Source organism: Peromyscus californicus, unplaced genomic scaffold (assembly GCF_007827085.1).
Source record: "Peromyscus californicus insignis strain IS unplaced genomic scaffold, ASM782708v3 Scaffold_7__1_contigs__length_154581171, whole genome shotgun sequence".
Lineage (NCBI taxonomy): Eukaryota > Metazoa > Chordata > Mammalia > Rodentia > Cricetidae > Peromyscus > Peromyscus californicus.
In genome coordinates this window covers 43460940-43749297 of record NW_026294595.1, presented here as the reverse complement: position 1 = coordinate 43749297, position 288358 = coordinate 43460940, and the positions used below count along the sequence as shown (strand labels likewise).

General features: G+C 37.7%; 2 protein-coding genes and 1 long non-coding RNA gene across 18 annotated transcripts in view; 2 read left to right on the top strand and 1 right to left on the bottom strand.

Moving 5' to 3' along the window:
* The window catches only part of Scn9a (sodium voltage-gated channel alpha subunit 9), a 157403-nt gene extending 85580 nt beyond the window's left edge, over positions 1–71823 (top strand). For 2 of the 4 annotated variants that reach the window (XM_052725229.1, XM_052725228.1), the window contains exons 8-27: positions 3928–3991; positions 5315–5456; positions 7720–7926; positions 11402–11689; positions 13878–14216; positions 17024–17153; positions 18356–18594; positions 20673–20846; positions 21543–21899; positions 26399–26875; positions 41469–41589; positions 48582–48736; positions 52039–52212; positions 56025–56147; positions 59806–60087; positions 60780–60833; positions 61690–61827; positions 64719–64823; positions 65080–65350; positions 67826–71823. In XM_052725229.1, coding sequence (XP_052581189.1) covers positions 3928–3991; positions 5315–5456; positions 7720–7926; positions 11402–11689; positions 13878–14216; positions 17024–17153; positions 18356–18594; positions 20673–20846; positions 21543–21899; positions 26399–26875; positions 41469–41589; positions 48582–48736; positions 52039–52212; positions 56025–56147; positions 59806–60087; positions 60780–60833; positions 61690–61827; positions 64719–64823; positions 65080–65350; positions 67826–69018 — 5033 coding nt within the window. In that variant the 3' untranslated portion in view covers positions 69019–71823. Of the gene's footprint in view, positions 1–3927; positions 3992–5314; positions 5457–7719; positions 7927–11401; positions 11690–13877; positions 14250–17023; positions 17154–18355; positions 18595–20672; positions 20847–21542; positions 21900–26398; positions 26876–41468; positions 41590–48581; positions 48737–52038; positions 52213–56024; positions 56148–59805; positions 60088–60779; positions 60834–61689; positions 61828–64718; positions 64824–65079; positions 65351–67825 lie in introns of all 4 variants that reach the window. The other 2 variants (XM_052725227.1, XM_052725226.1) reach the window with 1 other exon arrangement.
* LOC128101831 (uncharacterized) overlaps positions 1–122353 on the bottom strand; it is a 246304-nt gene extending 123951 nt beyond the window's left edge. For 6 of the 10 annotated variants that reach the window (XR_008215208.1, XR_008215205.1, XR_008215202.1 and 3 more), the window contains exons 1-4: positions 121968–122353; positions 97127–97247; positions 67872–68051; positions 7789–7858 (exon numbers count right to left, since the gene is read on the bottom strand). This is a non-coding gene — a long non-coding RNA (uncharacterized LOC128101831). The remainder of the gene's footprint in view (positions 1–7788; positions 7859–67871; positions 68052–97126; positions 97248–121967) is intronic. The other 4 variants (XR_008215199.1, XR_008215204.1, XR_008215201.1 and 1 more) reach the window with 1 other exon arrangement.
* Positions 122354–140645: 18292 nt separating this feature from the next.
* On the top strand, positions 140646–273852 carry LOC128101828 (sodium channel protein type 1 subunit alpha). 4 transcript variants are annotated; one of them, XM_052725224.1, is made up of 27 exons: positions 140646–140894; positions 190851–191163; positions 206780–206900; positions 209209–209296; positions 211342–211470; positions 213088–213179; positions 213731–214000; positions 223734–223797; positions 224247–224388; positions 224939–225145; positions 227928–228209; positions 229137–229484; positions 230743–230875; positions 231610–231848; positions 233139–233312; positions 234633–234989; positions 236030–236512; positions 246211–246331; positions 247933–248087; positions 249893–250066; positions 251875–251997; positions 259799–260080; positions 262478–262531; positions 264040–264177; positions 265902–266006; positions 267487–267757; positions 270574–273852. In XM_052725224.1, exons 2-27 carry the CDS (start codon positions 190900–190902, stop codon positions 271749–271751), a joined length of 5994 nt encoding a protein of 1997 aa, XP_052581184.1. In that variant the 5' UTR covers positions 140646–140894; positions 190851–190899; the 3' UTR covers positions 271752–273852. The 4 variants fall into 4 exon arrangements, with proteins under 4 accessions (XP_052581184.1, XP_052581183.1, XP_052581182.1 ...); XM_052725223.1 differs by having other exon boundaries at positions 227925–228209; XM_052725222.1 differs by having other exon boundaries at positions 227925–228209; positions 229137–229517.
* Positions 273853–288358: the final 14506 nt, after the last annotated feature.

Below are 288358 nucleotides of genomic sequence, written 5' to 3'. Positions count from 1 at the left end.
TACTACCACAATATTTCAAAGTTCTTCCATGTTGTGTATATTAATCCCATATTTCCTTTTACTGTGAAATTATATTAAAATTTACAGTATTTTACATACATACAGTATTTTTCTACATTCACTAGTTGGTAGACATTTCTGCTGTTAGTTAGATTTATCATCACTGTGGCCAAATATCTGAAGCACAACCTAAGGAAAGGATTTATTGGGCTCATGGCTTCAGATGTCTCAGGTCCTTGATTAGAAAGACTCAAAGCTGAGGGTGGGGCAGAACATCACAGCTGCAGATCATGCTGGTCAGAGAGGCTCGACTCTTAACTACCAGGAAGGAGCTAACCCATAACAGGAAGAGGGGGAGATAAAACAAGACAAATTTCCAACCCCAATGACTTACTTTCTTCAAAGAAGCACCACAGGGCATAGTTCTACCCCCTTTCTACAGTCAGTTCAAGACTTTAGTCCATAAATTGATTAAACCAATCATTATGTCAGAACCTCATTTTCTAATTGTCTTTGGAAAAACTTGACCACACACAAAGAAATGTACTTAATCTTATTAGTATCCTTGATCACGTAGTAGTATCATGAACATGAAGCCTTTATATGTACATATGTCTTCCTTTTTTGACCCAGACCAAATCTCATGTATCCCAGACTGGCACTGAATTCACTATAAAGATGACTTTGCTCTTGTGATCCTCCTGACTCTACCTCTTAAGTACCGGGATTATAGGTATGACCCAACATACTTAGCTTATGCAGTGTAGTGTATCAGACTTATGGCTCCATGTGTGCTGGGCAAGCATTCTACCCACTGGGCTATATTCACAGGTCCTGGGATTATAATTTCAATTCTCAATGTGTAACTAGTGGTTGAGTTAATGAGTCATGGTTATATCAGTTAATAAGTCACTCTCAGAATCATTTATTTTAGATTTTACACAATGGCCACTTTCTCTTTCCAGCTCATTTCTCCTTTCATTTATATATTAAAATTATATTCCCTTGGGGTCAATTAGCCTACAAATTCAATGGCTACTTAGAAAGGATTGTAATCACAAGAGCAGAGTGAGCTAGCTGCGTTGCTAGGCCTTTCATCATGCCTGTTGAATTAAATAGAAGCCTGGTAGTGTGAGTGTTCAGATAGCCCTAGAGCCTCTTCCAGTGATTCAGCTCTTCAATGACTGCTGAATATTCAGTGTTAGTTTCATGGCTAACCATTAGTTAATCTTACCTCAGTAAAATGCTATGTAGGTTTATGTCTGGAAAAGTGACATCAAGAGCGAAATATAGAGCCCATGTCTATAACCTCTACAGTTAGGAGACAGATGTTAGAGGATAAGAGTTCGAAACAAGATTGGGTTACATAGAGTTTTATGTAAACCTGGGATACGTGGCAAAAACCTTATATGAAAACCGCAAAGTAAGTAAATAAACATGTAAAAAGGGGATAAAAAAATTGCATCTTGCCTTGACTATCTTTGTGTTGCCAGACTCATCATCACGGAAGCATGGAATTTTTCTTTCAAAGTTGTTTATTAAGTCTCACTAAGTAAGATGCTTTCCAGTTTTGCTTTTAAAACAAGAAGCTGGTGTGTGGGCCAGTTGGTTAATCTCCTTTGAAATTAAATGATAGTTTAATGAGAGTAGTGCTTATCCTTCAATGACTAGTATGCCCTTCAATACTAGTATGTATTGTTATTGCTCTATCTGCAAAGCCATATATGGATCATTAAAGAATGCCATAGGTATTTCTAACTACAATTCACAAATGCATCAGCTAAAGCAGTTAGGTAATTTAATCGCATAGGAAGCAGTCAAAGTAATACCCAAGTATACGAATATTGAACTTTAAAGTATTAGTTCCATTATTACTACAAAAGTCCCATAATCACATTTCGTTGTCATTGTTGAATTGAGACAAATGGGAATTTCAGTCCTTTAAAAAAATAAAAGAATGGAATTATATGCATGTATGGAAATGTCATAGTGGAGTCTATTATTTTATAAAATTAATACACACTAATAAAATGTGTTAGTATTTGGAATTGATGATATAAACTTCTTTAGTGCTTTATGTAATTTGAAAGATTGAGTTACCTTCCAATCACATAAATCTTAAAACTGAATGATGAAGAAAACAGGAAATCCTTTACATGAAAAATGGGAACAAAGGGTGCCAGAAGAGGTCTAAGGTGAAAAATAAGAGTTGATGTCATTATTAAATTCTCAACATTTGAAACTTCTCAAGTCCTGGAGATACTGATTGGTGGGTGAATAAGAAGAGAATTTTGTAAAATAAATTGCATCCATTTGCGGTATTGCATAATTGATTCTTTTGCTTCAGATGTAATACTTTGGGACAATATTTAGAATCCTTTCTTTGTCTCCTCCCTTCCCTCCCCCTCCTCTCTCCTCCTTTTCCTCCTCAGCTCTACCTTCTCTCTAACAAACTTCCTAAAACCTACAGCCTTGAATACAATTTTTTTTATAATTATCAAAAACTAAATGTGTCTTTCCAGACCCCCATCTTAGTCATGGATGTTGTCTCATCACACCCTCTGTCTTACACATACTTCACCTGTCCCCATCAATAGTTGCTACCTACTGTATTCCATGCCTTCTTCATATCTAAGTTTTCCTGGGCGTGTTACTACATCCATGTTTACTCCTCTATTAGCACATTGCTGACAGGGTGATCACAACGGTGTTTTAAACATCGGATAATGGCTTCTTTTAGATTTTCCTGGACACAATTTTTCTTATTGTTTTAGTATATTTTTGTTAGAACAGTTATAACTCTCTATTTACTTTAAAAGGTATGAGTAAATCAGTTTAATTTTTTTTTAAAAATTTTTTAAAAAAAGTCAGTTTAGCTGAAGGTTTCAGAGGCTTTGGTCCATGGTTACTTAGCTTTATTGTTTCTGAGTCTTGGGTAAGGCAGAGCATTATGATAATGAGCATAGCTAAAGAGAATGCTCATCTCATGGTCGCCAGGAGGCAGAAAGAGAAAGGAGGAGATGGAGGAAGGGACCAGGGTCAAAATGTGTCCTTCAAAGGAATATCCCCCAGTGACTTACATTCTTGTTCCAACTATGCCTGACCTTAATAGTTCTCTGTTGCCTCTCAATACCCCCTTAAGATTGGTTCCATAACGCATTAATCCATTCATGACTTTAGAGCCATGTTGATTCAGTCAATAACATCCCAAGGACACTAACTCTGATTTTGTGCACTGAAGAACAAACCTTCAACACTAGAGCCTTGATGGCAACAATGAAGGCCCAAATCAGCCACTATCTGAAATTACTGCACATATTATTTACTTGTTAATTGTTTTTTCTACATACACCAACATCCATGTGCACCAGATAAAGGAAAACTTCTCAAAGCTAGTGGTTTTGTTTATCATTTTTTGTCTTCATAATCATTCACTGACCCATAAAATGTTATAAGTAGATATTTTATAAATAATATATATTGGTGAAATTATTAAGGCTACTCCACGTAGTAAAAAGGGAGGTTTATTAGTGGCATAACTTACAAATGAAGGAATAGGTAGGTTGCAGGGTCTGGGGAAGACTTGGCGCAGTCTGGCAGTGTTCTCTGGAGAACTCTGCTTGGTCTACCTCTAGCAACCAGGGTCCAGGAACCAAGAGAGAGCGGAGCATCTGGATCTCGGATCTTCAGGGCCCTCTCTTGGCCCCGCCTTGTAGGCGTGACAGTTACCGAAGCCTCAATGGGGGTTGGAACTTCCAGATCAAAGCTGGAATGGCTACCCACTACAAATACATGAGAATATAAAAGCAAAGGAATGCTCATTACCAGGGATCAGACTTAGATGTTTGCATTCATTAACTTACTTGCCATATGACTCTTACAGCTTACATCCTGTAATGCTATACTGTTCAAATTCTTCCTTAACAGAATATTTTTATTACTTGGAGGGATCCAAAGATGCTCTCCTTTGTGGCTTCAGCACAGATTCTGGGTATGTAACGATTGCTTTGCTTTCAGTTAAAATGTTGCAAAATAAAAATCTCATGCTCAGTTAGTTTGCTGATGAGCACTTTTGAATCCACATTAAAATTTTCATAAATTTCACGGCATTGATTTTTCTCATTTTTATCTAACAATGAACAGAGATTTTAAAATGTTTGTAGTTTATGCACATGCAGGAAAGCAAGACAGATCATGAGGTAAGGCTTGAATCAAAACAAAATAGCAGTCATGGGAATCTTGGAATATACAAGAATTACTTCTTAAAAGCCTATTAAAAGTTGGTTGGAGCCGGGCGGTGGTGGCGCACGCCTTTAATCCCAGCACTCGGGAGGCAGAGCCAGGTGGATCTCTGTGAGTTCGAGGCCAGCCTGGGCTACCAAGTGAGTTCCAGGAAAGGCGCAAAGCTACACAGAGAAACCCTGTCTCGAAAAACCAAAAAAAAAAAAAAAAAAAAAAAAAGTTGGTTGGCTAGTTTAAGGCCTTTCCTCTTGGAAAGAATAACAAAATCAATATCTCTTTTCACCTCAAAGTTCTCCATTGCCTAATTCAATATGACTCATAGGTAACCAATATACTGCTCTGATCAGTCTACGTAGGATCCTGTGGGCTAGGGTAAAGGCATTTGAGAACTTTCTGTTTATGCAAACACCATTTTGATTTCTCCATACACCACCTTCAGTTTGCGAGGGAGCATTGTTCCTGCTCTGTCTCCCATAAAGGAATCTCTTTGGGCTCTGGAAACTCTACCAACCCCAGAATCAAACAGTGTTGCCCCTCCCCCAAACACTTAAAACACAGTGCTCATCTAAGAAGGCTGAAAACCAATCTGCCCATTTAGCAAGTACAAAAGTTTAAAGCCACAAATCTTTATGAGTATTCACAAATGTTGTGTCATGGCTGTTCTTGGCTTTAATTCACTCCAAAAATAACTTTCAAAGAAGCCATTTTACCAGAGGCCTTCATGGCAAACCCCACTGATTTGAGTGGATGAATATGTTGCTCATGCAATCTACCATTTACTAAATGGCAGGGAGTGGGTTAATCATGTTATTTAAATTCAAAGTCAATCTTAAGTAGTTGAGGTGAGTTATTTTACTATTTCCACTGGAGGAAAGTGCAGCTTTGAGAATTTAAGTAATTTGGCAAAATGGTCAACTAGTAAATAGTAGAACGGGATGCAATGCCCATTCTTTCTGATCCCCGATTACATGCTCTTAGTTATTACACAATACTGAGCTTAATGTTCTGCTCTGGTGCTCCTTAGTTACATGCCGAACGTATTCTGACCTCTAATTCCCTTTTTCATCTGCAGTCAGTGTCCAGAAGGGTACATCTGTGTGAAGGCTGGCAGAAACCCTGATTATGGGTACACGAGCTTTGACACTTTCAGTTGGGCCTTCCTGGCCTTGTTTCGGCTGATGACACAAGACTACTGGGAGAACCTTTACCAACAGGTGGGTGTCAACAGGAAGACAGGTCTCTGAAGGCTGGCGATGTCTATCAAACATTGTTTCCTGCCTTGTGAGCGACTGTAGCTGCTGTTGTCTTCACTTTATCTCTGTGGACGGTATGGGAATTCCTGATGTGCATTTCTAAAGTTAGAGGTAATTTATCCTGCTTGTACTAGAACAGACTGTTCCTAAATCAGAAATAATTTTCTTCCATCTTCTGAGCAACGTTAATTTTTAGGTCTTCCTTAGTATATTACCCCATAGGGTCTGACGTAGAGCAGAGAACATCGCAGTTTCTTGAACTGCCTCTTCATACTCACCACTTTCTTCACAGGCCTGCAAGACACTCCTGTACTGGCCCACCAGACTTCAGTGCTAGACCTTTCTTTACAATTTAATACTCAGTTCTTCTCCAAACCGTGGTGGTATTTTGTTGTACCCTAATAATATTTGCCTGAAGATCAGAGGACAGAACAAGCCATTAGATTAAACATAGAGGACAGGCAATGGTGGCACGCACCTTTAATTCTAGCACTCGGGAGACAGAGATCCAGAGATCCATCTGGATCTCCATGAGTTCAAAGCCATCCCAGATTATGAGAAATTGATTCAGTCTAGGAGAGAAACAGAGCCAGGCAGTGGTGGCACACACATTTAATCCCAGCACTTGAGATCTCATGCCTTTGCTACCAGTATTTGGGAAGCACACATGCCATTAATCCCAGCACTAGGAAGGAAGTAACATGACTGGGCAGAGAAAGGTATACAAGGCCTGAGGAAACAGGAACTAGAGCCTTTTTGGCTGGACCTCTTTCAGCTGAGGATTCAGAGACATTCAATCAGAGGATTGGGGGAGTTGACAAGGTGAGAAGCGGCTATGGCTTGTTCATTTGTCTCTCTGATCCTTTAGCATTTACCCCAACACCTGGCTCCCGGTTTTTTATTATAATATCATTTAAAATTCAAACAACCCCAAACTTTTCTCTCCTTTGTCAATTACTTCCTCCTCTGGACTTCATGGCCCTTTAAATATTCCTCAGCTTGCAACATCAATCTGCTCTACTGTTCATTCACGTCGCTATCTACTCTAGCATGGATGTGAGGCACTTGCCATATGGGCTCTATGTGTTTATTCCATATTCTCAGCACCCAATCCCAAAAGGAAAGTGGTTGAAATGATAAATCTATTATTCCATGTAGCCATGAATTTCCTTTCTCAGCATTACTACAGGTACTTATTTGGGCCTCTTCTGTGAATATTATAAATGTTATAAAATTGTATAAAAATATCTTTTGTAGGAAAATAAAAGTAATAGTAATAATGCAGAGGTAGAAACAAAGTCTAAGAATGCTTTATTGCTGGGCTCACATGGCCCTCTTTCTTCATCCTCCAGAGTATCCATAGCATAGTCCTCATGCTTTATAAATATAGACAAGGGGTTTATCTTAACTAAATTGAGGTCCTATAAATAAAAAAACTGACACATCATTTTATAAAGGGAAGTGAAAAGATGGACATATTTAAGTTGAGAAATGGAAGTTAAACTTTTCACACACTGGTAGTAACCTTTGTAGAAAGTTAATGAAAGTCAAAATAAATGTTTCCATTAACCTAATAATTCCAATTCTAGAAATTTATTCAAGAGAAAAACAATAACAACAGAGTGATAGAACCTGGAATTGAGTAACTAAACATTAGAGATTTCAGAGGTAGATAAGTTTCCCTAGTATCTCTGTACGATTTTGAATTAATCTAAAAATGCAGTACATGGCAGGAGACAAGCTGCATTTAAAAATTATTCATGGTGATCCTAGATAAAAATAAATATCCCTGAGATCAATAGATAAATTCAATCAATAGGGCAGTCTGTCTGCATCAAAGTTTAAAACAATAAGCCATGCTTTAAAAAGGAAAGAATAGGATTTTAACAATAAGGGGCCTGTTTCAAAAAATTAAAAGACAGCATGGAAGCTAAAATTACCAGTAATTTAAAAAAATGTGGAAAACGAGGGATTGTTATATTATCATATATAGTGAAAAATCAAACCTTTAGTGCCAGTTCATTACATTGCTATAATTTTTATAATATTAAAAAAAGTTTGTTTAATACTGATTTTCTTCAAATATATTATTTTCACTTATATTTCTATAACATGAAATTATACAAAATATCTGATTTGTATGTTCTTTGTATACCAATCACAAGGAAAAAACTTAGTAAAATGTTTGTATCATTAAAATAACAATGTCCCTCTCCATCCCTAGACCCTGCGTGCTGCTGGCAAAACCTACATGATTTTCTTTGTCGTGGTGATTTTTCTGGGCTCCTTTTACCTGATAAACTTGATCCTGGCTGTGGTAGCCATGGCGTATGAGGAACAGAACCAGGCCAACATCGAAGAAGCTAAACAGAAAGAATTAGAATTTCAGCAGATGTTAGACCGACTCAAAAAAGAGCAGGAAGAAGCTGAGGTAAGTATTTGTCATTACAAATATAAAGGCAAAGGGGAGACAAAGGTCTTTTCCATGTCACCTCTCCTGATTTCTGTAGACTGCCCTTGATATTGGCGGAAAAGCCAAGAAACAATTCCTGTTAGCTGTGTAAATCACATTCTCTTGATTCTAATGTGCTTGGAAGGAATGAGTTCTAAACAGAGTTAGAACTGACACCTCCCAAAATAATCTCCCAGTTTCATAATAGATGTTTTGAGACATTGCTCACAAATTCTACCACCCAGAATGTGTCAGCATGACGGTTTGGAAGAATATAAGAATTGTGTACCTTTTCAGCGATAATAGTTTTTCTTTAGCAATTTCATACACAGATAGTACATTCTGATTATTGCCTCCCTAACCCTCTCTTACTTTCCTCTCACCTGATTACCCTGCAATCCCACTCTACAAGTCCATGGTTTCCCACAGCCATGTCTTTTTTTGTTCTTTTAACCCACTGAGTTTAACCAGGGTTGTCTATGTCCACAGATTTGCTACTATTCACTTGAACCTCCTGAGCTAATCAGTGGATACAATACTGAAGACAGTGTCTACCTCTCCTTCAGAATCCATCAGTAGCTCATTAGTCAGCAGGGAGGGTAGGGCCACATGGGCCCTCCAAATATATAATTGGATGCTGACAGTCCCGGCCTTGTGCAAGCCCCCTGCTGGCAGCCTCTGCTGCTCTGATGTCATTGGTTGTGTCATTCTTATGTCACAGAATTTCATTTCTCTTATTCCTGTCCCCACTTGAGCATTGTTTCCAGAGCCTTGCAGAGAGTGATATGAATGGAATTTTTTGAGGGCTGTACACTCAGCTGTCACTTATTCTTGGTGTTTTGAGAAGTCATAAAACTCTTCAGTCACCACCTTTCACTGCCAAGAGAAGTTTCTCTGGTTAAGACTGAGAATGACATTTGTTGATCGGAATAAACATAGCTGTTTAGGAAGCAGCCTGTTTGTCACCATGTCAATTTAGCTAATTAGCACCAGTACGCTCCCACATAGGGTTGAAGACCTCCTCAATCATGGGTTTTTAACTTAGTTGATAGTACCAGGCATGGACTCTATCTTGTGAAGTGACCCTCATAATTGTAAGAATATGTAACTGTAACAAATAATATTAGTCAATAGTTTAAAGATAAAAAAGTTTATTAATTTTTGCTAATGTTATAAACTCTCAGATTCAGACAGCCACACTAAGGATTGTGACCACTTACGAGTAAGGCACAGTGCCTGATAATCTTCTCTGCAAAGGCGTACTTCAGTAGAAAAGGCTGGGAGGACCTGTACAGAGACAGATAATCTCAAATGTTTAGTTGTAGCTAGAGTTTTCCTGCCTGGCCCACAGTCAGGACAAATCTCTCTCATCCACCAGTCCCGCAGCTGCTCAGACCCAACAAAGTAAACACAGAGACTTATATTGCTTACAAACTGTATGGCCGTGGCAGACTTCTTGCTAACTGTTCTTATAGCTTAAATTAATCCATTTCTATAAATCTATACCTTGCCACATGGCTCGTGGCTTACCAGCATCTTCACATGCTGTTTGTCATCGTGGCGGCTGGCAGTGTCTCTCTGACTCAGCCTTCCACTTCCCAGCTTTATTCTCCTCCTTGTCCCGCCTATACTTCCTGCCTAGCCACTGGCCAATCAGTGATTTATTTACTGACCAATCAGCAACACACTTGACACACAGACCATCCCACAGCATTTAGTAAAAGCTTTAAAACCTGTCAGATGATTTGGTATAGCTAACCTCTTGAATGACTCTAGCATTAGCCCAGACCAATAATCTGTGATGCGGAGAAATCCTGATGCATAAATATGTGTAGTACAGCATTTTAATAATGTTAAAATTCAGAAATATAACCCATTTCAAAGAGTCCAAAAACATGTAGTAGGATTATGGTGTATTTGAGTCTTGACATTGTATTCATCTATAAAGTTATGTGCTTTTGAGAAAATTCTGTCTTGAGGAAAACATTGCTAAAATAACAATGGGTGGAATGATACACAGGATACAATCACAATTTAAATGTTACCCAAATACACAAATGACCTGGAGAAATATTACCACAACTCCTTTCTGAGGGTAAGATTGCAGGTACTTTCCTCCTTTTCCTTTGCATCTTTTTGTCCATCTTTTCTTTCTTGTTTTCTTAAATAATTTTCCTTTACTCTTAAGAATTTCAAACATATAAACAAGGAAATATTCATATCTACTCATACCCACTCACCTCACTCTCCTTTCCTCTAAATCTCCCAGCCCACCCCTCCCAATTTCATGTCTTTTTTTTTCTTTTTTGATGATCTACTAAGTCTGATTAGTGCTGCCCATAGGTGCATAATTATCATCCCCTGGACCATGGGAAAACTACCAATGGCTTTACACACAAAGAAAAAGTGATTCTCCCTGCCCCAGCTGCCATCAACTGCCAGTAGCCCCTCATTAAGGGCTGGGGCCCAGAGAGCACCTTCCCCATCACTGCCTGAATTTTGGTTGGCTTGCTCTTGTGCAGGTCTTGTGCAGGTAACCACAGTTGCTCTGGGTTCTTGGATGTGATAGCCACATCATGCCCAGAAGTCAACATTTCAAAGCTCTAAACCCCATTTTCTGGCTCTTACATGATTTTTCCCTGAGCCTTGTTGTATGTGGGTAAGGGGGTTGATGGATGTCCCATTTAGGGCTGAGCACTCAGTTTCTTATTCTCAGTACTTAGATCAATCATTCACTTCTGCATTAACTGTCCCCTACTGCAAAAATAAGCTTCTATAACCATGACTGAGGACAGCCCAAGTACAGGGGTATGAACATAAATATTTAGAAGACAACTTAACAACATGCCATTTAGCTAAATAACTGGGGAAGTCATAAACTCTAGGGTAGAGCCCAGTACTATTATTCTATTTTTAAAAAGCAATTTTTTTCCAGTGAGGTGATACAAGTACCTTCTATCCCTGGTACAGCTCACTTCTGAGATCTCACAAATCTCTTAAGATAAGAATCATTGTAACTTACAACTTTTCTTGACAGGCTATTTCCTTAATAACTCATTTTCATATTCAGATACACTACTCTCACTAAGCTATGGAGTGCCAGATTCCATTGTTGACACTGAGTTGCTTACCTGATCTGCAAACTCAGTATCTTAGCACACAGTTTGTGTGAGTTTTATATTGCAAAAGTACCTGTAGAACTTCAACACATAATACTTCAATTTGCTTAATTCTAAGAAAGTTCACAACATGTAAGAGTTACAGATACTGAAACTTTATTATAATGTGTGGGAGGAAGAGAACATGCTTCATAGGCTGGCTGGTCATCATACAGCAAAATGTAGGTCACTTCCTGGACAAGAGTTGTCACTGCCTGCACAGGTTGGGTACCCTGAGGCTTGCTTTGTCAAGGTTTGGAAATTACTTAAATGCTTTGATTGTCATGGCCCAACAGGCGATCGCTGCAGCAGCTGCTGAGTACAGTAGTATCGGGCGGAGCAGGATGATGGGTCTCTCGGAGAGTTCTTCAGAAACCTCCAGGCTGAGCTCAAAGAGTGCCAAGGAGAGAAGAAACAGAAGAAAGAAAAAGAACCAGAAGAAGATCTCCAGTGGCGAGGAAAAAGGCGATGACGAGAAACTGTCCAAGTCAGAATCAGATGAAAGCATCAAAAGGAAAAGCTGCCACCTCGGGGTGGAAGGGCACCACCGTGCCAGGGAGAAGAGGCTGTCCACTCCTAACCAGGTACTGCTGGCATCACCAGGCGAGGCTTCACAGTCAACAGGCAGAGCAAGGTTTAACTCTGGAGTCGGGGCCCAGGACAGGAAGGGGGCTTCACCACCATGTTTTACCTAAAACACTACCTTTGGCTGGGTGCTTATGGAAAGAAGAGAGATGTATATGTTTTTTTTTTTCAGTTAAGTTGTCATTTTCATTTAAAAAAAAAAGCAGTTGCTTCAGAATTGCCATATCTTCTCTAAGAAACATTTTTTTTCTAAAATAAAATGTTCCTGCAAAACTACTGTAAGACTGAAGAGTTTGTTCACTCCACAGATTAATTTCCGTTGTTGTATTTAGTGAATGTTTTTAAGACCTCATTCATGGTGAGAACAAGAGGATGAGGGGAGGGAAGGAAGGGAGGAAGGAAGGGAGGAAGGAAGGAAGGAAGGAAGGAAGGAAGGAAGGCGCCAGGCCATAATCTTAGCCTGGTGCCTCTCCCTTCTTCAGTCCTGTAGACTAGCATGGACCAAAGCACCAGGCAGCCATGCCTTTGACATCCTCCACTCCAAGCACAGAAGCTTCTGGTTGCCTAGTAAATGAATTCCTCTCCTGTGGATTTTCCCTCTCACTGTCTTGCTTTTTACACTGAAACCTCCACCCCCACATTCCCCTGCAAACCCATGAGATGAGCTATGGCTCCAGAGCTACCAAACATTTACCCATTACACAGCCCCACCTCAACTGTTGTCATAACAGACGTACACCTATGGGTTGGGTCACTCTGCAAAATAAACACTGAAGATCAAGAGTCACACCTTGTACAGATCACCAATTGGCTTTGGCTTCACCTTCTCAGGTTCCTCTGCCTTCCTGGATTCCTCGTTTGCCTGACTGGGGTGCTCACTGTTACCTGAAGACTTCCACTCCTTCCCTGTCTCTGTTGCTTAGTACAGACTTTTTCCCTTTTCTTTTATTCTTTTTATTTTTTCCCCAAGACTAGCCTCAAACGCTATATAGTCAAGAATGACCTTGAACTTCTGATCTTCCTCCTTCTATCTTTCCAGTGCTGAGATTATGGGTATTGGTGACCATGCCCAATGCAGGGCTGGGATTTGAACCGAAGATGGTATGCGTACTAGGCAAGCATACTTCCGACTTACCTATATCCCTAGCCCAGTCTGCTTCTTACTGATGATTTCCCTTATTAATTTCTCCTCTCACAGCAGCACCCCCTCTTCCCCTATTCAGCTCAAGCACCCCACACCCACAATCCCACACAGCTCCCTCTGTCCGCTGCAGAGGAACAGATTCCTCAGTCTTATATTCCATGCCTGGTCCAGGACTCTTGCCATTGTCATCTTGGCCACAGCTTGAAGTTTCCAGCTTCTGTTCCTTGGGTGTGAAGCACAGAAGTAACAGACCATCAATCCTTGTCTGCAAACAGGGTACAATCCAGGAGAGACAGCTGGAATCCTTATGATACTAATCCAAGAAAAGACAAGAGGGAGTCCAGGCTTGTACTAAAGCAAAGACCTTGTCGTATTCATTTTCCACTGTTCCCAGTGCCTGCCACTTGGCTTTAATACAGCAAGCACTAATGTTTATTGAACTTAGTACTTCTAAATAATCTGCCCTGGATTTCCATTTATGGAATCAGTTTACCCTGGGCAGGAGTCTTATGAAGATGACAGTTTTCCTGTGTTCCCCTTAGGAGCAACCTCAATCCCAACCCCAAAGTTGTTATAGTCCCTGTCTCTCAATCTCACTGACTATTAGATCCTTTAAAGCACACCCATCTGATCTCCAGTTTACAAACTAATGGGGTCCCCAGCCCTTCTGGTAGAAGGAGACAACTGACCTCTAGGCTCATGCCTTAGCACAGGTCCCCCCACCCAAAAATAAATATGTTTTTAAAGTTTCAACTTCTTATGGAACTTAGGAACTGATAAACCAAAAAGCTAAAGGATGAGTTTTAGTATTAGAAACTGGATAGGTCCTTTTTTTGGGTTCTGATTATGGATTCTCCTAATAGTGCAGCCTTTATTTGCTAGAACTGGTCTTTTTATTGAATTGCTTTTCTTTTAAATACGGTTCTCTTAAGCAAACACAGCATCACTGGTCTTTAAGACTAAAGACTTAATGGTAATTTCATGGAGTCTGCTCTTATTTGTAGGAGCTCCAGCAGACACTTTCTGTCTTGCTTTTTCCACAGTCACCACTCAGCATTCGTGGCTCCTTGTTCTCGGCAAGGCGCAGCAGCAGAACCAGCCTCTTCAGTTTTAAGGGTAGAGGAAGAGATCTAGGATCTGAGACTGAATTCGCTGATGATGAACATAGCATTTTTGGAGACAACGAGAGCAGACGGGGTTCACTATTTGTGCCTCACAGACCCCGGGAACGACGCAGCAGTAACATCAGCCAGGCCAGTAGGTCCCCCCAAATGCTGCAGGTGAACGGGAAGATGCACAGTGCGGTGGACTGCAATGGCGTGGTGTCGCTTGTTGATGGACCCTCAGCCCTCATGGTCCCCAATGGACAGCTTCTTCCAGAGGTGATAATAGATAAGGCAACTTCCGACGACAGCGTAAGGATGTTTTCCATAGCTCAGGCATGCCTGGGCTCTTACTGGTGCATCAGTCAGTCTCTCTGCTGGGGGGTCTGCTCTCTAGCCTGTGAATGGCTCTGCATTTGGTGATGCCTTCCCTGTGAAAACACAGCTTCAATTCATAGTTCAGTCCCCATGTTAGGTACTGTAAATACCCGATTCAAAGATTTTATGGGGCTAGAGAGATGGCTCGGTGAATAAGGGCCGTATGGCACAGCACCAAGTCAGGCAGCTCACAAAAGGAACCACTGTAACTCTGATTCCATGAGATATGGCTCCCTCTTCTGGCACCAATGGGTACTGCACTCACGTGTGCTTAACACAGACACACAAACACATAATTTAAAAAAAATACAAAAATTTTAAACAAACAAAGATATTTTATATCCCATGCTCGTAAAAGGATATATTTATATATATTTGTGTCATGGTTAAAGGTTGCAAATCATCACTTTAGAAAACATTTACACCTACAGCATATTGAGTAGGCTGACCTTATTAGTAAACAGGCCTCATTTCTGTAGAGAAACCTGGATCTCTTGCCACTTACTTCTGTTTATTTCAGGTCACTTAATATATACCTATTGCAAGAGACTCTTACTTGAGTTGTTAATAACAACAGTAGTAACAGCAAACACAGTCTTAAGCTTTACAACATCTGTACGAGATGATATATTATTATCATCTCAAACAGGAGAAATAAACCACATGTAACCATAGTTCAGGAGCAGCTCTGACATTTCCACAAAGGCCCTATGTCCCAAGGGTAGGCTCTTAACCTTCATCCCTACTGCCTCTCCAATGGATGTTAGGTTTCTAAGCTTGCATATAATTTAGAATTGCTATACTTATTCTTCTAAACAAATGAAATGTATCACTTTCATTTTAAATGCATTTTTTGAAGTCTATTAATAGAAGATATCTGAAACAAATAAACATAAATTTAAAAGTGTAGCTATTCTCACATAACATTCCCAGTGTCTTTGGGTCTCTGAACCCTTAAAAAAATGTCTGATTAGGCTTGAAGATCAGATTTTTCTGGTTCCTGGAGGATCCATATTTTGCCGAGTAGTTATGTTATGCTGCATTACCAAATATCAGCAAGGGCTGTCGTTAACCCACCAAGTTTCCATCATACACTGTTATCCATGTGTCTGTATTAGCAAACTGTGCAGTATTTGAAGTGGGAATAAAATTCCATCAAAGTCTTGCATACACACATTTCAGTTTGAAGAACATGCACGTGCTCTGGGGTAGCTTTGCAACCTCTATGCTTGCATGATACAGCTTAAGCCTGTCTGTTCAGCTGGTTTCTTCTTGTGAAGCAGCATGTTACATTTCTATGAAATGATACTTAAGCTTTATATTTCAATGATGTTTGTAATCTGTAAAACGATGTGCAATTTATGTCGTATTTGTAGGTGATTTAACCTTTTTAAAAGAAGTATTTTACTTAAGAATTGGCTTTTTACTAGAGGAAATCAAAACCACAAAACTAAAAAGCTAAAGTTATAAAACCTGAAGAATTACAAGTGTGATCATCATAGAGGTCTGGCATAATGCACAGTTTACATGTACACATCTATCAGTGCATGAAAAATAATAAAATCTGTACACTATAGACATGCCTATGTGAAAAAGAATTTGTATTAAATTCTTTTTTATTTGGGGGAATAAAGAGAGTTTAGCAGAGAAAGCACAGCATTACGTGCCCATACACATATATACAAATATGATTATGTATACATGTCTATATTTTGATATGCATATATACATAACTACATACAACTTTGCATCCTTATAATCACATAATTTTTAACCATTAACATATATATATATATATATATATATATATGTTGGTAAAGTATCTACTCTCTATCACATAGCACATACATGCTAGTACATGACAGCTGTAAGGTTGTAGATTTGTTTATATATATTATGTGTATGAGGGTGTGTACTTTGAAAGACCGATGCAGGACTTTTTGTTTATTGGTTTGTTTGTTTTTGTTTTTTAAATCAGTCAGCATGCTTGAAAAACAATCACTTTCTCTTAAAGATGAATATGCCTGGCATGCCTCAGTTCAAATTACTGCATGTCAATGGTTGTTAGAGCTGCACTGCGGTCACCTCTTTGAGATAAAGCCTACACTCTCCATGCTGCTACATTTGCCATCAGTCTTAAATATCTTTTTCAAACTGAATCACTTAGTGATATCTACATATTGTGTTATTAAGTATCTTTCAGCTCTAAGAAAAAATTCTTAAAGTAGTTTTCATTCATATTGGTATCTCATTAAACAGTGGGAATAACAATTACTGAAATTAGAGTATTTGACTCTACCCTTTTGTCCACATACCTCTACATCTCTTGTCTAGTTGTTTTATGTATAATATTTCCTTGGTAAATATTTGATTAAGTTGTATATGCAGAGACAACACAATAGTGCTATAATGAGAACTATAGCGATAGTGCTATAATGAGAATATAATTAAGAACATTTCCTGAAACTCCTGAAACAAGAGTATAAGGCAAGATCTTTTGTTATAAGCATTTTACTCATGATGGATGCATTAAGTAACCTTCCTCTTGCATACAACTAGCAAGTAGAAGAGTCATCATGTGAATCTAGTAATCTAATCTCTACTTTTAATTATTCATTACAGCTACCCAAGCCAGTTTTTATTTCTACTTATGCTATATTAGAATTATGTTTTTAAGACTGTAATTAGTCACCTTTTCCCCCCATTAGGGCACAACTAATCAAATGCGCAAAAAAAGACTCTCCAGTTCTTACTTCCTGTCAGAAGACATGCTAAATGATCCGCATCTCAGGCAAAGAGCAATGAGCAGGGCAAGCATTCTAACCAACACTGTAGAAGGTATGTGGTAATAATTTTAGCTTATGGGTTCTTAAATAAAATTAATATAAACTACAATCACCTTTAAAGAGATATGTGAAATTATTAAGAATAATTCAAAGCATGTTAAAGATGAAAAGGAATAACTAAAAAGAAATATTGATTTTATGAAAGAGAAGTTAAAAATCTCATGAGCAGATGAATCTATATGCCATTGTATTTGCTTAAACCCTTGAAAAGTGTTCATTCAAATAAGAAGCAGGTTATCTTAATTAATAAACAACACTAGAATTTATGTATATGTTAGAATACTATAATTTATAGTTATACATATAATTTATGTATATGTAAACATAGTGTACATACAAAACGTAACTTTCATACAAAAAAATGGTGTTTAATCAATAGTAATGATAACCATGTGTTGGAGAGGTGTATGTGCACATGTGTATGGTGCATTTGTGCATTGACATTGAATGTTTTCCTCTACTGTTCTCCATGTAATTTTGGGGACAGGGTCTCTCATGAAACCAGGAGATCACTGATTCAACCATACTAGCTGACCACCAAACCTCATGATTCTCCTGCCTCCACCTCCCTAGTGTTGGGATTGCAAGCATGAACCATAGTGCCCAGTATTGCTATTATTCAGGAGGCAATTTCACATAATTTATCTAGTAATCGAAAGAAGTTTATTTCTGGGATAACTTACAGCCAGTAAGGGGTCAGTTACAGGATCCGGGAGAGACAATGTGCAACCCAGTGGAGAAATCCTGCTTGGTCTACAATCCAGCCTTCAGGACCACAAGGGATCAAGAAGAGACAGAGAGTCAAGCATGTATGCACCTGGGGTCTTGAGGGGTCTCCTCTTGGCCATGCCCCAGGGGCAGGTCACAGGCAGGTGTGGCAGTTACTTGCTGTCACACTCGGGGCAGTGTTTCAATGTCAAGGCTGCAACACCTCATCACTGTGCTAGTGGATATTTATCTGAGAGGTGCCCCTATGTCTGCATTTGGTCATTAATACCTTTCTCTGCTTCATCTCGCCAATAAATATGTGGTACAAAACTTTCACATAGTCTTCTGGGTTTTCAAAGAAATAGCACTTTTATAGAAAAATTAAACCACAACATTTGTTTGAATATTAGATTTTATTGCTGATTTCTACCTGGTAGTGAGTAAACTAGACCAGTGAGTGATTTCATGTTTGCTGTTTCTTTCCAGAACTTGAAGAGTCTAGACAAAAATGTCCACCATGGTGGTACAGATTCGCTCACACATTTTTAATCTGGAATTGCTCTCCATATTGGATAAAATTCAAAAAGTTCATCTATTTTATCGTAATGGATCCTTTTGTAGATCTTGCAATTACCATTTGCATAGTTCTAAACACATTATTTATGGCTATGGAGCACCATCCAATGACTGATGAATTCAAAAACGTACTTGCCGTGGGGAACCTGGTGAGTTGTGTCCCCACAACCTTTTCTCTCTGGGTGTCATCTTTTCATTTCCTTCTGGTTTTTAAACTTCTGTGTCTACAACTAATTATGCAGACACTGAGTTTACCATATGACTCCAGCTACAAAGTCAAGCTTCTGATACTATATACTATCTTAAGGTACTTTTCCAGTCATGAGGGTTCCTGTAAATAGCTATACTACTTTCAAACATGTTACCATTTCAGGAATTACAATGTCCTTTAACTGCCAAGATATCTGTCAACATTTCAAAGTTTGAAATGGTTTTAAAAACACTTTTTATCATTACATTGCACTTCCTGAATGAATACATTCTCAAGGTGTTTTTAGAAACGCTTTGGCTGTACTATTCTGAAATAGTGGTGGTGGGGAATCCAGACCTTTATAATTTCAAAGAACGTAGTTTGAACCCAGATTTAGTCTTCTATTATTGTTTGTTTGCTTGTTTGTCTGTTTGTTTTTCTCCTTTTGGAGACCCATCACCCAGCTCCCAAATAAATCACACATGGAGGCTTATTCTTAATTATGAATGCCTGGCCTTGGCTTGACTTAGTTTCTAGCTAGTTTTCCTTAACTTAAATTATCCCATTTATCTTTTGTCTCTGGGATTTTCTTTTCTATTCCTGTATACCTTTCTTTGTTTCTTACTCCATGGCTTGCTGTGTAGCTCGGTGGCTGGCCCCTGAAGTCCTCCCCCTTCTCTCTTGTACTTCGATCTCCCCTTCCAGTTTTCTCCTTCTATATATTCTCTCTGCCTGCCAGCCCTACATATCCTTTCTCCTGCCTTGCTATTGGCCATTTAATTCTTTATTAGACCATCAGGTGTTTTACATAGGCACAGTAGCACAGCTTCACAGAGTTAACAAATACAACATAAACAAAAGTAACATACATTAAAATAATATTCCCTAACATCTTACCAGTTAGGACTTTGAACAAATACTCAGAGCTGATTTCTGTATTCGATTTTTTCTTCTTTCCTTCTATTTCTCTTTGGCAAAAGGCAGAAGTATGTGCTTTCTAATTACTGATGGAGGCATAGATTATGCAGATCAGTGTCTTCCTTCTGAGTTTACTATAGCACATGAACTCAGAAGCCCACCTAGTCTCATATCTACCACCACAACCCCAGAGTGGACAGCTCCCTGCTAGTGTTTCATAATTCTTGTTTTTAATGGTCTCATCACTTCCCTCAGAACCATTTTTCCAGCTCAAAGTGTGCCACAGGAGTCATAAGCAAAAAAAACTTTTATGTTACATCTTTGAGCCCTTTGAAACCTGTGTAATGAATTAATGTGTTTTATACTACACTTTTTGAGTCAGTGCTTTAGGTATCTAAGGTTATTGACCCCATGGAGGTTAAACACTTTTCTTCTGCCCTAAAAAACCCTCAAAAGTTGAGTCAATGTGTTCTTTATGACTCTATGAGTAGAAAAAAATAGAAAAGGCAACTGAATCAAAAATTCAATATCTGAGTAGATATATGATAGATAAGTAGATATACAATAAATAAATGACCAGATATATAAATGATAGATGTACAAATAAATAGATGATTAGATAGATACATAACAAATAGATAATAGATAGAAAATAGGATAAGTGATAGGTAGATAAATAATAGATTATCAGTAGATAGATAGATTGATAGATGGTAGATAGATAGATAGATAGATGTAGACAATAAATAATATAAAGAAAGAAGTATAATAGATAGATAGATAGATAGATAGATAGATAGATAGATAGATAGATAGATGTATTAATAAAGAATGATTAGTCAGTTGTCAAAAGCTTATGTCTCCGGAGTTTTAATAAGATCCTTTTAAATGTTATTTCTGATGATGAAAACCGACATGATAACCAGAGCTTTTAAAGTTTTTGATCTTTATATGAAAACTATAGGAAGTGTATGCCTTGCTTATAGGAAAACATGAGACAACAGTGACTTTTGAAGTATCTAGCACGTTACGTGGGACATGGTCACTACTAATAGTCATTGTCACCATCAGGATGGTTCTGTACTTTCCAATAACAGAAAAATGCTGTGTTTTATTTAGATCTTTACAGGGATCTTTGCAGCTGAAATGGTACTGAAGTTAATAGCCATGGATCCCTATGAGTATTTCCAAGTAGGGTGGAATATTTTTGACAGCCTAATTGTGACACTGAGTTTGGTAGAGCTTTTCCTAGCAGATGTGGAAGGATTATCAGTCCTGCGGTCATTCAGATTGGTGAGTAGAAACTAAAGATACTGCTATATTCTATAGTGAAGGGGTATAAGGTTTGGGGTTTCGTTTGTTTTTTACTCTATAGTAGTATTATTTAAAACTTTTAGAAGTTGAATTGAAGGCAATATCAAATCTTACACTTAGCAAAATAAAGTCCATTCATTTACAAGTGCACTTAAAGGGATAGAACCTCATGTTTAATTAGGAACTTAAAATTACGGCCTGTTCTGTTTAATGATGTATTCTAATATGACAGAAACACTTTTAATCTGATATGTAATGATGTATTTCATAGTAAGAAGATTATGATTTGCAAAAATTTATGCATAATATGTACATAGATTTATGGGATTAGTGACTAAAGTTTAAATCCTTGTCACACAACACTATGCAGTCTAAAAATATTAAAAGTGCTAGAAAGTAAAATTAAGGTTGAGCTACCAATTCTAAAAGAAAACAGAATATGCAAATAAGTTGCTATCAGAATCTTCGACTAAAACTGCAACACTTTTTTCATAATATGCATTGTCATTATCATGGTAATTATAAAACAACAGGAATATTAAAAGACAGATGAAACCAAAATTTGCCTTTAGCTAGAAAATAATAACATGGAATGTAATTTACACTGTATACTTAAAAATCAAGAGTAGAAACACTGAAAACTGTTTTACAAATAATTCTAAACTTTGTTCTTAGCTGCGAGTCTTCAAGTTGGCAAAGTCCTGGCCCACACTGAATATGCTCATTAAGATCATCGGTAACTCTGTGGGCGCGCTGGGCAACCTGACCCTGGTGTTAGCCATCATTGTCTTCATTTTTGCCGTGGTCGGCATGCAGCTGTTTGGAAAGAGCTACAAGGAGTGTGTCTGCAAAATCAACGAGGATTGCAAGCTGCCACGCTGGCATATGAACGACTTCTTCCACTCCTTCCTGATCGTGTTCCGTGTGCTGTGTGGAGAGTGGATAGAGACCATGTGGGACTGCATGGAGGTCGCTGGCCAGACCATGTGCCTTATTGTTTACATGATGGTCATGGTGATTGGGAACCTCGTGGTATGTAAGAGCTATTTATATATTTAAATTTTCTACTACAATTATTTTCAGATGTTACTATTTTTATAATTTTAAAATTCACTTTATTTTAAAGACAAAATAATACTTTTAATCTCCTTGGCCAGAAAACCTATATTTATATTTTTCAAACTTACCTCCTAGAAAAAGTCCTACTTTATTCTCTCATTTTAATAGTTTTGTCATATGAATTAAATCTGTGGTTTTCAAACCTCTTAAAACATGAACTGTCTTCAAATATGAAGCTGTAGTGGTAAATAATGCATTATTAAATTAATGATCACAACTAATGGAGCAAGCAAATAAGAATATTGGTTATGGGTCCTTTCATTCACAAAACTAGCAACTGGGCCAGGCTCAGAGTCCTTGACTCTGTATGACCCTTTGAGTTAGGAAGGATTTTCATATTTTATAATGGTTAAAAAGAATAAATGAAGAATATTTTTGACATATGTACATCATGTGAAGTTCAACTTTTAGTGTCCATAGGAAGTTTTATAGAAACATGGATATATTCATTCATTTAAATTTTACCTATGGCTGCATTCATGCTCAATGTTCAAAGAGGAGAACTGCTTAAATATCCATGTCCTACAAAGTACCAAATATTTAGTATATGGCCCTTCACAGAAAAATTTACCTCCCATAAGTTAATGGTATTTCTTTCATATAACAATCTCCTCATATTTCCAATTAGTGTTTTCTTTGCTTCTGATCTTTTTCTTATACCTGTTGATAAAATCTCTCGAGCTTACAAAAAGAGAAAATTAGGTAAAAATGTTCTTCTATGAGTCATTCCACTTGATTTCCAAATCTGCAATCTTGGCTTGCCCTAGTTGTGGTCCACTGGCTTCAAATCACCTGCCAACCATAGGGTAAGCACATTCACTCTCACTTTCTTCAGAACAAAGCTACTAAATATTTTTGACCTTATAACTTCCATTAAAAAATAAGGGTTATAGATCAGAACAGAAATTCTACATTCGTCAGATCACACACTAAGTAATAACATATTAAAAGTATACTGATGAATTATACAATGGTAATTCTATACCCTTGCTGCACAAAATTAATCATCATGAATTGCTACTCTGTAATTCTTTATCACCTTCATGTAGTGATAAGTACATTTTCTAATGTGATATAGGCTAAACAAATCCTTCTAATATGCAAAAATACATATTGTTGTCTTTTGTCTCAAACTCATGATCCTCCTGCCTCAGCCTCCTGGGCAATAGGATTTCAAGAATGCAGTGGCATTTCTAGCTAAAGAACATAAATTTTGCATCCTGCTAACAAGCTTTATCTGTATGTTTTTTCTTATAAAATTTTAACATGAAATAGTGAAGATAAAAACTGCCTGTGATCAGTATACTTGTGCCATATTGGAACCAAGAAAAATGACACAGAAAAATCATCAGACATGGAAAAAGTGCTTAATATAAGTGATGCTAAAGAAAATGCTCTTCTCACAGAAAAAAAAAATGTTCTAGACACGATGTAATATTTAGGTGTGAGCACTGGTATGTGAAGAGTGTGATTCTTTGAGAGGAAGAATGGATTTATAGTAAAACATAAATGAGCATTAAATCTACATGGAAGTCATTATGAATGACTCACATTTCACTCACAAGGTATCAATCCATCATAGTAAACAAAACCAGAAGTTTGGCTCTTTTTTGTGATGCCTCCTTCCCAGACACCAGCCGTCAGAAACTTATGGACATGGACAATGACTGCAGACTTCCTACTTTCTATGAGAAGCACATGGACACAGAAGTATCTGCTAGTGCTCTGGGTGAAGAGGGAAAGGGCTTTGTGGTCCAAATCACAAACAAGGTTTTCCCATGGAATAAGGTGGCTTGACCTGTGGTAGTGTGCCTGCTGTGGAATGAGGGACATTCTCTTTTATTGATCAAGGAGAACTAGATAAAGGAAATGCAAGTCTGTTCCCAAATACATTGTGAATGCCAACTGGACTGTTCTCAACTTAGTTATTGTAAAAAAATAAATAAATGAAAATAAATAAATAAGAAGAGAAGAGAAAAAAACGAACGTAAGATATTCCTAGACTAACAGATACTATGATTAGAGCTAGCAGAATTGAATAACTTTTCAGTCTCTCCAGAGATGTTTATGGGCTTTCTGACAACATAGAAAGCCCATAAACAAAGAAGATGAGAATCCCAGGACTAAAGCACCCAAGTCTCTACCTCTTGTTATTCCATATGCCCTGCAACACAAGCAGAAATATATTACACTAAAGAAAAAATGCACTACGAAAAACAAGGAAGATGCCATAGGGCATGTTAAACTTTTAGCCAAATATTAAGGAAGCCAAAGAAAAATGCCAGGAACCGATTGCCAAGAGATGTAGTCTGTCCTGTCCTCACTGAGAGCTTCGACTTCTAAGTATGAGTCTCAACCAAAACAAGTCTTTAAGATTAACAAATAAATAATCAGACCTTGAAAACAACAAAGTCTAATTCACAAAGTTAGCAAATCAACTCTTGAATAGCAAGGAACTACCACTAACATAGGTTTAAAATGGGAGAAATATAAAATTATGTTTCTGATAATGGAACTTCATGTTAAAGGTATACACTAAACTTATCTAACATCTTAAAACTTTCTTATGGGGCTTAAGATATGCTTAAGTAGGCAAGAGTGCATTCAGTGCAAGAAAAGGACCTGATTTCAGTTCCCAGAAGCCATGTAAAAAGCCCAGCATGGTCATATGTGCTGTAGGCCTGGCACTATGGGGGTAGATACAAGAAGATCACTGGGACTTGCTAACTGCCAATCTATTACAAATTTAGATTCAGTGAGAACCCTGTAGCAATAGAATAAATCTGAAAGTGCCAGAGGACATCAAACATCCTTTTCTGGTCTCCACATGCCTACATAGACAAAGACACAGACACACACAGACACACACACACCACACACACACACAAACACACACACACAAACACACACACACACACACATATACACACACTAGACAGAAGGGAAAATTCTCATATTTATTGTTTATGCAAGTTTATTTACAGTTATTGAAATCCCTAAAAACCACAGGTTTTAAAGGGACACTTGAAAAAGTAGATTTTAGTCAACTTTAGTCTGTGGTAAGACAATGATGAGAATTGTTGTCACCAAATTGGACTTTGGATATCTATCAGCTGTTTTCATAAATATTTCTTTTTTTCCTAATGTGTTAATGAAATTTATATGAAATTGACTTTGTTCTCATTTGTGATATCCATTAAACCAATATAAGTATTAGTTTCTTGTCGTGTTTTGAAGTGAAATATATTATCATAGTATCTATTCTCATTAAAGAAGTAATGTATCATAAGCATGGTGCTAGAAAGATTCTATCACTTGGAACTAGTGAGTAGACCACTAACTGAAAACAGATCTTTAGAGTGTTTCATTGATATTCCTATTAAAACACAAACATATGTTCTTAATAAAATACTAAAAAGACAACAGTTTAAAAATACCTAAAAGGTCTTAGCAATTACCCAAATTGTTTTCTATGATGTTAGCCAGACTTTTTCATCCCTGTAACAGACACCTGACACAAACATTTAAAGGAGGGAAGAAGATTTATTTGCGCTCTATTTTAGCAGTTCATAATGGCAAAGAGCTCAACAGGGTTTCAGCCAGGAAGCAGCAAGCACTTTTAAGCTGTAATCTTTGTCCCTTTTCCCATTCGATTCCATTCCTGCTCTGAGCCTATATAAAAATATGAGGTAAATAATTTGGGCCTTGAAGACACTTATATTTAATGGTAGCTCAGGTATGTGTGTGACTCTCATGTAAAACTTTTAAATATACATACAATTTACATGTCTTCGGCCCTTTGTGAAAATCTTAACACCTGAAATTCACTTGAATACCTAATTTAGAAAGGAAAGGCAGAAATGACTTTGCTTTCAAAAAAGATCTTGCTTCAAGGATACAAATTGCCCTGACCTCCTTGGCCAGTTCTCCCAGGACCTAAGTGATACTCAATAAAGACAGCCAATCAGTTTCATTGTCTTGTGTGAATTATGTTCAATGTGCTTAATCTTGACCTGAATGGTCAGCACAATGACAATAGTCTAATTTTCCTGCACAATTTGCTTCCCAGGAAAGTAAGTAGTAATCAGAGGGGAGTCAAGAGAGCCTTTGAGATTCAATAAAGGGGATTTGACTGACTCACATGACAGAAGAAAAACAAACTGATGAATGGCATGATGATAATGCTGGGGGATGGTTCTCTCTTCCTCCTGGTAATTCATCAGGGGTATTGCTGACCCCTGCTGCCCGAGCCCCCATGTCTGTATGTGGAGAGAGCTCTTACAAGTTCATGAAAAGGTGCTTCGCCTTTTTTGTCGTTGTGGGTTTGCACTGTGACCTGTAATTCTGAAAAGTGTACTTCTTTGTATTTCCTGTGTCCCTGTTTCTCCCCACCCTCTTCTACCCTGATATAGGTCCTGAACCTGTTTCTGGCTCTGTTACTGAGTTCATTTAGTTCTGACAATCTCACGGCAATTGAAGAAGACACCGATGCAAACAACCTCCAGATTGCAGTGGCCAGAATTAAAAGAGGAATAAATTATGTGAAACAGACCGTCCGTGAATTTATCTTAAAATCATTTTCCAAAAAACCAAAGGGTTCCAAGGACACAAAACAAGCAGCAGATCCAAACAACAGAAAAGAAAACTACATCTCAAACCGTACCCTTGCTGAGATGAGCAAAGATCACATTTTCCACAAAGAAAAGGATAAAATGAGTGGTTATGGGAGCAGTATAGACAGAAGCTTTATGGATGAAAATGATTACCAGTCCTTTATTCACAATCCCAGCCTCACGGTGACAGTGCCAATTGCACCTGGGGAATCTGATTTGGAAAATATGAACACTGAAGAACTTAGCAGTGACTCGGACAGCGAGTACAGCAAGGAGGTAAGGTCACCACACATGTATCGCTGCACTAACAGTTTGTAGATGAGCCAACATTTGCTGTCTGGTATTCTCAGATCTAACGTGAGATATGATGATAGAGAGTTTGTGTGTGTCCTTTCAAACAGCTTGCTGACCATTCAGATAAGGTTTTCTTGAACCTTTTTAATAACTGGTTTAATCCATCTTAGCTGACAGCTGACCTTCCCATCCTCCATTCCTTTCTTGTCGCCAGAGTCTTCATCTATACCCTGGTCATCTCCATCACTCTTACCTTTACACCCACTACCTGCCAATTCCAACTAGTCCCTCTGCCTCCGTTTCTCATCTGCTGTAGGTATCAAAACGAATTTCACTTCAGTTCTTTCCTAATCATGCGCTTCCCGAGATAGAGCCATCCAAGGTTTCCAGAGATTCCTGAAGTATTCACCACATGTAAAGCTTCAAACTAGAGACTTAAGCAGCTATGGCCACCACTGTTTCCCCCTGCTATCCTGCAAATCCTTCCGAATGCCAAGTAAATTTACCTCTAAACCATAAATATTTTTGATCTGTGTTACTTTAATTGAGATTTCCTTCTGTGGACAAATTCTGCATAAATCTTTAAAATTTGAATCTGAAATTCTTCTGTAAAGTCATTAGCACCTAATCACAGCTTATGTGAATGTATGCAAAGGTTTCCAAACATCTACCTGTTGAGTCCTTCCTAATCTCTGCTCTAGTTGACAAAAACTTGTCTAATTTTGAGTCCTATATAATTTTATGCCTCTCTCTTGATTTATTATTTAGATTTGAGTTTCCATTTCTTGAGAAATTTTGGGATACATTAAATGGTGTTGTGAGCAAACAGAAACTTTAAAAACACATTTGTGTCTTCTTTTCCCACTTGAGTCTATGTATATCTAAGCAACTTAATGTATATGCTGAATTATATTTCATTTATGTCAAATATAATAACCAAAATCCATCACTAATAATTGTTTGAAAATGGTTTCCTGTGTTATTTTTATAATTTTGCTATTTTAGTCATATTAGAAATTATTGGATAGATATCAAGTATCATCAATCTGTTTAAACCTATTAAGACATGTCATCCATGAACTTATAGTCAATATATGGCATAATAATAGGCAATTCATAGTCACATACATATATGCATAAACATAGCCAATGTAGTACATATATATGTCATGATAATCATTTATTGAGGGAATAAATGATTAAATAAATATGAATACATATCACTAAGTAAACAAAAAAATTCTTTTCTGATGTCCAAGTCAGGAAGAAAACCCTTTATATATTTTAAATTTTTTTACATGGAGAAAGTAAGAGAAAACAAATGTACTAATTTCAGCTTGTAGAAAGTCCAACTCCATAAGCAACTTTTTAGTAGCATGTCTCTGAGTTTAGTTTCATACGGAAAAGGAAATTAGCTCAATAACTAATTTTCCTCCTAAAAACAATGGAAGTTAGGAAGTGTCAATTGCCCGGAAGACAATAACTCTCTAAAAATAAGCTTAAAATCCTAGTTGTCAAAGAAATTTATAAGACAGGAAAATCAACCAAAGACATTTGAAATTGCTTATTAACATCCAGGAGGATTTTTTTTTTTTACTGGTCATTTTTCTTTTGTTCAAAGCTAGTGGCTGAATTTTCATGGGTTGCCTTCATTGCTGACAAAATCTATTTATTGTCTCCCCAAACAAGGTGGACATATATCTTTTGAGGAATGACAGCCAAAGTTATCTTTGTATTCCTAGTATATCACTGTGAAAACTCTGGGCTCTTTTGCTTCATGTTTTCTAAATTAAAATGTCCCTGGGATGACTTTTCAATTTGTGCCTTGCTTTTCAGTTAAGAGCTAAGGAACACAGACTATAGTTGTCTGAAGTATGTCTCTCCTTCATATAAACCTTCTGTATTCTAAGCACCACAATTTCTAGCTCCCTCTGCCCCATCCAGATTCCTAGTTATTTACTCCTTCCCCTGTAAGCGACTTCATTCTCTACCCTTAAATGTCTTTGAAATAATGACTAGCACATTCCTAATTAGAGGTGATGACTCTAAGCAGACTCTGCCTACTACAAAAGAACTTCTGGTTCCACACCACATATTTCACCAGTTGCCTATTTCAGAAATTTTGACCAAAGGGAAGGGACACCTCTGATCTTTGAAGTCAACCCCTCTTGCCCTCATTTCCCCAAAGCCCTGCTCTTGGTAGGCTATGTCCTGTGCCCAGTGTATTTCATAGGGACATTCCAGTCCTTTTTTGTGTCACCTCTCACACACGCAGGTTTGCTTGCCAAGGAAAACAATTGAATGAGTACAGCATTCAAAATATTCCATAGTGAAACATCCTTCCAGAGAATGACTTAGCAATGTATCTTGGTCAATTCTGACTAAGCAATTGGCAATAAAAGGCACATTTCTCTAAAGACACAGTCCATCACTGAGCCTGAAAAGACATACCGTTATCTACAGTGTACTCAGGAAAATAAAACTGCCACTGCATCTGAGAACATAGACACTGGATTGATGGTTCTCTCTCAGATTCCTGAGGTTTGGTAAGCCCTACAAGCACTCTGTAAACATTCACACGCTACACACACCTTTCCTATCAGCAATGAATTGCTTCTTCTTTAGAATCTTGGATGAAGCATGAAATGTAGCCATTCACTCAATAAATACATATTTCAATTTACTATGCTCCAGGAATTGTGCTGAGCTGCTTTCTGAGAGAGGAAAAAAAAACAAAAAATAATCTTACTTTCTCTCAACTACAAAACCTTACTGTGTGGTTTAACCTCTAAGTTAAAATATAAAGAGCTCTGAGTGACGATATGTGGAATCATGTACTATTTTAATGATGTACTGATATCTGGAGGTTCAGAAACACATTCTGTGACTCAGAACATAGTCGATGACGGTTCTTGACTCCAGAGATCTGAATTCAAAATACTGTAAGAGCTACCTTCCATCTGAAAGGTCTAGAGAAAGATCCCATCCATCCTTTGCTGCTTCTAAGCCATCTGGTAGTTGATGACAATCTCCACTTTCAGTAGCATCTCCATAGCCTAGTTCTGCCCTGATGTGCCCACCATGTACCCACTATGACCTTCTCTTCTTCCATTACAGAGGACTGTCCTCTGTAATGACTCATGAGACCCACAGTTTTAACATCATCTAACAAGACTACATGTTTTCAAAGACTATTCCAAAAAATGAAACACCCAAAGGTACCAGGAAGACTAAATATTGTTTTACTTTTTTGCTAGGAAGGGGTAGATACACTTCATATAAGTGTATGTGACTTAAAAGGAGGGATGTATAATTATGGCATTAAAATATTACAAAAGGTAAACCAGTTGGTGGTGGTGGCACCTGCCTTTAAATCCTAGCATTTGGGAGGCACAGGCATGTGGGTCTCTGAGTTCAAGACCAGCCTCATCTACAGAGGGAATGCTAGGACAGCCAGGAATACACATAGAAACCCTGTGATTGATATGTAAAATGAATAGAAAGAAAGAAAGAAAGAAAGAAAGAAAGAAAGAAAGAAAGAAAGGAAGAAAGGAAGGAAGGAAGGAAGGAAGGAAGGAAGGAAGGAAGGAAGGAAGGAAGGAAGGAAGAAAGAAAGAAAGGAAGGAAGGAAGGAAGGAAGAAAGAAAGAAAGGAAGGAAGAAAGGAATCCTGTCTTGAAAAGCCAAAAAAAAAAAATCAAGTAAAATGATAAAGTAAAACATGCAGAAAGCAGTTAAATTATAGGAGCTAGGCAATTTATAGACTGTACTTTGGGACATCTCTTCTGCTTCTAAATGAAGTTGAATGGTCACTATCCAGAAACACAAACCTAAAGGGAAAAGAGTCAGTGTTGCAGAAAGGTTGAAATCATGTATGCTCTGTTGTGTCAATAACTGGAATCATTCATAGAGAGAAAGCTAGGGGATTATCTGGTGCAGAATGTTCTCAGGAAACACCAAGCAGCAACAAGATATGAGAAGTGCCATGGTATGGAATGGGGACATGTTAGACTGCTGCATTTGTAACAGCCATGTCACCTGCTTCTACAGAAGTTCCAATGCTAGCTTAGCTTGAAGTAGTCTCAGCATAAAGCAGGGAGGCCTGGCCAGTTCACGACTGGTAAAAAAGATACAGGCCCCTACTCTGTCTTCCAGGAGAAGGAACATGACATTGGGTAAGGCAGCTCACTTCTGACATAACAGTTTACATAGAACTCAGCCTTGGGCAGCCAAAACTTCTGGAAGCCAGGGGATCTGGATGTCGCTCCATAGCATCTATACACTCCAGCACTTATAGACAGGAGAGTCATGTGATCTCCTGTGACACCTAAGAGGTGGATACAAAGTGAGGAATGGAGGGAGGGAGAGAGAGACACAGAGAGAGAGAGAGAGAGAGAGAGAGAGAGAGAGAGAGAATACACATAAGGAAAAGGAAATGCATGTATTAGCCAATCTGATTCATCCAGTGCACATTCTTCCTCACCCTAGATAGTAGATATGATGTCCATACTTGTAGATGACAGACTCTAAAGGACTAATGAAGTATGTTTGCTGTAGATATTTCTGGAAATTTTTCAGCTTGAATGCCAAATCTTAATCACAGTCCTACATGCCATAGAAAGACAAGACAGTAAACAGGAATAAAATGACCTTCTGTTACCCCCTGCAACAGTGAAATTCAGGATCAAATATTTTGTTGTAATGAAATCTGGCATTTGTTGATTCATTGGGAGTCTAACATTGCACTTCTAATTGCAAGTGAATCCTTAATTCTGATTTACTTAGCTTAGATTATACCTCCATAATCATTCATAAGCATTATATATTGTTGGCTTTAATTTGTTAGCTTATAACAGCCTAATTCCCAGATTTATTGAACTGACTTTTAATCCTTAAATATATTTTCCTCAAGACAATATAACTCTGATCTTTCCTTTCATTTAGTATTATCAATGTACCCTATTTATAGCACAATATACATTTACGATTATATATTTGAATAAAGAATAATCATGTGTTATAATAGTATGCCTCTACTTTCATGTAAATTATTAATAAATATTGAAAACTCCTCTAGACGAAATTCAGGCAAGCCCTTGTGGTCACTGCCTGACCATTGCTGGGGTAACTCTGAGGTTCTTACCCTGAACTCTCAAGTTTATTGATGAGATTGACACGTGATGTGGAAACACCCTAAAATCCAGAACATTGGCTTTCTCTTCATGAAGGTTTGCATTATTACAAGAAAGTGTGAAAATGATTGGTAAAGTAGTGCTTTGCTCTAACAGACATAGATAATGCATACAATTGTGGGAAATGTATTTCCTATATCATGTCTTATTATACAAAAATATAGCCGGGCGGTGGTGGCGCACGCCTTTAATCCCAGCACTCGGGAGGCAGAGCCAGGCGGATCTCTGTGAGTTCGAGGCCAGCCTGGTTTCCAAAGCGAGTTCCAGGAAAGGCGCAAAGCTACACAGAGAAACCCTGTCTCGAAAAAAACCAAAAAAAAAAAAAAATATATATATATATATATATATATATATATATATATATATATATATATATATATAATATAAAGTTACTAGGAAAATAAAAATTGAATTTCTTTGTGAATTAAGACATACACAAAATAAGAGTATATGAATTTAAGTTAAGGAACTGAAAAGATTTAACTGTTTTTATATCCCAAAATTCAGTTTCATATATTTCAATATAGCATAAAGGAAAAAGAAAGCTTAAAAAATCTTTATTCTACAAGTATTATATTCATATTAATTGCCTAAACATTATGCAACTAACTAAAATTGTTTCATCCAGTACTTGAAATCATATACAAGAGGGAACAAGATTTTTTCTATGACTGTGTATATTGACAGGTATATATATATTGACAGATATATATTGACAGGTATATATTGGCAGGTATATATGACAGGTATATTGTTTTCTTTCATAAATTATAGTCATTAAATACTTGTGACCCTTTTAAATATTTGATTTCCAAATTGACACTAAAAGTTTATGCACTTTAAAGGTAAATATTAAGTAATAATTGATTAAAATAATGAAAGAATTTTAACCTGATAGTTTGCAAGTGTGGTAAATATGCAGACCATTGCAACACAGGTGGAATAAGCAGATTCTGTAAAAGACCCTACCATATCCCACTGAGGGTCTCCAAAATAAGGGATGCATGTCTTAAGGCTGGAAGAGGTGGCCCTTGAGCCAAACCCTGACATACAGAGGTAAATTTACTAGCTGACTGCGCCACAGAAGGAAATCTCAGGCCAATGACCAAGTACTCATATCACTTATGTAATTCACTCATTTATCTCTCCACTCATTCATCTCCTCAGTATTTAAGTCTGAAAGCCATTGTCTGTGCAGAAAACATGAGGTGCATATCTGATATGAAATGCATTCACTTTATTGATTTGATAAAAAGTTACTTAAATTTATATAATCATCCAAGTTAAATATTTTATACCAACTTACTGTAATGGTTTTTTTCATTGTTATTAAGTCTGTATCTCTTTAGATTTTATAGAAGTTTTTTTTCTCAGCCTTTCATATATTTTCACTTAGTATTGAACTTTGTAAAGTATAATCATTCTTACCAGAAATGCTCTCGACTGGCCAAATTTCATTGTTTGTTAGTTCATATTAGAGGGGTGCTGGGTTTTGATCCTTTTCTTTATGTATGAGGTCACTAAAATCAATCACTCTCCTAGAAAATTAGATTTGGATCATTTCTTTTTCTCAAATTGGTTCCAAACTCCGCAAAAAATCTTTCCATCTTTATTAGGCAATGAAATATTGGTCTGAAATATCTAAATCAAAATTTCTTATTCTTTATGCTTTCTTATGTCTGGAAGTACTACTTTCCTGCTATTATGTTGAAACTCTTGAAGCTAAACATGGCAACTAAAAGTAAATGAGGAAAATGCTTATTTTAAGAGTATTTTTCTCAAATTATATACTATTATTCCCACCCAGCCCACAGTGTATATAATCCATTTTTAAAATATTGTTTTGAAGGACAAATATGAAAAATTGCTTAGTATATGATAGTGTACATGTTCATTTGCTGAATAACAGAATTATAAAACTGGGTGATTATTTTTATGTCTACTTGAATGGCATTTCAATTTTTTGCTGTGTTCCATATATATTACCTAATGGTGAATACATACCATGTGTTTCAGACAGATGCTGAGTTTCTCCTTGCAGGTATAAGGCGTTATACTCTTTAAGTCACAGTTGACTACTTCCTCTTGCTGCTTTTCTCAACTTCAGAACCTAACCTTCTCACTTCTGCAGGGGTAAAACCACAGTGGAACTCCCCAGGATACAGCTCTGTGCTTGTGACCACTTTTACACAGGTTACCTAAACCATCATACATATATGATATTTCTTCAGTGTCTTGCATGCTATTCAGCTATGAAATCTTTCTGCCTGACCCATTGCAAGAAAGTAGAAAAATGTACGATTGTTCCATCGATGAATCTAGGTCAAGCATGTCAATGGGGTTATTCCATCATTTGGTTTTTTTGTTTGGTTTTTTTTTTGTTTTTTGGGGGTTTTTTGTGACTTTCTTGATTACTCTCAGTATATCTTTCATGTTCTGAACTGATTTCAAATGCATGACCTATACGATGTTATTATGTGGATTATAAAAGTAAGATACAGTAGTAAAAGACATTTGAAATCATATTTCAAATAAAGAACACTCTCAGCTTTAAATTGAGTAGATTAACATTTTATTGATCCAAAGTTCAGTGGGAGGAGTATTTTAGATATCAACATAAAGAATTATTTTTTTCTAGCTCTGTATTCACAGATAAGAAAATTAATACTCAGCATTTGGCTGATTTCCAAGTACATATCTAGAGAAGTTAGAGCACAGCCAACACACCCAGTGTCCAAATCTAAATTTTGAGTCATTCTGAAATGATTTAGCAATGACTAGGATTTTGTTTTTATAACCAATTCAAAACCTTAAATTTGGCATGTTTATTCAGTTTTAAACACCATCAAGTAAATGTTAATAATCTATGCCTACCAAAGAGAAATAAGTGTTTGAAATGTTTCATTTGATTCCAGAAATAATATCACTCACGGATGAAAGTACATTTCTGGTTCTACACAGAGTTGTCTCTGCTTCTAGTTTTAAAGGAGACAAGTGACTACTCCAGCTCTATTTCAGAGAGATAGAGACACTTTTGCTAAGATTATAAACAATAATATAAGCTGCTTTATCTAAATTTTCTAAAACATATAAGAAAAATATATTGCTCTAACATCAAGTAAAATTTATTAGTTTTAGTATAATCTTTGAATGACTGAGTAATAAAGCCATATTAGGAATCTTGCCTATTTTATAATTCAGTTCATATTTTTAACCTTCTCTGTCATGTTGAAATATTTGTATCATTTGTTGTCCAGTGTTCAGTGAATAAAGCAAAATGTTATCCTGAAATAGTCACATTCTAGGGACAATGACACTAACAATTTGCAAGAAAAAAGAAAAAATGAACAACAAATATCTGATGTTTTAGTGTTTTGTGTACATTAAGTTATTGTTAATGGTTAAAAGAAATGTTTTCCTTTTTCAGTTTCTAGGGATTTGAACTCAATGATCTTGAAGAAAACTATTTCACAATGTAATGAATATCCTTCAATTAGATCATGAATAAAAATATACATGTATAAAATAGTGCTTATATAGATATTGTAGAGTACACAATATTTCAGAAAATTTTCAGAAATACACTTACATGTATTTATGTATGTACACATAATCATATACATTGTATACATACATGTTTATATTGTGAATTAATTAATTCTGCCAAACTAGTGTTAGAGAAGACGCAGTACATATCAATAAATGATATTCCTGGGCATGGAGGGGGACTCAGTGGTTAAGAGTGCTTGCTTCTCTTCCAGAGGATCTCTGTTCAGTTCCAAGCACCCATGTCAGGCTTCTCACAACTGCCTCTACTCCAACTTGGGGGATTCAGTGCCCTGTTCTGGCCTTGGAAAGCACTACACTGACACGCTCCAATACACACACACACACACACACACACACACACACACACACACACACACACACACGTATACATACAGATTAATGATTCAAAATGCTGACAAAGTAAAAATGGAGCCTTTCACTTGCACAGAGTGATTTGGAATGTGGTGCTTTGACAGGAGCTACCTGTACAAAGGTCAGGAGAGAAGGCATTGTTAATGAAGAAAAATGTGTTATTGTACATTGTGCTTTCAATATTAGAAATTCACATGTTGAGAAAATTGATTTTAGTCTTTGTAATTTTCCCCTCCTGATCTTCATTTAGGGGATGATGAAATTATAAAAAAGATACAGATTGATTTTTTTTCTTTCTGGTTTGTTTTGAATTTATGAACGATATATAAAGAAGCTTGAGGTTTTCAACCTATACTTGGACCTCACATTCTGTCTTCACACTTGCTTAGCTAAAATCCTTGCTAACCCACTTGGAATTTTTCAACAGGTGTTAGTTGTGATAATGTTTGCTAAATGCTTTTTATAACATTTTCTGTCAATAATCATCACAGTCATTCTATGATAGCACACAGAAGCCTGGAAAACTTTATTAGGGAATAAGGTTTTATTCTCTTCCTTTTTAGTTAGAATAAAGCTCAGAGATTACACTATTAGATCTAGAAGAGAAATACGCAACCTTTAAACTCCTTATGTTTCCAAACGTTGTTTTTGTTTGTTCATGTTTTTAGCCAAGATCTTACCATTTAGCTATATTGAGTGTGTATTGGATACAGAGTGCCCTTGATAGAAGATGTTGAGGGAAATGAGGACTAAGTGAAGTCGTTGGCTTTATTTTAAATTTCTTGACAATGGCTAAGGCTTCCCTCATTATTTCTTTAGCATCTGAAACTACATGCTGTGTTGACTGCGTGCATTATTACTTCTAAGTCATTAACACTGAGCAGAAGGCTGCTTCCTGGCATGCCAACAAGGTTTTCTGATAGCAAAAATAAGAAAAACTAGAAACAAAAATAATAAAAAAAGGGATCCTTTCACCATATTAAAAAAAAGTGGGAGTCTTAGTTGCTCATAATTAAAATACAATGTAACATTTTACTGCAATTTGTAAACATATTGAAAATGATCTGAGCTAGTACAAATGATATGCACATCTAGACAGGATGGTTCTACTGACTTGTCAATGGTCTGATGGTATTTTTAAATGTGGCATCAGCTTTTTGAAAAAAAATTATAATCTTGAACATTTTAAGGGTGATCAGAAGAAGACTGAAGATTCAGAACTCTGAGTCTGATAAAGAAACTACTACACTCGAGGTGATAGCAGAGGCAGCGATGTTATAGATCCTCCCAGTCTTGAGGGATGCAGGAAGCTGAGCTTTGCTTTCTTCCAGAAGGAATGAGATCAATGCAAAGCCATAAATGTTGAAAGACAGGTGAAATGTGCTTTAGATTGACCTTTGATTCTTTATTCTGACCTTTACTATTTTACATCTTAATTATTCACAAAGATTCTCAACTTAGTCATCTAAGAATTGAGACTGTATCTAATAAAATGTTCTCACTTGTTGATACATAATAGTAATGTCCCATGCAACATTCCTTTTAAAACCAGTCCTTTCTTTCAATTTGCTTCTCTCAACCTTCTTACAATCTCTTACATCCCACTGTTTTCATGTTAGGATAAAATAAATTGGCCAGATCCCTGCCACTTAAAGAGTATTTCTTTCCTCAGGTGAAGCAAATAGGTCTGTGATGTGTAAGTATTCTAAATATAGCATCTCTGGGATGTTTTCTGTAACATACTCTGAGAAATGTTGTTGAGTTCCATGTTTTCTACAGAGCATGCTATGACTTTCATGGTTTTCTGCTTTCAAGTGAAAGATTGCTGTCTGTAGATAGTCATACTTGGGAGTTTATGGAACAAGAAAGAATTAAGTAGCACTGGCTGTTGTCCATTCTACCATGAAGTAGTCTTTTGGTGCTAATGTCTGTGTTAGGGTTTAAAAGTACTAAATGTGTCTGTGATCAACATAAGGCAGATAATTTTAATGTGGCGCATATTTAACAGGTCTTTACTCACATTCAACATATTAGAAAACACCCTTGACAACAAATGAAAGGGAAAACCATGAAGAATAATAAATCTTTTTAATTTTATCATAGTTTCAATAATAATTTATAGCTATTCAAGTTTACATTGATGATAAAGATAGTTTCCCAACCACTGAGTTTTATAGATACATAGCAAAATATATGAAAAGATACAAAAAAGAATATATATATATACATATATATATACATGTAGAGAGATGACAGATAGATAGATAGATATAGATATAGATATAGATATAGATATAGATATAGATATGATAGAGATATTGATGTAGATGTATATATAGGTTTTACATTGCCTATCTCAAGAGAGTTGAGTCAAGGAGAAGGTGGAGATGGCATTTATTTTTGTATAATTTTGAATCAAGTGCATTATTTCCATAGAAATGAAAGAAATATTATTAAAACACACTTATAGTCAAATAAGGCTAATTCTGGCACACTTCTCATCTTAGTAATAGTGAGTCAACCATGATTCTATTTCACTTCATTTAGCTTATATATAAAAAATATCTTTGGTTGCAAACAAGTAAATGATTGAGAAAATATACCATTCACAACATATTAAAATAAAAATGAAATATCCTTATGTTAAATTACTAATTTATTATTTGATTCATTTTTCATATTTAAATACAAGGAAAACTGTGATAAATATAAAAATTAAAATAATCATAAGATTATGAAAAATGAGGCAAAATTTGGAATGACCTTTCTGTATAATAAAAATAAATAAATAAAACAAATTTCATTGTTTAAGTTTAAAGATGCTTTTTGTACATAGTAAGTAAATTTTACTTCAAGATAAAATTTATATTATAGGTATCACCTGTTGTATTTAAAGGTATTTTTATAGGACCCTATGAAATGTTAAATTTTACAGAAGCTGAATATATATATATGTATTTTTATATAAAGTGTTTAATGAGTTACTGTGAGAATAAATAATACATTCATTGTAAAGTTAAATATTGACCACCATAATTTTACTTGGTATATGAATTAATTATGATTCATGTCAGAGATTAAGATAATTCTTATTCCAGTGAACAATAATACTCTGCAGCTATAATGTCTGAACCAAGCTCTGTTTAATTGACAAAAAAAATCAATATCTGTAAAAAGAAGTTTTAATAGAACACTACTTAAAATCATCTTAAGTTTTATTTGCTCAGAATGCAATGGGATAAATCTTTACTAATGCTCTTTTTATTGAAATTAATTTTTTCATACAACATATTCTGACCATGGTTTCCCTTCTGCCAACACCTCAGTAAGCTCAACATAGTGATAGTAAATATGCTCTAACTATTTAGCCTGTCAAAATTCTGTCAGAATGCAAGCAAATGAGGTTAGTTTTATGTAAAAGTTGCTACCTGCTGAGGGAGAACTGTTCTAACTACACTATTGTTAATATCTTGACTCAACACAGGGCAGTCCTTTGTATTCTTGTCAGTAATTCTTCCCACTGCTTTGTGTCCAAATGAGGGCCATGGATTTCTATCACAGGAGTGTGAGGTTGGTATCCTTTCCATAGAATCATGGTCTTGTCTTTGGCTTCTTGGTAAAGTCCACTGCAACTTGGAGGTCAAGAACTGAGAGTATCAAACAATTGTAATACTTTAGATATAATGCAAAATTTTATTTCATAGAATTACCATGATATAAAACATTAATCATTTTAAGTGTCTTCTAATAACTATTATTTGCTAGACTAGTGTCTTTGAAGCCTAAACTCCTGCAGAATGTTCGTTACTTGAGATAAGTCTTTGTTAGTGCTCTTTCTATTGAAATTAATTTTTTCATGCAACACATTCTGATCATGTTTTCTTCTCCCTTAACACCTCAGTAAGCTCAACATAGTGATATTAAATATGCTTTCACCAATTAATGAATTAATATTTCTTTTTCATACTTTAAGGTATTTTAGATTAATTTTACCACTTTTTACAACCCCCCTTTAAATGTAATTGTGTACTGATGCCCTTTATAACCGATATTAATAATGAAGGCCTTAATATTGTAGAAATAGCATATCCATTGAAGTATTCATTTCATAAGATGTTTCTAATTCTTCACTTTGGTTATAAAAAAAGACCACTAATAATCCATCTATACAACATACCAATGCTGCTATGACTGATGACTGATGTGTGATTATTGTAACAATAAGAATTCAATGTAGTACACATAAAAAGACCTTCAAAGCCCATCTTAAAATTTAATACTTTAAATTAAACCTATGATATCAATGCAAATTTATTGACAAAAGAATCATTGAAAGTATTTTTTTTTCATTTTACCACCTTAATTTGCTTAAACTATTCTCCCAAACTTAAGTTCTAATCTGAATAAATGAAGCACTATCATGATAAGTAGTAGTTTTCCATATTCATGTGTCATTTAGCAAATGAGAACAAGTAATGAACTCTTCCATTGTGAGATGCTCTACCCATCTGGAAAGCAGTGTTAGGAATTTGGCTGTCTTGCTACAATTACTGTATGTACTGTATCTGAAACATTCTGTGTATGTGTGTATACGTGCTGATATATTACTTGATCATAAAGTTTGGGAGGGGAACTCGTCTGCATTATGATCAGCAGAATGATCATAATGACGAGTTCAATGCTCTCATGTGTGAGTCTGCCACGTTTAATTCCTGTTTAATTCCACTGGACTTTTATTTCAGCATTTGCATGTGATGCTACCTTACGTCGCCACTCTTTTTGCCTTGAAAAAAAATAATACTTTATGATCTTCTCTTCCATGTAGTAAGATTTGAGATTAAAATGGGTGGTGTTGGTTGGTCTTTAACATTAGGGTTCCAATACAGTTTACATTTTATATTTGTCTTGTTTAATGACTTTCTACCTATAGCATCCTGCTACCTATTCTATTCCAAAAGTAAATAGAACATATTGGGATATTATCCTATAATTTTTAAAGTCCCAACTACTTAAAATCTTTTGCTGGCAACTATAGGCTCTGTCCTTTTAGTGATGCATCATTTGCACCTTGACATTTGTGTATTAATGCTTCCTAGAGGTCAGTTATCCCCAAAGAATAACTTCACATAAGTCTGTATTAAACATAAGATAATAATATGTCTGACCAATAATTTCCCACATGATAGTTGAAATAAAACACTTCCTGTTGCCAGCTTTGTCCAAGTGCTTACATATGAGCATTATGAAATTTATTTTTTGCAGGATGTGTAGATAGAACGATCAATTATAGGTGTGCCATAGGGTAACTTGATCTCAACATGTGCTTCTCTGTTTTTATGGTCATCATACTGTTGAACATTTTTCATGACACTTTGCATGACTGGTCATTAAATGATGCTTAAATGTCATACTTGAACGTTCACTAAACGACTTGTTTGGTGGGGGTGGTGCTTTCCTTTTTAGAGACGGAACCGATCAAGTTCCTCTGAGTGCAGCACGGTTGATAACCCTCTACCAGGAGAAGGAGAAGAAGCAGAAGCCGAGCCTGTAAACTCAGATGAGCCAGAGGCATGTTTTACAGATGGTAAGGGAAACCAGGAAACTTTTACATTCACTAGTGTTTTATGTTTTGTCTTATTACATAATGCTAACTGGGGACCATTTGCAAAAAAAAAAAAAAAAAGGCATTTCCTGTTCTTCCAAGCAAGGCTCTCTATCTAAGGGCTGCTGTATGTGTGACATCTATTGACGGTAATTTCCAAAGTCAGTGCATGTTTATTAGTGTAGGATCTTGACACGTCTCACTTTGGAGTATTCATATTACTAAGTGTCTCAGTTTGGTTTCTACCACTGTGATGCAATACCATGACCAAAAGTAAATTGAGGGAGGGAATATTTCAGTTTACAGTTCCACATCACACTCCACCTCCAGGCTCCGTTAATTTAAGCCTTGAACTCTATTTGCCACAGTCTCCCAATAACTGGGGTTGTAGACACCTCCAGGCTGGTCTGACAGAACGAAACCTTTAAATATTTTTAACCTAACCTTTCTTAAGAGAATGCCATGGCTTTGCTCACAGTGCTAATTCTTATAAACACAAAATATATTGGCAGATTACAGTACTCTTTTGTTTCTCATAAATTTAATGTACATTTAAAGAAAATCCAAATGTCGCTGTAGTGTGGATTCCTTTATTTTCCAGTTATTTTGCTTAATGTCCAAATGCCTTAGGGCACTTCCTAAGAAAACTGTGAAGCCTAAAAGCAAGTCAGTGATTTCCAAAAGGAATATTGGTGTAGGTGATCCAATTAGTAGACTGTGAGTCAGTGGCACTGGTGTTAGCATAGTTTCCTTGCAGGATTATTTAAATACATGAAAACATTTAAAAAAAAAAAGTGAAGGCAAAAACAAGGTAAGTATTCTGCTAATCAATTCATAAGCTTTATGTCATTTGAAGACTTCAATATTTACATGATAGGTGTGTTATTGCTACTTTTTTTAGATCTGAAGTTGCATGTTTTAAAAAATATGCTCACTCTCAGAGGTAGTTAAGGATGAGTCAGTTAGAACTCAGGGCTACTAGGATCAAAGTTTGGGCCTTACATTAGTAGACAATACTGTTGCCTGGCCCTCAGTTTGTGGTTTTACTTGGGTTGTATAATTCTTATTTAGATAGCACTGCAGGCTTTCATCAAACACTATCAATTTTTTTTTATTTGAGTACCATCCCTGGAAAATTACATGAGTACTACAAAGTTTTGTTGTGGAATATTTGTTTAACTATGCAAAGATGAGTTGCATTTCTTTAACTATGTAAAGATGTGTTGTATTTGTTTAATTGTGTAAAGATGTATTGCTATTTTACCTTGCTTGCCTAAGGCACCTGACTGGTCTAATAAAACCTGAATGACCAATAGCAAGGGAGGAGGTATAGGTGGGACTTCCTGATAGGGAAATTAGGAAGAGGAATTTAGATTTGGGAGAAGAAAGAAAAGGGATGCCAAGGAGATGCCAGGAGCCAGCCCGCCAAACACGGAGAAAGCAGGAAAAAAGGACATACAGAATGAAAGAAAGATAAAAAGCCCTGAGGAAAATGTAGATGAATAGAAACAGGTTAAATTAATTTAAAAGAGATAGTGGAACAAGCCTAAGCTAAGCCTGGGCATTCATAATTAGTAATAAGTCTCCGTGTCTTTATTTGGGAGCTGTTTGACATTCCAATGAAAATTCCAACTACAACGTTTAGTATGGCAGAAAATGAAAAGGAGTAAGTCGGCTTACTGTTAGAAGTAAACAAAAAATGTAATAAGAATATATTATATAAAAAAATCTACTTTTGGTAAAAGAAGAAACAGGGTAAAAAAGTAGACAGACAGACCAAATGTAACAAGCTTTCCATATCAAGTTAGGGACTCCAGATTCTGATTCGATTGCTCAAGAAATCCCCCAATTTTAGCATGCCTCAGAATCCCCTCTGATTTGGTTCTCCCTCTGTGTTTCTATGAACTAGAGACTGAAAGAGATTAAGGCTTCAAAGTAGTTTATTGAGTAGGACATGATGTTATTAAATGAGGTAAAGACTGGAAGAAGATCTAGATATGTAAAGAAGGGCATATCAACTTTTAGTTTTAGACATGTATATATTAAATTTTATAAACTTTATTATTAAAAACTTGCAAATAAATAAAAACACAGAATATCAAAATTAACCAGGCTCAAAGTCTACACAACTCAACTTCCATACAGTTAGAATATGTATTCAGAAGGGAAGCTGTGGCGCTTCACATTCAATATTACATTTTCACTATTGAATATATTTTGTGTACTTATTCACCACCAAAACCAAAAAGGAAATCATGACAGAATTCAAACTAGGAAAGCTACTAGCTTTGTACCCTCTTTCATAACTGTGTCCATTACCTGCTCTCAGTCCTTCATAACTTTACACTTCGCCTTTCTTTCCTCTATATTCATATCATACTCTCTCCACATACTCATTTATTTACATTTATGTGTATATTATTCGCTAAATCCTGCATGTGAGAGAGAATATGTTGTTGTTTTCTTTTCTTTCTTCTACTGGATGACCTCCCTTAGTATTATACATTCTAAGTCCATCCATTTTTCTGCAAATTTTAAAACTTTCTTTTTTCTTTAGAATGAAGTAGTATTCATATGTATGTGTGATGTGGAACTGTAAACTGAAATATTCCCTCCTTCAATTTACTTTTGGTCATGATGTCTCATCATAGCAGTAGAAATCTAACTAAAACAATACCCTTCATATAACTAAGCATCTTCTTATAGATAAATCAAAAGGGGGAAGTGACTAGTAAGAAATGGCTGTTATGTAAACAACAGCAGCTCCAGGAGGCCTTTTTTATAAAGGTGACTTTTGATCAAGACTGGAAGAAATTTGAGACAAGTATGTTTCCCAAAATGGAAAACAGAGAACATGCCACCTTCCACTGTTTCCAGTGGAGTCTTACAAATTCGAGATGGTTCTACAAGAGCTGAGAAAAAACTAACGCCAGTTCAGAGGAGCATCTGGCCCAAAGGGAATATTCCATTGAGAAAGCCAACAGAAAAATCAAAGGAAACATCAGAGACGCTAAATTAGGGTGGTGCTTTCACCAAAGATGGGTGGGTTTTTGTTTGGGTGGGTTTGGGGAGTTTTTTTGGTTTTTTTGGTTTTATTTTTGTTTTTGGCTGCTCATTGCCTCAAAGCTATTGATCTGTCTCTGCTTCTCACTGTCGCCATGCTGATGTGCTTTATCGACTGCCTTCTGTCTTCCTCTTGTTTCACTTTTTCCTCTCTTACGCCATGTCTTTCACTAGTTCTATTTGAGTCTTTGTAATTCAAGGCTTCCGGCTCCTTCCATAGGAGCCATGATATTCTTCACTGTCCTTAATGTCTTAGAAATCAACTAATTATGTGTATGATAAACCAATTAATTATGGGTATGACATAATTCATGGTTCTATTTGTTTCCATATTTTACTCCTTTGAAGTTATTCAATTAGTAAATTATATCATCAGAATATTATTTAAAGTGTGACTTTTTAAAAAAAATATTAGGTTTCCAGTTAATTTGGTAGGTAGAGCCAGTTTATCTTCTCTTTAAAATATTCTCAGTTAATCAACTCTTTGTACATAACTAATAAGCAATTCCCACTTTCAATATACAATAAGTAACTCCATTCAGTCTTTTTTTTTATTTTGAAAGGAAATTATGAACAAAACATTTGTTTTAGACCATGTAGACATTTTTAATGAGAGTAGTAGTTTGTTTTCCTAATAAACTCTACATTGATTATATTGATAATGCTGTAATATTCTTGAGCAATCTGTCTTTGGATAGTTTGTTACTGGGGATCATTGGTTTAACATGATGAAACCCAGCCTAGACTTTATGTAATGCATCACAAAAGCAGACTAATGAACCCACCCAAAAGACAAAGACCTACTGCTCCCTGCGGGACTCATTAGACTGTTTAGAGGTACTGTTGTGTTTACATTTAATTGATACTCATTCTAAAGAGAAGGTGTGATAACCTTACTAACCAGCTAGGTTGGAAGTCCCTGGGGATTTGCCTTTGCATGAAAGTCAGGCAGGCGACTGAACACTCCTGCCTCAAATAAAAGAGAAATTCTCTGTGGTATGATATACCCTAGGGGCAGTACTTGTGAAGCTTTGCCTCAGACAAAACTTTCCTTACTTTTCTAATTACAATGCAGTGTGGGTTGTTTTTTTTTGTTTTTTTGTTTTTTCTGGAGTCATAAAAAACAATGTTTCTTTCGATTTTAAGACTGGAAAAAATACATCTCAGAAAGGAAAATCTTGACTAAAGTTAACTTTCTCCTCAAACAATTCTTGTCCTTAAAGTAATTCTAGTTGTTTATTTTTTTAAATCAACATTTTAATAAATTTTTAAATTTGCAATGATGATCTTTCTGGCCCCTCACGTTCATACATCTGTTTGCTGTCCATGCCCTTTCCACTGCAGCCTCTTGGCTCCCCACTTGCCCCCACACACACTGTCTCCCCCTTCCACTTACCCAGTGATACTCAGGTCAACCCTTAACAACTGGTTGTCCAAGAGGAAAAAGTATGTTTGCACATAGCAATTTAGCATAAGAATTTCTGATATTAATAAGTACAAAACTGACAAATAATATTATTATATGTAACTTACTTTCTCCCATATTCTACAAAAGTAACTGTGTCTTACAGAATGCTATTGTTGAATTTTGCCAGCTGCCTATAATTGCAACTGATGAGCAAATATAGTTCACAAGGACAAGTCTGTCTTCATTTACATAAGTTACTGAAGCAAACATAGTTTCACTCCTGCATTAATGATGTGAGCAGTTTTTACTAGTGGAGGTGGAGTAAAGAGAGAGCATTTCTCAAAGACTTCTGCTCTCCACAATTAATTGCCATAAACACTGCATACATTCACTGTTTATCTACTTCAGTAACATTTCCCCCATGATTTTCTTATATGTACAAACACCCCAGACACACACACACAAGTCACCACCAATTACCCATGATGGTTTTTATTGTAGAAAGGTTTCTGCCAGACTGGTTTCAAACCACTGCTGTGACCTTGCTTCGTGTAAGATACACAGAAGCCACACATACTGTGATACATTCCACCATTCAAAAGGAAAAATCACATGCAAACTCATGAATATGAGATGGAGACCAATAATTAGGAAGGGAGAGTCTTAACACTTACTACTTAAAGAAAGTATTGGATTCTAAGTTTGTGTAACTTGATCTCTAATAAAGGTGACTTTAATCAACACATTTTAAAAGTTTCTGACAGTTCCACAGGAAGTTATCATGAGCTAGCACAGTTCTGGCACACCAGTGAATCCTGTCCCTTAGTGGTATTGTCACCAAGTGTTCCAGATGTAATCCTTTCTTAAATATTTTGTGTGACCTCATGAAATGGTTCTGACCTATGGTATACATATGCTAATGATTTCTGCCCCATGTTTCCCCTCTGACCTTTAGCTTCAGACCTCAAACATTTACAATATACCGATGTTTAGAAGTTTTACTGGCACCTCTAATTCATCAGCCCCCCAAGGCAGTTCATATTTTTGTTACCTTCATTTGATTCCTGACACTCGGCACTAAATCTTGCTGACTTATATACACGACAAATGTTTTGTTACTTTGGTTGCTCATTACTCTTCCCCTTGACAAGGATACTGTATTAGAACCTTATAAGAGCTATCTACTTCCTAGCACCATACACAGTTAAGGATATCTAGTTAAATTGCTTATATCATTCCTTCCTTGTAACCCATCACTTACTCCTCAACCTCTGTACTATATTATCTGTTTCTTTGAGGCAGAATAAAATTGCTTCATACTCTGTCCAACTTCTCTAACCATATATCTTTCACTTGTGCCTCTAAGAACATCACTTTCATAAGTATGGACTATTATAATTCCCACAAATGACTGCTTACTGTACTTTTATAATGGATCTCCTTCCAAACTTTTGCTTTTACTGAAACTAAACTCTTTCCCCTACTGATATCTTGATTCATTTCAGACTTCTGCCTCTTCCAGTGAACCTCTTCTTACCTCTTTTTCAGTATGCAAAAAAATTATATGGACTTCTTCTATTCCTCCAAAACAACCTCTACACATCTGATATTAGTTGCCTATCCATTTATTTCATTAATTTCTGTGCCTATTTGACATAAATAAAATCAAAAGCCAGTTCCCAGGGGAGAAGCAACTAGATACAAATACACATTAAAACATTTGATGGAAAAATGAATAAATAAGCCCAAATATTTTAAATAAAATTGTCCTTAGTTTTTCATTGCAGGATAGTTTGATTATAAGAGTCCCAATTCAGACCCTTTAACCTTAGAACAGATAAAAGTATATTTATTTGTATCTTCTAATGATATTTGCCTTTTTGTTTTAATTTCAAGACTTCCCATTACTTTTCTCAATATTTGTTTAGAATAGTCTTTCTCAAAATGTTTTGTTTTGTGTTTGTGTTTATTTTTGTTGTTGAGTCAGGTTTTCACGTACACAAGGCTAACATCAAATTCTATATATTATCAAGGATGTCATTGGACTACTGGTCCTTTTGCATGGGTTACAGGTGTGCAAGCACGCCACTCCCACTTGATTGTATGCAGTTCTGGGTACCAAACACAGCCTCATGCTTGCTAGGCAAACACTACCAATTACACCACACTCCCAGTCCCTCAAACAGTTTTAAATTGAGGAGTAGAAGTGTGTCAAATTATATTATCTGTAAACAAAAACAAAAGCCTTGAAATTAATTTTGCTTCGTTGCTACATTTGTTCCTTTCATTTGCTCATCTCCCTATTAAACAATTTAAATGGTATGGAAGAAATCAGAAAATTCCAGGTGACAATATATTCCGAGTTAAAACTAACTGACAAATACTAAGAGATGCCATTAGAAAATAGAAAATAAGGGACTGTGGGATAAAGTTTCCCCTTATTAGTGTGTTTTAAGCTCTGACTCTGAATGTCATGGTGTTCTGTGCATGCCTTTCTTGCCAGGTTGTGTACGGAGATTTCCATGCTGCCAAGTTAATGTGGACTCTGGGAAAGGGAAAGTCTGGTGGACCATCAGGAAGACCTGCTACAGGATAGTTGAACACAGCTGGTTTGAAAGCTTTATTGTCCTCATGATCCTGCTCAGCAGCGGAGCTCTGGTAGGCCAGCTACTAACTGGATTTATAAATTAATAAATGAAAAGCAAGTATGCCACGCTTTGCTGAAAACTAATCCTTCGATCATTGTGTATGTGGTTTATTCTCATTTTTTTTAGCATTATTGTCATTGGTATAACTAGAAAGGTCACTGACTTGTTTAAGATTTATTTTATGTTTCAATATTGTGTGTGTGTGTGTGTGTGTGTGTGTGTGTGTGTGTGTGTGTGTGCAAAAAGTGCTCACAAATGCCAGAAAGGGACACCTGATTCATTGGAACTGAGCTACAGATGATTGCGAGTCACCCACTGTGGGTGACATGAACCAAATTCAGGCCCTCTGCCAGAGCAGTATGTTCTTAACCTCTGAGTCATCCCTCCAGCCCAGGAGCTACTGATCTTTGTCTATTAATTTTGTATTCTTCCATGTTGTTCAAAGTGCTTCTCAGCTTTAAGAGATTTGGAGTAGAGTCTGCAAGGTTAGTTAGATCTAAAATCATAATCATCTGCAGCTGGGGATGCTTTTACCTCTTCAGGTTTCTCTTTTATTTCTCCACTTGTCATATTGTGTTAGGCGGTATTTCAGGCACTATATTGTATTAGAATGGAATTCATGGGCTTGTATTCTTCCTGATTCTAATAGGAGTGCTTTGAGTTTTTCTCCATGTAATGTGATACCAACCCAAGGTTTGTAGCGCATAGTGTTTACCATGTTGAGGAATATCCCCTCCATCCCTAGCCTTGGTGACTTTTACCAGGAAGGGATTTGGGATTTTGTCAAAGATCTTTTCTTCATTTATTGAAGTAGTCATGTGATTTATGCCTGAGCTAATTTATTTGATGAATTGCATGTATTTATTTAAGTGTGTTGAACTAACCTTGTGTCTGTGGAATGAAGCCAACTTGGTCAAGATGAATGATCTTTTTAATAGGATTTTGAGCAACATTTGGAAGTAATTTACTGATAATTTTTGCATCTGTGTGTATCAGGGAGAAAGACCTGTAATTTCTCTTTGAGGACTTTGCATTCTTGATATACTATAGGAGAGTGGACAAGAACCACAGAGTCATGCCCTTCTTAACAAATCTAGTCTGTAAAATAAGAAATGAATGTGTCATCAGAATATAAATCAGAATCCTGATAATATTATATATCATACCCTTAATAACTAATCAAGTCTTTCAAGTTTAACATGTTCTAAGTCATATATGTGACCAGAGGACAGGTTAAAATGTTAAAATTTTAAATAAACTTTAGCTCAAAATGTCCAAAATGGAAAATGATATTTTGGAAGAAGGCATCTCAAATGAATTAAAAGAATCACATGGAAAAAGAAAACAGTCTCTCAGTTAGTTGGTGTCCTTGATCAAGGACTTTGCCAAATAAGGTAGTCTTCTGAAATCCTGTTGTTAATCCTGAGATTCTCAAGAGATTAAACCAGTTTCATGATTTTGAGTCAAATTTAAATCAAGTTTTAATTAAATGCCGGCCAGGTGAATGGACTATGGTCAGGTACATCTCTGACTTCCCAAGAAATGGCCACAGAGTCACATTTTGATGAGGCTTAAAGAGGCAAAACCCACAATTCACTGCATTTCCCAACAGGTCCAATCAGGGGCAAGCATAAATTCTGATGTATTTCCTGCCTATGTTCCTCCCACCCACATGTGATCAAGCACATCTGGTGTAAACAAACTTGTTCAGGGAAGTAAAAACAAGCTGTTTGATATTTCCTAAGAACCGTAGTCTCCAACACTCCAGGGGGTTATCTGTCCTTGGGCAAGTGGGGCTTACAGATTAACTTTGACTCTTATACTGTCTGTAAAATAAATGCAAATAATAACTATAATATAGTAAATAATTACTACATCTTATAGTTTTAATATATGTTTCTCTCATTAAATTCTCAAACAACTCTGAGAAAGTATACAATTTTGCTCACTTAACGAATAAGGAAGTTGAATACAGAGTTTAAAATTTTTCTTCCTATCTCAAATATAGTAAATGTCAAGGTTTTTACTTAAAAACCACTTTTCCTTTAAGCTAGACAGAAGAGAATACATCAAAAAGAAAAAGAAATAAACAAGTCAGACCTGAAATGAGTAGTAATAATGTCTACATCCCAAAACCTTCCTTGCTTTTATGCTTCTGCATCCACAAACTTGTCTTTGGAAGCTGAGACCCTGCATCTATCTGAGTCCTGTGCCTGGCTCTGGGGCCAGTCATGGTGAGGTCTTCCCAAGCCGAGACAGCCTTGCTGCTCCTCACTCTGAACCTGTACCCCAATTCTAAGAGCAGGCTTCGTCTTTGGCACAAAACCCCTCCCTTGTCATGTTTTGGAGTTATGGTTTCTGTTGAGGTGGCTTGTATGAGTCTTCTAGAATTTAGAGAAAGGCATAGGAAAGCCTTGAGAGCTAGACTCCTTCCCCAACCACACACACACTTCAAGCCTGATTACTTTCAGAACGTGAGCCAGTGTTGTGCATCTTAGCAGATCTGCCCATTCTGCCTGACCTAGTTTCTCACTTTTCTTCAATATTGCTGTCAATAGTTTAAAAAATGTGATAAGAATAGTTTCTAAAGTATTAATAAAGATTTTTTTTTTGGGGGGGGGATAAGAATGGTTCAAATCCAGGACCATGGACAGGTAATACAATGTTAATCAACAAAGTTCTGTTACTTAGCTCTCATTTTTTCCAGCATTGTGATTAGTGCTTCCATACAAAAGAAAAAACTCTAGTAATTCAAATCTATTTTGATAAGCAGCCATTTTAAATACTTCCATTAGTTCACTCTCTGAATCATAATTTTAATTATTTCACAAAGAACTTATATCTATAACTACTGTGTCATTGCCACTTAGTTAAAGGTTCTTGGAGAGTGCAAATGCCACTTGCATGGGGTAAAAAGCAAAGGGGGTTTCTAACCCCCCATGGGATGGGTGTAAAGGATTACAAAGGTTTACAAGAGGGCTGTCCCTGGAATGAGGTCTGAAAGGATCAGTACTCTCTCCATTTGAATGGAGAGAAAAAAACAGAGGAACCCTCAGGTTTTAAAAATTCTTCAGAGGATTATATGTAATATGTAATTTCATTCTTTTGTGGCTTCTCTGCCTTTGGTAACAATGGAAAAGAATATGAGAACTGAATGCTACGCAGTAGCTGCAAACCAGAGGAAAATGAGCCAAACCGTTTTCACACCATTGTTTTCCGTGATGTCCCCATCAGAATTATATTTTCTGATTCTCTAATGAAATGTACATTTTAGATTGTGCATGAATTGAAATTTGAATGATGTTTCCACAGGCTTTTGAAGATATATACATTGAAAAGAAAAAGACCATTAAGACTATCCTGGAGTATGCCGACAAGATATTCACCTACATCTTCATTTTGGAAATGCTTCTAAAATGGGTGGCATATGGATATAAAACATATTTCACCAATGCTTGGTGTTGGTTGGACTTCTTAATTGTTGATGTAAGTATTTTAGAATAAATTGTAAAGGATTATTTATTCTAAGTGTTCTGTTTTCATCAATGCTTTTTTATGTTATCATTTTGTCATCTTATTTTACTTTAAGGCCAGATGTTTATGTTTTTAAGAATATTAATGTAGCCCATGGAAATATATCTGTGATGAATAGAGCAGTAATTTTTCAATCAGTGTGACTTCTCTTCCATACTACTCTATGTAACACTTGTAACCTATTCTTGCATATGTTTCCCAAAATTCAAAAGAAATGTGATTTTTAAAACACACATGATTTGAGGCTGGAGAGAGAGCTCAGTGGTTAAGAGCACTGGCTTCTCCTCCAGGTCACCCAGCACCCCAGTGGTGACTCACAGCCCTCTATAACTCCTGCCATAAGCACTCTGATGCACCCTTCTGGAGTACTACACACATGGTGAACAGACATACATATTGTTAACAGCTACACATAATTTGAAAAGAAATAATTTTCTTTAAAATGCACATGATTTAAATATCATTCTGCTTAACATTAACAAAAAAAATGAAAGACTAGAGGATCCTTGAAAGGGAAGAACCGAAAGGAGCAGATGAATGTTTCTAAGAGAGAAAAGATGCTAATTTTCACAACTAAAATTCAGAGATGTAGGGAAAATAGTCAAGTTGTCTGACATAGTAGCTGAAATTTAGGTTAAAATTAAGGATTAAGGCTAATTTTATGTTAGAGAAAAAGAAAGGCTGGGGACTCTTTATCCCAGTCATAATGATGGAGAAGACCAAAATGAGTCACTTTTGTCCTCTCAAACATTCACCTACTGCCCCCTCCAGAAGGGCAGCAAAGCACAAAAGTCAGCATCACTTAGATAAGTTCAGAGACCATTTTAGGACATGGATAATGGAAATGCATAATAACACTTCATTTTACATGCTATTTTTAACATAAGATAAAATGATTTGGGGGCTGGGGACAGAATTCAATTGTAGGATATCTGCCTACCATGCGTAAGGCACTAGTTTCATATTCAGTACATAAAAATAGAGAAGGAGATGGTGAATTTTTGTCATTGCTTTTTTATTATTTAATAATAAATTGACAATTTCATATGCATGTGAGTGCTAATTACTCCCCACCCTTTCTTAAATCCTTAGTTGCCTGTAGTTCTTTGAGTAGGTCTCAGAGCTCCTGAGTTCCAGTGCAGCCCCTGCACGGTTCATTTTAGTGTCTCTTATTGTTTGTTGTCTTCGTTCAGCTCATAAGTTTAGGCAGCTACATTAGCAAAGCTCTGATATTCCTAGAAACTTTATATATTTAGGAACACACACACAAAAAAAAATAATTAATAATAATAATAATAATAATTAACAAAAAAAGAGGCCATGAATTTGAAAAAGAGTGAGGAGGGATATATTGCTAATCCCACAGATGCAAGTAAAAAGACCACTGACCCAAATCATTATGGCCAAATTAATTTAGGCAAGCTTTTTTTTTAATGTATATGGGCTGTCTCTCCCTAAAAGTGGGGCTGAAAAAAATCATCATTGAACATTGGTAAGATAAAGGCTTTTATAGCCCAGATGTAGGGGTTTCTAAATGGGGGATCTGGCAGACAAATAGGTGAGGTTACAGAAACAGAACATAACAACTTCTGAAAATAAAGACATGATTGCAAGGTGGTCATAACAAGGTGGTCATAACAACAGACTGTCATAATAACCTTTTGAAACAAAGGCATGGTTGCTATTTCATAGAGCCATTTGTAGTTGAGGTTAAGGGTGGGGCAAAGCAGATTTGAGAAACAGATTTAATCATAAACAGGGAGGAATCTAGTTTGTCTTTACTATAAGATGGCTTTCAAGGATAAGATGGAGGCAGACTGCTTTATCAGTGTGAGAGGGTTTGGAGGGAGGAAAAGGAAGGGGAAAATTATTTAATTATTATAATTTCAAAAAATAAACAAATCTTAAAAAAAAAGATTTGTAGGAGGAAATGCACATGTGTTCCAGGCTACGGGCTGGAATGCAGTGTTTCTCAAGATTATCATATTTTCACTATCAAACATTTAACAACAGTTTGAAGAACCATTCTACTATTTCATTATAGACTGCTCAAATTTTTAGTACTATTTTTAGAATCTTTCTTGTGGGAGACCTGCTCCCACTTTTTCCACCAGGGTACTCTTGAGCAGAGAGAAGTGGGAAATATTTAGATAGAAATATAGAGGAGAGAGACAGATAGAAACATAGGATAGCCTTGGGAAGGCCTTGGTCAAAGCCTACCAGCCTCCTCTGTCTCTTCTAAAGGGCTACTTATAGAAATGCCAAAGGGTGGAGCAAAAGACCTCCTCCTAGCACAGTCAAATGCAGACCCTCTCAAACACCTGGTAACCATGCACATGGTCAATCCATCCCCTTATGTAGCCCTGCTGGGTAAGGCAAGCTCAGATCACTAGGAAACTTCTGTGGGCTCCCACACTTTCTTATGAAAAAGAGGGCATACCATTTTTCTTAAGTGGGAAATAATGGACATGCATGACTGACTCAGTTTAGGGGTGGGAAGAGGAGTAATGAGACCTACTAGCTATAGGTTATTAAAATGTATATTCCGCCGGGCAGTGGTGACGCACGCCTTTAATCCCAGCACTCGGGAGGCAGAGCCAGGCGGATCTCTGTGAGTTCGAGGCCAGCCTGGGCTACCAAGTGAGTCCCAGGAAAGGCGCAAAGCTGCACAGAGAAACCCTGTCTCGAAAAACCAAAAAAAAAAAAATGTATATTCCATTTTGTGAGGTATTCCAAAGTGACTACACAAGGACATCTATTCCACAGAGCTGCTTACTTGTCTCAAGCAGGAGCAATAAACTTCTAAGCAACGAAGTTTTATTCTCTAAACAATTAAATAGAAATTGACCTGAATCCACTCCTCTGAGTCTCTTTGACATTACATTAGCTGTATTGAAGACATCATTCTTAGACACAGTGCACGCTGCAATAAATAATAGACGGAAATTACACAGAGACGGAATGCACTTAGAGATACAGATTTTGATTCACAGAAGAACTCAGTGTTCTGTCCCAAAATGGATGTTGATTTCTTTTCTGCAAGTATTCTTCCTTTTGAGATAATTCATGAAAAGAGAACACATTCCTGTAGGGTGCTCATCATGGCTGCTGGACCTAACTTGATGAAATTATTATATATTTAGGTTGGTTGTCAAACAGTGAATCATCTAGCCTCACTCTATCTTCAATATAACTCAAAATTCTTTCCATAAATTATTACAGATTGATCTTTGGTGACAATCTTGACAAACTGAAGACCATAAGCAATATTGTTTTGAATCTGTTTCTATCTCAGTCATGAATCTTCAGGTGGTGTCCAAATACAGGTTATACTCATGTTTAGATCTATTTAAGCTCTTAACATACTTTTATTACAGCCTTGGAAGCACACTTAGGTTTATCATGGATTTCATTTTAATAAACAATTTATTGGTTGCTATAATTAAATTTTCAGATTTAATAAACAAGTAGCTAATCAGTAATTATGAAATACAAAATTATATGTGTTGTTTCTATTTAGGTGTAGTAAGTAACCTTTCTTCCTTCCATTATTTCCTCTTTTGGTTAACCTTCCATGAAAAATATTTTCTTTTAAAAACTCCTTTCTAAGGTAAGTTTTAGGGGGAGCAGGCTGACTAAGTAACTTTATAAGGAAAATTACATTCTTCTTTTTGTTTTCTCTTAGTGTGATTTAGAATTGAATTTTCATTTCTGTGTTTTGTCACTTTACTAAAATAGTTACTAAAGATGTCATTTTTTTGCAGGTATCTCTGGTTACTTTAGTAGCCAGCACTCTTGGCTACTCAGACCTTGGCCCCATTAAATCCCTGCGGACACTGAGGGCTCTAAGACCCCTAAGGGCCTTGTCTAGATTTGAAGGAATGAGGGTAAGACAATACCAAACTCCTTAATGTAAAATCCTTATTGTTTAAGTATAGCGTGAAATAGTTCTAAAACAAGTGTGCAGTTATTATGGCCTATCACTGTATACATACATATACATACATATGATATGTTTATATATAGTAAGTACACACAGAATTTTAGAGTACCTACTAACTAACAAAGTAATAAATGATACTATAATCCTTCCTTTATATAATATAGGTATAAAATCACATCTAATAAATGGCCTTTCTTTTTCAAAGTGGATATTTTGCTAGGCTACAGTTAAGTGATGAGATAATGGTTAGTCCTAACACTACTTCTCATATATACATTGATGATTTGCCTCATCGGACATCCAAATGATTTTTTGATAAAGGAACAACCTTAGGTAGGGGACATAAGAAAGGATAAGAAGGTAAGGTAACATTAGCCATCATATCTAATTTCACGCACAAAGTAATGATGATTCAAAATCAGTGGAATTGTATCAAAATTGTATTTAAAGAAATCTAAGCCCCAAGAGTTTAGCTCACTTGCTGTATGCTGCCTAATAGCCCCAGAAGAGAGCCATTCCATAGAAACAAAGTGACACAAGCAGTAACTATAGGCAATCTGGTTTTAAGAGCTATTAAATCAGTGACTTCTTCAGAACACCCATAGCACACAATGTCTATTTTTTTTTTTGCATTTAGCACAAGTCACCATTTGTTGCTAATCTTCCTTAATTTCTTCTTCTTCAAATTTATGCCTGATTCCTCAGCCTAAATTATTCTCTCACCTTGAAGTGCTTCTATCTCCTGTTTACATCCCCAACTCCCCAACTTCAGCATAGTAGTCAGCATATCATCAATCCAATACCTCTGACCATTAAACTGCATTTGACTTTACCTTGTCTGTTCAACACAAGACATACCCAAACATCATTTTATCTATGACCACACACCCAAAACCCTCATCGCGTTTTAATCATTTGTTTCATTTCTTGCAACCTCAAAGCAACTTGACATGGAGAGTAGTCTAGCTCATGTGTTTTAGATATATGGAGAGTGACAAGTTGTCAGCATTGCCTGGGGAGTTTTAGAAACACAGACTTCCAACTCAGCCCAGCTAACTAACTTCTAACTCCTGCCTAGCTACTTCCAAAGCTGAGAAAAGAAGGTCATGATATAGAGACTAGCCTAGGCCATATAATGAGATCACATCTCAGAAAAACAAGACTCGAGAGAGAGCTCAGTGATAAGAGTACACACCTCACTTTCAAAAGAACCTGGATCGTTGTTAGGCAGTGCATGTATGTGCGCCCATGTGTACACAACACACGCACTCCCCCTGAGGTCCACTCTAGGTCCACTCATCCTGCCAAGTGGTATATTCTGGATTTAGCCAACTTCATATGAGCATCAGAGAATGTTCTGACCTTCAGCCCGTGTACTGTTAGCTCTGTTTGTTTAAGTATCACGGTAATCTTTTACTAGCTCATGCATACAGTTTATGATAGCCAAATCTATTATTTCAAAAGAATTCATAAGCGAGACACCATAAGAATGTAAAACTCCAATTTCATTTTATGAACATAGATAGCATTAGGATTCTTAATTCTAAGTTAATTTTTTGAGCATTAGTAGAATGCTGTGTTGTTTTCATACTTAAGATTAGCGCCTGGATTTGAGCTACATCTATTGCTTATCTGTAAACAGAGAACGTGTTTGTGCCTAGAAAACTATTTCTTTGCTGATAAAGCCAGTCTATGATTTACAGGGTTTTTTTTCTGTTGGTCATGGTGGTGGTTTTTGCTTGTTTTTATAAGACAAGTTGATCTAATTTGAAATATTTTAACATATTTACAGAATCCAAATATTTATTTATGTTTATCCTGAGAAGAAAAGTATTTCTTCAAGTGGCAGAGTCACTTTGGGGGAATAAAGGAAACAGTACAAGTGAAACATTTGAATGTAATTTCCTCAGTCCTGAGATTCTGCTCCCTTCCCATCTTCCTATCAATACACATTTTAACATCAGTAATGTGCCAGCTATCACACTGGTAAAAAACGAAGAATAGTAAATAGACTGTACCTCCCCACCAGTGAGTGAATTTTCCCAAGTCAGGGAAATAGCATGCTGTGGAATCTCCTATAACAGTGCACAGTACTACAGGAATGCCACAAGGACTTATCTGCCTGACAGTTTAAGATCTCACACTGCAGTAACAAACATTGCAAGGCCATGACTGTCAAAGAAAGTCACAAGCCACAGGTCAGTAGGCACTCCAGGCATGGATACTATAGAGAGAGTTGAATATGGAAGTCTTTGGGGCTAAGGACTACAAGGCACAGTGTGATAAGCATAGTAGGGGGAATAGATGAAATGAGGATGGGGATGTAAGTCTGAAGCAGAAGCTGGCCACTCTAAATATCACTCCAGCCCTGTTATTCCTAACCTTTATGGAGATCATCTACATGGTAATATCCAGAAGGTATCCTATGAAGAGCAACCTATCTTTACCTCGTGCTCCTCTGGAATGTCTCCGCAGTAATTCTTATTGTTCCAGTTGAGGGGTCAAGAAATCACCAACAGCCCACTGACTGTTTCTCTGAAGGAAGTTCTACCAAAGCAGATTCAGACCCTTTGTTTATGTGTGACAGATGGCTACAACGGCAGCTGTATGTTACCCATACCAACTAAAGATATTTAAGAACATTTTCCTATCGCTATTCTAGACTATTTCACGAGTAGTCAGAGACCCTAAATGTGTCCCCATTTGGAAGTGTCTTGAGATCCTGCTTAAAAAGTTAAACTCAAAAGCAAACACTAATAAACTAGCTCTAGTTCATTAGTGCTCAAATGTGGGTGAGAGTTGAAGGGTGAGAAGAAAGACAGATTTTTGAAGGATGAGATAATTAAGTTAACCCGGGGAGAGAGAACTACTCCAGAAGTTGAGATGCAGGAAAATTGAAGCAGTGAACTCATGGTTCAATAGCAAAGGAAAGGCTGCAGAGCAGCAATGAAGGAAGTGGTAAGGCAAGCCACAGCCTTGTTTGTTCCAGCTGAGGCCAGCACTCTCTGCATTTGGCCAAGCACTTACATAAGAGTTATTTTTAGAGCTAGAAAAATAACGGCAAGAAAATTGCTCCCATTTTTGTAGAGTCATCACAACGTAAAGAGTGCAAACCACTAAAAGACTCCTAACCTTAGCCCAGTCTAATACAAACAAGCAACTTCACAATACGGGAGAGTGGGCTTCTGAATGCTGGTGATTCCAGGATGGTGAGACAGTCAATATACACTTCATCAGTTTTCACCATTTGTGTTTATGTTTCTCTCTTTTCTACACTTTGTAGATTTATGACTTTGCCTTATCATCATCAGGTTTTGAGGGTTTTATTTTACATGTTTTCATTTATTGGAAGTGCATGGTCATTTTTTTGGCCATTTACTCTTCTGTTTACGCTGGTAGTTTTTGTGTGTTTGTTAATTATAAAACTGGTAAATCAAAAATTACAGAGCTTAGGAAACACCTTGTGTCGCTTGGCACACTACTGGCCATTATCAGCTATTCAATATAGACTTGTTTGTCAGTCTGCAACCTTTAATTCTGTATTGCTGTCTATTTGACATTTGCTTCTGATCCTGACTGGTCTTTCCTTTTTTGGGTATCAGGTGGTGGTCAATGCACTCATAGGAGCAATCCCTTCCATCATGAATGTGCTCCTTGTATGTCTTATATTCTGGCTAATATTTAGCATCATGGGAGTCAATCTGTTTGCTGGCAAGTTCTATGAGTGCGTTAACACGACAGATGGGGAACGATTTTCTACAGCTCAAGTTGCAAACCGTTCTGAGTGTTTTGCCCTTATGAATGTTAGTGGAAACGTGCGATGGAAAAACCTGAAAGTGAACTTTGATAACGTTGGGCTTGGTTACCTGTCGCTGCTGCAAGTTGTAAGTGATTCCTTTCATGAACACTTGGTACAGGGTGGAAGATGTAAATCATTGTTTAGATAAGCTCTTAGTTAGAAATTAAGATACTATGTGATTTCTCAAATAGACTTGCTTTTTCTCTTAGAGGGTATACCCTGTAAGCATGGCGAAAGAGCACAGGTTTCTTGAATTTTACCTTTATTAATCCAGAATTGACAGTTTGCTTTTATTTGAACCCCCATCACCGCATCACCAGAATGTTAACCCCCAAGTAGTGACTGTGGGTTATCTATGTTTATCTGATAAGGGAATGAGAAGAGTTTCCGAGAGGCGCAAGGAAGCCTGGAGAAATGGAGACAAATTGTTTCCAGTCCTAATGATCAAATTCTCTTCCACTTTTGGAAAGCAGAAGATCATATGTAAAGTTCACAAGTATTTGTAACAATTTGGAAATACTTAATTAGAAAAAAATGTTTAGATAATGTCCTTTAAAAAATTATAGCAGTTTTAATATGGCTTTTACATCTGAAATAAATATATGTGATGCTCTTATTTAAAAAGTCATAGTATTTTTATATTAAATTGGTATTTTAAAATAGAACAAAACTAACTTGATGTTATTAGTAAATATTATAAGATCAAATAGACATAATTATATTATGGTAATTTTAGAATCTGAGCTTCACACTTAATTTCTATAAATGTACTTGCAGGCAACATTCAAAGGATGGATGGATATTATGTATGCAGCTGTTGATTCTGTAAATGTAAGTATTGATTAACCTACGAAACTTTCAAATTTATTTATTTCTTTAGTTTAGCTCAATAGGTTTTGAACTACTGGTCTCATTTGTTCCATGGATATGTTCAAATATAATGAAAAGCTGCCGCCCTGCTATAGTCAAATGCTAAGGAGTGTAACATTTGGAGATGGGCCCTAATGTACTTTTGGGTTTGCTCCATTACACAAATTCTTCAACCAACTCTGAGCAATGTACTTTCACTGTCTGAGCCTTAGTTTAATCTGCTGTAAAAATGAAATAACCCATTGTATCTCTCTCATGGTTATATTGTGAGGATCCACCAATCAGCACTAAGCATAGGCTAGGGGTAACCAATGAGCAGCCAATACTAGTTCATCAAAATAAATGTGAAATTATTTTTATTCATATTTTCTGCTGTTTTTATATTTTAAAACACTTTGAAATAAAACTTTTTCCAATAAACCTTGAAGATTATTGGCTAGTTTATGTTCTCGTGAAATCCAGTAGACATTTTTATAACCAATACAAACATAATAAAATTAATATAAATCTGATATCACCACTTTTACAGTTTCATTTGGAAATCAAGGGTATTCTTTCAGTAATTTAGCTGATGACTTGTCCTATCAGTCTGAGATTAAGTACTGATATGACTAGAACCTTTATAAATCACTTTAAGATTGTGTGTATATACAGAGTAAGAATCTACCAAACACTTGTTAGTACTGAATAAATGTTTAAGAGTGATTCTACTAAGTTTTAGCAATGCTTCTGGATAACAGTCTTAGAGTTACCTTGTCAACTCGCATAAGAGTGAAAATAATTTTTATTGTCAACACACTATTGACTTTTTCCGTAGGTAAATGAGCAGCCGAAATATGAATATAGCCTCTACATGTATATTTATTTTGTCATCTTTATCATCTTTGGGTCGTTCTTCACTTTGAACTTGTTCATTGGTGTTATCATAGATAACTTCAACCAACAGAAAAAGAAGATAAGTATTTTTAGTGTTTTCTTCATTGCACTGAAAAACAATTCATTCATGTAAATTAGTTATTTATGTTTTATTTTTCAAAATGTTGATCAAGTATGCAATTGCATATATTCATAATCTTATAATTTTCCTGTGTAAATTTTTTCTGTCATAGTTTTAAACACTATATTAATTATTCTGTTTTCTCTAGTGTTGACTATAGAGGACTGATACTAGGCAACAACAGTATCTTTAGTCAATGTCACATTCGAGGGTGCTAGGAATTAGGGTTTCCATATATATTTAAGTGAATAGAACTCAACTCACAAGGTCAACCATTATATTCTTATGTGTTGTTACTACAATGTCCTAGGAAAGAGGAAGTGGAGTTGGGGATTTAACATAGGTGAAGTACTTACCAAAGACACACAAGGCTCTGGGTTTTGTCCCAGCATAAAAATAAATTAGGTAAATAAATAAATAAATAACCAAAAACCAGGGAGGAAAGTAGAAAAGAGGAATGGCACAACAGGATGAGTAGTTGGCCCTAAATCAGACATCTAAGAAGTAATACAGACTAATTAGAATCAGTAGTATATCTCCTATCTGTTGAATATTTGATTGACTCTTTTATTCCATCCACTACACTGTAGCTTCAGAACCTGCATATATGAAACAGTGAAAAGTGTAGTGATAAAATTGCACAAAACTGCACAGGGCCGGTCAGACAAAGAGATGCAGTTGTGTGTGGTACTTCATACACCCTCTGAAGGTGGGTAAGAGGACATGCAGCAACTGGGAGGTCAAAGGATAAACAATCTTCATAAAAGACAACAGAAATATGCGAGTCTGTGTCTAGCTCTAATAAAGGAGGCAGCAATTCAAGATGAACAGCAACTCACTCAGTTAATACGGAATTGAGATTTGAAGGTGGAAACAAAAAATATTCGTGATGTTTGTAGCTTTGGGGAAGCAAATTTGAAAATCCTTATTAATTAAATATTGTTCAGCAGGAGCTGTTATGTCATTGGGTATATCAAGTAAGAAAAAATATGAAAGCAGGACACTGACATTATTGGGATTCCTTTATGTCAGATACTGGATAAGATGCCTCATGTATGTAATCTAGAGGAATGAACTCTAGTTAACTTATTAGAAAGGTTATGCGACATTTGGATAGTCTGACCCTAGCGAGTAGCTTCATTATAAACCAAGACCCAGAGTTCCTTTCAGCCACAGATTATGAAACTGGGCTTTCATAAAAGTTCTTTGTGACTGGAAAAACTCAAGTTAGTACAGACCCTGTTTAATCTGTCACCTGAGCTGCTCTTAGAACATCCAAAATAGCCCACCATGACAATAGGCAATAGGGTGCATACTCAATTGAGACATTTTATCAAAGAATGCCCACATGGCTGTTACGGACTGCAAGAGAATAGAATCTGTGTCTTAGGTTTCTTAACAATTAGCTGAGTTACTATGGTTCTGGTACCACATACAGGAAAAGATACTCTTGGAGAATTAGGAGTAGGATTAACAGAGAAAATTGTTTCAGGTTTCAGCTTGGCATCTATAGATACATATGTGCATGCACTGGCATGTTAGTAGTGCACAAAATTCACTACCACAAGCACAAGACAAGGTCAGTGTGGTTCAAATCCCATATGTTATCCAGGACTCAATGTAGCCTCTTAAATATTTTAAATGTAAATATTTTAATTTCAGTTTATGACTCTATCCAACCCTTTGAAATACACACTCCCATTTTACTACTTCTCTCAACAATCCATCATCTCTGTTAGTACTCTCTCTTGTTGGAGGAGGAATTGGGGTGTGGGCTGGGGAGGATGGAAGGCGGGGCGGAGGAGGGAAGAGAGAGAGATCTGTGATTGGTATGTAAAACCAATAAAAAAATCCTTAATAAAAAAATAAATTTGAAAAAGGAAAAAATAAAAAAGTTCCTGTGACATTTCAATTTCTATAGTTAGTCATAAGCATACATATGAAGGTGAGTAGGTAAGTTATGAACAATTTCAAGTTATGGAATGGAAAACTAAGAAGAAACAGATGCTGAGTACAGATGTGGGCACGTATGTATGAATTCTAAGTAATGACAACCCTTTTTTAATAACTACATCCTTAGGAAGAAGGTGAATAGCAACTACACTAAAACATCCTCCATTCAAAATTGTGGAGCCCCAAATGTTTCAGATGTCATATTTTCTTAGATTTTTAAATATTAACATGCATAATGAGATATTGTATCTCATTTTTGTATGAGACAAAAGCCAAAACAAAAAGAGAATCATTTGTGCTTCATAGACATGTTATACAAGTAAGATGAAGGTATAAAATTTGAAGTGCACACACACTTGGATGCTGACATTGGTAAAGAACTGTGCATGCATTTCTAGCATTGTCTGTTAATTCTCTTCTCCATTAATGAAATGGCGACATGGGGGAAATAAATATAAATTAACAGAAAATTAATACTATATTAGTTGTTGTTGTAGAACTCTACTCCTTATTAGAGTCCTAAACATCAGCAAAAGCATGAAAGACATTTTTAAATCTTCCTAATCTACCTGTTATTTAGCAGAAATATTTTCTAGTAATAAAACTAGCAGAGAAAATAATACCTCAGCAAATAGGCTAAAATAGCACAGGTTAGTATATTGAAAGGTAATCAAGCTAGTCATTATTATATGTAATGTGTATATTCTACATATGTGAATTATATTATGACTGTATTTATATACAGATATTCTTTTTAGGCATCTTATGTATAGCTCCTAGGTGCATAACAAAGTGAATTTCATCTCTATATTTAAATATTTGACCCTTTTTTGAATCAGAAGAAAGAACTACACACTGATTCTGGTTTTAACTGGATTTCTCTTTTATTCCTTTACCTTGGAGGTCAAGACATCTTTATGACAGAAGAACAGAAGAAATACTACAATGCAATGAAGAAGCTGGGATCCAAGAAACCACAAAAACCAATTCCCAGGCCAGGGGTAAATATGTAGTGTGTGTGTGTGTGTGTGTGTGTGTGTGTGTGCAATATCCTCCTAACTGTGTTCATTTCCTAAATATTTTAAATTTGTGATGTATTTTTACTCATTCTATAAAATTTATACAATTTTTTTGTACATTAAATTTTGATTTTTTTCCCTCCCCCAACTCCTTCCAGATCCTTTGTATAGTTTAATATGCAGATAATATTTGGGAATTTTATTCTACATTCTGTATCATTTTGGGTTTATTTTGCAGAACAAATTCCAAGGATGTATATTTGACTTAGTGACAAATCAAGCCTTTGATATCACCATCATGGTGCTTATTTGTCTCAACATGGTAACCATGATGGTAGAAAAAGAAGGGCAAAGTGATTACATGACAGATGTTTTGTATTGGATCAACGTGGTCTTCATTATCCTGTTCACTGGGGAGTGCGTGCTGAAGCTGATCTCCCTCAGACATTACTACTTCACTGTGGGATGGAACATTTTTGATTTTGTGGTAGTGATCCTCTCCATTGTAGGTAAGGCCACTTATTAATCACATTTTCTTTGTGGATAAAGTCCGCTCTGCTCAGAGAGGTGTGTGCATGCTTGAGATCTGTTTTGCTTTCAAGTGAATGATTAGCATGAAAGAAGGGAGGAGATTTAGAAAGAAAGCAAATTCTTTCACGTCAGAATTCCCCAGTTCAAGCCCAAGCCCTGAAAGCCAAATGTTGGGTCTGTCAGAAAAAATTCCTGTTGAGGTTAGTCCCCAGGACTGCCTCCAGGAGCCTTCGAATGGACATCTGTGCATAGATGTGTCCTGGAAGCTAATGAAGAATGCACTAGTAATTCTAGTTTTAGCAGGTTCATGGATACCGGCATATTTTTGGCTGTTAAATTCATCCTGAACTTAAAATGTCAAAAACTGCCATTTTCATCTCTTAAAACTTGGCCAGTCCATAACATTCAGTAATTTCTCAGCTAGCAGCTCGTGTCTGTGTAACACAGATTTTATATACCTTCTTCTTTCACTGTTATCTCTGTCCTGTTCTCTGTCTCCACATGCTAATATTTTAAAGTTATATTTCATTTTTAGCATTGAAATTTCTTGATAGAAGAAATTGTGGAATTAAACTCATAGCTGATCAAACAGGGCCATAAAAGCTAAAGGTTGTATAATACAAAACCACAATAAAGAATGCCAAATGACTTAAAATCAATTTTTAAATAATATTGTCACTAGATGTGATAAACCAAAGCACATTAAAACTCAGGTAGTGATGTCATAGTGGCAATGTAAAATATAATGATGGAAACTACCATTCAGTCAGGACAGTAAAAGAACATCCTTCTATCACAAAGTTTTAGCAATGCTAACCAGGGGATTTAAATTAAAAACAAACAAACAAACAAAAAACAAGGAGGTGCATGCATTAAAACCCAGGAGTAATTTATCTTTATCCTCATCATATCATGAGACTTCTAAAATGAAAGAGTTGTCTGTGGCCATGTATATCTATCTGCAATCCAATCATTAAAAAGGCTTTCCCAAGAGTACATGGAGTTCCAGACCATCCTAGGCTACCTAGTCAGACAGTCGAAAAACTTCTTTTTAACTCAAAACTTTTTCTTTTTTTTTTTTCTCCCGCTGGCCTCATAGAGATCTGCCTGGCTCTGCTCCCCGAGTGCTGGGATTAAAGGCATGAGCCACCACTGCCTGGCTCAAAACTTTTAAAAAATTAATTGGAGTTCAGAAAAGTCAAATTATAAATTGCACTTAACCAACATTGGTAATTTTCTTAAATGTTGACCAAAAATAGAAAATATATTGGACAAAATTTTAATTCAAAATTATAATAAAAACGATTAAAAATCTAGTAACAAATTTACTGTATATTGTCAAAGACTTCTATGAAAAAAGTAAAGGGCAAAAAGACTGAAATATTTGAAGGCTTGTCTTATGCTTGGTTACAAAGGTTGTCGTTGAGATTAGGACTTTCTGAAGACTTTCACTTAGTTTTACTAATATGGGTGTGTATCTGGGTGAGTGTATGTCATGTGTGTGTGTGGGTACTCACATAAAACAGAAGAGGGTTTCAGACCCCCTAGAGCTGAAGTTACAGGCAGTTGTGAGCCACCAGGTATTGGTGCTGGGAACCAAACTCACGTCCTCTGCAAGAGAAGCAAGCGCCCTTAACCTCCGAGCCTCCGCTCCAGCCCCAGTGACTAGTTTTATGAAATTAATTTGTAATTTCCATAAAATTATCAATGAAACGTTTCATATGGTGGTAGTTACAGATTGAAAACACAGCCATGATAATAGCTGCAACCGTGTTTAAAAATTAAAATTCGAAGGATTCAGAGAAACAAAACACTAGACTTTAATATACAATTAGTAATTTACTCAGTTTCATGGCCTTAAAAGTCAAAGGATAGTATTAAAATGTGGATCAGCTGGAGTGGTGCACACCTGTATTCACAGTGCTAGGGAGGCCCAGGCAGGCAGATCTCTGAGTTTCAGGCCAACCTCCTCTACATATCAATTTCCAGTCTAGCCAAGGGCAAGGTTTACATGGTCAGACCCGATCTTTAAAAAAAAGGTTAGAAAATTTGTGAAATTAAAAAAATATATATTTTATTATTCCCCCCCTCTTTTTTTCCCTCTTGTTTTTTATTAGTAGGATCTAGTTTATGGATGGCTCTAGCTCTGAGCTCCATCTTGAGTCCTGGAAATAGACTTTGGAGCATGAACATAGGTAATTCTTTCTGTGCACGACACAACTTTAGTCTCAAGAGAATGAAAAACATTTTACAGACAAAAATAAAGAGGGATGTGTCCATGAATTTAGTTAAGGTGGAAAAAATGTCACAAGCAGTTATTTGCTAAAATATTGAATTCAAGATAGAACAGCAATTCTGAATTTGTAAGACAGCAGATGAAGCAATTTAGATTCATGATACTGTGCCACATGGATATCTAAACTTTTCCTTTTTTTTTCTCCCCTCCCACATAGGAATGTTTCTGGCCGAAATGATAGAGAAGTACTTTGTGTCCCCTACCCTGTTCCGAGTCATCCGCTTGGCCAGGATTGGCCGAATCCTACGCTTGATCAAAGGCGCCAAGGGGATCCGCACGCTGCTGTTTGCGCTGATGATGTCCCTTCCTGCGCTGTTCAACATCGGCCTCCTGCTTTTCCTGGTCATGTTCATCTATGCCATCTTTGGGATGTCCAACTTTGCCTACGTTAAAAAGGAAGCTGGAATTAATGACATGTTCAACTTTGAGACCTTCGGCAACAGCATGATCTGCCTGTTTCAAATCACCACCTCAGCAGGCTGGGACGGACTGCTGGCACCTATCCTCAACAGTGCACCTCCTGACTGTGACCCGAAAAAAATTCATCCAGGAAGTCCAGTGGAAGGAGACTGTGGGAACCCGTCTGTGGGGATTTTCTACTTTGTCAGCTACATCATCATATCCTTCCTGGTTGTGGTGAACATGTACATCGCCGTCATCCTGGAGAACTTCAGCGTTGCCACTGAAGAAAGTACTGAACCCCTGAGTGAGGACGACTTTGAGATGTTCTATGAGGTCTGGGAGAAGTTCGACCCTGATGCCACTCAGTTCATAGAGTTCTGCAAGCTCTCTGACTTTGCGGCTGCCCTGGACCCTCCCCTTCTCATCGCAAAGCCCAACAAAGTCCAGCTCATTGCCATGGATCTGCCCATGGTGAGCGGAGACCGCATCCACTGCCTGGACATCTTATTTGCCTTTACGAAGCGGGTTTTGGGTGAGGGCGGAGAGATGGATTCTCTTCGTTCACAGATGGAAGAAAGGTTTATGTCTGCAAATCCTTCCAAAGTGTCCTACGAACCCATTACAACCACACTAAAACGAAAACAAGAGGATGTATCTGCTACTATCATTCAGCGTGCTTACAGAAGGTACCGCCTTCGGCAAAACGTCAAAAATATATCAAGTATATACATAAAAGATGGAGACAGGGATGACGACTTGCCCAATAAAGAAGATATAGTTTTTGATAATGTTAACGAGAACTCAAGTCCAGAAAAGACAGATGCAACTGCCTCGGCCGTCTCTCCACCTTCGTACGACAGTGTCACAAAGCCAGATCAAGAGAAATATGAAACAGACAAAACAGAAAAGGAAGACAAGGGGAAGGATGGGAAAGAGAGAGGGGAATAGAGCTTCAGTTTTGCTCTACTGTTTACAGCCTGTGAAGGTGACTCACTGGTGTTAATAAGACTCCTTTACGGAGGTCTATGCCAAACCCTTTTTATCAAAATATTCTCAAAAGCCGCACAGTCACTAGTTTTGATCCAACGAGCAGAGGGCAGCATTGGCACATGGCTATTTTTGCATTGGTAAATGATTCTGTAAGAATTGTGACTGTAACTCTGTAGGGAATAATCATTACTGCAATCAAGGGTGATTTAATCATTCAGCAAATCGGAAAACCATACAGAAAGAACATTTTCTCATTTGCCTCCATATCTTTTCTCTGGATTCTAATTAAACATGTACCCCATCTAAATATAGAAATTCAGGTAGACATGCATCCATGCACACAGACACAAATACAAACGGGATTAGCTACGGTTTGGAATTCAGTGCAATAAAATTCCTTATAAAAGTAATGGGAATTAGTAATGAAGGTTTTGTCAAAACATCTTATTATTAGGGAGTCAGAATCTTTATCCATAAACAGAGTTCAGTTTCTGTTTTGAGGTGCTCAAACTTATCCTACATTGCATCAAAAGCAGTTTATAGGTATCTATAAAATGTCATGGGATTGAAAACATATGTAGGCTACTTATTTAAGAAATCACTTGCATTTGCATAGATTAGCATTCACCTTGATTTATGGACATCTTTGAAATTTTGTGCTCACATGATTCTCCCACCTCAGTTGCTTAGCTCAAACTTCAAGTTCATTGAAAACAGCTAGCCTGCTTTTCTTATGCCCCACTTTGTATGTACAATAACCACAGACCTTGAAAAATTATTTGAAATATATATATATATCACGTTTCTCAATATAAAAACGTGAAGACTATTAACAGAAAATTAGTTTACAAAGTTCCATTTACTCACATTTATTCAATCCGACTTGCCCAATAAAATAGCTAATGACTCAACTCTTAACACCAGTTGCCACATTTATCTTCTCATGCCGTGTTGGTTTGTCATACTTTGTCACTAAGCAAATTTAATGTTTCCTTTTAATGAAACATACCCTAAAATGCAATTAGCTACTTGATACCCTAGCACTTGTTTGAGCAGATGACCAGAGCACAGTATGTACTGCATCTCTTAAATACAAGCCTTAATGTATTTGGCAGCTTCCCAAGGTACAAGGAACACCAGGCTTTTAATACCTGCCCACCAGGTGTTTAGTATGAATGAAATGGCATTCAAAGAGTGAGCCTCATCAGCTTGCTTGATTACCACTAACTTCCCTAATTGGGGAAGTAATCCTCTGAACTTCTATTATTTCACCTGTAAATAAAATAAATGTCACTTCCCCCTTAATATTCTAATCTGTGGTGTGAAATATATTTTTCATTTATCAGTAAAATAGCCTGGGCTCATCATTTTAAAAGCACATTTCATTTAGAGCTGGCTTTAACTACCCTACCAAGGATTAGAAATCCACTTTATGCTTTTAAAGCACTTGGTAAACATAAGTGGCTCTGACACATTCTCTCATAATTTTATTCTGACAAGTTGAAACAATTCTTCCAACACATTATCTTTGCAGAGAAAAAAAAAGCTGAGCTAGATAAGTAAAAGGAGGTTTTATTTAGAAGATTCTGAGGGAACTTTGAAGTAAATGCATAAAACACACTTTATCAATTGGCTTTTGAAATTCAAAAGTAACACAAAAGTATTGATATAATAAGTAATCAAAATACATATTCTTTATTTCTTGCCCAATTAAAAAGAAAAGTTTAAACATCCCTAGAGAGATGAAGAAACATATATAGAGAGTGAGAAATAAAAAAGGGGAGAGAAGAAACAAAGCTATAAGAAGAATAAAAACAAAGATATAATTTTACAGAACTTGCTCAGAATGTTTTCCCATTGTGGTGCATTATATAACATCTCATAGGAGACTCTTATTGCACACATTTGTCTAAAGGACCTAAGAAATTAAGTGTAAGGCTGACAGTTCTCTACATCTATGCTTAATCATTTAACTTAGTTTGGTGGGGGCTACTTTTTAAGTTCTCTGGAAGTTTCCAAACAGTACTCAGCTAGACAGAGCACTGTGTATCTTTTAAGCTGATAGGGTTTGGACAGCTTAACTGGGGAGCCACACAAAACCTTCCATTTGTAACAAGTCTTAATGCATTCAATTAAGAAATTAGTTTTCTTTAACAAATGAAATCCGTTTTTCATTATTTTACACCCATTAAAAATACAACTCCATTGTGAATATTTTTATGGATATAGTATATGCAGATGCTTGGTATGGATTATTAGTGATTTGCTATTAATATTTTTACAGTGGCTGATTTTTATGTAAATTTAAAACATTGGCAACTGTTTTACTCAACACACTTTTTTTTAGCATTTCAAAAAAGAACAGTTATAAAGTTTCTCTTTTTTCTACTTCATGCTGAACGTATTTTATTCTGAACTTATAATTTTAAGTGTAATATTAAGTTGTATACATACATGGGTGTTTAGCCTCAAAATTACTACTTATGACATTATATCAATTAAAAATATTATATATATTTTTTGAGACAGGGCTTCTCTCTGTAGCCCTGGAGGTCCTGGAACTCACTCTGTAGACCAGGCTGGCCTTGAACTCACAGAGACCTCCCTGCTTCTGCCTCCAGAGTGCTGGGATTAAAAGGTGTGCACCACCACCACCTGACCTAAAAATGGTATTTGACACTAGGATAAGATTTAGTAAAAGCTTAAAGCAAGCTTACACCCCTTTTCATTTTGGCTAGTGTTTGTACTAATTATTAAACATCATCCCACTGAAGCTACTAGTCATATAGTTACTGAAATTATTTTACCTATTGGCATAGAATGCTGACTACCCAGAAAATATAAATTAGCATTAAATAAAAGAAAGCATACATGAACACAAATCCATACACATAATTTTGGTGAAAACAAGAGAATCTTGTTTTACTATTTTGTCTCTTCTCATGGTAAACAGTAAAAGAAATCTATGAGCTATTTCTAAATTCAAATTGTCACATTTTGCAATCGTGAATGTTTAGCATGATTTTGTAGAATTTTGATAGTTTTATAAGAGTGAAAATTAAATGCATATGTAAATAAAGCAGTCCATACTAGCAAATTCGTCAAATGTTAATGAAAGTAATGAAAAGGGGGCAGTTAAATAAGGATGGTCAGTAATTGACCTGGTTTAAATCTTATGTTTAGAGCCATCAGTTTTTAAGAATATGTTTTCATTAGTTTCCTGAGAAAAACAATCAAGAATTGCTCCCAGCAAATGAATAAGTAGCCATGAATATATGAATGCTGTTTACAAAATCCATAGACACATGAATGCTCAAAATGTTTGAGTTTGTCAAAAATTACATTGTAGTTATACTTGAGACTTAGAAAAGGTTAATAGAATCTAAAATAAAAGTCACTAAAAAAATCATGTCTTATTTATTTTTTGTCTCAGCACTTTTATGGGTAAATTCACGGCATCCCAATGATGGCTAGTATTTTTTCCTTTGTTTCTTTTTCTCTCCCTTCTTTGTCTTTGCAACATAAACAGCTTCAGTGTAATGACTCCCGGATGCAAAAGTTGAAGAAGAGAAGCGTGGAGTTCCAAAGTAATTTGTTCAGTTCCACAAGGGGATTTGTATAGGGGCAAGAAATTGAGACAGGAGTGACCAAAGGCAAACATTTAGCCACACAACACTAACATATGCTTATTTTCCTTCTTGTACCGACATTGGGAAGCTGCAGGCATGCATGACAAGTAATAGTGTGAGTACCAGGGTCCGAGCCATATATGGATTCCAAACAAGCCGTGACCCTCTGAATTTCCTGAATGCATTAACCTATGTGGACCTCGGTTCTCACTGAAAATATGAGAGGGTCCTACTTCATACATAGTAAGAAGAATAGGATAAGACAATTCCCATAAAGCAATTAAAGCTAGTATTGACAACATAGAATCAAGAACTGGTCTCAATAGTGGTACTAGGGTGGCACTCCATGTGATACTGAGGATTTTAAGAGTCTTAGCTACATGTATGTTGGGCAGAACCACAATGCAGCCCATGTACATGCTCAGTAATGACAACATTTCTGATTCACATGAGGATGTATAAATATATTTCCAGAAGAGTTTCACGACTTCTATTGTAAAGGTAAAGCATGAATATTTAGTGATGTGCTGTACACACAAATATTTCAAATTTATGATATTTTTATGATTTGTGAATTGAACCAATATGATAAGATCAGAAAACATGGACATTTACAAAAGTTTAGATAATTTTAAAAATGTGGATATTTGTTCTAAAATTTAGCTATATAATTAATACAAACCACTATATTTTATTTTAGCTGTGATCAGCCAGTATTTTTAATGATCTTCAAATAATATGTGGTGAAAATTATAGATGATATATTGTGTTATTATTTCAACCTTCGATATAACAGACTAAAATGCAAAATAATTTCAAAATATTTCTAGGGACCTCTGTGATGGCAATAATATTTGCCATGGTCACTCTGTAAAATAAAATTATAGGCACTGAATGACATCATAAACCATCTAGCATGACTGATTGATATAGACAGAATTCTCCTCCAACAGAAAAGCTCAAAATCACACAAATCTATACCACAAGCAAATTAGATGTAGAACCCATAGCCATCCCTCTCATGGGAGGAGGGGATTACCCATCAGCTAAAGCAGAAGGGAATTCTGCTGAGCCAGCACCTTGTGAACACAGCAGAAGAATATGAATAATTGATAGCTATATGCAAGCAAGAGAGCAAACACGCTTCATTTAGCTTGATTTTCTATTGCTCTTTAGTTGCACTTAGAGAAGTCATTGATCTGTCTAGGGGAAGATAATTTGAAAAGATTTCAGGACCTTCTGTCATGCTTGTCATGGGCTCTAGCTGGAAGATTGGAAACTCCTATGAACATCAAAACTCTAGAAGAACCAAGGAAAATACTATGTGTTCCAAATATAACATTTGCTAATATGCCCTCAATTTTATTGTATTCTTACCAAAGGAGAATATCTTCAAAGTTATATTCCTCTTATCAAAATACAACTCTATAAAATACTGTTATAACTCATTTATACTTCAGTAAAACATAAAATGTAGAATTTACAGAAAATATATCTCATTAACATTAAGAACATTCTCTCCATTCAAATTATAATTATTTATAATTATTTCCAAAGACTTTTAAACTTAACCTAGATTTCCATGTGCTGGTTTAACGAGAACATTCTTTTACTTACAGTTGATCTTGCAGTTGTTTGTGAATCCCAAGATTTATTCTCATTTTTTTAAGTATCTTTCCCATTTTTGTGTTCAATAAAACCTTTTAATATGTGATTTTTCACAGCACTTGAGAATGGAAAGTATTTATATGAGAGTTTCATCTCACTCATATAAAAGGTTTGAGATAATTCTAATACAGGAACTTCACCTTAAAGAAGCAAAATCAGTATCTTTAGTTTTGGTGACTTTACACACTACCTCTTAACCTCCCTGTCCCCTACCCCCACCCCCCTGCCCCCCATCCCTGCCTAGTCCTTTGATCCTTAGTACTCCTCACTTTTCTTTCTTTTCAAAAATGTTCCACTAACTCTCAAGATTTTTTAAAATTGGTTTGTGGGGTAGTGGGCTTCTATATGACTGTTCATATCTCTTGAATTTCTGTCCATGACTGTACAGTGTTGCTCTCAGAAGACATGGGTCATTACTTACAAACTGTGGTACAAGGCATGGGATATCATCCATATTGGCCAAACAGACCACAGAGGTCTCCAAAATGACACAGGCTATTGTTATTGCTCTTCCTTACCCACTGTAACTACATGGTAAGACCCTCCTGCTGAAGATACAAATCATTTGGATTCTAGATATAGAATAATCATTCCCAAACTCATGAGGAAAGTTTCTCTCCACTAGCCAGCTTTTATAATGCTAGAAGTGCTGTGCAGGGTGCTGGGAGATAGAAGACATCAGTGGTTTTACCCAGTGCTGGGCAAAACATGCTGCGATACCAACTATACTAACTAGTTTTATGCCTACTTGATACAAGCTAGACTCATTTGAGAAGAGAAATTCTCAATTGAGAAAATGCCTCCATAGACTAGCCTGTAGGCAAGTCTATAGTGCATCTTCTTAATTGGTGATTAATGTAGAGGGACCAGCCAATTATGGGTGGTGCCACCCCTTGGTTAGTGGTTCTGGGTATTATAAGAAAGCAGGCAGAGCAAGTCATGAGGAACAAGTGAGTAAACAGCACTGCTCCATTGCCTCTACTCCTGAATCCATGTTCCTGCCCTTTACGGGTTCGTACTGACTTTCCCCAGTGAAGGACTCTGTCAAGAAATTATAAGCCAAAATAAATCCTTTCCTCCCAAGTTGCTTTACGTCATGGGGTTTTATCAATGCAATAGAAACCCTAACTAAAACACTGAGCTTATAGTCAAAATGTGCCTATTGGGCCGGGCGGTGGTGGCGCACGCCTTTAATCCCAGCACTCGGGAGGCAGAGCCAGGCGGATCTCTGTGAGTTCGAGGCCAGCCTGGGCTACCAAGTGAGTTCCAGGAAAGGCGCAAAGCTACACAGAGAAACCCTGTCTCGAAAAACCAAAAAAAAAAAAAAAAAAATGTGCCTATTGGTCAGTAGTGGCACTGCTGTTAGGGTAACTAATTGCTTTCTGATCAGAATTGAAGCCTGCTCCCCCCTGACGCGCTCAAAGTACTAGTAATCACGGTTAAAAGCCTATAGCTGAGGAGGTCGTGGACACAAGGATACAACTTTCTCCTGTTATTTTGCTAAATGGCAATGCTCTCAACATGCCTTCTAAATATTTGTGTTTACGCTCTCAACCTTGGTCGGAGCAGCTTCTTTTTTGCACGAGACTTTGAAGAGATGTGTAACTGATAAAAGTACGGAGATAAAAGACTCAATGCTCAGCCCTAAATGAAACATCTGTATCAACCACAGCACCATCACCAAAGGTCACCACTGAAGCAGTAAGAATTCAAGGGCTGGAGGGTATGGAGGAGTGCTGTGAGATGTGTTCTTTGGGACATGACATGACTACTGCAACCATGATCTCACAACAGCTTACACAAGACAAAATCTGAGCATAAATAGGGTAGATAATGTCTGTGCCCCACCCTATATAAGGAGCGGTTGGCAATAGAGAGTTGCTGTGGAAGCGAGACTCATTCCATATGGTCCCACAACAAGGCATATATGAGCATCTTGACAGGGCTTACTTAAGATGAGCAATCAGAAACAAAATAGACGTGAAACTGGTGAGAGAAGTGTTGGGGGGAATATGTGGGGGGCGTTTACCCACCACCCCCACAGTTCCCCAGAGTTTTCTTGAGTGTGAGCAGCAGGAAATATTAGATGGAAGGATTTATTGCAGAGAATCTTGCAGAGATAAACAGATAGAAAATAAAGGATAGCCTCGAGAGGGCCTGGAACCTTTTCCAATGGGCCCCGACTGTCTCTGTCCCAGGGTTTTTATAGAGACGCCAAGGGGTGGAGCAAAAGACCTCCTCCCCCAGCACAGCCAAGTGCAGACCATCTCAGACACCTGCACTCAGGCCCGTGGTCCTAATCATCCTCTATGCGGACCTGCTGGGTAAAGCCATGAGGAACCCGAGAACGGGCTCCCACAAATATGAAAGAAGTTGTTGGGGGGATAGGGGTAGGTATGATCCTATTTCATTGTATACATGAGTAAAATTCTCAAAAATAATTTTTAAAATAAAGGGGAAGGCATGAGTCTCCATGTGGAAAACACCAATAACTATAGCTAATCCCTGCCTGAAAAAGATGAGCAATCAAAGGAAATAAAGTTTAAGCTGCTAATTTTGTGATGATTTGTTATGAGGAATTGAAGACAAATATATCCTCTTAAATTTCTACATGCTGGGCTAATGTATTGAGATGGGTGAGAAAAATAACTACTAGAAAAGGTTTTGTTTTGATCCAACAAAATGGCTAATGGACTGTGGAAGTAAAAGAGGGAAAAGCTGGAGAGAGAGACTGATGCAATGGTCTCACAAAAACAAAAACCCCTCAAGTAAGGCAGATGCCAGTCAGTCTTAGAAATTTCATCCCTGGTTACCATGCTTTCCATATCTACCAATTACTGTGTTCTGTTCTTGGCTTCAAGTCAGCGCATCAGTTTATAATCAGAAGCTAAAGAAAGTGGGTGACTTTAAGTAATATTTTCTCCAGGTCAGTGAGACTATGATACACACCTGACAGCCCATGTGTTTAAAATGTAAGCCAAAAAGGGAACTGCAGCAATGTGTCCCAAAGTGTCATTCATGGATCATAAACATGTTTCCCAGTCAATGTATGTCAGGAGGGATGTAAAGTATATTTAACCCTTAAAGCACCACTTTAGCATATTGTGTGATGTAAGAAGATGTGAGCGTTTTGAGTGAGAAGCAAAGAATACACTAGCATTTATAATAACAGAAGTAGCCAGGGTATTATTATGTTTGTGTTAGTTCCTGTTTGAGTTACCTCAGAGGGTCACAACAAAACACCAGATACTGGGTAACTGAAACAAAGCATTTTATTTCTAATAGTTCCACGAGAGAAGAATATAAGAGCAGGCTTCTACCCAGCATCACACCTAGGTAGAGTCCAGCTCCGAGCTGGTATTCTCACTTAGTCCTTGTAGGAAAGCAGCATCTCTGCTCTCTTCTTCTGAGATAGCTACTATCCCCATGATATCGATGATGGCATATGTATGTATAATATAGTTTGTAACATGAATCTCTAAACACTCTTATTAAATAATAAAAAAACTTGGTGCCAGCTATTGGGGTGAATTCTAAAAGATCAGAGAGACAGAACAAGCCATAGCTAAACTCACCTCGCCAACTTCTCAGCCGATCCTGTTTTCTTAAACTGGAAGCCTCTGTGTCCTCATCCAAATGTATCTCAACTGAACTGCTGCTAAAAGCCTGAAAGTTTAAAAGCCTAAAAGCTTCTAGTTCCTGGTCCTCATACCTTTCTGCTTCCTGTCATCACTTCCTGGCATTAAAGGTGTGTGTCACCATGCCTGGCTGTTTCCAGTGTGGCCTTGAACTCATAGAGATCCAGATGGATCTCGCCCTCAGGAATGCCAGGATTAAAGGCATGTGCTACCACTGCCTAAACTCTATGTTTAATATAGTGGCTGTTCTGTTCTCTGACCCCCAGATAAGTTTATTGGGGTGCACAATATATCAATCACAATGGTTTACAGTTTTCTGCTTGGTGATTGATATCACTACCCACCTGCTTGTTTTTCTAATAACCTCCTTCCTTGTCCATCTATGATCCTTCACTAATACTTACTCATTTTAGGTAATACTTGAAATGCAAATTCATTAATTGACTCTAATTTGCATTGCCAATGCCTAACTCACTGCCACCCAAGCCCCCGCATTCATCACTTACCCCTATTTAGAACACAATACAATAACCTCTTGATTCCAACTCTCCAACTCACCGCACTTCCAAGTTGTTTTTCACACACATAGCCAGAATGAATTTTGTCCAACGATGTTATTTATGTGCTTCAAATTTTGTACCATTTCTCCCCTTGAAATTCACTATTATTTTTCTGTTGCTATTATGATCAACCCTAAAACTCTTAGCAATGATTTTATGAAGTCTGTACTATTTTGCCAACAACCATATTCTGACTACAAGCCCTAAGCCATTTTCACATGTAGATAGTTCATGTAACAGTCCTGCAAGAGGCTCTAACACAAATACTTATGTGGATCTGAATTGCACTACTCATAAAATGAGCAAATGTAACTGGCACAACTGTAAAGACTAAGTTTGCAACTTCTCATCAATAGTTTTAAATATAAGAAAGAAATAAAAACAAATAACATCATATACAAAATAATGATTCTACATTAAAGACACCTTGCCCTGAGGCGTCTCAATAGTCACAGTGCTCAGCATTGAATTAGTTCATTCTTTGTCGTGGGGAGCCACCTGGTGGATTGTCCTGTGCATCCCTTGTCTGTGACTATTAAATGTCAATAGACTGTGCTTCTATGTTTAAATCATCCAAGATGTCTCTAGACTATGCCAACTTTTTCCTGGGGACAAAAAATCTTCTCCCTTTGAGAACAATTGTTCTCGGCTTTGTTTATCAATGAATGAATAATGAATGACTTTTTCTACCCTTGCGAATAATGATGTGCAATAACCACAGAGGGGAGGCTACTTTTTAATTCATTACCTGTAGAAATATGTATCTGTAGATTTATTTCCTTGTACCTTAGATGTTGAAAAGGCAAGTTCATCATCTTTCTCTGCATACCATTATTCTCCAGCATGAGGCTTCCCATTCTCCATAGGAAAAGTCAAAGATGACTTTGCTTATTCTAATGTGTCAGAAAGGATTCTGCTTAGGAAAAATGACATCTACAGATGTCACACAGCCTGAGACTTACCCAGTGTTCTAAATTAGAAATACTCTGTGTAGGCATTCATTACAATATTTTATATGCTGCTACCATAAATATATCACACACAAACCTTTTCTTTTTTAGACAGGGTTTCTCTGAATAGTTCTGACTGTCCTGGAACTTTCCCTATAGAACAGGCTGGTCTCAAACTCAGATCTTGCTGCCTCTGCCTCCAAAGTGCTGAGATTAAAGGCATGCACTACCAACGCCCATCAAGTATTTTATTCTTAATAGTAACTTCTCACTCCTAACTAAAATTAATGTTTATTTAATTTGACAGTTTGGTTCAAAATCTTAATGAATTTAGACTTTCAAGACATCTATGGAAATAAATGAATAAAGACTTACAGAAATCCTCTTCTCTATAAATAGTGAATATTATTGCAATGATTCAGACAAATATTTTCAGAACTCTGGGAATTAGCCATGCAAAAGTTTTAGGGAAGTTGTTGACTTTTGGGAAGAGCAGCAAGTTCTGCAACAGCCTTTGATAAAGGGTGAAGGGAGCCTGAGACCCCAAGCTTCTGGAAGGACAGAACATACCTGGAATCCTTCATTCCCCTAACCCCCCCCCAAAAAAAAATGATGCTACTTGATCTATCTAGACATTCTCTGAGAAGCACATTTGCAAGGCTACTTTTCTCAGCATGACTCAGATATCAGCCAAGACAAATAGACTTATCCAGGGCTTGTTTACAATAACTTCACAAAGCATTTGTGTGAGGATATGATAAGAATAGGTAGATATTAGAAAATCTCTTAATGAAAAAAAAAAGAAAAAAGAAAGGAAGGAGCCTCAGTTGAGGAAATGCCTCCATGGGGGGAGGAGAATAGGTAGAAATAAGTTGTTGTTGTTGTTGTTGTTGTTGTTGTTGTTGTTATTTAAGAAAGGCTAGGGAATGAGATGGCTGTACTAGATTTTGTAAAACTCTAGCACTTTCAGGAATCTACAAGGCCAAATGCAAGCACTGGCCTGAAAGCATGCCAAAACGATACCTGTCCTTAGTTGTCACTTCTATTGGACTAAGACAGTACTTAAAAATGCAAGGACCATAGATTGTTTGATTTAACCCCAAAAAGTCTCGTAACAAACAGCAGAAGGAACAAACACCACAAAGGAAGAAAAAGAAACAGCACAAACCCAGTGACAGCTGGAAAAACAGATTTCCAGTGCTGCTGGACTATATTATTTTAAATGTCTACATTTTTAACAAAAAATTATGGAATAACCCCCCCCCCATGGATTCACTGCTGAAGGAAATGACACCCTCACCCAGAAAGATCAAAAGAAAAGTAAACAGCTAATGGTAACCCTCCCCCAAGTAATCCCAGATTCTTTATACCCTAGACAATATTTAAAATATATTCAAAATTCTATGTTTGAGTAATTAGACTTTTTAAAACAATAAGTTTTTTAGTTTTTCTGCAAACTAAATGTAACTAGATCGGAAACACTGGGAACAAGTTTTCAGCACAGATGGAATGCCATAAATATACACAAAAATGATGAAGTGACTACTGAGAGGTTCTTTGTTTAAGACCAAAAGTTTCATTAGACTGACTCAAAAGAGGACATGAACTGGTAAAGAGAGAAGCCATTATACTAAAAGTAGGTCAGTTAGGAGTCTCTCATTTGAGGAATGGGTAGAATACAAGCAAGCACCTGTAGATAGCCAATCAATGGCCATGAGGGAGAAGAGAAACAGAAGAAAGAGAATAGGCAGGAAAAACACTTGGGGAAATTGTGGAGGGGCCCCAAAACAGCTTGACCTCACAGCTGCCATGACAGGCTTAGAGGCCCAGACACAGCTTCTGGCAGGCAACACCTGGACCCAGGAAAATCCATAAGCTGACCCCACACAGTGGGGCCTGCATCTAAGAGGACCTGCACCTGACATTCCAAACATTTCCTATACCCCTAGACAAATGTCAACCAATCAGGGTCCTGAACCCTGGAAATCCTCTCATCTCAATCTCTGCTATGATAAAAAACCTCTGCCTGGGCTCTGGGCTCTCTGCTCTCACTGCTACATCTGACCAACAGAGAGACCAAGCTCAGAGCTTGAAGATAATAAAGGCTCTTTGCTTTTACATATGGGATTAGATCTCCATGGTGGTCTTTTGGGGGTCCCCGTGATCTGGGCATAACAGAAATGATGGATGGAAGCTTCCTAGATCTGGTGTCCATATTCCGGAAGCTCAGTGAAATACATCAGACATTAGAGATCCACCCAAATGCGCCCTGGTCACACTGCCAAAAGTAAGACAAAGAATTGTCATATACAAGGAATAGCTGATAAGACTAGCAATTTATTTAGCATTAGACACCTTGAAGGTCAGAAGACAGAAGGATATTTCAAGATGCTTGGAAGACTCTCAGCTAGGACACCTGTGCTCAGGAAACTTACAGAAAACATAAGCATAAAACAGCTTTAAATATTTAAAAACTAAATGAGTGTGCTACTGGCACAACCTAAATACTCCTACAGTTGGTCTCCAAGATGAAATGCAAGGGCACTAGACAGTAACTTTAAACCACAAGAAGCAATAAGGATCCTGGTAAAATTAACCCAGTGGATAATAAAAAGCATAGATCAGGCCATGACGGCTCACTCCTATAATCTCATCACTTGGAAAACTAAGGCAGGAGGATTGCTAGGAGTATGAGAATATTTACTAAGTTCAAAGCAGGTCTGAGCTACAGTACGTGATTCTACATATATACACACATATTTTTGTTTGTAGCTCCTCTATTTTTCCGTAGGATTTTAAGATCCAAGTATACGAAGCAAAACTTCTCAGTGTGTACAATGGGTTTGGGTAAGTTCAGGATGGACAGAGCCACCATTTGTATTGTATAACAGCACGATGGGGAGGAAAGGGAAAGAGACCAGGATAGGCAAATATTCTGTGCGCTGTTAAAGTGATCTGGGTATTAATGCAGGCGATCTTGCTATAAATTAACATGCCAGTGTTAATTCTCAGGATGAACACTAAGAAAACAAATATAGTAAACAAAAATGCAAAGATATTAAAATAGAGCAGTGGAAAATATTTCACATGAAAAAAAGCATTGTAGATGAACAAAGGCATTTAAAAGACCCCAGACATTAAAGAAATAAATGCGAGAATGACCAACATAAATGCTATCTTACCAATACACTGAGATACAAACACTTTTCTCTTTTTAAATTATTCTCAGAGGAAAACAACCAACAAGATATCACCATAAGAATGACTATTTCTGAAAAGACTTTCAGATAATAAAAGATGCCTTCAAGGATAGGGCAGCAAAAGGAAGTCTTGAGTAGGAAAGTCAGTTAAGTGGTTAAGAGCATTTCCAGCAGATCAGAGTTCAATTCCCAGCATCTACTTTGGGTAGTTTACCTAAACAGATGAGTATGGTACGGTGGTTTGAATGAGAATGGCCACCACAGGCTCACATATTTGAATGCTTAGTCACCAGGGAGTGGAATTGTTTGACAGGATTACAAAGATTATGAGGTGTGACATCTTTGGAGTAGGTGTAGTCTTGTTGGGGGAAGTGTGTCACTAAGGGTGGGCTTTGAGGCTTCAAAAGCCCATGCCAGGCCCATTCTTTCTGTTCTCTGACTCTCTGTTTCTCCCTCTGTCTCTATGTCTGTCTGTCTCTCTGTGTGTCTCTCTGTCTGTGTCTGTGTCTTTCTGTCTCTGTCTCTTTCTCTCTGTCTCTGTCTCTCCCTCCCCCTTCCTCTCTCTCTCTCTCTCTCTCTCTCTCTCTCTCTCTCTCTCTCTCTCTCTCTCTGCCTGCCTGCCTGAAGATCAGGATGTACTTTTCAACTACTGCCCCAGCACCAAGCATGCTGCCATGCTCCCTACCTTGATGATAATTGACTAAACTTCTGAAACTGTAAGCCAGTCCCCAATTAAATGCTTTTTTTAAATGATCATGGTGTCTCTTCACAGCAATAGAAAAGTGACTCAGACATATTCATATGTGAAATACATATTTATAGTCTGTCATGGCAGTATATATTTATCAGACATCTGTATGATACTAACAGCAACACTAACAAGCACATCTCTAGGCTACTGAGAGCAGCAGGTCACCTACCACTCTCTGGATTACTTCTCCTTTGCCTTTGGTACCTAGAAATTGTTAATTGCTTGAAAGTTTAGTCTTACATGCAAAACAATATTTTTTTTAAATTTTAATATTTTACCACCCCACAAGCTATCTGATCATCTAGTTGCTAGACACTAGAATATCACTAAATGATTCCCTGTCCACAAATCTCCTGGAACGCCGCCTAAAAGTCATAACACTTAAGCTATTACAGTAAAACTTGGGCTTTCAAAATAATTTTTCTTTTTTTTTTTTAATTTCTAAGGCCTCTCAGGGGAAACTGAAAATGGCTAAAATCAGAAAGGAAATAGAAAATTAAAGACTTGTGGAGACTCATTAAGAATGAGAATTACATTTGTAAATTTAAATATTATTTTAATTGTTTTATATTAGGGCAATTACTGGGTAATTTAGTCGAACAATTATATTCTCATTGCATTTAAATTGCATGTTACTAATAATACAGAGAAATCTAAGAGCTTGGAAATATCAGAAATGCATTATCATTTACCCTAGCGAAAGGTTTGAAAGAATTGAGGCAACAATGAACAGCTCTTTCTCACACTTGCAAAAAAATATACAGACTTTCAACCACTGCTTGGCCTACATTAGAACTATCAGTAGCTGGGAGGGCCAGCCTCCAGTCACCATCAGGGTAATGCAAGAAACATGGACTTAGGAAAAATTCTTATCTATCTGAGGGCTAGACTTTTTCTATCTGAAGGGAAAATAAGGAAACACGCACACTTTCTGATGGTAACTTTCTGTTTTACTTCATCTTAAAAATGGTCTCTGACTCTATCTCCCCACAGATACATTACACATTGTTACATTCTCCATACAGCCAAGTTACATTCCATACTGTTACATCCCCCACTCAGCACACACACAGACGCACAGACGCACAGACACACACACACACATACACACACACACACACACACACACACACACACACACACACTACTCATTGCTCTTAACATAGTTTCATATCCCCACTTAGTTACCCTGCCCCATGCCTCAGCTTCTTAGACTCAGTGTTCTGCCTACCCTGGTCTTCTGTTCTTGGATCCAACAAGCCCATTCTTCTCCCAGTATCTTTCCCTTGACTTCCAACTTCCACCTAGGATGTTCTAAACACAGAAGCATCTTTTCATATTTCACCTCAGAAATATCTCCCCTACGAGGCCTTTCCTAATCAACCTGTCAAATGTTCCCAGTTACTTTGTCATTAAGGTATTCTATTTTCATCTCATCATTTAGTATAATCTAAACATAGTGTACTTTGATTAGCATGGCTCTGTGTTCTCTCATTAGTGAAAATTGTGGTGCCATGAGGGAGAGACTTAATCTGTTGAAGCTAGCTCCATTCCAAGATGGTAGAACAGCCAGAAGATCCTCAACATATAGTTAGATGGTGACTTAGGGTTACTATTGCCATGATGAAACACCAAGACCAAAAGCAAGTTGGGAAGGAGAGGGTTTATTTGGATTACACTTCTAGATCACTGTTCATCATCAAAGGATGTCAGGATAGAAACTCAAACAGGGTAGGAACCTGGAGCCAGGAGCTGGTGAAGAGGCCATGGATGGGTGCTGTTTATTGGCTTGTTCAACCTGCTTTTTATAGACCCTAGGATCACCAGCCCAGGGAAAGTACCACCTGTAATGGGCTGGGCCTACCCCCATCAATCACTAATTAAGAAAATGCCCTATTTCCATAAGAAGCCCATCCTTTCCTGAACAGAAACAGAGGAGGAGTGAATTAGGAGGTGGGGACAGAGGGAATGTGGGGGTGAGGGACTGGGAGGAGGGGAAGGAGGGGAAACTGTGACTGGGATGTAAAAGAGAGAGAGAGAGAAAGAAAGGAAGAAAGAAAGGAAGGAAGGAAGGAAGGAAGGAAGGAAGGAAGGAAGGAAGGAAGGAAGGAAGGAAGGAAGGAAGAACCCTACAGACTTGGCCACAGCCTGATCTTATGGAGGCACTTTCTAAAATGAGGTTCCCTCCCCTCTAATGACTTTAGTTTTATCAAGTTGTCATAAAATTATCCAGCACAGATGGAAAATCCCTGATGGGTCGATCCCGAGAAGGTTACAAGGTGATATCTGCACACAGTCCACAGATGTAAACTTAAGAGAGAAACTGTAGGTGAACATCGTGGCTGCATGGTTGGACAGAAATTTCAGTAAAAGGCTTTCCTGGGCATGTTTTGGTCATATTAGCAGTATAGGCTTTGGTTTTGCTATTTTTGTTTGCTCCATGAAACAAATGCAAATTAATTTCCAAATTAGCTCATCAGCAGGCAATCACAGAAATAAAGACTCTCATTGGCTATGCTGGTAAATGTCTAATACTCAGCTCTCTTGGTGGATAAAGCTTCAGTCTGTATATGTATTTAAAGAAAAAAAATTTTTAAGTAACAGGTGTCTAATGTGGGGCCTTGATCAGGTTAGGCAATAAAGCTCATATTGTATGTACATTTTGCCAGTTCTGATCATGCAAATACACCATGGCCAATTCCAAGCAACCACCTAAAGTCACCAGCTATAAAGTGCAGAGGAGCCCTGCACCACAGCCTCACCCTGCTCCTCCATGCCTAAGTCAGCAAATCTACTATGCACCAATGATGCAGTGAAATATCTCATATCCATCTCTTCTCTTTTACTACAACCCTGCAGAATTAATTTGTTAGTCATGTGTCAGAAATGGGGAAATAACCTCAGTGACTTGCCCAAGAGAACGCCTCCTGAAAGGGAAAAAACAAGACTTTAAACTAAAATCTCTTTGACATTAGGGTGTTATACCTTTCAGTGTGTCAGGGATGGTAATCCAAAGAGCCAAGAACAACAGAAGAATTTTGAAAAATAAAATAATATTTAAAAGGCAAGTGTTGAGCTGCTTCTTAATATCAGAAGAATTTTCTAAATATCCTGTCTCCCTCACAGATAATGCAAAATTTATTCCTATCTGTGGAGTATATGGTTCACAAGAATGAAATCCTTAAAATAGAAATTCAGAGAAGGATATACAAAAAAACAAACAAACAAACAAAAAACCTTTCTGTGGGGCATTTACCCACCAACCCCACAGTTCCCCAGAGTTTTCTTGAGTGTCAGCAGCAGGAAATATTAGATAGAAGGAGTTATATTGTGGAGAATATTGCAAAGATAAACAGATAGAAAATAAAGGATAGCCTCGAGAGGGCCTGGAACCTTTTCCAATGGGCCCTGACTGTCTCTGCCCCAGGGTATTTATAGAGACGCCAAAGGGTGGAGCAAAAGACCTCCTCCCCCAGCACAGCCAAGTGCAGACCATCCCAGACACCTGCACTCAAGTTCCTAATCATCCTCTCTATGTGGACCTGCTGGGTAAAGCCACGAGGAACCTGAAAACGGGCTCCCACACCTTTCAACTACTCTGTGTACTCCTCCTTCTTCCTTCTGTTTGTAAAAAACACCTATAATTTTAATGTCTTAGACACCAAGGAGTCCAGACTGAAAGAAAAGATACTGAAGAAAAAAAAAGGGGGGGGGGGTATCTTCATGTGATGATGGCTGTAACAACCAGAGGACAAGGTCCTCTGTCCTCTGTCCTTAAGAACAGATTAGCATGGAGAGTAAATAAAGGAACTGGAAAAGTGTAAAAGGGAAATTTAAAGTCACAGAGAATTAGCATCTATGGCTATAGCAACATTGGCGCTTAGACATGGCAAAATAAGGGGAAAAATTACATTATCTCCTGTTTTCAAAATATACTTTCAGACTTCCTGTATATAGAGGAATTCCAAACAAGGATGTTAAAGGAGGGGATGGGGCATTGTGGCTCAAGCTCATAGTCCCAACACTTGGGAAATTGGAGCTTCATGAGTTTCCCCTTGGTACAAGGTAACCAAAGAGATTACCTGTGTCTTCTCTTATAGAACTCACCTCCCACAAACAGAAGCAATGGGCCTTTCCTGTACATCCTCACTGGTTGTTAATTGCCCGATATTATAGCAATATATTAGTCTTCATGCATGAGTAATATGATAATATTCTTTAGGTAATAAGTCAGTTAGAGAGAGAAATCGTGGTTCTAGTCTGACTTGCAAGTTTCAAAATGCTTTGTCCAATGTCTCCATCTGCTGGTCTGTGAAGCAGGTTTCCGCTTCAACAATGCAGCAGCAGGAGAAAAACACTCAAGATGTAAACGTACTAGGGATGTTTCAGATCCAACCCTTCATATGCATTGTTCAAATACTGTTCTTTTCTGTTCAGCTCTTGGTTTTCCCTATTTCCATCATGTGAGTCAGTTTATTACTAATAAATCCATTTCCTGATACTACGTAATAAATGATATTGGATTCTGGGGGAATGAAGTCAGTTTTCACATTCCATAAAGAATTTTATAAAGAAGAAATTTGTTACAACAATGGAGACCTCAAATTAATATTCTTACAATTTCAGAAACAGCTCTAAATTGATGTTTAAATTGGGATGTTTAAATTGATGTTTAATAGGAAAGAGCATCAAAAATATTATAAAGATAGGTCACAGGTTATGCAGGTTATACAAACAAGAATTGGCTATCCAAATTTAGAGTAGGGGCCACTGCCGGTAGTCTAACATTGTGTCAATATTTTGTAAATCAACCACTAAAAATGATACATAAATAATTTCCTCAATCTATTATTTATCATTATATGGATGATATTTTATTGGCTGCTTCTGATACAGATACCTTCGGAAAAAAATGTTTAATGTAGTACAAAAAAAATTTACCCTATTGCAGATTACAAATTTCTCCTAAAAAAATACAAAGAGGAGATTCTCTTAGCTATTTAGGCTATAAATTAAGTAAACTGACAATTCAACCATGGAAAGTACAGATTGGGAGAGCTAGACTGTCTGCTCTTAATGATTTTCAAAAATTATTGGATGATATTAACTGGTTGAGGCTACAATTGGATTGTCTACTCAAAAAATAACTAATTTGTTTCAAATTCTACAAAGCGACTCAAGATTTAAACAGTCCAAGACAGTTTACAGCTGAGGCTAAAAAACAATTAGCCTCGGTAGAACATTAATTGCAAAATGTTTATATGGATAGATTAGACCTTATGAAGAGATGCTTGTTAAACAGAAGGGGGATATGAGGAACCCCCCAGAGATAGACTGAATAATGACCTACTAATTTTAAAATTTTATAAACGCTAATGAAACAGGAACAAAATTGAGTTGCAAAGAATTGCTGAATCGAGTCAGCCCATGTATTATAAATATTTTAACATCAAAATAGTCTAGGGAAAGTGTTAAGTTAGAGCTGAGGTTATACTTATGTTTCCACAGGAGATTTACAACAACTAATTTTTCCAACCTGGGGACAGCTTAAGAGTTTGTGTGACAAAGGAGAGATGATACTTCGCATGACTCACAAGCCTCTAAATACTACAAACTTATTTCTTGTCATGCTTTCCATGGTAACGGTGCAGGTAAAAGGGATGGATCATAATTATTGGGCTTATATCCCCAGTCCTCCAGTTAACATAGCAGTAAGTTGGGGAGATAGGAATATTCCTGTAGTGGTTTAATGAATCTTCTTGGCTACTTGGTTCTTAGGACAACCGAGGTCCCACTCAGCCAATGGAGGTGGGTAAAATGATTGACAGTTACACTGTTGGAGTAAAAGGAATTCCTGTTTGCATGGTGAATGGAATTCAGTGCCTAAAAAATAACCTCTCAAGTGTGGCTATCCATAGTCAATACTACCCAAGATTATCATAATAAGCTTTATATGCTTCATGTGTCTGGTTTTAAAGGACAAGAGATTAAAGCTATTAGTTCCATAAATCTACTGTTCTGTGAGGAGGGTTACCAACAAAGGAATCTGACTGGATACAATGGCGACAGTGTAAGAGTGAGAAACCTCGAGTGCTAATTAATATCTCCAATGGAGACGTCATTGATTGGAGCCCTTATGGCTCCTCTCAAGGAAAATATGATCACTTAGAGTTAAGATGGAAATGGTATAATATAAATGGAGCTGTGGAAATCAGTGCTTCTATTAATGAACCTATTCAGTGGCATGGAGTTGAAATGGCAAGTCCTCTCCTACAATTTGGCGATTCAATTCAGAATAACTTGTGGAAATTGGCAAATGGCTTCCACCCTCTTAAGGTATGAAAAGGAAAATTAAACATTAAAGATGATAAGTACACTCTGTCTTTTAGACTAAATCAAAGCCAGCCCTTCATGGCATGTGTGCCATTGCCTTATTTGCTATTAAAGGGACCTATACAATGACACCCAAATAATTACAGCATCACTTGTGAATGGTGTACCCTTCATATCTGTGTTAATTCTAGTATGTTTTTAAGTTTGACCTTTGAAAGTTTATGTATTCTTAGAGCAAGGTCGGCAATCTGGATACTGGTGAAGGTGTCGAGGCCATGGCAGGACTCTCCTGTGATGAACTTGGTACAGAAGCTCATTGAAAGAATATTAAAAAGAACACATCGTGTGGCTGGACTGGTGGTTACAGTTATTATGGGAATCATTGCATTGACAGCTACGACAACAACAGCTGGAGTAGCGCTTCATAAAGAAATCCAAGCCGCTGAATTCATTAGAGACTGGCATAGGCATTCAGAAGAACTTTGGACTGAACAAAGTAAAATTGATAATGAGATAGTAAATAAGTCAGCTGAACTAAGACAAGCTGTTGTATTGTTAGGTGATCAGTTAGAGATTTTAAAGGAGCAGATAAAACTAAAATGTGATTGGAGTGTTTCTTGTTATTGTATCACACCTTTAAGATTTAATGAGAGCAAATATGATTGGGAAAAGGTTAGAATGCATTTGTTGGGTCACCCTAATGCTTCTCAAATTGGTTTTTGATTTACAGGAAGAAATCAAAGAAACTTTTGCAAAAAAAGCTACCTGATACAACAGGAATGGATATTCCATAAAGAATGCAATTGGCTTTGCACTTTTATTTGACAAGGGAATTTTATCTTGTTGGACATTCCAGTCATTTCATGCTTCCAATCCTGCCATACGTTGTACGGCTATTTTCTTCCCGCTATTTCCTTTGGCACCTTCCCCACTCTTACATCTTGGTACTTCTTCCCAGGACCCTCAAGAATCCTGCTGTTGCTGCTGCTGAGACTTTAAGCAGATTTGCTTTGTCCATAGTTTTGTTTTGTTTTAAAAAAAAAAACAAAAAAAAAAGACTTTCGTTCTCACTGGGGACACATTTTATAGAATTTTTGCTAAAAAAAAAAAAAAAAAAAAAAAGAAAAAGAAATGAAAAATTATGGAAAGCTGTCATGACCTGTCAATAAAGCTTATTGTCTACAAACAATGTCTAAAGGAAGATCAGCAGCAGATCTGGACCTAGTGAGTATATTAGAATTTTTGAGGATTATATACCTCTCTATGATAAAACTCAACACGTTATGGATAGAAGGAATGCGTCTCAGCAAAACAGAGGCAATGTAGAATAAGTCCATGGCTAGCGTCACCCCAACGGGGGTAGCTGAGAGTTTCTCATCGAAATGTTACGTGACAATCACATCAGGAACTAGAATCAAACAAGCATGCTCACTATCACCGTTCATTTCTACTCAGCATGAAACAAGTAATCCAATCCAGAGCAATCAGGCAAGAGAATGAATTGAAAGCCACCCGCATTAGAAAGGGCCAAGAAAAAAAAAAACTTTAATGAAGCTGATAATTTTGACAAGTAGTTTAAAGGAAATTGTAAGAGGCATGTTGACTACTATTGAGGTTTTATCTGAAATCCACAAAGTAATCAGTAATAACCCATTCTGTGTAAACACGACACGACAAAAACCATTTGAGCATGTAAGTAACACCATTATGCCTTTCAATGTCAGTCTTATTTTTATATTCACTATCAACATCCCAGCCAAGATTCTCATTTCCTCACATTTGGGTTATGGCACAACCTTCCTATTTTCAGTGTATTATACATCATATTCACAAATTAGTATCTGTTATGTCCAAGGTTAGTAAAGATGAGACCAGTTGAAGATCCTTAATTGGCTCCTGTTTCAAACAGGATTGATCCAGACTGATTATTCTGGTACTATTCGTTTATAGACTAACTTCAGTTGGTATTATCACTTCAGTCCTCCGCAGTTCCCCCATTCAATCCTGTCGTCTCAGTCAGCACTACCACCTTGCATACATTTCTGCATCTGCACTTTGGCTATGTATATTGCCAGTACTTTGTCATTCCGAATACCCTTCCCACTGCCCATTCAAGCCTTCCCAGTTATTTGAGGTCAACCCTTGGAGACTATAACAGGGAGAAAAGCATGGTATGCAGCCAGGACATGCTGCTCAAAAAGGCAGCTTTCCATCAGAGATGAGCTCCTTGGAAGGCATGGCCGAGGGGATACTTAACAAATGAATATCACTGGAAACAGACAATTCTCAGATTGCATGGAAGTGGGAGAAGCAAAGCCTCTGAGATCTGATCAAGTGAGTCATTAAATCAGGTGATCTGAGCGAATAAAAAGTCATAAACTGAACGAGAGTGAATTGGGGAACACGGAGCATCCATGTTTCAAAGTCCAGTTCAGGACTGTGACGATGTGTCCTCTCTAATTGCCCCCTTCTTGTGGTATAACCTGCTTTGAAGCATCAGAGGACACCAACTCAATGCCTTGTCCTTGAGTTAGTTCAATATATTCTCCTCCAGGATCTACTCAGAATGCCTCAGCAGATAGGGGTTGTAGCTGCCTCTGACACCATGGTATCTATATACCTTGATCTGGGAATGAGCCAGATGGTAGCCATTAATGTATTTGTATTGTGGTTTTATTTTAACTCAGCCTTTCCACTTTTATTTAAGCATTTGTGTTCATGTCTAATTTGCCATTTTTAGAATCTGACATTAAAATGTTCTTCACTATGAAGATTTATATTTTATTACATCAACCTGGGAATCTGGCACAAAAATATGTGATTTTTTTACTTGCCTCTTTCTTTGTGTCTTTCACATCATGCATCTCAATCTCATTAATTTCCCCATCCCTTCATATCCACCCTCTGCTCTTGCAACCACCTCACCAAAATAAAATAAAGTAAAATTTAAGAGAAAAGGAAGAAAAGGAAAAAAAATGAAAGAAAGATTTTGTCATGGAAGCTGTAATGTAACACAGTGAGTGATGGGGTATGCTCCTTAGTCCATATATCTTTACTTGCAAGTGCTCATTGCAAAGAGTCATTGGTTTAGTTTAGGTCTCTGGTTTCTGCTACACTATCGATACTGGGCTCTCACTTGGACTCCTCTTGGATATCCTGTTGTTATCCTGTGTCATGGAGATCCTGAAGCTTTGGATCTGCAGGACTTGCCTGGTCATGTGCTCCAGCAGTTCAAGGATGAGGTAGATGTTGGGGTGGGCCAATTCATAACCCTGGTTCTGGGTCTGGGTAGTTTCAGGTCAGCCCATCAGCTCTTCCCCAACCCTACCACCAGGGTGAGCTCTCCAGCATTGCCCTGACTGGTTCACCCTATGTAACAAGGAGCAAGGGGCACGGGCAGTTGTCCTGTGTTCACACTCTCAGGGCCAGCTCACACACACCTATACCACCAGAGCCAGCTCTACTGTGTTGCCCAGGTGAGGTACAGGGGGACACTCTCCCAAGCGCTGCAGCTGGTGGGGGGCAGGGATAGCTCTCCTGCTCTTATGACCTCAAGGCCAGGTCTTCCAACTGCCACAGGTGGCAGGCAAGGTGTTGTTTGAATCTCAGATGGTCTTACAGTAAAAAACGCGAAGCCAGATATTGGGGTGAAAGCTGAAAGGTCAGAGAAACCGCAAGCCACAGCCAACCTCACCTAGCCAACTCCTCAGCAGATTCTGTTTCCACAAATCCTCAGACTGAAAGCCTCTGAGTTCTCACCGAAAGAGTCTCAGTTGAACTGCTTTAGTTCCTGTTTCCTCACGCCTTATATACCTTTCTCTGACCTGCCTTCACTTCCTGGGATTAAAGGCGTGTATGCTTCCCAGTACTGGGATTAAAGGTGTGTGCCAGCACTGCAAGGTAATCTTTCCATCGCCCACACCACATTATGGCAAATGAACGGCAGAGCCAGATCACCCATGCTCACATTCTTGCGGCTCACCCATGCCCTGCCAACAGGGTCAGCCCTTCTTTGCTACCCAGGAGAGGTGTAGGACCCACTCTCCTGAGTGCTGCAGCTGGTGAGAGGCAAGGCCAGTTCTCCCTAGTATCGCAGCCAGTGAGGGGCAGAACCAACTCTGTACAACCGTATCCTCTTGGTTTTCCGTGTTATCAGGAGCCATCGACATCAACACAGACCACGGCGGCAGCAGAGCTATGGACCCAGACATGGGGACTGCCAGCAGCCTAGGCCCAGACAACAAGATGGCTCCCAGGTGGCTAGCAAGTCACCCACCTCATCCCACTCCCCATTTCCTTCACTTCTTCAGATATGCCTCAGACTACAGGGCATGAACCATTCTGTCTCTTTCTCTCTCCCATACCACACCATACATTTGCTCACCATAATAGGGCCCAACAACCTGGTGCCACAAGGCATCAGGCCAGCCCATGCTTTCCCCTCTGTGCCCAAAGCATGCTAACCTGGGCATGCAGGTGGGTCTCTTAATCTGCTCAATGATCAAAATATGTGTTCTTTACAGACATCTAAGCACTTGTAGCCTGAACAGAAATTGATGTGTTATTTCACTTTTCTCTTTAATTGGGCCCAAAATATAAAATAGTCTCAGATTCTTTTGTGGGACAGTCCTTGAATGTGTCCTTACCTGAGAGAATAGGTGTAGAAATTATGGTTATAAAATTACATTAAAAATACTGAGTGGACTTAGGAAAATGATGTATCTCAGTTAAAATTATTCAGGATAAGCTGGAGAGATGGCTCAGTGGATAAGAGCACCAGCTGCTCTTCCAGAGGAACCAGGTTCAATTCCCAGGATGTATTTGCTAGCTTAAAACTGTCTTTAACTCCAATTACAAGGGATCAGATGCCCTCTTCTGGCTTCCACAAGTACTAGGCATGCACATGGTCACAGACGTACTTGCGTACAAAATACCAATTCACAAAAAAATAAAATTAAATTTAAATTTAAAAAATATGTAGAAATGTAGGCCATGCTGGTCAGAAGAAAGATTGGGATCCCACTGCCACCTCTTCTGACCCCACCACCTGCCCTGCTGCTGGGCCCCATCCCCACTGGCCTCAGGCAGATATTCTCTGCTCAGGTACAGGCCATGCCACGTAAAAGAACAACTATACTCTGGGCCATGCCAGTCAGAAGAACAGGTGCAGGTCACACCAAGCAGAAAAACAAATCACACCAGCCAGAAAAACAGATAGACAAACTCAGGCAGAGACTCACTTTAAGACAAATTGCTAAATGATCTTATTAATAAAAACCCAGAGCCAGATATCGTGGTGAAAACTGAGAGATCAGAGAAATAGGACAAGCCACAGCCAATCTCACCTTGCTGACTCCTCAGCCTCCAAAGAGAACTACTTCCTGTATACCTAGCCTTATACGCCTTTCTGTCCCTGACATTTCACTTCCTCTCTCCACCCAGCAATATCACTTCCTCTTTATGCCCAGCTCTGTCACTTCCTGTCTGTCTGTACAGACCTCCATGGTTAGTGCTGTGATTAAAGGCATGTGCCACCATGCCTGGCTGTTTCCAGTGTGACCTTGAACTCACAGAGATCTGGATGGATCTCTGCCTCCCAAATGCTAGGATTAAAGGCGTGTACTACCATTGCCTGACTTCTTTGTTTAATATAGTGGCTGGCTTTTTCCTCTAAACCTCAGATAAACTTTAGTGGGGTACACAAATAAAATATCACCACACTCACTATTGGAACAGAATCCACAGAAGCCACCAGAACTCCAGATAGGTGCCACCAATTCCATACACATACCAGGACATCCTCCACTCTCTCAGTTCACTTAACACTAGGTACCATCCTCAATCCCCACTCCACTTCTCTTTCTTCACTGTGTCCCACACCCAACTTTAGTAGAAATCCCCTGTGGGACCAGAGCCATCAGAAATCCTTCCCCCAAAGTCTGATGGAGACTGCCTGCTGAACCAGAGATCATATCGGCTGCTAGAACTCCAGGCCACAAAGGCCAGAAGACAAAAGAGGAAACAGAAACCAAGGAACAGAACAGCCAACCAACAAAGACGAACTCAGAAATTAGCACCTAGACCTACAATTACCCCAATTGCAGATTCTTAGACTGCAGTATAAGAACTCAATCAACAACAGCCAGGGCACTATGTCACCACCAGAACTCAGCTATCCTACTATAGCAATCCCTGAATATTCCAACACAACCGAAGCACAAGAAAAAGAAGAAATGGAGCTAGCAGACGTTATGAATCAAATGGACCTAACAGATAGCTACAGAACATTTCACCCAAACACAAAAGAATATACATACCTTCTTCTCAGCGCCTCATGGAACTTTCTCTGAAATTGATCGTGTACTCGGCAAGTCTCAACAAATACAAGAAAACTGAAATAACTCCTTATATCCTATCAGACCACCAAAGATTAAAGTTGACTTTCAACAACAGAAATCATACAAACTTATGGAAACTGAACAACTACTGAGTCAAGGCATAAAGAAAGAAAGAAATTAAAGACTTCCTAGAGTTCAATAAAAATGTATGCACAACATAACCAAACAATGAAAGAGGTGCTAAGAAGAAAGTTCATAACACTAAATGCCTACACAAAAAAATGGAGAAATCTCATACTAGCAACCTAACAGCACACCTGAAAGCTCTAGGACAAAAGAAGCAAACGCACCCAAGAGGAGTAGAAGGCAAGAAATAGTCAAACTGAGGACTGAAATCAATAAAATAGAAACAAAAAAAAAATACAAAGAATCAATGAAATAAAGAGTTGGTTCTTTGAGAAAAATCAAGATAGAAAAACCCTTATCCAACAAAACTAAAAGACAGAGAATATCCAAATTAACAAAATCAGAAATGAAAAGAGGGCCATAATAATAGACATTGAGGAAATCCAGAGAATCATTAGGTCATACTTCAAAAACCTGTACTCCACAAAATTGGAAAATCTGAAAGAAATGGACGATTTTCTCGATAGATACCACTTAACAAAGTTAAATGAAAATCAGTTAAACAATTTAAATAGACCTACAACCACTAAGGAAATAAGAACAATCACTAAAAGTCTCACAACAACAAAAAAAAAAACCCCTCAGAGCCAGACAGTTTTAGCACAGAATTCTACCAAATTTAAAAGAAGAGGTAATACCAATACTCTTCAAATTATTCCATAGCACAGAAACATGAGGAACATTGCCAAATTCATTTTATGAGGCCACAATCTCCCTGATACCCAAACCACATAAAGAGTCAATGAAGAAAGAAAATGAAAGAATGATGTCCCTTATGAACATTGATGCAAAAATACTGAATAAAATACTCACAAATGGAATCCAAGAACTTATCAAAAAGTTGATCTACCACAATCAAGTAGGCTTCATTCCAGAGATGCAGGGATGGTTCAACAAATGAAAATCTGTCACTGTAATACACCATATAAATAATCTGAAAGAAAAAAATCAATCATCTCATTAGATGCTGAAAATACCTCTGAAAAACTCCAACACCCCCTCATAATAAAAGTCTTGAAGAGATCAGGGAGACAAGGGGCATGCTTAACCATAATAAAGGCAATTTACAGCAAGCCTATAGACAATATCAAATTAAATGGAAAGAAACTCAAAGCAAATCCACTAAAATCAGGAACGAGGAAAGATTGTCCATTCTTTCTATACCTATTCAATACAGTATTTGAAGTTCTTGTTAGAGCAATAAGACATGTAAAGGAGATCAAGGGGATACAAATTGGAAAGGAAGAAGTCCAAGTATTGCTACTTGGAGATGACGTGATCGTATACATAAGCGACCCCAAAAATTCCACCAGGGAATATCTTCAGCAAAGTGACTGATTACAAGATTAATTCAAAAAAATTAGTAGCCCTCTTATATACAAATGACAATCTGGCTGAGAAAGAAATCAAGAAAGCAAAATTCTTCACAATAGCCACAAATAACACAAAATATTAGATGTAACTCCAACCAAGCAAGTGAAAGACCTGTATAACAAGAACTTCAGATCTTTCAAGAAAGAAATTGAAGAAAATATCAGAAGATGAAACGATCTCACATGCTCATGAATCAGTAGGATTAGTATAGTAAAGATGGCCGTCTTGCCAAAATCAATCTACAGATTTAAGCAATCTCCATCAAAACTCCAACACACTTCTTTATAGATCTTGAAAGAACAATACTCAGCTTCATATGGAAAAACAAAAAAACCCAAATAGCTAAAACAATCATGTACAATAAAAGAACTTTCTGAGGTATCACCATACCTGATTTCAAGCTTTACTACAGAGCTATAGTAATAAAAAAAAAATGGCATAAAAACAGGGAGATTGATCAATAGAATTGAATCAGAGACCCAGATGTAAATCCACATTCCTATGGATACCTGATTTTTTTTTATAAAGAAGCCAGAAATATACAATGGAAAAAAAGAAAGCATCTTCAACAAATGATACTAGTCTAACTGGATATCAGTGAATAAATCCATATCTATCACCCTGCACAAAACTCAAGTGCAAGTGGATCAAAGACCTCCACATAGAACCAGATGCACTGAACCTGATAGAATAGAAAGTGGGAAATAGCCTTGAATGGATTGGCATAGGAGACAACTTCCTGAACAGACATCAATAACACCAATAACTAGGTGGGATTTCATGAAACTAAAAACTTCTGTAAGGCAAAGGATACCACCAATAGAACAAAACATCAGCCTACAGAATAAGAAAAGATTTTTACCAACTCCACATCTGAGAGAGGACTAATATTCAAAATATACAAAGAATTCAAGAAACCAAATAATCCAATTAAAAAAAAGAGGTACTGCTCTAAACAGAGAACTGTCAACAGAGGAATGTTGAATGGCCAAGAAATGCTTAAAGACATGTTAAACATCCTTAGCCATCAGGGAAATCAAAATGACTCCAAGATTCCATCTTACACCTGTCAGAATGGCTAAAATCAAAAACACAACTGACAGTTCATGCCAGTGAAGATGTGGAGAAAGGGGAACACTCCTCCATTGCTGGTGGAGTGCAAATTTGTACAGCCATTGGAAATCAATATGGTAGTTTTCAAAAGACAATCTGGAATCAATCTATCTCAAGACCCAGCTCTACCACTCCTGGGCATATACCAAAAGATGCTCCATTCTACCAAAAGGACACTTGCTCAACTATGTTCATAGCAGCTTTATTCATAATAGCCAGGAACTAGAAACATCCTAGATGTCCCTCAACTGAAGAATGATAAAATGTGGTACTTTATACAATGGAGTATTCCTCAGCTGTCAAAAACAATGACATCATGAATTTTTCAGGCAAATGAATGGAACTAGGAAAAGTGATCCTCAGTGAGGTAACCTAGACCCAGAAAGACAAACATGGTATTTAGTTACTTACAAGTGGGTATTAGCTATAAAGTAAAGGATAACTATGCAATAATCCACAGACCCAGAGAAACTAGGTAACAAGGAGGGCTCAAGATCAGTGTGGAGGTAGCATGACCTCTCTGGGAAGGGGAAATAGAATAGAGATCATTATGGGTGGAGTGGAAGAATGTGAACAGGAGGGATTAGGTGGAGGGAGAGAGTACTGGGAGAGACAATTGGAATTGGTGGATGCATATTTGGGACAAGCTAGAAACCTAGTATGATGGAAACTCCCAGAAATCTATGAGGGTGAACCTAGCTAACACTCTGAGTAATGGAGGTTACAGAGCCTGAACTGGCCATCTCCTATAACCAGGCAAGACTTCCAATGGAAGGATTGGGACACCAACCCAGCCACATATCTACAACTTGTCCTTCCTGAAAGATGTGCTGGGGTAAAAGTGGTGCAGAAATTATGGGAGTGGCCAAACAATTACTGGTCCAGCTTTAGACCAATGCCGCAAGAGGGAGCCCACTCCTGATATTGCCTGGAGGGCAATGACCCAGAGGCTAAATAGCCTGGAACCAAATACAACTGACAAACACACACACACACACACACACACACACACACACACACACACACACACAGAGTCAATAAAATGATTACTAATGATATTCTGCTATACTTGTAGATTGGTGCCTACCCCAAGAGAGGCTTCATCTAGCAACTGATAGGACCAGATGTAGAGACTCACAGTCAAACATTAGGCAGAGCTTGGGGAATCCCAAGGAAGAGGAGGAGGAAAGATTGTAGGTGCTGGAAGTGTCAAAGACACCACAAGAACACAGCCCACAGAATTAACTAAGCAGAGCTCACAGGGACTCACAGAGACTGAATTGACAATCAGGAAGCCTGCATGGGTCTGACCTAGGTCCACTGCATATATGTTTTGGTTGCATAGCTTGCTGTTCTTGTGGGACTCCTTACGGTTGGAGAAGGGTTGGGGCTGTCTCTGACTTTTCTGCCTGCTTTTGGGACCCTTTTCCTCCTACTGAGTTGCCTCATCGAGGCTTGATATGAGGATGTATACCTAGTCTTATTGTAACTTGTTATGCCATGTTCGGTTGATATCCCTAGGAGGCCTGCTCTTTTCTGGAGGGAAACAGAGGAGGAGTAGGTCTGGGGGAGAAGGGAGGTAGGGGGGAGGGACTGGGAGGAGAGGAGAGAGGGGAAACTGGCCAGGATGTAATATATGAGAGAAGAATGGATAAATAAGTAAATGATAGTCAGTGACAAGCATTAGAAATCAAGTCTGGCCCACTTAAACAAATGTATTAGGTCACAAGGTTAATTTTTTAATTCAAAATTCATGAGAAGGCTACATAAGAAAACTCAGAAAATTTGGACTCTAACAGTCCAAATAAGGACCCAGCAGAGCTCCATCACCAAGGTAACAGGTTCTGGCCACTTTTTGTACCTCTACATTCAGCTTGCTCAGTCTCTCAGTATTGGGGAATAAAACTGTCCTAAGCAGATTCATTTGTTCTTTTCTTTGGTGGACAGAGAGTAAAACATCTTGATTGTCCAAAATCAGGAGAGGTGGTTTGTCCATTGAATTTTATCCTTTACTGGAGGATGACCACTGAAGTTGTTCTCCACATAAAGGACAAAAAGAAAAACCCATGAGGTTTTAAAGAGCAGCATTTTAAGATCAGCCAAGTATATAATCAGTTTACAGAAGTATACAGATGGAAGGATCTTGCTCCAAATGATCTATATCAATTGGAATTTTATCATAGACTTTATCCTTGAAGCAAGATGGTTCCCACAGAATGAGTATGGGTTTGGAGGCAGGAAGCATAGCTGAGCCAATGACAGGTACACTCAGTGGGCATCTAGCTAGTTAAGGATACCTCCAGGACTGACCCCAACTTCACTCAGACATGTTTTGAGGCCATATTTTAAAGCCCTTACTGTTCATATTGATAAAAAATTTTATGTGAAGAGGTATTGCACAGTAGAGGAAGAAAAAAACAAGTGAACAAAACATGGCCATGTGTTCCTGACCCTGACATCTGATGCCCAGGCTTTTCTAAACCAAGAGACATTAGTTTTACATAGACATGACTTCATAAACATAAAAACCATGTAGGTAAGTTGCCTAGATATTTATCAGATATCTCCAAAGAATGGCAAATATCTTAGAAATGTGTCTCGGTTTTGTTTAGTTTTTTTCTTTAGTGTCTGGATATGCTTGCAGTCTACAAAGTATTTTTTAGATGACTTTCACTCTAGAAGAAGAGAGGAAATACTTTAAGATTAACACATTTCCTACCACTCACGAGTTTTCTTATTTTTCTTGCACCATATCTTATGGACCTTAGATGTCAGCACAGTCTTGTCTACATCAAATGAAGCAGTCTCATTGGTACAAACCATGCAGGTTAGTCTACCAAAAAAAAAAAAAAACCTATATTAATTGCATGAACCCACAAAGCATTGCAGTTACATTGTATTTTGGTCTTTTGAATAGTCTTTGTCTTCAAGTTCCTAGCACATTTAGAAATGTTCTCCCTCAGCAAAAGAAGGGAAGCCAACAACTGATATAGTTTCTGGAAGTATTTAACAATAATTTATCAGATATTCCTAGTGAGATCAAAGATGTGGATGGTTGTTTTTATGATTCTGGAGATGATTCTACTGACAGTGAAATTATTAGACCTGTAAAGAAGTGCAAGGTGGTGGTGCTTTCAAGTGATTCCGATACTGATGAAGATACTGAAAATTGTTGGTCTAAAACTGACATACCACCACACTTACAAATGTTTGAAGGTCATGCTGGGGTCACTACATTTCCACCTCAATGTAAGTCTGTACCCTCGGTGACCAATCTCTCTTTTGGTGATGAACTGTTTGGGATGTTGTGCAAAGATCTGTCCAACTATCATGATGAAACTGCAATGAAACACAAAACACCATCTAGAACACTAAAGTGGTCTCGTTACACAGAAAGACGTCAAGAAATCCTTGATCTAATTATTCTGATGGGTCAAAGAAGAAAAGATAGCTTGGAAGACCATTGGTCAACAGATCTTTTGATATGTACCTCTATATTCCCACAACAATGAGTTGCCGTAGATTTGAGCAAACAGAGACATTCTGGAATTTCAATGATAATGCCAAAATGGACAGTTTCTCAGGGAGACTTTTCAAGATCCAACCTGTGCAATATTATTGCATGCATAAATTTCAAACAATATACAAACCGAAGCACCAGTTGTCTTTGGACAAGTGAATGATTCCATGCAGAGTACATTTAAAATGCCTTACATATAACCCAGCAAAAATAACAAATTTTAGTTTACTTGTTCGGAGGGTGTGCAAGACTGACACCAGCTATATCTGCGATGTGGAGATATATAGTGCCGAAAGAAAGAAATTGCAAGAAACTATCCTTTCAGTCCTTGGACCCTGTCTTGGCATCTGGCACCATATTTGCCAGGACAGTGATTACAATGCTACATCTGCTGCTGAATTACTGCTACAGAACAAAACTAGAGTCTGTGGGACTATTGGGGGGAGTGCAGGCTTACCGCCAAACTTGAAAATGAAAACATCAAGAATGAAGAAAGGCGACATAATATTTTCCAGAAAAGCTTATATTCTTCTAGCATGGACATACAAGCAGATTGTCTGAATGATATCAATAATCCATGACACTTTTGTCTCAACAACAGGAGAAAAATAGAAAAATGGGAGAGAATGTTATAAAACCCACCTACATCAAGGAATACAATGGCCACATGAAAGGCATTGACTGTGCAGAACAATAATTCCTCTTGGGTTGTTCCATTCTAAGAAAAACGATGAAGTGGGTGGACAAAAAAGTAGTGCTGTACCTTGTAAACTGTGGACTTTGCAGTTCATTTAGAGTGTGCAACATCTTCAATCCACAAGGAAAATGAAGTATGAACAGTTTCTTCTATTGGTGGCAAGAGATTGGATAAGAGATGACAATAATGAAGGCTCTCTGCAACCAGAGACAAACCTGTCCAGCGAGGTACAAAAAGAGCACCTCGAAAATATCCACCCCTAAAGGTTGTCTGGTGATATGAAGCAGAATGAACCTATGTGTATTCCAGAGAGTGGAAAGAAAAAAATCCTACAAGACTCTGAAGAGTTTGTCCCGTCCATGGAAAAAGAAGAGAGTCTAAATACTTACGTAAATTTTGTTTGGTCCCTCTTCATAGAGGAAAATGTACCATATGTTTAAAAAGCACTAAAAACTTTGTTTCATTAGTTGTTTAATTGTTTAATTAGCTGTTTAATTGTTTTAGTAAATAAAAATGTTGTAATTATAGAAAAACAACTCCTAAAGTTGCACCATGATCTGTAATTATGATGTTTTAAATAACATGCAGTTTGCCCAAAAATGTATAGTTCCTGGTGTATGTCTTAGAGATTTCCATGCAGTACAAAATACGTTAAAAATGATAAAACAGGCCGGGCGGTGGTGGCGCACGCCTTTAATCCCAGCACTCGGGAGGCAGAGCCAGGCGGATCTCTGTGAGTTCGAGGCCAGCCTGGGCTACCAAGCGAGTTCCAGGAAAAGGCGCAAAGCTACACAGAGAAACCCTGTATCGAAAAACCAAAAAAAAAAAAAAAAAAAAAAAAATGATAAAACAGCCTGGAGGTGATGGCACACACCTTTAATCTCAGCACGCAGGCAACAGAGGCAGGCAGATATCTGTGAATTCAAGGCCAGCCTGGTTTATAAAAGAGAGTTCCAGGACAGCCAGGAGTGTTACACAGAGAAACCCTGTCTCCAAAAACCAAGGGGGTGGAGGAAGAATGATAAAGCAAAAACTACATAAACTATATGAGAACACAGAATGACTTATATACTATGTTTCTCATGTTTACATAAGTTGTCTGGTTCTATTCACCCAAAGAGTTCTAAGAACAATACTTAGTCTGTAAGAACATTCCACCTCCCCAAGTCTTAGCAGTGGGGCTTAAATCTCTTGTATATTCTTGAGAAGAGGGGGAAATTACATGTTACTCTTAGAATTTAACATTTCAGATATGGCTCTAACACGTTATCCAGAATTGAGGAAGATGTGTGATGTTGCTGGTGAATATGATAAACCTAAGCAGAGCATAGTGAAGGGAAGACAGGAAATCTTTGGCATTTCCTTTTTTACACACAGTTCTTATCCAAAGAATCAGGAAGATTTTCTTACACTAGAACAAAATCAATAAATGGTAGCCCTTGTTTAGTATCTTAATGAATGCAAGGTCCTGGGTCTGTCCTCATTTCAAAGATGAAGAGGCTTTCTCAGAGAAGGAACAGATATCACTATGTTGCTAGCCACACAAATCACTGAGTCATTACACATGTAGAGCTCAATTCCTAAACATAGTACTCATTCAGTACAAATATCTTAGGGAGGAGCATCTAATACTTGTGACATCTTACATCTTGGATCAAGGGTACTACAAAAGAAGACTGATTTGTTTACATTTTTATGGTCTACTAAGGATTGGGTAGGAGATGAAGCCACATACGTCATTTTCCCTTTTTATTATTTATTTATAAGAAATAATAATTCTCAGCCGGGCGGTGGTGGCGCACGCCTTTAATCCCAGCACTCGGGAGGCAGAGGCAGGTGGATCTTTGTGAGTTCGAGGCCAGCCTGGTCTCCAAAGCGAGTTCCAGGAAAGGCGCAAAGCTACACAGAGAAACCCTGTCTCGAAAAACCAAAAAAAAAAAAAAAAAAAAAAGAAATAATAATTCTCATTTGTTTACTTCTTTGTTTATTTATTGATTCATTTTATGTCCCTGCATGTATGCATTTGCATCGCATGTGTACAGTGCCCAGGAGGCCAGTAAAGGGTATAGAATCCTCTAAAATTGTTGTTACAGAAAGTTATAAGCTGCCCAATGCCAGTGCTGGGAACTGAACTCAGGTTCTCCGCAACAGCGAGTTCTCTTAACTGCAGAGCCAGTCATGTTTCTCAGTTAATTTTTAGTCTTTGAGGTTCTCCTTTTGTAACACTGGACAGAATGAACAGAATTATATGAGACCTGCAACACTACATGAAACATATCACAGTGTACACTAAGAAGAAAAATCAGAACAGGAATCTAATATACCTTATTAACAACCACATTTAAAAGTCACATGTTGCACACATGGAAAATATCTAGTATCTTATGAATATTTCTTTGTTACAACAACAACACCGAACGCTATAGACAGAAACATTTGTGAAACGTTCCATATGACCCAAGGTCATTGTTAAACGTTAGTGTTTTTGGAGGCACTAAAGCCTTAAAGACTAATTTTAAGCATATCCAGGATGTGGTAGTTTTGGATGAAAGGACACATTATAGTGCTTATAATACCATCTTCAGAAGTTATTGAACCAATATGGAAGATAGTCATTTTACTGAATCTCCACTGAGCACTTTAACCTCAGGAAAAAAATTAAGGATTTATTTGTGTATATATTTTATTTGTGTGTGTGTGTGTGTGTGTGTGTGTGTGTGTGTGTATGTGTGTGTGCGCGCGTGCACACACACACACACACACACACACACACACACACACACACACACATACACAAGTGAGTTATGTGCATCATGCAGGACAGAAGAGTGTTAGAGCCTCTGAATATGAAATCATGGTTGGTTGTGATGTGCCAATGCAGGCACTGAGAACCAAACCTGAATGCTCCACAAGATCAATAAATGCTCTTGACTTCTGAACTATCTATTCAGTTCTCAGATAATAATAAATAAAATAATGATGATGACAATGATGATGATAAGAGCATTAATAATATCATAGAATACTATTCTGTGCGGATGTTTATAGTATAACATCATTTCTTCTGAGAAAAAAAGTCCACATAATAAATTCCAAATCAAATCAATGAGTGGAGGCATCTAGAGTTGTTTTCATGGTTTCAAAAACTTCTCATTGTAGCCTCCATAGCTTTAGGCATTACTGACCAAAATCCCTATTTCTAAGATTTCTTTCAATCATTTTCTGGTATTAAACATTAAAAGTTATCTAAAGGATGATTGAAAATGTGCACGCATATGCCTGTAGGTAGTATGCAAATAACAAGGATGCACCTACAGATTTGGGGAATTGTGAAGAGTCCTGGGACCAATTATCTATGAGCACCAGGAGATGATTGTTTGCCCTGGGCACTGACTTCTCTAAGAGCTGAACCAAATACATGTAAGTCTACTACTCACCTGTGGTGTACATTCTAGCTGTAGATATGTCTAGGGAGTACCATGAGATATGTTTCCAAAAGTTTAAATGAATAAATAAATAAGTGAAGAATCAAAGATCTCAACATAAATCCAGATACATTGAACTTGATAGAAGAGAAAGTGGGAAATAGCTTTGAATGCATTGGCACAGGAGACAACTTCCTGAGTAGAACACCAATAATGCAGACACTAAGATCAACAATTAATAAATGGGACCTCATGAGACTGAAAAGTTTCTGTAAGGCAAAGGACACTGACAATAGAACAAAACAGCAGCCTACAGAGGGGGAAAAGATCTTCACCAACCCCACATCTGATGGAAGGCTGATTTCCAAAATGCATGAAGAACTCAAGAACCTAGACAACAAACTAAATAACCCAATTAAAAAATGGAATGCAGGTGGAGCTCCAGGAGTCCAATTGGCGAGAAAGAGGGGGGTTTGTATGAGCGAGACTTGTTGAGACCAAGACTGGAAAAAGCACAGGGACAAATAGCCAAACGAATGGAAACACATGAACTATGAACCAATGGCTGAGGGGCCCCCACTGGATCAGGCCCTCTGAATGGGTGAGACAGTTGATTGGCTTGATCTGTTTGGGAGGCATCCAGGCAGTGGGACTGGGACCTGTCCTCAGTGCATGTGCTGGCTGTTTGGAACCTGGGGCTTATACAGGGACACTTGGCTCAGCCTGGGAGGAGGGGACTCGACCTGCCTGGACTGAATCTACCAAGTTGAACTCAATCCTCAGGGTATTCTTTGCCATGGAGGAGATGGGAATGGGGGGTAGCCTGGGGGGAGGCGGGAGCGGGGAGAACAAGGGAATCCGTGGCTGATAGGTAAAATTAAATTATAAAATAAAATTTAAAAAAAAAAGAAAAAAATGGAATACAGATCTAAACAGCAAATTCTCAATAGAAGAATCTCAAATGGCCAAGAATCACCTAAAGACTTGTTCAACATTCTTAGCCATCAGGGAAATGTAAGTCAAAATAACCCTAAGATTCCATTTTACACCTGTCAGAATGACTAAGGTAAAAACCACAATAGACATCTCATGTTGATGAGGATGTAGAGCAAGGGCAATACTCCTCCATTGCTGTAGAAGTGCAAACTTGTACAGCCACTTTGGAAATCAATATGAAAATCAATTCTCAGAAAATTTGAAATCAATCCACCACAAGACCCAAATATACCACTCTTGGGCATATACGCAAAGGATATGCAATCATACCACACAGATAGTTGCTCAACTATGTTCATAGTAGTTTTATTCATAATAGCCAGGAAATGGAAACAACCTAGATGTCCCTCAACCAAAAAATGGATTTAAAAAAATGTGATACATTTACATGATGGAGTATTGCTGTAGAACAATCTTTTTGTACACTGTGAATATGTATTACTCTCATTGGTTAATAAAGAGCTGACTGGCCAATAGCTAGGCAGGAGAAGGTTAGGTGGGACTTGTGGACAAAAGGAGAGTATGGGGTAGAAGAGGGTGGAGTAGTCATGAGATGACTCAGAGAGAAGCAAGTTGAACATGCTGTGCTGAAAAAAGGTACCACGATGTGGTAGAGCATAGATAAGAAATATGGGTTAATTTATGTTGCTAGAGCTAGTTAGTACCAAGCCTTAGCTATAGGCCGAACATTAAGTCTCTATGCGGTTATTTGGGAGCTGCCAGTGATCCAGACAGAAAACTCCTCCTACAGATTATTACTCAGCTGTTAAAAACAATGACATCATGAAAACTGAAAGTAAATAGATGGAACTAGAAAAAAATGATCCTGAGTGACATAACTCAGACTCAGAAATACAAGCATGGTATGTCCTCACAAGTGGATATTAACTATAAAATAATGAATAACTATCTGCACCTACAGACCCAGACAGACTAGGTTCAAGGAACAAGGAAGGTTCAATGGGGGACAGCTGGATCTCCCTGGGAAGGGAAAACAGAATAGACTTTGTGAGTGGGCTGTGGGTCGATGGGGATGGGAACTTGAGTGATCAGATTTGGAGGGTCCCAAAGGGAAGAGTACTGAAAGAGATTACTGGAGGGGGTGTGCATTTCAGAGTCAGGTAAAAACCTGGTGCAAGGGAATCTCCCTGAATCTACAAGGATGATCCCAGCTAAAGCTCCCAGCAGTTGTATATATTAATCTGAACTGGCCATCTCCTGTGACCAGGTAAGACTTCAAGTGAAGGGAGTGGGACACCAACCCATCCACATAACCTTTGACCTACAGTCTGTCCTGCCTATGGGATGTGCTGAAGTAAGGGTGGTCTAGCAATTGGCCAACCAATGACTGTCTAATCTAAATCTCATGCCAGGAGAGTAATCCCACCCTTGACACTGCCTCAAGGACCAGGACCCACAGGCTGGATGATGCAGAGACCGGGATAAAGCCAAACACAACCAGAGTTGGGGGAACATGTTAATGTAATGATCAATGATCCCTAACAATATTCTGCTACACTCATAGATTGGTGCCTTAGTCCAATTGTCATCAGACAGGCTTCCTCCAGCAACTGATGGAAACAGATGCAGACCCACAGCCAAACATTAGGCAGAGCTTGGGGAATCCTGCAGAAGAGGGAGAAAAAGGATTGTAGGAGCCAGCAGAGTCAAGGACAAAACAATAAAACCCACAGAATCAACTAACCTGGCCTCATAGGAGCTCACAGAGACTAAACCGACAACTAGGGAGCTGGCACGGTATTAACTTAGGCACTCTGCATATATGTTACAGTTGTGTAGCTTGATCCTCTTGTGGAACTCCTAATAGTGGGAGCAGATGCTGTTTCTGACTCTCTTACCGGCTCTTGGGAACCTATTCATTACACTGGATTGCCTTGCCCAGCCTTAATACATGGGAAGGTGCTTAGTCTTGCTGCAACTAGAAATGCCACGTTTTGTGGATATCCATGGAAGATCTGCCCTTTCCTAAACAGAAGTAAGGAGTCGATTGGGATGGGAACAGAGGGGAGACTGGAGGAGAGGATGAAAGGGAAACTGTGGCCACGATGTAAAATAAGTAAATTAATTAAAAAACATGAAAACAAAAAATGAATAAGTTAATTTTGACTAATGGTAAGTTCTAAGATGTAAGGAAGATTGAATATTATGAGTGGGAGTACAGGAAAGGGTTAAATTGAACTGGTTGCTGGAGAAACACTTCATTGAAGAGATCCTGTCCGTCATAGACCGGAAAAAGTTAGAGAAAGTATGGGCTGATCGTCTCACATAGGCATGAGTTTAAACTGTTGTGTGAATATTGAAAGATGACAGCAGAGGCAGGCTGGACCACATGAGCTTTGCATGATGTGATAAAGGCTGTGGATTTTCGGCTGGGACTGTTACCAAATGGGATGAAATAATTTTATTTATATTTTAGGTGATCATTCTGGCTACTAGTAGAGCGAAAATGTAGTGCGTATGGAAGCAGGGCTTATAATCTTGAAGCTTTTGCAGTTGTCTAGACAAGGCTGGTTAGATATTTAGGACAGCAACTTAAATAAGGGGGCAGAAGAGAGGAGGAGCTTTACACGACACGTTTGAGGTGCCAAGGGTATGCTCTTTACTCATTGTTCTATTTTATAGGCATGTGATTTCAGACCACCATCCCACTTAGCAGAGGAGAACCAAAACATAACACTACACTCTAGAACTCATTGCACCACAGCTGGCAGAGCCAGAATCCTGGTCAAGATCTGCCTATGACCTGCGATGTTGACAGTATACAAGTGTCAGTAGCTAGCTACCAAAGACTGTGCAATAGAGACTCATTAAAAATCAAGTGTCGCCGGGCGGTGGTGGCGCACGCCTTTAATCCCAGCACTCGGGAGGCAGAGCCAGGAGGATCTCTGTGAGTTCGAGGCCAGCCTGGGCTACCAAGTGAGTTTCAGGAAAGGTGCAAAGCTGCACGGAGAAACCCTGTCTCGAAAAACCAAAAAAAAAAAAAAAAAAAAAAAATCAAGTGTCTTTGTAAGCATAGTCTTATTTTAGCTAATACAATTGACTAATCTTTAAATATTAAAGAGTAATACTAGAAAATAGAACATTCGAATCTGCTTTGAGGAATAAGGACAGAATCTCCTATATTCTCAAAATATATCATATATCATATATATATATATATATATATATATATATATATATATATTTTAGTCAAATGGGAAAATGAAATAAAAAACCTTTACTCTTTCATTAATCATTATGTAAAGAAAGATTCAGTTTATTTTGAGGGAACTAAAAATGTATAAAAATAGGGGGGAAATTACCTCACAACAAAATGTGTATGTACTATTAGCTCTTGTGTTTTTATTTATGTGTAGCTAGAAGTTCATGCCCCTATAGGAACAGGCTTATAAAAATGCCTGAAAGAGTTTCAGTTAGAAGACACTGTCAAAACATGGAGCCCATCCCGTCTTCTGTGCAGGAGTTGTCAGAAAGCCCTCAAATGTTCTGTGGCTGAAGATGAATCAGCAAGGCTCAGCCAATTGTCTGAGTAAATTCACATTTGGAAATGATCTCACTCACTTCAGTTCAATCTACCAACTGGGGAATGGAGAAGAGATGCTACAGTTACAAGAGCCAGCAACCACCCCTTCCTATTTGACTTTCCATGGGAGACAGGGCTTGTTCTTCATAAGGAAGGCGCCCCTTTGCCAGTTCCAGGGGAAAGTGTTGAATGCCTTACTATCTTTCCCTGAAGGTCAGTTAGGTCAAACATGCTTGCACTGAGACACTTCTACACTGTCCTGTGATCGCTCTATTATTACTCATACTTCAAGATTCTCTGCAAGTCATGCCAGGAACAAAAAGGAAGCATCCTTTTAGAGTGTTCTTTATCTCATTACATTTCCTTGGGAAGTTGGTTTGAGTGTTAAGTTTTAACTATGCTAAAAGCTGATCTGCAGACCTTGGAAAATTCCCTTGCTGCCTGAAGGGGAAAATGATTTAAATTGTGTGCCTCACATTCATCACAAGCATGTTTGTTTAAAGGATTAAAATGGAAGAAGATTACATTTAAAAAAATTAGAATTTGAGAGGATTAAAATATATTTAAGTTCAGTCTCACTTTTTTTTCTTTTTTCATGATTACACACATTTACAGACAGGAAATATATTCGAAGTTATATGAGAAGATATTTAATGGCAAATGCAGAATTATTTTAAAATCAGAATGTGTACTCCCATAGCACATTACCTCCTTCCATAATTTCTTGATAAATAATAAATATCAGCCCAAACACTAGCAATCAATATGTACTAAGTAAAAATGTCAAGTCATATAATTAGACATTTCAAGGACATGGTGTAAACACCTACTAAGACTAAATTCTCATAATTTTCTTGGAACAGTGACATTGCTTAGTTCTTAAATATCATATATAAATCATTTCTTTAATGAACTTTGTCTTTTAACCTTCACTTAAAATACAAACAAGTGTATTCTGTCATTGAAGATGCCAAATAAGATACATCAACAGAAATTAATAGGCAATAGAACCTGATGAATTCTCCTGGAGAATATTTTCATGATGGAAACTTGGCAGCTGTCCTTGTGATTAATCATAACAATGCACAAACCCTTAGCTCTGCATAAACTGTCCTATTCCTTCTTTTTTAGAATATTCCTTTCCTCCAAAGAAGATTAACTTCATCCTTTTGTGTAATATCTCCACCTCCATTTCTCTGTCCAAATTTCATTTTCCCAAGATCCCTTCGACCACCAAAGGATGAAGCAATCCTATTCTTTTTTAAAGTTCAATTATTTTGTTCTTCTAGTCCTGTCTTGAATGTACAATGTTGATATTATCCATGCTTTATGTAAACTACCAAGGGCCCAAGTATTCCAAAAATGATTGAATCATAGGCTTCTAGAAGACAAAAGAGGCTGTGGAAGTACATCAGACATGTATGTCAGTTAAGATCATCAGAAGCAAAGATACTTGGAAATACAACCACTGGATTATTAAAATGTATAATAAAAGTGGTATTCTTCAGTGAATAAGAAACACTCAAATTTTCTAACTTTCATGGAACAGATAAGTGAAAATAGAAAAGGGTTAATCACATAATTTGAACAATATCTTCAATGCACTTGAATCTGATGATTTACCTGGTTAGATACAGACTTCTTTTGGACCACTGGAGATGAAAATTCCCATGTTTGTATGAGGGCATCAAGAGGGGTAGAACACTATCAGATGTCTGTGACATTCCCATTGAATAAATTTCCCCACTAAGTTTACAATGTCCATGCCAGAGAGGCATTTCTGTTCCCACAATCTTGCAAAGTTTGCTTTCATACTGAGTAAATAAGAATACAGACAAAATATAGGCAAGCTGTAGTATTTCCTGAGTAATAGTTTTCCATTCTTTCTTCTATAAAATAAGTGTATATTAAGCAATTATGGGGGTAGAGGGGTGACTCAGTGATTAAGAGCACTGACTGCTTTTCCAGAGGACCCAAATTCTATCTCCAGTACCCACATGGCACCTCACAACTGTCTGTAACTCCAGACCCAGGGAATCCATCACCTGTTTCTGATCTCCAAGGGCACTGCATGCATGTGGTGCACACACATAAACACACAGGCAAAACACCCATGCACACCAAAAATAACTGTAAACCATAAAATAAAGTCATCTGTTTAAAAAGAAGCTACAGGGTTGATGGACACCACAGTCAATAAGACACTTGTTTCACATAAAGATGTGAGTTCAAGTCCCAGAACCTACACAACCAAAGATAGGCATGGTGGTATATGTTTATAAATCTGGTGCTTGGAAAGTGGACACAGGCAGATATCTGGGGTTCTACTGACCAGTCAGATTAACATGCTTGGTGAGCTACAGACCAGTGAAATTTGACATCTCAGGAAATAAGACTGAAGACACCTGAAGGACATCCAAGGTTGATTTCTGGCCTCCACACACATACACATTCATGTACATACACCCATACCCACATGTATATCCTCACTTATGCAAACACATGTACACATACACAACTACATAGCTTAATGTTTTTGAACACTCATGAACACAATATTTTAATATTATTTATTATATAAAACATAATTATAGGGCTCAACGATTATACATTAATCCACTGTTGTCTTACATTTAAAGATTGACTTACATCACTTAAGGGAGATTAAATATTTTAATGTGTTTTCAAAATATATTGTCTTTAAAAGCATTCGTAAAAGACAATTTTTATCTTTTTTCATTGTTTTCCATGTTAGACACATTGGACAATAACAAAACCAGAGTTTCTTCAGTCTCTGGGTGCTATTATTGGTTGATACGTAATGTACATTGCCACTGAAATTAGAGGCGATTTTATCATACATATTAAGTATGCTGACAGAATAGTTCCTTGTTGGTGCAAAATTGCTCACATTTGGAATCTTATTGCCAGTCTTGCAGAAAGAGAAATGCTTTCAAATCTGAAGATATTTGCAGCTGTTCATCTAGTTGGAAAATCACTTCTAAGATTGCCGTACCCAAAATAAAAGGCATCTTGGGACTAATTGTTGTTCACAATAATGTCAGAGCATCTCTTTGCAAAAATCTCTTCATCACCATTTCATGAGTCTGACCCCACCACTGAAATTATGAACATCAATCAAAATTCCAAGTTGGGGGCTGAGCTCTCCCAGAGTCTGTGCAGTATTTTCTAGTAGAATTGAGTAATCTCTGCACTCATTTTCACCTCAGGTCCGTGAAACTCTGCAGCAGGTTAGTAGAATATGACAGCATGACAAGACTGAGAAAAACACAGAGTGCCATGAAATATGCCATCTGGAGATGTGGCCTACAGAGATATGGAAAAAGATGCCGTTTGATCTCATGGAGATAAGGGATCAAGTTAGTAAGGGCTTTACAAATGTCAGCCTGGTGGTGATAACACAGGTTTCTAAGAAGCAGATAAATGAGGGGTTTGTAAAGAATTAAAAACATTCAACCCGATACACATTGTGGCTAGCACTTCTTTGTCACTGCCCAATATTCTTACCATCTTTTCTTTTTCTCACTTATAAAAGGCCACAAAGATGAAAGAGGAGGCAGAAAGAGTATACGAACCAGAGTGGGTGGAGGACACCAAGGACACAAGTCCTTCTAAATCAATAGGATCAACGCACATATGACCTCACAGAGACTGAAGCACAGGGCCTACACAGGTCTGCACCAGGACCTCTGTGTATATATTATGGCTTCCGGCTTTGTATTTTTATGGCATTCCTGAGTGTGCAAGAGATTGGGCCCCTGTTTCTGTTCCTTCTCTTGGACACTTTTCTCTCTGTTGGCTTGTCTTGTCCAACTTCGATGGGATAGTTTTTTGTTTTTTTATCTCCCAATTTTCTCAGGGTCACCTTAAGATGCCAGCATCTCCCCACTCCAGACTATAGGAAATTATCTAGAGAATATGACACCCATATTCCCAAGAGGTGGGGTGGGTGGTTTTTGGTCTTCTGGTGGGTTATAGATGTTTGTCATAATTTGGGGGCATTGGTTACAAATTGTTACTGATCATGGTCAGAGAGAAAGCTAAACAAAGAGATTAGATTCAGGGATCTCTTTCTGAGAGGAAAGGGGGGTATATAGTATAGAAATGATGGGATAAAAGGGTGAATTGTTGAGTCTACTTTTGAACACCACAAGTCTCAATTATTTTACATTGGTATGGATTTATGTATATTGATACAAATTTAAGGTTATTTTTGTTATACTGTATATACGTTTCTACTCTTATTTAAGGTATTGTACTTATGCAGCTCATTTAAAAAGGTAATGCAAAGTTTAGTCCTTGAAAGCTATTTAGGATAATAAAGGAAGACGGGATAGTAGCTAGTCATCTATAACAATCAAACCTATAGTCGTATTATGCATGTTTTCAAGGTCACACAGACATATATTTTAGATAGATAAGTGATCTTCAACTACTTCAAAGACCTACAGACTATGGCATTTAAAATGTTTTAGTAACATAAGGCATTTCATGACAGTGAGGTACATTTGCTCATGGCAGCACCAATGTGCTTCAGAAAAGGATGATGGGCATTGAAAAAACTCCATATGGAATTTGTTTTCTTCATGGCAAAAGCTAGATATTTGGGCAAGAAACTATCCTTGCCTTGACTGCTGATAGTTTGCTGTCCAAACTGGACAAGCAGGACACAAAAGAAAGCAACTGCTGAAGTTTCCCAAGACAGCATGGGACAGTCCTTCAAAAATTTCTTCCTCACAGAAAAGTCTGTCAGATATTCTAGGCCTGTAGGCCAAAGATGGATGCCCCAATATTACAAAGGAACCTTGGGTTCTGTCCAAGCAGCCAGCTGTTTCTCTCATTTCTAAGGTTTTGGAAGTTGCTTGCACTGCACTTCCAGTTTACTCAGGTAATAGTATATCCTTCTCAGGTCTCTGATGAAGATGAGGTAGTCACAGTTTTCCTTGTTACAAAATTCAGAAGATAAACTCACAAAAGAGGTATAAAATATATAAGGTTGAGAGACATAAAAGCTTAAATTGCTTATCTAAGAAAATGTTTTGAGGTCTAAAAAGATATTTTTAAGATAGTAATACAAGTTATGATAGAAAATGGTTTAGGTATAAAACTCCAAATTCATCAAGATAAGATAGCTAATAGAATATTATTTCCAAATATGCCAAATACAAATGGACTGGACATTATGAATGTAATTCTTACCTAATAATTGTTCTTATTGTTTATAGTTTTGTTATGTTAGTTAAAACCTTTCCTTGTTATTTAGGCAAGAGGAGGAAATGTTGCAGAATATTCCTTTACACTGTGTAAAGATGTGTCACTGTGATTGGTTTAATAAAAAGCTGAATGTCTAATAGCTAGGAAGGCGAGGTTAGGTGTGACTTCTGGGGGCAGAGAGGACTCCATAAGGAAAAAAGATGGGGTTGCCAGACAGACAGAGAGGAAGCAGGAGGCAGAGTACAGAGTAAAGGTAATCAAACCACATAAAAGAATGTAGATTAAAAGGCATGGGTTAATTTAAGTTATAGAACTAATTAGGAGCAAGCCTAAGCTAAGGCCCAGCTTTCACAATTAATAATAAATCTCTGTATCACGATTTGGGGGCTAGGGGTCCAAGAAAATCTGCTACAATCTATTTTTGAAGATAAGAAAACTATGAATGAATAAAAAATAAAGGGGCACAAAGGAAATGTTTCAGTCACTACATAGAAGATTTTCAAGATTTTTGTTATATCAAATACATTTAAATATTTTTTACAATCCAGCTATGTGTACAAAAGAAGCTTTAATTATTTATTTCAATGACGCTGGATTTTCATTTCTTTGATTCTACTCATAAAGATGTATTTGTTGGCCAAGTTTTACAGTGGACGAGGTATGTGGCCTTGGACAAACCTCTCAATGACTGCAGTTCTCCAAAGGAGACATTGGTGGGTGGGACTGGGAAAGAGATCAGACAAAAAATAAAATAAAAACAAAAAAGAAGCAAACCTGGGTCAGTCTAGACTACCCAGTTCAGGTGACACAGTCTTCAATAAGGTCTGCACCCCCAGGGAGTGCTGGTCTTCAGCAGAAGGGGCGTGACTGGTTTTCAGCTCCCAGTACTCACAGATGTCCACATCAAAATGTGAGGCTCACTGTTCAGTTCTGAACTTCTAAAGCTGGATTCAAAGTCCGATGTCTTAATTTTGAACTCTGACCAAAAAAAAAAGACTTCACAGAAGCGAGGTATAAGGCAAACAGAAGGTGGTAATATGAGATTTTGAAGACACATACACACTCTCTCCTTTTGCTTGTTTTAAAGAGTGATGAGGTAAAAGGGATTAAAATATACTTTATAATCATTCTATTGGTATTAAAATAATGAAATAATGAACTGAATGTGAGTGTTTGGAGGAACCAGAATAGTTTATAGAATTCAAGAACAAGGAATTAATTAAGAATGTTGTCATTCTGGGCAGTACACACCTTTCATCCCAGCACAGAGGCAGGTAGATCTCTGAGTTTGAGGCCAGCCTGGTCTACAGAGCAAGTTCCAGGACAGCCAGGACTATACAAAGAAAACCTCTCTCAAAAAAAAAAAAAATGGTGTCATAAAGTCTTAAAGTAAATTATTTCTGCAATTTATTGGGCATGTTTTTAAATGGACTGACAATACTAAGCTTCTCAAAAAGAAGAATAGGCCGGGCGGTGGTGGCGCACGCCTTTAATCCCAGCACTCGGGAGGCAGAGGCCGGCGGATCTCTGTGAGTTCGAGGCCAGCCTGGGCTACCAAGTGAGTCCCAGGAAAGGCGCAAAGCTACACAGAGAAACCCTGTCTCAAAAAACCCCAAAAAAAAAAAAAAAAAAAAAAAGAAGAATAGTTAATTCTTATATAAAATCTAACAAAACATAAAGAAGTCATATTGGATCTGCTACCACAATTATATCACATTCACATTTTTTAAGATTGGCTTTCACTTGTCACTATGTAGGCCAGGCTGATCTAGGACCAGCGCATCACCTGGGCTAGGCTTAACTCTAGATCCTCCTGCCTCGGTCTCCCAAGGCCTGATATTACAAGTATATGTTACAAGACCCACAAGTGCCTGCTATTCAGACTCTTTCTTCCTGTTGGGTTGCCATGTTCAACTGCGATAATAGTTTTTGTTTCATCTTATTATATTTTATTTTGTCATGTTTGGTTGTTATCTCTTAGAAGCATGTTCTTCTTTAATGAGATACAGAAAAGGGGTGGACTTGTAGGGTAAGAGAGGTAGAGAGGAACTGGGAAGAGCAGAGGGAGAGGAAACTCTGATCAGGACATCAGGTATGATAAAAGAATCTATTTCAATAAATGGAAAAAATTTAAAAAATACATTGCATCATAAAAATGAAACAAAAAGCAGGTATATGTTACAAAACTCACACACACTTATATATATATATACATGTATATATATATATGCATATACATATATATGGCACTGACTGTACCTGGATTTCAGTGAGGTAGAGGCTAGTGCAATATGCAATTGTTTTTGAAGAGGCTATTTCAAGATGATTGTAATTTTGCTTTGGAAGTCAACTATCTTCTCCATAAAAATTGGTTTTAAGACAAATTAATATACATCTTTTTTTTCCTCTAAAATTAGAAATCTTACATTCTTGTCTGGCTGCAACTCCTATAAAATATAAAGTAAGGTTCTTAAGTAAATGGCCCAGCTTATTCCAATGTCCCAGGATGCAGAATGACTTCTGGCGATTAGCAATATCATATAATTAAATGGATGGAAAATAGAAAGATGCCCATGAATCACCTAGGAGAAGCTCATGGTTCAAGTCTAGTTGATTTGAACAGGTAAATAGGGAAACTGGGAATAATCAACAATAGTAGTAGGACCATCTTTTCTAAATTAGTGAGGCTTAATTTTACTTATTACAGAGATCTTGAGAGTTAAGATCTCTCATGGTAAGTTTTCTTTTTAACAAAGAAGCCTTTGAACAACTGTATTTGAAGGTCTTAGTTATAAAATGAGATGCTTCAGGGCCAGAGCATCAACAGTTAAGAGCACATATTGCTCTTTCAGAGGATCCCAGTTCAAATAGAAGCGCTCACATTAGGGGACTGACAACTAAACGCCTATAACCCCAGCTCTAGGAAGTCTGACATCTTCAGGCCTCTGTCACCTGCAGGTCACCTGCACTCATATGGATGTCCACCCCCCACCATACACATATACACAATTAAAAATAAAATATTTTTTTTCAATGAGAAGTCTCTTTGTGCTTTTGGAATTTAAACAAGTTTGAACTGTCTAGCTATGCTAAATGTGTACAGTTTTACCAGCAATCAAAACCATAATGTAAATAGAATGCATAGGGGGGCGTGCTTGTTAACCTTGATTATCAGCTTGACAAGGTCACTACCATCACCAGGGAGACAGACAGCTAGGTGTGTGCTTGTCAGGGACTGGGCTAACTAAGACTGAAAGACCCATCCTAAATGTAGGTACTTCCATGGACTGGGGTCCTGTGCTGGATAAACAGGAGAAATGTAGCTGAGCAGGGACAGTTATCATGCTTCACTTCCTGACTTTAGACATCATGTGACCAGCTGCCTTAAGTTCAGGCTACCATATCTCCACCTTCTGACTGTAAACTGAAATTAACTCCTTAAGTCTCTTCTTGTCAGGTGCTTGGTCACAGCGAGGACAAAAGTAGCTAATATATGGACGAATACCACATTGGCCTTAAAAAACAGAGCCCAAGGTTTACTGGGATCTGGCAATGGCACAGCCAAAAAAACAGTTGTTCTGGACACTCCTGAAGAAGGCATTTTTCACAGTTAAGCACCATGAGATGTAAGTCAGTCTCAGGATGGTCCTCCGGAAATGTCCTTAGAATAACAATTGAACTGTTGGCACATAACACCTAGTGTTTCCCATTTCTTTTTATTTACATTTTAGTCAAGATGCCAGTGGTGAGGCAGCCATGCTGAGGCCATGAAGCAACAAGCAGGAGGATGAAAACTCAGAGTCCAGCTCCTTGGTACAGGATTGCTTAACATGTGCACATTTGAGTTTGACACCAAGCACCATAAAACCAAACCAAGAACAAATGGGAGGATGAAAGACGTGGGCTGAAGATGGTCCAGAGGAAGAAAACTGAGCTTAAGCCAGTAAGGATTAGGGGTTTGCTGGACTGACTCTGAAGTCCTCCCTCCAGACGATCACATCACTGTGGAAAACCAAAACACCTTTAATTAAGCTGGTGAATACCATGTTACATCTGATGTGGTGCCAAACTCGTACTGCTGCCATCTAATAGGAGAATCTTTCCTTGAAACACTGTAAGAATAGCTTCTAAGCAAGTATTACAAAAGCACTCATTCTCATGGGCAATTATTAAATTAACATATTAATGAATAATTTTATAGGCAATTTAAAATTATTCTCCAAAGAACTCCACCAAACCATAGTAGACACAGCTCCCTGTACGTTAGTACGTGGTGAACCCTATTCATCGCACTCTGTTCATTTGGCAAACATTTGAGGGCAGGTAAGCACTGTCCTAACAGAAGAGACACAAGTGTGAAAAACCATTCCTGACTACAAGAGACTTTAGTGTTCTTCAAAAGATGTAAGACAGAACTTTTTTAAACGATACACATTTTCCAAACCCTGGCTTCCTATGCTGTTTATTCCCTGGTAATCGATGCTTCAAAGCATGGGGAAGCCTATTACATAATCCACATCAACACAGTCTATATCACTTAATATTCAGAATACAACTTAAGACTTTGAGAATGTAGCTCAACATTATGCCAGTATGTTCTTATGATTCTGGAGTGCAGGGTGGGGGATCAGAAAATTGCTCATACCATCTACTACAGAACTTGTTTTCCCAAAATCTAGACTACCGAAAAACAGCATTTGTTTAGTGACATTATAGTCTGAGGAAAAAAAAATTAAATCTCTATAAATCCAGCCCATGTTCTAGTATGAAACAAACAAATAAACAAGCAATTGTTTACTGTATTATGAGAGCAAAATTCCAGGTGAATTTGAGGAAAACCATGTTCCATTCACCTCTTCGGCATCAGCTTCGACATGTCTAACTCCCTTTAAGAGCAGTTTCCTTACTCATTAAGTGACAGGAGGAATTAGATCACTGTGTTCTTTCCTAGACCCACATTCTCTCATTTCCTCACCCTGTCTCAATGTGGTAAATTAGAAGCAAAATCCTAGCTAAGAACAGAACCTTTTTAAGTATTTTATTTTTAAGTAGTGCATGGCTGCTTCTCTATTTCAGTTGCCTCAGAAACTATAGAGCTTAGTCTACAACCCACGTAAGACCATGATTTCACATATAATTAAATAATATGATGTCATGGTATGCTAATATGATATCATCATCCTCAGATTCAGGATGGAAGACTGGATTTACTCTTTGTGGATCTTAAGGATGTAACTTGTATTACATACACTTGAGATAATTGATTGATAATTAGGCAGTGCACATATTTTTTTTAATCTACTGTTTAAAATATTCCCTCAGGCTTCAAGGAGTCTAACAAAGACTACCCCCCTCCAAAAAAAAAAGATAAAATAAAACAAGAATTCCCTTGGTGCATTCATAGAGATTGCTTTCAAAGTCTAAAAATCATTCACTATATGCAAAGCTAATGAGAATATTAATAACCTGTTTTTCAGTGTAGACAGTAAAATTATGATATCTGATATTTATCTGCAAACCACATCGATGTGTACCTGTCCTCAGGTGAGCATCAGGGGTTAAAAATGCATTAAACAGTTTAACCCAGCACAGTCTCAATTTGATCTCAAAGAATAATTCTACCATCATTTTGCTTCCAAAAAAATGTGCTTAAAGTATGAGAACACTTTACAAACCCTTCAGTTATTACTTTGCAAAACAACCTACGCCCCCAACTCTCGTTTCATGACACCATATCCCCCTTTACTCACCACAATGAGTTAAAAGCAGACCAAGGCTCTCAGCAGCATCCTTTGCATTATGCACTGCCTCGCCGTCCTCTTCACTCCAGATGTGATGCTTCAGAAGTTCACAGAAGGCAATTCCTCCTCTCGGGTTTACTGCACACTCCAGGAGAGGTACCGTGTACTTGCTGGAAGATTTAGCTTTCATGCTTCTGGTCATTCTTCCCACCCACAAAATGAGACCTATTTCTGGGCTATTCATAACTCTCCTTCCAAAACATTTCAAAAGAGAAAAGCAATGCAGGGTTCATGATTTCCATGCAAAATCCCAGCCTGCCCGCCTGCTCGCTGCTGCCAATACTTCTTATTCTTGCTGGTGATGACATCGTACAAGCTCCCTAGCACTGATGCTTTGTTATGTAAGTCTGTCTAGGTCAAGTGTAGGAGACTCACTACCGGCCTGTGGAAACTCATGGAACTGTTTCTTCAGATTAACACTTCAGGGGCTATGGAGGATGCAGGAAGCTGAGCTTTAACTACATACATCTTTTGGGGTAAATATTTTTTTTTGCATGATTCAGTGATTATTATTTTTTTATCCTTTGGTCCTGGCAGGTTCCTGTCAGCCAGACTGAGAGGTGCAGGTAGGCATTACTAAGAGGTTACAGTTAAGTCAGCATGCTTGAATAAGCATTGGAAGTCTTGCACTGATCCTGGCGTCAAGACACAAGTAAAAACATCATAAATTGAAATTTGCTAATCAAGCATATTTTCTTTGGTGTTGATTCGATGCTTAAACCGAATATGGTCTGTTTAATCTGAGGCATTGCAGGAGAGCATTGTTAGATATGGCTATGAGCTCGAAAAGATTTACTGCAGGTCTTGGCCGCCCTGTTGCCCTTGTCTCTAACTGTGAATTCGCTTGTCTTGGAAATGAGCTCTGTGGCGGCTGCACTTGTCTTCTGTCTCGCCTGTTTGTTACAAGAATGGAGCTTGAGTAACCTGGTACTTAGGGGACGTCCGCAGATAATAAATCCTGCCTACTTAGTCTCCAGATGAATACTGCAGCGCTGTGAGTGTCATTTGATACTAGCACTGAATGAGGCTGGGTTAGCTGCGCTGGGTCAGAAGGGGCTGTGCTTAGGAGATCTGGAGGGACGAGCCCTGGTTTGATGTGAACAGTTACTCATCTAAGAGTATAAGTGAAAACGGAATAGCACTGATTCTGTTTCAGACTCTCTCTCATACTGTGTCCTGCTGCAGGAAGCAGTGAAAACAGCAGTCCCGGACTGCATGCTGCATAAAATGCAGGACAAGTAGCAGGGTGAGATTGCCGCAGCAGTGTAAGATAGGCAGGGAATTTTCATACAGTTAAACTTGAGACGATAACACAACAGAGTGCACCTTCCCTGAAAAGATAGATGGATTTTAAAAGTTGGAGGTAAATGCAGCACATTTGAGTGTTTGGCTTCCCATGTGTTTTTGACAATATTCTGTGATTTGGACTCCATGGCAGGAGTTAAGGACATAAAGGCTCTGTAAACTCACTCCATGGTCTCAAAGGGCTGAGTGAAAAGTTGACTCATCTTCTGCTTGGGTGTCTCCAAGTGAGTGCTGGTGCAAGGCGGGCTAACTACAACGTGTTCTCTAAGTAGACTGTTGAAAACCGTGTGAAATACTATGCATTGTTGAATTAAAAGAATGAAAACCAGTGCTATGGAAATTAATTTCCCTAGGTGTCATTTCACACTGCTAGCCGTGATTAATAGGGGTGTGTTGATCACTTATGATAGAAATAGGCCTCATTTGGACTGTGTTTAATTGATTGAAGATGTACACATTTTCCCAAATCATTTGAAGAGACAGTTATGGCTCCCTAAAGGCCTGATTTTATATTACTGATGTCAATAGATGCAGCTTGGCATAGGAGCCTCATCCGATCAAGATTACTTGGTCTGACAGAAATAAAATGTTAAAAATAAGGAATACATACATAATCCTATCCATACATCTGGAATATAAGTAAGTGTCTGTATGTGAATATACAGACATATTTTGGGTGTCACTAGCATTCTCAAATTGCATTTGGTTTTGCTTAAATGTTGCCTCCATTGGCTATTATAAAAGGAAAGTTTTTGCTTTGTGTAAGAACTTAAAAACATACTGATTTCTTTCTTTTAGGTGTTTTGGAATTTGAATTAAATTAGGTCTAAACTGGTTTTGGTCCTGCCACTTTTATGATTACATTCCTTTGTGTGAATGAACATTAATCATGCTATCTTAAAGTGAGATTGCATGAGGGGTGAGATTCGAGTTTAAAATACCTGTACTCTTTGGCCAGCATTTGCCATTTCCCCATCAAATGCTAGTCCAGTGGTTCTCAGTGGTTGGCTGGCAACATCAGCATTTTCATGGAACATATAGAAATGCAGCTCTCCAGGCCTCACTGTAGACATACTGAGTAGAACTTCTCTGTGTAGGTTATAGCAAGACATGTTCTTATAGCTTCCAGGCAGCTGTGAATTGTGTGAAGATTCACTACACTGGGCTGTCATTTGGTCAAATACAAAAATGGTTTTTATATTATACCTGAATAGATGGTACATAATTGAATTCTCTGTTCTCCTCCTTGCCTGGTTAGCCTGATGTTAGCTGTGCTGTGTTTTAAAGATTTGTGCAATTATGTACTATATCTAAAGTGTAATGTGTTCACAGTAATATTTACTTTCCAGCAGTTCCATGTAGAATGCTAGCGCTTAGACGCTAAATGGCGTAACAGGAATGCACTAAAAAAATCTCTCCTTTTTTCTCAATGCTACTTAGCACACACCAATGGCCTCTTTGATACTCAATTTCTCTCTGTGAAGTAAGTGGTTGTTCTAAGACAAGGTTTAGTCTTGGCCTAATTGAAGTTTGGGGTCATAAATTTTTAGCAATGTGTCTGTCTTGTGCATAGCAGAATCTTGAACAATATTACTGGCCTCTGCTTCCAGGTAACGGAAGCAACTTTGCATTTGTGATGAGCAGATATATTGGTAGAGACTAACGAATGTCTCCTAAAGGCAATTTAGGTTATCTTTCCCATGAGCACTACATTATATTAAATAAGACAAAAAAAATGTGTTGCTTCTCCTATTGGCAAGTTAAACTGACATAAAAATACATTTATGCCTACATATGTAATACAGCAAATTTAGACACCAACATATTCACAAAGGTGCTGGTATAATTCAATCAGGTATCTACAGACTGTGGAAATCCAAATTATTTCCACAACTTCTCAGGAACCTAGTTCTGCACCATCCTCTTCCTCCTAAAGTCTTGTTTTGTGTTCCTCCCTGTTCTCCCAGGTGGACCAGACTCCCACTGCTACTAGCTTCTACCAAATATTTAGCTAAGCCAATGACTTTTAGATGTAATAGATTTCACGAAAGACAGGGATTTATATTCTCTTTTTTTTCCTGTCCCTCCTAGCCCTGCCCTCCTAGCCCTGCCCTCCTTGCTGCCCCTGAAACATGTAAGAGTTCCATGTTTCCCTCATGTACCATGCATAGGAGCCCATCTTTCCATAGTTGTTTATCCAGATGTTGATACACAAACTCATGAAAGAACTCAGGAGATCAAGGATTTTCAGTTTAGGACTACGCAGCCTGTTGTGTGGTATTTTGATTGCATTCTGATGCTCCTGGGACTGACAATAAAGTTTGCTTTGAATCAGAGGGTAGAGCTAGCTACTAAATGTACAAAATGAATCATAGAGGTTTTGGAGGTCTGAGGACAGATAGAGAGACACAGGAAATAGTAGGGTAGGGCTTAGAGAGGATCTAAGCCCTTTTGGATCAAAGAATGAGAGAGAGACAGAGAGAGAGAGAGAGAGAGAGAGAGAGAGAGAGAGAGAGAGAGAGAGAGAGGGAGGGAGGAGGTCAAGGTTTTATTGATAAAGAAGAATTAGATAAATGCTTCATCTGGTGCCCAATATGGTGTGCCAAATGTACCAGGCTTTTTCTTTTGGGCCACCAACCAGCTCCCAAATCATGACACAGAGACATTATTATTAGTTTTGAATGCTCAGCCTAGCTTAGGCTCATTTCTAGCTAGCTCTTTTAACTTAAATTAATCTGTTTCTCTTTATCTACCTTTTGCCTCAGGGCTTTTTACCTTTTCTTACTTTCTTACTGTCTCTATGTCTGTTTGGCTGATGGCTGGCTTGCTTCTGGCCCCTGGCATCTCCTTCATTCTTTCCTCCTCCCTCTTCTCTCATTCCTCCTCCTCAAACCTAGATCTCTCCTCTTATTCATTCTTTTTGCCTGCCAGGCCTACCGATCCCTCCCCTGCCAAGCTAACTGGCTGTTCAGCTCTTTATTAAGCCAATCAGGTTCCTTAGACAGGCAAGGCGAAACAGACCCAACACATCTTTACATAATTAAACAAATGCAGCATAAACAAAAGTAACACAGCTTTGCACAGTTAAAGTAACATTCTGCAGCATACACAAATGTAGCACATCTTTGTATAGTTAAAATAATGTTCCACAACAGCACCCAGAAGAAAACAGATGGTGTTTAGAATCACACTGAATATGTCATATCATAGAGCTGGGAAAGAATGTTGAATTCAAGTTCACCTTTGAATCCAAGTTATATTGAATCTCATGGTCTTTCAAATTATACAAGGTGCATGTCAGAGCCTCAGAAAGGCAAATGAACTCTTCCCAGGAACTGTTACATCAAACAGCTCAACAATGTAGCCTAAACATTTTCTGGAGTGAATATGTATGGTAGAAATATACTAATGAGGCTGGAGAGATGACTCAGAGGTTAGAAGCACTGACTGCTTTTCCAGAGGACCCAGGTTCAATTTCTAGCATCCACATGGCAGCTGATAATTGTCTTTAATTCCAGTTCCTGAGTATTTGATACCTTCACACAAATGCACATAAAAATAAAGTTAAATAAATTATAAAAAGAAAGATACTAACTTCACAAAAAGACAATCATTACACACATATACATAAGCATATCCACTTACAAACATATGCATTGACACACACAAAAACACCTTTTCTACTTGTAAGGATTGTTATTAAGTATCCTTTTCTACATGTTTAAACCATTTTTCTGAGATGTCAGTGAATTTAGGAATCTAGTCTAAGACATATGTAGCAAACTATTAACTGATGGTTGTAATATTTTATCCACATTTCTAAGTAAATTCACACATTATCTGTTCTGAGATCCATAGAAGTACGATAAGGTGGGTTCTCTTGGTGCTATCATTTTTTAGAAATAAAATCAAATCAAGACCTCAAGGTACCGTATCCACTTCTCTTCCTTCTGTTCTATAGAATATGATACAACAGTGTGTGTACTTTGAATTATAAATAGAACCGCCACATGAACCAGGAATCCTGAGAATATACTGAAAGAAATTGAAGTTGGTATTTCAAAGTGATTTTTTGCATGGCTATTTCAGTGTTTTTCATAGCAGTATGGGTCACCTTAGGATTCACCAATGGGAACTTATCAGAAGCAAGGGCCTGGAAGCTGACTCATGCCACTTCTGTTAGGCATGGTCCTGGAAGTCTGATTTTCTTGAATAAAGTGACACTACATACAGTTTTTCCTGATTTTTTTTATATCAACAAGTAAAACCGAAAGAAGTAGGACATTTAAAAGCTGCCAAAATTCTATTGAAACTGTCTCATTTGGGAATGTATGAGAGGTAGAACAGATATCAATCTTCCATATGACATTTCCTAAAAATAGTATCATGGTCATCTGGTGTTGGGAAAGGAGCAGGTAACAACAGCAGTCAAGATTCTCTGGTTTCAAATGTCTACTTTCTAGGGATATTATTAGAAATAACTTTGCATCGACCAGTCCAATTCGGGCAGAAAAGGTCTTGGTTTAGCCTTCCAATTTGCTAAACATTGTCCTCCTAGAAGCCAACCCTTACCCACCCATATAACTTCTCCAACTTGGGTTTAGGAGCAATTTAGCCAATCAGAAGAAATGCTACTATGATGTTCGTTCCCTGTCAGGAAATAGAAGGCTCTCTCTAACTGGTAGGAAGGCACAAGACATAGTTGGCTTTATCTTCTCAGCACACAATATTCCTGATTTTCGTGTAAACATGGCTCCAGTTTTCTGTCTTTGGCAGATGAGCTGGGTCCATGGGATCTGGACCCATGGAATCTGGACACCCACTCTCCTACCCTGCTCTAGCCTCTTGCTTCCATCTGGTCCTGTTTCTGTGTGTACACGCTATCTCCGGTTTTTAGAACACAATTTTCTTCATTCTCCTCCACTCTCTTTATGCTTCTATTAAATGCCTCAGGTAAATGTAAAAGTGAAATAAAGACTTTGCCTAGACTACCCCTTTCAGAACACAGAGAAAAAAATCCAGGAATTTGTAGTAGCAAAAGTGTGGAGGAAAGGTTACTGCTGGAGTATTAAATGGAATCTACTTGTGTAGAAAAGCAGACCCATTTCCTGAGAGTGAACCTTAAAGAAAAATTTGCATGATCGAAAGGTGTTGCAAAGTGATTTTTGCATTAGCATTGTTTAAAACAGTGTGTTCTTCCTTTGAGGACTGATTAAGTAGATGTTAGAGCATCGGTAGCCATCTACAATGAAAGGTTCTAGGTTAATAACAAGGGAATAAACGAGGCAATTTAAGCCAAGAAAATTTTGTAGCTATATATAACAAATTGTATCATTATTGGAAAAGCATATTTCATATGCTTGAGTATATACAGGAAGTTTCAGAAAAAGATTGGTCACATTTATTGCCTCTGCAGAATGTGCTTAGGTGAAAAGAAAGTGGAATGTTAATTTTTACTTAAAGAGCCACCACAGTGAACTGATTTTCAAATTATTACTTAAAGAGTAGATTAGGAGAAGGTGTTTCTGAATTGGAGTAGAGGTGCCTAGAGAATGAGGAGAAGGGCAGAATGTTTGAATTCCATGTTCTGGGTACAGAAAAGAAGTAGGTAGTCTTAAAAGCATTAGGTCACCTGGGGTAAGAAATCATTTAGGAGGAGGAAAGAGAAAAAAAGGGGGGGAGGGGAAGCAGAGTAGAACAGTGAGGGAGAGACATATAAGAGCGAAGTCTTATGACACATGTGCATAAAAATGTCGTAATGAAAACCATTGCTCACATGCCAACTTAAAATTCAATAAAAAAAAAAAAACTCAGGAGAACCGTGAAAGCACTGGCTAACAGTGTAGGGTATCCACCAGCGAAGACTGCTCAGACATGGGTTCAAGCCAGTAGAAAGTTTTTATTAGCCTGCCAGACACTATACTGGGTGTTTGTGACCCTAGTGCAGTCCTGAACTTTTCTCTTTTAAGCACAAAACCACATCCTGAGCTGATACATCTCAGTGAGCAAGAACAGTTAGCCAGAGGAGGAACTACAGAAGCTAAAAAGGAACATTCGTACATTTAGGGACGTTCCTAGAACTATGAACATTGATGATTAGTTTTTTCTCTTTATTTAATCAGGTGATGCTGCCTACATGCTGAGTTTTATGACCTCAATTAGTGGTTCTCAACCTGGGGAAGGTCAAACAACCCTTTAACAGGGAAACCTAAACAGATATTTACACTATGATTCATAACAGCAGCAAAATGACAGTTATGAAGTAGCAATGAAAATAATCTTATGGCTGGGGGTCACCACAACATGAGGAACTCTATTAAAGAGTGGCAGCATTAGGAAGGTTGAGAACCCCTGGTCTAAATGGTGCCTGCATCATGGCATCAGCTGTGCTAAGGTCTCAAGTACCTGTTACAATGGTACCCTGCAGCACCATGTTTAGACAACAGTGTCTACAGAATTCACGCTATGGGGCATCTTGTCAAAATGCACATTATGCTCTGGAGATCATGGGTAAAAAGACAGGGTCCACAATTTCAACAAGCTCCTCAAAGATGGAGATGCTGTTGGTCCACTGCCACATTCTGAGAAGAAGCAAGCCTTTAAAGCCTAGAAAGTGTTTTGTTCTCATGTGCTCTATGTCTTCAGAAATATCCAGCAGAGCCAGAAAGCACTTGTGTTTTCAAAAATGAGCTGTGAAAAAGAAAAACACATAGCATTCAATATGATATTTGAAACATGAAGCTTTGGCAGAACACCCTCATTGCCAAACTCTCATGATCGGCAATTCTGCTCTTTCAGTTTTCTTTAAGAAATTTAGACTTCTGGATACTAAGGCACTGACAGAATGAGGAGTGCTTCTCTGCTCCATGTTCCCCTGTAAGTAGTTGACATGTTTACTAGGTGAGAGTATTTCCGAACTTAGTCCTATCTTTTAACATGCTGTAGAAGATCTCAGACTCCAAGCCAACTAAGAAGAGGTACCATTTGCCATTTTCCTTCCTGGCCACATGCCCCCCACATCACATTTGACAGAACTCTGGCTGCAGGTCTGTTGTGTACTTGCAGGTCTCTTTGGCTTGGCCACATGTAGAAATGGGTTTCCTCCATGGCATCTGATAAGTGCAATGTGATGGAATCCAGCCTGCTGAAGAAGAACGGCATCGTCTCCTACTTTGCCCTTGAACTTGGATCCCAGAGACTTGCCAATTTCATAGTAATAATGTGCCACTTCAGAGAGATTTATATAAAACAAGAGTGTGATGGCCCTATGATAATATTATTACTTTGAAGAGAGGTTGTTAGTTTCCACACTGCATTTTACCTCCTCCTTCACCAAAATGATCAAGACCCCAGAGTCTTGGTTTTCTAACCTGGGAAATCACTGTGATAATATCAATGTCATGAAATTGCTGTGAGGTTTCAAGCTCCCAGTATATATTAAGTTTTAGCAATAATTCCCACTCCTCTGAAATCATTACCGTATTTGATCTGAGAAGAGAAATATTTAAATGTCAATGTCTTGTCTTGGTTTCTGAGAACCTATCTTATTGTAGGATGATATCGAGTATCAAGGTGCTAAGCAGAATCATTTATCATGGAGATTTTATCTCTATAAACTGTGTTAAACCTATGAATGTCTTTTATGTTAATTAAAATTGCTTTTTAATTATAATTGCAACGTGACCCTTTTCCTTTACTTCCTCCAGCTCTTCCCATGTACCCATCCTTGCTCTCTCTCAAATTCATGGCATCTTTTTTCTTTAATTATATATATATATATATAATTATATATATATATAATATATGTGTGTGCATAATATATATACGTGATAATACATGTGTATATATAATATATATAAATAACAAGAGTGCCATAGCCCTATGATAATATTATCACTTTGAAGGTAGGTTGCTAGATTCTAAACTACACTCATTTTGTCTTCTGCTTGGCTTCTAATCAAGATTTCTGAGCCTTGGTTTTCTCATCTATGAAATCATGGTGATAATATCAATTATATATATGTATAACTGATATTATATAGTGTGTATACATATTATTGATACATATATATATAGTGTGTGTATGTGTGTATACATGAATACAACCTGCTCAGTCCTTATAATGCTATCTATATGCATATAGTGCTAGGGCTGACCACTTGGTAGCAGATAACCAATTGGGGAGCTCTTCCCTGGAGAAGACCATTTATCCAGCTCTCACTATTTCCCTGTTGTCCATAGTTCTTTTTATAGAATGAGGCCCCCGATCTCCCCCCTTCCATGTTTGTATGTCCATTGGGATTGTTATTAATGTGCAGGTCTTGTCTGGAGGCCATGTTCACAAGACTTCATGTATGTAACCTCTCTGACATTTCTAGGAGACCCAGTCCCACAGAAAGCTTCCTGTTCCTCTGGCTCTTACACTATTTCCTCCCGCTCTTCCAAAATGATCCCTGAGCTATTGGTGCAGGAACAAAACTGGTTTTAGGCAAAGAGAAAGAAGTGTCTAGAGAGATACAGTGGCATATATTGCTCTTTGGCTCTGTTTTTGCCAGCCCTTTATATCTGTTAAAACTTGGAGGTCACTCACACACAATCTTAGAAACAGCTGCCCTGTGAACTAGGTCAAAATGATCAACAAGTTTCATCATTGCTGAAACTACTGGGAAACACATGTTTTGTGTTTGCTCATCTGCAGAAATGTAACTGCTTGCACACCATGCATGCTAAAAAAAAATGTGCCAACCAGAGTCCTCACTGTGTTTATTCAAACTGTTCTCCTGCAAAGATAAGAGGAATACAAGTCACTTTAAATTCATGGCAACAGCCAATATGTCAAAAGGACTTTCAAGCACTCACCAAGGCAACTTACAAACAAAGCATTTAATTTGGGGCTCAGGGTTCCAGAGGACCATGACCATCATGGCAGGGAGCATGGCAACAGGCAGGCTAGAGTGGTAGCTGACGGCTAGCATCTTGACACACACGCATGAGGCACTGAGAGCTAACTAGGAATAGGTGGGCTTTTGAAACCTCAAGGCCTGCCCCAGTGACACACCTCCTCCAATCAGACCACACCTCTTAATACCATCCAAACATTTCCACCAACTGGAGAGCACATGTGCAAATATAAAGCCTATGTAGGCCGTTCTCATTTAAACCACCACACTTACCTATCACATGCCACATGCCGTGGGTAACACTGACAAAAAGTGGTTCTACAGGTTCAACGTCCTGTATTGATGAGAAGAATCTTCCTTTCTTGGAGCTGCCGAGAAACACGTAGGAAAGCAACGTGCAAGAACCGGAGGGAGGCTGCCAACCTTCCCTCCCCCAGCTGAGTCCTAGTGACTCTGGATGCAGTAAACTGTTGTGCTGCCCCGCTATATGATACGGATAACATGAATAGGCATAATCCTAAAGCAGTGACTTGGGTCATGGGCCCTAAACTTTCAAGAGGACTAAGCAGAATGCAACTATTGTTCAACCTTTCATGTACCTTTTCGCCATCTGCTTGTCAATCTCTATCAAATAACTGGAAACCCTATGATGTGCTGTTCACTAGTTGACCAAGGAGAAAAATCGATTTTTTTTCTCAAAGTGAAAGAGTAGGAGGCAATGTAACCCCATGTGATCTGTGTATATTTGTGAATAGAATTCTGATGATTAGAATCACACAGAATTATGTGAAAAGTAGTGAAATATGATGGCACCTAGCGCTAATGACACTGTCACACAGTGCAGTGGCTGTGCGATGCTCCTGGAAAGGTCAGTGGTCTTTTCCTTTTAAACATGAACAGAAAAAGAAGTCATCAATGAGCCTTCAGGGGAATAGAAATTATGTGTTTGCTTATGCTAAGTTATGGCAAAGTTCAGCTTTATTCTGTAAAATAAGGGTTGTCTTCATAAATATCAGCTATTTATTTTCATGTCAAAAATATCCTATATAATAAAAATTAGCAGAACCCTTGCATATATAGGCAAGTGTTGTGATTGATTTTAAAATATATTCAAATGGAAAATGATGTTTTTGTCAGTGTTGGTTGACTTATCTTTGCGAAGGGGGAGGAGGATTGTTGAGTGAAAGAGACCAGGGAAGAGCCAAAGCAATATATTTAATGACTTGCTAACATAAGAGTGGATGTTTGTAAGCTCAGAGTAGAACCCAGCACAGGAACTGAGTTCTTTATGACTCTCCATATATCTTCTTCATGACTTGTTGTAATTTCATTGTCTCTTCATCCTCTTGTGGGAGTGGATCTAGACACAGAGCCTGAATACTGTAATGTACCTTGATCTTGCCTCAGAAGCTGAGGCCCAATCCTTGGTCTGTTTGCCAAATGGGTGTACAACTTAGGCATGGGCAACATGGCATTTTATTTTCCAGTGAGTATGTGGGTATACACCTTCAGTCTCAACTATTGGAGAAGCTAAAGCAGGAGGATCATTTGAACCCAGGCTTTGACAGTAGACTAGACAAAAGAGCAACTTTGTCTCAAAAAAACGTTCCTTTGTTTTCCTGTGTGACTACAATTTATTAACTAGAGAAACGAAGTATGTTTTCAGGTTTTACTTCGGATTTTAATGAAAGTATAGAACTTTGGAACATTTGCTTCTTGGTTATTTCCTAGGGCTCTCCTTGAACCCATGTGAAAGTCGCGAATGTCGTACTCTCATGAGCTGGAGTTTGAGAGCGTTATGGTTAATCTTTAAGAACTGTATGTAGAGCTAGACATAAGGATGGTCGCTGTCTTTATTCTTTGCTAAACCCAGTGTTGGTTTTGTCCATCACCTTTTTAAACACTAACTGCTCTTATATCCGCTATTACATTCATCTCTGTCAAAACATGACTGAAAATCAATCTTGGTATATCTAGAAATAGTCCACTCACTCGCATTTTGCTTCTTATGTGCTGAGGTCCCTGCTCAATATTCATTTTCTTCATAATTAAACTGTGAGAGAGAGAGAAAAACTTGAATGAACTTTTGCCACACCAAACTGTGTAACCTTGAGTAGGTCATACCATCCTTCGGGATGTCATGTTTCTATTATCCAAAATGATAACCCTTTTCTGGATGGTCTGAGAAAACTTTTCAGCTCCATAATTCCCTAATGATTATCAAAAATATATTCAAATAGTGGTGGTCACAGTTAATGACAATTGACATTCTAAAATGGAATTAACAAAGGTTTGTTGCTGCTGTTTTCCCATTAGGAGACTTTGGGGGGTTTCACTGTGGAATTTTCATGCTTTCTTCCCTTGAGAAAATTTGAATCTTTCAAGGTACTAATCATAGGAGACCCTCTTGCTTGTCTTAAAACTGACAGGTAAAATGATGTAGTACAACTTTTCCACTTGATGCCTTTACTCATTCTTTAGTGTTCATGTTCTGCTATCAGAGGCAACATCTCATTGTAACCTCCCTTTCTTGGGCCCTACACAGCCAACTTCTGCCAGTAAGTGATGGGGCAGTAAGAGACAGAACCACAAAAGCAAGACCAAGACATTTTATGCTTTTTTTTTCTCCTTCCTTTCTTTTTTCTTACCTTGTTAGAACCACTAAGAGAAGAGGCACAGCCCACATTCTACAGCTGGTTTGTGGAGTTGCTACATTCACCAAGTAGGGAAGTCAGGCAAAAAATGGATGGTACAGTCTTCCATTTTCTGAGACAAGATCATACAGGATCTCCTGGAAGGAGCAACCTCAGAGATGGAAATGCAGGAAACTGCTCTTTCAATCTTTGGAGTTGGGAACTTATCAGGGAGAAAGAAACAAAAAAAAAAAAATTATTCATTAATTAGGACACCACAAAACATATATAAACTGCTGGTTCCACTGTAGCTTATAATGTCTTCTACAAGAAGAAGGTAAACGAGAGAGGAATGGGAACAGTGCGTGTCCAGAGAGCCAGGCAAGTACAAGAGTGTGAGCAGCACAAAGTTTTGGGCTTCTTTTTTAAAGATATCAGAATTGTCCCAAGGTCAGCCCTGAGGAAATTCCTCCCAGAGTCCTGGGAAAGATGCTATGTCTGGTGTGGGGTTATCTGAGGGAAAAGAATCTACATACACCATGCTTTTTTGTCTGTTTACTTTATTCCACTATGACAAAATTCTATCTATACAGCTTCAGCTCCATCTTCACATTCAGCCATTCTCTGTGCCCATTTTTCCTGTCCTCATAGTTTTAGTAAGCTCCTATGCTTTTGACCTCATCTTCGTCCTCTGTCCCTTCGTCCTTCATCTCACCTTCCTGGCTTCTTACCCCTAGCCCTCATAAACTCTACAAGAGATCTGCTTTACCCTCCACAGAATCTCTGTCTTCCTTTCTTTTCTCCGACCACTTGGTTCTGTGTCTCCCTGTGGAATTTCGCTCCAGTCCTTATTGTGCCCAGTTATGCAAAACGCTCTATTGCCCTCAGTCAATCTCTCTACCATAACCCTAGGCCTGAAAGAAGGGGATGGTCTGAGCTTCATTTGCACAAGAAGCAAAGCTATGCATCTACAGCCTGCTTGTCTCCTAGGCTCAGTGGAGGAGTTAGTTACCTAGAGGTTAAGCAGGTCTGAGAAACTGAACTGTTTGCCAAATGGTCTAGTAATATATGGGCCCACAAGAAATTCTTAGCAAGGCGTAGCTGAATATTAAGGCTATATTGTTGCTAGAGTTTTTCTGCCTGGCCCACAGTCAGGGCAAATCTCTCTCACCCGCCAGTCCCAAGCCGCTCAAACCCGATCAAGTAAACACAGAGACTTATTTTGGTTACAAACTGTATGGCCGTGGCAGGCTTCTTGCTAACTGTTCTTGCAGCTTAAATTAATCCATTTCTATTAATCTATACCTTGCCACGTGGCTTGTGGCTTACCGGTACTTTACATCTTCCTTGTCCTGATGGCGGCTCGCAGTGTCTCCCCCCCCAGCTTCCTGTTCTCTCAATTTTCCTCTCTGTTAGTCCCGCCTATACTTCCTGCCTGGCCACTGCCAATCAGTGATTTATTCATTGACCAATCAGCAACACATTTGACATACAGACCATCCCACAGCACTATATAACACCAAATATTCCATGATAAAAGGCTTCCCATTTGACAGACCCTTGGTCGGTCAAAGTATAGCTTTAATACACAGCTGAATCTCTACAAGATTCTTGTGGTGCACAAGAATTTTCCCATTTAAAAAGTGAACTGTTGTACCTGTTTCATGAAACCTCCAGCGACCACCAAGGAGCTGGTTTCTGATGCAAGCACATAAGGGTCTTTTTATTCAGGTTCAACCTGGGCCACCACATGGCAGATGGAAGGAAATGTGGTGGCGGCCATGAGCCCAGGTGTAAAGAGTTTTTATAGGGAAAATACACAAGCCAGGAATTGGCAATTTGGGATTGGGTAGAAGGGATATGGCACAAGGTGATTTTTTGAAACTATTGGTCTAGACTTTGGGTACAAAACCACATTTGAAATCATTGGGTTAGACTTTTAGTAGGGAACCACAACCCACTGAACAGGATTATCTGGACTGCTCAGCAGGATTACCTGGATATCTTCAAGGGCCTAAACTGCAGACAGGATGTCTGCAGGAGGATACTGCTCTGTATCTGTTCCAGTTGTCATGGCACATTCCTGAGGTCCTTTCTGGAACTGAGTATAGCAGGTGGTCTGAGATGGTGGCCCTTTCCCTAAGGTAGAGCCTGTGAAGTCAACTCTAGGCCTTCACAGCACATGTTTTAAATTTTAAATTTGTGGATTTAAGGGCATTCTACACAAATTCCTTAAAGTCTTGTATTTTCCTTTGTATCAGGCCTTAGATGTGAGATAATTAAAGTAGCTGGTGTTGCTACCACTTTGATGAATCACATGTCTGCAACAAGATGACGAGCTATTCATTAAAAGCACTCTTATACAATTAATAGGATGGTAACCTTTTTCAGAATCACTATGCAAAGAAGCATTTATTCTCTCCTGCTTAACGTTTTCAACTTAATATATGACCAGAATCCATAAAAAGAAAACATACTATTAGTTCATAATTAACAAAAAGGAGTCCACTCACTGAGAGCACAGGAAAAGCAGTAAAGAAAAGGGTATTTGACCTAGGTATTTGAGACACTGATGCATTTTGCCATGTGCCGATGAGTGAGGTCTGTCAAGATGTACAAGTGATGGAAGAAAGGCATCCGACTGGAAGGAAGAAGGGTGTGTGCATTGAAAATAGCCTGTCTTTCTCATTGACTGTCATGTGAAGAAAACTTCTTAAAGAAAGGGTTTTGATTTGCTTGGCTTGATGGTATGAATTAAGCTTGTAAAAATACCTCTATTAGGCCAGACGATGGTGGCACAAGCCTTTAATCCCAGCACTCAGGAGGCAGAGCCAGGCAGTTCTCTGTGAGTTCGAGGGCAGTCTGGTCTACAGAGCAAGATCCAGAACAGGCACCAAAACTACACAGAGTAAACCCTGTCTCGAAACCCCCCCCCCCAAAAAAAAAAACCTCTATTAGCACATACTTTTTTTAAGTGAATAAATTCACTTAAAAGCCATGAACAACATTTGATAGCTTCAGGGATTGAAGTTTCTTTGCAGTAAATAAACTGCTTTTGAATACACTGAGTGACAGCAAGAGAGACTTTCTTTGGGAGTTATCTTGTATACCCAAATCAGGGAGGGACCAGGTCTTCTGAGATACTGGACCGTGAATCTGTGACATCATCAGGAACCCAGGGAGTTTCCTGGCTCGTGATTTCTCCCTTCTTCTTTATCAGCTGTGCAACTTACCTCTCTAGGCACCCTGTCTGTCCTAGCTGGTCCTGAAGCTACCATGAGAGAGGGCTGGTCCTAGAGATGCCAGAGTCATGTCCTAGTTCTTTTGACTTGGTCAGCTAGGAGCACATCAACCCTGCTCTGATCCTCTGTGGACAAGTTCACCTTGGCAATCAAGAAGGATAGCTGTTGATATGGCTAGTAAGAAAAAAAAATATACAATACTGACTTCTGGAATATGAGATTAGAAAGTGCTAAACTATGGATTTGGGGTGTTCTTACTTTTATGTGCATATATCTAAATTCTAAATACTGCTCGTATGTAGTATATGGTCTTAGAGTTTAAAAGAAAAAAAAAAACTACTTCCCAGTTCAAATGTTTCCCACAGTCTTTTCATATCTAACTTTCTGGTAATTTGTCACCAAATGTTGGTCACTCGTCTCTCAAGCTTCTTTCATTGTTGCCCTCAATGAACGAGAGAAGGAGCAGCACTATTTTTCAGACACTGAATAAGTATGAGTTAATGTGCTTTTTTGGACCTGGAACAGGAAGTTATCTTACTCATTTTTTAAAAAACAACTTCTCACTCTGTACCTCAGGCTGAGGCTGTGGCTCTGGCTATAACTGTGGCTGTGGTCATGACCATGGCCATGGCTGGGGCCTGAGTTATGGTTGCAACTGAGGCTGTGGCTGAGGCTGTGGCTGAGGCTGTGACTGTGGCTGTGGCTGTGGCTATGGCTGAGGCTGTGGCTGTGGCTGAGGATGAGGCTGAGGTTGAGGTTGTGAGTAAGTCTGGGGCTGGGTCTATGGCTGAGGCTAAAGCTGAAGCTGAGGCTGTGGCTGTGGCTGAGGCTGTGGCTGTGGCTGAGGATGAGGATGAGGCTGAGTTTGAGGCTGTGGGTGAGGCTGAGGCTGAGGCTGGGGCTGGGGCTGGGGCTGGGGCTGAGTATGAAGCTGTGGCTGTGACTAAAGCTGACATGGAACTTCTTAATCCATACTAACTTTGAATTTATTCCTGTGATTCTTCTGTCTCAGTATTCCCAGTTTTTGAGGTGTTTGAAGTGTACAAATTCTACCACGCTGAAACTGTTTGTTTTTTACACACATCTGGGAAATGAGCTGTATTTGCCAAATGAGCTGTATTCCCCACCCCATGTCCAGAATTTTAGTCAATTGTTTCTTTCAAAAACAAAGAGAGGGGCCCGTTAGGCAGACCCATGAACCCATACACAAGGACTAGTAAAAGCTTTATAAAGACACAAACGAAGATTACATCCCCAAGATTCTAGAATGGAGAAAGTTAGACTATTTGGTATGTTCCAAAAAATAATGAATCCCAGAAGCGAGGGTCTTATTTTATTTATTTATTTATTTGTTTGTTTGTTTATTATTTTTGTTTCACAAACTATGTAGCCTTGAACATGTCTCAATATGGTTCAGAACGTCTCAGTATTCTCAATCATACAATGGGAATAGCTGTAGGAATATTAACAGTGTATGCCTCACTGTCATGTAGTAGGGAATAGAAAAATGAAAGGCTGATTGGGGATATTGTTTTTAAAATGGCACAGCTTGTGTAGTGAATCTCATCAGCATTAAGTGTGCTAAGTGACAAGGAAAACACATTCTGGATAAATATGTGCTTCAAGTGACTCAGATGTGTGTAATTAGTTGTAAGTTTATGCATGACCAAATGTGAAAGCCTAATTATGGTTTAAGGTATAATGTAGGGCTTAAAAAAACTCAGTTCCTGGAGCTACCCAGTTTAGCATGGGTTCCTTGTGGTATTGAGAAGACCTAGTGGATATTGATAGTACTTACATTTGTTCTCTAAAACACAGTATGACAATCCAGGGTTAGGCTGTGTCTGGATGATAGGGAGACATATTGTAATAAAAGACAGTGAAACCATGGAAACGTTGGGTATGAAGATAATATTATTTAGCATCAGTAGCTAAACATAGGGAAAATGTAAGCTTAAGCCCATGCTCATCAGTGTTGAATTTAAAATAAAATTCATATCTGCCTCCATTGGAGCTGTTCACTATTATAAGTGTTACTGAAGAAAGTATCCAAGTAAATTCCTGATCTAAAGTCATGACTATGTAAGAAAGAAAGTTCCTGATCTAAAGTCATGACTATGTAAGAAAGCACCACCCACTTTTCTCCCGGTGCAAGAAAAGGACGAATTTCATTCATGGGTTCCGTCATCTGTAAAGGTAGCAATAATTTATTTACAGGAAGAATAAAGTAGCATTTGCAAACAAAAGTGGCACAGTTTTTGTGATTATTATTTAAAAGAAACTCTCCCCGGTACTGCCTATTTTCATCTTCGAGTCAATAGTTTTATGATCGATAGAGCAAAAGGGACTGAAAGAGAGGTTAGAGGAAGTAATAAAACCGAAACGAAGAGAAGGAAGGAAGATGAAGGAATGGCCTGAGAAAGAACACACAAACCCAGGCTGTGAGAACCCATTTACTATGTGTCCACTAGATGGCAGTGTAACGTTAGGTGCTGTCTCCACTTTTTTTTTTTTTTTTTTTTTTTTAAACAAGCTATTTGCTGATTTGTATTAGGTACCATAGAGTGAGGCGAGGATGAAGCCGGGAGGATACTGCAGAGGTCTCTGGTACATGTGTATGTGTGTGCGTGTGCGTGTGTTTATGTATGTGTGTTCTTCCCCTGTGAGGCTGCAGTCCTTGTGAAACACTTGGTCACCTTTTGCAAGAAAGAATCTGAACCGTTGCAACTGAAGGTGCCGACTGTCTTGGGGAGATGTTGTTCCTCACTGCAGATGGATAATATTCCTTTTCATCAGGTAAGCCATCTGATCGTTTCATTGTGATCGTCGGTGGTGAATTCGTACCTGGTAATCCTTGGGGAGAAGGGCCCACGGAAATAAGAGTTGAGGCAGAGCAGGAAGTCTATTTTTGCATGTGAATTCGGACCAACGGTCCCCCTCCTCCTCCTCCCCTCCTCCTCCTCCCATCCTCCTCCTCCCCTCCTCCCCTTCCCCCCCTCCTCTCTCAACCTTCCATGAACTGAATTCGGGTTCGTTTTGCAGTTCAGCATTTTGATAGAAGGATGAGATTCTTTGGCCTAAAATAACTTGGCGTTGGTCCAGCTCTTGCCTTTGCTCGCTTGCATCCTCCTATGCGAGGTCTGATCCTGAAGCCCCCTCTGTCATTGGTGCTTTGGAACTGGATTCTATGGCCGCGAATAGAGGTCATATTGTTCCTAAAGATGATGCAAAATTTAGACCTCACATAGGAAGGAAGAAGGCAGCGGGCTGTTTCTGAAGCCTTAGCATCGCAGGAGAGGCAGCTGCTGCTGCTGCTTCTTCTTCTTCTTCTTCGGGCAGAGGCTGAACTGTTGAGAAGGGATGCTTCATTCCCAGAACAAGGAGGGAACAGCGGGTGTTTTCTCCCCAACTCTTGCTTAACTACACTTGCAAGGAACTTTAGGGAAGTGATGAAAAGTCACCTATTTCCATGCATTGCCAGATGGGAAGGACGGACTTACTTTTAATTAGACCGAGGTCACCAATAGCAATGATATTGCAGATGCTGCCTGGTTCACGCGAAACCGCCGTGAAGCGTCTTGCTTTCCAAACTGTGCAAAACTGTTCTTGGGCGTGTGAGGCTTTCTCACGTGTCTTCTTACCTATCACGCTTTCCTTCTCTCCTCCCTGTCTGAGGTCTGTGTAAAGACCCTCCCTTCCTTGCCACATCTACCGAGCGGCTGCTGCCCCTCCTTTCAACAAACCAGTCCGAATAAGCTTGAGAGCAGGTGCTTTTTCATGTGTCTGACAAATTGACTGAGTCAAGTTTGGGTGTCTTTCTGTTCAGATGTGCATGTGACTAAATATTTCTCGGCTGCAGCAGCAAACTTGCAAATTGCCAAACGCTGCTGCTATCACACCTAGGAGCTGTGGCTTCTCCTTGGGTATGGATCTGCGGCTTTGTACTGTCTATCTGGTGCGCTAGTGTAGTAACAGAGCATACTTCTCCAAATAGCACTTTAAATCTTCCCAAGAGGAGGATGCCAAACAGGAATAGGAAAATTCCATGCTGAGGCTGGTGGTTCCTGATTCCGTTCCTCCTGCCCCAGCACGGAAGGTAGCTTACCTCTTTTATTTGCTGCAATACCTGACATGCCAGGGTGATGTAACTGGGAGCTGCCACACATTTGCCGTGTCTGACACGTCCCTTTCCTTTCAGAAGGAGAATAACTGTTGTGAAAAACTCCTCTCAAACTCCCCTTTGTGGCCGTTGATTGGTAATGCCATCAAGCACTGCATCTCTCCTCACTGGAGGAGTGTTACAATTTAGGCCTTCCTCCACCAAGCTCCTTGAAGTGATTTCAGATGGTGTCTATTTTGGGAACATAATGTGTAGACAGGAATGGATGGCCACAGAGACTTACGGGAAAACAATTTCGCAGAGAAGATGAGGTAGCATTATAAACCGCCAAGACCCAGCGCAAGTGGCTGGTTATGTCACATGGACCTGGCTGTGGGGTTCAGTCTTGTTAAACTCACTGTCACTCACTTCTGTGGCTTCTTTCTTTCTTTCTTTCTTTCTTTCTTTCCTTCCTTCTTTCTTTCTTTCTCTATTGCATCATTTGTTTTTTGGTTTTTGAATGTCTATTCCGAAGGCTAGAACCAGAGAATTCACACTGTTAAAAATAACTCATTGGATTTTGCTCTCAATACTATGTCTCCATTTACATGACTCCCTCTTACAGGAAAATTTGCTATCAGGAGACTCATTTGTTTCAGCAATTCTTCTTTAAGACACGGCCTAGAGGGTTTCTCCATCTGTGGGGGCTGGGAAGGCATGATTGGAGGCCTAATTAATTATGCAGTATCCAAGAAGGCACTGGGCAGAAGAGGCAGCGTTCTGCCTTTCCATCCAGAGATATCAGGAGCAAGTGGACAGACAGAAGGACACAACACAAAGACCAGAAACTCAGCACACCACTCCTTTTGCTCTTACAGAGATGCGAGGCACACACACACACACACACACACACACACACACACACACACACACGAGAGAGAGAGAGAGAGAGAGAGAGAGAGAGAGAGAGAGAGAGAGAGAGAGAGAGGAGAAATCAGAGTACATTTTCTGAGTGTTCCTGACAATATAAGTTAACCTTGGGTTTGTTTAATGTTCCCTGTGGACAGCAGAGATCCTGTCGTTCTTAGGGGACCACAGTGGTAAAGCCCAGTGAGCAAAGTTCCATTCAAGTTGCTGTTTCCCTCCAGGTTAGGTAGAGAGACTGAGTTTGCCAGGTACTCCTTGGAGTTGCCAACAGCAAAAAGGCCTGATCCTTTCAGCTACTTTGGAAGAGGAAGAGGGGAAAAAAAGATTAGAGGGAAATAAAGGGAAAAGCAGCAATCCAAGGGCCACAATTCCTTACCCTCTGGATCAGTGGGCACATGCTCAGTGAAGTAATCACTTCCCTTTGAAAGTCTGAATTGTCAATTAAGCAGTACTTAGAGCTCAGTTTGTGTTCCTCCGGCATAGGGTGGGCTGTTGGAAGCGACTTGCTCGTGGTACAGCTCTTTGTGACAAATCCATATACCTACAAAGTGCCTCCAATTATGCTATCCCAACTCTTCTCTTTTGTCTATGTACCGAGATGCCAATTTGTAATTTTATTTTAAAAAGGAAATATAGTACTTAGTTTTTGCTAGCTGCTTTCTACGAAGTACTCCACAGATGCACTTTTGGATCCTGGGAGGCAATGAATATTGCTCATTTGACAAGTGAAAAAAAATCAAGACCATGGGACTAACTTAGATTATCTATTGTTAAATGGATAAGCAGCAGGGCACAAACTTCAACCCAGAGAGTCTTGCCACGGCTTGTGTTCTAGAACACGCTCACCTACTCGAAGGGAGAGCCACTGGTTAGCCCTGAGAGTATGGACTTGGATGCAGGAAATCTGCCCTTGCCAGTGGTACTTGTTGCCTTTCTCACTTGCCACGATGTAAAAAAAAAAAAAAAAAAAAATGGTTTTCCAAGTCATATACGTGTGTGTGTGTGTGTGTGTGTGTGTGTGTGTGTGTGTGTGTGACATAATATATATGTATATAGTCCTGCAGGAAAGTCCCTGTCCTAGCTCTCCTAGAAATGGAGACTACACCAAAAGTCTTGCTCCCACGGTGCCTTCAGTCTAGTGATGGAGTTAGAGAGTAGAAAAATGCACAAAAGACTATGGAAGTCCCTTAAAGAAAAACAGCACAACATGCAGAGATGATAGAGGAGAAGGGCTGGAAGAGAAAAAGGAGGTGGAAAATGTGGCTTTAAAAGTAGAGACCTAAATAAGGAGAGGGATGGAGTGAATGTTGTGCATAAATAACAAAGAAGACTTGAAACGCAGGGAAGAGAGAAGGCAGCAAGGTCTCGGAGCTGGGCCTTCAGTGATGGAGCTAAGGACCCTCTTTATGAGTGGCTCTTAATGCAGAGGAAAGGAGGTGGGACCAACAGCTGCCTCCACCCCTGGATCTGTGTAATCCTGGTGGCTGGACCCAGACTCTTAAAGTGGCTTCTATTAAAGAACATCAGGGGAGTATGTTGAGTACAGTTAAGCCTTGTGTTTTACATTGTCAGCTTTCTTGGTTTAAAAAAGTAATCTGTTCATATTCACAAGAAGCTGTATTTTTTTAACAACTTGTAAAGTGTCTTGGGAAAAATGTTATCATTCCTAGAATGCAGTGATGTTGGCTAGAAAATGTTACTGCACACACACACACACACACACACACACACACACACACACACACACACATACACACACACTTGATGAAAGACTCTGGGTGAGGTTATTTATTAGAGTGCTATAGACTATCAGATAAGAACAGCTCTGGTGGGGCTGGAGACATGGCTCAGCCATTAAGAGCACTGGCTGCTCTTACAGAGGACTCAGGCTCAGTTCCCAGCACCCTTATGAAGGCTTACAACCATCCCTTACTCCAGTTCCGGGGGATCCCATGCCTTCTTCTGATCTCCCTGGGTGCCAAAATTGCTTATGATACATAGACATACATTCAGGTAATACACACACGTAAATGAATCTATAAAAATTTCTTTAAAGAAAAAGAGCAACTCTGGTCATCTAGTCAGTCTTGCACATAGGTGCTTTTTCTCTGCAATAAACAAACTGGGGGGGGGGGGGGAATGTAAGCAAGTAGAAACAGAGAGACCAGTGTTCATCTGCTCCTGCAGCCAGTACTCAGGAGCTGGCCTGTGGTGCTTGACTAAGTCATGTTTGCAAGTAAATAAATGTGTGATTTCAAAATACTTAGGAAATACAGAGCTCAGCTTCTATCTTTGTGTATGTTGAAATTACTGTTGTGATCTCTTTGTTCACTCAGAACCCACATTTTAGAGGAGTATAATATAAATGATAGATCATTTTAGACTTCCTAACTACCTGTTTTCTCTTTGAGCTCAGATCAGACATTATAGTCTGCTAAGAAGTGTGGGTTTCCAACTTAGAATAGACCTCAGTTTTGAGTTTGTTCCTGTGAGTGGTCAGAAACCTCGGCCTCATGCTCTTTGCTCCTCTGGCACTCTGTTTACAACACTCCCCTAGCTTTAATACAGTATCTACAGGCTTTGGTTTTTTTTATGTCATCTGTGGTTTTTTTGGTACCGTATAAGCCTAGCTCTCTGCCAAGCTGTATATTTACTTGTTCTGTTTTCAGTGTGTTTTTATAGCTTGCTCTTTCATTTACATTTCTGGTCCAGTTGAGCTTGTATGCAATATGATGTAGGGCTTATGCTTCATCCTTTGGCTTCTGAGCATCTAGTCAGCCCAGAACTCTTTCCTGAAAGGACTATATTCTCTACCCCAGTTCAGCTTCTTAGCAACCTTGCTGTTGATGCATCTGTGATGTTGCTCTCATTTTCTTTACACGGGATATTGTAGATTTATTTCTAAAGGAAATGTCACCAAAAAAAGTACCTTCTTGAAAAACCTTACATAAGTTTTAAGTTTGAAGAAATTGACCCAAATTCTGCTGCTACATACTTTAGAATTTAAGTGAACCTTAACATTTTTCTTCTCATTGGAAAGGTATTTGTTTGTGACACTCCCAGAAAGCAAAGGTGATAATTAAGTACAGCATTTTAATGAGCCTAATCTTCCTGAGAAGAGATGGCTAGTTATTTCCAAGAAGGATCCCTATTGCATTGCACATCCTCTGCTGAACATACAAAAGTGATATTCATGTCCTTCATTGTCTGCTGCTTATCTGCTTTTGTCTCTCAAATGCCATTGGAGGTACTATCGGACTTGAAATTGAGACCAACCCTTCAAATAGAGTTGGCTTTTATCTTAGACACTTTGGGTATATATAACAAAACACTCCATATTGAGAGGTTTAAACAATTGAAATATTTTTATTATGGCTCTGGAGAATTAAATAAGACCAAGATATTGACAAGTATGATTCTTTGTGGTGCTTCTCTGTGTGGCTTGCTGATGTCAAGTTCTGTGTCTTAACATGTACTTCTTCTGTGTTCCTGAATTCACAATGTTTGCCCAAATTTCCTCTTTTAAGGAGAAAAGTCAGATTGTGTCTAACCTAAAGACCACACAGAATTTAATGATTTTAAAGACCTTGCTTCCAAATACACAGAGATATGGGAGTAGTGAAGTTGGGCCTTTAGGCAAATGAATCCAGAGGTAGACACAGTTCAGGCTGTGATGGTTGCCTTTGGTTGGCTTGTGACTACTAAAATAAACAAAGAAGATTGTCTTGATACCATTTTGTTGCTGATGCACTGTTAAAATTGTTGTATTAATGTTAGATTTTCATCATTCATACAATCCTCCCACAATTAGGAGTGGTGTGGGCATGTGTTAATATTCTAATGAGGCAATTAACTAATTACCATTATATTTAAAGAAGTATTATGTATCATAAGATGTGCAGAAGTGAAGAGATATTTAGAGTCACCATCTATGATAAGAATTAAGGCCCTTACTCATTTTAATTACAAGAAGAACCAAGAGGGATGCAAAACTTAAGAGCTTATGGACAAATTCATAAATAGAATAATCAATTTCAAAGTGTTTCTATATGCAATAGAAACTGGGTCAGACTCATTTAAGTGCAATGTCTTCAAAATGTGCTGCAGCCCAGAGCCTAACATCTACACCAGGAAGTGGCAGGAATGAGACAACCTAAGAGAGTAGATGGCCCTGGCATTGGACTTTTCAATAATGTCCTAGAACAAACCAGCTCACTGCTCTCAGGCTCTCTTGGTGTTTGTGGGACTTTTGCATTTGAACTACAGTTTAAGAACTCAACGTCTGTCTGTTAAGTTTGGATTATCCATCTGATCATTTCAATTAAGAATAAGCCAGATCTTTGACTGCCACTTCCACCAAATGATTCCCACTTAGGAAAAAGCATTGCATACAAACAAACCTTGAAACAGTACACATATACCATGTCAAATCATGATCTATGTAAACAATGAGATATTACAGTGCCATTGAATATAAAAAATCAAATAACATTTAAGTCTATGCAAAACTGCTCATGCTACAATAGTACAAAACCCAACAAAATACAAATGTTTGTTTCCCCTGAAAAAGAAGAAAATGAGTGTTAAAGTTGAGTCTGCTCTATGAGATTGCGATTTCCGTTTTTTTCTCATAATTTTTTTAAAGTCAAAATAATTTTTCCCTCTTAATAAAATATTGCATGTTCATTATATAGACATAAAAAATAAAGAATAAAATAACTTAAACATTTTACACAGCAAACATCAGTATTAAGAGTTTAGTTGTGACAGGTGGTGGTAGCGCACACCTTTAATCCCAGCACTCAGGAGGCAGAGGCAGGTGGATCTCTGTGAGTTGGAGGCCAGCCTGGTCTACAGCTCGAGTTCCAGGACAAGCTCCAAAGCTACAAAGAGAAACCCTGTCTCAAAAAAAAAAAAAAAAAAAAAAAAAAACCAGCACAAAACAGAGCAACAAAAAAAAGAGTTTAGTTGTTTCTGTATTTTTCTCCCATTTTATTGATTTGTTTTCAAATTCTTTAGCTTCTAATAGCAAATGTATTTTTGAAATAAAAATATGCTGTTCTAAAAGTCAGAATAGGGGCTAGAGATATAGTTCAGTGGTAGAACACTTGCCTAGTATGTGTCAGACCCCAGGTTTGATCCCGAGCATTAAAATAATAATAATAATAATAATAATAATAATAATAATAATAATAGAAGTTAGAACACATTGTTTTTCAAGTGGAATTTGGTAAATCAATTTGTAAGGATAAGCATTGCATAATCAAAATAGTAGGGTAAATGAGAAAATAACCAAATGTTTGAATATTTTATCAACTAGAATATTAATTTAGTTAAGCCATATATATTCAATAAGAACAATTTAGTATCTTGAAAATTTTTGTAATAATAGAAATTTGGGGAAGAGAATCTATCCAAGATTCAATTTGAAAGAAGTCCGAAATTTTATTGTTTTGTAATCTAATGTCTCCAGTCAAACTTCAGAAAATTTTTAGGAAATTTACTTGTATTTATGGAGTGTCTATTATTGGCCATGGGCTTTAGGAGGAAAAAAAATTACCTTACACTGAAAAACTAAAGATACTAAGCAATAAAAAAACAAAAAGTATGGCCAAACACTGACCCAGTATTTACATAAAATTTTAAACTCTGTCGAACCCAACTGATTAAATTAGCCAAATTAGTCTACGTGAATGGTAGAATGAGACATGAGTGAAGGATCGGTGGGCAAGGCTGAGCCAGAGGCATTGGTAGAGCAGGGACAGCCAAGAGGAAGAGCCCTGTCCTGGAGGATGTGAACTTGCCTAACAGGAGCAAGGAAGGGAACCCTGTACACAGAGACAGATTAATAATGTCATGTGCTAATAGCCATATCTAGATTGTTTTAAGAACTCTTTTAAAGATTTAAATACTGTAGAAAGTCAAATAAAATCAAGAACCCAGAGGTCAAGATTTCCAATTGCATACTCAAGGAGGATAAAAATATAAAGCAATTCTTCCACATAACCGTTTCTGCCGAGAATCCAGTGGATTTGAAAATCCTGGAAAGTGTGACTTTGAGAGACTTGACAAATATTACTAGGCAGCAGTTTTGATCTTCCCCTGGAATGCGATATGCCATTAAAAAAGGCCAGTGGTATTTTGAGCTATGTAAGGCAGTGTGTTGGTACAAAACCAAAGAGCCAACAGGCTGGTTTCAAGTCTAGAATACCATAATCTCAGAGCCAGCCGACCTGAGCAGGTCAGGTTTCAGATAATGTAAGGTGTCTGGAAGATTGAACACCAATATTTAGGGAATTAGAGACAAATAGTGCAACCTGTGTGAGGCAAGGCAAGAGTGCCATCTGAAGAGTTTCTAAATGGAAGTTTGGAGATAGATAAGAGCCAGCTAGGTAGAAATCGTTAAGCAAAGAAAATGAAACTAGGCGAGTGACCTTCTCCATGACACTATGGAATAACAAATACCTAATCCCAGCAGCTTTCCTCAGGAGAGAAACCTTAGCTCATTCTCCCCTAATCAAATTTCTCATTTGTTACTATGGTTTAGTCTACCCTCTATTTCACATACTTTTCACTTCTAAGCCTGTCTCCATTCCATAGGATTTGTAAAAAATATTTTCAGTCATGTTTCTCAATTAACTTTTCGATCTTTGAGGTTCTCAAATTCCCCTCCCCTCCCCACAAGAATGGAAAAATTTGCCGGGCGGTGGTGGCACACGCCTTTAATCCCAGCACTCGGAGGCAGAGCCAGGCAGATCTCTGTGAGTTCAAGGCCAGCCTGGACTACCAAGTGAGTTCCAGGAAAGGCGCAAAGCTACACAGAGAAACCCTGTCTCGAAAAACCAAAAAAAAAAAAAAAGGAAAAATTCTTAAAAATGAATTTTGCAGTTATTTTTCATCTTACCCATGACGTTTGTGCATTTCCTTAAAGACTTTTAGGGGTTCATCATATCAGAAGTGTCTTCATAACAGAATAAATGTACTATTTGCTCATGTCACTGTTGATGTACATACTCACAAAAAACAACTTAAATGCTTCGTGCGAATCCTTAGTAAGGCAGTAGCATAAAATCGGATGAATAACTGTTAAATTTTTCACAGCCATTCACTCCTAGGAAAAATAATAAACAAATAAAATGAAATTCCACACTTCCTTAAAGGAGCCTGTTTGATGACGCTGCACAATTATTTCATCTAGATCCCCAGGGTTCCCCACTTTTGTGCCCTGTATGTTGTAATGAGGTCTGCATGGTTGTGTGGGTCACCTGCAGAGCTGGTCACGTTTCCATTGAACAGTACTATAGCTTGGAAACAACAGCAGATAGATGGATTTTACATTGTAAGCTTACATTTTAAGTAATTTTTGATCCAGTCATTTCAAGGGGAAAAAAATAGTTGTGACAAAAATGACCATGCAAGAAACACTTAGAACACTAGAAAGCTTTTATCTTCTACCATGAACTGAAAAGCATCTCAAATTTTTAAAGGCTTCCAAGCACCCCTCTGTAAGACCAAATTTTCTTCATGTTCTTTACCTACATATAAATTAAAACACGTTAAATGTGAAAGAATCGAGATATTAGGTCAGGTATTTGCAAAATTATAAACCGCGTGTCATCTAATTCCTTTTCTTTAGAAACATGTTTATTTTCCATTTAAAAGTTATTTGGTCAGCGTTTATTTATGATTTTTGTTCACACAGTTTTGATATTTAATGATTTAGGATTTCTCTAATTCTTAACAGAAATACATCTAATTTACAGAAATTAAAGCTTTATCATTTCCTCAATCATACAAAGAATATACATTGCAGGAGATTGAGCCATGTCTTAGCACATGTCGTGAGGTCCTGGTTCTAACCTCGGCATCACAAGTAACAATAATAATATTCACTAAGTAAACTAATTTGGAGATCAAAAATTTGTAAAGCTGAGTTGGACGACTTCTCTGATTTTGTGGTACAATTAATTGTGTGTATGGTACTGTCTACGTGCAGTAATGGAGATTAAGATGAAGGTAAGGGGTTTCCTTAATTTATACTTGACAGATAAAAATATTTGTCACATTATATAAGTTTTAAGGTTTCCTGCTACAGTAAGAGGGACTTGCATATTATCAATTACTTTATTTAGTTTTAATAAAAGAGAAGAAAAAGTGTTGTGCAGTTGTAATACATTAATTTAAACCTCATCTTTCCTTATTAGAATGAATGTAAGCATTTTCTGTTGTTTGGACACTAGCACACACACCATGCACCTTCCCACCCCACCCCACCCCCGGTCCCTCAGTTAGAATATGACCTCTGCATTCCCACCAGCCCTAGCATGCACATTATACATCCAACCTCCACTGCTGAGCCTGGTGTGAGGATGCACACTTGTAATCCTAGCAGTCTGGAGGCTGAGGCAAGAGGATGATTGTGAATTTTGAGAACATCCTGAGCTACATAGTGATATGCTATCTCAATACAAACAAACAAACAAAAACTCTCCATTATTTAAAACTGCAGTCCAGGTTTTAAAATCCACTTCAAGATGACTAGCTTCAATGAGGATTATCTCTTACCCCACAGTCTGTGTACCCTATCACTAATCCTGTAGAGTGAAATGTGTGTCTGTGAGTAATTGAAGCTGCTTCAAAGTCTTTGAAACCGCTTCTTTCTCTGCTTGAGAAACCACGACCTCTCCTTCCCCCAAAGATGACTCACTTCCCTTTAGAGATGTGCCTGTCCCAGGCATAGACTTTTATCACAGTACCCACAGAAGCTCGTACCTTTCTGTACCTTCCTTCAGTGTGAGGTAGTGTCTTGTCTCATGTGAGAAGGTACCATCATCACTGCCTGGTTCAACTTTTGCATACTAATTACCCAGTGGAAGTAAGTTAAATGGCATGAGACCAAAATAAGAATGTTTTAGAGTATTCTTACATATTTATTAATTCTATACTTGAAGGATATTTTAAGATGCTGTTATATAAAATATACCTAAGAAACATACAACTTAATAATTTTATATTATTTTATGCAGATTCCAAACTCCTATGATATCACTCAGATATACTACCTATTAGATACTTTTCAAATTAATTCTGACATTTTTCTCAAATGATAATCTGCAGCTTTTATGACCTGATTCACTGTCTGAAATTTTTAATTACTTCTTTCGTACTTTTCAGGCATATGTTCGTGTTTACTTGGGTCCAATTTTTTAATCACCTAATTGATTTTATAGTTATAAATTTACTAATGGTATTATAAAAATAGAATATTTATAAAAGCATAAAGAAGAAAATAATATTCACGGCCTCATAATTTCTTCATCCTCTGTATTAATCATTGATACTGCTTTAACATTTAATATTTTACTCTACATTGTTCTCTTTTATATAATGAGATTTCATGATGTTTTCAGTTATATGTCATGTACCATATATTAAATATTTTTCATGCCACCAGAAAGAATAATACAATCTTAAAACATTTCTTAATAGTTTTAAATTTATAAAATTATTCCTATAGTCATGGAAATTTTGTTTCTTTCTGGTTGGATCATAACTCTTAAGAGAAACTTAAATAACATATTAAAAATAAATGCAAAGAAAGTTAAAAAAGAAATAAACAAATTTCTCTCATTTAAAAAAAAGACAGTTGTTACTGAATTATCAGGAATTGTATAGACAGCAACCTTACAAGTTAGAAGTATGTATAGGTGTGGTTGACATATTGTGCACCCCAATAAACTTATCTGGGGATCAGAGAACAGAACAGCCATTATATTAAACATAGAGGTTAGGCAGCAGCAGGACAAGCCTTTAATCATAGCATTCCTGAGGCAGAGATCCATCTGGATCTCTGTGAGTTCAAGGCCACACTGGAAACTGAGCCAGGCATGGTGACACACACCCTTAATCCCAGGACTTGAGATCTCATGTCTTGCTTGGGAAAGACACAAGCCTTGAATCCCAGGAAGTGGTAGCTGGAAGCAGAAAGGTATATAAGACATGAGGACCAGGAATTAGAGGCTTTTAGGCTTTTTAAGCTTTTAGGCTTTTAGCAGCAGTTCAGCTGAGATCCACTCGCATGAGGACTCAGAGGCTTCCATGAGGAAACAGGATCAGCTGAGGAGTTGGTGAGGTGAGGTCAGGTGTGGCTTTTTCTGCTTCTCGGATCTTTCAGAATTCACCCCAATATTTGGCTCCTGGTTTGTTTTTTATTTAATAAGACCATTTTAGATTTGTGTTACATATAGGGGTTAGCAAGACAGCTTAGGAAGTCAGGCCAAGCATCCACAGCCTGATGACCTGAGCATAACCCCGGGAACCTACATGGTGGAAGGAGAGAACTGATGTCTTCATGTTCTGCTCTCACCTTGACATATGCACTATGGCAAATGTCCACTCAACATGCAAACACAATAAATAAAAACAAACATAAAATTTCAAAACAAAGTCAAGTATCTGGTTTCTATTAATAGTCAAAAGATAGTTTGTTGTCTAAACACAACTTCTGTTGAGAAGGAGGCAGAAGTCCAACAATGTCCTTTTAGCGCAGACAAGAAGATAAAGTCAAAACTAAAGGAAGGGAAGGTCTCCAACATGTGGACCCGGGTGTCAGGACTAGTCTTCACTTTTCTCTCTCATATTTGGTTTTCCCTGTGGATGGAGATGACACACAGGGCTTAGCTTACCACCTTTTCCACTCTGCCACCAGAGTTCAAAATACATGTCTTATGTTCCTTCATGAAACTAACCCACCATTTTTCTATGTTTAAAAATAGAGACAAAATGATTTCTATGTCATCAGTAATGACCTGCAGATAGTGCCTAATTGATTCCTCATTTTTTTTTAGCAGCAACCAACACTGGACTCTTTAACATGAAGTTTTCAAGGGATTTAAAATATCCATTAGAATTTGTCTTTAATGACAATTTGGATAATATTAGATTTGGAAGAGGGATAGTAAAGCATTTTTTAAAATGTCATTTATTCTTCAAATATGTGTTGAAGGTTTGCCCTCACCTAAGGGAAGAGAGTCATTAGTATCTTTCTTGAGGTCTAAGAACCACACTGTATATCAAACCAGGGTAACATGCAATATTTACCTTTTATTAAAAATAGATTCTTTTCTCATACAACATGCCCTGATTACAGTTTCCCCTCCCTCTCCTCCTCTCAATTCCTCCCCACCTCCCTTCCCATTCAGATCCACTCCTGTTCTGTCTCTCATTAGAAAGGAACAGGCCTCTAAGAGATAACAAAGTGTAAGAAAATAAGATACAAGAAGATAAAACAAAAAAATCATCACATTAAATTTGGACAAGACAAACTAACAGAAGGAAAAGGTCCCAAAAGAAGATTTAAGAAGCAGAGACCTCCGTGTTCACACACTCAGAAGTCCCATCGGAATACTGCACTGAGAGCTATGGTATACCAGCTATGGTATACCCACAGAGGACCTGCTGCAGACCTGTGCAGGCCTGTGCATGCTGCTTCAGTCTCTCTGAGTTTGTATGAGCTTTGCTCAGTTCCTTTAGAGGGCCTTGTTCTCCTGGTGTCCTCCCTCCTCTCCGGCTCTTACACTTTTTCCACCTCTTCCAAGTGGTTCTCTGAACTCTGAGGGGAGAGATTTGATGGAGACATCTCATTTAGATCTGGCAACAGTATAATTTTAAAAACTACTTTAATTTCCATTTTATCTTCAAGTGTAGTCCCTCATCTCCTTCATCAATGATACGTATTTTATTAGATATAAATTATAATATATAACTGTAAGTCACAGAGAATAATCCTGAATTTTATGGCCTTTAAAATAATGTTGTGTTCAAGCTCATTTCAATGACCTTGATTAATGGTGTGATCAAGGTCATTTAAGTGACCTTGCCTTCCTTTCCTACATTCAGTAATAGAATAGACAGTACCTGCCTGCTTCAAAGTAGTACTGTAATTCTGGGGAAATTTATTTCACCAACATTTGAGGGGAAGGACAGTTTGTGAGTTCATTTCTCTTGCAGGGATTGAATCAGTATTGGGCTGCTGACCTCATTAATGAAATATGAGGGTAGTCTGCAGCCTGGCTTCCGGAAGAACACTTGTCACCTGAGCAAAAGTCACAAGGGGACACAAAGGTCTTCCTTCTCACTCCTGCAGCCTATCTGGATGTCATACCCTTTTTGTAAAGCCATCTTGGTCAGCCATTGCTGATGGTGGTGGAACGCAGAGAGTAAATCCTTGGAAAAATTGGTGAACCTCCCAATCAGTGAGTCTGACTCCTCACCTTCCACACTTTCTTAGCTCGTGTTATATGAAGTTGAGGATACATAGCCAGTAAAACAGTTGGCTGGCTTGTATATAAAATGTATTACCATATAGACCTCTCTTAAAATTATACTTAACCTAGTATTCTTATATCTATGTCTAACATTTAAACTAGTTAGTCATTTTAACAACTGAATAAAGATGTTGAATCAATATCACCTTTTAAGCCACTATAATAATGTTCACAGTTATTGGGCCTCCAAGTGAAACAAGAAGTTAGGCATATCAAGAAATAACTTTTTCAGTCATTCATTTCCTCATTTGTTGCTAACTAATTTAACCAAGTAAAAAATGGATCAAGACATTCTGACTCTAAAACAATAAAACCAGCAAGATGGCTGAACAGCTAAAACAAATGGCTGCCATGCAAGCCTGACAGTGAATATAGTGGCTGGAGCCTATAGTGGAAGGATCTGCGATCCCATCTCTGAAAGTCGCCCTCTGCCTTTCCAAACATACACCATGAAGAGAGTGCGCCTTCACTCTCATATATACAAAACACACACACACACACACACACACACACACACACACACACACACACACACAAACCAGTGATAATAAAGTTAAATTCATAAAAAGGAAATTAATTAATGATTACCGAGTATGTGAGAATCACTGTATTATCTTTTTGAGTAGCTGGGTGCTCTTTAATATATTTAGAGTTGTGCAACCATCATTACAATTATTATGTAACATTTCCATCAAGCTTCAAATAAACTAAATGTGTAGTCTCCTCTACTCCCACCCAACCCAAGGCAACCCAGATTTTACCTTCTGCCTCTACACATTTGTTTTCTCTAGACATTTCACAAAAGCAGGACCATACACTGTCATATTTTGTCATCTCATTCTTTTACCTAAAATATTTTTGAGATTCATCCAGTTTGTGTCACATACAATTATTTTGCTTATTTTAATTTCCCACTCATTCTCTTGTCTAGGTATATCTCATTTTGTTTAACCATAACAAGTTAATTGATAAATTTTTGAGTTCTACATTTTGAATACTGTAAATACCATTGTTAAGATCATTTCCATGAAGATTGAACATAAGGTAAAAACTATTCCTCTTGGGACTTAACTTGAGATCATTCAAAACATCACAAATAAGCTGAAAAATTACCTCATTTTCTCTGAAAGTACTCTCCTACAGATAAAGTCTTTGGAGATGATTTTATTCCATGGGAAATACTTTTCTCAGAATGGTGATGTTAATTTTTTCCACTCACACAAAGTAGCCCTTTGTTTTCTTATCTACAGGGGCATCCTAGCAAGAATAAGTAGTCAATTTGTTTCAAAGAAGAAAAAAAAGAAAGAAAAGAAAAAGAAAAAAACCTCTGTAAGAACTATTGGTCAAGAATAGAAAAGCCACAGAATAATGCACTTTAATCTGCTTTTACTTGGGAGTATTTTGAAGATATAGGGAAAATAAGGAGCTGGGATGAAACTTGAATCTGACCGGATGGGCCCAGTCCTTGGTTTTGTGAAATGTTTCTGTACTATCAAGTTTGAACCCTGTTTCATAGATGAAGAAATATGTTAGTAAGGTAGAGTGTCATGTCTCTGAGTTTTGAACCAATTCCTTCTACACAGGCTCCCCTTTCCTGTCTTCTTGTCCACCCTGTATTCCAAGATTTCTATTAGTTTCTCAGCATTTTTTCTCCAGTATATAAGACATCTACTCTTTCTTAATAAAGCTTCTCTTCTCCTTCAGTAACATCTCATGCTTCTCCTCACAGTCAAGCTTCTTCAGAAGAGAATTCTCAGGGTCTCTAGCTCTTCTTGTGAACTTGCCTTTTATGCCATCCCAGCTGTATTACATCTCAGCACAACACATCAATACAGTCGTTAAGGGTGAATGTTGTGATACTTCAGTGCACTGCTTTCCACTCTTCCCATACTAGATTATGCTGTAGCATTACACAGTATTCACTATCTCTTTTTTAAATTCTCTCTTCCTTGATTTTCTCATCTACAAAATGGAGATCACTACTTTTGTTTTCTACAAATATTATCTATTGAATTTTAAGAATGTAAATATTCTTTTTTTAAGATTTATTTATTTATTATGTATACAGTGTTCTGCCTGCATGCATCCCTGCAGGTCAGAAGAGGGCACCAGATCTCATTACAGATGGTAGTGAGCCACCATGTGGTTGCTGGGAATTGAACTCAGGACCTTTGGGAGAACAGCCAGTGCTCTTACCTCTGAGCCATCTCTCCAGCCCAAGAATGTAAATATTCTTAATGTCTGCAGCCTAAGTCAAGATTTTGGCCTACTTTAATGCCAGACAGAGATATTTGGGGACTCTGCTGAAATTAGACTCTGTCAAAAAACAAACAAACAAACAAACAAAACCCAAAAGCATAAAAAAGCAAAGAAAGAAAAAAAGAGAACTTCCATTTTTATCAATATCTAGAGTCATCATTTTCGTCAGAGTTTTGACAAATCTAGTTGTCTCTGAAATTCTTTCTTCTGCTCTCCATAAATACCACCAATAAAATTAACTAACTAAAGTGAGTTCTATTTCAATTGACTCACTCATTCTTTCCTTCAGAAGATACTTATAAACATGCTACCAGGCACTATGCCATGAGCAGAGACAAATTTCCAGCTAATATGATTCAGAGGAACAACTCTAGAGCCTAGAACTATGGAAATCAGCATTTATAGTTCAGCCCTGGCTCTACATAGGATAACACTGATAATGTTATTTTGCTTTCTGATTTTTGCTTCTTCATCTATAAAATAGTGATTACTGTCTGCATTTGCAAATCATGTCCTAAAGACTAAAGTTATGCTTGCCAAGTACATAAGGTAATGCTTGGCACTGATCAGACACTTTTAAACACGGTCATCATTCTGGTCTGCAATTTTCTCCTAAATATCAACACATTATATTAATTTTACATGCCTCATGTATCCACAGCTTTTTCCTTTGCTTCCTACTGTATTTTCTTTCATTTAAGCTCCAAACTACTGAGGAATGTTCTTGGCAACATTCCCGCTCCCCTAAAGTCCTGAAAGAATTAATCATGGCCTCTTGGTTGGTTTACATTAAAATAGTAACAACAGCTATCTCATACCCAAGAGCCTAAGAACTCAATAGCTGCTTGGTTTTTCAGGCTGCCTCAGCAGTCAGAGTAGTTCTACAGTGGATAGCTCATATCCACAAGGTTGGGTGCCTCAGCAGTCTTAATCAGTGCCCCCAAACATGGATGGTACCTGGCAAGTGCCTAGAACTTAGCTATGATGGAAGCTATGTAACCGGGTACTGTAGGCAGATTTTTCATCAGGACAGTTGGCTCCCCAATAATGACACGGAGACATTATTATGAAAGCTTAGCCTATAGTTTAGGCATGTTTCACTAGCTCTTATAACTTAAATTAACCCATTTCTAGTCATCTACATGCTGCCTGGACCTCATTTGCCTCCTCTATGTACTGTCCATCCTGCTTTCCTGCTTCCTCTGTGTCTGGCTGGTGACTTAGCCTTTCTTCTTCCCACATCCTCTGTATCTAGAAATCTTGCCTAGCTATTGGCCATTCAACTTTTTATTAAACCAATCAGAGTGACACATCCTCACAGTGTACAAAAACATTATTCCACAAAAGAATACTACTAGTTCTGATCTCAGTAAGGGAATCAGCTGCCGAAACAAGAGGATCAATAAACTCAACAGCAAGAGGGAAGGCCAAGTTAGCAAACCATGAATAAGATTCCATCCAACAAACCCTCCTTTTTCTGAGCTTCTACCAAATCTGCCACACATGCTTGTGGTGTGTCTTCCCACATCAAGTAAGGCAGACAGGACAATTCTTCAGTTGAGGCTCCCTAGTCAGGTGACTCAAAGTTATGGCAAGATGACATTAAAACCAACTTTCACAACTGATGTCCAGTGTGTCTCTCCTAATAGACTATACCTTCAAGGCAGAAGTTGTGTCTTTCATACACACACACACACACACACACACACACACACACACACACACACATACACACATACAGAGAGATAGAGAGAAATTCATATATTCCAACCTGCTTAACAGTTGAAGAATTATTCATTCTTTAATATTATTAAACCATGTCTTATATGGTCTACAAAGTAGATAGTCCTAAAATAAAACATCACTGAAACTTGACTTGTTGAATATTACTTTCTATGTTATCTGTGATATATTGAATATTACTTTCTATGTATCTATGTTATATATGAATAACAGATTTAAATTAGTGTATTACCTAAATAATTTTATACGTACTTAATAAACAAAATGTGTTTGCAAGTCAATGGCTTCTGGATACTAAGAAGTATCTTTCACTATGAATGATAAAATATTTAAGATTACATAAATCAGCATATTAGTGGTTCAAAATTCATCGTTAATTTACTAAATATATGATGAAGTATAATGTACTCTTCAATCTTAAGTAAATTCATTCTTTATAAATTGAATAACTATATATATTGATTCAGTAAAATCATTTTACCATATGTTCTACTTTTGATAATGTAAATGTTTTTATGTTATTGGTTTAAATCTCAACAATATTTTCTTAACTGAATAGGTATATAAAATTAATGATTATCAAGCCCAAGTGATATTTAAGCACACAGTCATTCCAATTTTTGACATATTACCTGTGCTTGTTATTTTATGAGTAAGAAACTATAATACTGTTAAAATGTCAACTCAAAATTTGTAATGGAAAAGGTCTTTGGTGGTAAATGGTTTCAGTAGTAAAACATGTAAATAAACTTATAGACTTATAATCATAAATGAGGAAAATAGATCTTTCACACAATTTTAGTGCATACAGTTTTACAAGTCCTACACTTATATGAACTCAGAGGATGTTGTTCCCTTTATGCTTTATGCTACCTTCATGCTTACCCTACCATATGCCTCATTAACATATGTATACATAAATACATTACAATTTATGTTATGAATTGGAATAAAAGCAGTTGAGAGGAAAACAGTGAAGACTGCCCACAAATTTGTCTACAGAGCACTTCATTAGCTACTCAGATTTTCTAATTTGGGAGTGCTCTAGAAAACCACTTAAAATCAAGAACTTAATGTAATGGCTCTTGACTTTCTTAAATAGTTTTTTATACCCTGTATTTTTAGTTGGGGTCTAGATAACCTCACATATGAAAAGTTTTAAACAGATTCCTGTTTAACCTAGCTCTCGGGGGATAACTGAAGAGACTTACAAATGCTAGTATTTGGAGGGAACAAGTTAATAGGAATTAATGGATGGCACAAAAACAGATTTCTAAACATAGGCATTCTTTCTATGCAAGAAGCTGACAAATTTTAAAATAGAATCAAAGTGTAATTTTCATTCATTTAGCAACTTCTAAAGAAGACATTAAAAAGAATATATGTTTAGAATTATATCTAAATGGTTAATAATATGCTTTCTTTATCCTTGTAGCTAACCCTATTCAGAATACTGTCCTTGAGAAATGTGATTAAGTAGTCTTAAGACTTTCATCTTTATTCAAGATCTTAACATTTCTTTGAAAGAAAAACCAAATCAACAAAAACCCTATATGTTCAAAGTGAGTGTCATCCAGAACAGCATAGAATTAAAGTTGGTATAACCTTGTCAGTGGAAGTGGTGTCAGATCAATTTAATTTCCTTGTGAGACAAAGTAAGTAGCCATGTTGACCAAGAAAGAAATAATGAATATTGCTTATCTGTACTTCAGGGAGACTGTTCTCTATCAATGTGTCATCTATTTATCTATTCATCAATTATTTATCATATATCTGCCTATGCTTTTTGAAAGGCATAGTCTCTCATCAATTCACAACTTTTATATCAGAAACATGGGGAAATGCTCCATGAAAAAAAAAGAAAATTTTCAGTGTTGATTGATGCTAGCAATACACACTGACTGTCAACAGGATTTTGTGAGGGAAAAAATACCACTTAGACTTGAATACCACCATATGCATGATTCTTTGGGGATTATAGTTGCCGGTAAAGCATTCACTTATGATGAATCCAAAGCTGGAATGGACAATGTTGAGTCTTAGAGGCTTTGTGATAAACCTGAGGCTGATTTTCTGTAACTATTGCTCTGTGTTTTATGGATGTCTCAGGCATGTCCTTGTGGTTCCAGGTGGATAGTAACAATTCCATGAGATCCAGGAGAGATGTACTAACTACAACCTCTGAAATCAACCCAGACTATTGCGTTTAGTCACTGGTCAGAGGGTTGAAAGGAAAATAAATGTTTAAGTGGCATATAGAAAATTACATGAATAGTCCCAAGGAAAAGCAGGAGTGTGAAACAGGCCAGCCTTGGAACTTTATATACTGGTCCATCAAGACAGGAAAAATGTGAATGACTGATAAAATTTGAATCAAAAACCAATTCTATACAAATAATGATGTAGCTGAAACATTAGACGCAAATTTGAAGAAATTATTTATGTTTAATAAATAATCAATAAAACATAATTTCTGATTAATAGTAGGAATAGGAGAATGATAAACTTTCTTCACATGAAAAGATCAGTTTTGTTGTTTTATTCGCCCTGTTTAAATATCAAATTGATGTGTACAAAGACAAACACAAAGCCTGCTGTGGTGGCACAAACCTGGACTCTGAGCACCTAAGAGTTTGACGTAAGAAGACCAAAAGAATCACAATTCAGTGCCAGACTGGACTACATAGTGAGGTACAGGGCAGCCAGTTACACAGCAAGACTCCTTTTCAATCAGATAAAAACAAGTAGCAAAAAAGCCAGGCACAGATTAAAAAAGTTAAAAGACATTGTTATACCGCTGAAAGCAACAGCAATTTGTACTAAAATGTGTACTTCGTATACAAAGTCAACGTTGTCTCATTACTTGTCTTATTTCTATTACCCTAAAGTAGTGTTTCTGTCAAGTAAACCAGTAAGGCAAGGATTACTTAGTGTTCATGATAAATCAGTAAAAAAAAAATACTCAAAAACAAATCTCATTTTTGGAAAGGAGAAAATCAAAGGGGGATGTGAAAGCTGCATTCAGATTTGTGCAAATGCTCCACGTGGTGTGAATGCCATTCAGTTTTTATCTCTGTGGAAACACAGAGTACTGGAGAGGAACAGAAGTTGTAGCCAGGTGGAGTTTCACTTGCTTATTTCTTTTTTGTTTACTCAATGATTTGATCCAACTTACAAAATCAAATACAGTGTCAAACTGAGTAATATAAACTCAAGCAAGCTAGAGGACAAGCTAGAAGAAGCGGTGGGATTCAAATGCTGAAGTATTGTTTTTTGCTGGCCCTGATTTCCCTTTGTGCTTCCTAACAGTTGATGGGGAAAGAAGAGGAGCATGGCAAGTTACATACAGCTCCTACAGCCTATGCAAACTACAAATCTCATTACCCTTTGTCTTCTAGCATATATGTGGCTATGAATTGGGTTTAAATACTTCATTGGCAAATTGGTTGACTCATTGACTGATATTTAATGATATTTCTTTTTGTTTTAGTTCTACTGTTTGTCTAGTGACTAATAAAATCATTATATCTTAAAATTTCCAACGATATTCCTGCTGAACACAAAATTCTGATAATTTTATCATGCGCGATTTATTTTCTACACGTGGACCTACTTTTAAGAATTTAAAACATTGCACAATTTAATACTAAGATTCTTTGCATTTTAAAGTGTGACATTCAGAATGTTATTTCTTACTCTGTCAAAAGATTATATAATGACACCAAATCCTGACCTTGTATAGAAAATAAAGGTTCTCTTTAAAAATGTTAACACAACTTAGTGTGAACCAGGCCAAGGCTGGTCTGTCAGATGGAGAAGCTCTTAGGAGTCTAAATTGATTAAAATGATACTGTGAACCATTCAAATTATTGAATGACTGCAATGTGTGTAGTTCATTCCAAAAGATGATACAGTTCTCAAAATGAGTCACTCTCCCAAGACTCACTCTATTTCATTTTTATACTTAACGTATAGCAACAACAGCTGCTTTATTTTTGGTCAAACTTTGTCATAATTTGTAGCATGGAGCTTTGGTGTCTCAGCAGTGTTGTTGGTCCAAATGCTTGAGATTATGTTAAAGTCTGGGGTTTTTTTGCTTTGTTTTGTTTGTTTATTTTTTGTTTGTTTCTGAAAGATTATCTTTACCTATAGTTTTTTTAATAAAGGTTTTTTGTTGTTGTCATTGGAATTTTTCTACAATTTATTTTTATTTTATGTTCATTGGTGTTTTGCCTGCATGTATGTCTGTGTGAGGGTGTCAGAAACCCTGAAATTGGAGTTACAGACAGGTGTGAGCTGCCTTGTGGGATCTGGGAATTGAACCCAGATCCTCTGAAAGAGCAGCCAGTGCTCTTAACTGCTGATCCATCTCTCCAGCACTTTTAAAAATATTCTTAATATGAAAAATTAGGACAATATAATTTCCAAAAGATACATATCAAACTCACCAATGTTTTGAAACATTTCCCTATTAAATATCTAGTTTTTATTTTTTTAACTTAATTTTATTTATAATGTTGTGAAACTAGGGATCAGGTCCTCAGCTTTGGGCATTCTAGACAAGCAATCTATATTTAGAAACATCCCCACATTGAATGTCCAGTTTTAAAGCATGGGCTTTTTTTCAATTTATTTTATTTTATTAATGTTTTAATTTAGTATACAAATGAATTTCCTCAAGCCATCCATATGTATGTGCCATTATACTTCAAACAAGTATTGAAACTATTAGACCCACAGGCCAAATCAATCCATTATCTGTGATATTTCATTTTGTTGAACTTCTTCATTATTCTCTATAACTTTAAAAGTTCAAGTAAAAACTTAGAAGCGCTTCTTCTGCTATGTTCCACGAGCCTTTTGGACGGTGTGGTAGAGATGACCCATTTAGGGGTGAGCACTCAAAGTCACTTACTCTAAAAAAATAAATAAATAAATGAAAATTACTTATGAGTGTTGATAACCACCCTTGTCCACTACAAAATGAAGCTTCTCTAACCCAGTTTGAGAGCAGCAGTGTGTGTAGGTTTAAACATAAACTCTTAGAAAGTATTTTGACAAAATGGCATTTAGGAAAACAGTAGTTGTGAGTTCCCCACCAGTGCCAATGAATTCCCCAGCCATAGGCTTAGGATCAGGTGTATGATGACAAGCATGAACCCATCTTCTGGAGCAGGCTCCCAGTACAATCCCCCATAATTGTCAGTCATGCCACTGTTGCTCAGCGGGCACGTTTTCCTGATAGGTTGGTCACAAATGATTTCAGCCATTGATGACTTTTCTCCCCTAGCATTTTGCAAAAGCACATTCTGGCACTATAAACGCTAGTCAGCAGGGAGGAAGCTTCCAGGTCAATTCCAGCTTGATTTCTCGATGTTCTAAACCCAAAGTCCGTAATGTCTTCAGCAGTAGGGTCCTATTTCTGATGAGCAACCAAGGGCAATGGCAATAGCTCATTTATTTTATGGGTCTCTGGGGCCTCTCTGGTCAACAACTCCTAGGAAAGGAATGATGTAAAAGGAGTGCTGTAAAACATTGCTTCCTGGATATGTCTTGCCTGCCGTACTCATAAAGTCATAGTGGCTATGGTTACCTACACACGATTGGGCCCATCATATTCAATCATATCCTTCCCCAAGGGGCCATCGGCAGGCGGTTAATTGCTCCTGGGAGGAAGGAAAGTACTTTCATTCCATACTGAAAACCACTTGCGAGTTGCCCATTCTCCAGAAAATACCATCGCCCACCCCCCACCCCCCCCCCCCACACACACATATGTTCATGGAAACAGCTTTAATGACAGTCAGTGGCCTTGCAAAAACAGAACATGAAACCATGCAGGAACTTATTGGGAATAAGGGGTTCACTGGGAGTGGGCTAAGAGGATGATAAAAATGATCAGCATACATAACAGACATGTATGAAATTGTCAAAGAATAAATTAAAAAATACAAAAGGAGAAAAAAAAATTAAGAACCTAGTAAGGTATCGCATGCCTGTAATCCCAGCACCTGGGGGAATGAGGCAAGGTGATCATCCTGAATTCAAGGTCAGGTTGGAGGACACAGTGAATTACAGGCCATCATAGTCTATGGATTAAGACCATGTCTCACTAATAAAAGTAAATAAGTAAAGATAGAATAATGAATAATTAAATAAAGGAGTGTGTGATGTGTAAAGGATTTTTCAGTTTAGGTTTTCACCACAGAACAATCATATCAAGAACTAAAAGGACTCTCAACTTAGTAAGTAATAGGTTTATTAATAGTAGGCACACAATTGGAGAGCCGAGGGCCTAAATACAGCTGAAGCAGCAGGGCAGCCTCTCATTTGCTGTTACACTTGGTCCTTTGCTTGCTCCAAGCGTAGCTTCCCCAAATTCAACTTTAGGTGACTTTGATGTCATGTTTCCATGACATTCTGACTCCTTCTTACCCCAATTTAACCTTGCCCAGAGAGAGATCCTTCTCTTCTCAGTGACTAAGCTTGTAGTTTGGTCCCTTCTGACCTATTTCTCCTACACACCTGCAGCCACAGGACAGGAATGAGAGTCATGTGGCCTGTGTGCAGCTGTCTATGTGCAAGTTACTCATGGGAGTCGATGTTTTAAAGGGGAAGAGGGCTGAGTAGGCCCCCAAGGTTTGTTGGCTTCAAAACTGATGGAACTGAAGCCAAGAGAAGTCAAGAAACAGTATTTAGATGTAGAACTAGATTCTGAACAGTAAATATTCTAAGTTCAGTGGTCTCACCAAGAAAAATCCATGGCTGAGAAGCTAAGTCTCCAAGACAGAAATGCTTTCTTCTAATGTTTAAATTAGTTTAATCTTGGATTCCTCTTTAACAAATTTACTTGTCATGAACCCATTCACTCCCCTAGACCCAAAACTTTTTTTTTGATGATACAAAGCAGTGGTTCTCAACCCTCCTAATGCTACAGTCCTTTAATATAGTTCCTCATGTTGTGGTGACCCCAAACCATAAATTACTTTCATTATTACTTCATAACTGTAATTTTGTTACTCTTATGAATCATAATGTAAATATCTGTGTTTTCTGACGGTCTTATTGTTGATTTTAAATGTGGCGCTTTTACTCTGTGAGGAAAAGTCAAGAGGCGTGACAAAACCCAGTATCAGAGCTTTATTAGGAAGAGGGAGGGGACAGAAGAGAGCAGGGCAGGCCTGTTGGAAAGACACGCGAGAAGGAGGGAGAGATGGGGGAGGAGGAGAGAGCAGAAGAGAGTGGAGAAGTCTGTGACTAGCTTTTTGAGGATTCCCTGCACATGCACATGTGGGCTTACAGAGCTATGCAACACATGCGCAGATTGCATGAACATGCTGCACGGATTACGTAGGATGTAAGGCCCCTTGCTTGGCCACCAAACTGTGCATGTGTGGTCATGCAGCTGGGGGGGAGTGGCCAGAAATCCTAACACTTAGACCAGACCAATCTATGAAAAGGTCGTTTGAGCCCCCAAAGGGGCCATGACCCACAGTTTGAGAACCTCCAGTATAAAGGATGTTGGACTAGTACATTATTTTATATGTGGCTCTCGACGTCTACTTATTCACTGTACATGAATCCTGAAACCTAATTACCAACACAGGTAACTTTGAGTGAAGTCTGATCCTGAACTTATGCCTCATAAAAATAAACAAACAAACAAACAAACAAATCCTGGAGTGGAAGCTTCAGTTATGCATGTGCAAAGTTCTTTTGACGTGTTTTTTTAAACAAATGTGGTTCATATTCGCCACTTTATTATTCAGTGAATAAAATCTAATATATGATATTAATTTAGCCCACAAAAATGCTTCCACTTACACTGGGGATGCGGCTCTCCTTTCTTAATTCTAGATTTAATCTAGAGGACAAATTCCATAAAAAGTCTTCATTTAATTAAAATTTAGTGTGACATTCTCAGATTCCTTAAGAGGAGGAGTGTGTTAGGTAAAGGAAGCTCTGTGCTTTGCTTTGTGACACTATGCTCGATTTCCTTTGATTTGGCAATGACATGCATGTTAGAGTTGGGCCAGAAGGATAATGGCGTTCTCCTTTCTTCAGTCTGTGCCATGAGTAGGTGACCAAGGGGAAATAATGGATTATGGATCCATTTAGTTATTAATATTCAATTGAAAAATTACCGTGCACAGTGGGGAAACCATTTTGGTCCAAGATGTCAGATAGAAGGATTGTATTTATGATTCTAGGAGAGTTGGAAGAAAAAAAAAACAGGAGGCAGGATGAAATTTGGTTTATTTTGTTGGAGGTTTTCATTGTTTGCTCTTTGCTCCATTGCTGATCTCTTCTGTGCCTTGCTTTTGGCAGGAAAATATAATGGAGCTGCAGCTGGAAGGCTCACACTGTCTGCAGCCAGGCAGTCGCACTGGATTCTGAAAGGGTGCTGAGTAATGCCTGCAGAGGCATCGGCCCTTTCTCTGCAGCCCAATTCACAACCCTAGCTAGAACTGTTTCAGCCCGGATGCTTCATGTCACCTCCCCCACCAACTTTAAAGCTCAACATGAACTTCAAACTGTTGACTAAAGCATGAAATAAATACATCAGGATTCTCTTCACTCATTTCAACAGCACCTAAGTCCCTCTTACGAGTCCTTAAAAATTTTAAATTGCCATAAGCATCTTTACATTCTAAAGTTCCTCCAGTGACTTCTCGAGTTACCTTTCCTTGTCTTTAGCACTCGATGGGCTTTCTGTGAGACTAGTTATGCGAATTTTCGAAAGGGAAGTCTTCTTTTTCTATGTCAGAAAAGAAATGGTTTTACTGTCACCTTTCCTGTGTCCCCATACTGTACTGTATGCTGCTGTAAAGCTGTGCATTGCATAACTTTGCCCTTCAGTAAGGAGCCATGCTGCCCTTTTGTTCTGTAACATATTGAAGATTAGTTCATTGTATCATGATGTCTGTCTCATGTAGATTGTGATTTTAAAAAAAGTGCTAGTAATTAGAATGTAATTGTGGTTTGAAATCATTTTGGTAAGTTGTGTTATTTTCAAATATACATCTTAGGAAAATGAAATTGTATGCTTTGGCTTATTTATTTAGGAATAACAGATAGCAACATGGACAAACCAATAGTTAGTATGCAATAATCTGTTATTAGAAATTGGTTAATGTCTTAGGAGTTTGCTTTAAATAGGTTTTAATTTAAAATTATTCATTAAAGATTTGGAGCAGTTACTAAGTGTACATCACTCTTCTGGTTTACAGCAAGGGTTCATAATTATGATAAAATAAAACACATTAGTTATATTTTATAATGAAGCATCTCTCTTCTGCTTAGTGAATGGTACACTAGAGAAGGCCTCAGGGTCTGGTTATTGTCAAAGGAGAACTAACATGAAATCCATACTTACCACTTCACTTTTGCTAGGAATATTTTGTATCACTTATAAAATTGAATGGAAAGTTTGTCCTTTATCTCTAACAAATGCATCAGTTATGACTCACACAAAACGCAGGAGGGCGAGCCTCTCTTCTGGGATGACTGTCCAGTGCAGCCTTCTGCTCCTTGGTGGTCTCACTTACATTTTCTTGAGTTTCTGTATATACGAAGTCAATTGCGGGTAATGAAATCAACAATGGGGAAAACCCAGTGTGGTGGCCTCAGTGAGATTGGCTGTCCCCCATAGGCTCCTATGCTTGGTGCCCAGTTAGTGGAGTGTTGCGAAAGATTAGGAGATGTGGAGGAGATGTGATCTGGGGGTCAGCTTTGAGGTTTCAAAAGTTCTCTGTCTCTCTGTCTTTCTGTGTCTCTATCTCTATCTGTCTCTGACTCTCTTTCTCTCTGTTTCTCTGTTTCTGTGTCTGTCTCTCTCTGTCTGTCTGTCTGTCTGTCTGTCTGTCTGTCTCTGTCTCTGTCTCTGTCTCTGTCTCTGTCTCTGTCTCTCTCTCTCTCTCTCTCTCTCTCTCTCTCTCTCTCTCTCTGTGTGTGTGTGTGTGTGTGTGTGTGTGTGTGTGTGTGTATTTCCTGCTTGCAAATCAGGATGTAGCTCGCAGCTCCCTCTCCAGTGCCTGCCTGCCTGCTGCTAGGCTTTCTGCCATGATGATAATGGACTCTGAAACTGTAAGCAAGCCCCCAATTAAATGCTTCCTTTTATAAGAGTTGCTTTGGTCCTGGTGTCTCTTCACAGCAATAGAACAGTGACTAAGGCAACAATTGAAGTGGAAATACTCACTACTGAAGTCTTTGAATCCCATATTGATTAAAGATATGAAACTGACTAGCAAGTGCAGAAAGTTTTAGCAGCCAGGCTCTGAGTTGGGGTTGGAGAACCCATATGAGGTTCCTGCTAAAGCTAGAAACCAGGTTTTACAGTACAACTTCTAAAACTATTCTCTAAAGATTCTTTAACTTACTTTAGAAACCGAAATGACCTTCCCTTTTTATTTATAATTTTGCTAATCTGGATCCTCTCTCTTCTTGTCTTTGTCAATTTTATTTTTACAAAGAATTATCGCCATTATTTTATTAATTCTGTATATTGCTTTTAAGCTTCTCTTTAGTTTCTACCCTAAATATTAGTCTTTCTTGTTGGGCACATGATCTGTTCTCATTTTTAAGTGCTGTAGGTGCAACACTAGGATATTTGTTTGATATCTCTCTGATTTTTATTTGTGCTTTGAGAGTTGAAGAATAATGTGTTTTGATCACATTTGACTCCCCTCTTGGCTCTTTAACACCCCTTCCCTACTCACCTAACTTTGTGTCCATTGTTTTCTTTTTTTTTTTTTGAGCCTTGCAAAAACCATTGATGTGTAGTCTACTACTGGAGAGTGGTCAATTAACCAGAGGTTACAGTCATAGGAAAAATTGTTTCTCCCTCTCCAAGCAACTAACGGTTGTGAATAATCGCACAGCTTGGATAGGATTGTACCCAATTCCCTTCTCCCTGCTGGCAGTGAGACTGGCCTTGCATAGGGATTGTACACACTTTCACAACAGCTCTAAGTTCATATGTACCTACCCTGCTGTGTGCAGAAGGTAATGCTTCCTTGTAGGCATCCACCACCACAGGCTCTTGTGCTACATTCTCCTTCTCTTCCTCTGTGATCCCTGCGTCTTGAGGAGTGAGGATCACAGTCATATATTCCCCTTTAGGGCTGACCATCCTGCAGTTTCTTCTTCTCTGCACTAGCCAGTGGTGAGTCACTGTGGTAATCACCATCTACTGCAAATAGGGAGAGCTCTCTGATTTTTCATGTAAACACTCACAGCCGTAAACTTTCCTTCTGGAACTACTTTCTATCCCAAAGATCCTTTTAGGTTGTGCTTCTTGCTTAGGGGGCAACAACTTTTAAATTTCCTCTCTGACTCCCTTCACTGCCCCACTTGTCATTCAAAAGTAAGCTTTTCAGAGGCTCAGTCAGTAAAGTCTTAGAAGCAGAAGACCAGGGTTCAGATCCATAGCATCCACATAATCCGGCCAATAGGGCAGCACATTCCTGTAATTGAAGATTTGCAGACAATAGGAGGATGTTGGGAACGTGCTGGCCAGTAATCAATCTGGCCAAATCGGCAAGCTATAAGTTTAGTGAGAGATTTGTATTAAAAAAAAAAAAAAAGGTAGAGGCTGGTTGAGGAAGAGCTCCTCACACACAGACCTTGGCCTCCACATGAATGGACTGACTCACACACACACACACACACACACACACACACACACACACACACACACACACACACAAATACATACAAAAGAATGTATTCTTTAGTCGCCATGTGTTTGTGTAGTCTCTGTAGTTTCCCATGCTTTTGATTTCTAGTCTTATTCCTCTGTGATCTGAGTTGATATAAGAAATTATTTTGAATTTTTTATATTGGTTAAGAGCTGATTTGCCACATGGTAATATTGTCTATTTAAAGAAGTTTCCATAGGCTCCCAAGGAAAATGTATATCCTGTATACACATATATTGGGTTGAGTATTCTGTATATATCTCTTAAATCCATTTGACCTATGATACAGTTTAACTTTGAAATTCCTTTATTGATCTTCAGTTTGCATACCATATATCTAAAAATGGTTGTGTGATATTATAACCATCCACCATTATTATATAAGAATATATCTGAATTATTGTCTCCATTAGTGTTTGTTTTATAAAATTGAGAACTCCCAATTTTGGTGCATATCTACAGTTGTCTTGTTTTGTTGAGACAGTGTCTCTATGTAGCCCAGTTTTGGAACTGTTGATCAGGCTGACTGACCTTAAACCTACAGAGACAGGCCTCTTCCATCTAACTAGTGCTAAGACTAAAGGTCTGCACCTCAGTTACAATATCTTCTTGATTAATTGTTCTATTTATTTCTCACTTGACCTTCTTTATATCTTCTGACTAATTTGTTTTAATCTGCTTTATCATATATAGGACAGCTACTTCAGCTTATTTTCAGCTTCCATTCTCTTGTTAGGTTGTCTAGATTGTCCTCCATTCACTCACTTTCTGACAGTGGCTGACTTGACCCATAGGGTGTGTTTCTTGGAGATCATAGTAGAGAAAGAACAGAGTTATGGTTTTTATTGTTGTTGCTGTTTTGTTTGTTTTTGTTTTTTATCTAGGCATCTAGGTGCCCAATCTGTGTTTATTGTTGAGTTCTGGCTGTTTACATATGATGTTATTCTTGAGAGATGTTTACTAAATCCTGTAATTTTTTTAGTTGTTTCTTGTTTAGTTGGTATAATTGTTGTTTATTATTTTCTCTCCTTGGTGTTAGGGATTTGTTGGTTCAATAATATTCTTTCTTCTCCTTGATTAAATCTACTGGTCATGTTATTTTCCAATGATTTGTTTGGTTTTGATTTCGTCATTTCTATGATTTTTAAAACTTTTTTTTCCAGAAATCTCTATTTTCCCTCTGAATCTTTCTCTCATGTTACTGACTTTTTCATCTATCTCCCTGACTTTCTCATCAGTTCTGCTGACTTTTTCTTCAGGGTTGTTGACTTCCCTCTCCAAATACTAGACTGAATTCATCGCCTTGGTTGCATCCCCTTGGAGGTCATCAAATAAACTTGTGAACAACTCACTAGATTTTACCTATTTCACTGTATTTTTGAGAAGTGGAGGAATTATGACCTTTTGGGTGAGTCATTTACTTCTTTTTCTTAGTCACATTCCTGTGTCTCTATGCTGCAATTTCCACACCTGTTGGTTTTGACACATCTCTTGAAGTTTTATTTGAAGATCATCTGTTGAATATTCCAGTCATTTTTTTTCTTTTCTTTCTTTATTTCTGTTTTGTTTTGAGGTATGATCTCATGAAGAGGCCCAGGCTGTCTTCAAACTCACTATGTAGCTAAATCTAAACTTGAACTCCTAATTCTCCTGCCTCTGCCTCCCCAGTTCTACAATTATAGTTAGGATCCACCACACAGTGCAGAGCAGGTTACTCTAGAGGTGTCAATCACTGGTTCCGATTAGAGGGAAGAAAGCAAAATGCTGTAACAACACCAAGATCAAACCATTCAAGATATAGACATATTATTTAGGATAAATGAGGATGTAGTAAATGAAAGAGAAAAGGAAAGCAGCACCTTAAAAGGAGTAGAGAAGGTGTGAGGGTAACTTAAGGGAAAAAGAAGAGTGGAGAAAAGTATTTTGGAGAAGAGCAGGAAAGGGTAAAAAGTTAGAAAAAGTAAAAATTAAAAGAAAAAATTCTGAGGTAAAATAATACAAGGTAAAGTCAGAATACTGCTAAAAGTGTAGCAGACAGGGATGAGGAAACACCTGAGGTAAAAGAGAAAAAAATCAAGGAAAGACAAAAGATTGTCCAATAATGAAAAACATGAATAAACAAAATTAGATAAATGTATGATGGGAATAAGAAATATTTTTAAAGTACTATAAAAGTTCTCCTAACAACTTAATAAATGAAAAATATGAACATGAGGAATCACAAGGGTTAAAAAGAAAGGAGGCAGGTAAAGTGTTGAGATGGATTCTTTCTAGGTCCTAGCAAAATTGGAGATTACCAGTTATATGACCAGATTACCAGTTATAGGGTCCTTTAAACTGTGGACTGTTGTCTTGACTATAGTTCAAGCTCTTACTGAGTCTGTGTTGGAAAAATACATGCTGTCTGCCGGAGTTGTTTTCACTTTGGTAGTTTCCCTTCTTGGTGCACCAGAGACCATAGCTTTGTAGTCCGTGTGCTGGGGAGGTTCTGTCTCCCTACTGGGACAATCCAGATTGTATCCCCTGAGGTGGTCAATGTCCTACCGGTGAGGTGTCTCCCAGGTGGCTTGGGAGTGGCTAAGTAACCAAAGCAGGGAACTCTAAGTAGGAGGAAAACCTACCTTCATACTTTCAAGAACTTCTAAGTTGATCAATCAGCCTATGGGTGGGAAGTAGTTCTACAGATCATCACCGGCACCATAGTTCTCAGGCTCTGAAACAGTGAGGCGGAGAACTGACTCATCCTGCTGATCTATCCACTGACCTCAGACTCAGTTATCAAATTCCTGGTTACTCTCAGCTGATGATCTGTTCCCAGCCACTAAAGGCAGGGCTATCTTTCCCTATGTCCTTCCTGCCTAAACTGACCTTCCTTCCAACTGCACTTCCCAATTCCTTCCTGGGCCTTCTTTTACACTAGGGCTGTGGCAGGCGAAATTGAGGCTCCCTGGTTTCTGGTTGTTCTCCACTGTCATCTTCCTGGGTTCTCAGGATTCTGTTGCTGTTTTCATCACTTAAAAAAATTATTTATTGAAAATGTTATGTATGAGTAATGTATTTGCATTATTTCTCCCCTTCTCATCTTCTCCTGGGTTGTGTTCTCCTACACACTGCTTCCCAAATTCATGGCCACTTATGTTTAATTTTATTTTTAACAATAGATTTTCAAAATCTTGCCTGGTCTGTACCCTATGTCCTATAGACTGATTCAATAGGAATTTTCTTTGCCACAAACCTGTGCAATGGAGCAACACTGTCTCATCAAGAACTGAGAGGGATTTGAGTCTTGTAAGTGCTGTGAGACTGTCCTTGGGAATCATTGCCCAAGTCTCTTTTCCTTCTTAGCTTTTGAAATGGCTTCTGCTTCTTTTCCCTTCACCATGGAGTCATGCAGATAGAGCTATTTGGTTTATGTCTTGCTGGTCTGCCACCTTTTCCTCTGAACTCTTAGTTTTCTTTTTGCTGCCTTTTGGATTTCCAAACCTCTTCATTACATTTTTCTTAGGGATGGAGTCTATTTTCCCCCTCTTATTCTGACTCTTTTCTATCTTTACATCCATGTTTTCCTTGTCTATTAGATTGGGCCTGGGAAAAGGTCTGATCCATGTTGAAGGACAGGGCTCCTAGTCAGAGGTAGTCACCTCTATAATGCCCAGAGTAGAGAAAATCTGCCATCCCTATGTGGAATAACAACCCTTCCATATGGAGAGAACATTCCAAATTGAGGCATGAACCTACAAACTCACTGTGAACATTTTGCCCTTTAGAAACTTCTCCTTCCTCTCCAGAAACACATAGTAGTTTTATCTTTATTGGCTCAATAATAATAGTTACCTACTCTCCAAAGAAAATTATTTTCTTAGAAATATCAAAATGAAATAAATTATTCTATTACTAAGTTATAATAATTTTTCCATCATTTATGAACATCAATCATCACTATTTATAACATTTTTCATAATCTACATGTGAAAATAAAGCATAACAGCAGCTGCATTCATGAGGACTTCAAGTTAAATTATGGAGTAAAAGAATTGTCTCTGCCTCTGTCACATCATGCTCTTGGTTCTCTCTTTGATTTGCAAGTGGAACTCACAAAGATCTGCCTGCCTCTGCCTCTCAAGTGCTGGGATTAAAGTCATATGCCACCACAGCCCTGCCATATCTACTTCTTTTTATCTTTTGCCTTACGTCTCATTCCCTTTCTTCAAACTCATCTTTTTAGGACAGCATTCCAGGCACATGATAATCATATAAGAAAAGAACCACTAAAATGAGTGCAACTCATTCCCTTCCATTGAATTAACAGTTCACAGTCAATCACATGCTCTTACTCTTCCTACCAAAACCAAACCAACCAAACAAAAATCTCTTATTCCCTCAATTAGATCAACCCACATTAGTCACGAGATGTGTTGATGCAAAGAACACAGCTCCCACTTTGTGGAGGTTTGAATGAAATGTCTTTCACAATCTTGAGCATTTGAATACTAGGTTCCCACTTGGAGTCCTCTGTTTGGGGAGGCTTGGGAGGTCTGGCCTTTCTGGAGAAAGTATGTCACTGAGATTGGGCTTAGAGGTTTTTAAAAAACATATGGCATTCCCAGTTCAATTTCTCTGATTCCTACTTGTAGTTCAAGATGGGAGTTCTCCTTTGCTTCTTCATCTGCCATGTTTTCATTCCACCATCATGGATTCTAATTATCTCAAACCATGAACTAGAATAAACTCCTTGTTCTGTATGTTTCCTTGGTCGTGGTGTTTTATCACAGCATCAGAAAAGTAACTAGTACATCATTTAAAGAGAATAAGAGATTATTTATTTTTGAGACAAATTTGAATGTCCATAGCATACAAAAGAGGGTGCTAGGTTGCACCAATTCTATGTTTCAATGTGGAAGCACTTTCATGAAGTTGCATAATAGCAAAACAAAGAAAATCATGAATCAAGGCAATTTTAAAATACATTGGTGGATAGATCGGAGAAGGCCTCTGATGATATCTAATAGCAGCCTTCTTAGCCCTTCTTTGGCAAGGAATAGGGGTTAGTTAAGTTAATATGTTACTAAAGTTTTTTTTTCTCATCTGTTTATCAAGATGTTAGGACTGATACAGAGATGGAAAAGGATTAACTCTTTGGGGATTAAGATAGAACCCAAAGGAGCTGGTGCAGAGACCCCACAGCCAGACATTATGCAGGGAGAGTCTCAGTTGGATATCTCTATTGGGTCCCTCCTCTCGGAGCTCAGGGAACCCCATGGAAGATGGAGAGAAAAGATTGTATGAGTCAGAGGGGATAGAGGACACTAGGAGAACATGGCCCACTGAATCAACTAAGCAGGGCTCACATGGGCTCAGAGAGATGGAAGCAGCAAGAGTGGGGCCTTTATGGGTCTGTACCAGGTCCTCTGCATGTGTTATGGCTATTAGTTTGGTGTTTGTGGGTGACTCCTAACAGTGGGAGCCAGTGTGTCTCTCTTTTGCCTGCTATTGGGACTCTTTTCCTCCTATTAGGTTGTCTTCTCCAGCCTTGATAGGAGGGTTTGTGCCTTATTATGTCCTGTTCGGCTGTGGTCTCTTGGAGGCCTGTTCTTTTCTGAAGAGGAAACAGAGGAGGAATGGATCTGTGAGAAAGGGAAGGTGGGTGGGAGCTGGGAGGAGGGGAAACTATGGTCGGGATGTATTGTTTGATAGAAGGTTCTATTTTCAATAAATTAAAAAAATAGCCCCAACAAACTGTCACTAGGCTACCTGGATCAACAACATTGCAGACTCTCTGAAGTCATTTAAGTTTTAATCTGTCTAGCAACCTTTGCACACACAGCTTCTTTCCAGGAATTTTCTGTCACAGAAATGAGTTAGATATTGAGAAGTAATCAGTCTCTCTAAATCTCTTTGAATTAATTCACAATGATGCATGAGCAGCTCATTTATGTCCCAGACTTAAAGTGTCTTTTAAAGGGAAAATTCTATTAAGCTGAACAGCTAATGTGAATTAACTGAATTTCAGACAATTTGAAGAGAGATTTTGTAACAGAAGACTTTCTGCAGACGCAAGAGTGCCAGATTTGTCAAATAAATAAGAAAAATGTTCAGTTAAACTTGAATTTCAAATGAACAATAATTAATATATACTATGTCTTATAATGAAGCACAAAAACATATTGTGTTCAAATCCAAGCTTAGTGTTCATTTATTTATTTATTTATTTAGGCAACCCATTTGAGATTTCTTTAAAATTTCTTACATTTATTTATTTATTTGTGTGTGTGTGTGTGTGTGTGTGTGTGTGTGTGTGTGTGTGTGTGTGGTGTGGTGTGTGCAGAGGTCAGAGGACAACTGGTGGAAGTGGGTTCTCTTTTTCACCATTGGGATCCAGGGCTGCAAAGCAGGCTTGGCAGGAAGCATCCTTCTCTACCCATCAAGCCATCTTGTCAACCTCCTATTAGGATTTCTTAAGTCATTCTAATCACTCATATTCTCACTGACATAAAACTCACCTGGCATCTTCCAATCTCCAGTCTGAAAGTTGAATTCCAGGTGAAGAGTTGCTGTTCCAGAATCATGGAATCATGCTTCTTCCATGCAGGAATCTATCAAGAAAAGAGCAGCAGTTTCCACAACATAGACTCTTTCAGTCTCATTCTGTAACATTTCCAAATCAGAGACAATAATGCCCCACCAAGCTTAGTAGCTTTAGTAAATTATTACATTGAGATTGGGGAAATAGGTGGGAGATTTTTGAGATTTAAGTAGAAGGAAAAGTAATTTGGGTGCAGGCTTTTGTTGAATGTTATAGTAATATTGAAATTATTTACAAAGTTTCAAGAACAGATGCAGTTATACTGTGTCAGCCGCCACCTGCTGTTGAGTGTAACAAAAATGATTTTTTCACAGTTAAGAAATGTTAGAAAACATTGAATAGAAAAAAAAGCATGAAATAAAAAACAATTATTTCCTGTAAAAATTTTTATTTTTGCAATATTATTTAACAGTTCTTCACTATTCAACCTTTGAAAAAAGGGCCAGAACTTCAAAACTAGTTAGGTCAAAAGAGTGAGGGGTACATTTTGAACTTTATGTTCTTTTATCTGCCATGTTTATGGTGTTGAGTTTAATGTACCAAAAAATTCTTTGAGATAAGCATGAAAATGTGCATCTATCTTAGAAAAAAAATCACTCTATGTGAGATTTATGAACACAGGTTACAAGATGTTTACTCTGTTACTTTCAAATGAGTTAGTAACAATTTAGAATAGTGTTACTATTCTGTGTCCTTGCACACACACAGACATACACAGTGTGACTTGTGAAGTCAAGAGGTTTCCATGTTTAGAGTCAACGCTGCAATGTTTAACCTCCATTTCCATTTACTCTGGTCCTTAAATATACAACTCCACTGAAGTTAGAAACACCGAAATCTCAAAATGAATCTAAAGCTTGGAGCCTATTTCGTAGAGAAGATTGTGAAGATAATTATCTTACTGTCAAGAACTCCCAGTAGAATTATTTTCCACAAGCCCTGATGGTCTTTAAGACCTTGTCCAGTGTCTTGTCCATGGCATATATTAAATGAATATTTTCAGAATGTACAAAATTGATTGTGCAGATCGTGTGTCATATAGAAAGACAAGAATAGATTAGCTCAGTGTCCCAGCTGCTGTGACAGATGTCCTGGCATCTGGTAGTGTGTCCTCTGTACAAAGTTACCAATCATCTGCTGGTGGGCATACAGAAAACTAGGAACTGCTGAAGGGTGTCTATAAACCAGACTAGTATATCACAAAATAAAGACAGAGTGACTGACCTTAAATTTCAGATTAAAAGCCAACAAGTACAATTTTAAATAATAAATTGGCTGCAATTTTATATCGTAAATGATAAATGTCATTTAGAGGACATTAATATAGTGAGTTTTTAAAATCAAGAAATAATTTCATCTTTCATGACTCATTTCCTATAAATTTTTTTGGCATACTCTGTGCTTAAATGATTATTCTTTGAACAGGAATCTATAATATTAGAGATAGAATTGTGTCAGAGATGAGAATTGTGGAGGGTCCAGATTTTATACATAGAATATTTTTCAATCAACTTGCTGCAGCCCACACACTGCTAGTCTCAAGTTCTCCTAACCCGGAGAAGTTACTGTGTTCGTAGTTCATTCTGATGCATGAAGTGTGGAACACCAGAGAGCCTTTTGCTAGGGTAGCTGATCTGTGTTTAACACTCCTCTCTCATCTCTTCTCAGCCTCCTTTTATATCCACTGTGGCTCTTTGCTGTTTCTCTCTAATTGTCCTTGTGTTCTGTTCTATGCTCCTTCATGCATCAACTATACCTTGGACACATTTGCTTTGTGATGAAACCATTTATTAGAAATATTAAAATAGGAAAGGCATCTCCAAATTAGCTTTATAGAGACATCCACACTCCCACGAAAAATTGGGGCCATTTCATGTGTCAAACAATTTAAACATCTTTCCTTGCTATAGCAGCTTATAGACTTCTCTTGAGCCATTTTATGTCCTGTGTTGTCCAAGCAATATCCACAAGAGTGAAAGGAGAAAATCACAGAAAACTTACAATCTCTGGGCTCTTACGATCCTTAATGCCTTGATATACAGAAAAGATTCTGCCACCAGGGTGTATTTGATGTCTCTCAGGTAAACAGTCTAATTTTGCCATGTGTCCCAGAAGTGCTTTCATATGGATTAAAAACACTGCGTTGTTTTTAGGATGTCATGGGTAAGGTAGCTATTTGCAAAGTGGGATTAGAACAATTTCCTCCAACATCTCCTGTTAATGTGTTGGCTTCTTTCTCCATCTAAGGAAATTATGCACAGTAATTTTGCTTTTTGTTTCTGTTTCTTTCCATTATTGTTTCACAGCAATAAGGAGAGAAATGCTGACTCTAGTAGAATTCTAAATTTCTGTAGGCTGCGAAGTACAGCTATATAATTCCCACCTTCACCAGCACCACTGGCAAAAAATGACCAGCGTTGCTGGAGAAAGCAGCAACTGAATGACATTTCTATATCTTTGTAGGGTTTATAGTAATGTGGGTTTCATGTAAAACTGAATTGTTGCCTCCCATTTCTACAGAATGCGGAATGGGGACAAGAAAGTGAGGAGGGAACTGGACTGGCTTGTGTTAAAAGCCTTCTTGTAGGAAGTGCACACTTAATATCTAGTCAGTGAGCTAGAGCAGCCATGTTAGATTTCCTGTGTCCATCAGCCCAGTTGTTTCTTGTTATCCCAAAATCTACAGCATAAACACAATGATGGACAATGACATTTCTAGCAAATATCTGTGGCTGGACCATTCACTCACCACAATATGGTTTCTTTGACCTTTTTAGTGGGAGACTTCTTTACTAAAACACCTTTTGAAAAAACTTCTTATTGATTCTTTGTGGATTTCACATCGTGTATCCCAATCCCATTCATCTCCCCATTCTTTCATATCCACCCTCTGCCCTTGCAATCTTTCCCTCCCCAAATAAAATTTAAAGGAAAAGAAAATTTCTTATCCTGGAATCTGTAGTGTAACATAGTGAGTCACACGGTATACCCCTCAGTCTGTACACTTCCAAGTGTTCTTTGCAATGAGACAATGGTCTGGTTCCAGGCCTCTGGCTTCTTCTGGGTCCTCATTGAGACTCCTCTTGGATATGGTGGCATGGGTGAGGGAAAGATGTCCTCCACTCCTCACCCCTCTCCATCTGTGGCAGGTGGGAGAGCTGGCCTCGGGGGGTACAAAAATGACACTAAAACGTCTTAACTCAGATACTTTGCTTATAATCAGTACCATTAAGTATTCTTTGATGTATGTTTGTATATGTGTTCCTTTTGGGGAGAGTGTGTACATGTGCTTATGCATGTGTGTGCTCATGTGTGTGGGGACATGTGTGCACAGAGGTGTGTGTGTTCCTGTGAATGGGGAGGCCAGAGATAGATAGCAGGTTTCTTTCTCTGCCACTCTCCACCTTACTTTTTTGTGACAGTGCCTATCACTGATCTTGAAATTCTTGACTCTGCTAGACTGGCTGGTCAGTGAGCCCCATGATGCTGCAGTCATTGCCTCTCCAGCACTGGAATTACAGGAACAGCTTTTTTCATGTGTACTGGAGATCTGAACTCAGATCTTCATGCTGCATCGTGAGCACTTTACTAATTGAACTGTATCACCAGCCCTCTCTTTTTGGATTCCTGGTATAAGCTAATTAGAATTCTTTGAAAGAATTTTCCTGAATTGCTGTATGATTGTCAGAAGAGCCTGAATTCCAGTTTATGGAGGATCTTTGTACTGATTCCCATGATTGCCTAATGATGCTGTATTCTTCAAACAGAACTATAGATGGAGACTTTTACAGTGCAGGGGATCTCAATCACAAACAACACTTGTATGTGAGAGACAGTTATTCCAAATTCGTTAAATCCCATTAGCAGTCTAGATTTTGATCAGTGGCATACATTTGCACATTAGTAAGAACACTGTGTCAAATGTCACCGATAAGTCAGTAATTTTAGTCCTGTTAGAGCCTATTAGACACCTCTTGACGTCCAGTCAATGTGCCTTCTTATTCCATGATCTGGGTTGAGGAAGAAACACTCCTTTGAGACATGCCATTCTCAGAGCAAAGGAACTAGAGCAGGAGGCTGTGTGGACACACAATGACTTAGTGAAAGCTTCTGTTTGATTAGAGTCTATATGTCTCATTACACCAGCCAAAGAAAGTCAATTACTGAAAACTATACAGGAACAAGAAGATCACTTCAGGACTTCCATGAATGGGACGCCTGCAGGTTACACTGCAATACACACAAGTGACTAATTCTCCTCCAATCAAGTGAATAGTTTGGCATCAACCACAACCAAATACCAAGAAATGTTGTATCACCTCATCAACTTCATCTTGGCCTCTCTGTGTTTTCAGTGTATTGGCATGATTGGCAAGTTTAGAGTCTTCTCTGTCTAGGATCTAGTCTTCTAGATATTCCCTGTTAGATTGTGCCATCTGTCTATGACACTGCAATCTCCTCCCCAACCGGAAGACTCTTGCTGCTCACCCATACGGTTCTCTCCCCATCACTGGAATATCTGACACCATACTTGTGACACCTTAAGATTCTTTCAAGGATTTCTGTGGGCCTCTCTAGCACTTTGCTTCTTCCTATTCTCATGTGGTCTTCATTTACCATGGTCTCCTATTCCTTGTTCTCCCTCTCTGTTCTTGATCCAGCGGGGATCTCCCGTTCCCCCAAGCTCTCTTTCCCTCGACCCTTGCTCTTCATTACCCCCACTCATGTCCAGGCTGTTCATGTAGATCTCATCCATTTCTCCATCATTGGGCGATCCCTGTGTCTTTCTTGGGGTCCTGTTTTCTAGGTAGCCTCCCTGGTGATGTGAGTAGCAGTCCAGTCATCTTTGTTCTACACATCTAGTATCCTTCTATGAGTGAGTACAGACCATGTTTGTCTTTCTGAGTCTGGGTTACCTCACTCAGGATGATTTTTTCTAGATCCATCCATTTGCCTGCAAACCTCCTGATGTCATTGTTTTTCGCTGCTGAGTAGTATTCCATTGTGTATATGTACCACATTTTATTTATCCATTCTTCAGTTGAAGGGCATCTAGGTTGTTTCCAGGTTTTGGCTATTACAAACAATGCTGATATGAACATAGCTGAGCAAGTGCTCTTGTGGTATATGCCCAAGAGTGGTATAGCTGGATCTTGGGGGAGACTGATTTCCAATTTTCTAAGAAAGTGCCATATTGATTTCCAAAGTGGTTGTATAAGCTTGCATTCCCACCAGCAGTGGAGGAGAGTTCCCCTAGCTCTACATCCTCTCCAGCATAAGGTGTCTTCAGAGTTTTTGATCTTAGCCATTCTGACAGGTGTAAGGTGGTATCTCAGAGTTGTTTTGATTTGCATTTCCCTGATGATTAGGGATGTTGAGCAATTCCTTAAATGTCTTTCAGCCATTTGAGTTTCCTCTGTTGAGAATTCTCTGTTTAGATCTATAGCCCATTTCTTAATTGGACTGTTGGGCATTTTGATGTCTAATTTCTTGAGTTCCTTATATATTCTGGATATCAGTCCTCTGTCAGATGTGGGGTTGGTGAAGATCTTTTCCCATTCTGTAGGCTGTCACTTTGCCTTTTGACCATATCCTTTGCTCTACAAAAGCTTCTCAGTTTCAAGAGGTCCCATTGATTGATTATTTCTCTCAGTGTCTGTGCTACTGGTGTTATATTTAGGAATAGACTGCTGGCAATGGTCGAGAGACAGCCCAAACTGACCTACTCTGGTGATGGGATGGCCAAACACCCTAATTGTCGTGCTAGAAACCCCATCCAACGACTGAGGGATCTGGATGCAGAGATCCATGGCTAGGCCCCGCGTGGAGCTCCGGGAGTCTAATTAGTGAGAAAGAGGAGGGTTTATATGAGCGAGAATTGTTGAAACCAAGGTTGGATAAAGCACAGGGACAAATAGCCAAACAAATGGAAACACATGAACTATGAACCAATGGCTGAGGGGCCCCCAACTGGATCAGGCCCTCTGAATGGGTGAGACAGTTGATTGACTTGATCTGTTTGGGAGGCACCCAAGAAGTGGGACTGGGTGTTGTGCTCATTGCATGAGTTGGCTGTTTGAAACCTGGGGCTTATGCAGGGTCGCTTGGCTCAGCCTGGGAGGAGGGGACTGGACCTGCCTGGACTGAGTCTACCAGGTTGATCTCAGTCCTTGGGGGAAGCTTTGCCCTGGAGGAGGTGGGAATGGGGGGGTGGGCTGGGGAAAAGGGGAGAGGGGCAGGAGAGGGGAAAACAGGGGAATCCTCCGTGACTGATATGTAGAACCGAATTGTATTGTAAAATAAAATAGGAAAAAAAAAAGATTCTTTCAAGGATCAAAGGTCATTAACTTTACATTGAAACCCCAAGATAATAAAGACCACACCATAGAAATAATAGAGAAAAATGCATATACACTCATATATACATATAAAAGCAGAACTTACACAGATTTACAGTTCTCAAAATTGTCAATTTATAATGGATTTTCTAATGGTTAAGTCTCTGGATCCAACAACGTATAAGTATTTTATTCTGTCAAAACATCTTTTGAAGTTCTGTGTAGTGGTGCACACCTTTAATCTCAGCACTCTTGGGGCAGAGGAAGGCCTCTGTGAGTTCAAGACCAGCCTGGTCTACACAAGGAGTTCCAGGAAAACCAGGACTAGTAGAGAGAGCCTATCTCAAAAAGAAAAAGAACATATTTTATTTTTCTTTTTGTTTTTGTTCTTTGGTTCAAGAATGCACTAAGTACACAAGCCTTATAGAAGTAGTCAGTAGTTGAGTGAGGAAGGGAGATGGTTCAGTGGGTAAGGATACTTGCTTTGTGGCCTGATGACCAGAGTTTAATCCCAGAACTCATGTAAAGGTAGAGAGAACCAACTCCTCAAAGTGGGTCCTGGACCTCCAGTTGCACACCCTGGCACAAGTCACCATACACACACTTCATGTACACACACAAAAGCAACAATAATGCATATTTTTAGTTACTTTTGTGAGATGATAACAGTAAGAATAATATTTTACCTGGTTTTATTATTTTGGCAGTGGAATTTTTTGCAAAGTGGGCCAAAACATCTCCTCAAGTATGCCATCTATGGCTAGAGAAATGGCTCAGTGGTTGAGAGCATTGACTGCTCTTCCAGGGGTCCTGTGTTCAATTTCCAGCAACCACATGGTGGCTCAAAACCATCTGTAATGGGATCTAATTCCCTCTTCTGATGTGTGTGAAGACAGGTCACTTATATACATTAAAAAAGAAGTATGCCATCTAGAAGTCTGATGTCCTCAGAATAGTGATAGGGCTTGCAGGAACTGATCATCATTTTAGCAAGAGTCTGGCTTATTCTCAACATAAATGCTAAGCCATTTAAGAAGACACTGCAGATATATGATTTCTTCGCACATAAAATTATATAGCATAATACAGTCAAGATATATAGATATTGGATAATTATATCAACCAGCACCCACTTAATGGCCCTAAATTTTTTTCTTATAGTGCTTTTCTAAGATGGCTCATTTATACTAAGTAGGAGGGCTTGAGGTAGCCTCTTCTGTTCTACCCACACAACTTTATGGAAAATGAACCCTGTTGATGCACCCTTTCTGAAAGACAAATTGTCCACAAAAAACTACATTGCATTTAAAATATGCCTCCATGCAAAATCTAAATATATGCATACAAAAGAAATGGCTAAAGCTATGAAACAGCAAAGATGAGACCAAATGGATGGACAGAGACCCCAGATTAAATGCATATAAAACAAAGTAGATGCCCTCATATACTCTCAAATTTGTTCTCAGTAAAAAATAAAGAAATAAAATCTGTTCTAGGAATGATTGTCAGGCACTACACCATGGTACCTTGGTCAAGGACAGATGGCAACACAATGCTGGCCCCATGCAGAGGAGAAGAGAAGTCCCAATCCTTATTCATGGTTTTTGTGGTGATGTTGGTGTCAATAGACCTCTGCTGCTGCCAGTCCTATAGAGCATGGCAGCCTTTCAATTGGGTTTATATCATAACACTTTATGATGATAACAGCAACTCTGTCACTATTTGTGAATTTTCTGAACTCAACTTTTTATCGTTATTTTAGAGTATACTTGTACATATAAAAAAGTTTACAATAAAAGAGCAGGTCACATTGTGTTCATAGCAGCTTCATGCATCTAGCTTTTTGATGCATTAATGTTGAGTGATTCCTCTATACCATCTAGGTCTGTTTAGTACTCTATGATGCTTCCACAATAAAATCATCTAGTGCCATTAAGTGACATATAATGTTAAATTATTTAGTTCACCTTCAAACATCTGATCATAAGTAAGATGTACACATACATCAAATAAATAAAATTAACATTAGAATTCATAGAATGAAATCATACATGGTGCTGAAAGTCTTTACTCCAAGCAATTAGGAGTGTATGGCAGGATAATTTCAACTTCAGTGCCAGCCTGAGCCATAGAGCTAATTCCAGGCCAGCCATGGCTACACAGTGATATCCTAGCTCAAAAACTATAAACAAAAACAAAGATGAGATTTATAGAATGAAAAAACAGGGAGTATAAGAATAAGTAGATGCGTACTAAGAAAGACTTTATTATACCTTTTGACTCACAAACCATCAAGAAGGTGAGAAGTATACACAGACATATGTGGTCTTAATTAGTGAGATAAAATATGGCAATCCTATTGAGATATCTTACACTGTATAAATTCTATGGAAAGATGGAGCTTCTCCTCAGGGTTTTAGGAAAGTCACTTTTAAAATCATAATAAATTCCAAGGATAGAAAATAGTATAAATGACATTACCAGATTATAATACAGAAAACCAAACATTAATAAGCAAATGAAGCAAAAATATTGAAACTTTTTAATATATCCTATTAAAGAGCTATTGTACTAGACAATTTGAAATAAACATTTATTTTAAGAATGTTTCAGGAAAGCATTTGCTTATTTTATATGTACAGTTTTAAATAAATTTATCTTACACTAATGCTAAAAGTTTTGTCATATTTTGAAGGCTGTGTTTAATGTATTAATTTAAGAAAATCTGGTGTTTGAAACGTTGAAGTCTTATTCAAGATAAGGAATGTCTTCAGCCTGTCTTCATTTTATACTTTGAATATTCTTTTTTTCTTTTTTTCATTTTTCTTTATTAAGAAATTTTCTACTCACTCCATATGCTATCCACAGACCACCCCTCCTCCCTTCTCCCACCCCCAGCCCTCTTTCCTGAGCCACCCCACATCCCCACATCCCCCAAATCGAGGTCTCCCATGGGGAGTCAGTAAAGCCCAGCACACTGAGCCTAGGCAAGCCCATTACCACTGCACCAAGGCTGTGCAAGGTGTCATACCACAAGAACCGGATTCCAGAAGCCTACCATTCTTAAATGTCCCCATATTATATTTAACAAAGTTTCTTCAATTGTATTTTCCCCTTTAAATAATTTTTTTTCTAGTAGTTTTAGACTTATAGCAACATGGAACTCAAAACCAAGTTCCCTTATATCAGCAATTCTCAACCTGTGGGTCGCAACTCCTTTGGGGAGTTTTATGACACTTTGGGGTCACTAAGAACATAGAAAACACAGCTACTTACATCACAATTCAGAAAAGTAGGAAAATTACAGTTATGAAGTAGCAATAAAAATAATTTTATGGTTGAGGATCACCACAACATGCGGAACTGTATTAAGGAGTCACAGCATTAAGAAGGTTGAGAACCAAGGTCTTACATCCTGCCTTCCCCCACACAGCCTCTCCTAACTGAAATATCCTATACCACAATGGTACATATGCTCCAAGAAAATTTTCACATTTTTTATTTTAAAAAATTAATCAATAAGAGAGGACACTGTCAAATTAACAAACCCACCACAGTCTTTTGAAAAGGCGTCATATCACAAAATCAAAGGGTTAATATCATAACTAAAGGATGCCAGGGGCTTAAAATAAAAACAAGGGGAAGAGATGGCCAAATAAAAGGAAATAAAGATGACAAATATATGAAAAATATTCCTCTTTTCTCATAGTAAGGCAAATATAACATAAAATTATACCCATGTCTTTGTGCTTGTGAGATTAGAAACATTTGAAATTTAACAGGTGGTAGTGATGAGAACGTAGAGTTAAAAATAGTGTCACACTGTTTTCAAGAGAATTAGCAGGAATTTGACCAAAATTAAAATTAAATTTATATTCTTTACACAGTAAAGTTAACTATTAGAAATTAGTACAATAGATATGTGTGCATGTAAGTAAATATTTTTAAATATATTAATTACAGCTTTATTTATGATAGCAGAGATTAAAAAACTTGACTACATAATTATATATGTTTAGATTTATATTATAACATAATATATAATTTTATTTTGTATGCAATAGACATATTGTATATTATTTTATATAACTAAACTAAAAAGTATATTTTATATAATTATGTATATTTATACAAATATGTATTTTATATACAATTTTATATAATCATATATTTCTATTTATATATAAATACAAATATATAATTATATATTTTATATATAGAGAGAGAGAATGAAAGACTTGGGTGCTATTAAAAGTAATGAATCAAATTTATAAAGACAGGCTTCTTAAAAATTAAATAAGGGAATACAAGATGACCTAGTTATCCCACTTCTAAGCATAGACCCAAAGGACTCCATATCCCACTATAGAGGCTTTCCCATCCATATTTATTGTTATTTTTAACAATAGCAGGGAAGGAATGGAACCAGCCAAATGTTCATTGATTAGATGAATGGATAAAGAAAATATGATACATGGACACATTAGAATTTTATGTTATAGAAAATTATGAAATCTGCATGAAAACAGAAGACACTGGGAAATAATGTGTTAAATGAAATAACACAACCTCAGAAATACATATGCTGCATGTTCTCTTTCATATGCACATCCCGGCTTTTAGGTGTTAGGCGGCAGTCAATGTGGGTAGAGGCCAATAAACTAGAAAGGATCCCATGAGAAGAAAAAAAGAAACTTGAAGAGACGGGAAGGGCTATAGGCCAAATGCCATGTGAAAGTGGAAAGAGAAACACTGGGAACAGAAAGATACATCAGGGACAGGGCAGGGAGATAATATGAGCATCAGGGGGCAGGAGAATCAAACAGAACTCACCATGAAAATGTCATGAACAGTTACATATGAACCGGACATGGTGGCACATGCCTTTAATCCCAGTACTTTGAAGGCAGAGGCAGGCAGATCTCTGTGAGTCTGAGGACAGCCTGTTCTACAACATGGGTTCCCAGATAGCTAGGGCTGTTACACAGAGAAACCCTGTCTCAAAAAAACAAACAAACAAACAAAAAATTCTAACAACAACAACAAAAAAAAAAAAGTTACACATGATATTATTATAAGCTAAAAAAGAAAAGAAATGAAACTGAAATGGAATGCATACTAACATGTTTTCAGTAAAAACAGCATCAAATGCTTTACCGTGTATTATTATTTGTATATATGGTTTAAATAGGATGCATGTGAAAATACATATACTCACTCATATAGCATGTACATATTACCTCCCTGAGAAAATATACAGGAGGCCAATAATAATAGTGCTGAGGAGAACAGTGATGGGAGGGAGACTTGACACTGTATTTTCTGTTACATGCTTTGAACTTACATCATTTGTACAGATTATATTTTCTATCAATCGATTAGAACAAAAACCATGTATATATGTACGTTAGAATAATTCTGCAATGAGAAAAGCAGCCATCTTTATTATCCTTGAAACTTTTATTTCCAAATAAATAGATGCCAGTATTTTCAGGTGCTTTATGGGAGGAATTAGTTTTAGATAAAACAGCCTATTCTTCAGACCCTCAGCTCATTGCAAGTAGACTTAAGAACCTCTGAAAAGTTCACTTAATAGGTGGAAGGTACTAAAATTGATCCAAATCCTGTCTTCTCCCTGCTCATCCACTTAAAAATATATGGTCACAAATCTCACGGAAATGGGTACCTGTTTGTTCGTGTGAGCTCTGAGATCCATAATAGAAGCTAGACAAAATGATTTGACTATAGTTTTCTATTACAGACCTAGACAGAAAGCTTCAACTAACTGTATCAGAGCATGGTGACTTTAATGAGCTAATGTACTATCCAAATAAAATCTATACCAGGCAGAGCTTGGGCTCCGGGAAGTTTGGCACAGATATATGTGTGAAATGTGAGCTCTTATTAAATATACTTGAAAAGGATGCATCTGGGATTTGGCCTTGAGGTCTGACTCTGTGATATGGAGTTGAGTTTTGCCCAGGTCCTCATAATACGTGTAGACTGTAGACCCTGAAAGAATATCAGAATTGCTTCAATGAAGGAAACCACCTTATGTTTTGAACTAGGAGCATTCTGCTATCTCCTGTGCTTAGAGCTTTCTCTTCAGTTTAGTTTATCTCCATCCCACCATGTCAATGGCATTTGTCCCACCTTGGACTGTATTTGCCTATGTGTTCAGGTACAGACTCTACTAGGGAGAATGCAGTTCACAGACCATAGCTTCATTTACGCACATCTCTGGGTATATACAGGCACAATTAGGACACCAATGACTAGCTGATTGTGCAACTCTCTGATGGACTGCAGCAAACTCTCAACTTGCTTGACCTCACTTGTCGGGCCTCAAAGGCTGCATTTTCAACCTTCTCAGAGACAAGTTCCTCCTATCCCAAGACTTTTGAACTGATTGATCTATCACCCCATGCCTCTGTGGGCATACTATTCATCATACAGGTGGTTCTCAGGGTGAGCATTCCATCAGTGACCTGGTGACAGTTACCATAATGTATGGATGGCAGTACTGAACCAAGTTTTAAACTCATGATCTAGGTCTAGTTTCCTTATTAGTAAAGCATAAGATCCAATATACTGGGATGCTTGGCTAAAACTTAGCATAGAGAATACATTTGTTTTAAAGTTTTATTTAGAAATTCCATTTCAATTTGGGGGGGGAGAGATTAAAAAGTTCAGTCTTCTGGCTCATATTTCTAGATAAGCATTTATAGATACTAACAACTTTTAATCTTCTTGATGCTTTTCGTTCCTCCCTCCTTAGGAATCTCACATGAAGAGTAAATAGTAATTAAAATGTGCAGGATGACAAGATGGAGCAAACAGTGCTTGTACCACCAGGACCTGACAGCTTCAACTTCTTCACCAGAGAATCTCTTGCAGCTATCGAAAGACGCATTGCAGAAGAAAAGGCTAAGAACCCCAAGCCAGACAAAAAAGATGATGACGAAAATGGCCCAAAGCCAAATAGTGACTTGGAAGCTGGGAAGAACCTTCCATTTATCTATGGAGACATTCCTCCAGAGATGGTGTCGGAGCCTCTGGAGGACCTGGACCCCTACTATATCAATAAAAAAGTAAGTGTTCTTAGCTGGTGTATTTTGCCACTAACTGCATACGTTGTTACAGAAGCATCACATACTAAATTAGCACAACCTTACCATCCTTCTGCTTAAGAAATGAGACCACACTTGTGGGTGTTTTATGTATATTCATGAGAAGTAAATAAATTATATTATACCATATGGAGCTGCCCCAAATGCTTCATGACAAAAATCTAAATATAAGTTGTAGGCAGCTAATTTAACAAATTAAAAATTCTCACCAAAGATTACATGTACTAAGCAATTTTATGTATTTTTTTTGTACCTTGAAATCTTGAAGTCACCCTGAGTTACAAAAGACCTCAAAATGTATTGTGTGAATTTCTCATGGAAGAACGTTTTATAACACAAAAGTTTTCAATTCCTTTGCCATATTATAAATAATAAATCAAATAAATTCCTAAAGAATTTGTTCCCATGTGGAATATAGTTATGCAATATACAAGGGTACTTTGTTGTTTTGATTTCTTGCTTGCTTTGTGGGGAGAAATTATTTATTTTGGCTCGTGGTTTTCATATATAAGACTGTTGGGGCATTTTGCAATCAAACCATATCAGTGCTCCTTCTAACATATATGGGCTTCATCTTAACTGTATAATATCTGCAAAGACTCTATTTACAAGCTAGGGCATGAACTCTTGGAAGACACTATCTAGTCTATTACACTTGCTAGTCCTTAACATGAGGGGGTGTATAATAACTTCCATTTTATTTATCCACCTGCATTCTAAGTCAATATAGCTGTGTTTACACTAATCATCAAGGCCTTTCTTAGTAATCATCACAGATGTATATCCTTTAAAGTTTTCATTAGTTCTTTGAGAGTTTCGATCATATCCACCCCTTCTCCAACTCTTCCCCATCCAGCCCCCACTCTCTACCCACTCAACTATGTGTTTTTTTTTAAACCCTTCAAGACCAATGTATGCTGCTCAAATATTCTTAGTTGTGTGGTCTTCCACTGAAGTGTGGTTGTTAGCTTAGTAGGGGGTATGCTCTTAGAGAAACTGTCCCCCCTCCTAGCAGTTAATAAGAATCAACAGCTCTACTGCCAGGGGTGTGATTTTACATCTAGATCCAGTCTCCCAGTGGGCTTTGATCTGGCTTGCACTTGCACAGGTTTTGTGCATGCTGTTGCAACAGCTGTGAGTTCCTATGTTCAGCTTCCCTACACTGCCTTTCTATGACACTTTTCTTTCAGTTTTCCACAAACCCTTGGCTCTTACACTCTTTCCATGACCACCTCTCTGAGCATTGGAAGGAAAGATATGGTATATATGTTACCTTTAGGACTGAGAACTCTCTAATACCTTATTCTCTAAATCTTGGCCAGTTGTAAGTCCCTGTCTAAATCACCATCTATTGCAAATAGAAGCTTCTCTGATAAAGATTGAGAAAGGCATTATCTATGGGTACAATGATAAGTCAATAGGAAATGGTTTAATGTTATGTCCATTTAGCAGAGTAAAAGAAGTAGGTTCCCCTACCCCTACTAGGGGTTATGATCTACTTAGCTATAGGTTCCTTGTCCCAGTAATGGTGCCAGGTGTGGGTTTGCAATTAAATCCAACCAGAAAGTGATTAGTTACACCTGGGATGTTTGTACCACTTGTGTTCCAATGGGTATGTCCTACAAAGTCAGGAGCTCTCAGGGTTCACAGCTGGGTAAGACTGATGAGTTTTGATGAGTATTCTTCTCTGGTGGCATACATAGTACTTTATAACACAATGAGACTAGCCAGTAGTGATAATTTTTAGCATTTTAAGGAACCACCACACTGATTTCTCTCCTGGCTACATCAGTTTGCATTCTGACCTTCAGTGAATCAGTGCTCCCCTTTCCCAACATCCACTCCAGCATTTGTCCCCTTTTATTTTTGTTTTGTTTTGTTTTTTTACCTTAGTCATTGTAACTGGAGTGATATAAAACCTCAAAGAAGTTTTCATTTGTATTTCCCTTAAGATGTTGAACATTTTGAAAGTGTTTTTCAGACATGTGCATCTATCATAAAAGAACTCTATTTAGTACCATGCCTCTGTTTAATTTTTTTAAAATTAGATTGTTTGTCATCTTGTTTTTTCATTATTTTTTGAGTTCTTTATATTTTGTGGATGCCAACCCTCTATCAGATGTATAGCTGTCTTATGTAGGGTGCCTCTTCATTCAAGTGTTGGTGTCCTTCACTGTAATGTACAGTTTTTAGAATACTTGATCTTTTGTTAGAAATGTGTAGAAATAATAATCTGAAGGACATATATATTCATATAATTAACATATGAATGTATGTAACTTTTATATTCATTCTTGAATCTAAACTTTATTATCACCATGATTTCACCAATCCCTTCCACCCAAAAAGCACAGATGTTTAAAAAAACACTTACTGATTGTCTTTTATGTTTTGACCAAGCACAATACATTTCTGAATTCTCAACGAATGGCTAGAAAACAAGAATTGTAATCAGTTTAACAAATAAAGGTTTTCATTGGCCATGAACGGTAAAATATTCCAAATGTTAGGGACAACTTCTTGTTCTTATCAGGACACAAGCTGCCAATAATGGCAATTTTGAATGAGAGAGATCTCTTAGAGTTTCCATGGCTGTGATAAAACACTATGACTCAAGAAAATTAGGAGGTGAAGAGAATTTATTTCAGTTTACAGTTCCACATCAGACTCATCATGAAGAAAGTTATGGCAGAAACTCAAGGAAGGAACCTGGAATCTGGAACTGAAGCAGAAGCCATAGAAGAGCACCACATACTGTCTTGCTCCTCAAGGCTTTCTCAGTCTGATTTTTTTTATAGCACCTAGGACTACCCACCCAGGGGTGGCACCAGAACAATAAGATGGGCCCTCCCACATCAATCATCAATCAAGAAAATATACCACCGGCCTGCCCAATCTAGGAAAGGCATTTTCTTAATTGAGGTTCCCTCTTCTAAAATGACTCTAGCTTATGTCAAGGTGACATAAAACCAGTCAGTACAAAGATTATCCATCCCATAGTTGCTATTTATAAGAAGTAAATATGAGGAAATCATGAAATAAAGACTCAGATGTATTCCACACAGAACATGGTTCATCCCATAAATTGTGCTCATTTATTTCTAGTTCCTAGAGATATACAGCATTTCAGGGGCTCCTGTGGTTAGAAAGGTTAGAAAGCTCTCTCCTTATCAGGCATTTGCTCCCCCAAATGTAGAGTTCCAGTACCATCTGGCAAAACCCACCATCTAAAAATTATTAAGGTCACCAAGAGGAGGCCTTATCAAAATACAAAATTGAATTCCAGCATCCCAGCTCCTATGCTGCATCCTTATTTATAAATCTACAATTGAATAGTTTGAGAAAAACCAAATTGAAGCATATTGACAAGGCTAGTAATTCATCATGTGGTAACCAGACTGTCTTACTCAGTGTTATACTCCTGTGAAGAGACACCATGACCACATTAACTCATGTGAAAGAACACATTTAATTGGGCCTTCCTTACATTCAGAGGTTTAGTCAATTATCATCATGGCAGGAAGCATGGTAGAGCATGCAGACATGGTGCTGGAGATGTAGCTGATAGTTCTACCTCCTGATAAGAAGGCAAGAGAAAGAAAGAATCACTGGGCCTGGCTTGGGCTTTGGAAACCTCAAGGCCTGTCCCCAGTAACACACTTCTCCAATAAGGCCATACCTACTCCAAGGACACACTTCCCAATCCTTCTCAAGTAGTGCCACTCCCTGATGACTAAACAGTCAATTATTTGAGCCTCTGGGGCCATTTTTATTCAAACTATCACAGACTATCATATATATTTTTCTCTTTAAGTTAAAGAACTTAAAGAACTTTCAAACTACCAGGCCTGGTGGTATGCACTGTAAACTCAGCACTTAGGAGTTAGTGGCAAACAAATCTCTGTGAGTTTAAGGTCAGCCTGGTCTACATAGCAAGATCCAGATCATCCAAAGCTAGATAGTGATACCCCATCTAAAATGATTGACCAACCAATCAACAAATAAATAAAATAAAAATAAAAGCAAAATAATATGCTTTCAAAAATAAGAGCTTTCAGACTGATGAAAGATGCTGTCTTTAGGGGAGGTTCTGCCCACAAAGGTCCCTAACTGGCTTATGTTGAATTTCAATAAAAAAAATTACATAAAGGAAAATGGAAAACAAAATCACACAAGCCTGTGACAATACTTAAAAGCTTTTATAAGAAGCTCAGGGTGAAAGCTCAGCTCTGACTTGGCAGCTAGATCAGCATTGCTGGACTGCCCACCTCCCTCCTCTAAACTTGCCTTTGACATCTGTTTTTCTTATCTCCAAATGCACATTGTGTGAAGAAAGAAAAGCATTCTGACATTTGGGAACAAATCTCGTTGTGCAAGCAGAGCAACTTGATAAGAGAAATATTGTTATCAGGAAGGAAAGGCACATCCTTCACTTTCACATTGCACTCCCATCAAGCAAATCTCCAAATGTGAGCCAGTGGACAGCAGTGCAGCGAGAACTGTTTGCGGAGCTAAGTCCTTTAAAACAAACATGCTGTGCACTTCATTTGTTTGGTTTTTGAGACAGCAATTCCCTATGTAGCTCAGACTGGCCTTGAACTCACACTCCTCCTGCCTACTGATGCTGGGATTGTAAGAATGTGGCAGCACGTCCACCATAGAGTACGTTAGAACACATGGCTGAGCCGGGCGGTGGTGGCGCACGCCTTTAATCCCAGCACTCGGGAGGCAGAGCCAGGCGGATCTCTGTGAGTTCGAGACCAGCCTGGGCTACCAAGTGAGTTCCAGGAAAGGCGCAAAGCTACACAGAGAAACCCTGTCTCGAAAAACCAAAAAAAAAAAAAAAAAAAAAAAAAGACTTTTCCAAGGAGTAGCTTTTGTGATAGTAGCTGAATTCCATTACATTTTCCTGCGGCTTGCAGCACAGAGCTATAGTTCAACACAGATCACACACGCAGCTCAGGGCACATGCTCTTGGCTTCTATGCCACACGCCCTTGCTCATAGTCCTGTGTTCTAAAACTTTCTGTAGGTTGTCTGTCTATTTCTTTATTAGTCTTACATTTTTTCAAAATATAGATTGTTTCATTAACAATTCGTAAACAATTAATGAACATTAAGTTTTCTCTGGTTTAAGGTGGAGTTGCTTAGTAAAATCTTTATCTTATAAAATAATATTTCTTCTAATATATGGTCATTAATTTTATGTTAGCGACTAGTATCTCCAGCATTAGAATGGTCTTCATTAAAACAATACAACACATACAAACATATAAATACATATGTACATATATATATACATATATATATTAGTATGTCAACATTAGAGTGGTCCTCATTAAAACAATACAACACAGACACACACACACATATATACATATAATATACTATACACATTCATATATACATATAATATACTATACACATTCATATATATATATATATATATATAGAGAGAGAGAGAGAGAGAGAGAGAGAGAGAGAGAGAGAGAGAGAGAGAGAGGAGAGAGAGAGAGATCGGGAGAATGAATTTAAATTTATTGGAACAGCCAAAAGTCTATTGGTCAAATATCATTAAAGACGAGATTTTTCCATGGTTGAAGACACTGTGAGTGTCGATTTGTTTTACAAAGTGAGTTGGAATATGCAAGTATCAATGGTTTCCCTTAGATTGAACTCAGACAATGGACAGGAATGTATTGCCTTGTAGAGATCAGGGAGTCCAAGATTGAAAAGTTAGCTGAACCATCACATGATGGAAGGCTATAAGGCAAGGGAGAACAAAAGGGGCCTGATCTTTCACTGGAAAAGCACCAATTCATTCTTGAAATGGAAGCCCTCACTGAGCAACGACCTTTTTTATGTCATACTTCAAAATACTGCACTAGAAATAATTAAATTTATGAGTTTTGAGAATGATAAGCACTGAACAGTAACATTGACCATGAAAATGGTTACAGAATGTATTCTTTATGCTATATCTCAGGATAAAGTGCAATTGCATTGTATGTGCAGAAACTTGTGTGAATACAGTCTAACAGGCCAAAGCTCTCTGTGTTCTTTTATAAAGACAATCAATGTCATTGGGCATATGGAAATGTCACTGCTGACACCGTATGTTATCATGACATATGCCCACATATTTTTATCCTCTTTGCCCCAGTTTTTGATGTGCATATTATATAATAATCAAATGTTCTACTAAAATTATTAAAACAGTTTAAACAGTGATATTGTGTTAATAACTGAAGAAATGGAAACAACAGTGCTGTGGACATCCCTGGTGCATGGAAGCATTGGGAGTCTTAAATTCTTCAGACGTTTTAAACATACAGCACTTCAAAGAACAAAGAAAGGAGGGAATGGCCGTGCTATCAGGTCAAAGGTCATAGAGTTTCCATCTCATGCTTCCTGTCATCAGGGGATCTTTGCAATGAGATTCCAAGCTAATACTTTCTATTTGCTTATTTACTTTTCTGTGACACAAGGACATTTCAGTTTGTGAGTACAGTTTTATTCTTATGGGATTTATTTTTTTTCTCGGTTTCATAACTTGAGTTGCTACTGTACCATTTGGCTATACATTCAACTTCACCCACTCTTTGTTCAGAAAATGGCTCCCCTCTCATGTTCTTAAAATTACAGATGACTCATTAGTACCATGGGAAGAAATATCCTTTTGACAATGTGGCATTTTTACTAGAAATAGAAAGATATTTTAGATCTGTAGTGAAAATAGAACCTTGTTATATTTTGGAATATAGAAATGTATTCGTTGAAAAACTGTACCGTGTCCTTGAAAGTCTCCGAACAATTTTTTTAAAAAACCATCCTCTCTTTCAACAGTCCTAACATGATGCACGCCATCTCTGTACTTGGGCTGCATGAGGAGCCTCACACAAGAGGCTTCATATTTATGCCTGCCTGATCTGTCATCACAAGAGTGATTGTGATTGAGGTAGCAAGTTTTTACTTTGTTTTCAGTTAAGGTGAGGAAGGTTATGTTTTTCTAGGAAAATCAGAAAAGTAGATGGCATTTAAAGCCTTATGATTCTGTGGATTGTCATGTTAAAGGTCTGTGACTTACAATTCTCCTTCCCATATCACCAGAATCTCTAGAATAGCTGTCACCTGGACACCCCCTTAATGCCAACATGCTGCAGCAGGCCTTGAATCTTTCTCCTAGTCCCCATTCTTCCTTATTCGTCCATTATTTGTCCACTCAGTCTCTGCCTCAGAAAAAATCCCAGGGCAAACTAAATGACCCTTGACATTTAGTAGGCACCCATCATATTGTTAAGAGACTCTTTGAATAAAAGTAACAAAACTCAGCAAAAACTACTGTCAAGAGAAGACAAAAAGAAAGGGAAAAAAGCAAACTTATGGGCCAAATCTGGTTGAATAACAAAAGACACAGCATTTAAAGTGACACCATCAGGACAACCCTTCAGCAATTTGGGCTCTGCGTTTGCTTATGCTAGCTGGCTTCGTGTGTAGGCGGGCTCACCCACAAGGTGGCAGAAATAGCCATCAGTCACACTAAGTTAACATCTAAAGCAGAGTAACCTTAAAAAAGGAATGCACATATTTTCTGAACTCTAACGAAAGCTCTAGAATTGCTTGTAATCAGCTGGCATGGTTTGTTACTGTGAATAGGGGGATGTGATAGTCTTCTGGACCAGGTGAGCATCATATGGTGAATCATTTCCTGAATGACAAGAGACACTTCTATATGGACAGGCAGTGGAGCAGAGATTTCTTCCACAATGAAGAGACAGAAACTTCTGGAGAAGCTGTTCTAGATAGGTAAAAATGAACAATTGCTCCCTCCCCTACATATTATGCACCTGCATACTTAAATTCTTTTTGCCCTACAGGTCCTTTCAACATAACTTTGGTCGCTATCTAAAACCAATAAAACTGAGTTTAGGTACTTTGCCCAAGACTGTAAAACTATTAAGTAAGCTGGTAGCATTTCCCAAAGCTCTTGCTTCTTAAAAACAAATCTTTCATATTCACTATCAGCATCTAATATAATTCAACTACACTTCCTACCTGGTCCTGAGTGGATGATATACACCTTTATGTAGAACCTCAACGTAAAACTTAATTTGTGTGATTCTATAAGGAAATTGCATCTAAATTGAGATGTGAAGACAAGTTCCAGTCATAGGGAAAACATAAAAGAAGATAACACAGTAGAGCTGGGCTGTTATATGAGGAGGACGTTAGCTAAACTTGTAACATTAGTACAGCATGTCTGTTATCTTATAATGGGTCTGAAGTTAGCTAAAGGGATCGCTTAGTAGATCTTAAAGAATATCCAGTTTATTTTCAAGGCAAATAATCTCACAGGATTCTCACCAAAAGCCCCAATCTCTCTTCCAACCTGAAAAACGATACAAGTAATTTAACAAAATCTTTCCTGTATACACATTCCTCTCCTTTGTATGATTATACAGCCCAAATTAAAGACAAAAACTAACTGTGAAGCATTGATACCCATGACTGTTTTGTTATATGGGCAGTGTATTGTTTAACTTTTGAGTGATTTTCATCAGGTTGATAAATGTGGCATGAATGACTCTCAGGCCCCCATTTCATTTTCCAGTCTCTGTCACTTCAGTTTGCAATCCATAGCTTAAAGACCTTCCCCCCAACCACATGAAGCTTGTGTTAGATATGCTAGGTTGTGTTAGGTATGCTAGGTTGTGTTAGACGAGTTGCAGTGAGTGAGCTGCAGAAAAGCAAATGCTGTAAGAGAAACTGTGAGACAGATTTTCATTCACCCAGGAGCCGAGCAAGGAGGAAAATATTTGCCTAAAGTCACAGCATGTAAGGGGGTTGGGGGGAGGCAGGAGATGAGGCCGCTTAAAGATTCTCAGAGAGGGAAAAAGACAGACACCATGGATGGGGCTGGAAGGAGACATGTGCGCTGTGATGGGGACCGATAGGAGTCTCTTGCCATCTGTGTTTCCCACCCCAAGCTTCAAAGCATCTCTCTTATTGCCATGTGACTCCCATACTTTCCGCACCTTGCAGAACCTCATGCCTTCCCAGCAGTGGAAAGACAGGGAACATGCTCTTCCCCCTGGCAGAGTAAGAACAGTTTCCCATTCTGACCACCAGAGGGGTATGGAGGAGAGATGTGCACCTGAGCCCAAGTTAGAGCTCTGTTACTATTTCTAGAGTGCCTCTTTCTTCTACATAGTGACACAGTTCCAACTACCATTAATTCGGAATTAAATTTCATTAGGAATTACATAAGACCAGGGAGTAGTTCAGTGGAAGACTGCTTACTTAGCACTTGTTGGATCCTGGCTTTGATCCCAGCACCTGGAGAGGAAAGTTACATCAAGTTTGAAATTTGAAGAAAGACACATATTTGTTTACTCCTTTATGTGAAAATGTATTCAAATTCCAAAGGGATTGACTGCCAGATACAGTTTTAGAACACACATGATGTGTAAATTGAGAAGTTCTGTGATTTAAACTTTCAGGCAAAGAATAAATTCAGTTATAAATATATGCCTATAACATACATTACTTATTTGTTTTGTTTTTTGAGAAAGGATGTTACTTCATCACTTAGTCTTGCCTCAAACTCACAGCAATCCTCTTGCCTCAGCTCCTGAGTGCTAGTATTACATGAGTGAGCCTCCACATCTGCATGTGATACTTCTAAATATTTCTTGTCATCCAGCTTACTTTCATATGTCATCTTTTGCCTTTGGCTGCAGCTTAACTTTTAGAGAAGTGAAGTGGAATCCATTTGGAGTCATCTCTGTTATGTGGCAGTTTTCTGATAACGTATAGATGAGATGTAAAGTTAGAATTTGAGTTTTAATGGTGTACTTTAAGGAATATGGGCTCTAGATTGAAATAAAGGTTCAACCAATATCTACTTATTCAGAAAACAAAAACACAAATACACCACTTATCAAATTCAAGTTTCCTCATTGACAATAATCATAGCAACAAGTCACTTTCTATAAGTGCACATATGAGAGAGATTATCAGATTGTGACAAATAAATGGGTCTAACTCATATATTCTGAATAATCATTGAGAACTGGGGAATTACTAGTGATTAATCACTAATCAGTAAAACAGGGGCATCACCCTGCCCTTGTGGAATCATCTCGGTGATTTTTTTTAAATGCATGAAATGCTACATACCCAATTCTGATGCCATGAATTGAAATTACAGCTTGTGGTTTAGCCCAGTATGGGTATTTCCATAAGTGAAGTGACTTAATCATAGAAAAGTAGGGTCCAGAATCTCACAGGTAGAAAGAACAGAGACAGCTTTGTAATAATAGACCCAATTCTGGAAGCTATTCTCTTATCTTAAGGCAAATCTGCTATATTTTTTCCCTGATTTTTTTTCTGGATCCTTAAACTGTTCATTACCAGAGATGCTTATCAGTCTTCCATCAAACCACCTTGTGTTTTCTTTAACACCAGAAATGATGTTTTCTTGGCAAGGCTGCTGACAAGTGTGACTTGGTTGGTCAATGAGTAGTTGAGGTTAGGTCAAATCTGTTCGGCACAGTAGATATCACCCAGGGTGGCTGTGAGTACTTAAAACACAGTGAGACTGGATTTAGAAGACTGGAGACAGTGTGAAAAAGTCACATGAAATACTTCAATGATATTGATATCATTTTATCCCCCAATGTCAGTATTTCAGTTACATTGGGTTAAAGGAAACACCACTAAGGTGCGTTTCACACTCTTCATTTGCTTTTCCTGTAGTGCTTAGAGAATCTGAAATCTTTGTTTACAGTTCAGGTTTCTATTTTACAATATATTTGTATTGGATAGTGCTAGGTTATCTACACCTCCATCTCTCCTTCTATATTCATTTGTGCTACTGTTGGTAGCTGAGCATTCCCTTATCTGTAAACAACTAAGGGCCAGGACTTACATACGTGTGTTTTCTTTTCAGGAATCAGCACAAAGCTTTGCAAATATAGTACTAAAAAGTCAACTTTTCAATTGGAATCAACAGTTGCACCTAAATTAGGTCCATGCTGCTTTTCAAGTGTCTGTCATATACATACTACTTAATTATTTGTTGTATAAGCACAGCAAAAATATTATTTAACTTTAGTGAATATACATAAAAAGATACTTGACAAACCCGAACAGTCCTAAGGTGGTTATGAATGCTTCATTCCCACAAATACATCTATAAATGATGTTTTTATACATCATGGTTAGATCTGAATTTATCCACAGTGCCTTATTTAAAAACTTGTTCTGAGGAAGAAAATTATTCCCGTATTAAAATGTTCTCACAAAGTGCCTATAAGTCGATTCCATTGCAGTGACGACATTAAAGCCCTTGTTTTTCCCTTACAGTAAATGAACCGAGGGATAGGTTTAAGGAATAGACACAAATGTAGCTAGCTTCTACTAAAAGACAGACACTTGGTACTTGACACTGGGACCACTCACATGAACCTTCATATCAGCCATGAGTGTGAAGAATCATTTCAGACTAGGAGCTGGTGTTGTCTTTCCTCCTCTGCCTCCAAGTCTGGAGTTTTCTTTTGGGTTGAAGTCACTTAGTGTAATTAAAATTATCTTTGGGAGCTATGTTGACCTTAAGTAGATGACAAGGGTGATGAGATATTATACTATATCATCACCTAATACATTCTTCTAAGAAACCAAAAATGCTATGCATTTGAACACTGCATAAATATTTGTTGGCTTAAACTCACATAGTATTTGTTCCTTCAGCTAACAGTGTACTGTTATCTTCAGTAGATTAGGATTTTTCCCTGAAAGGGAAAATGTGTACTTGTAAATATGTTGTATGTGTAAATAGAGAAGGCAAAGATATCCAGGTGGTTGGTAGCTTTGCAGTTAATTCTTCATTGTAAGTGAACATTGATCCCTTTGGATTCTCCTCCCCATGCTGTACCTTCAACACCATGATTTAGAGAAACATTCTTCTGAGTGTCTTTGCAGATGCAAACTGAATTCTCAACTATGTCAAAATTATGAGGAGAGCAGATACAGATCTGTAAAGAAATAAATAGCAGACTAGTTGTAAAAAGTAACCTTAAGTTCTAAATCAAATTTACTGGCCTGATAATGAATACAGTTCTACATATAATAGGGTGCCAGCTAAGCTTGAATATTCTTCTTTATTGTAAGGCTATTGAAAGTAAACCCATAAACACTTCAGAGTGACATATATGAAGCTTGTATTTGAGCATATATGTTTCGACCTGAGAAAAGGAGTATAGCATTAATATGGGAAAAACCATTAAAATGATTCAGCAATGCTGGTGTTGTTGTTACAATCCTTAGAAGTGATGGAAGAAAGCCTATGAAAAATTAAAGTACAGAAAGCATGCCATACAATCAAACCTCAGTAGTCTTATGTTTCAACTAAACTACATGGATTCACACATTGCACACAAAATTCTTTATAAAATAAGTTACAAATTATTTGCATTTAACAAATAAGTGTATCAAATACATCCTAAAAGACTGAAAGCTTGAAAAATTAAGAATTATGCCCAAGTATTAATTCATCTGCTGGATTTTCAAATATTCAATTACTTATCCACACTAGGGGGTACAGTGTTTTTATAAAAGCCACTTTGTTGAGTTCCAGTGTCTAGAACTCCTTCCTGGCTTTCTCTCTTGCTAGGCTAAGTTTCTGAATCTTGCCTTTGACTTACTTTGTAAAAGAGTAGTTTCTGCTCTTCCTTTCCCATCCACTGGCCTCTCTAACACTCCTGTTTTGTCATTGATTTATCTTCTCACTTGCCTATTTTTTGTCAAGTGTTTCTGTCTGAATCACTTTTCTGTTGCCATGATAAAACACCATGGCTAAGGCAACTTACAGAAGAAAGCATTTCATTTGGGAACTCATATGAGTCCATGACCATCATGGTGAGGAACGTGGCAACAGGCAGGCAGGTGCTGAAGCCGTAGCTGAGAGCTCGCACTGGATCCACAGGCAAAAGACACCAGAAAGAGAGAGAGCTAATTGGGAGTGGCATGGACTTTTAAAATCCCCAAACCACATCTATTGACACATGTCTTCCAATAAGGTCATACCTCCTAATCTTTCCCAAACAGTTCTGCCATCTGAGGCCCGAATATTCAAATACATATACCTGTTGGAGCTGTCCCCATTCAAATAACCAGTTTCCTTTGCTCATCATTTCAACAGAAGGTGGCCAAAGAACCTGTGTCATGGGAATTCTGAGTGCAGCCAGTCTCCTTATAACGACTCTGGGTCTTTCTCAGTCTACTCAGCTGTTGTTGACTCTCCCAAGTCTTCTTTCTCACCCTCCAGTCTATGGCGGAGAACATAGTAGGCCTGAAATTCCTTTGTCATCTCTATCACTATAGTCAGTTCAAAATTAGCTTATAATGTTATCTGAAATAATGATCTCAGTTGAAGAGTATACTTTCTTCCTAGTTACATTTTTCCTACGGCTCCTACTCTAGTTCCCAGTGTTTGTATACTTTCTTCCTAGTTACATTTTTCCTACGGTTCCTACTCTAGTTCCCAGTGTTTCTATCACATTTTCTGAGTATGTTTCTGGAAAAGGAGGTGTAGGCAGAAAGTTTAAGAGATAATGATACTCAATCCTAAGCTTTGCCCTTTCTCTGTCCTTTCACGCTCACATTCCTTAAGGCAAAGGCACTTCCCTTGCTCAAGTCCATTCATGTTTTATGATGATTTCATAAGGTCATTTCGGGACAGAAATACTGAATGACTCAAAGAGAATGAAGGGGACTACGAATTGGCCACCAGCAATTGACACTGGAGTAAGCGCCTGGGAAACGTGTTCCTCCCACAAATAGACTTCTTAAGGTACTCTCCTTGAGCTGGACTGACCCCTTCAGAGATGCGTGGGAATGTGGTCAAAGAGCAGGCTTAGTGCAGCATTTCCCCACCCTAGGGATGGGGGTCTCTGTTGCTCTGCTTATCTATGAAATACAGTGACATTAGTTGCCAAAGAACTGAAATGAAATGGGACAGTACAACCTACTCTCTTGTATTATTTTATTACTGTATTTAACAGACATAAAATTGCCTTGCAACTTTCTAAACACAGGTTTTACTCTCAGTAGTTGAATTTTTTGTCACAGGCCAGAAGAGACTAACAGACCTGTACTGGTTAGGGGATGTTTTCATGGCACGTTTAGGGCATTTCTCCCTATATACCTGATAGCAAGTGCTATTTTCAAACAGCGACACTGCATTTGAGGATTGCTCCACTTGAAAATATTGAAGTCAAAATGAAAAACCTATTAGTGACCTGAAGTTTAAATGTGGAGAAGAAGTCTATCAAAGATTCTTAGTCGAAAACAAAGTGCATGTTATAGAGCAAGTTAATCATAATGGAGGTCTATGTAGATATACATGTAAATGTTAGAAGTTAGTTTTAAGGAATTGATGCACAAACATTTACAAAACTGTGCTGGGGTCATTATTAAGTGCTGGACCACTTGTATAAGACTCTGAGTTAGAGATTCAACACACACACACACACACACACACACACACACACACACACACGCACACACACACACACTGAGCTAGGAATATAGTCTTGTGGTAAAGCACTTGCTTAGCATGCAGACCTTAATTCAATTCCCTATATTTAGAAATTAAAATAAAAAGCCTTAGAATTATTTCTCCTTAGTATGGTATTCACAGAGAAGTTGGCTTTGTCCTCCCACCTATGCACAGTCTGAATATCGATAAATGCCTTACAAGAACTGTGTCAGAGTGTTCCATGGTGCTCCATTGCATGGTGAGTCATTTTTTTTTCTTTTTTCTTTTCTCTGCACACTGATCCTTGCTGTGTAGTGAGTCCAACTTTTGGGATAGACTCTGTTCATAATTATGGGTCCTGAGTTCTCTGGAGACTTTGAGCTTTTCTTCCATGCATTTGGGAGTCAATTGGGATTAGAATTCAATGTGTCAGCTAACTCAGAAATCCCAATACAGAATTTAGCACTCCTGGTCAACAGGATACTCTCCAGGGAGCTTGGCCTCCAGAAATCAATGACTGGATGATATCCATCTAACCCAAGTGTGCTCGATGGCAGCTGCTTTTGTTTCCTATTACCAGTGGAGTGATAATGTTTATTTTATAAGCACAGATAGTGAAGGAATATTTATTTTTAAAACATTCAGTTCTGTTGAATGATTTTGCATTTTATAGGATTAATTTTCCAGACATCTGACCTAGGCAAACAAAACATTATGAAAAGGAATTCTTAAGAATTTTAGAATGAAAATGAAATATGTCCCAATGTCAAACATTGGCTTACGTAAGACACTTAAAATAAAAATATTCAGAAAATAATGACATTCTCCTAGCTGGTGTGCAAACTCAGGTAAGTGTGTGCTGGAAGGTAAGAGCCATCACAGGTGTCCTCTCTAGGACATAAATGATCCAGAGAGAGCTGGTATTCATTGTGCACATCGATAGCGACTGTCCTGGTTGTACAAATTGGAATTATTGGTATAACACTATTGGAAAGTACAAAGTAGAGTTTATGCTTCTGTGTTTGTTCCTATCTTACAGACTTTTATAGTATTGAATAAAGGGAAGGCCATCTTCCGGTTCAGTGCCACCTCCGCCCTGTACATCCTAACTCCCTTCAATCCTCTTAGGAAAATAGCTATTAAAATTTTGGTACACTCATATCCTTTTGCAAGTGATTTGTGTTAACTCTTTGTGTAAATTGTGTTTTATAGCTAGATGTATTATAATTAAGTTAAAATGTGCATGCACTCCATAGCTTTTATCATATCCACTAGCATCTTTGCTTGGTCACACAAATCTTTTTTTTTTTTTTTCTATTTTGTAGTGACAAGAATTGAACCCAGGGCCTCAGATATGCACCGAGGCACACCTCCAGCCCTAAACCTTGTTCTACACTCCAGGATTCTAGCCAGGGAATGGTGCCAGCCACTGTAGATGGGTCTTCCCATCTGAATTAACAAAGCAGTCAAAATAATTCCCCAGAGGCATGTAATGAGACCTGTCTCCTGGATGATTCTGGATTTAGTCAGGTTGACAATTGATACAAGTTGTCATACGTGTATTGAATTCCCTAAGTTTTGTACAAGATAATCACATTTATCATTACCATGTATACAGAGTCACATAGAATTTTCAGTGAAATTATATAACAGAAAAAAATCTACTTTCAAAATAGGCTACAGGTTAGTCACAGATATGATATATGCCATTTTAATGGCCCCCCCCACAATGACCTTGTAATCATAGAAGAATCTCAAGAGACTCCAGGATTAGCTAATTTCTCAACTTTTCTGATGATTTATATGCAGTACAGTAGTATTGGGTGCATATCAGATTTAAGCCACTGAATATGATTCCACAGTGCAAAACTGCCTGTTAAGTAAAGACTGAGATGTTCATGAAATGGCTGAAATTGCTCTAAGAGGTTGAAGGGGGCTGGGCTCTGTGGTTCCCACTAGGGTTCAAAGGTTTCTGCAACTAAATTCCAATGTGGGTATTGATCAATGAAAAATAATTTAGAACGAATTTCTTTTGATGACCTTGGTCATAATTAATATAAAATGCTATTATAGGTTTTATAAGGTCATACTAGCAAGATTCAAAAAAATTTACATTCTAAAATCTAAAGAATTGATCAAAGCCATGGGTTTGATTTGTTCCCCCAATACTATAAAAAAGTAACTAAGTAAATAAATAAATAAACTCAAAAAATAATAACATAACGCTATACTAACAAAGGAGGAAGAAAAAATAACAGAAAGCAATAATAACAGTCACAAAAACAATTTTTTAAAAAAAGTAAATGTCATTCTCTTTTTGAGTCAAGTTATTTACAAGAAATTCCTTAATGCTGTCAATAGGCTATTACTGAAAACAAAAGATTTAACACATAAAAAATTTCTATGTTCACTGTTTTAACACTTAAAAGCTTTTCTATCTTAGTTTGTATTTCTAGTGCCATCATGTGGACATTTGATGAAAACTTTCTTTACACCTGATGGTGATGTTCCATTTGGCCAATCATCTGTAGTAGAAAAAGCACCTGATCTTCTAGCAGAAAACGTGTTTGTTAGGATCCTGTATCAACCATCTGTGTTGTCTAGAGCTTAGACATTGTTTCTGTGATTGCTGAAATGTTTTTTAAGGCCACTTTCATAGCCACAATTTTTTACATTTTCTTCATTCAACCTATCACTCCGTGCATATACGCTTCTCTAAGGCATTGTGTACAAGCATTTCCCATGCATTAACTTCTTTAATCTACACAACCAAACAACAAAGTTTGTCCATGGTTAACAGCCGTGTATGAATGTGGGTGGGGACATAGGGAGATAAATGTACATAGAGGACAAGTGACTGGCCCAAGAGCATGTTGCTGTGTAGGATTTCAACTGCATTCAAGTGATGATGAGCCTTGACCTTCAAGAGTGCCCCCTTTTCATCTTCTCCAACAATGTTGTACTTGCATAAACTCACTCAAAACACAGCAACCCAGAACTTGGTACCATACTCTGCTTTGACCATAAGGTATATTCGTTCATAAATTCTGTTACAGAAGAAACTCCAGTGTTACAGAAATACACCTTCCTCAACAATTTACTATTCTAATTGTGTAAATTGATTCAAATTAATGCTTTCTGCTCAAGAAGTTGCAAATCCATATAAGACAGAAATAGAACCCCTGCCCAAGCTCTGTGGGAGGTAATCGTACTGATTTAAAAACAGCTGCAATTATAGCCTGTATTCTTACATCTGCCCATACTCTCATTTAATCTGGAACTGTGGGGGTCACACTATTGTGCATATTTAATCAATGAAGAAAGTGAAATTTAAGGGGATTAGATAATACACAGGCACATGCTTATCCATGACTCATGTTGCACTGAGATTTGGGTCTTTCAGTGTTACTGCTTTTTAAATATAGTACGTGAACTTTCTTTTGTATGTTCCTTAACACTAACTTACATTATTCAGCATGTTAATCATGTGCACTATTTTGACAAACTGTGTGTTTATGACAATGAGCAACCCTCCAGACTGGACAAAGAATGTAGAGTAAGTTCAATTATATATTTTAAATATTTATTCATGGATATGCATTTGAAATGTTGAAACTAGGTTTCAATGTACCCTTTAAATAAAACTGAAGAGCATATATAATAAAGCTATTTGTAGATAGAATTATACAATAAGACAACACTCTCTGAGTCCTAGGCTTAAAAGCATTGGATCTAGGTTTTCCCTTTACCTTGTAGTTGGTAGTTTTGTTTCATTTCGTTTTGTTTTTCAAGACAGGTTTTCTTTATGTAGCCCTAGTAGTCCTGGAACTTACTCTATAGACCAGGCTGGCCTAGAACTCAGAGAGATCCACCTGCCTTTGCCTCCTGAGTGCTGGGATTAAAGTTGTAAACCACTGAACCCAACATCATAGTTAATAGCTAACAGAAGTCTAAGAGAGTATTCAGTGGTTTTCTTTTAGGATCTAGTATTTGAGAAAAGGCAATGAAAATAATTGCAGAAAGATAAACAAGATATATGCTAGGCGTTCATTCCAGACAAACTCCACATTAATTTGGTTAGTTAAGAATCAAAAAAGTTAAGCTGTAAATGCTACATTTAAAATAACATTGAACCGGGCGTGGTGGCGCACGCCTTTAATCCCAGCACTTGGGAGGCAGAGCCAGGTGGATCTCTGTGAGTTCGAGGCCAGCCTGGGCTACCAAGTGAGTCCCAGGAAAGGCGCAAAGCTACACAGAGAAACCCTGTCTCGAAAGACCAAAAAAAATAAATAAATAAATAACATTGAGTCTCATTAGCATTAGGCATTCATATATCATTCAGCTTTATAACTACTTCACGTGTAATCATCAAGAACTTGACTAAAATTTCAGGATTATAAAACTTGGAAATTCAGTTGATTGAAGGCTAAACAGACAACTGAAAGTTCTGGTAGCATTTTCAAACACTGGAAGCATTACGAATGATATTGACCATCTCTCCATGCTGGGGATGCCATTGGAGAAGAGAGGCATAGTTTGTGATAACTTGAGCTATGGCTGTTCCAGTCTGAGCGATTTTACCTGCTCACACTGCCCAGCTTCTGACCCTATGACTCTCTGGCTGCTGACTCTAACACACACACAATATTCCCAAAGCCTCTTCTTTCAATTCTTCTAGATGGGAGCCCATGAGAAAATGAACAGATTCTGAAAAAAAAAAAAACAGAAAAAAAAAATAAGCCATGTATAGGATGGACTCTGAAAGTATTTAAGTTAACATGCAAGACACACACACACAACTAACTAAATACAACAAATCTTTTAAAAAATTGAGATTGAGATTTTTTTCCTTCTGAAGGAGAATCATATTATGCTTCTTCGTGTCATTGATTGTCTATTCCAACCCGTGGCCTTACCGGCTAACTCTCAGGAGACTCTGCTTCTGTTGACGACAAGCCCTTTTAGAAAGTAGCTAGACTGACTGTGCATGGCGTGTATTTCTCACACTGCTCTAACAGTAGCTTAAACAATGACCCTTTGGGCAGTAGGTATTTGTTCTAGTTCCATTTCTGTTGCTACTATACAATAACTTGACAAATCAACTTAAGGGAAAGAGGGTTTCTTTTAGTTCACAACTCTAGATTTCACTGTTATTTCAAGAAAGTCGAAGCAGGAGCTTGATGCGGCTGGTGGCATCACATTCACAGGCAAGACCAGAGACAGAACAAACATGGGCATGCTTAGTACTCAGCTAGTCTTCCTTACTCTTCTACAGCCCAGAGCCCCAAATCAAGGAATGGGACTGCCTGGTTTCAAGGTGGGGCTTCCCCTATCAGTTAAGGCAGTCAATGTGCCCACAAGCCAGCCGGAGCTAGCCAAGCACACACTGAGACTCTCTTCCCTGGAGATTATAGGTTTTGTCAAATTGACTTTTTAAGCTAACCATCAAAGAAGTCAAGTTTAAATTAATGTGGTGTTTTATTTTTGTGGAATGAAGATCAAGTGGCTTAGTTTTCTTTTCTAAAAAAGAATATTAGGAAACTGATGTACTCTGAGTGAAAACTACAATGTCCTTAACTCTTGTTGACTACTTTTTTCTAGATACACCTTCACAGGAATATATACTTTTGAATCACTAATAAAAATTATTGCAAGGGGTTTCTGTTTAGAAGATTTTACTTTCCTTCGTGATCCATGGAACTGGCTTGACTTCACTGTCATTACATTTGCGTAAGTGCCTTTTTCTGGGAAACTTCAGAGAATATAGTTTGGTTTTCTGTCCAAGCTCAGATTTTTAAACAGTATGCTTTAATGGTAAATCATGCTGGAATGATTTAGGCAACGGAACTCTATGTTTTAATGTTTACCTCAAAAGAGTAAGGCCATTCCACTGTTCCATGTGGAGTAGTTGCAACAACAATTTTAATACCAATGATGGTCTATCTGAAATTTTCTTATCACACAAACATCCCATGAGTTAGAAATGTAAACTATTTTCATCTGACTTGGAAGATGGTTTTATAACTCACAGCAGCAAAACGTGTACTGGCTCTGCTCATTTGCACTGATCTTTCTTATCCATGCTGTGCACACTCCTTCCATAGTTTCTTTTGTTAGCTTTGTGGAATAGTAGAAAGCAAGTAGTCATGCATCAAAATATGCTGAAAATAAGATCACAGGACAAAAAGAAATTCAGTGCATTATAAACTTGCTAAATTGCTATTTTATGAGCCAAATGATCTCTAAGGATTATAAGCAGATACACCCTACCTCTATTTCCCTTCGGACTCGTTTCTTATTCTTCCTCTCATCTCTCTCTTTATGACCTTCTTTATTTTTATTCAACATAAACCTTTCAATTCACACTGGTTCTATGCTCATTTCGCATTTCCCTGTCTTCTCTCTTTTGCAAGTGATGAACAGCCTCCAGAAAGAGAAGCTGAAAGTAACAGGAATAGGTGAAAGTAGGTATGGAGGACAGTGAACTAACACCACTTACCCTATCTTTGGCAGCTGACTTTCTGGGCATCAGCAGGTCTGAAGGAGTATGTAAGAGGAGAGATGGTACTGATATGCTCAGAAATGTCAATACTGGCTGTCTAGTCTTAATTTTATAACTTTATATTGGATCAGGATATGCAATCCTTCCCCGTGCCTTTCAATCACAACTTACAGGATGGTATTTAGGACTTCTCTTTCTTAAAAATAAAACAGAAATAATGACACAGCAGCAGTGGGCCACAGAAGATGCTATTGTTAATTTATCCAATTTCTATTCAAACGTTATATTAGGAAATACTGTCTTCAACAATAGGACAATAGACAATCTATTATAATAGCTAAATTTCTGTTGGATGATTTCACATATTATTTCTTTTCCAATGGAAACCATAGCCCATGGCTTGTTTACTCTTTAATTAGTTTTCCCAAATCACATACAATTTTGATTATCTTGCTTTCCAAATGGCATCAAGGATGTGTATTTTATGAAATTTACATTTAGTTAATGGTATTTATTATGATAATAAGGCTACAGTGATGAATTCTAAACTTTAATTTGCAACTTGCACTACTACCATTTAAAAACAGCAAAAGATCTTCATAAAAGTGCCAGTTAAACATTAAGTCCCTCTAAATCTTCAATTTTGATTTAACTCTACAGGTGAGTAACAGTTTGTAAGCCTGGGTAATTTTCAGCTTTACACACTCTTAGAGCACTGAGTCTAAAAACTATTTCATCAATTCTAGGTAAGATGTGATTAGTATAAAGCATAAGGTAATTAATTGTACCTACAAATCTCATCTTGCATCCTGTTACTATGTTTGTGTGTGAACTCCCCACTACAGATATGTGACAGAGTTTGTGGACCTGGGCAATGTCTCAGCGTTGAGAACATTCAGAGTTCTTCGAGCATTGAAAACTATTTCAGTCATTCCAGGTGAGAACTATGTGTAAGAGTCTAAGTTATTCACTGAGTTAACTCTGGGACTTTTCCAACTGGGCCTCCTTGCTTGGCATTCATCATTACAGAAAGCCAAGAATCGTAAGAGAGAGTGCTTCACATAATATCACTCTTACTGTTCCTACAGGTTTTATCAGCTTTTGTATTTAATGGATAGACACTCTAATATGCATTCCAAGTAGTTTCTACTTTAAAATGTATTTTGTAATGTCAATGTTATGAAGGATTTATTTCCTATTATATATATATTAAATTTTATTCATTATACCTATTGATACTTGTGTGAAACAATCTTATTCTTTTCTAACAAAAGACAAATTATATGATAATAAAGAATAACCTACACCAGCATGGAAGATTTGTTTTAAAATTAAGTATTACTCTAAATTATTTTTATATCAGAAATTTACCTGCCATTGGCAGCATTTTGGACTTATACAATGACTCAATTGTTTCAAGAGAATTGTGTGAAGGATTTATTACTTCAGATGTTTAGGGCTTCGTAGTAATAAACTTCTCTCTTTCAGGACTGAAGACCATCGTAGGGGCCCTGATCCAGTCTGTAAAAAAGTTGTCTGACGTCATGATCCTCACTGTGTTCTGTCTGAGTGTCTTTGCTCTAATTGGGCTGCAGCTCTTCATGGGCAACCTGAGGAATAAATGTGTGCAATGGCCTCCCACCAACGCTTCCCTTGAGGAACATAGCATAGAGAGGAATGTGACTCGAGATTATAACGGCACACTTGTAAATGAAACCGTGTTTGAGTTTGACTGGAAATCATATATTCAAGACTCAAGTAAGAATTACCATTCTGTGTATTTATTCTTTCAATGTTTGCCTTCTGTCTATTCATGGACTAGTAAAAGATGAACACAAGGAAGTTGTCATCACTTAGAAAATTATCTGATGAAACTTCTTAAAATATTTAAACCTATGTTATTGTTTGGCATTTCTTTCTCCTGGATATTGTTTGTTTGCTTTGACAAGAACACTAATGATCTAACCCAGGACTTTGCACAAGTTGAGCTGGTACTGTACTACCGAGCCACACCCCTAGCCATTTGGATGTTTCTTTTCTTTCTTTCTTTCTTTTTTTAACTTTTGATAGTTGAAAACACCTTTATTTTGCCTTTACTCTTTACTACTGAAATTTGTTGGAAGTGTTCCGTTTCACTGTCAGAGGTTGGGGGCTTCACAAATACGGTAGGATAAGATAATCGATAGCACATGAAGACACTAAGTGCCTGTCACCCAGACCTGCTGGCTGCTAAAATTTGACTCTGTCTCTTCTTTTACATTACATTACAGACACTTTTTACCATAATGCTTTAAAGAAAATTCCAGGAAGCATACAGTTTCATTCATGAACACTTTAGAATACAACCTCTAACATAAAGTACAGAGGACTTTAAAGAGAGAATGTGTGTATTTTTACTATACATTTTGAAAGTCCCCCTGTTTGTCTCCAAAGTAACCATATTATTGCAGTTATACTAGGAAAGGGACTCTGCTTTGTAATCACTATGTTTCTTCATAACCTTGGGCAAATGGTTTTAATGTTTATTTAGGGGGCTCACGATGTTCACAATATGCTAAATTGCCAGTATGTTTCTTAATAATAGGCCATTTGTATGTTTCTTAATAATAATAAGAATTGTGTTAAGCAGCTTATCCATGGTTTACACACATATAATGTTTAATTTTATAACTATTCTAATTCTTACTGTTTAATACTACACTCTTTTGTGTCGTCATGTAGGAAGCTAACGAATTCAGTTAGGGAGAATTTTCCTAGAATACTCCATCAGTGTACATTCCTCAAATGACAGCCGTTCAGCAAAAGAAAATATAGTTTGTGAAAACCCTTTGCTAAATATGGCCACTAAAAATTACTGTGGCAACCTGGACTGTGCAAGGATACAGGGAAATATTGGTGACAACACATGGCTTAGTACATGATGAGATATTTTTTGTACACACAGGTACATCCATTCAAACATGTGAACCCACAAAAAAAAGAGATAATAATTTATTTATAAACATGGGAATCAAAAGTATATCCTGAAATTATTATAATAATTTCTCTTTTATTCCAAAAAGTTTTTTAAAAATTTAAATTTATTTATTTATTTTACATCCCAACTGCAGTTTCCCCTCTCTCTTCTTCTCCCAGTCCCTCCCCCCACTTCCCCTCTGCCCACCCCAATCCTTTCCTCCTCCATTTCTACTCAGAAAAGGGCAGACCTCTGATGGATATCAACAAAACATGGCATATCAAGTTGCAGTAGGACAAGGCAAACCAATGTGAGGAATAGGGTCCCAAAAGCAGGCAGCAAGATCAGAGACAACCTCTGTTCCCACTGTTACAAGTCCCACAACAAAACCAAACTATATAACTGTCACATAGATGCTGAGGGCGTGCATCAGTCCTATGCAAGCTCCCTGGTTGTTGGTTCAGTCTCTGTAAGCTCCTATGAGCCCAGGTCAGTTAAGTCTGTGGGTTTTCTTGTGATGTCCTTGACCCCTCTGGCTCCTCCGATCCTTCCTCCCTCTCTTCAGCAGGATTCCCTGAGCTCTGTCTAATGTTTAGCTGTGGGTCTCTGCTTCTGTTTCCACCAGTTGCTGGATGAAGCCTCTCTGATGACAATTGGGCTAGTCACCAACCTATGAGTGCAGCAGAATATCATTAGGCATCATTACATTACATTTTTTTTCCGCCAGTCCTGTTTGGTTCTATCGTGGGTCTCTGGGTCATCCAGCTTCTGCTTCCTGGTGCTCCAGTCTGTGTCAGGGGTGGGCTTACTTTTGTGTCATGGGTCTGTGGCTGGCACAGTCATTGATTGGCCACTCCTACAATCTCTGTAACACCCTTACTCCAGCACATCTCATAGGCAGGACAGACTGTACGTCGAAGGTTATGTGAGTGGGTTGGTGTCCCAATCCCTTCCCTGGAAATCTTGCCTGGTCACAGGAGATGGTCAGTTCAGGATACATGTGCCCTGTTGCTCAGAGTCTTAGCTGGGGTCATCCTTTTAGATTTCTGGGAATTTCCACATTCCAGGTTTCTGCCTCACCCTGAAGTGCCCCATGTATCCAGTCCCTCTCTCAGTACTCTCCCCTCCACTGCTCCCCCACCTAGTCCCTCATGTTCCCATCTCCACCTATCCCCAGCGCACCTACAAAAAATCTCTTCTATTTCCCTTCCCAGGAAGATCCAGGCATCCCCCTTGATCCCTCCTTGTTACCTAGCCTCTCTGAGTCTGTGGATTGTAGCATGGTTATCCTTTACTTTACAGCTAATATCCACTTATGAGTGAGTACATACCATGATTGTCTTTCTGGAACTGGGTTACCTCACTCGGAATGGTTTTTTCCTAATTCCATCCATTTGCCTGCAAATTCCATGATGTCATCGTTTTAAACAACTGAGTAATACTCCATTATGTAAATGTACCATGTTTTCTTTATCCATTCTTCAGTTGGGGGATATCTAGGTTGTTTCTAGGTTCTGGTTAATAAGAGTAAAGTTAATATGAACATAGCTGAGCAACTATCCTTGTAGTATGATGGAGCATCCTTTGGTATATGCCCAAGAGTGGTATAGCTTGGTCTCAGGGTAGATGAATTTCCAATTTTCTGAAATACCATCCTATTGATTTCCAAAGGGGCTGTACAAGTTTGCACTACCACTAGCAACAGCAGAGTGTTCCCCTTGCTCCACATCCTCTCCAGCATGAGCTGTCACTTGAGTTTTAGGTCCTAGCCATTCTGACAAGTGTAAGAAAGAATCTCAGAGTCATTATGATTTCCATTTCCCTGATGGATAAGGATGTTGATTTCTTTAAGTGCTTCTCAGCCATTTGAGATTCTGCTGTCAAGAATTCTATGATTATATCTGTACCCCATTTTTAAATTGGATTATTTGGTTTGATGTCTAGTTTTTTGTGTTCTTTATGTAATTTGGAAGTCAGCCCTCTGTCAGATATGGAGTTAAGGAAGATCTTTTCCCATTCTGTAGACTGCCATTTTGTCCTCTTGACAGTGTCCTTAGTTTACAGAAACTTTTCAGTTTCATGAGATCCCATTTTATTAATTGCCGATCTTAGTGTCAGTGCTACTGGCATTCTATTCAGGAAGTTGTCTCCTGTGACAATGCATTCCAGGCTATTTCCCACTTTATCTTCTATCAGGCTCATTGTATCTGGATTTACATTGAGATATTTGGTCCACTTGAACTTGAGTTTCATGCAGGATGATAGATATGGATCTATTTGCATTCTTCTACATGCTAACATCCAGTTGTACCAGCATCATTTGTTAAAGATGCTTTCTTTTTTTCAATTGCATAATTTGGCTTCTTTATCAAAAATCAAATGTTCATCGGTGAGTGGATTTATGTCTGAATCTTCAATTCAATTCCATTCCATTGATCCACATGTCTGTTTTATGTCAGTACCATGCAGTTTTATTACTATAGCTCTTAGAGCTTGGAATCAAGGATGGTGATACCTATGGAAGTTCTTTTATTCTACAGGGTTGTTTTAGCTATTCTAGGGTGTTTTTTTTTTTTTGGTTTTTCCATATGAAGCTCAATATTGTTCTTTCAAGGTTGGTAAAGAATTATGTTGGGATTTTGATGGGGATTGTTTTGAACCTATAGATTGCTTTTGGTAAAATGGACATTTTTACTATGTTAATCTGACTGATCCATGAGCATGGGAGATCCTTCCATCTTCTGATATCTTCTCCAATTTCTTTCTTCAAAGACTTGAAGTTCTTGTCAAACAGGTCTTCCCCATGTTTGGTTAGAGTTACACCAAGATGCTTTATATTCTTTGTGGCTATTGTGAAGGGTGGTGTTTCCCTGATTTCTTTATCAGCCCGTTTATCATTGTACATGGGAAGGCTACTGTTTTGTTTCTGGTTTTTTGTTTGTTTTGTTTTTGTTTTAATCTCATATCCAGCCGCTTCACTATTGGTGTTTATCAGTTGTAGGAGTTCCCTAGGAGAATTTTTTTGGTTGCTTATGTATACTATTGTATCATCTACAATTAGTGATACTTCTTCCTTTCCAATTTGTATCCCCTTGATCTCTGCTAGTTGACTTATTGCTCTAGCTAGAACTTATATGAAGAAAGTGGACAGCCTTGTCTTTTTCATGGTTTTAGTGGAATTGCTTTGAGTTTCTTTCCATTTAATTTGATGTTGGTTGTTGTCTTGTTGTATATTGTATTTATTATGTTTAGGTATGTCCCTTTTATCCCTGATCTCTTCAAGACTTTTCTCATGAAGAAGTGCTGGGTTTTCCAAAGGCTTTTTTAGGATCTAATGAGATGATTATGTGGGTTTTTTTTCTTCAGTTTGTTTATATGGTGGTATACATTGATGGATTTTCATATGTTGAACCATCTCTGCATCTCTGGGATGAAACCTGCTTCATTGTAGTGGATATTTTTTAATGTGTTTTTTGATTCGGTTTGCCAGTATTTGTTGAATATTTTTACATCATGTTCATGAGGGAAATTGGTCTGTAATTCTCTATCTTTGTTGAGTCTTTGTGTGGTTTGAGTATCAGAGTGACTGTGGTCTCATAAAAAGAATTTGGCAATGTTTCTTCTGTTTCTATTTTGTAGAACAACTTGAGGAGTATTGGTATCAGCCCTTCTTTGAAAGTTTAGCAGAGTGCTGAGTTAAAACTATCTGGTCTTGGGCTTTTTTTGTTGGGGGGGGACTTTTAATGACTGCTTCTATTTCCTTATAGTTCTACTTAAATTATTTATCTGATCTTGATTTAATTTTGGTAATTGGTATCTATCAAGACTCCCTATGGAAGGCTATATATTTTCAGAGGAAGGGATGTAGGGTGGGCTGAAGGGGAAGTTTGGGATGGGGGAGCAGGAGGAGGGATGAGGGAGGGATCTGTGTTTGGTATGAGGAATGAATAAAAAAATTCTTTTCTTTAATGTCGAATGCCATTTATTGAAGGAGGGAGGAGGTCTTAAAAACAGGCTTACAGCACAATGGGAGAACCCTGGAGGGCAGAAGTTTGCTACCATGTTTTACAATCTTGCATCTAAGCTGTTAACTCCCATTATGCAGGATACACAGACAAGGAACTTCCCTTAAGCATTCACGAGGGTAGAACCCGGCAGGGACTTAGCATAGGGAGAATATCAAGTTCAAGGTCAGCAAGCAAGGCAACAGTTACCCGAAACGGGGGCCAGGCACCTACAGGTCACTCTTTTACTAAAAAATGAGCTTCTGATTTAGGTTGCGTGGGATGTCAGCAAGTCTCCTTACCTGTCATGGAGACACCTGCCCAGGCCACACAGGCACTCTGTCTTAGGTTGGTAAAATTTGTTCATTTCTTTAAGATTTTCCAATTTTGTGGAGTACAGGTTTTTGAAGTATGACCATTATGATTCTCTGGACTTCCTCAGTGTTTATTGTTATGTCCCCCCTTTTTTCTGACTTTTATTTTCTGACTACTGGTTATCTCCAGTAGTCCATGAGAAATTTTTTATTCATTCCTCATACCAACCACAGATCCCTCCCTCATCCCTCCTCCTGCTCCCCCATCCCAAACTTCCCCTTCAGCCCACCCTACATCCCTTCCTCTGAAAATATATAGCCTTCCATGGGGATATTCTCGCTATGTCTTTTAGTTAGTTTGAATAAGGGTTTGTCTATTTTGTTGGCTTTCTCAAAGAACCAGCTCTTTGTTTCACTGATTATTTATATTGATTTCTATTTTATTGATTTCAGCTGTGAGTTTGATTATTTGCTGCCATCTACTCCTCTTAAGTTTGTTTCTTTTTGTTCTAGAGCTTTCAGGTGTGTTGTTAAGTTGCTAGTCTGAGCTCTCTCCAAATTCTTTATGAAGGCACTTAGTGCTATGAACCTTAGTACTGCTTTCATTGTGTCCTATAAGTTTGGGTATGTTATGCATTCATTTTCAATAAATTCTACGAAGTCTTTAATTTCTTTCTTTATCTCTTCCTTGACACAGTGGAAATTCAGTAGAGAGTTGTTCAGTTTCCATGAGTTTGTAGGCATACTGTTATTGTTGAAATCCAACTTTAATCCATGGTGGTCTGATAGGATGCAGGAGTTTTTGTTCAATTTTCTTGTATCTGTTGAGACTTGCTTTGTGACCAAGCATGTGGTCAGTTTTGGAGAATCCTCCATGAGATGCTATGAAGAAAGTATATTCTTTTGTGCCTGAGTGAAATGTTCTGTAGATATGTTAGGTCCATTTGGGTCATAATTTCTGTTATCTCCAGTAGTTCTGTTTAGTTTTTGTCTATATGATATTTCATTGGTGAGAGTTGGGTATTAAAGTTTCCCAATATTGATGCATATGGGTCAATGTGTGATTTAAGCTTTAGTAGTATTTCCTTTACAAATGTGGGTGCCCTTGTATTTAGAGCATAGATGTTGAGAATTGAGATGTCATCTTGGTCAATTTTTCCTTTGATGAGTCTGAAGTGTCTTTCTTAATCTCTTTTGATTAATTTTGGCTTGAAGTCTATTTTGTTAGGTATTAAAGTAGCTAGACCAGTTTGTTTATTGGAGCCATTTGATTAGAAAGTCTTTTTCTAACCCTTTACTCAGAGGTAATGTCTATCTTTGATGTTGAGGCATTTTTCTTGTATGTAAAAGAAGGATGGATCTTATTTTCACATCTATTCTGTTTAACTGTTGTTTTTTAATTTGGGAATTGAGTCCACTGATATTTAGAGATATCAATGACCAACAACTATTGATGCCTACTATTTTGTTGTAGTTGTTGATAGTGGAAGTGTGTGTGTGTGTGTGTGTGTGTGTGTGTGTGTGTGTGTGTGTGTATGTATTACTTCTTTGCATTATGCTGGTGAAAGATTACTTATTGTCTGAGTTTTCATGGGTGTAGTTAACCTCCTTGGGCTGGAATTTTCCTTCTGGTACCTTCTGTATGGCTGGATTTGTGGACAGATATTATTTAAATTTGACTTTGCCATAAAATATCTTGTTTTCTCCGACTATGGTGATAGAAAGTTTTACTGGGTATAACAGTCTGTGCTGGCTTCTTTAGTTTCTTAGAGTCTGCAACACATCTGTTCAGGTCCTTCTAACTTTTGGGGTCTCCAATGAGAAGTCAGGTATAATTCTAATAGGTCTGCCTTTGTATGTTATTTGGCCTTTTTCTCCTACAGCTTTTAATATTCTTTCTTTGTTCTTTGTTTTAGGTGTTTTCATTATTATGTGGTGAGGGTTGTTTCATCTCTGGTCCTATCTATCTGGTGCTCTGTAAGCTTCTTATACCTTTATAGTCATGTCCTTCTTTAGGTTAGGAAAATTTTCTTTTCTTTTTTTTGGGAAAATTTTCTATGATTTTGTTAAAAATATTTCCTTGGTCTTTGACTTGATTATCTTCTCCTGCTTCTATTTCTATTATTCTTAGGCTTGGTCTTTTCATATTGTTGCAGATTTCCAGGATGTTTTGTGTCAGGAATTTTTTAGATTTAACATTTTCTTTTACTGATGAATCTCTTTCTTCTATTTTATCTTCAATACCTGAGACTCTCTCTCCCATCTCTTGTATTCTGTTGGTAATGCTTACATCTGTACTTCCTGTTCATTTACCTAGGTATTCCATTTCCAGAATTCCCTCAGTTTGTTTTTTTATTGCTTCTATTTCCATTTTAAGGTCTTGAACAGTTTTACTGGTTTCTGTCAATTATTTGTTGCTTAGTTTTCTTGACATTCTTTAAGAGATTTATTGATTTCATACAATTTTTTATTATCTTTTCCTGGATTTGTTTAAGAGATTTATTCATTTCCTCTTTAAAGACCTTTATCATCACCATAAAGTTGATTTTAAGGTTGTTTTCTTATGCATCAGCTGTGCTAGAATATTTGGGACTGCAGTAGTGGGATGGCTGGGCACTAGCAATGACATATTACCTTGGCTGTTGTTGATTGTGTTCTTACAGTTAAAGTTTAGGCATCTAGATTTGGAGTTATAGGTCTACGTGCCAATTTCTGGATTTATTTTTGTTGGACAGGTGTTTTCTGCCTTGCTTTCTGTTTCCTCTCTGGCATTCTGGCTGTGAGCAGAGAATCTCCATCTGCATTGGGGACTGGACTTCTGATGGCCTGGATGGCCTCTAGTCCAGCAGGGGTTTGCTGCCCAAGTTTAGGGCTAGAGTTCTGGCTATGTGCATAGTTACTGACCTGGCTGGCAGTCCTCTGGGGTTCATCTGGTCTGGCTTCTGCCTAATTTTCAGGGAGTTGGCCTGGTCTCTGAGGTTCAGGATGCTGGCCTGGCCAGCCTCTGATGGGACAGAAGGCTTCTGGTTTTCAGGAAGTTGGCCTGGCCTCTGATGAGATATAAGGCTTCCATCAGAGGTGTGTGTTAGAATATGGTCTGATTCCAAAAGTTTTAAAAACCTAAAAACCCTATGCCAGATTCTTCGGTCCATGTTTGGAAATATAAATGATGCTTTCCCTTATTTTCCCTGTATCCTTTATAATATCATATGTAATGAATTTCTCTGGAAAATTAGCATTTGGGAAGTATTTTTTTTTACAAAAATCCAATAATGATTATTTAATCCAATGTGTTCTGTATTTCTGTCATCCCTATCTGTCCATTCAGTAAACTTCACTGAAAGACTACAAAGTCCAATGCAAGCAATAGTGAATAATGAGTGTGGCTTTATTTTTAGTATTGATAGTACTTTGAATAAGTGGGTACAATCATAGTGAGTATACTGAGAATATCATGTGTGTACATGCTACTTGATACATGGTGAGGGGGGGGGTTCTTCATTGTCAATCTTTGATGGGAAAGAAATGAATGGTTGAGGAAAGCCTTGAAGACATGGTTTCTTAAGTTGCTACTGAAAGGAAGGAGAGACTTATTAAAACTGAGAAACAGTGATATGATGCAATGCTCACCTATTCTAATTGTTTTTCTAAAATTTTCATTTATTTGTAAAAAATAGCATTTGTTTTCATTCCATTCTAAAATATTTCATTTCATTATAATATTCATATAGTTGATCGAGTTTATGAATCACTATAAGCTACTAGAATTCTAGAATCTGATAAATGTAAATTATGATTAATTTTAAGAATTTACTAATGATATTACATATGGAAGGGAAACAGGAAAATATATCATCTTTTTATTTTGAAATATGTAGTAATTTCGAGATGCCTGTCATTCTAATCTCCTTCTGCTGGTGACACTTATTTATTTCATGAAAGTAGAAAATACTGAAACATTCCCATAAATGTCCCATGAGTACACATGGTTGTCACTAATTTTACATTAACGATGAAGAAAATCTTGTACCATTGAGTATCAATACCCTTAATATAATAGTAAGATTTGAAGGGAGAAAGGGGAAAAACTCCTGTGTTTAAGTGAATAATGTGTTATGCTTAAAATCACTTGAAGAAACTAAGACCTAACTTCCCTAGTCTTTTAGTGTTTTCCACAGTACAAGTGTGTGTCATGTGACTTTCTTTTTTTCAAACAGGATATCATTATTTCCTGGAGGGTTTTTTAGATGCACTACTGTGTGGAAATAGCTCTGATGCAGGGTAAGCCAATCATTTGTGTGAGATGTGAGTATGTGTGGTTTGTTCCCATATATATGTGTATCTCTTTGTGTAGAAATTCACTGATAACAGCAACTAACTTTATGCATACTAATTTTCAGTTATTATAGTATAAATAAAAAAGAATATAATCTAAATGTTAATAATTTCTTCTGTAAAGCAAGAAGCAATACTTTGATCTGTTATGCTATTTCCCTGATGTAAGTATCAAGCTATGATTCTGCGGTGAGGAAGAATGGTTTCTTAGCAACAGCAACACCTAGCAGCTAGTAATATACTATGAAGTCAAAGGTGGGAAATGTATCAGGAAGTTGGATTCCACACCCTTGTGTCCTTTAAGTAGTGACTAGATCATTTTATAATTATAGGCTTCTACCAGAATAAAAAGACAACAGAATGTCTTGTCATACTTTCTTTTTCCCCATTTGCAGCCAATGTCCAGAAGGATATGTGTGTGTAAAAGCTGGTAGAAACCCTAATTATGGTTACACGAGTTTTGATACCTTCAGCTGGGCATTTTTGTCCCTGTTTCGACTCATGACTCAGGACTTCTGGGAAAATCTTTACCAACTGGTGAGAATTTGAAAGATACTTACTGCATTTAAGTAGAAGCATATAAGAATACAAACAGAATCATGAAATGCAAACCAAAACGTGATATAGTAGAGAAAGTATAACTTGAGATCAGGGATGTCGGCTTCTCTATCCCACTTATTACAACACATATTGAATGGGGTAAAGCTAAGAAGAGTGATTCTGTTCTGTTTCTCCATGACTCAAATGCTATTTCTCATTCTTCTTAGACACAATTTCTCCTGAACAAAAGACAAATCTCCCTTCAGCCCTGTCTCCTTCTCAAGCATTATCTCTTTCTTTTGATCTCTTCTATGAAAGGCTCAGGTTTTGGTGGAGGTGCCCATTGTTTTCCATCAACTGTTTTAGTCTTGGTGAATCTAAGAATCCCTTACAATGTTTATGACTGTATAAGTCAAAGAAGAACAGAGATAGAGGTTAAAGAAATAGTGAAGTGACATAATTGTTAATTTTGTCAGAGTTCTGCCAGACACACAGTCACCAGGTACTGAAATAATTGTGAAAGTAATTCTGGTATTCTTGTTTCTAGACATTGCGTGCTGCTGGGAAAACATACATGATATTTTTTGTGCTGGTGATTTTCCTGGGCTCATTCTACCTGATAAACTTGATCCTGGCTGTGGTAGCCATGGCCTATGAGGAACAGAATCAGGCCACCTTGGAGGAGGCTGAACAGAAAGAGGCAGAGTTTCAGCAGATGTTGGAGCAACTTAAGAAGCAGCAGGAGGCTGCACAGGTACTAAGCAGTTCAAATGGGTCTTGTTCCACAACACAGACCTTTGCTTCTCTCCATATATCTGCTTGGATTTCCCACCTGCCTCTAAGCTGCCCTGCCATGGGCCAATGTAGCTTTATTTATCAACCAATCAGAGCAACACATATTCACAGCATACAGAAAGACATCCCACAGCACTTTCCCTTTTCTATCGAATCAAAAAGGAAGGTTTTAACTTTAACATAGCAGAATTACATATAATAGAACAAGTTATCAAGCAGGAATTGCAGTTATAATATCTAGTTTATTTGTGTTTGACAAAATTAAAGAAAATATTCTATCTATCCCATGTTTGTGAGTCTAAAGTTTCATATCTAATTTATCTTTTATCACAACCAACAAAAATTATAATTGTAACTAGTCTTCAACTACAACAAAGACCCCAGAAGAATATAATATTGCCTAAGTAAACAGGGAGTGCATTGTAAGCAACTTCCAAAAATCTAAAATGACAGAGACAGCTGGCTACCTGGTTAGTCACCCAAAATTCCTCTGTAATGTTGGGGCATCCATCTTCAGCCTAGAGTTTTTTAGTCACTTCTGTATCCTGTAGAATATCTGTCAGTCTCCTCTGTGAAGCAGGAAACTGAAGGACCATCTCGTCTTGTTTTGGCAAAATTTAGTGGTCATTTTTCCATGGTTCCTACATGTCCAGTCGATACATTTTGTCAAGTAGTCCAGGCAAGAATAGTTTCTTGCCCAAATGGCTAACTTTTGCCATAAGGAAAATAAACTCCATATGAAGTTTCTTTGACGCTCATCATCTTCTTTGAAGTAAATCGGTGCTATCAGGAGCAGGCAAGTCTCATTGTCCAGAAAATCCTGTTTTTAAAACATTTTAAATGCCATATTCTATAGGTCTTTGAAGTGTTTGAAGATTACCTACCTAATTGAAATATAACTACGTATACATAGAAAACTTAACATGGCTATAAGTTTGATTATCATAGATGATTAACTATTAATCTGTATTTCTTAATTATACATTACAATTTTAAATGAGCTGCATAAACATAATACATTAAACAAGAGTAGAAATATATATAGTATAACAAAATTAACTTTAAATTTGTATCAATAAACTAAAATCCATAGCAATGTAAAACATTTTAAACAAGTTGTTGCTCTTTGAAAGTAGATTCAATAATCTACCCTTTTATTCTATCATATCTATGTAATATCTCCTTTTTGGAAATCACTTGTTTGCACTTCCTGCTTACTCAGTTAATATGATTTCCTTCTGGAGTCTCTGAGGGAGTTGAAGATTAGATAGCTATAATTATAGTTTTCCTTATTAAGAAATTCAGAAAAGAAACTCACTAAAGAAGTGTAAAGTGTATAAGTTCGAAAGACATCAAAAGACAGTTTTTGGTTGGTAATGCAAATTAGGATAGAAGGTGAATTAGATACAATCCTTTGGATTCACAAAGATAGTATAGATAATGGAGTATTTTCTCTGAATTTGTCAAATGCAAACTGACTACACATTGTTGATGTATTTATTGCCTGTGTATATTGTATATATTTATTGTACTTATTGTATATTATTTTTCTTTTATTAGTTATAAAATTATTTTATTTTAGACAAAAAAAGGAAATGTGGTGATATTTTATTTGTGCTCTAACAAAATAAAGCTTGCCCGAAAATCAGAAGGAGGAGCTAGCCATGAGTTAACCAGGTCTGGAGGTCTGTACAAACAGACAGGAAGTGATAGAGCCGGGCAGAGAGAGGAAGTGATAAGGCAAGGTGGAGAGAGGAGCTTGCTCTTTTTCAGCAGAGGATTTCACAGGGATAAGACTTGTGGCTTGCTGCTCTGCCACTCTGATCTTTCAGCTTTTACCCCAATGTCTGGCTCTGGGTTTTTTTTTATTAATAAGACCATTTAGCAATCGTGTTACAACTAATAAAATAAAATTTCATTCAAATCAAATTATATTCAGAGCCATCTTGATCATACAGAAAGAGTTCCTTCAAGCATGCTTATTCATTTACCACAGTTCTGTATTGAGGATATTGTGGGAATAACAATGACTAAAAAGTGCAGCTTCATAACCAAACAAGCTGTGACCACACAGCATTTGTCTTCTCCCATACTCTTACAACTAGGGAGAGTCACTGTTGAGATGAAGGTGGTTGGGGCAACTTTTGGAGAATTGACCACCTTCTGTTGCTTAGTGGAAAGTTATTGACCCCCCTCTCCTTCTTGTGGACAATAGTATTATGGAGGAGTGAGGAAGGGGTTGGGATACCTTTCATAACTTCAACTGATAATATATGGAAGTTATTGAACACTTTCAGAAACTGGAGAAGACCTGAGCTTGCTATCACATTTCCAACTTCGAATAGGATCTTGAGTGACTCTTCAGTTCTTCTTCCATGTTCCAGTTTGTTTTTCAGAAAAATGAAGATAATGGCCATTAAATACTAATTACTAGAATAGATTGGGTCCTATAGGTTTTTCTTTTTTAATGCCCAATGAATCTTTATGAACATGTGATCAATGTAGCACAATGCAGACTTAATAAATGTTACCATGAGGGAAAGTAGATTATTTCTGAAAGTCATTGTTAGTTAAAAGAAAGAAAAAAAATTCCCTTCACACCCAGAAAACATCTTCTAGATGATATTTGCCTCAGTTAGCTAGTGTTTTGTAAATGATAGCAAAACTTGAGCAACTTGAAGAAAGCTCTTAAGCAGTCTTTTCTTGTACCACACTAAAACGTTTCCTCCTCTATATAGCAGGCAGCAGCTGCAACTGCCTCAGAACACTCCAGAGAGCCCAGTGCAGCAGGTAGGCTCTCAGATAGCTCTTCAGAAGCCTCCAAGTTGAGTTCGAAGAGTGCTAAGGAAAGACGGAATCGGCGGAAGAAAAGAAAACAGAAAGAGCAGTCTGGAGGGGAAGAGAAAGACGAGGATGAATTCCACAAGTCTGAGTCTGAAGACAGCGTCAGAAGGAAAGGCTTTCGCTTCTCCATAGAAGGGAACAGACTGACCTATGAAAAGAGGTACTCTTCCCCACACCAGGTACGCACTGCTGAGTCCTCTGATGAAGAATTGAAACAGACGTAGGAGTTTTCATCAACTCAATTGACTATTGTTGCATTATGCCTAAAACTGCTTTTTCTCCATATAGTTATGTGAAAGCTTTACTCCCCTCCACACATACGTAAATATGTTCTTAGGTGCTTTGGAAAACAGAGGGTTCGAAGTCAGGAGAACTGGATTTTCATGTTGAATGTGCCTTCTGATAATTGCCTGTAATTAATGACATTTAATTTTCCAGTCCTCAGATCTTCTAAAAGCATCCACAAAATGTAGACTAGGAGTTAGCTACTCAGAAATATGCCTTTGGCTAATTAACAACATTATGTTGGTTTTCTTCCAATAACTTGTTCATTAAGTGTCCCATGAACTTCTGAAAATACTTGTCACAGTAAACTTTACAGAAAAGTGCACCAATCAGAATTTCAGAATGTTTAACTTCTGGTTCTACAGATACCCTATTTTACAGGTGAATCAGAAAAAAAGGAAGTGGTATTAGGAAGGTGAACTAAAATAGTCTGTGAGAGCTGCTGTAGGAATTATCTGAAGGGAAAGAGAAGTGAAAATCAGTCACAGCCCTGCTGTCCGTGTTCATCACCAGTGGATTCATCCATAGAGAGATTCTTAAGGGTGTTTCTCTTTAAACTTGAGAGATAGTGACTGGGTATTTTTCTCCCGTTATCTTTAGGCTGCATGCCAGCTATCTGTTATTTAATATCAATGGCTAGAAACAATAATGTACAGAGATAATTTAATTTCATCTGAATGCCTATGAATTATATTAATCAAAAGGAATGTGATACCTTCTCTAACAAATGATTAAATTTCTTTCAACTTAATCTTGCAGAACTATTTCAACGGGCTGTTTTAATATTATTTTCCTTTTTGTTGTTTGTGTCAACGCTTCAGTCTCTGCTGAGCATCCGTGGTTCCCTGTTTTCCCCAAGACGCAATAGCAGAACAAGCCTTTTCAGCTTTAGAGGGCGAGCAAAGGATGTGGGGTCTGAAAATGACTTTGCAGACGATGAGCACAGCACCTTTGAGGATAATGAGAGCCGGAGAGATTCACTATTTGTTCCCCGAAGACATGGAGAACGCCGCAACAGTAACCTGAGTCAAACCAGCAGGTCATCCCGGATGCTGGCGGTGTTTCCAGCAAATGGAAAGATGCACAGCACGGTGGATTGCAACGGTGTGGTTTCCTTGGTTGGTGGACCCTCAGTTCCTACGTCTCCAGTTGGACAGCTTCTGCCAGAGGTGATAATAGATAAGCCAGCTACTGATGACAATGTAAGAAAGTTTTACATAGCTCAGGCATGGCTGGCCCATGATTGCTGCACCAGCCAGTGTTTCTACAGAATGGAACTCTTGAGAATGATTCCTGGTTGGTCAAGCTGAGAATGCCCTGCATCTTGTAGCACCTTTAATAGACTAACCAACTAAACCTTAAAGCCTCGGCACTCCTTGCACAAACGCGAATGCATTACCTACTGTATATGCTAAGGATTAATTGAACAATAATGACTGCCTTGGTTGATTTGCTATGTACCCATACTGAATTTAGATATGGAGACATCACCCCTAATGCCCTATTATAAGAGTAAATAAATGGCTTTTAAGTGTAAAGGGCATATAGTAAATCTTCCCATCAGACTTTCTAGTTTATCTTTGTTTTAGTTGAGATTTTCAAAAACACTGTGCATAGATAGCTTCATCATTACCTAAAATTTCCAGGGTTGATATTTGTTGTACTAAAAATGCTGATATAGGTATTCATAAAGCCATTCTACACAAAGAGACACCAATAAATTATTAATCCCGATAAAATAATTGTCTGTGTAACAAAGGAGTATTGTGTGTTTGTTACTGTACATTCAGACAAGAACTTTCCAAACAAAGGATACTTCCTCTTAAACTGTACACTCACTTGGAATATATCAGCATGATGAGCATGACTAAGTTTAAATTAGATGACTTATTGCTTTGGTACCCTGGATGAAACTGTTGACACTGCATCATATGTATGGATTTTTAGAATATACTTTGTATTATCAATGACCATCTATGTCTTATATCTAGAAAATCAGATGACTACAGCTAAGTGTGCTATAGTCTTTGGTATTTTCTTAAAATGAAATGGCTACTTTCTCAAAAGTGAAATGGCTTGGCCATCTATATGACTTTTTAAGGCATTAGGATTTAACAATTTGTTCTTCAATTGAAAACAACTTAAATATGCCTATGACAATCTTTACCAACTATATTATAATTACATATCACATATTTCATAAAATTATAAAACCAAGGGGTCAAACATTTAAATTTTCTTTTATGACTATATGGTTAGCAGCTTAAATATTCCAGGTTAATGATTCAATAAGTCACCAATATCTGCCATCAGCAATTAAATATGAAAATGCACGGTGCATGTGTTTCATGAAAATCACTTTCTCCATTTATTTGTGTGCCATATTGCTCAAGTTAATCATTTAATGCCTCAGCATTTTCTTTACAGGGAACAACCACTGAAACTGAAATGAGAAAGAGGAGGTCAAGTTCTTTCCATGTTTCCATGGACTTTCTAGAAGATCCTTCCCAAAGGCAAAGGGCAATGAGTATAGCCAGCATCTTAACAAATACAGTAGAAGGTTTGTAACAAGCCCCATCACCATTATTTCAATAAACTTTCATTATCTTACTGGAGTCAAATATCTCTATTTATATGTTGGCAATCACACTCACAGAAAAAAAAGGAAAAAAGAAATTCTCTACCATTAAATGGGTGTTCATGCATTCTGAAAGTGTTGAATATTCAATTCAATGTACTGGACTCTGAACTCTTAATATCTTAGTAGTACATGGGAACAGTGAGAGATTTCTAATTCATCAGTCAGAAATCTTCTGTTGTAATTAGCTACAAATTTCAGCAACATGGTTCCTTCCGTCATGATCCAAAATAATTTTAAGATTAGAGAGATGAATAAGTCATTTCCACAAAATAAAAGCATATTTAAATGATGATGTATCACATTAATCCTTGCCCTAAATCTTACAAATGAGCAGCCTGTCAGTAACACAGGATTTTGCATAGAGTAAATTACCCAAAGCTATGTTCCTGTTGAAACTTCACCTGTATAACCAACAACCTTACTAGCAGCCAAGTGTTAAGAAGCAGGGTCTATGTAAAAAAGGAAAATGATTTATTTCTTACCTCTATGTTATGTACATGTCTGATGGTATCTATATTATTATATCAAGTAATTATCTTTGCAGAAAACAGAAATATGATTGCTACTGAAAGTATGTTTAATGGATCTAAAATAAATATTTGCACTTAGAAGGTAGTCATTTAGCATTCTTCCTTCTTTTTTTTTAAATCTAGAACTAGAAGAATCAAGGCAGAAATGTCCACCTTGTTGGTATAAATTTTCCAACATATTCTTAATTTGGGACTGTTCCCCATATTGGCTTAAAGTCAAACATATTGTCAACCTGGTTGTGATGGACCCATTTGTTGATCTGGCCATAACCATCTGTATTGTGTTAAATACCCTTTTCATGGCCATGGAGCACTACCCAATGACGGATCATTTCAATAATGTGCTTACAGTAGGAAACTTGGTAAGCATACAAGAAGGTAAATGTGTTCAGTATTCAAATTTTCTGCTTGGGAAACTGTTTACTACATTTAGTGGCTTATTAGCACTCTTTCAACCACAATTCCTACATCCCTGAGGCAATTACATCCAGCTGTCTGTGAGCACTGCTTTTTGAGAAATAATAGCCTTTAATGTCTGTGAAAAAACTGAGAAATAGGCATAGACCTGCAATAATGACTAAAAAGTCAATAGTGATGTTTCTAAAGTTTTGAAAATGTGAAGTGTTTCAGAATTTAAGGCCATGTTTTTCTTTGAGTGATAGCATCACTGTGTCCTTACTCTACACAGTTCAAATAAGGTCATGTGTTCTTTCAAAGTGATCAACAACATAAAAGTGTCTCCCTTTTTTCTCCTTCTGGAGTCTAGGGAGTCTATGTTCTGTTTCATAGATCTGTTCTAGATACAGATCATGAAATATTGAAAGGGCCCAGTGCATTTTGTATATAATATGATCATTAAGCCCACTTTTAGTGAATGTTTCCACTTAATACTCTCCTTTTTTTACTTTAAAACATAAGTTATTAAAATGTTTTCCAGCTGAATCAACTTAGAAATCTCAGTTTTTATTTGAAGGAAGAACCATATAAAGTATGACATGCTTTTAATACAGTATTTAGGAGGAATTTTAGGATTTTGCCAATATAGAAAATTAAAATATGCATATCCTATAGTGTATTTGTATTTTTAAATTTCTACTATTTACATTATGGAAATATACTTTTTATGCATGTAACTAATTATAATGATAGTGATGATCACATTATAACACAAGATACACATTAACAATAACTATCTCATTTGAAGGAAATAAGAATAATCTCACAAATAACCTGTTTATGAAAATCTTGTCATCTAGGTTATATGAGGTCTGGAAAGAAAGGCAATTTAGTGGAATGAATAATATCAATTTAATGGGATGAATAGTATCAAAATTGTGCATTGGTGCCCAAATTCTAAATTAGCCATTTTCTAGTTGGTTGATAAAAGATGGACATTTTAAACACCTTGCAATATTGTTTTCTTTCCCTGTAATAATTATGGTATTGACACTACCTGGTTATTGGAGCTTCTGTGAGGGTAATACAGTAAACTAATGCAACCCAGCCTTGTCAACTAAATTTGCCTCTACTAGTAAGATAGTAATAGGATCAGTAATGGAAAAGTAGCCTAAGCCTTTTATCCTAAGGAAAATATGCTATACTTACCATAATTATTATCTGATAGAATTTTAGTAATTTTGTTTTGATCTTAGGTTTTTACTGGGATCTTCACGGCAGAAATGTTCCTGAAAATCATTGCCATGGACCCGTACTATTATTTCCAAGAAGGATGGAATATCTTTGATGGTTTCATTGTGACACTAAGCCTGGTAGAACTTGGCCTTGCCAATGTGGAAGGATTGTCTGTTCTCCGTTCATTTCGACTGGTAAACAAGAGAGTGGCAATAATAATTGTTGCCGGGTGGTGGTAGTGCGCACCTTTAATCCCAGCACTTGGGAGGCAGAGACAGGCGGATCTTTGTGAGTTCAAGGCCAGCCTGGTCTACAGAGCAAGATCCAGGAAAGGCGCAAAGCTACACAGAGAAACCCTGTCTTGAAAAACCAATAATAATAATAGTAATTGTTTTCCCCAATGGTGTTCTTTCATAACACTTCCATAGACTTTCCCACACAACCATTAACTTCTTAAGATTTTGTGTAACTTGATGCTTCTAAATGGGAGTGATATCTCTTCAGGTATTTATTTCAAAAACAGCTTTATTCTGAAAAGTTTAGTCATGTAAACTTCATTAATATTATCAGTTATTAGTTTGCAGTGCTGGGTTACATAACACAGAACCTTGCACATACTTAGAAGTTGAGCTGTCACTAGTCCTGTCATGTGAATGCTAATGTTTTTGTTGCTATGTTGACAAAGTATTGTTTCTAATGACTTGTACAATTAATGTTTTCGAACTGAAGAAGTATGCTTAACAGAAATGGTCAATATTTTAATAATAACTTGAAAGTGTAAATAGCCTTTGGTAGCAGTGGATGACATTCACATAAAAGGTATGCACGCAATTTTAATTCTAGAAAAATCTATTCCATCAAAAACTAAAAAGTTTATAGTACTATTAAGCATAGGCAGTAATTCATATAGTACTATTAATCATAGGCAGTAATTCATATAGTACTATTAAGCATAGGCAGTAATTCATATACATTGCCCTGAAGATCAAAGAGGAGTCATAGTAAACATGCCAGGTTTACAATATATGTGTATTTGTTTATATCTTTACTCCAATGTAATATTAATAGATACAAATATTTTTTCTATTTATATCAGGCTCAATGTAATGCTACTTAGAACCTTCTTGACAAATGAGTTCTTTGACAGAAATTATTCACATCCACATGTTAATAAGACAGTATGAAATTTGGTGGGTCTCAGAGAAGCAAATTAAAGAACATAGGTTCCAATATACAATTAAGAATTCACTTTCAAAGAAGATGATCTATATAATTAAAAGCTGGAAAAGTTAGATTCTTTCTGGGAGGATCCAAATGTTAATCATGAATCTGAGAAAGTTAGAGCAAGATATTATAGGAGGATTTTTTAGGGGTATGTAGTGCTATGGACCTCATGGCTGCATTCAAGATAGGGAAGTGGTCTGTCAATGAACTGCACCCCCTTATTCCTTAGTAAATCTCACTATAATGCTTATGAAGATCATAATGTATATTAATTTGTTCTCATTTTCTAGCTCCGAGTGTTCAAGTTGGCAAAATCCTGGCCCACACTGAATATGCTCATTAAGATCATTGGTAACTCAGTGGGCGCACTGGGAAACCTGACCCTGGTGTTGGCCATCATTGTCTTCATTTTTGCCGTGGTTGGCATGCAGCTGTTTGGCAAAAGTTATAAAGATTGTGTCTGCAAAATTGCCAGTGACTGCAAACTCCCACGCTGGCATATGAACGACTTCTTCCACTCCTTCCTGATCGTGTTCCGTGTGCTGTGTGGAGAGTGGATAGAGACCATGTGGGACTGCATGGAGGTCGCTGGCCAAGCCATGTGCCTTACTGTCTTCATGATGGTCATGGTGATTGGGAACCTTGTGGTATGTATGCAAATTCGATATGCATTTAAGATATATATTAATAGCATAACAGAGTGATACCCCTTTTATTAAAACTAACTTTTATCATCATTAATTTTAAATGCCTCTGATCTTCGATATGTTCATATTCTTATTCTGAAACAAATACTATCACAATATATTATGGTAATATAGAAATACAGTTTTAAAATGTATGCACACCAACATTATCTATAATTTTTATCCTCAACTCCATCTTATGTCAATCATTTCATCACATTTATTTTGCAAATTGCATAGAATTATTAAAATTTTTCATAAATCTGCCACATATATGTGTGTGTGTGTGTGTGTGTGTGTGTGTGTGTGTGTGTGTGTGTGTGTGTGGTCTTTTGCTATAGAATAGTGTTGACAAGAATGGTCACTGCTGGCGAATACCTTTAATCCCAAAACCCAGGAAGCAGAGGCAGGTGGATCTCTGTGAGCTCCAGGCCAGCACAGCCAGGACTACACAGAGAAACCCTGTCAAAAAAAATGGTTAATGAATGTTCTGAGAACTTAAGCTTTTAATTTTAAATTTGGTAATAATCATGATTTTATTTCTGTTAACAGTCAACAGCATAAAACCACCAAGAAAGAAATGCCAAAGTATATGTAAATGAATATTTGCAAATATTAATGATTTTTAAATTTAAAACTGTTACATTGTATCAGTAAATTTATTTTCTTTTACTCATACAACTTTACATATAATGATAAATTAATTCATTTAATTCTTCATTTCATGTGTGGGAAATCTTCAGAGCAATAGGAAGAATGCTTTTGTTTTATAGAGATGGAGCCGTATCACAAATTCTGAATGCCCAACATTTTTCCAGGGCTGGGTGTTGAACCCAAGGCCTCATGATATGCAGCATGTGCTCTGATCTTAGCCCACCTGACTTCTAATGACTGCTGTGTCTCTTGCTCATATAGCTTTAGATTATTTCTACACCTAAGGGAATAGAAATCTCTGTTCTTCTCTGTGTTTTGGTGAACGTGTACCTATGTCTATTTTCAAGGTCCTGAACCTCTTTCTGGCCTTGCTTCTGAGCTCATTTAGTGCAGACAACCTTGCAGCCACTGATGATGACAATGAAATGAACAATCTTCAAATTGCTGTGGACAGGATGCACAAGGGAATAGCTTATGTAAAAAGAAAAATATATGAGTTTATCCAGCAGTCCTTTGTTAGGAAACAGAAGATTTTAGATGAAATTAAGCCACTTGATGATCTAAACAACAGAAAAGACAATTGTATATCTAACCACACGACAGAAATTGGGAAAGATCTGGACTGTCTGAAAGATGTGAATGGAACCACAAGTGGCATAGGGACTGGCAGCAGTGTGGAAAAGTATATCATTGATGAGAGTGATTACATGTCGTTCATAAACAACCCCAGTCTCACCGTGACTGTTCCCATTGCTGTGGGAGAGTCTGACTTTGAGAACTTAAACACAGAGGACTTCAGCAGTGAATCAGATCTAGAAGAAAGCAAAGAGGTAAGATTCTGTAAATTGGGGAGGTAAAAATGTATACATATATATGTACAAATATATATGTGGTTTGTATTGTCTGTATTGATGATTTGTAGAACATATTTGGCATATCGTCAAATATTATTTTATTGAGAAACAAAAGATTTAATAACAGGGAGGTGAATGACAAATCAAAGTATAGTATACTGATGTGTGATTTTTCTCATCCTTATTAAAGAATATCTGTTAAATTACTAACAAATAGTAAACAAAAATAGCATCATTATAAGGTTACTTAATCCTTACAATTAACAAAGGAGGGGCATGTTATTGTAACTTTTCCAGTAAAAAAATTAATAAATAAAAATAGCTTTGGATGCTTAAGAATGAAGGTGGCACCTGGAGCCTTTGTCTATAAGTATTCATATTTTTTCTGTGTATTACCTCAGCTCAAATACATAGAAGTAAACTTTCAAAAGAAGTGATCCATACTGTTCTTCACAAAATTACATTATGTTGTAGTTCTATGTGGGCTTACATAACCAAAATTTATTTATTCACAATTCTGGAAAGTAGAAAATCCAAAACCATGGTATCACAGGGTCAGTTTTTGGTGAGGGCCATCTCCTAAGGTTGTAGATGGACACCTCCCTTGAGTCTTTACAAAGACTGTCTGTGATATGTGCACATGAACAGAAATAGATCTGTTGTCTCTTCCCCAACTTTTAAGGGCTTCACTCTATTGGATTATAGCCTTAGCTTCATGATTCATTCGCTCTGTAGGGTGCATTAACAAGCCCCACCTTCATATATATATATATATATATATATATTCATTATTTGAAGATGGAACAGAGGACAGGTGGGGGAATACAATTCAGTCCATGAGATCTTACTTTAAGATATTAACCTAAAACGTTAGTGGATATTAGGGCTGTCCCTGACTTGGACTGACTTACTATTACTATTTCTCACCAACCAATGCATTCTTATTTACTGTGTTGCTGGCTGTGGTGTTCAGTAATTTGTGTGTTATGAATGTATTTTTTACTGGGATATAACAATGGTATTATACATTAAGGAAAGGGACAATTTTGTAAGACAATTCCAAAGAAATCTAAAACAAGGAATCTGTGGTTCAAGCTTTGATGGAAGTCCCCAAAATAGTACAGCATCTTTAGAGTTTTCATAGTCCAAATGCTTTAAAGACATCAGTATGTCAACGACAGTCGATTCCTCACAAAAATTTGCTGGCATATACACCATGATCAAGGGAAACCATGGGGTATTTTGGTAGGTAGTTGTCCAGGAAAGATACCGTTAGCGTACGATATAATTTAGGCTATGGAGTATGTCAATTTAATAATGACTCAAGCTTTTGTAACAAGTTTTTGTGTCAAGTGGATAATTCCCACTTTTAGGAGTAGGGGCTGTTATTGAAACTAGCAATGGCTGCATTGAGATATTTTGGGGATTTGTAGTGAAAAAAGGGGAAGAAACAGCACAGAGACACAAGAGTGGGAAAATCCTGACTACAATGTCCATGGAAAGGGATTTGAAGTGTTAAAAAAACAAACAGCCGGGCAATGGTGGTGCATGCCTTTAATCCTACCACTTGGGAGGCAGAGCCAGGTGGATCTCTGTGAGTTCAAGGCCAGCCTGGGCTACAGAGTGAGTTCCAGGAAAGGCACAAAGCTATACAGAGAAACCTTGTCTCGAAAAAACAAAAATAAAGAAAGAAAAATAAAAATAAAAATAAATACATCTTCCTTCCCACACTCCAAATCCGTTTCCTCCATTTAAAATGCTTTGCCAAGTATTTTAACCCATTGAGTCAATAATAACTGACAAACAGAGTATCAGGGGTCTCATTCATATATGTCTGCATATATGTATCAGTTCAGTAAAAGGCTAAGATTTAAAATAGATCATGCTCTGCTCATAGGTCGGCACACACTCAGTTTATAGATGAGTGCTTTCTCTGTTGCATCTCTATGTGAATGCAACAGTATATTATATATCTTTTGACCATGGCATTCCAGATTGATTTATCTTAATCACTTCAAAGTTAAACTCTCATTAATATCCATAAATAAGATTCCTGTAAGAAATCTGGTCTCAGAATAAAAACATTTCGTGATAAAAGTTAAAGCTGAGCATGAGAAGAAGCCATCCAATCCATTCCTCCCATAGACACACCGAGCATGCTTTGCTTGCTCTGTGTTGTGTTTTTTCACCTTCAAGGTCAAAATCACTTTCTGTACCAGAGAAGATCTTTAAAAGCAAGAAATGTGGCATAAATCCACTGTGAAGGGAAAATGCTCTTAGCATCAAGATTGCAGTTTTAAGTGATTTTGGAATGCCCTAGTGGGCAAGGCAAAGTGCGTATTTCAAACGCAATGCGGTTTGTACATTCCTTCATCTCAACTCTTAAGCGAGCCTGCCAAGTATATATGGATTCCATAGATCAAAGGACACGTGTATAATTTAGCTCCTGAGGTTCACGGGTACAAATATACACAGTTTGTAATTAACTAGTCCGTTTGGGATTTAATAAGTTAAAGATTTATTAATAGCCTAATAAATGCCAAAATGGATCTAAAATATTTTACTAATCTCAAAACAGTGAGAATTAGTACTTTAAATTCAAAGTAAAACTTAGTAGCAATTTAAGAACAGAAAAAAGAGACCAATTTACCTTCTTAAATTTTAAATTAATAAAAATTTTTGTTTGAAAAACATTTGGGTTTAATTGTTACCCAGTATCTTTAGAATGTTGTTAGAAATATGTTTTGTGTGCAGAGTTGACGTAAGCCCTTCCCTAGCAGTTAAAGAACTTTCCTCCATATTTGAGTGGTAGTACTATATCAAACAAATGACTGCATTCATTCTTTTTTAATTTTGACAATGAGAAAAAAAAATATCAACAAGCATATGTTTGCTTTTAGGGTTTAGATACAATGTTTTATCCTGTGCTTAAAATGTGAGTAACAAATTAAATAAAGACATTGCAACTCTTAATGACACAACAATGAAGGTGAAAGTATGAGAATTTTTCCAAATTTACATTTATCTCAAATATTAGTGTTTTTAATGTGGACATTATTTGCAAGTGTCTGTAAGAGGTTTACAAAGATTAACTGTTTATTCAAACTCAAAATAAAGCATAGTAAATTCAAGAGAGCAGAGAGAGAGAGTGAACAGGGTCACCCCACCTCAGGTCAAGTAAACAAATTAATGCAAATTAGAAATAGAATTCTATCTGTAGACTAAGGGAGGACAGGCCTTTATATAACCCAACTTTTGGTAAACACAGTTGAGTTTTTGTGTTTCCAATTACACACCAATGTTTATCTCGTTTTCATTTTTCTTTTTTTGATCTTACTGTCCTGTTATGTCCTCATTACAAAGAAATTTTCCAATAACTCAAAAGAATAAAGTATGAGTAGAAATAATTTAAAGCTCAGATTATCTTTATGAATTAGCATGCCGATATAGAAATAACAAGAAAACCTGTCAGTCTGTGTATATTCTTTAAAAAAAACTATGTAAGAGTGAAAACCTTATGTAAGCATAGCTTAAAAAGTCAAAATATGAATGTGAATATAAATATATTACAAGTGAGTCTTATTGAGGTGGGTATCTGTAGTTGGAGTTTTCTCCAGTCCCACTCAGGCCCACAGCCACTCAGACATAAGTAAACACACAGAGACTTATATTACTTATAAACTGTATGGCTGTGGCAGGCTTCTTTCTATCTAGTTCTTATATTTTAAATTAACCCATTTCTATTAATCAATAAGTTGCCACGTTGCTTGTGGCTTACTGGTAATTTACATTTTTGCTTCTCATGGGGGTGGTGGCTGGCAGCATCTCCTGACTCAGCCTTCTACTTCCCAGAATTCTCCTCTCTCCTGTCCCGCCTATACTATACTTCCTCCCTGGCTACTGGCCAATCAATGTTTTATTTATCAGTCAATCAGAGCAACACAATCATGGCATACAGAGCCATATCCACAGCACTTCCCCTTTTCTTTCTTTTTTTTTTCAAAAAGGAAGGTTTTAACTTTAACAAAGTAAAATTACAGATAACAAAACAATTATCAAGCAAGAATTACAGTTACAGTATCTAGTCTATTTATAATAGCTAGTCTATTCATATTTGGCAAACGTAAAGAAGATATTTTATCTATCCTATATTTGTGAGTCTAAGGTTTTATATCTAACTTATCTTTTATCATAACTATGGAAATTATAACTATCTAGTCTTCAACTATATCAAAGACCTCAGAAGGATATAATATTACCTGAGAAACGGGAGAAGGATGCAAGCAACTTTTGGGAGTCTTGCGAGAGTAGACAGAGACAGCTGGCAGCCTGAACAATCATCCAAAGTTCCTCTGTAAAGTTGGGGCATCTATCTTCAGCTCACAGGCCTAGAGTCTCTCAGTCACTTCTCTCTGTGTCCTGTAGAATGTCTGGCAGTTTCCTCTGCAAAGCAGGAGCCTGAAGGACCATTTTGCCTTACAAAGTTCAGTGGTCACCTTCCTATAGGTCCTGCATGTCCAGTCGATACATTTTTTCAAGCAGTCTGCAAGAACAGTTTCTTGCCCAGATGGCTATTTTTGCCAAGAAGAAGATGAACTCCATACGGAGTGTCTTCGATGCTCATCTTTCTCTTTGAAGTAAATCTGTGCTGCCAGGAACAGATGTGTCTCACTGTCCAGAAAGTCTAAATTTTTAAAACATTTTAAATGCCATATTCTGTAGGTCTATGAAGTGTTTGAAGATTGCCTACCTAATTGAATTATATCTATGTATACCTAGAAAACTTAACATGAGTATAAGTTTGACTATCATAGAAGACTAATTATTAATCTGTATTTTTTAATTATCTACTACAATCTAAATGAGTTACATAAGCCTAATACAGTATATTACATAAACAGGTATAGAGTATTGTTGCTAGAGTTTTCCTGCCTGGCCCACAGTCAGGACAAATCTCTCTCACCCGCCAGTCCCAAGCCGCTTAAACCCGATCAAATAAACACAGAGACTTATATTGGTTTCAAACTGTATGGCCGTGGCAGGCTTCTTGCTAACTGTTCTTACAGCTTAAATTAATCCATTTCTATTAATCTATACCTTGCCACGTGGCTTGTGGCTTACCGGTACTTTACATCTTCCTTATCCTGATGGCGGCTGGCAGTGTCTCCCTCTCCAGCTTCCTGTTCTCTCAATTTTCCTCTCTGTTAGTCCCGCCTATACTTCCTGCCTGGCCACTGCCAATCAGTGATTTATTCATTGACCAATCAGCAACACATTTGACATACAGACCATCCCACAGCACCTCCCCTTTTCTTCTCTTAAAAAGGAAGGTTTTAACCTTTACACATCTCCAAAGTCAGCTTGGTATATTTGGGAATTTGGGCGTAGCTTCTCTTACTACTTCCTGCTGGAGGGGGGCGCTGTATCTTTTGGGGAAACAAAGAAAATTTTAGGATCATGGAGTAGTCCGTGAGGCTGTATCATCTGAGCCAGTTGTCTTGAAACGGTTCTGGATGTTGGATCATCTGGGCCATGGTGTCATCGGAGACCTTTCAGGTGGTCTTGGCTGGTCAAACCTGATGTATCTTAATCTGGAACAAATCCATAGCCTCTGGCTTTCTATGGAAACAAAAGCAGAATCTCCTTTCCAAAGCAACATATCCTTATATCCAAATTTTGAAGTCAAGGTACCTTTAAAATATACATTTTGGCATAACTCAACAGCTTTTACAATCAAATGTTTTTCTGCAGTTAAAAATCCCAAAGACAACACAATCCAGATTCTCTGTGTAATATTCATCTTCACGTAGCTTATTTTTTTATATTAATTTTACTGTCTCTTTAAAGACTTTATTTTTTAAAACTATGTATTTGTTTCTATAACTGTATATATCACCTTCTTTGTCTCTTTCAAGCCTACGTATATTTTACACACATTCTAAACTATTACATCTGAATCTGTCTTATTGTGAGTCTATTGCTCCGCCCATCTCAGCTTCCCAACATGGCGGTGGTATTACCGCCAGCTCTGGGAGCCATCGTGGGTCCATGCCTTTATCCAAGCAGCGTGCAGCCCAAAATACTCTTTTTTTTTTTTGTTTTGTGCTAGCAAAGTCTAAATCAACCATGCAGCTTAATGTGCCACTTGCAGAGGCTTCATTCCCGCCAAAAGCGGCAGGCCGAGCGCGCACGCTAGGAACCCGCCAGTAGCTCAAACCGGCAGCTGCCGCTCATTTGAGAGAGACAATTAGGAAGCTGTTTTTAGCTCCGTTTTAGAATCTTTTTTCTCAGTTTTTAGGTGGGAACTCTTGCCACCACGTTGGACGCCATTTGTTGCTAGAGTTTTCCTGCCTGGCCCATAGTCAGGACAAATCTCTCTCACCCGCCAGTCCCAAGCCGCTTAAACCCGATCAAATAAACACAGAGACTTATATTGGTTTCAAACTGTATGGCCGTGGCAGGCTTCTTGCTAACTGTTCTTACAGCTTAAATTAATCCATTTCTATTAATCTATACCTTGCCACGTGGCTTGTGGCTTACCGGTACTTTACATCTTCCTTATCCTGATGGCGGCTGGCAGTGTCTCCCTCTCCAGCTTCCTGTTCTCTCAATTTTCCTCTCTGTTAGTCCCGCCTATACTTCCTGCCTGGCCACTGCCAATCAGTGATTTATTCATTGACCAATCAGCAACACATTTGACATACAGACCATCCCACAGCAGAGTATAACAAAATTAAGTTTAAACTTGTATCAATAAACTAAAATCTATACTAATGTAAAACATTTTAAACAAGTTGTTGCCCTTTAAAAGTAGGTTCATTAATCTACCCTTTTATCCTATCGTATCTATATTCTATATTTCTATACCAGGTATCTATTTGCCTTCTACACAAAATGACATCTTGAAAATGTGTCAAAAATTAAAATAATGCCTTGGGTTGGGTTCTTGCAATTCTCAGTCCAGGCATTCTCAGATAAGTCTTTTTCTTAGAACAAGGAAAATAGTACTTAGTTCCATCAAATAAATCATCTTTGTTTTCTTTTAAAGGCAGAATAAGTGAAAACAGTGGTCCTTGTGAAAAAGAGGCTGTGGTTGGAAAGAAGTAAAACTGGCTATTGGCAGTCTTTTACTAGCAAATGTCAGTATTAAAGCATGACATCATTGGTACAGGGAAAAAGCAGTGATAAGGGAGTGAGATGCTTCCATGAGTAATGGCACTTGGCACTAAGTCTGAAGAAATGAACTTAATATCTAGGACCCAGAAAGTAGAAAGAGGAAACCGGCTCCATCAAGTTGTCTTTTGGATTCCATGTGTGACAACACACATGTATCTTCACACATACACATACACACACACACACATACATATGCATACACAAAATGACTAAATAAATGTAATAATACATTTTAAGTATATGTTCCTGTTAGCATCATTCAACTTATAATTTGATGGAGCGACTCTTTTCTGAGGTCCATATTTGAGAACAAACTGCTTGACAACTTTTCATTCCATTTGACAATGAAAAATGATACTACTGAAGAAGGGGTTTTATTTGAATTACATCAGATACTGTGATTCTTGATAAAGATATTTAGAGATCTATCAGATCACTATTATATGTTCAGCAAGATAAATTTGCTACATAAATTAAATTTCATCTGAATCCCTGCCCACACATAAATTTATTCATAGGGGGAGATAGGATTTCTAATAATTAATGAATGTTAGTAAAGACTCTTACCTTCTAAAATCAATTCACTGATCATTACATGAAGAGAAGGCATCATAACCTGAATACTGTTTTATAGTGAAGAATGCTGGATGATAATAAAATGCTATTGTATTCATAATTTTTTTTATAAAATAAGTATTAATTCTTACAACACTGAGAATGTCAATAAAAGCTATTGGCATGACATGAGTTACTTAATGAAGTGGCAAACCTCAGCCTGGACCTATTTATAGCCACTGGTAAATACCAATTACATTGAGGATGAGACATATAGATCTTCAGAAGGCCATGTCCTGATGAATGATGGCCATTGTAACTTAAGCCCTCCATCTAATGATTCTCTTCATCTCTTAGAGAAGCAAATGCATGATTTAACCTTGGGTATGTTCTTAAGTCAGACAAAATGATAGAATCAAAGATAAGGTCATTCGAAGCAAATGCAGCCCAAATGTAGATTTAAAAATCTACCTGTTGTTGAATTCTGCATCGAACAGTGAAGACTCCAGATGCTGAATGTGATAAATAGGCTAACGTCATATTTTTTGGAAAGTTAAATTAGTTTTCAGTGAAGAATCTATGTATGATGTCAGAGGTAATCTTCAAAATGAATGTTGAGAACTAGACTGATCTTTCATATCTACACAGATCCCCATGAACTGTAATTTTCTATTTCACAAGAAATTTAAAAGAAAGGGAGACAATCAGTTGGATATAGACCTAGATGTAGATGCCATCTTTCTTTGAGCAAATACAAAGCAAACCTCTGTTTCATATATATGAAATTCTATTCTAAACATTAATAGTTTTAGTATGACACTTAAAATTTATTATTTAAAATACATGTTGAGTGGGCAGTTGGTGTGATGTCTTTTAAGGTCTACATAAATCTATAGTTTGGAAAATATAGTACTCTATTTCAAATATCAAATAGGGCCATGAATGTTTTAGTTGCCAATAAACACTAAGTGTCTAACATGTTGTTGGTGTTCGGTATATCTTACCTGACTAAATTACCAAATGTACTAATTACTTTTACCCAAATTTGAAGGCCAGCATGCCATCTTTACAAAAAATTCCCAGAACTAGCTCCTATCTTTGGAATAAGTTGATATTTTCTGCTGTTTTTGCCATCATTGTCTCCTGAGAAGTTAAAAAAAGAGCCATGCATCTGGTTACTACGGCCAAACTCAGGGAAATGTTTTTTTATCTAATTAGCTTCACATGTCATATTAGCATAAATATTACTCATTGAGGGGGAAACTGACTTTTCCATGCATTTATTGATTTGTTTTTACAATGCTTTACATTCTAAAATATTTTTCAGTAATAGAACATGCTTATTTACTAGTCCAAGGTTATTTGTTTATTGATATATTTTTTACTTTTTGTATGGCACCTTTTCTCCAAAGAGCATATGGAACATAAAATTATGAATGTTTTTATAATAAATAATTCTGATCTTCTGATCCACCTAACAATGAATATTACAAATATAAGTTAAAGCAGCAGGTCATAATTGCTCAGAAGTAAGACAGTATTAAAGGTTTAAACACAGAATAGTTTAATGATTTTATTTCCTTCTATGGTAGACATTATCTTAGTTTCAGTCTCCTTTTCTCTCTTTTCCCCATGACTACAAATAATGACACTGTCCCCATTCTCCAATCCACAGGACAGAGGTGTTGCTAATGGTCACTTGTAACATCCCTACACAACATAGCAATATCTGATTGCATACAGAAATTCCTGGAAAAGGAAGTAACAGGGAGGTTTTCCTATTTCTTCTTCCGAATCTCTGTTTTACTATAAATTTTCAGATCACCTTGCCTCAAAAAAAAATGTAAAAAAAATGAAGCCATGGTAATAATCCCATCTTGGTAGGCCACTTATTAGGAAATTAAATTAAAGCAATTTGTTTTATATGCCCGTTTTGTGCACAGAAACTCAATGAAAGCAGCAGCTCTTCAGAAGGGAGCACAGTGGATATTGGAGCACCTGCAGAGGAACAGCCTGTCATGGAACCCGAAGAAACACTTGAGCCAGAAGCCTGCTTCACTGAAGGTAAAGATAAGGTCTTCAGCTAGCATCTCACCTGCAGAGTGCAGCCTTTTTAGCTGTTGACCACCCCAAATCGGTCCCTTAAACACAATCAAACTTGGCAATAGACCCATTCACGTGTTTCGAGAATTTAAAATCCAGTGCTGTTCTCTGATTATTTCCTTCCACACCATGGCAGAGGTTATGAGTCTAGAGAAAAATACTTTCATTTCATCAAAACTCATGACTAATTGACATTTTTCAGAGAAAATAGTGATTGTCTTTACAATAAGTTTGCTGCTTAAACATTTGTCCAATGCTCACAAAGAAAATTTATCTGAATGGTAAATTTGCTGACTATGAAAACTAAGAGAATTTCAAATTTAAAGTCAGGTTTTTAGATGAAAGCACAATTCTTAATGCATGTTGTGAGCAGAGGAAATGCAGAGCACCCTGGATCCCTGGGCCTTGCACAGGGCCTGCTTCAGCCTACAGTGATCCAGCAAAAGTGTGAGACTTGTCTCCTGTAGTTAGTGTTTACTATGGTTTTGTGCCTTTGTGATTTGAGTTTGGGAAATGTTAGTGTATTTGTAATTTTCTATTAGTTGTTCTTTGCCTTATAGGCCTAAAAGGTCATTAGTCTTTCTTTGTCCCCTCTATAAATGATGCACATACTCACTCTAAACCTTTCTCAAAACTGCCTCTGTATGCCCATCAGGAAGTTTCTTGCTCTGCTGGCCAGCTCTAACAAGAATTCATCTGACAGCTCACTTAAGAATACTTTCTTTTTTAGTGTTCATGGCAATTCTTCTCTACCTTCTGCCCCTTTCCTTTAGTGCTCTGTTCCTCAGCTCTGTCCTGCAATCTTGTCTTCTTCCATTCATCCCTTTCTTTTTCTTTCTCTGTTTTCTTCTGACATCCCACCTCTTTTCCCCATTTTGTCTCCCTTTTGCCTCGGGGCAGTGTTCCTGTGTTTATCTCTTTTCTTTAAAAGCTTTGTGTAAAGCGTTTAAACACAAGAACATACGCAGTACCTTCCAGTCTCCCTTTTAATTTTCGTCCAGTGTTTAGAAAGGTAGTTAGTACTGTCCATGGGTTTGATTCAGAAAATAAAAACAATGGGGGAAGTCAAAGGTGCATCCAAGCAGGACCATGCAAGTCACTTGTTAGTGAACTCATTACTCAGAAAACTATGCACACCCTTTCAGGATCACCACAAGAATATCCATATGCTGATGAAATCTGAATTGCTGTTCTACACATTTCTTAAGGGAGATGTTTACTGTTCAGTGACCAATTTCATTTTGAAGTCCTTTACTAGAGTAGCTACAACAGATGTGATACGGTCATCCAGTAAAAGACAAACTGCTTGTCACTCTTTGTAATTTATGAAGTGTCTTCTTTGAAGGCAGCATTGTGTAAAGAAAAGGCAAGATCTAAAGATGCTTCATGGCCCATTGATTTCCCACTGCTCATAAATACGCACTTCTTACTGTAAGCTGAAAGTGTCATCACAACCAATGAGGGATAGTACTGGCAGTGGGAGGATGAACCTGGGCTTGACATGGCATGTGATGGAGGCAGCGGAGCTCTTCTCGACCTTTTTTGGGACCTTGTGCTTGCAGGCTGTGTACGGAGATTCAAGTGCTGTCAAATTAGCGTGGAAGAAGGGAGAGGCAAGCAGTGGTGGAACCTGCGTAGAACGTGCTTCCGGATAGTGGAGCACAACTGGTTTGAGACCTTCATCGTGTTCATGATTCTCCTGAGTAGCGGTGCTCTGGTGAGTGACCATCATTAACCCAAAGTGCTACAGTAGCTACTTTGAAATGTCACCTGGCACCGGCGACTTTTTAACCCTTTGTACTCCATTGTCTTCATTACCAATGAGTCTTCAATAATTGCATCCTTTAAATCCCCCAGCCACAAATTTAATGACTAACCCTGCATGTCTGGGTTTGCCTTTACCTGTGCACACGCATTTCTAATCATTCATCAGTGCTTGCTTGTTATGAAGCAACTCGGAAAATTTGGCCCTTCTGCTGGATCACGGTAAACAAATGAGCATTCAATTTGTCTTTGCTGAGCCAAATGTGAACATGAGAAGCACAGTGGAGTTCACGGAAGTGCTATTGTTGTGATTATCTATCCTCTGAGTTCTAATGAACTCTCTGTCGGCAGAGGAAGCCCGTAGGGACCCCTTCTCTGTCTCTTCTCGTGTGGGTTCACCATTCTTGGGCTTCGCAGGAAACAATAAATATTGGTGACAATAAGTAGTGGGCAGCACGCCTGAGTGGTTATTTAAAGATTGGATTCTCTTCACAGGAAGGTATTCGCTTTATCAGAATCTATTTAAATTTAGATGAAAATTTTCATGAATATACAATTATATTGATAGCATTCTAGAATTTTAGATATTGGGAAATATTTAAGTCATAAAGTACTTGGATTAATAGATAATAGGTAGATAGAGAGAGAGACAGATAGATAGATAGATAGATAGATAGATAGATAAATATAGATGATTGATGGATAGATTTATACATATATGCATACACACATACATAGATACATGGATAAAATATATACATAAATAAATAAACACAAAGCACTTGCTTGATTAAAACACAAACACAAGTTTTTAAATCATGTATTTATTTTTCTTTAACTATCTGGGTAGAATAAGCATCTCAGCATTGAAAGAAATATGTATTAGAAGTAAAATAGGCCGGGCGGTGGTGGCGCACGCCTTTAATCCCAGCACTCGGGAGGCAGAGGCTGGCAGATCTCTGTGAGTTCGAGGCCAGCCTGGGCTACAGCGCGAGATCCAGGAAAGGCGCAAAGCTACACAGAGAAACCCTGTCTCGAAAAACCAAAAAAAAAAAAAACCAAAAAAAAAAAAGAAGTAAAATACCAGCTGGGGTTTATATTAGCACAGCACATATTAGGATCTAACTGAAAAGCAATGTCACATTACCATTAAGTAATGTCACACTATCTCTGCTAAGAAGTTAAATTATCAGCAAAATCAATAAACAAAGAAGCAGCTAACTACTTAATAAAATTGGACAGTATGTTGATAAACCATTTCTGCTTTATAAAAACAATCATTCTTTATTTCTTTAATCTCTCCAGTATAAAAAAACATAAGCAATAAAAGAGATGGAATTTTCTTCCTCTCATAGTGCTGAAAATAAAACTGCTGGCCTCACATACCTTAGACAAATTCCCTAGCCGCTGAGTCACACCCACAGCATGGAACAAAAGAAAGGAAACACAATGACTCCCATGCACTATGACATTGAGAAATACTTCCTGGCCTAGTCAATTGACCCGTGAAATTATGCTTCTACTTCAGAAAGAGTGGTGTCATGAAGACCCCTCTGGTTTTAGTAGCTAGGAAAGTATACTTTTTCCTTTGATTTAAAATGAAAAGACCCAGATTTAAAATAAAAAACAAATCAACACTAACACTGTGGCTCTGCTCTCCTGTCCCAAAAAAATACCATGTGCACATATAATCAGAAAAATCTAGCTTTAAGATTCTGGAGCCTTTGAAAGCTAAAATGCATAACTTTTTCTCCCTAGGCTTTTGAAGATATATACATTGATCAGCGAAAGACGATCAAGACCATGCTTGAATATGCTGACAAAGTCTTCACTTACATCTTCATCCTGGAGATGCTTCTCAAATGGGTGGCCTATGGCTATCAAACATATTTTACCAATGCCTGGTGTTGGCTTGACTTCTTAATAGTTGATGTACGTAACTTCCATATCATGCCTTTTGTTGGAGGTAGTTTGTCTCCTTTGTATCCTAATTCTAAAATGATGAAACTCTAGCCACTCTGTTCTGATGACAAGATAGGCTGCTCAGCCCTAAACTCTCTCGCCAAATGATAGCATGGAACTTGGAAGTTCTAGATTAATTTAGTAACGATTAAAATAGGGGAGCTGACACACACCTTTAATCTCAGCACTAAGGAGACAAAGGCAGACAGATATCCTCATTGAAGTCCATCTTGATCTGCAGAGCAAGTTCCAGGACAGTCAGGGCTACATAGAGAAACCTGTTATGAAAACCAAAATAAATAAATATATAAATACTTAAAAATAAGGGAGATAAGATCTAGTAGAAAAATAAATCTAAAATATATTTATAATATATAAGGTTAGTGATGGAAAAGGACATTTAAAGAGTATAGTATTTATTCTGCCATGTTATGAACCAGACAGACTCCAATATGGCTCTCCACCCATTCTTTCACTGGTTTTGTGCCCCAATAGGAAAGTCTATAAACAGAAGGGAGAGTGGGCACTGCTGTAATTTTATAAATCTCTGTTATCTATTGGAAGATTTTATGCAGAAGTTTCTAACTCCATTCCAATAAGGTTATAGAGAATAGAGAAAGACATGCCTACTTTATGTCAGGGAGGAAATATACCTTGATATACCAAATGTCCTTATAGAGAATTTTAGTTATTAATAATCAATACTTCATTTACTTAAAACAAGCAACAAGGCCACAACGTGAAGTCAAGATGAGGTGAGTGAATTGAAGGAGGCCTCAAAGGAACAATCGGTTTTACAATACTGAAAATAAATTAATCATTAGAAATCAGCTCATGTTTTCATAACTCACAGTTGGGATGGGTGGTTTTAAGATTCTTAACTTTTAATATTCATCCATGTCCTTTTTATGTTGTATTGTTTTTGAAGTTTTTCATACAGTATATTTTGATTATAATATTCCTTCTCCCCCAAGTCCTCCTAGATCCTCTCATCCTCCCGACCCTCACAAATTCATTTTATTTTAAAAAAATGAAAAAAGAAAAAAAAGAAGAAAACAAAAGTAAAAACAAAAACCACCAAACCATAACAAAATAAGCACACAAACAAATAACAACAACCCTGAGTCCATCTTGTCTTGACCAGCTACTTCTGATCCTAAGGACCATCCTCGAGTGTGGGTGATATGTACCCAGTTTCACTACACTGAAGAAAAATTATTTTCTCTCTCCCAGGGGGTATCTGTTGCAGATAGTTTCTTCATTAGGTGTGGGGCTTTCTGCTCTTGTGCTCTCCACCTTGCTGGGATTCAGGCTGATTTAAATTTTCTTCTGGTCCTGTGCATGCTGTTACTGTCTCTGTGCATTCAAGTGTGTCTTACTCTGTTGTGTCTGGAAGACACTATTTCCTTGGAGTCCTTCACACCTCTGGCTCTTAAAAATCTTTCAACATCCTCTTCCTCATAGCTCACTGAGCCTTAAGAGGAGGGGTCTAATGAACACATCCCACTGAGGGCTGAGTACTCCAAAGCCTCTCACTCAACATTGTCCAGTTGGGGATCTCTGTGTTAATTACCACCTGCTGCAAGAAGCTTCTCTGATGAGGGCTGAGTGACGCACGGATCTTAAGATACAGTAATATGTCATTGGGAGTCATTTTATTGCTATGTTCATTGAGTAGAATAACAGAACAGCTATATATTTTTTAAAAAACTGTCTGTTATATATAAATCAAATTAAAGCCGTTTCCTTTATTCATTGTTGTTATTTGTATTGCACAGGTTTCATTGGTCAGTTTAACAGCAAACGCCCTGGGTTACTCTGAACTCGGGGCCATCAAATCCCTCAGGACACTAAGAGCTCTGAGACCTCTAAGAGCATTATCACGATTTGAAGGGATGAGGGTAAGAAAAGGAGAACTCTGGAGCATCATATATTGCCAAAGCTAGACTGAATTCAGTTTAACTAACAAGAAATAAATGCATGCAAAAGGAATGGCAAGTCTCTGCGAAATTGCTACTTTGTCATTTTCTCTGTTGCATATTTACTTCTTGGTGATATGCAAGAGAAAATAGGCCTCTCTGAAAATGATTTAGTATCATTTATCTGCATTGCTAATGAAAAGGACCTTCTTTCATAATTGATCTTGGGAGTTTCCTTACAATCCCGAATAGAAAGGGAGAGAAAGGCAGATACTCTATTAAAGATCTAAATGGAGCTATATAACAATTACCTAAAGATAATTTTGTGTCGTTCTCCTTTGTGATGACCCATCTGTACCTAAGGGATCTTATTGAAAGTCATGTGAATCACAGTGCGTATGAGTACAAAGGCGAAAAAATGAAAAGTTGTCGAATGTTTTGTCTTTAGAATGCCAACATTTTCATTATTTGAATATAATCAAGGGCAGATATTTACTGGCTGAATTACTCCTAATACCACCTCAGTTGTAACTGAATTAATCTTAATACATAAGTAAGGTATTAATTAAATATATGTCCCCACACATCTTATGACAATAAAGTTAAAGAAAAAGAAGCAGAATACGTATTTTTTTTATTCATTACTATAGATGACTCACTGGTGAACCTTAACTCAGATTGTGTTTCTCAGTTACACGAAATTTTATATTGCTCTTTTGAGCAAAACATTAAACCCTTCTCCATAATTCATCCCAGGTTAGAATTTTACATTTATTGGCTTATTGTTATTATGATTATTTTCCAGAATAAAACATTCATTTATATAAGATGTATGGTGTCAAAATTGATTTTTTTTTGTTTTTAAGACTCAAAATTTATGTTCCCTAAGCAAAGCAGATTAAATATGTAAACAAAAGAGAAAGCCTTGTCCTGTTACTCCCTTAGGGTCACTTATGCTTATAAAGCAAGTGGTACTGTAGGACCCTCCGTCAGCATGTAGATGGCTTGTGTACTGTGTTCCCTCATAAATAGAAATCTATTATAAATTTTATTTATACTATACTTTAAGAAATTTAACACTCAGCCAGGTGGCGGTGGCTCATGCCTTTAATTCCAGCACTCGTGAGGCAGAGCCAGGCAGATCTCCGTGAGCTCTAGACCAGCCTGGTCTACAGAGTGAGATCCAGGATAGGCACCAAAACAACACAGAGAAATCCTGTATTGAAAAATGAAAAAAAGGAAACTTAACATTCATTTTTAATTTCCCTAACACATATGGAAACTTCTCTTCACTAGACACAATCAACAAAGAAGCTTTGATTTCATATTCACATTTATATTAAAAATTATCATAAACTTTCCCCAGATTATGCAGAATTTAATTTTTTTCTGTGAAAAGAGCACTGTCATTTCAGAACAGCAATTTCAGTTGCCAAGGAAAACATTGTTTTCATACATTTTATATAAAAAAAATATGTTGGCTGAATTAAAATCCATAATTTAAAAGGCTCCCCAATTCAGAATAATGCTAATTATATGTGGTTGCTAGAAAACATTTCAAGCTGGGCAGTGGTGACACACACCTTTAATCCCAGCACTCAGGAGGTAGATCTATGTGAGTTCAAGACCAGCCTAGTCTACAGAGCAAGTTCCAGGACAGGCTCCAAAGCTACAGAGAAACCCTGTCTTGAAAAATCAAAAATAATAAAACATTTCAAGTTTGACCTTTTAGAAGATTATTAAATCTATAGTCAGCCAGGCAGTGTGGCGCATGTCTTTAATCTCAGCACTCAGGAGGCAGAGCCAGGTGGATGTCTGTGAGTTCGAGGCCAGCCTGGTCTACAGAGCAAGATCCAGGACAGGCACCAAAACTACATGGGGAAACGCTGTCTCAGAAAAGCAAAAAATAAAAAATAAATCTGTAGTCATTTATTTTTATATGTAACATTTACTTTCCATAACAAGTGTGTTTGTTTTCTATTTTCTCGTGTTTAGAGGAGTTACTTTATCTATGATTATTAATAATGCTTTAAAAATAAAAACAGTCATAGAAACAAATACTCTGTGTAGATGCTCAGAAGCTGATGTCTGCCTCTGATTTCTTAGCGCAAAAGTGAGATCAGGAACACCATACACCAATGACAACTCCTCAGCACCAGTTTGGCATTGTAAAGTCAAAAATAACCTAATTATTGATTCCACTATTGTATTTCCAGTATATTAATTCCTCTATTTCATAAAAACGTAACTGTGGATGATGGCGAGGTTGGATGTGATGATGATTGTAACTGGGAAGTGAGATTAGACTATCTTCAGAAACTCTCATTTTATTCTCCCTGGCAGCATAGATTCCCAATAGCTGGGTCACAGCGTGAACCAGGCACTCATTTTGCTTTGGGTTTTCTGTCACTCTTTCAAAGCATGTGCTTTTATGCAACACTACTGAATAAAGCATGCTGCAGAATGCTTGAGAAGGAGTTAGATAGTAAAAATGAGTTATCATCACGTTGCCCTTTGTGTTTTGCATGTTTTATGCACATTTTTTGGCTGACAGCTTTTGAACATTTATTGTATTTCAAATTTCCAGTCCAAATTTTTCAACTTGTGAAATTGAACTGAATGAACCAATGTCGTGGATAGCTAGGGTCAAATAAAACTTGTATTTAAATTGGTATTTTTAGTTTCCTAATCTGGGAAATCGTAAATATCTTTTCAAAGGAACTCAAGTCTTAAGTGCTAGGAAAACAGACAGTGAGCATCATATACAAAAGAAAAAAAAAAGTAACACCAAATGTTCTGTCATATCAGATTTCTAACTAATAATAAACTATATATTTCTATTTTATATAGGATAATCTTGCTCCAACTTGGATGGGGTGGAGCGGTGGTTCCTCCCCTCAGCCCTTTATTATGGGTACTGTATTACCCCTTTTGCTACCTTTAATCCTTGCACTGTGACTTATGTGTAGTGGGATGAGGGAGGGAATGGGAAGGGTATGATCGCACCACAATAGAGACAATACAGCATATACTTCCTAATCCACTGTCTTCAGTGAGCTTCAGTTTCTTTTGGGGAAAAATACATATCGATGTATCTGTGAACTTACCTTCTGTGGATTATAACCCCAGTAGTGCATATCTCTATTAAGTTTCACTAAATATGATTCAGCTGCTGTATAGTTCATTGTCCATTTATGGGGATATTACTTGATTGGTGAGGGTGGGGGACCCTGGCATAGGATGATTATGAAAACGTTCTAACTTGTCAAGCTGATGATAGTGACTGAGGCATCTCTCTCTCTTGCTTTTGGACACACTGCTCTGGTCCCTCCAAGGGCCAGCTACATTCCATCAGTGGATTATTAACGTGTGTGAGCAGAGACTAGGGTACAACATACCAGGTATCATAGGGTCTTTATTGTGATCATTCTCATTCTTGCTGCATAAAAATATGTTACTTGCAAAAGGTAGCAAGGCAAGATACCTGTAAAAGAGTGGAATATGCAAAAAATGTGTTTTAAATTAGAAAACCAAGGAATGTGAAAAATCAACTTAATTGAACTATATAAAATAGAGAATTCATGCAGGAATAAAAAAATCATAAGCAGTAAGGTATTAATGCAAAAACCAACCTCTTGTAAGCCACCCCAATAACTTCCCCGCATCTTAGATGATATCACAGTGTACCCCAAAATAAAAACAAAGCTATGTTTTTATTACCTCCCAAAATTTAGGAGATTTATATAAGAAAGATAATTTTTATTATTTAGAAGAAGAAAAATAGCTTTTGTTTGGATAATTGATACATTTACCTATCAGAACTATCCAAATTAATAAAATTTCATAACACTGATTTAGGTGTTAGTTTTTTGAAGACTTTTTACTTTTCATATTCAGTATTCATGATTTCTACTTTCCTATTTTTACATTATTATTCATATAATTTTTCTATATATCTTAGAAAAACTATAAAACCCATGATTACCATTAACTTGAAAAAAATCAAAATGTCTTCACTTGGAGGATACTTTTGAATGCACTGAAATTTCTAGCATCAAGTAACATATTTGTCTATTCCTCATTTTTCATTGATTTAATCAGACATGTGGACCCTGAAGAAGAAATAGACTCTAAGAACTGATTGTGCTACAATAGAGAAATTCTATTGGGAGATGATTTTTTTTTAATTGTTAGAAGAAGCAATCTCTACGATCAACCCATTAAGCATGCTTCTTTCTTAAACATCTCCTTTTATGTACCTCGTAACCTCAATTTGTTCTTTCCAATTTATTTAGACCAACTCTTCCCAGTACATCCCCACATGGGAGCCAATTACTGACTCTCCCTAGAGACTGAAAAGAATTAATACATCTCCCTCTCTGCAGAACCAAGGGATGGTTGGGACTCTTGGGAAAAACAATCCTTTTGTCATCTTTTGCTCTGTATTTTAATGAAATCACACTTTAAGTGCATTTTGAATGGCAATCCTCTGATGCTATGCCAAATGTTTTTTCCGAGACAAAGTTCCTTGTGAAATAATATTTCTCACTGGGCCAAATCTGTGGCAAATTTGTACATCTTCTTCTCAACTACATTCCTACACAATATTTCAAATCATCACAAGTCCATTAATGGGCATTAATTTTAATTCAGAACCAGTTCCTGTTTCAAAGGGTATCTTTCACATTTATTATGTTATGCAAACATTTTTCTTATTTAAATCTTTGCTTATTCTTCTCATATAATCAAGAAATAAAAGCTAAAAATTAAGCTGTGTTCAAAACATGGTACAATAAATTTTACTTCATTTGTTCCTTCAGCCAGTTATTCTTCTTTTCCTATTTTGAAAGCTCTCTATCACACTCGAGACAAGCAAAGCCTTAATAATTTGTAAATGTATCTTACATTTTCAAAAAGATATTAGTATCTGTCTGTGGAGATGGTTCCGTGATTCACTCCCTGGCCAGTGAAGCATGAGGGCTGGAATTTGGATCCCCAGAACCCATGTAAATGCCAGATGGGAATAGAGACTCACCTGTAATTCCAGAATTAGGAAGATGGGAATAGATTTCAGAGCATGCTAGCTAGCCAGACCAGCCCTGGCAGCAAGCTTTGAGTTCAACTGACTCAATGAATAAGATGGAAAACAGTCAAAGAATTCCCCCACTCCTACATCTAGTTCACGCCTCACACATGTGCTCACACCTGTACATGCACACCTACACACATATGCTGTCACATGCAAGCACACATATATACATTAGACATACACACATCAAAGTATCATAATCTACCAAAGATATAGTAATATCACTTTCACACAGAGCAGTGATAAGTGGTGGAAATACAAATTCTGGTTCACTTTCTGAACCGCACTTGTTTTAATTTTTTTATTCTCATTTTCCAAATGAAACCCCAATACTAAATTGTCTTTGTAGTTCTTTCAGTACTACAGTTATGATTCTTGAATTCAAAGGAGAAAACTCTCATCTTGTTAAGGAGGCTGAACTTTTGGGTGGAGTTAGACTCAATAAAAGTCGTGTTTATTTTGAGCTAAAGTCCTAAGAAGGAAGGTCATTTCAAGGGGAAATACTGGGAAGGGAGTGGTAAAGAAAGAAGAGTCTCGAGCCTCAGGCAAACACATTAGTGCATAGTTATCATCATAGAGGGGCTTGAAGTGTATGTAGCCAGTTAGAGAACCTAGAAGAGGAACTGTATCAGTGTAGTGAAATCCTTCAGCAGCCAAGTCTGCCACCTGAGCACAATCCCCAGATCCCAGAACACACCCCATATGGTGGAGGGAAAGAACCAACTCCTGTGAGTATTCCCCTGACCTCCACACAAGTGCTATAGCACAGACAGAGACACAGACACATAGACACACAGACAGACAGACAGACAGATGTGGTTTTTAAATGTTTCAAGGAAAGCAGACACACAGACAGACTATGGAGTGATGTAAAGTCAAAGAGAGGGAAACATTTTCTAATGGCTAGAGAACTATTAATAAATTTTAAAATGGGACTTGGGTTAGATCAATTCCTTCTATCCATACTGAAAGAAGGGGAAAGAAAAATCTGACAATAATGTCATTCTAAACTAACAGAGGGCAGAGCCAAGAAGGAGATCAGGAAGGTGGGCAAATGGCCAAGCTGTAAAGGTTTGAGAATGCAGTATGAGAGCCACAGACTGGTGTGGCGATGGTCAGTGCCATGGGGTCAAAGGCAGAAGGTCACACGTTAGTACGGACACTGCAGTTGCAGCAGACACAGCACTTCAGTGTGGACTGAGACAAACTTCAGAGAAACAATGACTCAATTTCAGTGTTCACATCTCAAATTCAAAAAGATCCAACATTATGAGTACACTTAATACATAAACTATTTTCAGAATCATTTTTCAATAAATAATTTAAAAATTAAATTGAAGATAACTTTAAAAAATAATCTATAAAGGAAGGTTTATGTGTTAACTCTTTCAGGCGGGCTATAGAGGGAGATGGTTGCTATGTACAGTTTCTCCACGTGAACCTATCTTCTGCTTCTGCCTGGGCAGCTCAATCGAATTAACCTTTTCATGTTCATTCCCATTTTCATCATTACTGGTTTCATTATTTCCTTTGGCCCACATAACACACTATTTTGAGCCCTCTGATGGTTATTGTTTTTTACAGAGTTCAGCCAGGGCTCAGAAGTACAAGGAATTGGCTCTTACCCTACTGTCAGGCAATCAAAAAACGTGTATTCTGAAATTAAACTCTAATCAAAAGCAAATGAACAATATTCTGAAGTACCAAATTGACAAGAGCAGCAGGTGTTGCCACATGATTGGAATCAATCTCAGTCCTTCTTGTTCAAGTCTGAGACACATCTGCCCCTGAAGAGCATCGTAGGGCTGGCCTTTATCTCCTTTCTTAGCTACTCACATGCAACTCCAGGGAGAGCTATGGAGAAGGAAGCTGGGGCTACAGTATGTCAGATATTTTTAATCTGTAGTCCTGGGTTAAGAATGAGTGGGAGGTAAATACCTTTTCATAAAAAGGGGAGATAAGAATTTAGCTTTACAGAATTCCATCAGAATTGAGATGTATGGCATCCCTCCTTTTCTTACTTTTCTAAGAAACTGATGTAAAATAAGTTTATCGGATTAAAACTCAGTAAATCAAACACTGACATGACTGGAGCTTGAAATAAACGATGTGATGATCTACTGAAATACATAATGCTAAATTGTCTTGCTTCTTATGCAAAAACTATTATTAGTTATAGCAATGCATGGATAATTAAGGCCAAAAATATATTAGGTGTTGAAAATATTTTTATATTTATACATCTGAATTTTAATTTATTTCTGAAATGTATTGGTCAAATCAATTCATGCCCAAATGTTTTAGTTCTGTCCTTCGACATATTTTTTTTTATTTTTTTGTAATGAACTAATCTTCTGCCCAGAAGTTCCTACCTCTCTTTTTTTTTCTAACAAACTCCACATCTGATGTCATCCAGTAGCAAATTCCTCTGATTTGGCTTTTTCTTTAGCTCCTCTTTTATATTAAATTTCTTCTTTTTCCCCATTTCTTTGCTTATTGCCTATATTTATTTTCCTAAGCATAACATTTAAGAAAGAATGGATTTTATTTTGAGATTGTTTTGCTTTGCTCTTACATAAGTGGGATAAGTAGTCTTGGTAGAAAAAAATGAAGATTAAAAATTCCTAGGGGAATGTCTTTCCACTTGTAATCAATAAGAATTCTGACTTTTCTTTCTCTCCGTTTGTGTATTAGGTGGTTGTGAATGCCCTGTTAGGAGCAATTCCATCCATCATGAATGTCCTTCTGGTTTGTCTTATATTCTGGCTAATTTTCAGCATCATGGGCGTAAATTTGTTTGCTGGCAAATTCTACCACTGTATTAACACCACAACTGGTGACATGTTTGAGATCACCGAAGTGAATAATCATTCTGATTGCCTAAAACTAATAGAAAGAAATGAAACTGCCCGGTGGAAAAATGTGAAAGTAAACTTTGATAATGTAGGATTTGGGTATCTCTCTTTGCTTCAAGTTGTAAGTGAACACTATTTTCTCTGAAAATTTTATTGCTCGGAATAATAACCAAGTGATTATTGCAGCCGTTATTTAGTTAAGAAAAAAGTTTATAATATTTTTTCAGCATTATTTGCTAGTACAAGTTTGTGAGTCCAGAAGAGTAGGAACGTTCACATGAGAAGACATAGTCAACAGAGGTCAGGCATTTAAGTTTTTTCCAAAGATCTTTTTTATTCTCGTGTTTCCTCAAATTTCTGTACTTACGAAAAAAATTTGCTATTAACTAAATAAAATCATTGGTTTTTTTCTACTGAAATTGAAAAGCTTGTTCTACAGATGAAGTGCCCTTCCTCAGTATGTGGCACGCACACACACACACACACACACACACACACACACACACACACACAGTCAGCAAACACTCCTGGATAGTAACTGATATGTAGGAATTTACTGATACTTAGCAATGCCAGTCTGGATTGGAAGTTTGGGAAAGATGGTTGGGTGTGAAGATTATCTTTTCCTAGTGAAATGAAAATAACAGAGTGTGAGCATGTAGAATCCAAAGGCAGACAACTCTAGTCTCATGTCATACGAGTTTTCATTACCATTACTGAGTTGTTTTACCCTAAACATCCTAATAGTTCCCTAAAAATAGTTTATATATTTTTTTAAATTTCAAAAGGTTGTGGTTCCTTAAACATACTCATCCAGTGATACTTCTAACTGAAACAAAACAATGAATTTTTAAAAGGACAGGTTACTTCTAAAAAAAAAAATACTGCTGTACTTTCTGCTTTTAAGCAGAAAGCTTAAAAAAAAAAACGTGTTTGTCCTTCTGAGTCTGGGTTACCTCAGTCAGAATGATACTTTCTAGTTCCATCCATTTGCCTACAAATTTCATGATGTCATTGTTTTTCTCTGCTGAGTAGTATTCCATTGTGTATATGTACCACGTTTTCTTAATTCGTTCTTCAGTTGAGGGGCATCTAGATTGAAAAAAAAAACGCTATTTATTTTCTTCTCCATTGCTTCTTTAGGGTATTCAGATCAGAAATGTACTTGTTTGCTACGATAACATTTCTGTTACTCAACCAGGGACCAAACAAGCCTATACTGTTCCCAACGGTGTTCATAGAAGTCCTTACTATGATCCTTTGATAAATTTGTCTCTTTTTGTTTTCTTGGAATATCTCTTTCTCCCAGACCTGTAGCCTACTCTGAATGTTCACAGCTCAATACAATGATTTTGGAAGTGAAGCAAGAATGGCTTCCTAAATATTACACTGGAATCACCATATTTCCCTTCCATTCACTCAAACCCTGTGCTGTTCCACCCATAAGCATATCTAAAACATATCACTCCTTCATAAAACCAAGGAAAGAAAAGTTGGGCATTTTAAATGAGCCTTCGAAATGTTAAGTGTTCTGAAAAGAAGAAGGGACTTCCTGAACATAGCTCTTCAACACATTCTGTTTGAAGTAAACACATCTTTAAGGGCCATTTTCCACTAAACCACACAGAATTACCTCTCGCCTCTGTGTTGATTAGTAATTCCATTGAAATGGTTCCTCAAATCACTTTTTTCTGGTTCCTGTATGAGGTGTATGATAGACAAGTTCTATAATTGACCTAAGTCACTGACACATTCCCCATCTCTCTGCTTGATATGAAAAGTATTTCGGTTTTCTGGCTAAGATGCATTTTTCCTGTAACACTTTCACTTCATCCACCATTCCACAAGAGTTAATTATTTAAAAACAAAGATGCATGAAAAAGTCATGCTAGGCTTCCTTATTGACTAAGAAGCACATATATATATGCATTTCAGGTCCTCTGGGCTCAAAATCTATGTTCTGAGACACATAGCAAATGACTGTAAGACGTTAGAGTAGGGATCCCTCTTCAATGTGAAAATGACAAGTGTCTGTCCTACTCTTTCACACTTCTGTTATTTATATTAACTCATTCTTTTCAAGGATCACACAACATAAAGTGAATATAGGGCTGCTTCTGAAAATTTCTTAAAAAGATGGTTGCAACTTTTTATATAAACCTGTATGATACATAGAGTAGTGTTACAGTAAAGAAAAATCTTAAATGTTGTCAATTGATCACCTGGAGGACAGATTTCTGCAGGATATTCTCAGGTTTAACTTGTCATTGCTGTATATATTTCCAATTCTCCTTATAATAGCATGTTGAGTTTGAGAATTACTTTAGAGCTGGTTATAAAATAGAAAGATATGTATGATGGCTATTTTGTTTGCTTTCTGTCTTCATTAAAAACCCATGTAAAATTTGTTTTGAAATTGCTTTAAAATAATTCTTTAAACATGTATAGTAAGAATACTTACTAAGTTATCAATTCTGAATTTTAACCCAAAGTAAGACATGGATGTCCTTTCTAATAGGCCACATTTAAGGGATGGATGGATATCATGTATGCAGCAGTTGACTCCAGAAATGTAAGTATTCTTTATATCCTACGTCTTCTGGAAATATTGATCAGGCTCCTAAATTATCTCAATAATTTGCCAAGTGAACTGACTCTATTTCAGCTAAAAATATAGGGGAAAAAAATTGTACCCAAGGACAGCAAGTGCTGATCAGAGAGATCGTATTGAGTTCAACAAAAACTGATGTGAAAGAAGAGGAAAAACAAACTCAACTCATTCATTTAATAACCTTCAGATCTTCTCTTAATATTTATATTTGATGTAAAGGAACAAATAGAAAAAGCATATTACTGTCATCAGTAGCTGAAATGTGTAGGCAGCCTCCATATTGGGGGGCCTGAAAAGCTAAAGATGCTGGCAGAGATCTCTTTGATGTTTCAGTATTTTTCAAATCCATTCTTTATATGAACAGCATACATGAATTTACTGGAGCCTGTACCAATGCTCTTACCACTTCCGCTTTATTTGGTTACACACATTTTCTATCTTCCAGATGCACAAAATCTCAGGCTTCCTCTAAGACTGATTTCCAAAACTGTAAAATTTAGTGTTTTCTTCCTCTCTGTTATCTCTTCCCTTGTTCTTGTTTTGTTTTTTCCTTGGTAGCCCAGTCCTCTAGCTCAAGATAGACTAAGATAACTTTGAAGTCCTCCTGATCCCCCTATGTAATTCTTAATCACTTCTGGATTTATGTCAGTTCAATTTGTTGCACAGACTTTGCCATATGTGTTCAGTTGATTTTAAATTTGTTGTTTTTAAAAGGAGATGAATGCATTAGGAACCTATGTATAGTAAATCTTGACTTCTTTGTTGTGCAGGAACTGGTCTGTCTTTGTCTATTTTTATAACCACAAGTTTAAAAGTCAATTATCAATTGAGAACTTCATAAAATGGACCGCATGTCTATTCAATCTGAAAATTTTAATGACTGTGTTAACGGTAGGGCAAGATGCCAGCATCCAGTTGAATAGTTCAGTTCTTTTATTTGCTACATAAGTTTATACACAAATGAATCAGTATTCTAAAAGTATTCTCTACATATTTATAAGAGCTCGTTTTTTCACTAAGAATTTTCTTTGATTGTTCTGAAGACAAGGTGTCATATTGAAGCCCAGACTTGTCTCTTACTCATGGCAAGTCTCCAGCCTCATCCTCCCAAGTGCTAGAATTGTGCAGACGTGAGACACCACATGCAGCTCACAAATATTTTCAAATTACTGGAATTCAGTTGACTTAAAACTTACCAAATTTAAAGCATACTGTTCATATAACAAAATATTAGTCATATTTAAAATTATATAAATAGTTTTATAATGTCATGTAACATTACTTTTTCCACAAAAACTTTTTAGTACCTAATTTCAGGATTTTTTTTCTTTAGAGGCAGTTGATAAGGGTATAAAAATCTGCTGAATTATTACTAAGAATATAATCTGCTACTCTTGTGAAAAAGCACCAATGTGCTCCCCACATCTAAACCTGATCTAGCAGTTAACAAAAATGCTCTCCTCCGGCAGGTGGAACTTCAGCCTAAGTATGAGGAAAGCCTGTACATGTATCTCTACTTTGTCATCTTCATCATCTTTGGGTCCTTCTTTACCCTGAACCTATTTATTGGTGTCATCATAGACAATTTCAACCAGCAAAAGAAGAAGATAAGTATTTTTAAAGTATTTTCTAATCATTGAAGTAGAGGGATTGCCTACAATGTGAATTTGAATCAAGATGAGATCTTGCACTCAGAAACAAAATAGCTTATGACTTTTTCCATATGTTTTATCCTTAACAACTCACTCCCCCTAAACAATGTATTTGCAGGTAAAGGATTTTCCTCAATCGCTACCCATCATAATTTTTAAGACAGGATCCCTCACTGAACCTGTAGATCATCAGTTCAGCTAACTGGCTGTCCAGTGAGATCAATGGATTCACCTATATCTGCATTCCCAGCACTGTGATTATGAGCACATGTTGCCATGCCCACTTTAACACGGGTGTTGGGATCTGAGCTTAGATACTCACGCCTATATGTAAAGCATTTATCACTTGGGCCATCTCTGAAATAATTTTTTAAAAGTACAGTTATTTATTCATGAGAGTAGGGCGCACAGGCCACAGGTAAGTGTATGGTAGTCAGTGGACAACTTGCAAAAGCTGGTCCCCTCCTTGTGGGCCCCAAGGTTTGAACCCAGGTGGTTAGTCTTGGCAGAAAATTCCTGTATGCACTGAGCCATTGCCCCAGCTCTGAAATACTTTCTAATATACAATTTTAAATATTCTTTTGGACAAAGTTTTCCCAGTTTGTTGAAAGTATTCATATGCATTTATCATAACTTGGTTAATTTTGTTGCTTCTCATCTTTAATGACTTAAGTCAATTTTTCCCATAAAATATTTGAGTGTTTTAATCTTTTCTTACAATAAATTTCCAGAGTAAAGTGTTTCACCTCCTTGGAGTCATACAGCCAGTCCACTGAATAAAGTGGATGACCATGACCTTGTTCCAGCTCTCTCACTGACATCAAACATTCTCTTCAGTTTTTAATATTTGGTATTTATTAGAGGGAAACAAAATTAACTTTAATTTTTGTGGATTTTATGGCTAATAGATGTGAATGCTTCACAGCCAATCTTGTGTCTTTATGTCCCACTACTCCATAGTGTTTGTTCAGTATATTTACTTGTCGGTATTGAGGATTTATATACTACAAAGCATTGTTGTCCTCAATACTGATAGCATCCTATTCCTAACAGTATCCTCTGCTCCATTTGCACTTATCAGCTGGTGTTCAATCCTCTCGGCTCTCTCCTATCCCACACCTGCTAGTCTTCTGATGTGCATTCTTCTCTGAGACCCTCCAGGTTTTTTTCAGTCCCTTCCCTAGAATTCTTGACAGAATTAAGGAGACTGTATAACCAACTCTAATATATATATATATATATATATATATATATATATATATATATATATATATATATTGTACTTTAAGTGTATATTATGTGTGTGTTGGGGGAGTGTGTTCAATTCTTTCTACATCTGAACAGAAAAAAATCACTGTGTTGCACTCAGAAAGGCAATGTATTTAATGTAAGGAACTAAACATTTAGTGTCCCCATGAGCCAAGTTTTACTAGTCATGTATTTGGTCTTGAGTAACCATTTAAGAGTTATTTTATTTTTCTTGATATAATAGTAATGGACATTTTGAATTATCTTAAGAATTAAATATGATTGCAATCACTACAACATACTTTTAATTTTTCAAATTAAAAAAATCACAGGAATAATCATGTTAATTTCTTCAAATTTCTTGTCATAGTATTGAAAAATATGGAGGAATGGACACAATTTTAACCAGTTTTGATTTTTCTTTTCTATACTTTGGAGGTCAAGACATCTTTATGACTGAAGAACAGAAGAAATACTATAATGCAATGAAGAAATTAGGATCAAAAAAGCCACAAAAGCCTATCCCTCGACCAGGAGTAAGAAATAACCAATGAAAATCATATAAAACAACATCCTTAAATGAGTTTTGTTACACAAGGGAAATCAACTACCTTTTCAACACCAAAAATAAATCTTGTACTTCTTGAGTATCATTAATTCATGTCTTTTTTATAGTTTTTTAAACACCAAAAAGAATATATATATACAAATTTGTCTTCAAATGACTTAAAATTATACAACTAGAATCCCAACTACATAGCCAAATGATACAGGGTGTGTGATCTGCACAATAGTTGTGTCTTTACCCTAGCTGCTGTGCAATGTCACAGAATGCATAAACATTGGGTGGGGCTAACATGCATTAGGCTTTCTGAGATTAAGAGGTAGATAAAGCATTTAATGGCATACCATCTCCAGTTGTAGTTGATGTTTAATTATTAGAAATATGGAGCATTTTGGAGGAGGTGAGAATTCCAGTATCTAATATATTTATATATGGTTTAAAAGTCACCAATTACTGATGTTGGAATTATCACAAATAACCATTCTCATATTTCCAGGATGAATTCTACAAACTATAAAAAAAAGGAGCTTGTACTATCATAGTGGTTTTCATGGCAGTAATCTTTAAGCTTAAAATATTTCCCAGGGTGAATCAGAGACCAGAATCTTAGTGATCATTCCTGTTATGTTAGCCAAGCATTACTTTCTTAATGAGAAAACTTTCCCCATTGAGACTTAGCACCACACATACAAATCAGTCAAGTATATGCATTAAAATTTATGGTAGCAAAATATCCTCAGGGTCCTTCAATTGTCCGAAGGAATAAACATGCAATGGTCTGCAGAATCTAACAGCAGCTGACTGGGGTCAAAACCCAGATTATAGCAAAGTTCATGTGTTCCCTTTGTTGTAGCACAACAAGGAATGCCTTTCTAGTCTGATTACCCCTGTGGAGACCTGTATCATTGTGTGTCTGACAATATCAGCAAGAGCCCTTTGCAGGGAACAAATTTAATGTTGGCAAGGTGGGATGTAAATGTGTGATATTTCAGATGTGTCCTTGAAGTCACAAGGTCCCTTTGATAATTCTCTAGGAAGAAAGCAAATATAATATTAATATTTACTACATTTTTTAAATGGTCACATGGTCCAATTGATCATTGGAAAGTGCTGCAGTGAGCGCAGCCAGTGTTTGGTAGCACCAGATCAAACAGGTTTCCTACATTCCTGTTACCTTGATGTGTTGAAATTCAGTTTGTGCTTCTGTACAGAGAGTACAGGGAGAAACCTTTCAGCAAGGGATTGATGTTCTCAGGAATATACATGGTTAAAAAAATTTAAATAACTAGATGTAAAAATCTACTACAAGGCATCTCTTACAAATATTTGTGCCGATAGGTAGGTACTATGTACAATACTTGAAAGTAGGTTAATATAGGAAGCACTCAACGTACATGCTATGTCTACCAGGAACCTCTGCCGTGGCTGAAAGTGGCTTTGTTTCTCTGCAGAACAAGTTTCAAGGAATGGTGTTTGACTTTGTCACCAGACAAGTGTTCGACATAAGCATCATGATTCTCATCTGTCTGAACATGGTCACCATGATGGTGGAAACGGATGACCAGAGTGACCATGTGACTAGCATTTTGTCACGCATCAACCTGGTGTTCATCGTGCTGTTCACTGGCGAGTGTGTGCTGAAGCTCATCTCGCTCCGCCATTACTATTTCACCATTGGATGGAATATTTTTGATTTTGTGGTGGTCATTCTCTCCATTGTAGGTAAGATGTGAAAATACTGTCAAATTTAGCCTGGTAAAGGAACAACAAATAGAGAATGGAGGTCATCTCACTATTCGAAGTGAATGTGTGGATATGTTTTATCAAGGTGTATTTATTTTTCTTCTAAAGTTAGGCTCTATATCAATATTTTATTCCATTTTATCTATTTGATACACTAAGCATTTATTTGTCAATTAGCAAAAACTCCTTCATTGAGGTAGATTTCATTATATAGATCTGTACTGTGGACCAAAAGAAAAGGGCTTTCAAGTGGTTGAGACTGAATACTCTGTACACTATCTAGATCAGCAGTTTTTTTTGTTTTGTTTTTTTGTTTGTTTGTTTGTTTGTTTGTTGTTGTTTTTGTTTTTCGAAACAGGGTTTCTCTGTAGTTTTGCGCCTTTCCTGGAACTCACTTTGTAGACCAGGCTGGCCTTGAACTCACAGAGATCCTCCTGCCTCTGCCTCCCGAGTGCTGGGATTAAAGGCGTGCGCCACCACCGCCCAGTGGGTAGATCAGCAGTTTTTAACCTATGGTTCATGACCCTTTCACAGGAGTCATGGAAGACCTTCAGAAAACACAGATATTTATGTTACAATTCATAACAGTAGCAAAATCACAGTTACAAAGTAGCAACAAAAATAATTTTATGCTAAGAGGTCACCGCAACAGGAAGAACTGTGTCAAAGGGCTGCAACATTACAAAGAAGGTTGAGAATCACTGGTCTGATGGTCAGGAAAGATTGCATTAGAGATGTAGCTGTGGGGTCAACATCGTACAGAGTGGAACATGGTTACAAGATAATAAGAAAGGGAAATAAAAGAGAAGAGGGATTAAAAACCAAGTGTTAACAAAGACAAACAGTAGTTTATTATGGTTGTCATATGGAAATTTTCAATATTTCTAAAAGGAAATTGACAGCACAGGACATCTCTTACTGTCATATCTTTCAAACTGTGTAATGTATAAGGGCCTCGCGAAGGGAGTTCATCCCACTGCATATACAAATGATGCTTCACAGATATGAAGAAGTCTCTGTATAGGCCCCAAAGACTCATTCCTCATTAAGACAAAGTCACCACAACTTTCAACCATGTTGAAACATGTAAGGTTCTCTGTTGGTAGGATTTTTGTGTTAGTTCCTACTGTGAAGAGCCTTACATCTTAAATCCAACTTATATGTTTTATGCAGTCTTTAGTTCCAACACACATCAGTGCTTATAAACATGTAACTAGGATATGAAGAAAAAGAAAGACAGAGAGGGACAGAGATGGAGATAGAGACAGACAGACAGACAGAGAAGGCTAACTTAAGAGAATGAATGAGGCCTTGGTACTTAAAGGCATTTGGGGTTTTGTTTGGTTGGTTGTTTTTGGGGTTTTTTTTGGTGTGTGTGTGTGTGTGTGTGTGTGTGTGTGTGTGTGTGTGTGTGTACTATTTAGTGGAGTATTTATTTAAAAGGAACAGGGAGGGGCTGAGAAATGTCCCACCATGTAAAGCACTTGCTGTGCAAGCTTAATAACTGGAGTTCAGGGGTTGGGGATTTAGCTCAGTGGAAGAGAGCTTGCCTGGCAAGCGCAAGGCCCTGGGTTTGGTCCTCAGCTCTGAAAAAAAAAAAAAGAACTGGAGTTCAGATCCCTAGCAACCATGTAAATTCTGGTCAAGCATGTTGGCTCACCTAGAACTTCAACACTGAGAGGACTCTTGAATGCCCCCAAATTACATAGCTTCCTATTCTATCCATAACAGGGAGTTCTGTGTTAAATTAAGAGACCCTGACTCAATAAACAAAGTATAAAGCAATCAAGGAGACTCCCAATGTCAGCCCCAGCTGTGCATGCACACACACACACACACACACACACACACACACACACACACACCCCACATAAACAGACATGTGCCAAAAAGCAAAATCACAGGGAGAAAGAAGCTCTAAAAATTAAAGAATTGAGATGCTACATGAGATCAAATGAACATTAGCCTTGGAGCATTTTTTAAGTGTACAAGCACAAGGATAAACAATTCTGTAAGAGTATTACATTAAAACTCAAGGAAGCATCAGGTTTACAGGAAGATGAAAACAGCATTAAACACTCCAATATTTTGGATTGATGAGGTGTGGAAAAGAAATTTAGGTTCAACAAATTTACAGAAAATCATCATATCTGTATAAATTAGTACTTATATCATTGGCTGTTGATACTGAAGCAAATTTGAACATTTATTTCTGATGAGATTTTAAGTTAACAATAGCATATCAACACCCCTGAAAACATAGTACTTTGATCCTTATATTTTAATTTATTGCTGAGTTAAAATTAAGGTCAATTTATGCTATACATTTTATAATTCTATATATTTACCATATCTATGAATTCAGTATCCACTAATTCAAAGACCAAAAGTATGTTTAAGAACCCTGCACCTCTACTGACCATACATAGACATTTCATTGCTGTTGTTTCCTGTGACATGAACTGCAGCAATTCACTTCATGATGTTTATGTTGTTAAATACAATAAACATTTTGAAGGTAATTTAAAACCTCCAGAAGGTATATATCGGTTATATGCAAATGTGATGTGCTATGATATAAGAGAATTTTGATGTTCTAGGGAGGGGAGATGCATCCTGGGACAAATCTGTTGCAGATACTGGAAGATGATTGTATTATATATGTACCATACTTAAGATGACACAATTGAATCTCAATGCTCTGAACTTGACTTTGGAACTTTAATATATCAAATATTTTGATGATGATTTCTTCACTGATATTCTAATTATTTATTCTAATTATTTTTCTATAGGAATGTTTCTGGCTGAGCTGATAGAGAAGTACTTTGTGTCCCCTACCCTGTTCCGAGTCATCCGCCTGGCCAGGATTGGCAGAATCCTACGCTTGATCAAAGGTGCCAAGGGGATCCGCACGCTGCTGTTCGCGCTGATGATGTCCCTTCCTGCGCTGTTCAACATCGGCCTCCTGCTTTTCCTGGTCATGTTCATCTATGCCATCTTTGGGATGTCCAACTTTGCCTACGTTAAGAGGGAAGTTGGGATTGATGATATGTTCAACTTTGAGACTTTCGGCAACAGCATGATCTGCCTGTTTCAAATCACCACCTCGGCAGGCTGGGACGGACTGCTGGCTCCCATCCTCAATAGCAAGCCCCCTGACTGTGATCCTAATAAAGTTAACCCTGGAAGCTCGGTGAAGGGGGATTGTGGGAACCCGTCTGTGGGGATTTTCTTTTTTGTCAGCTACATCATCATATCCTTCCTGGTTGTGGTGAACATGTACATCGCCGTCATCCTGGAGAACTTCAGTGTCGCCACTGAGGAAAGTGCAGAGCCCCTGAGTGAGGACGACTTTGAGATGTTCTATGAGGTCTGGGAGAAGTTCGACCCTGATGCCACTCAATTCATGGAATTTGAAAAATTATCTCAGTTTGCAGCTGCTCTTGAACCCCCTCTCAATTTGCCGCAACCAAACAAACTTCAGCTCATTGCCATGGATCTGCCCATGGTGAGCGGAGACCGCATCCACTGCCTGGACATCTTATTTGCTTTTACGAAGCGGGTTTTGGGTGAGAGTGGAGAGATGGACGCCCTCCGAGTCCAGATGGAAGAGCGGTTCATGGCTTCCAACCCCTCCAAAGTCTCTTATCAGCCAATCACTACTACTTTAAAACGGAAACAAGAGGAGGTGTCAGCTGTTATCATTCAGCGTGCTTACAGGCGCCACCTTTTGAAGCGAACGGTCAAACAAGCTTCGTTCACATACAATAAGAACAAACTCAAAGGTGGGGCTAATCTTCTTGTAAAAGAAGACATGATCATTGACAGGATAAATGAAAACTCTATTACAGAGAAAACTGACCTGACCATGTCCACCGCAGTTTGTCCACCCTCCTACGATCGGGTGACGAAGCCAATCGTAGAAAAACACGAGCAGGAAGGAAAAGATGAAAAGGCCAAAGGAAAATGAACAAAAACAAACAAAAGTAATAAATGTGGTGACAAATTGTTTACAGCCTGTGAAGGTGATGTCAAAAGGACTCCTTTAGGAGGTCAATGCCAAACTGACTGTTTTTACACAAATTCACTTAAGGTCAGTGCCTAATAAGACAGTGACCCCCCCACCCTTGTCGGCAAACTCTGTGACTCTGTGGAAAGGGGAGACAATCTTGGCAAGAGGTTACTGTTCTCACTACCAGCTGAGACTGCTGAAGACAAGAGACAAACGGCTAAGCAGACTGCAGGGACCCGTCTAAAGGGATGGAGCGCGATAACCTGGGGGTTAATGTGAAACACTGTAGTGTAGTAACTGTGTCCACCATTTGCATTTCAACTGCCACACTGGTCACGTTTTTTACAAACTCTGTTAGTGGATTCATCTTTTTTTTAATCCATATGTTGTTTGTTACATGTGACTATTTTTGTAAACAGGGTCTCTGTTGGGAAACAGACAAAAGGAACTCTCTTCCAGGTGTGTCACCTGGGGGTACTGACATACACATGGCCCGCCTGTCTGCACAAAGATGTGGTTTTGCATGAGGGCATGCTGCACCATAGATCATGCATGAGAAAAAGTCACAAGGAAAGCAGAGACAGTTCTTCAACAGTTCTATGTCATCTGTGTTTCCAGGGGGGCAGGGTCGGTACTGAGGTGATGATCATCAGATAGATAATATGCTTTGTTCATCTGGTTTTGTCAAGTCTAGCCCTTAGTCCAAGGAGATAGTTGGGGACAGGTCATTAAGTCTTAGTGGGTGCAAACATCATTCAAACGTCTGGAATCCCATTATGTTTCTGTTCACTGTCTCTTAAAAGTCTCTAAATACTGAATATGACTCCTTACCCCCAACCCTAGAAGAGTGAATTGACCAAAAGAACCCTTTATAAATTCCCGCTTAGTCCTGCACTTTGTTTGACCATCTTCAGCTCTCAGCGAGGTTGACACTGTATGTGTTAATGAAATGCTATTTATTATGTAAATAGTCATTTTACTCTGTGGTGCACGTTTGAGCAAACAAATAATGACCTAAGCACAGTATTTATTGCATCAAATATGTACCACAAGAAATGTAGAGTGCAAGCTTTCCACAGGTAATATACTGTACTCTGTACCATTATAGATAGTGTGGATGCTGTCAATGCATGTTGATATTACCATGTTGTGGTATCTAGTTTCTCCCACCACACAGATTCTCATTCATGAGAAACCATAGGTCAGTGGCTAAGTCAAGGAAACTGTTCAGCAGATTTCATTTCTGTAAATCATTAAGCAATAGTTTGCAGCACTTCAACAATGTTTGGGTTATTTTTAAATTTTAAGTGGATAACATCCAGTGTATAGCCAGACTGTACATACATGTTTGAAAAATCAACACTGCTTAACCTGTTAAAACATGTTTAGAATTTTATAAGCCAATATAAATACTGTACAAAGTCACTTTATTTTATTTTTCAGCATTATGTACATATGAAGAGGAAATTATCTTCAGGTTGATTTCACAATCACTTTTCTTACTTTCTATCCATAGCAGTTTTTCATGGAAGATATTTGCTAACTAAGAAATGAAAACATGACTGGGTAGTGGTAGATCCTCTGCTTTTTTATTACATTTCTTTTATTTTACAATTTTAAGGGGCAAAATACACTCATAACTCCACATCCAAATTATGATTTGCAATTGGAAAAGGGTATTAACATTTGATTTATAGTTATCGTAGTGTTAAGCTAACTGCTGACCACAATGCTTACTTCCCAATATTGTCCTTAATTCCCTAATTTCTGTTGAATTATTTTTCTTTGCTTTGGAAACACGTTTCTCTAGATTGTTCTAAATATAAGTGTGGACATAATTTCTTTTCCTCAAAAACAGAGAGTATTACACTTACATAGTCAATTACATCGACACATTTTGGGTTTCTTACAGAAGCAGACCATAGGCACCTCTTTTCTTAAAAATATTTAGATGAACCATATTCATGAACTGCATGTTGGAAAATGCTACTATTACCCAAAATGATGCTAATCACAATTAAAAATGTGCAAAACTAATAAAAATTAATTTTTTATTTTATTGTTTGCCTGGTTACTTTTTGTTAGCAGAATTTTATAACAACATGGATATATTTTATCTACTTATGGTGGGGAGAGCTGCACACACACACACACACACACACACACACACACACACACACACGGAACAGAAAACTTGGAGTAAAAATGGGACTTCCTAGAATGGCCCCCTCAGCAGCTAGAAGCAGCAAGATGTGATCTCTGTGAGAACAAAGAGTCAGGGCTAACAGATAAACTGGTATTCATGGGGATAAAGTTATGCAAGCCAATGCAATGGGGCCAGCCACTTGAGATACAAAAGGAAGCCCTTAAAGCATCATTGAGAAACTCAAAGTTGCTATGAGTGGACTACTATGCTCCTCCAGAAGCTCCCTGCACCCACTCTGAGTTTCCCCCAAAGAAAGATAGCATCTGTATCACATGTATATGTTCCCCTATCCCTTAGCTTCCAGTTTGCTGGCCAGTGGGAAACAAGTGTTGGACTTCAATATGAAAAGTGCAAGATAGGAACATTTATCCATCTGTTCCTTCCTTGCAGGCCTTACCCACTGAAGGTCAGAGTGTCCCCTCTCTTACAACTAGAGCAACTTGCTGTTGAACCAAATAACCCTTCTTTGCTTGCTTCCCTGGTTCTGGAGGTGCTTCCTTATTCCTTACAACTTTCCCCGAAATTTATTGACACCCTTGTAAATGATTTCTAAAAAACAAACAAACAAACTCTCTATATCTCATTTTGACATGCCATGGGTCCCCTGTCAGGCTGACAAAATGATGAAATATCTCCTCAAAGTCAACAAGAAGCAATGACTTGCCTTAGGTTGGCTTGGAGACTTTATGTAACTGACTGTCATAGACACAGAATTCAGTCACTGAAAGAAACACAACATGGTCAAGCTTAGAATTCACAGACATTGTCTTAGTTAGGGTTCTATTGCTGTGAAAAGACACCATGATCACAGCAAGTCTGATAAAGAAAAACATTTGATTGGGACTGGCTTATAGTTCATAGATTTAGTCCATTATCATCATGGCAGGAAGCATGGTGGCATGCAGGCAGACATGGTGCTGGAGAGGCACCTGAGTGGTCTACATCTGGATCCGCAGGCAGCAGGAAGAGAAAGAGAGACACTGGGCATGGCTTGAGCATCTGAAACCTCAAAGCTCTCCCCTGCCCCCACCAGTGATGCATCTCCTCCAACAAAGCCACACCTCCCAATAGTGTCAGTTCCTGTGAGCCAAGCATTCAAACATATGAGTCTATGGGGGCCATTCCTATTCAGACTACCCCAGAAATGGAGAGGTTATTGGAGTGGTCAGGTAGTAAAATCTGACCATCAGAATTAACTGAATCTCTGAGGAAAGAGAACCCTTCATTTAACTCTAGGATTGTACCATCTTAGTCATAAAACAAGAAAGAGGAACAATAGGTTTGACCAGAAAAGCAAGAGTAATGCCCAGTGCTTTTCGCATTTTTCTACATCTTACTGAACATGTATGTTTGTGATACATCATCCAAATCAATAGAGAAGTTCCAGTTTAGAAATGACTGAAAAGAATGCTCCATTTCCAGGGAAGGACAATGGGCTTATACCAGGTCTCATTGGTACATTTCTACATACAATGAACAAACAGTGAAACATAAGCCTATAAATCTGCCTACTTTGCTATGTTTTTTTCATAACATATGTTATGTCAAAAAGTAATTGGGACTGAAAAAACTAAACAAAAAATTCTAATCAATACATGGGTTAATAAACTGAATAAACAGTTCTAAAAATAAAATAAATACGTATGGCCAAGAAAAAAAAGTAATTGGGGGCCTGGAGAGATGGTTCAGTGGTTAAGAGCATCAGCTGTGCTTCCAGAGGATCTGGATTCAGTTCCTAGCATGCACATGGTGGCTCAAAGCCATCTGTAACTCTAGTTCCATGGGATTTGATGCCCTCTCCTGGCCTCCATTGCCATGAGGCACAAACGTGGTGCACAGACATATATACAGACAAAAGCACTCAAGCACTTATAATAAAAATACAGAGAATTATGTGGTCTTGTCAATAGGATAGAAGAAGCACCTAGAATATTCATGTCATAGGCCAAATCTGGGGCAAGCTAAGCACCCAAATACATACTAATAGAACACAACACAAGAAACAAATAATACCAATTTATGTAATGGATTTATTTACATAAATAAGTAGAAAATGGAAAAACATCTTCCTTTTAGTAGGACATTAATGAATAAAAATAGAAATAAAAGAGAAAGTTGTCATTGGACAATCATTACAGTTAATTTACACAAGACTCATCAAAGAATTCTGGAACTCATGCATAAAAGTTTGGAGAGGAGCAGGAATCTTACATTGCTTCAAACTATTTCTTCTTTATTAACTAAAATTTTTATCATGACAAAAATTCTAATCTGACAGAAACAAGAGTTCTTTAGTCAAACGTTTCATGCCCAGTTTGCAAGGTGGTGGTGACTGAACATAGAGCCTATGTATGCTAGACAGGAACTCTACCAACTGAACTACATCCCAGCCTTGCTCAACTTTTAATAAAGTAAAATCCCAATAAAAAAATGTAAAGAAGAAAACTAGCAATGGATAAACCAAGTAGATACAACTATCAAAAGCATTATCAACTATGAGACCAAATGATACTGTCTCTTGTTAAGTTATACCAAGATGGCCACATTACTTCCCAGTCACCATCAGGATTTCATAACTATAGTCTAAACAGTTGCAAAATAAAATCAAAGACATTCTATTAAAGAAGTGGGTTTACACTTAAAATGTCAGTGTCGTAGAAAAAATTCAAGGATTTTTGAGAATGAAGGGCTATGGTAGCTAAACACCATGAGGTAAGAGATTAAGAAATAGTAGAGATAAAGATTATCATTAGAAATGCTGGTTAAACGTGAGTAGGAACCACCAAGTAGCTCTTGGTACTCTAATAGGGCTAAATGTCTTAGTTTTTAAGGCTAATATACCTATTATAAACAAAAAATAGAAAATGGCATTACTCTTGCTTCTTTCCCCTTCCCCTTTCTCTCTCCTTTTTTAAATTTCTACATCCCCTGCCTTTCCTCTTACTTTGTTTCCCCTCCTTTCCTCTTGCTTCGGTGCCCTTCCTCTTTCGCAATGGAGAATCATTTCCCCAGTCACATCACAATATCTTGTACATGTCTCTTTTGTCTCACATCTTGTACATCTACACTCTCTCCTTTGATCCTTTTTCTCTGTCTTTGGACTTTCTAAGTATGCGTTCTTGGTTTAGAAAAAAACCAACACTACTTAACCCTCATTCATCTTTTTACACTCTCCCATTTTTTTTTAAATAGAAAACTGGGATCCATACTCATCCCCTCTCCTGCTTAAAATTAAAAGAAAAAGATGAGAAATTTTGTCTTGGAGTCATCTTGTTGATATAATCTGCTGTGGGATGGTCTGTATGTCAAATGTGTTGCTCTGATTGGTCAATAAATAATACCTGATTGGCCAGTGGCTAGGCAGGAAGTATAGGCGGGACAAGGAGGAGAATAAAGCTGGGAAGTGGAAGGCTGAGTCAGAGAGACACTGCCAGCCGCGATGACAAACAGCATGTGAAGATGCCGGTAAGCCACGAGCCATGTGGCAAGGTATAGATTAATAGAAATGGATTAATTTAAGCTGTAAGAACAGTCAGCAAGAAGCCTGCCACGGCCATACAGTTTGTAAGCAATATAAGTCTCTGTGTTTACTTGGTCAGGTCTGAGCGGCTGTGGGACTGGCAGGTGAGAGAGATTTGTCCTGACTGTGGGCCAGGCAGGAAAACTCTAGCTACAAATGGCATCCAACGTGGTGGCAAGAGTTTCCACTTAAAAACTGAGAAAAAAGATTCTAAAAAGGAGCTAAAAACAGTTCCTAATTGTCTCTCTCAAATGAGCGGCAGCTGCTGGTTTGAGCTACTGGCGGGTTCCTATCATGCGCGCTCGACCTGCCATATGGCGGGAATGAGGCCTCTGCAAGTGGCACATTAAGCTGCATGGTGGATTTAGACTTTGCTAGTACAAAACAAAAAACAAGGTTTCTGGGCTACACACTGCTTGGCTAAAAGCATAGACCCACGATAGCTCCCAGAGCTGGCGGTAAACCACCGCCATGTTGGGAAGCTGAGGTGGGTGGAGCCAGCAGCCACAACTGCTGCAGTTTAAGGCAATAGATTCACAATGAGACAGATTCAGATGTAATAGTTTACAGTGTGTGTAAAATATACATAGGCTTGGAAGAGACAAAAAAGGTGACATATACAGTTATATAAACAAATACATAGTTTAAAAAAATAAAGTCTTTAAAGAGACAGTAAAATTAATATAGAAAATAAGCCACGTAAAGATGAATATTACACAGAGAATCTGGATTGTGTTGTCTTTGGGATTCTTAACTGCAGAGAGATATTTGATTGTAAAGGAAGCTGAGTTAAACCAATATGTATACTTTAAAGATACCTTGACTTCATAATTTGGATATAAGGATATGTTGCTTCGGAAAAGTGTCTCTTTTGTTTCCACAGAAAGCAAGAGGCTATGGATTTGTTCCAGATTAAGATACATCAGGTTTGACCAGCCAAGACCCCTTGAAAGGTCTCCGATGACACCATGGCCCAGATGATTCAACATCCAGAATGGTTTCAAGGCAACTGATTCAGACGATACAGCCTCACGGACTATTCCATAATCCTAAAATTTTCTTTGTGTCCGCATAAGATACAGCGCCCCCCTCCAGCAGGAAGTAGTAAGAGAAGCTACGCCCAAATTCCCAAATTATATGTAATTTTACTTTGTTAAGGTTAAAACCTTCCTTTTTGAAAAAAAAAAAGGGGGGGGGGAAGTGCTGTGGGATGGTCTGTATGTCAAATGTGTTGTTCTGATTGGTCAATAAATAATACCTGATTGGCCAGTGGCTAGGCAGGAAGTATAGGCGGGACAAGGAGGAGAATAAAGCTGGGAAGTGGAAGGCTGAGTCAGAGAGACACTGCCAGCCGCCAGGATGAGAAACAGCGTGTGAAGATGCCAGTAAGCCACGAGCCACGTGGCAAGGTATAGATTTATAGAAATGGATTAATTTAAGATGTAAGAACAGTTAGCAAGAAGCCTGCCACGGCCATACAGTTTGTAAGCAATATAAGTCTCTGTGTTTACTTGGTCAGGTCTGAGCGGCTGTGGGACTGGCAAGTGAGAGAGATTTGTCCTGACTGTGGGCCAGGCAGGAAAACTCTAGCTACAATAATCACTTTAAAATTATCAAATACCTCTGTACGTTTTCCCATCATACAGAGACAACCAAACCAAACTAGTGGGAACTCATGAACTGTGGACCAATAGCTATGGAGCCTCCATGGGACTGAACTAGACCCTCTGCATAGACAAGACAGTTATGTAGCTTGATCCACTTAAGGAGTCCTCAGGCAGTGGGGTCAGGATCCATCCCTAGGGCATAAGTGGGGCTTTTTGGAGCCCGGTGTCTCAGACACCTTACACAGCCTTGGTCAGGGAGCCCCTTGGACCTGCCTCAACTGAGTGTATCAGGCTCTGTTGACTTCCCATGGGAGGCCTTGCCTTGGAGGAGGTGAGAATGGGGGTTGGGATGAGGGGAGAAGGAGGGGTAGGAGGAAAGAAGGGAGGGGATCTGTGGTTGGTCTGTAAAATGAATAGAAAATTTCTTAATAAAAAAAACAGAAAAAAAGATGGAAATCACAAAAAAAATATCAAATGTTATGCTACCTATTAGGTGTCCTATATTCTTATATTGTTAACATGAAGTAAGGAGCAGGAAAGAGCAATGTGTGGACACAGGAACAAAGCATGATATCCATATGAGGGAAGGCTGTACATTCCCAACTTCTAATATGAATTGCATCCCTTCTATTCAGTGTTGACTTCAAAATGAGGAGTGATGGGCTGGAGAAATAGCTCAGTGATCTAGCACCTGCTTAGAAAAATATAATCCCAACTGACCCAACTGTTAACTGTAGAAGAGTCAATGCTGTTTTGATTTTCCGCAGGTCTTTAACCTTCATATGTGACAGTATGCAGGCCTGAAATATCTTAAAAATACTGCATAGGAAACTATAACCTTAATGATAAATACCTCATGCAAATATTGTTATAGAAAAATTAATTTTTCTACCAACATGTTAATGAACTTGTTTCCCTCATATTGAAGTTGCCAATGTGTGTATGTGTGCATTTTAGTGGAAAACATTAAGACACAAGTGTTGTCTTCCTCCTTTGAGTTATTGGCAATCCATTTGAAGTCAGGCAATCTGACTGTGGTAGCAGACATTGAATATATACCGAAGTGAAAATGAATATTGCCAGTAGCTGAGAGACAAGCAGGGATCCTATGATAGAAGGTCTTAACTGTGTTATATGGGCTCTGCATCTGAAATCACACATAATGCAAGCTAAGATGCTAACACAATGCTAAACTTTGTTCTTCTAAAGAAACCTTTTTGCTTTTCTAATGCTTCAGTGTATGACTTCTGTTCTACCTGTTTAAAGGCAGGCAAATTCAATTATCTTTATTCAATCTTAATTGAATGTGAGACTTTTTGAGAATTTGATGATCATGATCAGTCCCATCTCTCTTTAAATTGTGCCCTTTAAGAAACCAGAGCACCTTGGGATTCTTCCCACATTGCTGGTTATTTGTTTTTGTCTTAAAGCTTTTTCTCCTTAGATTTATACTGCAGTCAGTATTGGTCATTTTGCTGAGCTGGTGCAGTAATTCCAATTGTCTATTGGTGACTTGTGCTAATACATTCAGCTGTCCTGTTCAATTTAGCATGTCCAACACCAATTTCTTCACATTCTATCCCTCTCAGTCACTAATGAAACTATCCGGAGGCTGGCAAGATGGCTTAGAGGGTAAAGATGCTTGCTGCCAAACCTAATAACCTGAGTTCAATCTCTGAGTTGCACATAGTGTCCTGCGGCCTCCTTGTGATTGCCATTGTTCATGTGTATACAAACACACACACACACACACACACACACACACACACACACACACACACACACACACAAATATGCCACCACCAACAGCTAAATAAATAAATAAAAAACAAAAACAGCCCAAAGTAAACCTGATTTCCTAATATCTGTTACTGAGTTACTGTTCTAGTTCACAAAGAGAAAAGAAAAAGAAAATATTATAAATTATAGCACTTAAGGGATAGATAAACAACTCAAAGTAAGGGTACCTGGTAACTTCTGATCTGGGTTCTACTGAATAAAGGAGGTAGGAAATAATTAACAGAAAGAATATGGAATCATGGTTAAAAGCGTACAGTAGACCAACAGTTTCCGCTGTACAAAACTACTTGATGAATGGCTTCTAAAGTTCCCATCATGTCTCTTTGATTCGATTTTATTACCTACAAAACGTTGATAATTATCCTCATGAAGACAAAATGACTCAGTGCAAGTGTTCCTTACAGATCACAGGTTTCAGGCATCCAGTCATTAGAGTAGATATGCTCAATCAGACCCAAAAAGAGAAGCAGTCTGGTACACTGATAGTATTTGCAACAGGTCAACATTCACAAAGTAAAAAGTGAATACTGTCAGAGACCTGAGAAAGACCAAAACTTAACCCATGTCAGAATGATAGTAATGAAGGCTTCTTATAAGATCTGTAAACGTAATGGAGGCAGGTCAGGAACAAGTAGGTTTTAATTTTAGAACAAAAAAAAAATGGGAAACAGAAACATTATTTAAGAAGATCCTTGGAGAATAAATATAGTCAGGAAAGAATATGGTGATATTTTATTTGTGCTAAAATGTGATTTTATTTGTGTGTTAATAAATAAAGTTGCCTGGGGGTCAGAGCTAATAGCAAGCCATAGCACCTTTAATCCCGATCACATGACAGGCAGATCTCTGTGTGTTCAAGGACACAGCCAGTAATGGAGACATACGCCTTTCATCTCAATACCAATCATAGAGACCTAGAGGTCTGTATAAACAGGCAGTGATGAGGAGGTCATGTGGTTGGGTTTACAACCAATAAGAAGGCAGAACAGAAAGTCAATAAAAAGACAGATACACAGGAAGTAGGCCTCTTTCTGAGGGGAAGGACAGCAGCGGCAGTGAAGGGTAAGAAAGGGTTTTTAGTATCAGCTCTTAGCTACTGCTCTGACCTCTTGGGCTTTTAAATCTGCATTTCGCTCTGTTTCTTATTTAATAAGACTGTTACATCTACATCTGGTGCCCAATGTTTGTGGTACGAATTCATGAAAAAGTCACTTGCCTGTGGCCTTGCAGGCCCCAACTCTGCCCCTAGCTACACTCAGTTGGTTGTGGTGGTGCATTCCCATAGGATTTGCTGAAGGCAGAGGCAGGAGGATCCGGAGTTTGAGGCTGGCCTAGGAGTATTGCTGAGGAGAAACTGGCTGGGACCGAGTCACAAACGGTGGTAAGACCATGGAGGCAGTGGCTGCTGCTCCAAGTTGCTGGCTGCTTCTCATCATGTTGGTGACTGCGGTGATGCTGCTACCTGGGACAAAGGGTTTACTTCTGCTTATTCAAAGAATTGCCAGGACCATCGTGTTACAAGAAAGTATTGACAAAAGTCAGTTTGGAAAAGTTTGGCAAGACAAATGGTGGGGAGAAATTGCTGGGAAGATTTTCTCTTCTAGGAAAGAACACTCATGGTTTCGAGAGACAGACATTTATCAGACTGTGATTACTCCAAACCACAGAGGAGGCACACACACACACACACACACACACACACACACACACACACACACACACACACACACACACAAATCTACAGGGAACCATGACCACACCTAACAGCAACTTTGAAGTCTTCAAAAGGATGATGGGACCCCACTGTTGGACCCCAAAGTTTAGGGTCTCAAGTGGGCGCCCCAAGAATCCAGACTCCAGTCCAGTTGATGCAACAGCACAAGGAGTTTATTGAAGCTTCTGTACAGAAGGGCTCCTCTGCTCCCAAGAGCAAGAGTTGCATCTTACTGCAGCCCCAAAAGGGCTTTTAAAGGAAAAACCCACAAAACCCACAAGATTACAATTTCCATATAATGTCATTTCAATTGATTTATGTCTAGAAGCTAATTTCATAAAATCATTGTCTGGTTACAGAGTGATCACAGAAGGGGATACAGTTATGTCAGTGTGCACATTTTTCTTGAACCCTCAAGGGAGGTATCAGGGCGGGAGTGGAGTATACATACAGGTCACGGTGGTCCTTCCTGGAACATTTACAATTTTCCCAGTCACAGTTGAGCACATCTCTTAATAGAAATCTCTTTACATTGTTATATGGTTGCAGGGGAGATTGAGTAATGGCTGGGTCAGGTTGCCCTTTGGAACTAGATTTTTAGTTTTTCATTTCCTGGTGCTTGAAGTTTCTCTTTTCCTGAGGCTTGGGGGTGTAAGCCTGAAGGGCTAGGGTCTTTCACCCACAATGATTCCACAAGGGAAAGATCGACTTTGAACTACAAACTACTCAGGAAAATTTCGAGATGGAGACCTGAGATGATCCAGCCTGACAGACTATTCGAGCAAGGACTTGTGACAAGCTCTGCACTTTCCCAATATGCAGAGACTGAACAAATGATACAGGACTTGGCAATTAACCCCAAAATTTTCTTTTCAGGATTCCCTAAAGATGTTTTCACCCCCAGAAAGCAGGAAGTAATTTTAAGGAAAAGACGCCCACATTCCCAAGAATTGGGGTGGGTAGTTTTTGGCTGTTTAATGATTTATGGCTATTGTCATTGTTTATGATGGTTGATTACAAGTTGTTAATTGTTAATGGTCAGGAAAAAAGCTGAACAAGGAGATTAGATTCAGAGTTTTTGTTTGAAAAAAAGAAAAAAGAGAATATAGATATGAGGTAAATCATTGAATCTACTCTGAGAAAAAAGATAAAGAAATAATAGGATAAATGGGTAAATCATTGAATCTACTCTAGAAAGAAAAAGGGGAAGATATGAAAGTGACAAAAGGTAGATTGTTGAATCTATTATGAAAAGAAAAAAGAGAATATGGATATGATAAGATAAAAAGGCCAATTATTGAATCTACTTTTAAAAAGGAACTATTTGTTTTACATAGGATACATAATGAAAATTTTTTGTCTGGGTTTATCAAATGTTACTGGACTGGACATTGTTAATATATATTAACGGAGTTTTTCATCTGAATCTGTCAAATGTTAATGGACTGGACATCATTAATGTAATTCTTGACTGTATATATTGTATATACTTATTAGATAGTTTTTCTTGTATTAGTTATAAGCTTTTTTATTTTAGACAAAAAAGGGGAAATGTGGTGGTATTGTGTTCCCCAAAATATTGTGTACCCTAATAAACTTATCTGGGGTCAGAGAACAGAACAGCCACTAGATATAGAGGCCAGAAAATGGTGGTGCACACACCTATAATCCTATCACTTGGGAGGCAGAGATCCATCCGGATCTCTGTGAGTTTAAAGCCACACTGGAAACAGACAGACATGGTGACTCATGCCTTTAATCCAGGAAGTGAGCCTTTAATCCCAGGAAGTGATGGCAGAAAGCAGAAAGGTATATAAGGTGTGAGGACCAGGAAATAGGCTGGTTAAGTTTCAGGCTTTTGAGAAGCAATTCAGCTGAGATCCATTTGGATGAGGACACAGAAGCTTCCAGTCTGAGGAAACAGGATCAGCTGAAGAATTGGCGAGGTGAAGTGGCTGTAGCTTGTTCTGCTTCTCTGATCATTCAGTGTTCACCCCAATACCTTGCTCCAGGTTTGATTTTATTAATAAGAACTTTTAAGATTCTTGCTACAAAGGAATAAGACATAAGCTTGAGTACCTTCTCTTTTAGGATTCTATGCTTTATTCACCTGTGTGGAAGAAGTTTAGGTTTACCTAAGAAATGGACACTCAGATTTAATGATGAGTAGTGCCTAAGACATTACATACTCTGGCAAAAGGAGCCAAGTTTGTGAAACCAATTATTTCAAAATAAATTACATTAAATATTGTTGTTTCTAGATGGTAAATAGAAATAGGAGTCATGAGAAACCTGATAACATAAAATTAGCAAAAATGAGATTCTTTGTATTTCATCACCTGTATTTATTTATTTAAAGTTTTAGTGAATATTATGGAGATATATTATACCACATAGAAATATACCACATAGAAAAATGTTGGTAGGATTGTTTATTCAAACAACTGAAAGAGTTTTCTTCAAATTCTTTCTTCATCACTCTTTGTACCAAATGAAACCAGGCCCATTTGTCAAGAATAAGTAATGTTACTTCACACTGGAAAAGAAGTCCCCAGTGGATTCTGTTAAAAGTCTCTGAACACGCAAACCATCCCTGTGAGAAGGGAGGCAGTACCAATGACCATGCTAACACAGCATGAACTGGGGCCAGCCTGGACAGATCATGATAGAAGTTTGGTTTCTTCGTTTTCTCCACACTGCAACTCTCAGTTGGCCTTGAGGGGTGTGGCTTGGAATTCACGCTCCCATTACTCTCTGCTTCCTCTCTGACACAAGAATGCATACACCTGTTGCCTAATAATCATTGGCTGTTTGGTGAATGAGAAAAACGGTGGATTTTTAGCACTGCTGTAAATAGTCCTTTTAAAAAGTATTTAGTTGAGGGTGTAAGTTCACACCTGGAGTCCCATCCCCCAGGAAGCAGAAGCAGGAAGTTTGAAATGAGTTTAAGGAAACCTGGGGCTACATAGTGAGTTATAATCTGGGCTACAGAGTAAGACTTTCTTCACCTAAGTGGGAATGGCCTGGAGAATCTGACTCACTCTTCTTGCTTCCATCAACACCAAGCATATAGTTGGTGCACGTAAAGATATGCAGGCTCTCACTCATACACATTAAGTAAATCAAGAAAAAAATTGAAAAGATATCTATCCACTTTTCCCTTACTTACAAAGTGTATCTGAGATCCATCATTTTATGCAACATGTGTAAGATAACAGCACATCAAAAAATTACAAATGGAAATTCATATATATATATATATACATATATATATATATATATATGTATCCATGCACATACAAATGTTTAAAAGAACATATATCACTATTACCTACAAAGAAATAAATCCAGATATAAGTAAATGCATAGACATAGACATATATTTATATGCATATTTTTAAGCTATTCATCCAAAAGTGATTTTTTTAATTCTTTTGAACTTAAGAATTCTATAATACCCCCATTCTTTGTTATGTTGGAACTATTAAGTTGGCCACATTAGATTTATTTTTATGAAAGGTACTGGGTCTGTTTTCCCTTCAATACAACTTAGCCTCATTCTAATCTGCATTATTAATGTTCATCTTTCATCAGGGATGGTGGAGCAATACCTTATTCAGCAGTATTCCTTGCAATCATAGAAAAAATTCTAAATGCAAATAAACTGTGCCTTTGCTCATTCTTTGTTGTAACTGTATTCAGTTACTCTACCTTAGGGAAAGTAGCTACTGCAATACACTGACTGGTAACTTGAAATAGGTGAAGTGCTAGATAGAACACAGTGTATTAAGGATAAGGTAGTGAAGGTAAATATACAAGGAATGGATAGCAGGACTTGGGGTGAATAGTTCAAGTACTCAGAAATAAGTATTTCACCAAAGAGAAGAACATGCATGGCATCATTAACTTATATACTGCAGAGACTGTTTCATACATCACATGCTATGATATGTAACAAATAACTCACTGGACATTAACTGCATAAAATTTAGTATAAATGTAGGCAGTATGCCTTACAGCACTCTGCCTCTCCCCTTTCTCCACACCAGAACGTATATTTCCTTGGCCTTATCCTTGGACCATACCTTAAATATACACATCAGCATCAGGAGAACCAAGCATGGTGGGTACCAAGTCTCCAGGCCTACTATATAGCATCTGTCAACTTTCAGTATCTTTAGCACTTCCTTTTATAAAAAATATACCAGGGCATTAGTTTAAAATAAAGTCCCAAACCTCATCTCAAATCAGAATCCCCAAGAAAAGGATATTCATGTGTGTTGCTCATGCATTGCACTGAGCCTTGCTATCAGTTACAATGAGGTAGAAGAACATTACTTAGCAAGCTCTCCTCAGAGTCTATCATCAGACAAGTCAGAAAAACTCTGGCTTTGGGGTATTTAAGTCCACAAGTGTCAAAGCCTTCAGGAACTCATCACAGTTGACTGTAGTACATCGTCAACACAACACACAGAAGGTGCTATACCACTGAGCAGCACCACCTCTGGACCACACACTAACTCAGTACAGAATGATACAGGCTCTCAGACTTCCCACAGAGATCAGAGTAAACACTACATTGCTTCTTCTCAGTAAGTACAACTGGACTTTACCAAAAGGAAGCATTCTGTAACAGCAGAACATGATGAACTCTGAGAGGGCTCTGGGGAAAGATGTCTGTTCTGCTCTGAGAGAACTGGCTAAGCACAAGGACAAAGGGCTCCACCTCAGGGGGACAGATGCAGAACATCTGGACTGTTCTGAGAGAATGGGGTACTTGAGAAAAAGAACTCCCAGTACCAAAGAGAGAGCAGGAAAGGTCACCACCCCAGAAAATCACTGCTAAGATATTTGAAGGACACAGAGTCTATTTTTTTTTTTTACAGAAAATTATCCTATGAAAAACACAAAAACTAAACACCAGTTATTTGGAAATGGGGCCAGCATTCATAGGCCCTTGTGCCAAGTCTGTAAACTTTATTAAAATTTTATAGTATTTTCCTCATTAAGCTGCAAAAACAATGCATGTAAATTATTTATGGGAAAAAGGAAATCACCCCCAAAACAATGCAAACACAAAATATAATGATTCTATTCTTGAGTAATTATCAAGGCAAGACATCTTATGTGCATATATATGCAAGGCTTTTAATATAAACACAATAACATTTTTATGCTCTGCTGCATCAACATTTCAATGACTATATCTTAGATATTTTCCCATGTGACACATATTTCAGATTCATTCTTAAGTGGTGAAAAATATTACATTATATATATTTAACAATCACTTATTGATGGACATTGAGGGTGGGATTTTTTCTGTTTTTCTTTATAGTTAGTAAGGGTGCAACAAATACTTTATTCCTGTTTTTTACACATCTGTGAACATTTTTGTTGGGTAAACTCACAAAATTTGATTTGCTAGATTATAAAATATTATTTTCCCTTCTTATTTTAGATGTGAGCAGTTCTGGAAGCAAGACCATCATACCAATTTTTTTGTTGCCAAATTTCTCTTCTAGGACAAATAATTCTGCAAGCACAGCATCTGTGAAGGCACATCTAGCTTCCCAGTACAGAATGTACTCTGCATTGTACTAGTTTAAAAGTTAAATAAGGTGGAGAGTGACAGAGTGGGACACCAATATCTTCAGAACCTCACACACTCACATACACACTCACTCTCACACACACTTTATTTTTAATTTAAAAATT

Bases quoted from the DNA above. Each gene is read 5' to 3' on its own strand.
- LOC128101828 (XM_052725222.1), top strand. From the start codon at position 190,900: ATGGAGCAAACAGTGCTTGTACCACCAGGACCTGACAGCTTCAACTTC. The intron at 224,389-224,938 runs GTGAGAATTTGA...TCTTGTTTCTAG, and splicing joins GGGAAAATCTTTACCAACTG to ACATTGCGTGCTGCTGGGAA. The intron at 234,990-236,029 runs GTATGTATGCAA...TCTATTTTCAAG, and splicing joins TGGTGATTGGGAACCTTGTG to GTCCTGAACCTCTTTCTGGC.